Source organism: Pleurodeles waltl, chromosome 8 (genome assembly GCF_031143425.1).
Source record: "Pleurodeles waltl isolate 20211129_DDA chromosome 8, aPleWal1.hap1.20221129, whole genome shotgun sequence".
Lineage (NCBI taxonomy): Eukaryota > Metazoa > Chordata > Amphibia > Caudata > Salamandridae > Pleurodeles > Pleurodeles waltl.
In genome coordinates, this window is record NC_090447.1 from 833,218,708 (window position 1) to 833,507,065 (window position 288,358).

The following is a 288,358-nucleotide window of genomic DNA, read 5'->3' on the forward strand; positions in this document are numbered from 1 at the left end:
CTACAACTCCCAAGAGGATTAGCTGTTGGCTAACCAATGGGAGTAAAACAGGAACTAGAAGTGAACCAATCGGAAGAGGACATAAACCATAGAGAGTACCCTTGACTGCAAGCAGCCCTCTTTTCTTGCTGCTCGCAGTCAAGATAAGTACTCTTCTTTGCCTTTCTACGCATTTACTGTTTCATTTCATGTTTAATTACGGTTTATTTATATGCTAGCTTAGTTTTAACTGTTATTTGATTGCCTCTAATGCTATTCTGCTGTTGCCGCACCGCGGTTTTATTATTCTGGCCCCCATGCCCCCTCATTTTGGTTCGGCCGCCGTTTGCAGCTCGCGCTCCTCTGAGCGTTCCACTGCGCACTTCTTTTTCCCCGTTCGTCAGCGCGCGCTGCATGTTATACGCGTCTGACGGGGAATGCTTACCGGCCTTCCAGACGGCTTTGTTTCTCTTCCTGAAGGCCTGACGGCCCTCCGTATTCTCACGGAGGACAGCGCTCGTGTTGCTGCCTCCGCCTACGCCTTCTCGGCCGAACTGTCTCCTAGACCCCGCCTCGGGGAGGAGCTCGGTTACCATTTCGGGAGCGTTTTGCTCCAGTTAACCCTTAGCACTCCACATTCGAATTTCCTGGCTACAGCTCATTCCCAGTGACTATTTTTTCTGCCTTTCGTCTCTCCTTAAGATATTTTATCACTATGGAACTGGGAAGTTCTCCCTCAAGATCTGCCTCTGAAGAGTAAGATGAAATTTTCAGACAAGATTTAAATAAATTTATCCAGTCCTCAGTGAAAGATGCTATGAAAGCATCAATGGACAAAATGTCAAAAAATATTGAGAATTCAGTTATGTCCATGGTGTCCAAGTCTATGGCCCATTCTGCGGGGGAAAGCAGAAAACTGAAATTATTTTCCTCTAAGACACGTCAAGGCGCTCAAGCAGAAAGTGAGCTTGCCTCACGCCAGACCGAGGACTTGGTTCCTCCCAGGCCTCCTTCTAAGGAGGGGATTTGCACCAAGAATACGACATGCCAATCAAAATGTAAATCAAAATTGAAACATTTAAATGCGCCAAAAAAGATTGTAATTTCAAAAATATTGGACACAGATGATGAGGACATGGACGATTTATCTCAATCTGACAATCCTGACGATACGTTTTCCCCATCTTCTCCTAAACGTGTTAAACTGGCGTCAGGTGGCCCCTCTACCAGTGTGGTTGATTCTAGGGGGTTCCAATGTTTGACCCATCCCTAATCCATCATCCTAACTCAACAGAGTGGCTTCCTCTGGAGCACGTAGGCGATTATATCGCTTCCCGCTTACGTCTTCCTTTAGACAAACAGACGAGATCCAAATTAAAATCGGAATGTCCCAGGCCGTCGTTGGACTCCAATATTACAGTTACGCCAACCATTGATGACTCACTAATCACTTTTTTACCAATTTTGGTAAGGATCCCCGTAAGGGAGTTGACAAAGCCTGGACTACGTGCCAGGACAAACTCCTAGACGTGGTAGGTCCTCTGGCTAGAATTTTTGATATAGCCGAATCAGCCAGATTAGATGAATCGCCTATTGATCCCCTGGATCTTTCCCTTTGGACCCAGAGAGCCTTTTGCCTTTTGCCTATTGGGCAACGCGAACTCTGCCATTATACATGAGAGACGCAAGGGCCTTCTACTCAGAATGGACCCTAAGTTGGCTAATTTGGCCACTCGGGACCCCGGCATCCACGCCAATGGCAAGCTTTTTGGCGATAATTTCATCAAAGATCTTAGTCGATTTGTCTCAACCTTTTCTTCTTTGGATAAGGCACAACAAAACCTGAAAAAAGTATTCAACCAACGTGTTTTTTCCAGGGCCGGTAGAGGTAGGAGCCGCTTTACCGGCCGCACATACAGAAATCAAGGCTCAAGAGGTTATGCCAACTCCTTCAATGCCTATTCCCACGAATTCAAACCCCACTTCTATCCACAAAGAGCAAGGGGTTTCCGCAACCGTGGCAAGCGTTTCTCCAGACCGCCAAATAATCAAGGTAAGCCAACTTTCTGGCCCTCCCGTGGGAGGTCGCCTTCGTTTCTTTCTACAAAAGTGGAAGTCAATCTCAACAGACCCTTGGGTCCTTTCCACTGTTCAGGGATATCGTATCGAACTTCTTGCTGCTCCCCACCAATACTGTCTTCCTCCTCTTCCAAAATTTTCTCTCGAAATGTCCTCTCTAATCTCCTTAGAGGTTCAATCCCTTTTAGAAAAGAATGCCATCCATCTTTGCTCTCCAGACCCTTCCGGATTCATCAGCTCTATCTTCCTCGTCCACAAAAAGAACAGACCGGTAATCAACCTGAAATCCTTCAACCAATTTGTCATCTATCGCCATTTCAAGATGGAAACCATCATCCATCTCAGGCATATTTTGCTCCAATTCGATAGGCTAGTCAGGCTAGACTTACAGGACGCATACCTGACCATTCCTATTCATCAGTCTCACAGAAAGTTTTTACAATTCCATTGGGATTCAAAAACGTATCATTTTTCCTCCCTTCCTTTCGGCTTATCCTCCGCACCCTGGTGCTTCACAAAACTTTTGAAACCAGTCGTCACCTACCTTCGATCCTTGGGCATCAGGCTAATTATTTATCTCGACGACATTCTGATCATGCACCAGAACAAAACCTCCTTACTGACACATCTCCAAATAACATCCTCTCTCCTCTCAGATCTCGGCTTCCTGATAAACCTCGAAAAGTCTTCTCTTTTGCCCTCTCAACAAGTAGAATTTCTAGGTTTCCAAATAGATTCCGTTTTGGCCGCTTTATTTCTCCCTCGTTCCAAGGTTTCCACAATCAAAAAAGAACTTATCCATACTCTTCAAAAAGACACTATATCTCTCAGAACGCTCGCAAGGGTGGTCGGCCTTCTCTCCTCCTCTATCCAGGCCATCTTCCCAGGACCCCTTCACTACCGCGCCCTCCAGCGTCTCAAGATCCTTCATCTTCGCCGGGGCTTAGCCTTTTCCGACCTCGTCTCCTTGGACCAGGAATCCGTAATGGAAATCCAATGGTGGATATCCCATTTAGAGGCCTGGAACGGCAGATCCATCTTCCCCTCTGTGCCCGATCTTGTGTTAGAATCAGATGCAAGTCTCACAGGCTGGGGCGCCCGCTGTGGTTCGATATCGACTGGCGGTACATGGTCTGCAGAGGAGTCCAGATTGCACATAAATTGTTTAGAGCTTCTTGCAGGCTCCTTTGCGATCAGAAGCTTCACAAAAAACAGAGCGAGATGCTCCATTCTGCTTCGTATGGACAATATTTCAGCGGTCCGTTACATCAACCATTTAGGAGGCACCAGATCCAGACCTCTAGCCCTGCTGGCCAAGAGTCTCTGGGACTTTTGCCTATCCCACAATTTCTCCCTCATAGCCTTCCAGGATCGTTGAACTCCAATGCAGACTGGTATTCACGCCACCTCTCAGGATTCCAGCGATTGGAAATTACACCAGTCAGTCTTTTGTCGGATAGAACGGAAGTGGGGTCCGTTTCAAATAGACCTTTTTGCGTCCAGGCTCAACACCCAGCTTCCCAACTTCTTCAGCTGGCGTCCGGATCCGTTAGCTCTAGCTACGGACGCTTTCCTACAAGACTGGTCCAGATCCCTCAATTACGCCTTCCCTCCCTTTATCCTAATCAACAGGGTCCTAAACCAAGTCAGACGTCAGAAGGCGTCTCTCGTCCTATTGACTCCCTTCTGGCAATCTCAAGTTTGGTTTCCACCCCTCCTCGAACTAGCAGTGGATTTCCCTACCTTACTCCCGACCTTTTCATCCCTCATCCTGGATCCCCTGGGTCGCCACCACAATCTGATTCTCGACCAATCTTTAACCCTCTCAGCCTGGTTCATTTCCGGTCTTCCCAACAGTTCTTCGCTATTTCAGAAGCTTCAGAACTCATTAACAACGCTTGGGCTCCCGGCACAAGGCGAGCCTACAAATCAGCATGGGCTCTTTGGTCAAGCTGGTGTCTGGGAAAATGTTCCAATACCTTTTCAGCAGATCTAAATTTAATTATTAATTTCCTAGCCGCCCAGGCGGGCTTAGGCAAGTCATACCGCACAATAAATCTTTACAGATCCGCTATATCCATGAATCGCTCAAATGTTGATGGCAATCCTATTGGGTCCCATCCCTTGATTTGCCGTCTCCTGAAAGGCGTAAAGCTCTCTAGACCCCCTACCGCCAAATATTCTCATATCTGGGACGTTTCTCTTGTGCTGAATCTTTTCCTTTCCTGGCCAGATAATTCATGTCTTTCCCTCAAAATGCTTTCTGCCAAGCTTTCAATGTTGCTATGTTTAATTTCTATTAAAAGGACTTCGGACATTAAGGGGGTGATTTTAACCTTGGCGGACGGCGGAGGCCGTCCGCCAAGGTACCGCCGTGAAATGACCGCACCGCGGTCAAAAGACCGCGGCGGCCATTTAAACATTTCCTCTGGGCCGGCGGGCGCTCTCCGAAAGAGCGCCCGCCGGCCCAGAGGAAATGCCCCTGCAACGAGGACGCCGGCTCAGAATTGAGCCGGCGTAGTTGCAGGGGTGCGACGGGTGCAGTTGCACCCATCGCGTATTTCAGTGTCTGCAAGGCAGACACTGAAATACTTTGCGGGGCCCTCTTACGGGGGCCCCTGCCGTGCCCATGCCATTGGCATGGGCACGGCAGGGGCCCCCAGGGGCCCCGCGGCACCCCCTACCGCCATCCTGTTCATGGCGGGTTTCCCGCCATGAACAGGATGGCGGTAGGGGCTGTCAGAATCCTCATGGCGGCGGAGCGCGCTCCGCCGCCATGAAGGATTCCCCCGAGCAGCGGTAAGTCGGCGGGAGCCCGCCGACTTGCCGCTTCTGACCGCGGCTGAACCGCCGCGGTCAGAATGCTCGTGGGAGCACCGCCAGCCTGTTGGCGGTGCTCCCGTGGTCGGTGGCCCTGGCGGCCACCGGCCGCCAGGGTCAGAATGACCCCCTAAGTCTTTAGATGTTTCTGCACGCCAGTTCTTACCTTCAGGTGTTTTATTCCACATTTCCAAACGCACCAAAACCAATTTACATTCCGTTTTCTACCCTTTCTTTCCTGACAGACCTAAACTATGTGTGGGCCTTTGTTTAAAAGAATACGAAAAAAGAACTGTTAACCTGAGAACGTCCTCTTCCAATCAATTGTTGATCTCCTTTCGCAAACCCCACAAGCCAGTGACTTCAGCAACTTTAGCCCGCTGGATTAAATGGATTATGTCCCTAGCGGGAATAGATACTTCTGTATTTGGAGCGCATTCTTCCAGGGGGGCCATGGCCTCTAGGGCTTTCACCCTTGGGTCCAGTTTAGAGGACATTCTCAGGTCGGCAGATTGGTCAAACGATAATGTTTTTAAGACATTTTATTGTAAACCTGTTAGAACGGCTTCTTCTCTAGTTATTGACAAGCTTTGAACGTGCATAATAGTGCCTCCGGTCTTGCCATAAAATGTAGATTTTCCTAGTAATTTATGACGGAAAGTTTTAATTTTATTAAAGACACGGAGGCGAATATTATCCCACCTCAGTACCTTTATTAATATGTACTTTCTCTTTCCCTCCCAGCGACTCCAGCACTGCCTCCAGCTTCCGGATAATGCAGTTGGCTCAATCAGTTCCGTCTTCAAGAAGAGTCCTTTGGAAGCGTCATCACAACCCGTTCCGGATCACCTTTCACGGCCATCGCAATCTCGGCTCTTCGCTGTTGTTCAAGAATTGGGTGCCATTTCTTTGTCTTCGGCAATTGTTGGACTTATTTACCCTTTGTTTTATAATTCTATTTGACTGACTCGTTCAAGAAAAGAGGGCTGCTTGCAGTCAAGGGTACTCTCTATGGTTTATGTCCTCTTCCGATTGGTTCACTTCTAGTTCCTGTTTTACTCCCATTGGTTAGCCAACAGCTAATCCTCTTGGGAGTTGTAGTTTCTTGACTGCTGCTATTGAAATTAAAGTGAGAAAAGAACGCATAATATTCGCCTCCGTGTCTTTAATAAAATTAAGACTTTCCGTCATAAATTACTAGGAAAATCTACATTTTGGCCAAGATATCGTTCCAGTCAGGCAACCTAGTGAACGTGACGCAGGAATCGTTGTATTTATTTTTTAATTTACCGACCGAAGATGGAGCACTCCACTTTGAGCTGTAAATTGAATAATGTAACTTTCAGTTGCACAAAAGCACATTTGTTGAAAGCGGAGCAGAATAGGCAGCACATGGGATTTCTCCAAAAAATAAATGTTATAAGGACCGTGATGGATAGGAGAGCGATGAAGAAATGGATGGGGTGAGCAAGTGGGAGGAGGGCAAGTGGGAGAAGCGGCTGTGGGAAGCAAAAGGAAGTGGGGAGAGGAGCAACGGGGTAAGCGAGTTAAATAAAAATTAAAAAAATACCGGAATGTGGAGTAGAAAGGTGCAACATGGCGCGCATGTGGTGGGCGGTAGGTGTCCAGCAGAAAAGCAGAAACCGAGAGAGAGCAAATGGAGGAAGGAGGAACAGCATGTTGAGCTTGTGGGCAGGTATTTATGGGTTCAACAGCTCATGAGGGAGAAAGCTGGAGTGGTCAAAGAAAAAGAAAAAAAGTACTTCCCTAAATGTAAGCAGTGGAAGAATACAAGTCAGACAATCAGAAGGATGGTAAAAAAGACTATGCTCCATGGCAGGGAAAAACCCAGGAGGAAGGCAAGCAATCGAATAGGAAGCAAGCAAATGAGAGTGACAGTAAAAAGCACAATGGGTGGCCCTAAGTCAACTGTAAATTTTTGGTTTTGTCCACAAGAGGCTTTTGCTTACAGGAAAGCTAAAATCTTTTTTTAGGCTAGACTAAAAAAAAGTGGGACTCCGTATTTAGGTCACTGACACCTGTCAAAGCATCAGTGAAAAGTTCTGGATTATAACTTCTCCTTCTACGCACCTACCATTTTACACTCTCAGTAATGAACTTCTGTTCATTGTTGCAGTTTATTTTACCCTTCAAAGGTGTGCCAAATGGAATGCCATTCTTTAAGAAATATGTGTTACAAGAGTTTGCATTTAATGCAGCATTTAGTGATGCCCTTACAACAGACTAAAGATCCATTGGTTGACGATTTGTAGCTTCAAGTCCAGAAGTCCAATTTCTTTCTGACATGTTTATTGCCAACTGTATAGTGATATGGGTTTTACCTATTGGCTTAACACAGTGGTCCAACAGAGTTAATTCCCTTGACAGATGAAAAAAAAAACAATCTATGTATCTGAGATATTTCTGCAAATTCTTACACACTTGAAGCAGGGCCAATGGGATTCTGCGAGTGTGGTCTTTTTTGCATAGTTATGGATTTGTCTGACTCGCCATATAATTCACTCTCTTCTGCAAAGTTTAGAGGTTTTATTAAAAATATAACTTCTAGCTCAAAGGGATCAAAAGTGATTAAAAACACTACCATATGTGTAGCTGCTTAGTGGCAGGCTTTTTGTCATGGACAGGCATGTCTCCTTTCAGTTACTGCTTGTTGTACTAGGAGAAACCTTTGGCCATACAATGTCAACGTTTGTAAAAATAATAATAATAATAATGAAGTAATACTGCTACAAAATGTGCCACCTTATTCCAACTACTGTTGCCTTTCTTTCCATATCATTTGGTAAACCCTGCCAACTAATCATGGGTCTCCCCAACCACATAATTCAAGTGGAATGCTTGAATTAATCTCAGCAACTTGTAATTACTCTGGGCCCCACTGCAGTCCATTGTTTTTGTGCCCACAATGCCACCTCAGATTAGACCCAGCCATATGCAAATCAGCCTTGGCCCTGCTCCAAGAGGAAAAATCCAGTTTGAACTGCCAAGTCAGGTCGTCTCTGAACTGGAACACAAGCAACCCAAGAACGGATTTGCTCTAGTTGTGGGTCGACATTCGTATGCAGCTTGGTTTCAGTGGCAAAGTGAACTGGAGCATGGTCAACCCAAGACCGGTTTTGCCCTAGTTGGGGCTCGTCAGTCTTATGGCAAAGTGAGCATGTGACCCATGCCTGGGCATACCTGTTGCACTTAGGACATCATCTTGGTGAATCCAGTACAGTGCGCCACCCGAAGCCTGGCATCTACAAGCAGGGCCTACATTCCCGCAATAGGGCAGGAAGTCATGCAATACATTCAGTTTAATGCTGGGTCCATTCAATCTGCCAATATTCTTTGGACAGCCTGCGAAAGCTACAGTACGCTGGCATGCTAGGAGACTTCTTAGGCTAGCAGAGAAAGCGAGGCACCAACGTGTCTCCCACCTCGAGACCCAGGCTCTCTAGCTGGAACTGCACCTCTCCATGACAACACATAATGGCACCACCAGGCAATTGACACTAATCAATGAGGAGATCAAACTCCTCTCCCTAGAAGGAGCAAAACAGAATTGGTGAGCATCCAAGGCAAGGATTTACGGGTAGGGAGATAACAATGGGAAGCTACTGTACTGTTTGGCATTCTGGCTCTCAGCCAGTAGGGTTATACCAGAGGTGATAGATGGCGATGGCATTGCCCATAGCACCTCTCCTGCCATCGCTTAAGCTTTTGCGGCTTATTATGCATCACTTTATGTGGCTTGCCTGAATTCGGCAGCAGAGTTAGTTCTACCTCTCCTTGCTGAGGTGCCACTATCTTGCCCCTCAGACGCTGAAGGGATTCTGGAGACCATCTCAGCGATGATGCCTGGTAAAACTCCTAACCCCAACGGTTACCCCTTGGATTTTACATTAAATACAAAGTCACTCTCATCACTCACCTGCTGAGCTTATACAAGAAAGTGGTACAAATCGGCTCCTTTGCAAGAGAGTTAGATCAAGACATGATAGTGGTTATATCTAAGATGTTCCAACCATTGGTCTCTCCCGCTGACTATTGTCTTATCTCCCTTATTAACGGAGAGGTAAAAATCTTTGCAACCATCCTGGCCTTGTGCCTGCGACAGGTCCTTTAGTCCCTAATTTACCCTGACAATGAGGTTTCATGCCCGCCAGGAGTACAAGACACTGCCTGAGACACCTGAATGTGGCGCTGGCACATCGTCATCTCTTAACACCTCAGTTAGCACTGCTATGGAGAGATTATGAGAAAGAATTTGATAGAGTGGACTGGGGGTATCTGGCTGGCATGCTAGAGAGAGCAGAGTTCGGACCATGATTCCGATGTCTGGTCCAAATTCTTTACTCCAATCCAACATCCAGAGTGCAAAATAACAGGGTTGTATCGGATGAATTCCCCATACGGCAAGGGGCCCATCAAGGTTGTCCCTTATCCCCCATCCTTTTTGCACTAGCTATTGAACCCCTCGCAAGACTTATACGCTGCAACACACAAATACAAGGATGGGAATAGGCTCTGGGTTACGAAGACCACATTGTTTTATATGTAGATGATGTTCTTTTCTATTTAGCAAATCCAGCTGTTAGTGGTCCTCGATCACTACACCTGCTGCAACTTTTTGTGGAATCCTCGGGACTAACCGTTAATTCACACCAAACCGGTACTGGTCCGGTTTACTCCCTTCGGGACTGTGTGGACTGGCAAATGATTATTCAAATACGCCTCCTCAGCTTTAACTATCTAGGTATCCTAGTGGGCTTGGATCCCTCAATGATGTGGTCCATTAACATCACCCCCTTTACTCGCAAGGTCAAGGAAGACCTCTGAAACTGGCAGACACTTCAGCTGAATGTCAGGGGAGAATAGTATTATATAAGATGATGATACTACCGAGATTCCTTTACCTCCTGCAAAGTTTCCTGCATATGATTCCGTCTTTGGTTTAAGGAGATGGATTCACTGGTGATCACCTTTCTATGGCACAACTCCAGACAGCGTTTGGGAGGTGCCAATGCACACCCTATGATGGCAGCCTCGGTATGACGAACCTGTATTTGTACTACCTGGCATCATAACTCTTGGTTATAAATGATTGGCTTAACAGCAGATGGTCAGACCAGGCATACAGGACGGAACTTCAAACATAAAGGCCCTCATTACAACCCTGGTGGTAAATCCCGCTTTCCGCCGTGCTGAAGACCGCCAACATACCATTGCGGCTGCTGAATTCCGCTACAGGTATTACGACTCACAGCTCGGAATCCGCCACAATACAGACACCCACACAAGTCCGCCACACCAAAGGTCAGTGATAAACCGGCGATACCAAAACCCACACCGTCACGCCAACAGGAATACGCCTACAGTATCACGACCCACGAATCAACGTGGGGGTCTTTCAGCCACGATAATCCATTGGCGGTACACACCGCCACGCTCAAAATACACACACATTTACAAAACACAACCACATTGGACAATTCCAAATAAATACACCTGATACACATACACACACCACCACCCACACACCCAATCCAATATAAAGCACACACCCAGATCACCCACAAACCCTCTCAACCAAAATTTTGAAAGAAGGCCAGAGAGAGAGATTAGCTAACACAACACCAGCATCAACAGACACGCAACACCATCACTTATACAACATCCACGCACCTCAAACAACACACACCAACACATCCCCTCACACATCACAACAGACAGCACCTCACACATCACCCACACCACATCATGGCACCTCAAAGACACCCCAGGTTTTCTGAGGAGGAACTCAGGATCATGGTGGAGGAAATCATCCGGGTAGAGCCACAGCTATTCGGATCACAGGTGCAGCAGACATCCATTGCTAGGAAGATGGAGCTATGGTGGAGAATCGTCGACAGGGTCAACGCAGTGGGACAGCATCCAAGAACACGGAATGACTTCAGAAAGAGGTGGAACGACCTACGGGGGAAGGTACGTTCCGTGGTATACAGATACCAGATTGCTGTACAGAGGACTGGTCGTGGACCCCCACCTCCTCCCCCACAACTAACAACATGGGAGGAGCAAGTCTTGGCGATCATGCATCCTGAGGGCTTCACAGGAGTAGCAGGAGGACTGGACTCTGGTAAGTCATATCTTAACTACTTTATCCCCCCACCCCACCTGAATGCCATCACATACTCCAACCCTCACCCTCACACCCATCACCCCAACACCCCACAGATACCCCACTATCACAACCCACACATCCAAAAATCAAGCCCTGCATGTAACACCAATGCATGGACACCCATCACCAAAGCATGTCCAGTAGAGAGACTCACTCATGCCCCAAAATCACCAATCACACAAGGGCCACGGGAATAATGCAAGCACAGGAGTAGAGGTTAACTCACCCATTGCACAAGATGGCACACACAGATACTAAGATTATGCATTCACACCCCAACAGGACCCCTACCCAAAGTCACCGGACAGGAGGTGCCAGACATATCCAGTCCCCCCACAGAAGAGGCCCACAGTGACAACAGCAACTCTGCACGCCTGGATCAAGATGACCAGCCCGGCCCATCAGGGACCTCGGGACAGTCGGTTCCCCTGACACAGTCACAAGCCACCACTGAACCTCACCCCTCAGGAATCACCACCATAGCACCCACCCAGCGGGCCCATCCCTCTGTCCCCAGGACACGTCAATCAGCAGTGTGTCCACCACTACAGGGAACCCAGGCAAACCCACTAACACAGGACGATCAGGGACCTGGGGGCAGTGGCAGTGGGCACACGGTTCAGGGGCGCATGATAACAGGGAAGCTGGGAGGACTGCTGTGCGACTCGGGGAGGACAGGCCCAGGGAACCCACTCTCCACGAGGCACTCTCCAACATCATGGGAGCTTACCACCATTCCCAGGAGACCATGGGCACGGTACTGGCCAAGTTTCAGGAGACCCAGCGGCTGCAGGAGAAACACTACCTGGGGATCAGGGAGGACTTTAAGTCCATCAACACCACCCTGGTTACCATTGCAGGGGTGCTGGCAGACCTTGTCAACACCTGGAGGGGCACAGTGGCACACCAACGGGCCCCTGACGATGAACAGCCCTCCACCTCCGCCGGCGCTAGTGGACAGGAGGCCCCACCACAGGAACAACAGGCCACCAGCACCCCACCCCCTGCAGTAGGAGAACCACCCCGCAAACAGTCCCTGAGATCCAGGAACAAGACAGAGAACATTGCCAAGACCCCCGCCGGAAATAAGACCCCCCTGAATGTCACCCTTCTGTCCCACTTTGACACCCTGTCAACCTTAAACTGCCATTGCTCCACTTCCTATGCCCCATTGGACAATGCACCTGTGAAACAAATAGACTGGACTCTGCCATGGACATTCCTCCACCATCACCCCAGCCCATTTCACACTCCCTCCACTTATTTGCACAGAAATAAACACACTTGAATCACAAAACAATCTGGAGTCAGTCTGTGCTTTTACAGATGTGTAATTGCAAAACCTCTGGAATATAGCAATGTCAATGTACTTGTTCACATACCAATGTAACACAGCAGTAGGCCAGCAGTAAACATAGCAGAGGGCACAAAGTGGGGCCCAGATCTGTGAAATGGAAAGGAAAAGTGACAAGTCAGGGTCCATACACTGAGTGAAAATGACAGACTTATGCTAGCTCCAACAATAGTATGAGTTGTGGGAAGCAGTTACATCTTCTTATCTGTGTCTCACTGGAAGTATTGCATGATGATGTTGTTTCGGTTGTCGACATCTTCTTCTTCTGCCTCCTCTTCTTCACTGTCCACAGGCTCCACAGCTGCCACAAGACCACCATCTGGGCCCATCCTCCTGCAGAAAAGGCACCTGGTGTCGCAAAGCCAGGTTGTGCAACATACAGCAGGCGACGATTATCTGGCACACCTTCTTCGGTGAGTAGTATAGGGAGCCACCTGTAAGATGGAGGCACCGGAATCTGGCCTTCAGGAGGCCGAAGGTGCGTTCTATGATCCTCCTAGTTCACCCATGTGCCTTATTGTAGCGTTCCTCTGCCCTTGTCCTGGGATTCCTCACTGGGGTCAGTAGCCATGACAGGTTGGGGTAACCAGAGTCACCTGCAAATGTAGAGGGACAACTGGTAGACAGACACTAACCCTTAGGGTCAACCCCATACCCAGACACCTATGTCAACTCTGTTGGGACCTTGGGCTCACCTATTAGCCACACACAGTACCTATGGAGTTGCCCCATCACATAAGGGATGCTGCTATTCCTCAAAATGTAAGCGTCATGCACAGAGCCAGGATACTTGATATTCACATGGGAGATGTACTGTTCTGCCAAACACACCATCTGCACATTCAGTGAATGGTAGCTTTTCCGGTTTCTGTACACCTGTTCATTCCTGCAGAGGGGGACAAATGCCACATGTGTACCATCAATGGCACCAATGATGTTGGGGATATGTCCCAGGGCATAGAAGTCACCTTTCACTGTGGGCAAATCCTCCACCTGAGGGAAAACGATGTAGCTGCACATGTGTTTCAGCAGGGCAGATAACACTCTGGACAACACGTTAGAGAATATTGGCTGGGACATCCCTGATGCCACGGCCACTGTTGTTTGAAAAGACCCACTGGCCACGAAATGGAGTACAGACAGAACCTGCGCTAGAGGGGGGATTCCTGTGGGATGGTGGCAGCTCAAATCAGGTTTGGCTCCAACGGGGCACACAGTTCCAGGATTGTTGCACGATCAAGTCTGTATGTGATAATGATGTGTCTCTCTTCCATTGTCGACAGGTACACCAGGGGTCTGTACACTGGAGGATGCCGCCATCTCATCACCTGCCCCAGCAGACGTGCCCTATGGAGGAGAACAGCGAGCAGAGAGTCAGCCAACACCTAGGTATCACAATGTGTTATTTGGTAAAACGTTGGAAATTTGCAATGTGCCTTTATCTGTCCGTATTCCAGGCCTAAATAGGTGTGACGCAGTTTTTTTCCATGCCATGTGCCCCCCTGAAATGGCGGCTGCCTGACCTGTAAGGTGGGACAAGGGGAAATGAGGTAACTGCGCTGGCGTGGTACACTGTTGCGGTGGGCGGTTGAAGAACGTGGCGCAATTCAGCATTAGTTGACATTGGGCCCTATGGGTCCCAGGAGCCAATGATGATGTACGCCGGCGGTGACGGTACACACCGCCGCGGACGTAGCCGCCATTTTCTTACTGTTCCCTCACTTGATACCTGACCTTCAACAGGAGAGGACCTACACTGCAAGTGCTGCTGTGACCTGTGTCTGGAAGCGACGATGGCTACAGTGTCTGGGGAAAGGGCCCCTGCCTTCACTTTGGAGGAACTGGAGAAACTGGTGGATAAGGTCTTCCCCCAGTACACGCAACTGTACGGTCCTCTAGACAAACAGGTGAGTACACTGTGAGCATAGTGGATGGCACATGATCTTATGGAGTGTCGTGGATGGAAGAGGGTGGGGAGGGGGACAGGCCAGCATGTCAGGATTGTGTGTGTATGTATGTCTGGGCCAGGGTGGGAGGTGTTTGGCAATGCGTGAGATGAAATGTACGGGATAGAAACATCCTTTTTTTACTTCACTTTTCCTCTAAGTCAGTGCCCACCAGAAGAAGGGTATTTGGCGTGCCATCGCCAAGGACGTCCCGACCCTGGGGGTCTCCCATAGACGGAGCACCCACTGCCGTAAAAGATGGGAGGACCTGCACCGCTGGAGCAAGAAGACAGCGGAGGCCCAGCTGGGGATAGCCTCCCAACATGGAAGGGGTACCCATCGCACCATGACCCCCCTGATATACTGGATCCTGGCGGTGGCCTATCCGGAGTTGGATGGGCTCTTGAGGGCATCACAGCAGCCACAAGGGGGTGAGTACACTCTAATTGAGCTGACTCAGCGCGCTTTACGAGGTGTCTGGGTGGTCGAAGTGGGCTGAGGGTTCCCCTAGGCCAGGGCGAACTTGGTAGGCTAGGTCCCTTGTTAGGCAGGCTCTGTGGCACCCCAACCCCACTACTGGTAATAGCCATCTACACCTAGTCAGGCTCCTGTGACTTCCAGGTGTGCAGCAATTGGGCTTAGGCCTCATCCCCCATGGGCATGTGAATTTGCTAAGAACTGTTAGTGCATGGCTTAGTGCATAGGGCTGCTCCCTGTGTGTTGTGTCCGCCAACGGTAGTGATGTTGCATGCACTGAACATGTGTTTCTTCTGTCTTCCCCCCCTTTTTGTTTTGTCTCCCTGTTCTTGCGTGCATTAGCATCATCTGGCTGAGGAGCAGTGGCACCGGAGGAGGAGGGTGCTGCAACCCACATGGCCCTGGAGGGTGGAGCAACGGAGTCTGAATCCACCAGTGGGACGGAGGGCGAGTGGAGCTCCATGACAGGGACAGGAGCATACACCAGCGACAGCAGCTCCTCGTCTGATGGGAGCTCCCTTGCGGTGGCGGGCACCTCTGTGTCCACCACATCAACAGGTACAGCCGCTAACCTCCTACCAGCATCGCCCTCCCAGCAGCCCCTCAGCGTGTGTCCCATGCCCGCTCACCCAGGAGGGTGAGCATCTCCTTCGCCCAGGCACCTCAGCCCCTGCCCCAGTGAGCCGTGCTGCCCTCAGTGAGGAGGCTATTGACCTCCTGAGATCCCTCACTGTTGGGCAATCTACCATTTTGAATGCCATCCAGGGTGTTGAGAGGCATTTGCAACAAACAAAGGCATACCTGGAGGGCATTCATTCTGGGCAGGTGGCCCAACAGAGAGCATTTCAGGCTCTGGCCTCAGCACTGATGGCAGCCATTGTCCCTGTGTCCAACCTCCCCCCTCCAACTTCCTCCACCCCGACCCAATCCCCTGTACCTCAGCCTATCCCAAGCACACCATCAGACCAGCATGCACACTCATCAACAAACAAGAGTGGACATGGCAAACAGAAGCACCACACATCCCGCTAGCACTCACACAAGCACCATCCCCATGCAGACACAGCAGCATCCACTGCCTCCACGGTGTCCCCCTCCTCCACGTCCTCCTCCTCCCTCCCTGTCTCGTCTCCACTCACACCTGCATGCACTACATCCTCAGCCACTACCTCCATCACCAGCACACCCATCACCACACACCGCTTACGTGCAATCACCACCCCCACTGCCATTCACACATCCCCAGTGTCCTCTCCCAGTGTGTCTGTGAGCCCTCCTCCCAAAGTACACAAACGCAGGCACACACCCACCCAACAGCCATCCACCTCACAATAGCCTCCGGCCCATGCACCTTCACCCAAATTCAGCAAATGTACACCTCCTACAACCACTACCTCTTCCTCCACTCCCAAACCCCCTCCATCTTCCCGTCCCAGTGTGTCTAAGAAGCTTTTTCTGGCTAACATTGACCTCTTCCCAACACCTCCCCCCGTCCTTCCCCTAGGGCCAGGCTTTCCAGGACCCAGCCCAGCACCTCAGCCACCAAATTCCCCAGGCACCGTGGTGCCAGCAACTGAGGTGTCATCAAGTGCGCCACCCATCAGGGCTGCTAGTGTGCAACCTAGAGAGGCCAAGGACATTCCGCCACCTGCCAAGGTGAAGAAGGTGCCCACATCCTGGAGGGAGAAGTTGCACTTACCAGCCACCAAGGGCTCCTCCAAAAAAAAAGGGGACTGTGGCAAGACACCTGCGGCACCATCAAAGGTGGCGAGGGGACACAAGCCGAAGAGCAGGTCAGGACAGGGCACGGTGGCTCCGACTGAGGGACTAGAGTCACCCCTTCTGTCAACCACTACACCAACCTGTACGGCGGCGAACACCGCCACCAGCACCGCCACCTGCCCTGCCACCTGCACGCCACCTGCATGTCTGCAGCCTCAGCAACAGTCCCTAGCATCTTCCCCAGTGGGCAGCCGTCTGACGCTGCAGGAGATGTCCTGCTGTGTCCCTCAACAGGTGCTGACACATGCACCACCGCCAGCACCTCTGCCACAGACACTGCCGCAAGCACTGCCACCAGCCCCGCAACATGCTCAGACAGTGGCACCACAGCTGACATGGCTACCATCCCCACTGGGCAGCCGTCCGAGGCTGGAGGAGACTTCCTGGACCCTGCCCAGCTTCCATGAGGCATGACTCTCATCACTGTTTGCACCTGCAGGTGGAAGGCGAAGCCGCAGCAGGGTGGGGTATGTCTCTGCCTCTATGGCGTATCATGCTACCTGTTCCTAGGCAATCTCGTGGCACACACACCCATATGAGGTAATGGGACCAGCCACACTGCATGTGGAGCACTCTGGGCACCAAGCCCCCTCCAGAACCAGTGGAGAATCACATCCACTACCTCATTCCTTGGCAGGATGAAGCACTCTGGGCACCAAGCCCCCTCCAGAACTGGTGGAGAATCACATCCACTACCTCAGTCCTTGGCGGGTGAAGCACTCTGGGCACAAAGCCCCCTCCAGAACCAGTGGAGAAAGGCATCCACTACCTCAGTCCTTGGCAGGATGAAGCACTCTGGGCACAAAGCCCCCTCCAGAACCAGTGGAGACTGTTATCCACTTGAGAGACTGTGGCTTTGCACTGCCCAGGATAAAGCAGTGGGCAAACGACCCACTGAAAGACTTGAGAGACTGTGGCTTTGCACTCCCCAGGATAATGCAGTGGGCAAACCACCCACTGGAAAGACTTGAGAGACTGTGGCTTTCACTACCCAGGATAAAGCAGTGGGCAAACGACCCACTGGAAAGACTTGAGAGACTGTGGCTTTGCACTCCCCAGGATAATGCAGTGGGCAAACCACCCATTGGAAAGACTTGAGAGACTGTGGCTTTGCACTCCCCAGGATAAAGCAGTGGGCAAACCACCCACTGGAAAGACTTGAGAGACTGTGGCTTTGCACTCCCCAGGATACAGCAGTGGGCATGGAGCCCCCTCGTGCAGCAGTGGCGTTATGCGTTCATCCAGCTGAGGTGCCCCCCCTTCCCCCTGAGGGGCCTGTTTAATTTCAATCTGATGCCCCTGCAGTGTTCTCTCCGTTTTGAGTCAGGTATCTTGTGTGGGCTTCGCCCATGCATTTTGGGACCACTGTTCCACGGACAATGATTGGAACACGAACCGGACTTGTGTAGTTAGTGTACATATTTGTTTATACTGATTTTTGAACTTTCACTATCTGATTTTTCTTGATTACACTTGTTGCAATCATTTCCTTTTGTACTTGCATTCTTCCAGGGGGTGAGGGGGTGTATATGTAATGTTGCTGCATTTATTTGTGTGTATGGTGTTGTGGGTGAGGGTGGGGGTATTGCGTGTTGCTTGTGTGTGTCACTCTCTTTTCCCTCCCCGCTCCCATGTGTTGTAGGTGCAGTACTCACCGTGGTCGTCGACGGCGTCTGTCCTGCTCCTGATACAGCAGGAGGAAGACCAGCATGGGCAGGACATGTAACTCGGGCTCCATGGCGTCCTGGTTCCTCGTTGGGTGTCGAGAGGTGAGTGGTTTCCCTTCTGTGTACTGTTTCTGCCGTGCTTTTGATAGCGTTGGTTCTGCCCCGGAAAAGGTGGCGGATAGGCGTGTTGGAATACAGTGGGCGATACTTTGTCCTCTGCCTGTCTGTTGGCGGTGACCGCCGCGGTGTTTGTTTCAACCGCTGTGGCGGTCGGAGTGTTAAAGTGTCTGTCTATGTTGGCGGTTTCCACCATGGTCGTGATTCCATTTTTTTTTCCGCAGGCCTGTTGGTGGTATTACCGCTACTTTAACACCGTCCGCCAGGGTTGTAATGAGGGCCTAAGTTTCCCCAAAATCCTGGTAATGCTTTACAGTGATACTGTTCCCACCACGCTTCCAGAGGTGATCCGGTTAGTCTTCAATGGGTGGAGAGCGGCCCATTGGCAAATAGGGTGGTGGTCCAACTTAACTCAACATACCCACCTATGGCATGATACATGGTTGAAGGAAGTGAAATTGCTGGAGGGCTTTGGACAGTGGGACGCCATTGGCATCATTCCCCTGGGAGATATTTGGAAGGACAGTCACATGTCTTCGTTTTGGGAGCTCCAGCAGGCTTACTCACTGTCTGGGATGCAATTCCACATGTATTTGCAACTGCAACATGAACTACGGGTGCTTGTTCCTCCCAAGACTCTAATCCCAAAATTCAAGTAGAACTTTCACCGTTATTGATTCCAGTAGGTGTCATTGAAGGCGCTGGGTAGAAACGTGCAGACCGAACACCATTGGGGATGGCGCTGATGGTAGCCGAATGTGACATTGCGTCTTACTGGAAGGCTCCCAACGATATCACAATGGAAGCGTGGAGTAGACTGGTTACCCAGCAAGAGAAACCACTGTACAAGGCACAGGGATGTCTGGCTAAATATACTAAAGTTTGGAGTAAATGGTTTGGGGTGGTGGGCTTGGACTCATTGTGAAAACGTAGTGATTAACCTGAGGTCATTCTCTGGGTATGTGATGTTGCCTGCTGTCATAATTATAACTGTGATGATCCATGCTCTCTTTAGTGACCTCATGTCGGTTTTCAATGTAACTTGTTATACCTACTGGAAAACAATAACATTTGTTTATCAAAAAAGTGTTAACCAACATTATATTGAAAAGCAAATAGATCATACCTTTTAAGCCAAGCAACAAGCAAGTCAAGTTCAGTCGATCCTGCCTCAAGGCAGGATATCTTGGTAACAAGTTATGGAAGAATCTCTGGTTTTGGCGGACTCAGTTTTCCATTACCCATGATGAGGACAAGTCCTACTTATATATGCCTGTATATGTGTACCGGGTTCAGGCATGCTAAACAACCCGATGCCCTTGATATGCCACTTAATGGAGATGAGTTCATGAAAAGGTCAACAGTGCAATATTAATGGTCAAAATTAGCTTGCCAAAAGTGGTGTGGACTCTACTTTTTCAGCTAGTCATGCAGCGGTTTTTGCAGCTTGAAAGGCAAATTTTCACATGGGTAGATTTTCGCCATTGTGAAAGGGTCCATTTCTGTCACTGACCTAAGGCTACCTTAAGCCGTAATCACAAGTATGCCACTCTTTTGAAAATCGCAAGAGCCCACCTCTGCCAGACAGAAGCATATTTTATTAGACCTTGAACTAAGCAGAGAATGTCCTGAACAAATGAATACTGGGTATTCTCTCATAAGGTCACACCTAAAGCTTTCAGGGAACTCCCCTCTGAGACCACTGGCTTAATGAACTGAGTCTTCAAGCACCTCCAATAGCGTTTGATCACAAACAGGCCATAGTGACCCTCTTTTTTACAGACACTTCAAGGTGCAGGAAAAAGTGCAAATGTCTCATGATATTCATGTAAAATTATTCAAGATGGCGACACTTTCAGAGGTGGTGCAATACTTACATAAAATGGACTTTATGTGTATCCACATTCCTATCCACAGAAAGTGTTGGGAGTACCTCAGGTTCAGGGCAGTTCAAAGTACTAGTCTTTGGGCTTCAACCAGTGGCCCGTATTTTCACAAAGTGCTTAGGCAGCAAGAAAAGTGATGGATGGATGATTTAATCTCAGCTACCGGTAATTATTTTGGGCCACGTTTAATTCCATTGTTTTGTGGTTTGTCTGTGCCTTTACAGTCAGGAGCCAACTACATGCAGATCAGAATTGACCTTACCCCAACAAGGGACAGCCTATACCAAACTGCCATGCCATGTTCTATGAATGGGCATAGTAGAAACCCTTGGCAAGTCAGGCCCTCTTCTGGAGTAGCAGCTTGATTCCAATGTCAGAGCAAGCTCAGGGCCCACATATGGGCCTTCTACTTCTAATAAGGGAAACTCCTATAGGCATCACAAAAATGATGGAAGCAATGCTTTAATTAATCTCAGCCACTAATAATTACCATGCCTCGTTTGATTCCATTATAGATAGGGTCAACCATGTACAAATTATTCGCTCTGTGCCCACAAGAGACTTTGCTAGACCAAACTGCAAGCACTTACTACCTCTGAATGAGAACAGGAGAAACCCCAGACCAATTTTAGGCTTGTTGAACTCCTTTGATGTATTGCAGCTTACATTCTATAGCACAGTGAGTTTGGGACCCATGTCTGGGCATATTCTTCTTACTTAGGGAGACTCACTTAAACAGCACAAAACGTAGTGGGTGAAATGCTTGAATTAATCTCAGCTACAGAGGAATATTTTGGGCTGCATTCCTTGCCATTGATTTTAGCTTATCAATGGCATTACTGACAGGGACAACAATGTGCAAATAAGTCTTGGCTAGCATCCACAAGGGATTGACTGATCAAACTGACATATGATGCCCCCTCTGAATAGTCACTTGAGTTACACCAGATCTGTTTTTGCCGGTTGGGTCTCGTAAGTGATGTACAGCTTTAGTCCTATAGCACAGCAAACCAAAGTTTGAGTACATCCTTCCTCCCTAGAGAGGCTATAGACTATATTTGGGTACATTGTCTTTTAGCTTATCTTTGCCATTACAGACAGCAACCATCCATATGGAAAACAGTCTTGAGCCACCGCAACAAGGGACCGTCTAGGTGAAACTCCCATGCCATGCCCCTTCCAAATTGGACTAGGACCAACCCCAGAATGGTTTTGGTCTTATTGTTTCTCTTCTGCCATCAGACCTGCTTAATGTGCTCTCTACTCTTCAGGACTGAAACTGTGCCTCACAAGGCTGAAACTAGTCTGTAATTGTTTATGTTCCCATTCTGAAGCTACATGATCTGGCTGCCAAGGCTGAAGTGCTCTTATCGGAATATGGTGAAGGTTGAATTGAAAAAAGTTGGACCCTGTCTGCAGTTGTTTGATGAGCAAAAAATGGACTGGAATGCAGCCTTCAGTAAATACCAGCAGCTAAGATGAATTAAAAGTCAACTGGCACTCTGGTTTGCCTCGTTTTGCATCGCTAGCCCTCTTTTGCATCATGCGAGCACCCTCGCTTTTACTCCAAATAATTGCCAGTATCAGGGCTATAAGTGGGATAAAAAAGTGTGTGTTTCTCTAAAAGGGGCGTGGCCATAATAATTAAGAGTGTGGCTTAAACATGTAAACTAAAGCCCTCATTTATGGGGATTTGGCGTAGGGCAGGGTAGCAAGTAACCTTGCTGCGCTGCCCTACGCCACAGTGAAAGGACAGAAATGCACCATATTTATGCAATGCAGTCCATCCCTGTCCTTTCAACTTGCGCTGGTGCCATTTCACAGCCTAGTGACAACGCAATCACGCTTGCACCATGGTGCAAGGGAGCTTTTGTTGTCAGCAGGATTGTTTTTGTGCAGGAAGTGACCCTCCTGCACAAAAACAATAATTAGAGGCGTTTTTCTCTTTGTGCATGTGCTTCAAAATACAGCACACATTGAAAGGGGAAACATGAGGAGAAATAAAGTTATTTTTCCTTGTTATTCCTCACTTTGGGAGGCGTAAGGTTCTGGCACACCCACCACAACGTCCATAGAACGCCACCCAAGCGCAGAGTACGGCAAGGCAGCGTTTTGCGCTGCCTTGCCTTACTCCATATCTATGAGGCCATTCAAAGCCACGCAAAGTGGCTTTACATGGCCTCATAGATATGATTTTGTAGCTTGCACCGCTGAAATGTCACAAAAAGTGATGCTCCTGTGGTGCAAGGGGCTCATAAAAATGGACCTACATTTCTGTGATTTCCATAGAGTGCCACCCAAACAGTATTTTGGAGCCTCTATGAGTTGTCTGTTATTGCAGCCAGGTAAATAACACAGAAACTGCCATAAACCTAAAACCAGCTAGGACTATTGGCTTTTTCAGTGATTGTTAGCTGTTTAAGATAAAGCGCTATGAAAATGTAATATGTTACACAGAAAAAATACAATAGTGTGGAAATATGTAACGCTCTTAGGGAATGTAAATTCAGTAAAACATGCATAATAAAAAGGAACTAAATCGCTGACATGGATTACTTTAATGTTTGCTACATTCATTGCTAAGACTTCCAATTTCCATTTTTAATTACTACTGGGTCTGAGACCGGACGGATCCGACCCACTTAAAGCCCTGACTAGTATCCATCATAACTACGCTCAGTCCGACTCTTTCCCAATTGAGTCCTACCACGAGTTGTCTGACCCCAAAAGACTAGCCCCTTTGAGGCCTAAAACCCCTTTTATAACTCCCACACCAAAGTGATACGAAGGAGATCTCTTCCCATTGAATAAATACTGTTTTTTATTTCCCTTCTGGGCACCAGGCTTTAGGTGCCTCAGGCACCTGACCTGGTTGAAACAAGGTATAATTCCATTAATAATTGTATTTCCTTTTCTTTCTCTCTGGTGCAGTGGTCTTCAAACTTTTTAATGCCGCCCCCTCCACCTCACTAGTACAAGAAAAAATACTGCCTCCCAATTAATTTTTTACAATTAGTCTAGCAATTTGGCAATGTTTAAATATGTGTAGACGTATTTAAACATTGCAGTTGAGCTCTGGTACTGAGCACCCCCAGTTTGAAGACACCTGCTCTAGTGAGCCCGACTACGCAGAGCTCGTTATTTGCATTCGTCGGGAAATGGGGATAACGGCCTTGCAGCATTCTATAGTTGGAATAACATACGTTATATCCTACTGCCATCTAGTGGCTAGCTGTGGAATAGCTCTAGTAGATAAAAAAATACTAGTGTGTGTGGATTTGTCATTAACTGCAACTGTAGCAACTCTTCCAACTCACTTTCTTCAGATTTATTGGTGTGAAAATAGGTCCAGGAATCAAAATGTCTGTACAGTGATATTTTAAAATGCATTGTTCACGGGCCTGGAGCAAGGAGGAATGTGCGATAATCAAAGGAAGAGAGTAAGGCCCATATTTATACTTTTTGACGCTAAACTGCGCTAACGCAGTTTAGCGTCAAAAAATTTAGCGCCGTCTAACGCCATTCTGAAGCGCCATGCGGGCGCCGTATTTATGGAATGGCGTTAGCCGGCGCTAGCAGACCGGCGCTGCCTGGTGTGCGTGGAAAAAAACCACGTAGACCAGGCAGCGCCGGCGTAGGGGGAAAATGGCGTTAGGGCGTCTTAAAATGGGGCAAGTCAGGTTGAGGCAAAAAAATCGCCTCAACCCGATTTGCGCCATTATTTTCGACGCCCAGACGCCATTTAAATGACTCCTGTCTTAGTAAAGACAGGAGTCATGCCCCCTTGCCCAATGGCCATGCCCAGGGGACTTATGTCCCCTGGGCATGGTCATTGGGCATAGTGGCATGTAGGGGGGCACAAATAAGGCCCCCCTATGCCACCCAAAAAAAATTAAAAAATATAAAAAATTATACTTACCTGAACTTACCTGAATGTCCCTGGGGTGGGTCCCTCCATCCTTGGGTGTCCTCCTGGGGTGGGCAGGGGTGGCAGGGGGGGTCCCTGGGGGCAGGGGAGGGCACCTGTGGGCTCATTTTGAGCCCACAGGCCCCTTAACGCCTACCCTGACCCAGGCGTTAAATAGTGGCGCAAATGCGGGGTTTTTTGACCCGCCACCTCCCGGGCGTGATTTTTGCCCGGGAGTATAAATACGACGCATTTGCGTCGCCGTCATTTTTTTAGACGGGAACGCCTTCCTTGCATCTCATTAACGCAAGGAAGGCGTTCACGCAAAAAAATGACACTATTTGCCCATACTTTGGCGCTAGACGGGTCTAACGCCAAAGTATAAATGTGGCGTTAGTTTTGCGCCGAATTTGCGTCGAAAAAAACGACGCTAATTCGGCGCAAACGGAGTATAAATACGGGCCTAAGTATCGCTGTCGCTTTTTCTGCAACCTTATTTTGTATGAGGTGTTGGGAGAAGTTAAAGTCGTGGAAACGCACCATTTATGCTGTGCCTTCAATGTAACCAGACGTAACCAGCGAACATAGTTTTCACTGTTCATCTTTTGATCCTGGCAAATGGATGCACAGCTTGTGAAAAGGGTCCAGGTGTCACGTTGACTCAGAAAACGAAAACCAATAATAGATCCCAGAGGAGCCAGGCAGTCGCACTCCACAGCTCATGCCGGAGGTTTCTGTTTTTAATTACTGGATTCTTACCATTGTTTAAAATGAATGGTGCACAAAACTTTAATTTTGCATGTTGTTTTTCTGCGTGTTTTGGATTAGGTTTAATGTAATCAGTGTTTCCGATTATTATTAACAAGATAAAAAATATTAATTACACCACGTCCAAGTGGCAGTTGCAGAATTCACTGCTGTTCATTCTTGCTCTCTCTTGGCTTTCTCTCCTGTAAGGCTTGTATTTAAGCTGGCGTTGAAAGACGTGGGTGCTCAATAATGTTTCTCTTAATAATTTCTCCTCTTTTTTTCGCTCAATCTGTTCTGTTCGGTGTGTGTAAATTTTATGACAAGACCGGAGGCTCCTATTATGCGTTCTTTTCCTGCTTTATTTTAACAGCAGCCGAGAAAAACACCAATCCCAAAAGGTTTGCATAACAGGCAACCAATGGGAAAACAAAGAATAATCTGACCAATCACGTCACTATACACGATAACATATACCAAACCTGACTTCAGGCAGCCCTCTTTGCTTGCTGCTCGCAGTCAAGATAAGTATATCTTTTGGTGCTCTTTCTAATTCATGATATTTGTTTATTATTCATCTATTATTTATTGTGTGTTTAACTATAGGTTTAATTATTCAGCTGTGTGTAATGCAGAGCGCGTGTTTGCGCTTCATTCTTTCAGGTTTAGCAGTTCTTTACAATTTTGTTCTCGCACGCGCGGTGCAAAGCGTTCCTTCAAACATTTCCTACCTCGCGTAGCCGCGTTAACGTTCTATTGTGAACGCCGGCTGATGCGAGTGACTTGCATACCTCAATTCTCTTTTCTTCGCTTCTGAGAGCAGCTCCTTTGAAGCGCTCTTCAACCCGATTCAGCTCTCGTTTCCCTTACGCGTCTGACGGCAATCGGAAGCCTTATTCCGGACTCCTTCTGCTCCGTCTGTTTTCACCTGCTGACTCACCCACTTCCTTATTAGGCGTGGCTTTAGCGTTTCTGCCTCTCGGTTGGCAGTTATTTGGTGAGTCACAGTTCCTTTTCTCTAAAGCCCTCCCCCTCAGATTTTTAACCCCTTATTCACCAGTTTTGTTCTCTTCTCTACAGAAAAATGGATTTGTCAAATTTTTTCTCTACAAATGATGACTCTGAAGAGGCTTTTTCTTCCAACTTAAATAATTTAATCCAGTCTTCAGTTAAAAAAGCAGTTTCTGCTTCTATGGTTAAAATCTCCAAGCAAATTCAGAACACTGTGTCTTCCTGTCTCTCCCAATCACATTTGGCCCATTCTGCGGGGGAAAGCGCAAAGCCGCGGAGGCTTCTATACCTAATCAAGCAAATGCCTCTTCTGCGCTGACGGACTGTGAGACAAACTCACTCAGGATAGAGGGCGAAGCTCCTCACAGGCCTCCTATTACGGAGGGGAATAAGTCTATGGGTACGAAAAGTAAAGCTAAAACAAAAAACATATCCAACACCCATAAGATTGTGATTGAGGACATTAGAGACACAGATGACGATGGTGATGATATGGATACCAATACAGACAATGAGTATACTAACACCTCTGATTTTTGGATTGGGCCTCCTTCCAAAAAGACAAAATCAGCATCAGCTGATCAAGCACACTCCCCCCTGCTAGACTCCGATGGCAATCCCATGTTTGATCCTGGTTTATTTCATCACCCCAATTCTACTGAATGGCTGCCTTCTGAGCACATTTCTAATTATATTTTAGCCAAATTACGTCTTCCCCTAGATAAGCAAGTACGTGCCAAATTATGTTCTGAGTGTCCCAGGCCCTCCCTTCCCCTACACATTACTTCCACTCCCTCTATAGATCCATCATTAATAACCTTTTTCTCTAAATTCGGGAAAGATCCCCGCAAAGGGGTAGACAGAGCCTGGGACCTCTGCACGGATAAGGTTCTTGATATGGTTGGTCCCTTAGCCCGCATTTTTGATTTAGCGGAGTCCGCAAGAATCAATGACGATCCTATAGACCCTGAGGAATTGTCTCTCTGGATTCAGAGAGCTTTCTGTTTGCTTGGCAATGCAAACTCGGCTATGACGCATGAACGTCGCAAAGGCCTTTCACTCAAGTTAGATCCGAAGCTAGCAAATCTGGCAGCTATGGATCCAGGTTCAAAAGCTGACGGCTTGCTGTTTGGGGACTCTTTTATCAAAGAGTTGAGTAAATATATTACCACCTTTGCCTCTCTGGACAAAGCACAGCAGTCCCTTAAAAAGGTTTTCAACGCACGGGTTTTCGCCAGGGCCGGTAAAGGAAGAGGCCGCTCTACCGGCCGGTCCTTCAAAAATCAAGGCTTCAGAGGCTCTTACAACTACCAACAACAGGAATTTCGGCCGCAATTCTACCCCCAGCGTTCCAGAGGGTTCAGAGGCAGAAACCAACGCAAGTCTTACAACAATTCAGGTAAGCCAATTTTCTGGCCATCTTTCTGTAGGGGGTCGTCTAAAGTTTTTTCTTCACAAATGGAAAGAGATTACCTCAGATCCTTGGGTTCTCAACACCATCAAAGGCTACTTAATAGAGTTTTATGATACACCCTACCAAACATCTCCACTTCCACCTCTCATCTTTTCAGAAGAGATGTCAAATCTCATCTCTGCCGAGATTCAAGATCTCCTTCGAAAACGAGCTATTCAATTAGCTCGCCCTCTTCCATCCAGCTTTATAAGCCCCCTGTTTTTAGTAATCAGAAAAAACAAACAAATCAGACCAGTCATCAATCTCAGACAATTCAATCAATTCGTTGTTTATTGACATTTTAAGATGGAAACAATTCTTCATCTAAGGGACTCGCTTCTTCTGAACGACTGGATGGTCCGTCTGGACCTTCAGGATGCCTACTTAACAGTGCCCATTCATTACACTCACAGAAAGTTTCTGCTATTTCAATGGCAACATCAAACCTACCAATTCACTTGCCTGCCCTTCGGGCTTTCATTGGTCCCTCGGTGTTTCAACAAGTTAATGAAACCTATTGTAGCTCGTCGTCGTTCTCAAGGTTTCAGAATGATAATCTATCTAGACGATATCCTCCTCATGCATCAAGACATCTCTATTCTTCGGTATCAACTGTCATACACTATATCCCTCCTTTCAGATCTAGGTTTCATAATCAACAACGAGAAATCGATATTTGCTCCGTCACAGACCATGGAGTTCCTAGGTTTTCTAGTCAACTCCTGTCAAGGTCTCCTGCAACTCCCAGATTCAAAAATAAAATGCATCAAATCAGAGATAACCCTATCGTTACAGCAGACTTTTCTCTCCGTAAGGTCTCTTGCAAGGATTGTAGGTCTTCTTTCCTCCTCGATTCAAGCAATCTCTCCAGGTCCACTCCACTATCGGGCTCTTCAGAGATTAAAGATTCGTCATCTTCGCAAAGGTCTTGCTTATTCAGATTCCATCCCCCTCGATCTCGAGTCCCATACAGAACTTCAATGGTGGCTAGACCATCTAGAAGCCTGGAATGGCAGGACCATCTTTGCCTCAGCCCCAGATCTTGTCTTAGAATCCGATGCAAGCCTAACAGGTTGGGGCGCAAGGTGTGGTCAAATATCGACTGGAGACACATGGTCTCGTCAGGAGGCTTCATTGCACATCAACTGTTTAGAGATGCTTGCAGGCTCCTTTGCGATCAGAAGCTTCACCAAAAACAGAGTTCACTGTTCAGTTCTGCTGCGTATGGACAACCTCACCTGTCATTAACTGCAACTGTAGCAACTCTTCCAACTCACTTTCTTCAGATTTATTGGTGTGAAAATAGGTCCAGGAATCAAAATGTCTGTACAGTAATATGTTAAAATGCATTGTTCACGGGCCTGGAGCAAGGAGGAATGTGCGATAATCAAAGGAAGAGAGTAAGTATTGCTGTTGCTTTTTCTGCAACCTTATTTTGTATGAGGTGTTGGGAGAAGTTAAAGTCGTGGAAACGCACCATTTATGCTGTGCCTTCAATGTAACCAGATGTAACCAACGAGCATAGTTTTCACTGTTCATCTTTTGATCCTGGCAAATGGATGCACAGCTTGTGAAAAGGGTCCAGGTGTCACGTTGACTCAGAAAACGAAAACCAATAATAGATCCCAGAGGAGCCAGGCAGTCGCACTCCACAGCTCATGCCGGAGGTTTCTATTTTTAATTACTGGATTCTTACCATTGTTTAAAATGAATGGTGCACAAAGCTTTAATTTTGCATGTTGTTTTTCTGAGTGTTTTGGATTAGGTTTAATGTAATCAGTGTTTCCGATTATTATTAACAAGTTAAAAAATATTAATTACACCACGTCCAAGTGGCAGTTGCAGAATTCACTGCTGTTCATTCTTGCTCTCTCTTGGCTTTCTCTCCTGTAAGGCTTGCATTTAAGCTGGAGTTGAAAGACGTGGGTGCTCAACAATGAAAGAAAAGAAAGCATAATACTCGCCTCCGTGTCTTTAATAAAAATTAAGACTTTCCATCATAAATTACTTGGAAAATCTACATTGCAGCCTAATTGTACTTTTGGGCTATCACACTGGAGCTACCGATACATAGTCTGTAATTGTTCTTACTGAAACACAGTTTGGAATTGAGATTAAACTTGAATTGAATAAAAAGAAATGTAAATTAAAAACGTCAAATAATGAGAAAGCACCGGGGCTGCACGGACGTCAACTGGTAGCCAGGCATAGTGTAATATTATTGGTTTCATCTTCATTTTCATGATACTTCTATTTTCACCTTTCCATCCCTTTCCCTCGTCCCTTACTCCCCCTTACTCTTTGTTGTTTTCCCTTGTGACTACTGGTTCGTGAGCTCGAGCCCAGAACGTTGGGTGCTTTGTGTTCTACATTTGACAGTTATGTTTTTGTCTGATGTGAGATACCAAGCGTAGAAGACGTTAAATAAATCGCTCTTTCCATATCTACTTAATGGTTTCACTTTGTGTTAATTACCTGTATACCACACATGGCTCACCCTGTGGTAACTCAGGTACTGCTTGTGCAACCCCGGGCCTCAGGGGCCATATAGGTGGTGGCAGAAACTGAAAATAAACAGGACACTCAGAGCCACGTTTCCTTCTGTAGTTTCCAAAAGCCTTCTGCACAAAAATGGAGGCAGGCATGGTGCTGTTGGTGGAATAATTAGTCAATCCTGTGACTTGTTTTGATATCAAGGTGAGCGCAATGTCACTTTTGTGACTGCTGGCATTTCAGTGAATTTCTTCATGCAATTTTCCATAGGAAAATTGAATCGCGATTCAGAAAAACAGGCTGAACGGAATTACACCAAATTTGGCAGAAAGCTAGATCTTTATCCAGAAAGCATGCTTTTTGATTTGGTGTAAATCTGTTTAGTAATTAAAAAAAAATTAAGGTTCAAAATGTATAAATATCTGGAAGGTTAGGTACATGAGAGAGACACAAGATTCTCGCAGGCATGCAACTTCAAATAATAGAGCAATCACTGGCTGAGAGGGCCTTTTTTCCCATTGGCCATCTCGCTTTTGCAGGAGTGAGAGGCTCCCACAAGTCCCACAGTCTTTCTCATTGCAGCCAGGAGCGAGACATGCGCGATTTGCGTACACTCCTGGCTGCCTGAGCTGAACTTTGCTGGGCTGAAGCGGTTACAGCTTCTATGGGCGTGACCTTCTCAGCTCGGCAAAGGTGCCTCGAGGCCCTTCCCCTCAGTGACGAGGGGAAACGCCACCGATTGACTTCGACCTGGGCGCTGCAGGTTTAAGCCCTGAAGCGTCCAGGGTGAGTGTCAGTCAGTGACACCTCCTCACAGAGTTGGGAGGGGTCAGAAGTCTTACTGACCCCCATCCCACTCTGTGACGAAGTTGGGACTGCTGCCTTTCCTCCTTGGCCGAACTAAGGTCAGCCAGAGAGGGAAGGCACCAGTCCAAACCCTCTTGGGACCTCTGAGCTGAAAGTAAGTGTGTGTGTTTTTTAAATTAATGTTTGGTGCGTGCGTGTATATTTGAATGTTGATGAGTGTTGTGAATGGATGTGTGTGTGTGTGAGTGAATGAATAAGTGTGAGTATGAGTGTGCTTCACGCCCGCCCCTCTCCCTCTTAAAATTACCGGCCGCCACTGTCTCATTAGCTGGCCAAAATACAAAGAGAGATGTTGCGGTCGCAATTCCAGAACTCACAGTCTCAGGCCCTGTGTCCTGAAAATTAAAAATAATAAAGGTATAAAGAGGTAAGGTAAGGACACACTAACAACCTAGCCCTTCTGGGGGAGGTGCATAAGGACCCCCCTGGAGTCAAATTTGAAAAACAATGTTTTTATAGGACACCAAGATCCAGAGGGAGTCTGTCTGGAGCCTACATGGTTCCCTCTCCTCTGGAGAGGGTCTTGCAAAAGAGCAGGCAGATATGCTGGCTCCAGAGAGACTCTAGGATATTTTTTTGTTTCTAAAAAAGAACAGTGTGCAGTGGGTGGCTAGCCACAGGAACTTGCCAAAGCCATATGGCAATTATATCTTACTAAAAAAAACCTTAGGGCCTGATTACGAGTTTGGCGGACCGAGGACGGCCAAACTCGCGGTGGCAGTCAGACCACTACATTCCTCTGAATTCCACAGAAATTCATCTGTTATAGTTAGAGTTATCTGAAGTAACTATAACTCGTGCCCTAAGGTAACTACAACTCACACCCCCGCCATGCAGTTTTTTCTTCAAAAAATTTACTGCAACTATTACATTGATATTATCAATGATGTTATCAAACATTTCATGAATGCCGTAATTTTGGGGAAGATTAGCAGTGCATGGTGAGGGCGCGAGTTATAGTTATCTTAGGGCACGAGTTATGGTTACTTGAGATAACTAACTATAACAGGTGAATTTCTATGGTATTGTACATTTAAAATGTGAACCGAACTATAATGTCCATGTAACCATTGTTTTTTTTTAAATGAATTTCAATTTTTTTAATTCCATTTCCTAACTATGAAGTTCCTATAACCTTTGTTTTTTAATGAATTTCTATGTTTTTTTTAACAAAGTAATTTTCATTACTGTACGTTAATCCAACCACCACTGCACACGGCCTTCGGCCGCGTGCTGTATTGTTTGGCTGCAGAGCCTATATCAACTCAACCCCATGCTGCACATGGCTTTCTGCTGTTCGCAGCTGTGATTGTGGTCAGTGGTCAGTCCCTGTGGCCAACCCCTATACCAACCAAACCCTGCATGGCCACCCTTCCCCAGGCTGATCTTAACTCTGGGGACCCCAATCCCCCAGCCTAAATGTTAATTTTTTTTTAGGGGAGGGGTCCACGTGGCGCCCCCTCCCCAGGTGGTTCTCAGCCCCGGGGGCCCCATACCCCAGAACTGGTCTAAACATTTTATTTTCAGGTAGGGGGCTGTGCGGCCCCTCACCAGGCCGATCTTGGCCCTGGGGACCCCATTCCCTGTGGCCAGGCCATCTGACCTGGGTGCCCTCCCAAGGCACCAAGTCACAATGTTGGGGACCACGTGGGGAGGAGCCTGAACGCTCCCATGGTCCCAGCTGGCTTCCCACCTCTTGCAGGAGCCAGAATTGCTCCATCTCTGTGAGAGCAATTGTTTTCTCTGTCTCCCTGCCTGCATCTCCACGGGCAGGGGAACATAGGAAACGTCTACTCGCAGCAAGATAACTGATTGACAGCTCTTCCTTGCTGAGAGCAGAGTGTTTGCTGTAACTTGGTGACACATGTAAAGCCTCAGCAAACAGCTATGTCCCAGGGATGGGCACCAAGGGACATAGCAGGAGCAGGCCCTGGCAGTGGACGTCCCAAGGGCCATCAGTGGCTCCTCGAGGGGGGTTGCGCAGCCCTCCTTTAACATAAACAGCCCCTGGTAACTATAACTGGTGAATTTATATGGTTTTGTACATTTAAAATGTGAGCCTAACATTAATGTCCCTGTAACCTTTGTTTTTTTTAATTGAATTTCTATGTTTCTTAAAAATTCTATTTCCTAACTATAACGTCCCTGTAACTTTTGTTTTTTTCATTGAATTTCTTTGGTTCTTTGAACGTAAAGTAAGTTTAATTACTATACGTTAATTCAACCACCACCACGTATGGCCTTTGGCAAAAACCTATAACCATTCACCTGCGCATGGCCTTTGTTCGTGCACAGCAGGGGTTGGCTGCAGGGCCTGGCCTGTGACCAACACCCCTAACCACTCAACCCCATCCTGCACACAGCCTTTGGCCATGCACAGCTGTAGTTGGCCGTAGGTCTGCATGCCTCTATCACCCAGCCGATTTTGGACCCGGGGCCAGACCTTCTAATTTTTGTTTCCTCGGGTAGGGAGGGTGTGTGGTCCCCCTCCCTAGGCTGATCTTGGCCCCGGGGACCCCATAAACCCAGGGCCCGGCCTAAAAATGTATTGTTTTGGTGGAGGGGGCAGCGTGGAGCCCCTCCCCTGGCTGATCCTGGCCCTGGGACCCCCATCCTCCAGCCTAAATAATATTTTTTTGTTGGGGCCCCTTCCCCCTGCTGATTTTGGCCCAAGGGACCCCATTCCCCCGGGGCCAAGCCATCAATTTTGCCAGTGTGCAATAGGGACCGCAGGGGAGCCTCAGGGTTACCCACTGTCCAGCCAGCTTCCAGCCTCCAGCGGGAGCCAGCACTGCTTTTGCACCCAGAAAGCTGGAAAACATGCAGCTCCCTGTCTGCAAAAGCAATTGTTTCCTCTTTTTCCCTGCCCACGGGCAGGAAAACAGAGGAAACCTCTGCTGACAGTGAGGGAGTGTTTGCTCTGACTTGGCGGCACATGTCAAAGTTGCTGCCAAGTTACAGCAAACAGCTATGTCCCAGCAGTGGGCACTCCAGGACATAACAGGAGGTGACCCTGGGGGGTGGCGATCCCCAGGGCCATTAATGGCTCCTTGAGTAAGAGCAGCACGGCCCCCCTCCAACAAGGAAATAGCCCCGGGTAGGTGGTGCTCCCGGGGGCTGTGTGGAGGCTGGGCGGCACCCCCACATTGAATTTTAATAATGCCCCAGGAAGGTGGCTGTCCCTGGGGCTGCAGGGGATGCACCTATAACATAAATTGCCCTGGGGAGGTGGTGGTGGTCCCTGGGGCTAATTTAAGCCCAAGAAGGGGGGCATGCGCCTCCCCTGTCTTTCTGAATGTCCCCAGGACCTAGCCCACTTGGGAGTCACATAAAACAAAACGGTGGGAGACTGCCCTTTTAAAAATAAACTTTTTAGCCTTAGTGGGGTCTCTCTGGGACCCCAGAACCAGAGCTAAGGGGTCAGGGTGACTCTACCCTGGCCCCCTTTTCTTATTTTTTTTTTTTCTGGGACTCGGCTGAAGCAGAGTCCCAAGATAGCTGCCAACACTTCCTTGTTGAAGAGCACCCCCTTTTGTTTTTTTACCACAGCCCCCTCCCCTTCGTTAAAATATAGGCCCCAGGGTTAGGGTCCCCAGGGCTTCTTAGAGGCTTGAGAATGGGTTTATGCACCCACCTCCCCTAAAATGATCAATGTACTGAAGGGGATTTTTTTTAAACCGCAGAAGCTGTTGCTTTTTTTTTATTTTAATGCAGATTTGCAAACCCTCCACAAATTCACATCAAGAAAGTTTTTTTTGCCCTGGGCGGTATCACTCTGGGACCCTAGCACCAGGCCTAGGTGGTTAAGCTATCGCTGGTCAGGGTATCTCTACCCTGCTTCCCATGTCTTTTTTTGTGACTGACACCAATTCCTAGTTGAAGTAGTGGCAGCCAATCAGTTCTTAGCAGGAGATCTGCCTGCTCCGTGGTGTTAAATATACAAAGCTTCTGAGCATTAATTGTTCAAAAATTACTGAATGGATGGACACCAAATCACAATAAGCACTCTTTCTGGACCAAGGCCTAGCTTGCGGACAAGTTTGGTGTAAATCCGTTCAGCTGTTTGGACTGTAGCTGTTTCTAAACTTCCTATGGAAAAATGAATGGGGGAAACATGTTTCCGGGGCTAGCATTAAATTATATGCAGGGGGCCTTGATGACCCCCGACAACCCTGTGGACCACCACCTCCCCTGGGGTAAACAATCAATTAATGTGGGGCCTGGCAGCCCCCCCACAGCCCTGGGGACCGCCACCTCCACAGGGCTAAACATTCAATTAATGCAGGGGCCCACATGGCCCCCTGCAGCCCCGGAAACCGCCATCTCCCTGGGGCTATTCATTTAAATTAAGGGGGGACCTTACGGACCCTGGAGACCCCCAACTCCACAGGGCAAGTACAAACTTTGGAGTGGGGGCGTGCTGCACCCCCCGAGGAGCCAATAATGGCCCTGGGGACTTTCACCCCCAGGGCCGTCTTCTGCTATGTCCCGGGTTGCCAACCCCCAGGGCAAAGCTGTTTGCTCTGACTTGACGGGAGCTTTGACAGTTTCCGCCAAGTCATAGCAAACAATGTGCTCCCAGCAGGCGAGAGCTGTCAAATAGCTCTCGCTTGCTTGGACTGGATGTTTCCTCTGTTTCCCTGCCCGCAGAAATGTGGGCAGGGAAACAGAGGAAACTACTGCTCTCACAGATAGGGAGTTGCATGTTTAACAGCCCTCTGTCTGCGGCAGCAATGCCGGCTCACCCAGGACAGATGGCTGGGCCCCACTGGCCAAGTTCAGCCCGGGGAGGGATGCCACACAGCCCTCGTGCCCCCCCAAAAATATGTAAAGCCAAGGCCAGAGGGATGGGGTCCCCGAGGCCAAAATCAGCCAGGGTAGTGGGGCCACACGCCCCGCCACCTCCATTTAATGAAGGTCTGGCCCCGGGGATGGGGTCCCTGGGGCTGAAATCAGCTTGGGAAGGGGGGGCGTGCAGTCCCCTCCCCCACACTGGCCATTAACCCAACTAGGTAGCACTTATTACTTAACCAGTAGAAAGTGCACCAGTTGGATAGACAGTTTGTGCAAAACTGTGGACTCTTGTTCGATAAACGAGTAGATGAGCTTCTGTTCTGGCCATGATGCTCATTTTACAGAAATTAAACCTCAACAGGAAGCACTTTCTGGCCATGATGGTCATTTCACAGAACTTAAACCTCAACAGGAAGCAATTAAATGTAGCAGGTCTCTGAGTTGAAGCTCCATTTCTGAAAAAGACACATGATCCTTACTCCTGGGTTTGGCGAAAGCGAAACAAGTGTTTACTCCGCAATTCCATATTGAAAAATGATCTGAAATCCTTTGTGGAGGTGAGTGCATATTTCATCTATTGGAGTGCAATCAGGCACTCTCTCACCCACTGTCACACCCAGACTCTTACTGCCACTCTCAAACCCAAAGATACCCTCACACACCTATTCTCATACCCAGAAACAGGCCTTGCAGTCAACCCCCACTGCACATGGCCAAAGGCAGTGCGCAGCACGGGGTTAGGTGGTTATAAGGGGTTGGCTGCAGGGCCTGGCCACAGCATACATGGGAGGAGCACCATCTTAGATAAGACTACTCGTCCTATTGAGGAAAGCGGAAATTTCCTCCATAATTTACCCAATACTCATGCAGATGCCAACGCTTTCTTAAGGTTCCTGCCAAGTGTACCTGTTTGATGCCTGCAAATATTAATACCTAAGTCTTTCAAGGTGTGCAGTTCCAATTCTAGGCCCTGATCTCTAGGAATTAAGTAGTTTGGATGCAAAGGTCTGTCAGAGGAAAGATATATCGCTTTGTCTTGTAATTTTGAGTCCTAAGATCTCACTTGAACGTTCCAATTTCTGATTGGCTCTTTCTAGTCCTGGTCATATATTTTGTATACACAGCAAAACATTTTCTATATGTAGTGAGAAAACATATGACTGCCCCTGTAACTTTACCCTGAAGTGCTCCTCATTACATCAAGTGTGGCATGTGAAGGGTTTAATAGCTGACGCAAACAAAATCAGGGATAGAGGACACACCTGCCTGGTTCCCCTTTGAATTGGCAACTGCTTTGATATTACTTTCCCAGTCCTGACACAATGTAGGGTTTATGTATAGACCCTCATTGAGAAAGGCCTGAAACTGATGTGATAGTTACCGCAGCTGATGGAATTGGACTCTGCAGAGCTGAAATTTATCACGTGATAAATGTCACCTGATTACAAGTTTTAGGGGAATAACATGCATACCGCACCAAAGTCCACATGTACTGACCGATATCAGGCAATTTTTCCCAATAAATTACTGCAGGTTTTACCAGTTGGAAGGTATCAGGGGAAAACTAAGGAGATGGGGGGTCATAATTAGCACACAACTCATAATTTCGATCACTATGCAAACACAGGTTTGGACAGGGATCGGAATTTATCCCTAAACTCGTAATAAGGTCCATATTAGTTTATGAGCTCATGCTATGATCCCTTCACCAAATATCGCGTTTAATTTTTAAAATAAATAGTTCCAGCTCAGCATGTCAAACGCTTTCGTTTTTTCCATATCAATGGAGGCTACTAGACCGTGAGCAGTGTAGCTAGATATCTTATCTATCATGGGAAACATCCTACGTATATTACAGAAGGGGCGCTTGTTTGGGCCAGACCACTTTGGTCAGGGTGCAGTAATTGTTTTCCGGATTCTATTTGTAATAATATTACCTACAGTTCTTCAATCTAAATTCAGTATTGGTAAAGGCCGATATGGGGGTATAGTTAAGCTGATGGTGGCCGGGCTTCGGCAGTGCTTTCTCAGTGGCTTGCTGTTCAATGGCCAGCTTACCCTTAGCCAGCGAGAGCGGGGCATCCATAGCCACTCTTTGAGCAAGTGATAACTGGGGCAGTCTAGTTGTGTGTTTATAAGTGTCTTGCACCATGGACCTGACATGCACCTCAGAAGGGTAGAGCTGTTGTATAAGTATTTCATTAATATCAGATCGTGCATGTACAGGGTGGACATCTGGGAGGCAAATTGTTGTTTTGGTTTTGTGTTCAGTTTCTGCATTTCTCACTCTGGCTAACAACCTACACAATGTATCTCCTTCCTAGTATCTTAGAGCAAAGTACTCTTTGTTGGCTTTTTTTGGGACTCTTTCTTTTTTGGTTTACAATATAACAGGACAAGCTCAACAATCCGGGCTACTGAGTGCGGGTATACATTAGGCTGCCAGAAAAGTACAGACGATGTCTTAATACGATGTTAAAGAACAAAGCAATGCATTAACACATAAGATTGGTGTCATGGTAACCCACTTCTAGAAATACTGTACCGTCCCCCTACCATGCAATGTACTCTTTGTAGTCATGTGACAATAATCTATAGCATAGATCTGTGTGTAGTGTCTTTTACATATGAGTTGTATGTTGTCTGCTTCAGGTGCTCTTAGACGTTTCTCTATTGTGTGTAGTTCTACCTCAAGCCTTCGCAGCTGGTTGTTAATGATTGCCCAGATTCCTGATGCGGTTTGCTTCAAATGCAACATATTTAGACCTTTAAGGTCTTCCATTCATTTAATGCATTCCCAGTACAGCCTGCATTAGTGTTGAAGACATATATTATCTTCTCTTCTATTGTACTTCTCTACACCATGTCCTCCAACTCAGACGGCTGTAGTCGCTGTCCCAGTAGCCTGAGCAATACATTTCCTCTTTGCAATGTTAGTATCAAGGCGTTGTGGTTGAAGTTTCTTGCCCAGGTACTCTATTCTGTGAGTCAGTCCCTGTAGGTGCTGTGTGGAAAAAACATGTCTATACATGTGTGCAGAGCATTGAATAGTAAGATTATCCCCTGTCAAGTGGGTAAGCTGCTCCCTGCATCTATGTAAGGCCCCATCAACTTGCTCAACGTTCTTGTTTTTTGAAGTGTTTACACGTTACTACGCCTTCCAGGTACTACTGACGTCCTTCGCTGTCAAAGGTGATTTCAGTAGGACTGCTGCTATCGGGGTGGAAATCATCTCTAAGAATATTGCTTAACCAGTATTGGGAATATATAGGTTCAGCAGATGTATTCTTTTGCCATCCAACTGTTCGCTCACATAGACATATCTCCTCTAGGGGTCAACCCTTTGTTTCTCTATGGAAATGGTACACAGGCCTGACCTGGTAAGCCGTGTAGGTGGTATAATCTATTTACACATTTTTTAAGCGAGTTTCTCTCCTTCAATCTTAGTAAGATGGGTCTCCTGCAGGATTGCAGAGTGCCTACCTTGCTTTCTCCAAAAGGAGTGTCTGGCACATCTTAGTTATATGTCCTAGCCAACATACGTCCATTTCAAAACTGTATACTTGCTTCTATTGTCTGCATGTGATGGTATCACGATAGTGGCATACCTGTGATGGCCATTTCCATAATCATTATGACTTCAGTCACATTTATGGTAGAATTGGTGATCCTTGCTGAAGTGGTCTTATTGGTACATCTTCTTGGTGTCCACTGATAATCCTGGTGTATGTTATGTGTTGCATTTCTTATCTCTTCAAAAACAAACTCTAATATCACCAATAAAATAACAATTAACAGGGCTGCTGCATGCACAAATGTTTGAAAACAATAAAAGGATATTTATGAGTCCAGTTGCGTCACAATTGCATCACTTAATGTGGTGCATGAGTGATGCAACTGAACAATGCACTTTATGAAGCCAAGCAGTACCACATTGTGTGTCCCTGAGTGGCTTCCTAAATCTGAAGTAATGCTACACAGGGTAAATCAATATGTTCCTTTACGCTGCCCCAGGGAGGCGTTCCATGGGTGTTCTCATGCAAAACCCATGGATTTTGACACATTCCCATATTTATCAGAAGTGGTAGACCTGGGGATGTGCCCGAAGTGCTACATCTTCCCAGTGAGGCACAACAAGGAGAAATATCTTTATTTCTTCTTGTTTTTCTTCTCTGTGTGCTGTATTAGAACATAGAAAGATGAAAATACCTCAAGGAAGTGTTCCTTCCTGCACAAAAACAATCCCCCTTACAATGGGGGCGCCCTTGCACCGTGGTGCAGGGTTGCCTGCATTGGTGCTAGGCTGCCAAAATTGCACCAGCGCAGGGACAAAGGTAGGGATGTGCCGTATTCTTTTGAATATGGCTCATTCCTGCCCTTTCCCTGTAATTCAGCACAGCAAGGTTACTTGCTGCACTGCACCACAGTCTCATAAATCTGCCCCTTAGTGTGTGGGAGTGTGTTGCTTTGTGTATGGGTCTGAAACCTGCAGCTATGTTGAGGTATGTTGTGGTCTGTGGATCTTTGTCATTGTATTTATATCACACTTCAACCAGCAAAAGTCCTCATCTTTTTGTTAAGCATGGTATTATGGTTCTTTATGCATGTTACTGATCACCCTCTGCCAGGTGCTGATCATGATGATAGCTCAAGCACTACCAAGTTTCCAACAGCATACAGTCTAATGCTTCATCTTGTAACTATAACTCACGCCCTCGGCATGCACAGTTATCTCATCAATACTGTAATTTGACTATTAATGTTACATTCATATTATTAATGATGTTATAAAATATGTCATGAGTCATGTAATATCTGGGGTAATTAGCAGTACATGGCGAGGGCATGAGTAGTAGATATCCCTGCACGCACGGCCTAAGGTTGTGCGCAGCGTAGAGTTAGGTGCATGTGGAGGAGTTGGCCACAGGCCTTGCCAGCCATGCGTGGCAGTGCTTGTATTAACGTACGGTGATTATATATTATTTTACATTAGAAAATAAAAATGCGCTGAGAAAACCAAGGGTTACATGGACATTATAGTTAGGTTGATGTTTTACCCACACAAAATCACAGAAAATTAGCAGTTATAGTTATGCTTATCTGAACAAACTATAATTTGTGCCGTTAAGTAACTTTAGGCCATGAGTTATAGGTTCTTAACATAAGTATGACTATAACTGCTGAATTTCTATGGTTTTGTGTGAGTAAAACGTCAACCTAACTAGAACGTTCCTGTAACCGTTGGTGTTCTCAGTGAATATATATTTACACGACCACACACATATGTATTATGTGTGTGTGTGTGTGTATATATATATATATATATATATATATATATATATATATATATATGTTTTTCTCCAAATGCCACTGAAAATGCCGAACACTTAACAATGGGTGCCTCCTCCGTGCAAGTGGCATACATGTAAAACATACCAACAAAACCGGCTTTCCTTCAAAGCCATAAAGGGACACTCTCCAGGTTGCAGCTAAGTTCATTTCCCCAGCATGACGCGTTTCAGCTAAATTCCTTTCTCAAATGCCAGCAAAATAAAAAGACACTCATATTTGGCTGTTTAAATAGTTTCCCTTCATTGTTAGTTTCGATATTAGTCATCAGTGAGAAAGGACTTCAATTCATCCATAAATCACTCTGCTCAGAGCGCTGCCATTTTAACATGTGTTGTTTATAGTTTAAAAGTCCCAGTTGCAGTAGTGATTCTGGGCATATTCATACTGTCATTGTAATCGGCGCGCTTTCAGCATGAAAACTCAATGTTGTTGTGGAAATATGCGAATGTCTTTTCATGAAACAAATTAGTTAAGCCTGTTCATCTCCGTCTCATGCCCATATTATTTCCATACCTGAAGGCAGCAGTCTCGTGACTAATGCCAATCCATGTAGTCATGTCCTGTAAAATCAGCAAGTATTTCAGTATTTCAGGGCTACGGCAGTTCTGGCATTTTGTCATTATGAGTTTCTCCAAATCCCACTGAAAATGCCGAACACTTAACGATGGGTGCCTCCTCCGTGCAAGTGGCATACACGTAAAACATACCAACAAAACCGGCTTTCCTTCAAAGCCATAAAGGGGCACTCTCCAGGTTGCAGCTAAGTTCATTTCCCCAGCATGACGCATTCAGCTAAATGCCTTTCTCAAATGCCAGCAAAATGTAGATTTTCCTAGTTTATGACGGAAAGTCTTAATTTTATTAAAGACACGGAGGCGAGTATTATGCGTTTCTTTTCTTGCTTTATTTAATGAGCAGCAGTCAAGAAACTACAAATCCCATAAGGCTTAACATCTGTAGCCAATGGGATTAAAAAGATAGTTCAAAACACACAGAACCAATAGTAATTACGATATGGCATTATGACGTCACTTGACTGCAAGCAGCCCTCTTTTCTTGCAAATGAAGTCAGTTAACTGTGAACAAAGGAAACAACAAGCAAAGAATAAACAGAGCCATGAGGAAAGCAAAAACATCAGAGAAAAAGTCCAGGAGCTTGCAGAAGCGAGGGTGGTCCGGCCAAACCGACAGGGATGATCCAAGTCCTGAAGGGAACGAAATGTTTGGATGACCTGACGGGATCTGATTAGGACGTTGTCTGAGTGATTGAAGCCGGAACTAGAGAAAGGGAGGGAAAACAAAGTTATACAAGAGGTGGGATAATACTCGCCTCCGTGTCTTTAATAAAATTAAGACTTTCCGTCATAAACTAGGAAAATCTACATTTTATGTCAAGACCGGAGGCTCCTATTATGCGAGTTTAAAGCATATTAATCACGTTGAAAGAAGCATTATCAATTGGTTTGCAATAAAACACTTTAAAAGTATTATCATTGGACCAATCCGCAGATTTTAGAATATCCTCCAAACGGGAACCCGCCCAAAAGGCTTTGGAAGCCATAGCCCCCCTAGAGGAATGAGCTCCAAACTTGGAAACATCAATACCAGCCAAGGACATAATCAGTCTTACCCAACGTGCTAGTGTAGCAGAAGAAACAGGGTTATGGGGTTTTCTGAAAGATATGAGAAGTTGGGAGGAGGATGTTCTCAAATCTGCGGTTCTATGCTCATAGACTTTGAGACATTGTCCTACACACAATTTTGGTTGAAGCGGAAAATAGGGATAAAAGACTGATGACAAATTCGTCTTAGTGCGTCTTACAACCGAAAACAACACACCCGACGGGGTGAATTGACGGCTGGAGACGTCCAAAGCCTTAACATCTGATAACCGTTTAATAGAAACTAAACATAATAACATTGTTAATTTAGCAGATAAAAGCTTTAATGATAAACTTGAATTATCTGGTAATGCAATCAAATATTTCAAAACAATATTAACATCCCACAAGTGGTTGTATTTTGGTAACGGAGGTTTAGAAAATTTTACTCCCTTCAATAATTTACAGACCAACGGGTGCTCGCCTACTGGTTTCCCGTGAACATGAATATGGTTGGAAGAGATAGCAGATCTGTAAAGATTGATAGTGCGAAATGCTTTACCTTTGCTAGCTTCCGAGGCTAGAAAATTTACGACAAAAATAACATCTGCTGAAAAGGGATCAATTTGTCTTCCCACACACCAGCAATCCCATAGAGACCAGGCCGCCTTATAGGCTTTTTTGGTGCCTGGGGCCCAGGAGCTTGAGATGTAATGGGAAGCTTCTGCCGAAATGACAGGGGAAGACTGGGGATTCCTGATATTTTCCAAGCGGATAAGGTTAGGATATTGTTCAGAATAAGGGGGTGAGCACGGTGAAGAGGGTCTAGCAGCAGATCCGGAAAGGATGGAATTAGCAAGGGAAAATCTATTGACATTTCTAAAAGAGTGGGGAACCAAATTTGAGATTGCCAAAACGGGACGATAAGAGAGAGAGAGGCGTGTTGACGTCTGGCCTGAGCCAGAACCCTGTTGATCATTATGAAAGGAGGAAAGGCATAGTTGAGGGAAAACGACCAGTCTTGAGAGAAAGCATCTGATGCTAAGGCTAAGGGATCTGGGCGCCAGCTGTAAAATTGGGGAAGTTGTGTGTTGAGTCGGGATGCAAAAAGGTCTATGGAAAAAGGGCCCCATAAGGATTGAATGCTGTGAAACACGGAAGGATGAAGTCTCCAATCGCTGGAGTCTCGAAGGTGACGAGAATGCCAATCCGCCACTGTGTTGAGAGTCCCAGGAAGATACTCTGCATGTACCGAAAGATGGTTTGAGAGGCAAAACTCCCAAAAGCTCTTGGCTAGATCTGCCAAAGGTTTGGATCGTGTGCCCCCAAGATGGTTTATATATCTGACTGCAGATATGTTGTCCATCCTGAGCAGGATTGCACAATGTACTTTGTTCTTTGCAAGACTTCTGATTGCAAAGGAGCCTGCAAGCATCTCTAAACAATTGATGTGCAATTGGACTCCTCGCTTGACCATGTACCTCCAGTCGAGATGGGTCCACAGCGGGCCCCCCAGCCTTGATGACTTGCATCGGATTCTAACACAAGATCTGGGGCTGATGGAAAAATACTTCTCCCGTTCCAAGCAGCTAAATGGTCTATCCACCATTGAAGCTCCGTGCGAGACTCTATGTCCAAAGGAACGAGATCGGAATACGAAAGCCCCTTTCTCAGGTGTTGAATCTTTAATCTTTGAAGGGCACGATAATGAAGGGGACCCGGAAAGATTGCTTGGATGGAGGAGGAGAGAAGACCTACAACTCGGGCTAGAGTTCGGAGGGAAATGAGGGAATTTCGGAGAATTTGTAGAATTTCTGATTTTATGGATTTTATTTTTGACGATGGTAGAAGAAGGGACGCTGAGAGGGAATTGATTTGAAACCCTAGAAATTCTACGACTTGGGAAGGGATAAGAAGGGATTTTTCTCTGTTTATTATGAAACCCAATTGCTCCAACAGAGAGCAAGTCGTTTGCAGGTGGAGTATGAGAGTCTGAGGCGATTGACTTAGGATGAGGATATCGTCTAGATAAATTAATAATCTTATCCCTTGAGCTCTTAGAAAAGCTACCACGGGTTTCATGAGTTTTGTGAAGCACCATGGGGCCGACGATAGACCGAAGGGCAGAGAGGTAAAGTGATACATTTTGTCTAACCATTGGAATTGGAGAAATTTTCTGTATTCTGGATGAACCGGAACGACTAAGTAAGCGTCCCGTAGATCCAATCTGACCATCCAGTCGTTCTGGAGGAGAATATCTCTGAGATGGAGGATTGTTTCCATTTTGAAATGCCGGTATACTACAAACCGGTTGAAATGTTTTAGATTGATGACTGGACGCATCTTTTTGTTTTTCTTTTGAACAAGAAAAATTGGGCTGATAAAACCTGAAGGAAGGGGAAGAGTGGGCGCAATCGCTTGTTTGCGTAACAATGTGTCTACCTCTAGGGAAATTAGATGAACCATTTCTGTAGAAAATTGGGGAGGAGGTAGGAAAAAAGTTTGGACAGGAGTAGAATAAAGTTCTATTTTGTAACCTAGAACTGTGTTTAACACCCAAGCATCTTTTGTTATTGCATGCCAATTTGACAGAAAATGGGAAATACGACCTCCTGTCGGGAAAGAATCGACAAAGAGGCTTACCTGTTGGGTTGGTGGCTCTGGAATGTCTGGTCGACCTGGCACGGTATCCTCTGCCACGTTGGGGGTAGAACTGAGGTCTAAAGTCCTGCTGATATGAGCTGTAATAACCTCTGGAGCCTTGATTGGTGAATCCGCGGCCGGTAAAGCGACCCCTGCCTCTACCGGCCCTGGCAAAAACCCGCTGGTGAAACATTTTTCTCATGGACTGTTGGGCTTTGGTTAACGAGGTGAAAGTAGCAACGTATTTGCCGAGGTCCTTGATAAAGGAGTCTCCAAAAAGCTGTCCATCCGATTGGAACTGAGGTTGAACGGTTGCCAATTTGACGAGTTTGGGATCAAGTTTAATAAGTAGACCTTTACGTCTCTCGTGAATAAAGGAAGAATTTGCATTTCCCAAAAGGCAGAAACAACGCTGAATCCATAAAGATAACTCTTCTGGGTCCAGAAAGGACCCGTCTAGTCTGGCTGATTCCACAAGATCGAAAATTCTAGTAAGAGGCCCAGTAATATCTAAGAGTTTATCTTGGCAAGAGGACCAAGCTTTATCTACGCCCTTGCGCGGGTCCTTGCCTTGTTTGGTGAAGAAAGTCAACATTTGTTCATCAATAGTAGGAGTGATAGTGGCTTTGTTGGAAAGTACGGGACGAGGACATTCAGACTTTAATTTGGACCTGGTTTGTTTGTCTAGTGGAGAAAATAGTTTTTGTGCCACATAACGACCCACATGGTCCGCTGGAAACCACTCCGTGGAATTGGGATGATGAATTTGAGAGGGATCGAACATAGGAAAACCCTCTGAGTCAAAGAGAGAAGGGGTAGCAGAGGTTATTTTTGGTTTCTTTGGAGGAATGGAAAAGGACTCATCATCGTCTTTGTCAGATAAATAAGAATCTGAATCTACATCAGGCATATCTTCGTCTGTATCTTGAATAACTGGAGAAATAACCGGGAGAACATTGCGTTCTTTAGATTTTCGTTTTAGAGAAGATTTTGGCGCCATATTGTTATACTCCTTGGCAGGAGCCTTGTGAGGAACCGCGTCCTCTGGCATACGTGAGAAGGACTCACTTTCCATATGCGTCCCCATATCTGGCTTCGCTGGTGGACGCGTACTGCATTCCCCCGCAGTCTGGGCCGATTTGGAAATTAAGTTAGAAAGGTTATTCTCCAGATTTTTTGATAATTTTTGTAATGAGGAAGAAACTGCCTGATGGACAGAGCTTCTGATGAAATCACAAAGTTCATGTCTCATGTCTTCCAGTTCAGAGGAAACACTCTGTTCCATAGAGGAATTGCCAGGTTCCATTATGTCTTTAAAGACAGTAAAATATGTAGAAATAAAATAGAATTGAAAAAAAATTAATTTTGAAAAGTCAGGAGACCAAAAGCGAGAAAAAACGGAGTCTTTTTGAAAGCAGAGGGACTAGAAAGGGTTAATAAAATAACCCTGGTCTAAAAGAAGCCACTAAAGTTGCTCTAGATAATAAAGAAGAATGCCGTCAGAAGCGCTCTGATATACGACGTCTCTGCCTCAGGAGCAAACCGAGTGACGGTTGCTGCCTGAGGCAAAAGAATGTTCGGAATTTTTGAACGCGCGCGCCGTGCGTCTAAAGTAAACAAAGCCGGCGTCAGCTGGAGCGCACGGCTGGAAACCCTCTGAGAGAGGGCCGGAAGAAATGTAAACAGACGGCAGTTGCCGTGAGCTGGAAAGGCATGAAAGGAATGCCGAAAAGCGGAACGCACGCGACGCGTGCTGAAATTCAGAAATAAATTGAGAGCTGACGGGCTCAGCTCCAAACAACAAAAATACAGTTGACGAGTGGTCGGAGTCGGATATAAACATGCGGCAACTTGCCGTCTAACATGACAAAGGCCAAAATACAGTATTATTTACAAACCAACAGCATTAAAATATCAGATAATGTATTAACAAGGAGAAAAGAAAATGCGACTTATCTCGACTGCAGCAGCAAGAAAAGAGGGCTGCTTGCAGTCAAGTGACGTCATAATGCCATATCGTAATTACTATTGGTTCTGTGTGTTTTGAACTATCTTTTTAATCCCATTGGCTACAGATGTTAAGCCTTATGGGATTTGTAGTTTCTTGACTGCTGCTCATTAAATAAAGCAAGAAAAGAAACGCATAATAGGAGCCTCCGGTCTTGACATAAAATAAAAAGACACTCGTATTTGGCTGTTTAAATAGTTTCCCTTCATTGTTAGTTTCGATATTAGTCATCAGTGAGAAAGGACTTCAATTCATCCATAAATCACTCTGCTCAGAGCGCTGCCATTTTAACATGTGTTGTTTATAGTTTAAAAGTCCCAGTTGCAGTAGTGATTCTGGGCATATTCATACTGTCATTGTAATCGGCGCGCTTTCAGCATGAAAACTCAATGTTGTGTGGAAATATGCAAATGTCTTTTCATGAAACAAATTAGTTAAGCCTGTTCATCTCCGTCTCATGCCCATATTATTTCCATACCTGAAGGCAGCAGTCTCGTGACTAATGCCAATCCATGTAGTCATGTCCTGTAGCACAGTGATTTATGGATGAATTGAAGTCCTTTCTCACTGATGACTAATATCGAAACTAACAATGAAGGGAAACTAAACAGCCAAATACGAGTGTCTTTTTATTTTGCTGGCATTTGAGAAAGGCATTTAGCTGAAATGCGTCATGCTGGGGAAATGAACTTAGCTGCTTTGAAGGAAAGCCGTACGTGTATGCCACTTACATGGAGGAGGCACCCATCGTTAAGTGTTCGGCATTTTCAGTGGCATTTGGAGAAACTCATAATGACAAAATGCCAGAACTGCCGTAGCCCTGAAATATTGAAATACTTGCTGATTTTACAGGACATGACTACATGGATTGGCATTAGTCACGAGACTGCTGCCTTCAGGTATGGAAATAATATGGGCATGAGACGGAGATGAACAGGCTTAACTAATTTGTTTCATGAAAAGACATTCGCATATTTCCACAACAACATTGAGTTTTCATGCTGAAAGCGCGCTGATTACAATGACAGTATGAATATGCCCAGAATCACTACTGCAACTGGGACTTTTAAACTATAAACAACACATGTTAAAATGGCAGCGCTCTGAGCAGAGTGATTTATGGATGAATTGAAGTCCTTTCTCACTGATGACTAATATCGAAACTAACAATGAAGGGAAACTATTTAAACAGCCAAATACGAGTGTCTTTTTATTTTGCTGGCATTTGAGAAAGGCATTTAGCTGAAACGCGTCATGCTGGGGAAATGAACTTAGCTGCAACCTGGAGAGTGCCCCTTTATGGCTTTGAAGGAAAGCCGGTTTTGTTGGTATATATATATATATATATATATATACATATGCACACACTCACACACATAGGGAGAGAAGGAGGCACAGATTGGAAATTAAAAAAAAACATTAGAAAAAAGAGGGTACGCAGGTCTACCTTTAAAGAAAAAGTTAAAAAAACAAAAGCACAACTAAATGATAACTGCCACACACAGGTAAAAACTACATGAAGAATAAACCAAATTTATTATTTCACAATTAACCGAAAAAGCATAAATATAGTGCTCGGATATTAATTACTTCAATAATAATCTCCCAAGATGAAAGTCATAGTAATTAATGTATCCAAAATAATCACAAGGTCTCCCATGGTGAAGGGATATTATCTTCTTTATTTTCAAAAATAAAATCATGCTTCAGGATTTTCAATTTAAAAAAACAAAGAAAACAATTTGCTGCAAATGCAGTGATGTTGAAGGAACCCTGCACCAAACTGTAAAAAGCATTGACAGGATGGCAATTCCTGGAAAAGCTTGAAGAAATGATTGCCTGCTTGGCGGTCATTTCTAATTCTGGTGGATAGTACCTCTATCAGGGTGATGAAGTAATTTACTTCATCCCCTTGGCAGAGAGATGGGTCATCTGCTGGGATCTATTTTGGGCCCAGAGTCTGTTAGAGGACTTTGAGTAAAATTTATCGGAAAATGGTTTGTTCAATCAATCAATCAATCAATCAAACCATCATCAACAAATTAGTAGCCAAAATATTTAGTGAATACATAAAACATAAAAGCGTTATTTAGATATGGCATTGCCTATATACAATGCAGCTAACTAAAGAATATGTAACTATGAGTTTTGCTTCTGTAGTAGTTGTGTGGGATACATTGAAGGAGGTAGTTAGGGGTGCTGAATTTAGCTATTCTCTTTGGAAAAATCAAATTCAGCAAAGGGAGGTTATTCTACTCAGCTTTTTCAGTAGCAAATGAACATTTAAAGTAATTACATCTAGAACAGTGCTACAGAAATCTACTTAAATAAAAGGAACCTCTCTGAACGATCACAAAGATGGTTCAAAAGAGAAACCAACATTGCTATACCTCCAGGACTAATATGTTAGCGTACAAGATAAAAGGCAAAGCCTCTGCAAACTACATTGAAGAAAATGGGGGATGATGCTCAGTCAGCGGTACAAAACCAAATAATGTGCAGCTTTCAACATTGATCAAAATCTTTATAGTAATTAGGCTCAAGTCTTGACTGAGGAAATCAAAATGTATGTAGAGAGGATGTCACTGAACCCTCTAGCATCGGAAGTCTTCTCTAATCTAAACACACTGGCTACTCCTGAAGCGGGAAACTGCCAGAGAAGTTCTTATCCCAAATTAATTCTGTAAGACCTTTTAATATATTCTAGCATCAATACAGTTAGAAGTAACTAATGCCATTTGCAGACGAAAGGACACTCCAGCATTATGGGAGCCCACCATATTGCCATCTTGTTAACAAAATATACACCAGTGGTTGAGAGAGGAACCATAATGACCAAATTCTTTGAGTAATGCAGATGCCAATTTTTTGCCAGAAATCTTGCCTCTCACCTTTCAACGTTACTTTAGGTCATGTTGTAATACTGCCTTGCAAAGAAAGATTGCTGCTGCAGCATTTGATACTGCCAAAGGGTTACAACAGAAGGTCAGTATGAGCCCCTTGATGCTGAAAAAGCAGTCAATAGGGTTGCTTGGCAACATCTAAGCATGGTAATGGAACAAATTAGATTTGGTCCACAATTTACTGCCAGAGCTGTTGGTCTGGGTGCCATTTCTTTTCCTATCAGAATCACTCTGGCACACATGTGGCTGCCTGGTATCTCTGCTGTTTGTACCATAGTTGGAGCTGTACCAGTGAGAAATAATCAAGGCTAAAGACATGCAGTCTTTTGATCTGAATGGCCATCAAACCAAAGTAGCTGTTTAAGCAGATATTGTCTTACTCTTAAGCAAGGATGCGAAAAACATTGTGCCAGCTATGGAAATTGTTGTATCACAATTTACACTACAATGCAGCACACTTAAAAAAAGGAAACAACGAGAAATATATTTATTGTGCCTCGGACGGGGAGGTGTTCAATTCTGAAGCATTCTCAGGTCTACCAGTGTTGGTAAATGTGGCAATGTGTCAGAATGCCTGGGTGGATCTGTGGGAACACCCACACTCCAGCCATGGCACGCTTTCTTGCCGCAGAGTAACGCCAGGCAGCAATTTGTGCTGCCTTGAGTTACTCTGGATTTATCAAGTCAGGCAGGACCATACGAGGTGGCCTTCGGTAGCTTGGCAAATCTCATTCAAGGTTTTGTGTCAGCCTGCGTCACCTTGTGTGGTGCAGGGCGATGCAAACCTTTCATAAATTTGGCACTGAATATCTCCAAAATTCAGGAGATAATCAAAAGCAACACTTCCTGGACTGTTTCTTGCACTCTCCGGAATGCACTGTATTTAGGAATAAGAATATCTCATGGTAGAAGCAATAGATATGCTTGGTTGAAAATCCATATTAATGAAATGCTCTGTTCCTCTGTATTTAGGAATAAGAATATCTCATGGTAGAAGCAATAGATATGCTTGGTTGAAAATCCATATTAATGAAATGCTTTGTTCCTCTGTATTTAGGAATAAGAATATCTCACGGTAGAAGCAATAGACCTGCTTGGTTGAAAATCCATATTAATGAAAAGCTCTGTTATCATGCACAACTGAAATAGATCACCAACCTCTGAAGACATAACAATGTCAAAAATATCCATTCTTCCCAAATTATTTCTTGACACCAATTCCACTATATGGAGTGAATTATTTTCTTTTGTTCCCTTGATTCCGTGACTGGTAGTTTACATGGGGACAAAATCAAGCCTGCTGCTATCACATTTCTAAAATTACCCATTTCAAGTGGTAGATGGTCACTTCCCTGCTTCTCATTTTACTTTGTGCCTTTTATGGGCTAAAGCTTAAATTCTCTGACCATATACCAGGTTTGTCTGTGACCTAAGGCTACTGGTGTTTGTTTAGACTATCTGGTTCCAACTACTTTAAATGAGTTACATTTTAGGCAGTCAAGACAGGATTACATATATGCCAGGCATGGGGTAAGATGTTTTACATTTTGAAAATCAATTAATTATATCACATGGTTGTGAGGATTCAGAGAAACAATATATTTTTTTGAAGGTATCCTTTGTCACATCAGGGAATATCATGGCCTCACTCATATATACCAGCTGTTTCAAATGGAAAAGGCTGGAATACTATGTCATTTTATTGCTATTAAAACTGAATTTGCTTTGCATCATGGTGTATTTTAGGTTCTTGTTGTTGGAGGCGGCACGTTCTGGTTGGCTGAGATGAGACCCTAGCCAGGCTAAACCTACCACTCCAGTCAGGGGTAGGTGATTATACCCACTGTATAACCTGCGCTCATCCTTGGGTAGCTTAGCACCGAGCAGTCAGGCTTATCACAGGGGCAATGTGTAAAGCATTGGCACAGTACTACTATAGGAAAGTAGCTTCCTTTTAGCATAGTTACCCCCACTTTTTGCCTGATGTCAGTGTGTTTTGATTGTGTTCACTGGGATCCTGCTAACCAAGATCCCAGTGACTGTGCTCTCTCCCTCTAAATTTGGTTGCTTGAGACTTTACACACCCCACATTTTGCATACGTGTGCCCCCATATAAGTCCCTAGTATATGGTATTTAGGGCATTGAGGCCCCAGGGGTTCCCCATGGGCTGCAGCATTTATTATGCCACCCATGAGAGCCCATGTAAAATGTGTCTTTAGGCCTGCCATTGCAGCCTGCGTGAAAAGGTGCATGCACCCTTTCACTTCAGGTCACTGTAACTCACCCCTATGGTAAGCCTTCCTAGCCCAGAGTGCAGGGTGCAGGTACTTGTGTGTGAGGGGACTCCTGCATGAGCAGAGGTGCCCCTATGAACGCCAGCTCAATTTTCCTGAACTTTGTGCCATTTTACGCGTGTACTGGACATAGGTCACTATCTATGTCCAGCTACATAATGGTGACTCCGAACCTGGGCATGTTTAGAATCAAACATGTCGGAATCATACCCCAATACTGTTACCAGTATTGGTTGTATGATTCCATGCACTCTGGGGGCTCCTTCAAGGACCCCCCCGCATTGCTCCTACCAGCTTTCTGGGGTTTTCCAGGCAGCCCATGCTGCTTCCACCCCTCAGACGGGTTTTTGCCCTCCTGCTGCTTGACCAGCTCAAGCCCAGGATGGCAGAACAAAGGATTTCCTCTGGGAGAGGAAGGCAACACCCTTTCCCTTTGGAAATAGGTGTTACATGGCTTGGAAGGGGCAGCCTCCCCAAGCCACTGGTATGCTTTGAAGGGAGCATTTGGTGCCCTACTTGCATAAACCAGTCTGCACCAGTTCAGTTACCTCTGTCCCTGCTCTGGTGCGAAACTGGACAATGGAAAGGGGAGTAACCACTCCCCTGTCCATCACCACCCCGGGGCTGGTGCCCAGAGCTCCTTCAGGTGGCCATTTGATTCTGACATCTTGAAACCAAGGTGGGCAGAGGCCTCTGGGAGCATCTGAGTGGCCAGGTCAGGCAAGTGACATCACAGCCCCCTCCTATTAGGTGGCCACCTTGCTAGGTGACCAATGCCCCTTCCAGGCCTATGTAGGGCCTCCCTCTTGGGTGGATCCTCAGATTTGACTTGCAAGACTCCACCAGGACTCCTCTTCAATGTTTACTCTGACTTCTGGCCACTAGAACCGCAACTGGACTCCAAAGGAACCTACAGTTTGCAGCTACAGCAATGACTCTGCTCTGCAACATTGTTTCTCTGGCTCCTTCCAACAACTGCAACATTTCTCTGGCTGTGCATCCTCTGAGGGTGACAAGTCTTCAGTCTGCACAAGAAGCAAGAAGAAATCTCCCTTTGAGTGAAGGAGTCACTCTCCTGCATCCGCAGGCACCAACTGCAACAACGACAGGCTGTGTGGATCTCCTCTCCTCCAGAGCTGCATGGATCCTGCATCATGGGTGGTGGTCTGGAGTGGCCCCCTTGGTCCTCTCTACCAGCTGTCCAACTTGGGAGACGGTAAGCCCTTGCCTCTCCACGCAGGACAATACTCCGTGCAGTGCATCTCTTGCAGCTACCAAGACTTGTTGGCATCTCCTTAAAGGGATCTTCAGGCTCTGTGTAGCCCCAGCCCCCAGCACTCTTTCCTACGATGCACAGCCCTCTGTGTGCTTCTCCTGTGACGTGGGACTCCTTTCTAGGTGTGCTGCATGGGCCTCACCGCAACTCCTGTGCTTGCTGCCTGTGGGTCACCTGTGGGGATTGCCTGCTTTTCTTCTGACTCTCCTTGTTGCTGAGGTTCACCCAGGACTCAACTCTGTGGGTTGAGGCCCCTGGATCTTGCTGGTTCCCAGCAGCTCACTTTTCGCAACCTATGACATTTGCCTTTGCCAAGGCTCGTTAGTGTTTTTTGTACACCATAGAGCGACTGCAATTCTTCATCCGGCGTGACACTATGGCTGCATCACTCAGGAACTCTTCAGCTGCTCCAGTGCTTCACTGCTGACTGTCTTCGTTCACCGTCGACCTGGTCCTGCGTCCACAGACGGGTGGGTAGTGGCTCATGCCACCACCGGACACTCCAATGTGAACTGGACTTGGGTCCCTTCCTTTCCAGGTTTTCCTCTTGCAGGATTCACCGCTGGTTTCTTGCAGTCTTGTCTGGGTTTTGCAGTATCCTTATCTGAAGTACTTTTAATGGGTTTGGGGAGAACCAGTTACTTACCTCTTTTCTCCTGGTCGCTGGGGGACACTCTGGTACTTGCCGTTTGGGTTTCCTAGTTACTCCAGCTCCTCTCTACCGAGTCCACTTCCTTGGGTGGAGGCTCAACTTTCGCATTCCACTTTCTTAGTATATGGTTTGGTCCCCCAAGGCGTTCAGTATTGTTTATTGCTTTCACTGTTTCTATTGCTTTTTATACTAATTCCTGACTTCTAATGTACATATAATAATCTGTTTACTTACTTCAGTCGGGGTATTGCCTATACAGTATTTTGGTATTACCATAAAAAAGTACCTTTATTTTTGTAACACTGTGAGATTCTTTCATGCGTGTGAGTGCTGTGTGACTACAGTGTTATTGCATAAGCTTTGCATGTCACCTAGATAAGTCTTGGCTGCTCATCCACAGCTACCTCTAGAGAGCCTGGCTTCTCAGACACTGAGTACACCTCACTAATAAGGGCATACCTGGACCTGGTATAACGTGATTAATTCATAGGTGCTCACCACACACCAGGCCAGCTTCCTACAACTACCACACAACAAATACATATAGCGTCATAAAAGAGACTTCACACAAGGTGTATGTAAATGAAGTTTGCATTAAACACACATTAGTTAACACAACATGAATATCATGTATCGCTGAGCATAAATCACATTTGGAAATACCACTAGCAGAACTAGGCCAATAATATGTACACTTTGGGAAAGATCTTACTTTACCTACCACACCCTCATGCGGTGCAAATCGTTGTCAGCACGACAATTCAGTCCCACAGTTATAGGGAGCACCCCATTTCACAACAATAGTGGTAATTTGTACACATAGCTAATAATAACACTTTTAAATAGCCTTGTTGCCGGAAGCCTTACGGGTAAAGCCAATGTCAAATGTAATACACTCTAGGCAAGAATCAACAAGTAGGGCAACACCACTGTGCAGTGTTGTTAAACACAGCAGTCACTCCCATGCACTCACTCAGCACTGATACCTGGTGCTTCAAATATCAGGCAGGATTGTATGGCACGCACTTACACCCAAGTACACACAGCACCCTAATCTGGTGCACTGATATCCGGCAGGTCAGTAGATATTGTACTTGTAGACCACATGGCCCAAAAACCCTCCATTCTTCAACCAACCCCGAGTACCCCACCTCCACAGACTGGAGTTGAAGGGCTCCACTCTCTGGACACTAGTGCGATCCCAGCTGGAGTCACACTTATTCAGGGTCCCGGGAAAAAAGATGGGGCAGTCGATAAATGGAGGTTTGGCCACCCCTCTCTGTGTGGCAACCTTTAACACAGCTTCCAATGAAGTAAAACGAATCATCAATAGAAATTGGAGAATTATAAACTCGGGTGGCCTTAAACTGCAAAAAACAATGTTTTCTTTTTTTTAAAGTGGGAGTATTCAGGATTTCCGGGTACATACAATACCCCAATGATCAGGAACTAGGAATGAACCCATTATGTGGAATTTACTACCAGTGAGGGGGTCACACAGCCTATGGCTCCTGCAGCGTCTGCCCTCTAACAAAGAATACCAAGATGGTTAATGTAGGTTTGGCATCCCCTTGGATACAGACAAAAAATATGAATTGTAACTTTGAAAATGTGATCTATCAATTCAGGGCCCCTGTAGCCTTCCTTATATTGGAATGACCAAACGAAACATAAAAAAAGTATTATAGAACATCAAAGCAATATCAGGTGTAAGAGAACAATAACTAAAATGACAACCTACTTTTTAGAAATGGGTCATGACGCAGGTGATTTTACTTGGACAGTACTGGATAAACCCATTATTCCCCCATAGACAGTCAACACGAAAATGTTCTAATGTAGATGAGAACAACAATGGATTTACTGCACGCGGAGTCATGAACAGGGATTGAATGAGGACATACCCTGGCACCAATTGAATTGCTAGTGATATCTGCGAGATTAGTAGGGGCCAGGAGATTTGATGAAGTACCTCATCTGTGTACTGGGCTTATAGTGATCCCTGAGATGGGGTGATGTGATGGGCTGGTGCCAGCCCTTGACGTACTGTGGGTGACAGTAATTACCATATATAATCTCCCCAGACCTTCCTGAGACGTGACGTATGGGGGGGGGGGTGTCACCCAACCTAGAGATATGCAGTTGTTTTACTTTTACATTGCATACCTATTACAATACGTTAGTGCATACACCCATAGATGGCCGGTGAAATCATGATACCGGGTTTGACATCTTATAGGGGTGACGATGGTGGAAATAATCCTCACTGCAGCATAATATAAGCATCAGAGCAAATGATAACGTGATCGCTGAGCAAAGAAAAACTTTCTTCAAAAGGTAAAAGATGCAATCCTAGGTGACCTGGCTCCTTTCACATGAGAGAACTGAAACTGTGTTACCATCCAAACCTTGAGGATGAAATGTAAAAACAGTGAGCACAACGGCAGTACAATTAATATAGTTTTGTAATAAGGGTATTTGCCTTCGTACACTGCACTGCAAATGGTATTCTTGAAACAACACCAAGCGTATTCAGAGAGTGATTGCATGTATGTAGTGCCAACAGGTAGAATATAATACATGGAATCACCTGACCGCAGGAAGATAGATTATAGACTTAATAAGCATAGATAGAACATGATCGGCTCAGCAACCTTATTGAATCACGTATGGCATCCAAGATAGCCGAACTATTGGGAGTACTGGTTACATATAGGACACCCAATATGGCCACCATTAGTGCCCATGTAATTGTGAGGTAGAACAGTAAAGTTTCACTTTCTGTAATATGCGATCACCTGACCGCATTAAGAGGAATAAAAGATGAAGCCATAAATGCGCACGTATTATTGGGTGTTTATTAATAGAATCGCACTCAGTATGGTTGCTGCAAATGTACATGCATTCGTGGCAGAAAATTATTTTTTCCATCCAGATATGCAGGATCACCTGATCATATGAAGATAGACTATACACCTTACAACTATACACAGAACCTTGATCGGCTCAGCTACCTACTGAATCACGTATAGCATCTAAGATGGTTGCCACTATTGGGCGTATTGATAACATTCAGTACACCCAATATGGCTGACAGTGCGCACGTAATCGTACAGTAAGACAGTCTAGTTTTGCTTTCAGTAACATGCGATCACCTGACTGTATGAAAGGGAACAAAAAGATGGAGCTGGCATCGGCTCATTTACCTTCACAGAGTTACGTGTGGCAGAGGGGCGGCATCGGTCCCTTGACGAGGTGAGCAGGGTAGGGGCTGGTTGAGACACACGGGGAGACAAAGAGATGTTAATAGAACCAAGGTTGTGGGGGGGCTGAGTTTTCAGTACCTCTTCACATTGCTCTTTGTTCACATTTAATGTGTGACTACAGGGAAGTGCTCCCACCAAACTCCAGTTTGGGAGGTATACAATGATAAGTGAAAATATTCAAGCAAATTGTAAAACTTGCTGCCTGGGTCACTGCTTGGGGTGATGAGTGCTCTAAAAGGATGTCTTTGCATTGAGCTTGCACTAATTCCCATTTGGGAACCCACTTTGTATGTAGTTCAAGGTACTACTATGGGGCGAAGGGTACATTGTTGTAAGCAAAGGGAACAGAAATACGAGGGAGCAAGAGGCAATATCTGGATCTGTTGCAGGTAAGCCTGAATGTGTGTACTAAAAGGGCACAATTGAACTGAAGTTCATCTGTTGATCAAAAATTGGTTGACAACAGGTAGGGAATTTTTTGTTGAGGGGATCAATGGTTTTGATGAAGGCCGACCGACCCATATGGAAACAGCTGAAACATGTTGACCCTAGAAGAGATATTTGGGGTGAAGGGGTGATTATATCCCTGTATCACCACCATTTTTCTAATCCTTTTAATCCTATCCGGTGAATCCCGAAATAAAGATTAACTATGGATTCACTTGAGATAGTTTTAACAATCTTGTGTGGTGTTCTGTATGTCTGATCCCCATTTGTCTTTTTATGTTTTTTGTTCCCCTCCCTCTTGCTCCATTCTTTACGTTGGTCAGAGTGGGAATGTGGCAGCATAGCCCTACGATGAAGCATGCCACGATTAGTGGGTAAGGGCGGTTTTCCTAACATACATGCTATGTCTCTAGTTGGTTGGGCCGACCCTTTTGGGTCCCCACTTAGATTTCTTGTCCTTTGTGTGTTGCTGGTCTTATGATTGGGAGGTTGGACAAGAAATTTTTCGTCTCACCCCTTTGTGAGTGTGTTGATGTGTAGGAAGGGCACATGCACCTTCCCACTGCAGTACAGTGGGGAAGTGCCCAGAGTTATTAGGCCAAGAGAGTCAGCACAAAACCAGGAGGAACAAGCAAAAGGTTTCAGGGAAATTCCCCAAGAAGGGACATGCCCAACACTTGCCAACAAGAGACTTTATACCAAAGCTTAATATCACCAGTTTGAATGTTGAAAAGATTTCACTGATTGAAATATTACAACAGACCCAAAGATTATTAGCAATACAAAATCATATCCTTTATTTGCTCAAATTGATGACTGACAATAACACAGATCTGGCTGTTCAATGGCAACTTAAATTAAACATGACAGTGTCCGTGGATTATCTGTTAGAAAGTATTATGGATCAAAGATTTCTCTTGACTACTAATTGACAGCTTCAGCTTTACCTAAGGGTGCAGATTCTATTTTATGCAGCTGCTAAGCTATAAAGTTGAAAATATAAAAATTATTCTAACTTTCCCAGACAATGCAAAGTGAAGCGGGTATCCATATTAATATTAAGAGATCCACTTTTACAGTCCAACATAACTTAAGAAGTGGAAAAAGGCAGTGGAAAAGTTAGATCAATATTATTCTTTTATTCTATGACAAATGTGAGTGGACAATATCCTCAGACAGGATCATTAATGTGGTCTCGAAACCTCGTCATTCAAGTGCTACCACAATCCAAATTCAAAAATGTATTTATCATTAATGTGTCAATTATGCTTTCACATGTATTCCATGTATGTGGTATGCAAGTTAACAGGTGAGTATTTTATAGCTAAAAAGTTGATGAGAAATCACTATAAGGAGTAAATGTGATTACTTTCTGGCCCTGATAGTCAGGCCTACCTGGAGCACCTTCTGGAGGTGGAACAGGTGATCATCCCAGCTTGAGCTATAGACAGCTTTGTCATCCAGGTAGTTAGTACTGAATACCTTCATCCCTGCCATGACCCTGTTATCCAGCCTCTGAAAGGAGGCAGGGGCATTCTTCAATCCAAAGGACATCACCCCAAAATGGAAGAGGCCCTCCGGGTAAGAAAATACAAAACTCTCTTTATCAGCCTCAGTCAGAGCAACCTGCCAGTATCCTGATGTGAGATCAGAGGTGCTCAGGAACTTGGCAGCTTCCACCCTGTCATCAGCTTGAGAGATGGAGTGAATATCAGTTTTGGTAACTGAGTTGAGTCCCCTGTAATCTACACAGAACCCAAGTTCTTTAGTGGCCCATACAGGGGCCGTGGGTACCAGCATCACTGGGATGGACCAGGGACTACTAGAGTGCTCAATTACCCCTAACTCAAGCATTTTGGAGACCTCCTCCTTAATGTTAGCCCTCACCTTGTCAGATAGTCTGTAAATGTGGTTCTTTACAGGCATGTTGTTAACGGTATCAATATCATGGGTACACAAATGTGTATGCCCAGGGGTGAGGTAAAACAGGGAGGCGTAATATTATGACTAATATGTCACCAAGAGCATGGTGACCTCAGACCTCTCAGTGTGGTTTGAGGCAATTGTCATGGTACCCTTAAGGGGTTCCTAGGATTCTTGCGGTCCACCACATAGGTGAGCTTCCCCCTCTTCTCCTTAATCTCAGAAGGCCCTGACCAACATCCTGGGAGGGCTCTGGGATCCAAGAGCACTCTTGCTGTCCAAGTTGTAACTCAACCAAAGTAGCCTTATGGTCATACCAGGGTAACATCACCTCCTGGCTGGATTCCAAGTATTCAGAGGCCTTCTTTCAGAGCCCTGCATCTGGTTTCAGAGAGAGCCAGCATATAGCTGACTACATGTTTGGGATAGTGTGGGGGGCACTCCCTGTTGAACTGGCTTCCGCCCCTTCTTAACCAAACTGAGAGGTCCTCTAATAGGATGGCCACAGAGGAGCTCAAATCGGCTAAATCTAATTCCCTATGGTGGCATCTCCCTGTAGTGTAGACAAAAAAGCAGGCATAGTAAGAGGATATTCCATTTCCACCCCATGAGTTCAGGCAGGCCCATAATTATGCTTTTCTGGGTCTTTTTAAATCTCTCAACAACCTGTTTGGTCTGAGTGTGATAGGATGTAGAGAACTTATGTCAACCCACACTTCCATGTTGACTTCATTTACTCAGATATGACGTTTGTGCCCCTCTTGGATGATACTTATTTGGGGAACCACACACTGGTAAAAAGAATCTCCATCAAAGCTCTAGCCACTGCAGGTGTGGTCACAGAACTCAGAGGTATGGGCTATGAGCATCTGGTGGCATGGTCCACCAAGACCAGGATAAACCTGTAGCCTAAGGCAGCCTTGGGGTCCAAGGTCCAACAATGTTGATGCGCAAACTTTCAAAAGGGGTATCACTGATAGGCAAAGGACCCCAGGGAACATTTTGTTTTTTCCCTGGCTCCCCCCACTGGCCTGGGAGGTGGGGCAAGGCTTACAGAATGTATCTGAGGTTATCTTCATCCAGGGCCAATAAAAGGGGCTGACAAACCAGGGAAAGCTCCTGTTCTGCCAGGGAAGTATCATGAGCCAGACCAAGTGGGAAGGTTCTGTAGCACTGGGGGACCATCCAATACACAAACTGCCATAGGCTCAGGTGTTAGTGCAACTCTGTAAAACAATTGCTGAACATGTGCTTTCTCGCAAACAAATTGTACAACCCCTTATAATCACACATATCTCTGCCCTTCACTCTACCATCCAATGCCTTGCAAAAAATACACAAAATACACCCAGGACCGTTGGGGCAACTTCTGGTTGTCCCTAAACTTCTGCCTATAGCGTTCAGGGATGCCACTCTACATCCTGACAAGGGTGTCCTTTATGAAGAGATACCTCATCGTATCTCCCTTCCCTTGGGGCAATAGTGCATCCCTCCCTTCATTGGGGATGTGCTTCTAGAGACTGGCTCCCCACTCCTCCTCATGGACCCTGTGCATCTCTAGGGCAACCTCATAAGCCTCAAACCACTTATCATCTCCATTATGAAGCTAGGCACCAGGTCCAGAGATTAATGAAATCATACAGCATTGGTTGCACCTATTGAGGTGAAATACTACAAATCTAATGGAGTATGACATTTTAATGAAGTAAGACTGAATTTGAACTACATTGATCATGATGCAATGGCACTGATTGCATGCTGGGATTTCAGGCAGGGTGCTCCCAACTGTTGTGCCTAGAGAATGTTGGACCTCCTGCCTCCATTGGGCATTGAGGTATCACTGCCACCAATGCTGTTGGACTCTGCAGCATGCTTGGCTTTAATATCGATCTATTTCACAATCACTCCATGAGCAAAGACCAGTTTCCTTTCAGCCAAGGCCCTTTCAACTTCAGCTTTCTCCTTCTCCAGGGTTAGCATTTTTTGGCTATGGCTCTCTCTGCCTCAGCCTCTCTATCCTCAGCCTTCAGTTTTAGCTTGGCCACTTCCAGCCTGAACTCCCTCTCTGCCTTCCTGTCTTCCAGCTCCTTCGGGGATAGATTGCAGGTAGAGATGATGCTGGCTCTGGTAGGAGTCCTTGCTTCTATAGTTCTCCTCTCCCCTCTGGAACCATGATCAGGGTGTTGCCATCACCCCATTCATGTCCTTCTCCTCCTCCACCTGTGCTGTAACCTCTAGCTGGCGGGCCTCCTCTGAGGCCCTGTGGGCCTTATGGAGCTTCTGCTTCTTGGAGCTCCTGGTTGCTAGAATCCCCTCTTCCTACAGAATTCCTTGAGGTTAGCCACAGTGTAGCTCTGTAGGCTGTTGAGCTTAAACCCAGGCTTACAGCCGGCAGTATCACAGGTGCACACATTCAGATGGGAAAAATAGTGAAATTGGAAAACGCAAAGGAGGCCCATCTAGGAAAATATAAAAAGAGGTCAGATCTGGTATAAAATTATTTGGAATGGGATTTTAGCATTACACACAATTGCTGAATGGTCTGAATGGCACTGCACAAACAGAAGTACAGAATCCCACCACTGAACACCAATATAGGAAATTGGGTTTTTGATTGAGGGGGCGAAGATCCTCCTCAAGCAACAATCACAGTCCTCGTATTGGTGAACCCCAAAAAGCACTAAATTAACCTGTGCTAAACCCTCTGGTTGCACAAACTCGGTCAGGCTTAACATAGAGGCAATGTGTAAAGTATTTATTTAGCACTCAAACTATGATAAAGTGAAAACACAACACAAAAGCAAGCCCAAACTAACTTCGGAAAATAGAAAACGTTTTAATAAATAAAATGACACCAAATCAACAAAAATCCAAACATTTGAACCAGGGTTATACGTTTTAAAGTTAAAAGTAAAATAATATCAAAAAGGTGCAAATTATCAACTGCAGGTATCTGATTGCACTGGACTGGAATAGTCACAAGATCAAGCCAACAGGGATGGAGGGCAGTCTGGATTCAGGTCCAAGTCATGCCTGCTGGCGGTTGCTGCGTCAGATCCAGTGAAGCTGCTGATCTGGATAAAGGAGGTTCTGTGATGCATGAGCTTGTGTTAGTCTGTGCAGCTGTGCATCAGATCCAGTGAAGCTGCTGTTCAGGAGCTGCGAGGAGCTAAGATGCGAGGCTCTGTGTTGGTCTGCACTGCATTGTGTCAGATCCGGTAAAACCTTCAGTTGAGCAGGGAGGTATTTACCTTGACTCCAGCCAAAGGTCCAGGAACTGAAAGACAACACTTGCAGGGCCAGGACTCACTCCCACAGAGGCCAGCCATTGGGAATCAGGTCAGGTATGGTTGAGTCTGGTCAGCTGGGAAGCAGGAGAGGCCTTTCAAAGCTTATTGTGTTTCTGTTGCTCAAAAAGGAGGTCAATTAACTGACCCTCAGGGTCCAGATCTGGAGATCTTGGGGTCAAGGGGTCAAGGCAGGTCCAGTCTTCCTTCTTCAGACAGCAGGGCAGCCCTTCATCTGAATCTTCCACATGTCCACGAGTTTTTTGATGAGAGGTTCTGAGGGCACCACTTTTATGCTCAGTGCCAGCCTGTGTGTGAAGGGGTCCCTCTCTTTGTCTACTGCTAAAATGATTCTGGTCAGTTCTACCTCTAGGGTGACAGAGGGTGGGTAAGCCCAGGTGTGAGCTGCATTAGCTAGTGACAGGGTAGGAAGCTACAGAAAGGAGGTGGGCACTGCTTTAAGGCTAACTTTATAAGCTTAGGAAGGGCTTAATGCAACCCGCTGGACATCCTGCTAAGGAGAGAAAGTCCATGCCTCACACCCAAGGCAATTTTGTCCCATCTGAAAGGAATACACATCACACCACTAGAGAGCCATTAATTGCTATGTGGCCCTGGAAACTGGTAGAAAGGCACATTTGGTTTTGGAAGACAATTTTCAGCTTTCTAGAAGTGGCATTTTCAGAATAGTAACTTCATATCTGACTTCACTATTTAAGAGGATTTTAAATTAAATTCAATTGAGCAGATTAATTATTTCTCTACCTGCTCCCAAAGATCACTTATTAAGTGTAATAAGGTAGCCTAGTGTTAGTCTATGGGAGAGGGAGCCTTCCTGAAAAACAAATTTAGGAGCTTTTCACTGTCAGGATCTGTAAAGCTTAAGTGCAAATGGCCTACTTTTTAAATGCCATGCACCCTGCCCTATGAGCCTTTACGGATTACCTTACAAGTGACCTATACATATTCAAAAGGAAGTCTTATGCCTTGCAAAAGGCTTATTTTGCCAGGTTGAAATGGCGGTTTAAAACTCGGCTCTAGGCTGCAAGGGAATGCATGAGACATGTTTTACAATACTACTTTAGTGTGCAGCACAATGGATGATGCAGACCATTTGTAGCATTTCATGTACAGGCCCTGAGTACTTGTAGTACCAATTAATTATAAGTTAAATAAATGTGCCAATTAGACATATACCAATCTTAACATGTTTAAGGGAGAGAGGACAAGCGCTTTACTACTGGTTAGCAGGGGTAAAGTGCCCAGACTCTTACTGCCAACAAAAACTTTTTGTTTGGTTACGATATGGAGCCTCAGTATACCATTGAAACTAATGCATAAAGAGTAGGAACCCCCATGGTCACAGGTTCAAATCTCTGTAGTGGACCCACTTAGCATGCTGGCCTTCACTTTGACTAAATGAGTAGCATTGAGAAAAGCAACAAAAAGAAAAGGTTACTTACCTTCGGTAACAATATTTTTGATGGATACTCTATCTACCTGCAGATTTCACCTCTTGAATAATCCCACAGGCCCCAGTTTGGTCTGGAAAACATTTCTCCATAGCTTTTTCATTTACTTAATGGAGGCTACAGGCATGCCACTGGCATGCCAAAGGCAAGGCCATCTACGTTTGCCCACATCCAGCTCAAAGGTCCACTGGTCCTCCTTCCACCTGTCTGACCCCTGCTACTCCACTGCCACACTCCGTGCTCTGAATCCCAGTCGCATCTCCCAGTGCTGCTGCCTCGTCGTTGAACACTTAAGGTGCATTCTTCTGTGCCATCTGCCATTTCACATGCACTTTCTTGAACACTCAATCATCCACTACACCCCCCTGCATACTCTTCAACACCCTCTCCCTCATAAAAAAACATTACTGAAATTTGGCATCTACTACACGACTGCTAACCAGACCTCCTTTTCCTGACTGAAAGATGCCCCCATCATCACCATGGCAGTACCTTTTCTCCCCCAAGATCACCAAGATTACAGAACAAACAGACCAGGAGGCAGAATCATTATGAACTTCAAAGAATCTATCCAATGCTCCATCAACTCGGTGAGCACCACCAGCACCATGGAACAACTGACTGTCAAACTCCTCATCATCGCCAACTACACCCTGAGCAGAACCTTCTTCCACCCTTCCAGACAATTGCGACTTGGAGGACCTCAGCAATCCCATCATAACCTTGCAGACCTTTCCCACCTCAGACTCACCCAGCGAGCAGAATGCCCCCACACGCGCAGCCGGACAGCTTTTGGACCCCTATCTTCACCAGCTTCAGCAACATCACAATAGACAAGTCCACACCGATCACCTGGTCCAACCACATGCTCATCCACATCAGCATACCCATCTCCCATCACTTCAGAAACACCATCACCAAATCTTCAAGACGGGATTGAAATAAGATCTAAGATGAATCCTGGTCTTAAAAACTTCTAAATCATCAACCTCAACACAACAAACTCCCTAATTCCATCTCCAACTTCAACACTGAGATCACCACATGCACAGATGCGCTGGCTCAACCAAAAGCCACAAAAACCAGAATGCAAGCATGCTGGTACATAGAAGAACTCAGGCTCACCAAACGCCACTGCAAACAACTTGAGTGTAGATGGAGACAAAGTCAGAATGACACCGACCAGAGCATCTACAAATCCACCCTCAGACTTTACCATCAGCAAATCATAGCCACCAAGTGCTCCGCGCTCACTGACTGAATTGAAAGCAACAGCACCAACTAAATCTTTGCTATAGTGAAGGACTTCAACCCTCCGGCAGCAAGCTCCACCAGGGTAACCCCCTCTCAGGACCTTTGTACTATGTTGTCTTCAGCCACAAGATTATCAGTAGCAACAAAAACGTTGAGTTCCAATCGGACACGTCCATCCTGGCAGCCTTTCTGCCCATCACTACCAACACCCAAAGGACCAACTGGCCCACCATCACTAGTCAGGAAATTGTAATGACCATGCAGTCATAAACTTTGGAGCACCCTTGAACCCCTGTCTTTACCACATCTTCATAAAAGGACTGGAACACATCAGCTCAGCATTCACCCAGATACTAAATGCTAAATCATCACAGCCTTCTACCGAGATGTCTGGCAGCATGCCACAGTACTCTTCCCTTCTCATGAAACCCTCTGCAGACCCATAGAGGCAGCCAACTATCTACCCATCTGACTGCTATCCTACCAGACAACAGTCATGGAAAAAAAAGAGAAACAAACACCTAGTCACACACCTCATAGAGAACCACCTCCTCTACACCACTCAATCTGTTTACAGGCTCAACCACAATACACACTCTATCCTCATCACCACCATGGATGAGATCTGGATGATGATGGACAGAGGTGACACCAGAGCTCTCATTCTACTTGATATTTCCGCAGCCTTTGACAATGTCTTCCACTCCATCCTTTCCCAATGACTGCACGAACCCGGCATCCAAGGTCCCACCCTTCGCTTGATTTGTTCCTTCCTGGAAGGCCATACCCAGTCGGTCAGTCTGGCTCCCTTCTCCTTTGATGCTATCAACCTCATCTGCAGAGTTCCACAAGGATCCTCATTCAGCCCTACTCTGTTCAACACCTACATCATCCCACTCACTAGCATCATCCGCACCCACGGAATCAACATCACATACTATGCTGACAATACCAAGCTCATCCTCTCCCTCTCTCACAAGACTCCAAACACCAGATCAGTTTCTCCACCTCCATGACCGAAGTGTCAGATGAATGAAAGCCAACTGCCTCAAGGCGAACACAGGCAAAGCGGAACTCCAACTGGTGACTGCCAAACATAGACCCACAGCCATCCCGGCTATCTATGCAAAGAACCGCAGAATAGTAATCAACAACCAGTTCATCATGACTAGCCACGTAAATGACGTCTCCTGATTTCACACACTCAAACAGATATTCAAAAGGCTCCCCAGCAACACTTGCAGAAATGGCAGCCAAGCCCTTGTCACCAGCAAGCTGTGCTACAGCAACAAACTCTATACAAGAATCAACACTCAGCTGACCAGAAGACTCCAGACCATGCAAAACCCAGCATCCAGGCTCACCCTCATACCCCGTTCCCCCCCCACACACACATACAGATCAAGTTGGTGTGTCATTTCCTACCACAGTCATAAGCCTGGATCCACCTGTCCATGCAAGTCAGAGCCTCCTTCTCAGTTCTTGAGCTTCAAAAGAAACTGAAGACCTGGCCCTTCACCTAGCCCTGACCCTGGCTAGGACCATTCAGCTGCTGCTTCAACACCAGGATACCCTTCTGGGGGGAGTTGTGTGGTATACAAATACACATCATAACCTTAGCTTTCAGAACAAAAAGTGTCATACCACTCTCAGTGAAGAAGGGAGCTGTACTGAGATCCTGCTTATAGTACAGTTGCGAACTTACTGGCCAAGACACACCAATCTACCCTGAACAGTGATCTGAAGTCAGATGAGGTGAGCCATGCTCATAAAATGGGAGTGGAAGTAGAACCGGAAGTCCCGGGACTTTTTGGATGGTCAAATGGCATATTAAGTGGCTTTCTATACCTTAAGTGAGTTATAGTAGGTGCATCCCTTACAGGAAAGTTCACAGAAGTAGAGACTATACTTTCACTGGTTTACTGCCCTCTAGTGGTAAAACAGTATAACTCTAGCAAAATCTGATGTTTTCCAGTTTCTACTGAGAAGCAAATATTCCCTTTGGTGTTGTTCTATCAGTTATAATAAGTTTTAACTGAACATCTGAAACCCTGCTAATGTCCTCTTCTGCACTGCTTTCCCTTTCCTGTTGTCTATATACCCCATGAAAAGCTTTTCATTCTCAGACATCCTTTATACAGTCAATGTAAAAAACTCACTGCTCTCTTAGGGACCAGACTATGCAACCTCTCCTCCTTGGTAGGGTGAGGTGGGGGGGTAGAAAGTTGGAAGTTTAATTAATTAACATAGAGGAAAGGGATTCACCACCTTTGGGAGGAAACCAGCTTGTTTTTTGAAGAATAACTTGTTGAGGAAGGAAGTGGCAAACAGGAGCTTAAGGGACAGAACTTGCAACTCCCTGACACACCTGGCACAATTGAAAACAACAAGAAAAATTGTCTTAAAAATTTAGACGTAATAAACAACTATGAAAAGGCTCAAACAGTGACCCTATCAAAAACACGAGAACCAGGTTTAAATATCAGTGTGCCCCAAAAAAAGGGAGTGAAAGGTAAGAAAACCCGAAATACAGTGGCAGACTTGAAAAGGGCCAGTTGATCCGGCAGAAAGAAAGTAGACAAAGCCGACAGATAACAGTTCATCGTACCCACAGCTCAGCCTCCCTGTGCTAACAAAAGTACAAATCTGAGTACATCAAACAGCTGTGCTTTCAAACTGTCAAAATGATCAATGCATCAAACCCCTTCACCATACTCACAACACAGCCTCCCTATGCCAACAAAACCATGTATCTGAGGATATCCAACAGCCACACTTTCAAGGGGTCAATGTGATATACCCACCAAGCAGCAAACTTGTGCCATCTTCCAGAGATAAGAGTTGGTGGAAAGACAACCTGCGATCATATCCCCTTCGGCATCAGGCAGCTGAAATGAAGCCAGGTGTCCCAGTTCAGTCTCCAGCCATAAAAGTGTTGGTTCTGTGTATGTGGATGGAGACCGTGCCCCGCTAACAGACAGAAGGTCCATTCTGCAGGGAAGACTAAGCAGGGGGCACAGAGAGAGGTGCAGAAGATCACACCCTTTCTGGCCAATCTGTGGCCACTAAGATGACAACTCGTGTACTGGCAGATCTTCCTCAGAACCTGAGGAACCAAGGTTATGGGAGGAAATGCTTAGTGGAAGAGGGTACAGAACTTTGGGCAACATGAATTGGAATGAGAGGTAAAGAGATGCAAGTGGGGCTCCACAGATTCAAAGTACTCTTTACAAGCCCTAGATGGAGACACCACTCTTGGTTAACAAGATGATGCAGTCAGGTCATCGCCTCTCGTATTCAGTGTTCCTGCTAGGTGATTCATCACCATCCACATTTCATAGCCATCAGATCCTCAGGGCTTCTCAGCTGAGATCCTGGTACCCTACTCCCTTGGTTTTTTGACATGCCACATCACAGTTGTATTGTCTGTCAATATCTGGCCTGAGTGAACATGAAGGGAATGGAGAAATGCTTTGAGCGGCAGGCAATTCACACTCAGGTAGAGCACATTTATGTGCAGATTCTGATCTTCAACTTCTCCAGATATGCACACCACCCCATAGTGGAGGCATCATTCACAACAATGGCACACCTGCAGTGCTTGAAGGCACATCTTGTGGCACTCGAAAGGTACTCCTCCACACCACACCAGGCAAGCTGCACTGTAGTGTCCCTGGAAACCACTATGGTGTAGGTAAGGTTGGCCCCATGTTGGACGTTCTGCACGGAAAGGCACCACTGGAGAGCCCTCATTTGCCAGGTGGCATATGTGACCAACATAATGCAAGAAGCTAGCAGTCATAGCAGGAGAAGGATACACAGGACTGAAATACGGGCCCTTTCTTGGAATCAAGAAAGCAGTGCATCAATGTTTTGCACTCCCTGCTATGGTGGAAAGGCTCAGCTGAAGGTAGTATACAGTACTGGACCTATGAACAGGAGGTATTGAGGGCTTCATGTGAGGTTTGGGCTCACTGATTGAAAAATACAAGTCATGCAGTAGGAATGCAGTTGACAGCAGATGTGACCATGTCATCTTGGATGGCCTGGACTAAAGAAGCCAGTCATCTTGGTGAGTTAAAACCAGAGTCCCCAATATCCTGAAATGGACTGCCGCAACCCTTATCTTTGTGAAGACGCATGGTGCTGTTGTCTGACCAAAAGGAAGAAATGCAAATTGGTAGTGAATTGAGACCCACTTTAAAACACAGGTACTTACCGTGGGACCTCATGATTGGTATATGGAAATATGCTTCCTGCAAGTCGTGAGATACCATTCAGACCCCAGGTTCGAGGACCAACAGAAACGTTGCAAGGGAGAGCTTCTTGACCTTCTTTTTGAGGAGGAAAAGGCTCAACACACTGAGATCCAGGATTGGACGAAGACCTCCTTCCTTCTTTGGAACAAGGAAGTATTAGGAAAGCATCCTTGGCCAATCTCCTGCTCTGGCACAAACTCCACAACTGCTTTCTGAAGCAAGGCTGCCACTACTTGTTGCAGAAGGAGTAGGTATTTCTCCAAAAGGTCTAACCGGTGACAGCGATCCAAGGAGACTGCTGGAAGGGTAAGGTATCCCAATTTTCCACAATTTGTAAGACCTGCTGGTTTGAAGCTTTGGCTTTTAAGGTCTGTGGAAAAAGAGAAACTAGACCTCCTACTGGTCTCGAATGAACTGATATGGGAGAACTAAAGCTGCTTCCCTACTGTGGCAGGGGAGGAGGAGCAGAGAGCTATTATTTGCTTGGCTGGATGTCCTCTACTTTTTCATGGCTCCTGTACTGCTGCAGGATAGGGATATGTATCTGCTCCTGAAAAAGAGCAGCATGGCATTGCTGGGCACTGAGACCTCGCCAAAAACACAGAACTTTCAAAGCCCTTGGAAGCCTTCTTTTTGGGGTTGCAGACCAAGGCAACAGGTGTGGTAGAACTCTGCTTCAGGCAATCCAAGGCTGAATTGGCTTTCTCCCCAAAACGTTTGGTGCCTTCGAAGAGGAGGTCTATTAGGAAGCACTGGATTTTAGAGGATAATAAAGATGTTCTCAGCCAGGCGTGTCTGTGAAAAGCAATGCATGTCCCCAGAGACCTGTCAAATTAATTGGCGGTATCTAGACCTCACTGGATTACTTGCCAACATTTTGCCTCACCAGTTCTGATGAGGTCCTGAAAGTGAACCTGGACTTCCTGAAGGAGATTAGGGATGAAAGTACCTGCCACATCCCACAGCGGATGAACAAAGCAACCTAGAAGGCACGTACCATTCGGTTGCATAGATTTTCTTGGACCAACCCTCCATTTTTTCAATTCCCTTTTCACTAAGGCAGTTGGTAAAGTGCTAGAGGAAAGACAATAGGAGGATGAGGCCTAAATAATGAGGCTTCCTGGGAAAAAAGGAGCTCCAACAAAAATACAAGGGCCGGTGTATACCTCCTAGTGATGAGCCTGTTGATGGCAGGAACTGAGGATGACTTTCTCTATGTGATGAATACAGTGTCTACAAATGGTCTGAATGAAGAAGGGGCGCCAAGGTGTGGACCGTGGCTATAGGACCTCTGAAAATGTTTTATTTAGTTTCTACAATAGGCAGACCTAACTCAGGAACATCTGCAGCCTTTTGTATTATGGGATAGTGGGAGAATACACCCAAAGAAAGGGGACCATCTGGATACAAAAATCCTAGTTCTAGAGAAATGCCAATGGCCTTAGCCAGGCCATAAAACCCCTGGCAATAGCTCTTGAGGATCTTCCTGATCTGAGTCTGTACTAAATAAGTCGTACAGATATGGGTACTCTCGACCACCTTCATCCTCCATTAGATGTTTCCGCCTCCCTTCTGGACCTATGCACAGGTGCCAGGGGTTGTGAGGAAGTAATTAACTGCTCTCTAGCCAGTTTCAGCGTCGGGGTCAGTGTCAGCTGCACCAGAGGTCATTGTGGGACTGCCACCAGAATCAATGGTGGCATTGACGGGCATCTTCTGGAGACGTAGAAAGAGAGCAAAAGGTGCTAAGGAAATATTTGCCAGCTGGAATCCAAGCAGTATCCCCAGAGGTCGCAGGTTGCCCGAAGGCACTAACAGACTGTTAGAAGACTTCAAACATGGAGTTGAGGTAAGGTGCCAGGAAGTCCAGGTTCAAGTGAGAAGCTGGAGCCTAGGGTGGCACTGCAGTAACAGGGGTCTTTACCAGTGCAGACAGTGCCGGATCCTGAATGAAGAGATCCTCAACCAACTGCCGCTCTGAAAAGGAGTCTAAGGGTGATTTCAGCAACTCACTTTATTTGTGCTTGTTGTTGTGCCCCTCGTCTTTTTGGGTCTCATACAGGAGGACCTCGACTTGGACAACTCTGGAGATGTGGGGTGTGGATCTACACCTGCTTCTGCGGTCCTTGGCTGTGCACATCAAAAGCTTGCTTTGGCTCCTGACTTTAGGGTGTATACTCGACACAGGCTGCACAACTGAATCATGATCAGAATCCATGCACCAGACATACGGTTTGGGGATAAGTAACTAACATTTGCCCCTTACACTCCTGATAGGATTTAGATCCCGACTGCTTAGGAGGTGACATAGTTGCATTAAAGTTCACCAGAAATTTGAGGAAGAAAATCAAGCTCGGGAACCACATTGAGAGGCGTGAAAGAAGAGAACGGACATAGGCACAACAGTGTAAGCATTGTATGGAGTTGGAGATGTCATAGGGATGTCACTTCTGGCATCGCACAGAGATGGTGCTCCTACAGTCAGGGTAGAGCTATAGACAAAGGATTTCCAGACAAGGCTGGCACTTGGATGATTAATCAAGAGATGAGGAATTTGCAGGTAGACGTATCCATGGGAAACATCTATTAAAGGACTCTCTGGCGTGAGCCTTCCCGTCACAAATACTCATGTTATGATTTTTTACATTATTTCATTTTCACCAGTTAATGCTGTAGTGCTCTGGATGAGTCTGTAAGAAATATGCTGCTGCTTGAGACATAATTGACTCAGCCCCAACTCTATCACATATGCAAAATGTAATATTGATAGGAGTGATCTGCCTCAGCAAAGCCAGCCTTTCAGTGATGGGTTTGACATGTAACAAACTATGCCAAGCACTACATAACTTTCAGTGACGTTAGAAATAGGGTCTCTAACTGGCAGCTGGTTTGCATCCTGTCCAAGTAGGGACCTTTACTCTAGTCAGGATAAGGGAGATACCCAGCTCAGATAACCCCTGCTTAACCCCTTGGTAGCTTGGCACAAGCAGTCAGGATTATCTCAGAAGCAATCTAGAACACACAGTAATGCAGTGAAAACACTACAAAATAACACCACCCAGTTTTAGACAAGTAGCCAATATTTATCTGTGCAAAACAAGATCAAAACTAGAAAAATCCAACATACAGTAATAAAGCTATGAATTCCGCAAGAATTAACTTAAAAATACAGTTCCTTGAAGTCCATAGCTCCATCTGGGGCTGTCACTGCGTCGTGAACAACAAATCCAACAGTTCAGACCGGCTGCAGCGTCGCAGGCCAGCTACAGTGTCGGGAAGACCTGCAAACAGGTGATCCTCGTAATGAGATCCAGAATGCGACGTCGCAGGCATCTGTTCTGGAGGTCGGTGCGGGGGTCGTCGGGCCCTTGAAGTCACATGTGTTGCAGACCGAACGCCAGGCCGATGAAGAAGTCAGGAGCACTGGAGCGGATGGCGTCGGAGCTGCGGTGCAAAGCGGGACGATGTGATGTGCGGTGCCCACAGGTCACTTTGCAGGCAGCAGCTTGGTGACGGTGTCCTGTTGCATCAGTGAAACCAGGGCTGCGGTGTGAAGCGGGATGGTGCGACGTGCAGTGTCTCCTGTGCAGGCAGCATCATTGTTGTTGCTGAAGCGCTGTTGTCGGTAGGCCTAAGGCAGCTCCGTGCAGTGCCCACAGGTCACAGTGCAGACATTTGACAAAGTTGCAGACAGTTGACGAAGTTGAAGTCGACGGCACTGGTGTTGGTGGACCAGGGCTGCGGTGCGGGACAGAACGGTACATGCAGCAGTGTCAGTATCAGCTTGGAGCCACGTCGGTGGGAATGCCAAGGCTGCGGTGTGGGCAAGGAGATGCGGAGTGCGGGGCCCCCAGGTCACGGTGCAGGCAGCAGCTCGGTGACAGCGTCCTGTGGTGTTGGTGAGACCAGGGCTGCGGTGTGAAGTGGGGCATGGCTCCGTGTGGCCTGATCAGGTCACGGTGCAGGCAGTGGCATCGTTGATGGTGTTGCAGTGGTTTTTCTTTTGTTGCAGCAAAAACACACTGTTTCCAGTGGTGTAGGCAGATGAAGCTGAAGTCTTTGATATCACTGAGACTTCCAACAGGAGGCAAGCTCTACTTCAATCCCTTGGAGAAACTTCACAAGCAGGATACACAGTATTTGTCCTCTTTAAGGCAGAAGCAGCAACTGCAGGCCAGCCCAGCAAAGCACACACAGCAAATGGGGCAGTACTCCTCCTCCAGTTCTTCTCCTTGGCAGAGGTTCCTCTTGATCCAGAAGTGTTCTAAAAGTCTGGGATTTTGGATCCACTATATATACCCCTTTCTGTCTTTGAAGTAGGCAAACTTCAAAGATAAGTCTCTGTTGTTCACAAGATCCTGCCTTTCCCAGGCCTGGCGCCTGACACACTCCAGGGGGTCAGAGACTGCATTGTGTGAGGAAAGGCACAGCCCTTTCAGGTGTAAGTTACAGCTCATCCCTCCCCACTCTCGCCCAGGAGACTCATCAGGATATGCAGGCTACACCCTAGCTCCCTTTGTGTCACTATCCAGAGGGAATTCACAACAGCCCAACTGTCAGTCTGACCCAGACGTGGAATACACAAGCAGGCAAAGGCACAGAACGGTTAAGCAATAAAATGCCCACATTCTAAAAGTGGCATTTCAAACTGACAATCTAAGAACCATCTTTACCAAAAGATGTATTTTTTAATTCTGAGTTCAGAGACCCCAAATCACTATCTGCTCCCAATGGGAAACTGCACTTACGATATATGAAAAGGCAGTCCCCATGTAAACTATGGCAGAGATAGACCTTGCAACAGTGAATTTGGCAGTGTTTTACTGTTAGGACATGTAAAACACATCAGTACATGTCCCACCTTTAACATACACTACACCCTGCCACTAAGGCTACCTAGGGCCTACCTTGGGGTGCCTTACAAGTAGTATAAGTTAAGGTTTGGGCCTGTGAAGTGGGTACCCTTGCTAGGTCGAATTGGCAGTGCAAGACTGCACACACAGACACCGCAGTGACAGGTCTGTGAAATGTTTACAGGGCTACTTGTGGGTGGCACAATCAGTGCTGTAGACCCACTAGTAGCATTTGATTTACAGGTCCTGGGCACACATAGTGCACAATACTCGCGACTTGTTAGTAAATCAAATATGCCAATCATGGATAAACCAATTACCAATACAATTTACATAGGAAGCACTTTCACTTTAGCACTGATCTGTAGTGGTAAAGTGTGCTGAGACAATAAACCAGCAAAACAAAGTCCAGAATACCATAAAAACAGGAGGTCAGAAGGCTAAAAGACAGGGGAAACACGCCTAGTCTAACGGACGTGATTTAACTGAACCAGCCCTGGTAGCATTTCTGAGTCAAATCAGACATTTGACTAACAGATATTGAGCACTAATGCACCTTTAAAAAGTTTGGCATATGACCGCTTATTCCTCAGGCTTACCATTAGAAATCCTGACACAAAATAGACTCTACTTGCCTTGCAGCAATGATTGCACAAGGTGACCGCAGTGCTGCCAACCATAACCATGTCCTTGGACACCTTCAACCATTCTCGTTTTAGCCAGCAGCACTCTGCTTTCTGGGGTTTGTGGTTTTGCTTTTTCCCCAGGAAAAGGAAGTACTGTTTGCTAATAAGTTAAACACTGTCTGCAAGTATCACACGTGGCGTGGCACTACTAACATGTGAATTACTATTCTCCAGCCTTAATAACCTTTCGAAGGGAGTCACAGATGCTATTTAAAGTAAAATGTTGTTGGCAAGTCAAGTCAGACAAGTATTGCCTACGTAAGCCAATTGTACTAAAATTATACACAAATGACAACTTCGAGTATTGCATTCCCATGCTTTAACACTGTAATTTGATCTTAGCACATAAAAAACGAAGAGGTCCACACAAGATCACTGACATCTCTCACTCTCAATCAATCAATCAAATAACTTTATTTGACAGAAATCGTCATAGAAGCATACGAACAACAAAAACAAAAGCAATACATGAACAAAACCTCGGGCTCGCAGAATTTCTGTACATTTGAAAGCACACTGTCAAATTAGTTTACCCCACCACTTTGGTAGAGTAAGAGGTCTGCCTACTTCCTCAATACATCTTAGTGCCATTAAGAGCACATGCAGATATTTTGAGGCCTGTCAGTGTACATGCTGGAAGAGCCCTTATGCTTTTGCTGAATTGGAAAATGGCATTAAATCATGAGTTCTGGACCGTATACTACTGCCCTCATTCGAGCAAACAGGCCTCATTAACAAGTAATGCACACATAGCCTGGAGTGCTAAGCAGCCAGGGGCGTCCTTTCCCTGACCATTACTACATAAGTAGAGCTAGTGTCCCAAAACAGTGTCAGTGACTTAAGTCTACAATTACTTATGCAGTAATCTGTAAATCAACTGCTGGGTGACTGCACACACCTTACGTGCTAGCAAAGGATTTCTGCTACAGAGCAGATTTCACTGTTGAATAAAAAGCTATAAGGAATGTTTCTGGTTAAACCTTTGGTGTATCCATTAACTTCTCCATTTTCTTTTGAAGATGCTACAGTGTAACAAAGTGAATTATTTATTGGGGTAGATAATGTCCACCTCAAATAATAGTCACTAACCTGTTAGTTCCATGGAAAGGTTAAATTAAACTACAGCTCAACCCCTGGTAGCTATGGCACAGAGCAGACAAGCTTAACTTACAGAATATGTATAAAGCATTCAGAAGTATCGAAAGTAGTCAAGGCAAAAACAACAGAATAAAAATCCCCACTTTATAAAAAAAAAGGGAAATAGTTAATAAACAAAAAGGACACCAAACAAATAAGGGCAACTGCATATATAACTGTTTAAAGATTTAAGAGAAGAAGTGTAAAGACAAAGTAAAGCACTAGAAAAAAAATCCTATTCAATTATGACTGGGACATAGGTGCTATTTGAGGCCGACCGGGAAGAAGCGTGGATCAGATATGCCAAGCAGGTTTATTCCAGTCAAAGATTTTACCTCTTGATTTAGTCTTTGAAATGAAAGTCAAAATGCTTCAGTTGGGGCAAGGTTGCGGACTGTATGCAAGGACATCCTCTAAAAATTGTGCAGCTCTTATTTGAGGTCCTGCTGAAGCTGTTGGTATTGGAGGGAAAGTCCTAGCCAGACACTTTTCTTACCTTTGCCCAGTCCAGATTTCTTACTTTGGACTATGGTCCTCATTACGAGTTTGGCGGACGGATCGCCATATTATGAGTCATGCGGGCCTATGGAGCAAAGTCTGCTGCAGTCCTGCCAACCCCACCAGGCAGCGCAGACCGCCACAGTCACGAGGCAGCACAAACAGGGCGGTGGAGACAGTGTTTCTGCCAGATACATTATGAGGTTGCACACCGCCAATGTGACTGTGTCGGCCCAGCCACATCTCAGAAGGCGGAAACGGGGACTATAAAGGGAGTCACTCACCTAAAAGGCAGCTTCACATGTCCACTGCCACCATTGAACCAATGAAGCATGTCCTGCTGCTGTTGTAGATCATCGATGGAGCACAAAATCCACGCTGCCGTTGGCGCAACTGACCGTAAGTACACACACCTACCTATGTCATTAACCATAACACCAGCTTGTTAAGCAGTCGTTCACGTCATATGGGGGGGGTCATGCTACAGGCAGAGTACACACGTCTCATTGTGTCCCGGGTCGGAATCATACATAAAGATGGACACATGCCTTGCACAGCCATAATACGCCTCCTTTGGGCAGGTCATTCACACTGCACTGCAACTCTACACAAAAGCACATCGCCACACATCACAGGCACCTGGATAGAGAAGGCTACACAACATTGTCTCACACATCACCAACAACACACCAACATTACATATACAAATACAACTCATACGCACATATGTAGGGCTGTCACATGGAACACAAACACCACTAGCATTAAACAGCCCTGCAGTGGACACACACATGACCCACACCACAGAGCAATGGAAAGACAGAGAGACAAATAGACAAAAATCACTATGCTAACAATACCTGCACAACAGGGATGGGGGCATCGGGAGCACCCAGGGAAGGAGGCAGCACTGAAACACATATTACTTTGCACATGCCCCTTAGACAACATCTGCACAGGAACTGGCCCTACATGTGTCACAGGGACAAACAGTACTAGACTCAAATGACATGCCCAGCTGCACAACATGGAAGTGCAAGTCATCAAAGCACATACAGCTCCAAATGCATGAGACATACATATACCCTAACTAGCTGCAAGTACACACAGCTAAATGGACACATGCACAGTCAAATGCAAACAAAGCTAGCACAACTGAAAACACTCCATGTCTGGACAAACTAAACTCAAGCTGAAGCATATCAGATGAACACAAAAGCCATGTCAGGGGGACAAGTCTAACACCATACATGCTCACAATGGAGAACACAAGACGAAATACCACAACAAACAGTACACAATGCCATGACACCACGATTACATAAAAACCCATATATCCATACACACAACACATACCCTCGTCTTAGGGGACACTAGCACTGCCCACAAAGTCACATACTGCAAAAAGCAGCAAAAGGAACACAAGCAGTTTGAAATACACACAACAGAAGGCACACAACACATGGCACACAGGAACAACATAACAGTAGAAAAGGAATTGTAGGACAAATGTGTACCCAATAAAACAAGTGTTCATGTTTATTTTCACCAATAGAATAAGAATTAAGGCCATTGGCCAGGCCATTTTTGGTGCATAAAAGCAGATTGTTGTACCCAAACCTTACTCCTAACTGCCATGGAACCTCTACAGGAAGGGGCATCAAAGGGGCAGGCAGGCACCTCAGGGATCATCCTTAGGAGGGGAGAGGGTGGATGGGGTGGTCAGATTAGGGAGAGGGGTTTGGACATGAGAGGGGTGGGCTTCTTCTGAGGGGAAAGGAAAGGGTGCTTGCAGGGGAGGCTGTGGAGGTGGAAAGGAGGGGCTGGGGGGGGCAGGTGGGGGCCTCCTGGGTTGGGGACGGGGTGGAGTGAACAGTGGAAAGGGCAAGGTGAAAGAAAAAATGTCTTGGGGACAGTCATCAAAAGTGGGTAGGGATTTGGAGGTCAAGGGAGTGGTTGTCTACTGTGTTGGTGAGGATGTCGTGGGTGCATGCTTCTGGGAGGTATGCTTGTGTTTGGTGGGTGTCTATTGGGTGGGTGAGTCAGTGTGTTTGTGTGTCTTGCGCAGGCAGGTGCAGGGGGTGGAGTGGTGGATGTGTGCGTGGCTGTTGGGGTGATGACTGCGGGTATGCTGGCTGTGGTGGAAGTCTGTGTGTCTGTAGTTGTGGTGCCTGTGGGTGTGTCACTGAGTGTTGGTGCTGTACCTGTGATTATGGTGGACGTTATGTGTGGGATGCTGGGAGTGTCTAGGGAAGTTGTGACTGTTGTGTCTGTAGGTGGCTGTTGTTTGCTTGTATGCTTGTGTGTTTTGTGGTGCTTGTGTTTATGTGTGCTTCTCGGGTGGGTAGGTAGGGAAAAGGGGAATTTGGAGTGAGAAGAGGGAGGTGGGGGACAGAAGGTGGTGGGTGACCGTCTGCTGTCAGTGAGGAGGCCCGAGCCTGAAAAGATCTTTGTAGGCCAGACATTGCACCATGAATGCCTTCTATGAATGCATTGGTCTGTTGTAGCTGAGTTGCCAATCCCTGGAAGACATTCGCAATGACTGTCTGACCCAGAGAGATACTTCTCTGGAGGTCAATAGCCTCCTCACTGAGGGCAGCAGGGGTAACAGGGGCTGGGGCGGAGGTGCCTGCAGCAAAGGAGTCGCCCACCCTCCTGGGAGGGTAGGCCCAATTGGTGGGGAGCAACAGGGAGGGCAGTGATAGAACTGGGCGTGGCAGACAAGGATGGTACAGGAAGATCCCCCGATGGGTTCACCTCCACTAGGGAGTGTCTACTGGAGGAAGATTCTAATGATGTTGCGGTCTCCTCTGTGGCACTCCCCTCGCCCTCCAGGCCACTGGGTCCTTCTGTGTCAGTGGTGTCTTAACCCAAGGTCCCATGGCCAGATGTTTCCACACTCGGCTCTGCCCCGACTCCTTCGTTTGCTTGTGCTGATGCTGAAAATACAAAGAGGAATAGAGTCATCACATGTCCATGATCACTCTTGAATAACAGCTCAGATTAGTATACAGAACCATGATGTAAATCAGGATCTCAGACAACCACCATTGCATGACGTTGTGAAATCACAATGACTATTCAACAAGTTGGAGACACTATCACCCCCAAAGCTTTGCCCCATGGAGCAGACCACAGTCACCTGTTGGCATACAATAGTAGGCCAATGCAAAGCATTTCCACAGATCCCACACAAGGTCATGCACACATCTATTTGTCACATACATGATGACCCAAAATGAGAAATGATGTTATAAAGTCATGCCATGTTGATGACAACAGAACAATATCCTGGAGAAGATGACATGGAAATACCCATGTCACAATGGAAACATATCAACAATGTACACTTCACCCAGTGAAATTTGTCTCAACTGAGTCATGGAGGTAGTATTAATGTTGCTCACATAGGCCACACATGTGGCATGGAAATAGACACAGTAGACATGTGCAATATGTCAGGAAAAGATGTCCCCAAATTTCACAACACAATGAATCAGCAAGCCTCAGTGTAACCACCACCAATGTCTGGCAACCCGTACTATGACATACTCTGAGTGCATCAGCAGAAGCCATTAGTCCCTTGAATGGCCCGAGACTTGCAAGTACTTGTTGAATGCCTTCTACATGTTGCACAAATGGAAGATACATCACTCTCCACATTTTGGTCATGTAAATCCAGATGTCTGTCTGTAGATGAATGTCTGTACCCAAATACATGTGATTTCCACATAACTGCAAGGCATTCCATGATGGATGCCAACAGTCAGGGCATAAACCTTACCCATTACACATGTGCAGTTTACTTTTCCACTTGATGCCACATCAAGGGCAGAGATATTCACATTGTGATTCTAAACTCTAGGGCTACCTGTCATGTCCTTCATAGCTACTGCAATTGTACGTGCCAAATGACATGCAATGATGGGTGAGGATATATGTCAGCCAATAAACCATTGTGACACACTCCTGTTTGTGGCACAACATGAAATGTATCCCCATTGTAAATGACCTATTCCACAAACAGTGTGCCTTGCACATATATGTGAGGGAATACAGACATCATCCTATCAACATAGGTAGACCATGCATGAAACTGCAGCTCACAAATGTTCACTAAAGAGAAAGGGACACATGCTGACAAGTAGGCACAAGGAATGTTGGCAACAGTGATGGCACATAAATCATGTAAATGGACATTCCCCACTTCCCAAGGGAAAGTAGTGGTCTATAGCTGCATCGAAGGAACAATGTAAGCCCTGTCACATGTATGTTGGACATCTCTACACCACAGACTCCAGTGAGGCACCAGCACCCATCATACGCTGACGACAACTAGCTTCTGGGTGGCAGATGCCTATATACACATTTACCCAGACACATGGCAGATGACAGTGATCCATCACCATTACCTTTGGCCTGGAACACTTGAGAGTAGTGGTCTGTTGCATAGAAATTACACACACTACAACAAAAAAGAGTACTTGATTGACCAATCTACCCAGTCATGTCGTCCCTGGAGAGCAAGTAGTTTGATGGATTCCACCCAGTTGTGTCCTAGGTCCCTGGGACAATAGGCAAGGCACATCAGTGTACAACACATGACATGTCTACACAATCACTCATTTACTGTGTGACACATGGCTCAACCCTAATAGTCAAGGGGATTGGTCAGAACCTGACACAATCATTTGGCAATGGGACAGGTAGGAATATGCCCTGTACTCACCTCCTTATGGCTGCTGTGCTGTCTTCAAACGCCCATCAAGCCCTGGAGAAGCCACTACCAGAATGCGGCCATGGTCCAATTGGCACCCCTCCCACGTTGGGAGGATAGCCCCAGCTGGGTCTCCGTGATCTTCAGGGCACAGTGTCTTAGGTCATCCCATCTTTTTCTGCAGTGGGTGCTCCGCCGGCTGTGGACCCCGAGGGTCCGTACCTTCTTGGAGATGGCTCTCCATATTCCCTTCTTTTGATGGGCGTTGACCTGTATGGATGCAAAAGAGAAATCAAGAGATCATGTTCACAAGTCTCATCACAACATCAAGCTTGAGCTTTCCTATTTGTCAGTACTTCCCAAGTGTGACACATAGGGGGTCATTCCGACCCTGGCAGTCCATGACCGCCAGGGCCGGGGACCGCGGAAGCACCGCCAACAGGCTAGCGGTGCTTCCTGGGCCATTCTGACCGCGGCGGTAAAGCTGCGGTCAGAAAAGGGGAACCGGCGGTTTCCCGCCGGTTTTCCCCTGGCCCAGGGAATCCTCCATTCCGACCCCCTTCCCGCCATCCCGTTCCTGGTGGTTTTTACCGCCAGGTACAGGATGGCGGGAACGGGTGTCGTGGGGCCCCCTAACAGGGCTCCATAATGTTTTTCAGTGTCTGCTTTGCAGACACTGAAAATCGCGACGGGTGCCACTGCACCCGTCGCACCCCAGCAACTCCGCCGGCTCCATTCGGAGCCGGCTTCATCGTTGCTGGGTCTTTCCCGCTGGGCCGGCGGGCGGCCTTTTGGCAGTCGCCCGCCGGCCCAGCGGGAAAGCCAGAATGGCCGCCGCGGTCTTTTGACCGCGGTGTGGTCATTCGGCGTTTCCCGCCAGGCGGGCGGCGCGGTTGGAATGACCGCCATAGATGCCAATATGTACAGGGGCATGACTACAGACAAAGATTTTGCAATCTGCAGACCAACCCACCACCTTGCTCAGGCCTTATAATGACTAAGCAAGCTTACTGACATCATATGGGCCATACTCTAGTAACTTGACTGAGTTCTGAGCCAATATGAGACACATCACGCCCATGTGGCTACTGAGGGGTAAACTTCTTAGGCATGAATGGACCAACACATTCACACTATGTGAAAATGACTCTCTGCGTACAGTCCCTACAGGCAACTGCCAGAGAACAAACTCAAAAATTACACATGGCTAACAATGAAGGGACTGGCATGGTTGGTAGAGAAAGTGTCTAGCCAGTCCATATGTGGACATGTGGCCTACCAAATGCAGACCCATGCTTCTTCAGGTGGTGGGGTTCTGTGTCATGTACCTGTACCACAGAACATGCTTTTGGAGATGTGTCCATCCTACAGAGATGGCATCCAACAAACAAAGGCATGTGTTATCCAGTTCTCACCTTGTAAACTGTAAAACTTTGCACTTGTATAGCGCACTACTCACCCGTTAGGGTCTCAAGGCGCTGTACACATACCGCTGTGGAACCCCTCCTGGCTTTTCCCTGTGAGGCACCCACTCCTGGACAGCCCCAGGGTGAAGCCAGGCATCCAAGCGCTGTGAGGGCCATTGTGGAGATTAAGCAAACTATTCCCCAGAGTTACAGAGTGGGACCCATTATTAGATTAGGCACCAAGGCGAGAATTATCTGGTCCAAGGGAATTGAGCCCAAGACCCGCCAAGGTGGGAATTGAACCCTGGTCCTGGGCCAGATCTCTGCATCAGGGTCTGCCGCTCTAACCATTGTGCCACACTTCTCCAAACTGTGACCAAGCTACTGAGTCACATATCATGGCCTCCTAGAAATCAACACACTGTATGCACTGTGGGACTAAACTTTATGCAATAAGATTGCATAGGACAAATTTGACCTGTGTGAAGGTGACAAGAGGGCTGTGGAAATAAGGGACCCGTCATGAGTCAACAGCACTGATTGATAAGAATGCTAAGTGCACATGTGGACTAGGTTAGTAATTTAACTCTGGACCAATTTATAATCTAATCAAAAGAAAAAGGCATTCTAAGCAGGCACCATAGCCTCATATTGCCCACTTGACAGGATCTGCTGGGTTACAGGGAGTGGGCACAGTGCCACAGTTATATAGTCACAGTGACTCTACCCCAGCATAGACTAGGACCCATACTGGGAGATACATGTGACAGGCCCTGGTCTCTGTAGACTGAGCAGACAGAATGTATATGACACTCCATTCCCATCACTTCTATGCGTGATAGTACATTATGTACCTAACAGCAAATTAGCATGTGGCGTGTGTGGCAAAATGAAAAGCAGTGAGTCATAACATGGCTCCCAAACAACACTTCAGCAAGGGCAGATGTGTAAAGAAATATCTGTGGCACCATACACAGTGCTCACATTACAGCTGCATCATACAACATGCATACTCGGCTCATGCAGTCATGCACATACATGTTGTCTGACATATACAACAATCATGAGGTAAGAGATGTCAGTGGATGGCACTAATGTCTCCTCCCCTAGTTATGTACATCCAACACAAGGAGGACCTAGGAACACAAAAAACCCACACAACACAATGTGAATGTATTTGACATATGGCACAAGCCACCAATACCTGCATATTGTCCCTCCCATTGATGCTACACAAAGGCACATGAGAAATCAGCCTGGCATACATGGCCACATTCTAGTCTGTGAGGAAGGAAAGGATGCTTAAGTACAGGTAAAACTGTGCAAATTAGGTACTTACCTACTCCTCTGGTGCATCATAGGGCTGTCCATAGAGGGTTAGGACCTCCTCCACTAGCCTCTGCAGCACCTGTGGAGAGAAGACTTGCTGGACCTGGCAGGATTGCTCCCAGAGGTGGTACACAGCTGCTCGGGTAGTGGAGGTCTTGCTGACAGCAGTGTCAGGAGTAAGTGATTCTGCAGAACATGGCAGGTCTCATCAACCACATACGTGGTCGTCAACGCCGGCGGACGCAGCCATTGGCCTGCGAAAGCCACTGGAAACAATGTTAGCCTTTGGCTGTGTCCTCTGCGTTACAACCGCCTACTGCCATGACTACTTCCGCCAGCTGTCACGGGCGGTTCCTAATGTCCAGTAAGAAGGTAAGGCAGACTCATTTTTGAGGACTAAGATGAGGTTTTGGGCTTCAAAAACGACATCACACCTCCGAAGTTTGTTTTGAGCTCACTAAAATCCTTATCCTGTCTTGTTATGTAGGTCTTACTACTCAAACACCATTTGTCAGGAATAAGGCTGTGCGTGGTCCAGGTCCCACCTAAAAGTCCGCTGCGCGGATTAGTGTTACTTTATGCGCACCACTGGTCTTCCCCACTTGTTCCAAGAATGGATATCAGCGTTGTCTGCCATGTGGTAAAGCTCACGTAGCTGCAGGTTCAAGGCATTGATGGACAAGATGCACTTATCAATGCTATCCTATGAAGGGACTACATTTCCCATGTTTTTAGAGGTGGCGGCCATCTTGGGGTGTGGGAGGCCTATAAAGCACAACCACACCCAAGCATGTTGCTCACTATTTTGACGACTTCGATGCAGTCAGACCTCGAGGGACCTTCCTCTGAAGAAGAGCAGAATTCCTTCAGAGCAGATTGGCAGTAATTCGAAGGATCCCAGTTTCCATGGTGAATTCAGACACGAGTAGGTCGTACTCGTGGCGGTAAGGTCTTGATGAGCCCAACCCAGAAGGGAGTTGCTTTTTCCTAAGTTAAAGCGTCCCCCTAGCCTTAGGAGCAAAGCGTTTCAGGCCACTTTGATCAGGCACCGCGGGCCTCGACATTCTAGCGCTTCAGTTCACAGGAATAACGCGCATCGGCACCACGCTTCAGTTCAAAGGAATAAAGCGCATTTGCCTAGCGCTTCAGTGCACAGGAATAACGCGCATTGGCACAGTGCTTCAGTTCAAAGGAATAAAGCGCATTTGCCTAGCGCTTCAGTTCAAAGGAATAAAGCGCATTTGCCTAGCGCTTCAGTTCACAGGAATAACGTGCATTTGCACAGCACTCCAGTTCACAGGAATAACGCGCATTGGCACAGCGTTTCAGTTCAAAGGAATAAAGCGCATTTGTCCCAGCGCTCCAGTTCACAGGAATAACGCGCAGTTGCACAGCGCTTCAGTTCGAAGGAGTAAAGTGCATTTGTCTCAATATTCAAAAGCGCTTCAGTTCACGGAAGCAAAGCATCTTTGACTCAAAATTCTAAGCGTTTCAGTTCCCATGAGTAAAGCGCTTCAAAACAAAGGAGTAAAGCGCACTTTCCTCAATATTCAAAAGTGCTTCAGTTCACAGAAAGTAAAGCGCCCTTGGCACAGTACTCAAAGCGCTTTAATTTACGGGAATACAATTGTGGAAATGTTTCAAAGATAAGCAAATCACAGTTTCATTGTTTTGTAGGAAGCATAATATGTGAGATACATATTAAGATGTTTTATACTATGTGAGATACACATTTAAGTGTTTTATAATATGTGAGATACACATTTAAGTCTTTACGAATTTCAAGACTGAGATCCATTGTTTTATGTTTTATCAATGCATAGTGGTTTTCATGATTGATATTCAGAGAGTGTCCTTAATCTAAGGCTCTTGTCTTCTCAAGGTTCTGAAGTCTCAGTTCATTTTTGTTTCATGATTCAAAGAAGGGGCTATACTCAATTCATAAAGAGTCTCAATCTGATATTACAGAGATGCCTGTATTCAAGAACTCTATTGGGGAGTTAGATTGGTATGAATGAGTATATGCATATTTGTTCTAACTTTTTCCTTTCAGGTCTCTCTCCCAACAGTTCCCTACCCTAATTCCCTTCCCCCCATCTGGCTTCATCATAACTCTGTGCTATCAAAGCTTTCTGAGTCGGTGGCGCCGGGAGGTGGGCCTTTTTGTTCAGCAGTGTGCAGATTCTGAGGAAAAGACACCGTGACAGAATAGTGAGCCCACAAATTAATACTTTCCTCTTGGTCTGTACGTTAGCTGCACAAAAATGGCCACCTTAGACACCTTTATGCAAGCAGGTGCTCAGATGCAAAGAGATTTGACAGAGCCAAAAGATGTCACAGCTAATTTAGTTAGTAAGATAACACAGTTACAGAGTAAGGAGGATGGTTCTGATTCTGACTCTCGTCCTACGATTGCCACACCTACTAACATAGCTGTGAACGTGCCAACACAGATTCCTCTAACTGCACCAGAAAGATTTTCAGGGGACCCCAATAAGGTTAAAAGTTTTCTCACACAGGTGGAATTACATTTTACGTGTCGTCCCAGTGCTTTTCCGGACGCAAAATCTAGAATTGCATTTATGATTTCATATCTGAGTGGTGATGCAGCTATTTGGGCTGTGCCTTTAGTTCGAGTAGACAGCCCCCTTTTATATAATAGGCGTCGTTTTGTAGAAGAATTTGAAAAAGTATTTGATAGACGTGCAATAACTATGTCTGCAGACAAGGAGTTACTAGAATTACACCAAGGAAATAAAGACTTGATACCGTATTTGTCCCACTTCAACTGGTTAGTAGTGGAAACCGCTTGGCCTGAGGAAAAAAGGTCAGTAATATTTTATCAAGGGCTAGAAGACGAACTAAAAGATGTATTGGCCCAAGTTGAACCTCAACCAAAAACTTGCACTAATTTAATTAATCTAACTCTACGGTTAGACCATAGACTATCTGAAAGAAAAGGAGTAAGGAAAAGAAGGGGAAAAAACTAAGTGGCGAATGGAAAGGCCCAGACACCTGCAAGTGTCCTCAGACCCTATGATAGAACCGATGGATATTGGAACTGTCCACTCATCATTGACCAAAGAGGAAATGGACAAACGACTGAGAACTGGTCAGTGTCTGTATTGTGGTAAAAAGGGTCATTTTATAAAGGAATGCCAAAATAAACCCAAAGGTAAAATGAATCTAACTTTCAAAACAAAGAAAAAGATAGCTGTTGCTTGGGAAGACTCACAGGAAAACTAAAGTGTCCAAGAAAAAATGAAGGGGACCTCTTGGGCAAATTAACAATCCCTTCAGTGTGCTTGTGCACAAATCGTTATGTCAAACATTTTCAAATTCTAGTACAAATGACTGTGCAGGGAAAAAGACATAAGGTACAAGTTCTAATTGACTCAGGGCCAACAGGAAATTTTGTGGATCAACACACTGCACTAGACTTACATATACCCAGTGTCAAGAAAAAGATTCCCGAAGTTGTTTATGCAGTGAATGGCAGTGAATTGGCAGGAGGCCCCGTTACTAAGCAAACTTCACGAATCCAAATGATTTCCAAAGATGATGAGAACCAGAACCACTGTGAGATCATTCGCTTCAATATAATCCAAGCACCCCAATATGGTTTTGTACTAGGAATGCCGTGCTTAATGTTACACAATCCATGCATCGACTGGCGTAACCAGGTCTTGCGTTTTTCTTCTTCCTCCTGTGCAAAAAGATGTTTTCAACCGAAAAGAAACAAAGAAGGAGATTTTCAACGTTCTATTGCTACTGCAGCTGAGAAGGAAATTGATCTGCCGTCCCAATATTCAGAATATTCTGACGTTTTCAGTGAAAAGAAAGCAAGTTCTTTACCACCCCACAGGCCGCACAATTGTCAGATCGACCTAGTATCTGGCACCAATATACCAAATTGTAGAATCTATGCATTATCAGAGACAGAAAATCAAGTCCTGCGAGAATACCTTGAACAATGTTTGGCCAACAAGCTAATTCGGCCATCACGATCTCCAGCAGCTTCTCCGCTGTTTTTTGTACCCAAAGCTAATGGTGACTTGAAGCCTAGTATTGACTTTAGAGCGATCAATAAGATCACAGTCAAAAATAAATATCCACTGCCTCTCATACCAGTCTTGTTAGACCAGGTAAAATCCGCCGTTATCTATACCAAACGTAATTTACGAGGTGCTTATCACCTAGTTCGAATTCGAGAGGGAGATGAGTGGAAAACGGCTTTTAAAACTCATTATGGCCTCTTTGAGTATCTAGTGATGCCGTTTGGTCTATGTAATGCCACAGCAGCCTTTCAATATTTTCTAAACGATGTTCTGAGAGAATATTTAGATATCTTTGTCATCGTTTTTATAGACGATATACTGATTTTTTTCAAACAGAGGAAATACATGAAGAACATGTAAAAAAGGTGTTACAAACCCTACAAAGACACAATTTATTCTGCAAATTAAGTAAATGCGAATTTCATACCAAAGAAGTTGAATTTTTGGGAGTCATCTTAACACCCAATGGCATGCAAATGACTGAAAGAAAAATTCAAGCTGCATCCGAATGGCCCACACCAAAATCAGTACGTGATGTTCAATGCTTTTTGGGTTTTGCAAATTTTTATCGACGCTTCATCCATCACTTCTCCCAAAAGGAGGCACCAATTACCAAATTGCTAAGGAAAAAGACCGTCTTCAGCTGGTCCCAAGAGACAGAGGAAGCATTTCAAGAATTAAAAAGGCCTTCACTACAGCTCCTATCTTAGCTCACCCCAATGTGGAGGAACCATTCATTGTGGAAGCCGATGCATCCGATGTTGCTGTTGGAGCCATCCTGTCCCAACATCATAGAGAAATGGGACAGTTGCACCCCATCGCATACGCGTCAAGAAAATTGAATGAAGCGGAGCAGAATTACACCATAGCTGAAAAAGAATTACTAGCAATTTGCAACACTTTCAAGAAATGGAGACATTATCTGTTGGGAGCAAAACACACCATAACTGTATATTCTGATCATAGAAATTTACAATTTATGAGTTCTTCCAGACTACTGACTCCCAGACAACTGAGATGGATGCTATTCTTCGCAGAATTTGATTTCATAGTGACCTTTAGACCAGAAGTAGATAATCGAAAGGCAGATGCTTTGTCTAGGCAAGATTCTTCGATCACACATACCGAACAAAAACCCATGCCTATTATAACGCCTTCAAAAGTATTGTGCTTGATAGCAGCCGAGAAATTATTTGATCTCATTCGTAATCATTTTCATATCACCAAGTGCGAAGAGTGGTTACAACAAGACACCAAAAGGTCCATTCAACAAGGTTTACCTTTACATGAATCTCGAGTATTCCTGTCTACTGAGAAGTTAAGAGAAACAGCTTTTCATTGGTTACATAGTCATCCTCTGGCAGGTCATCCAGATCCTCAAAAAACAATAGAACTCATGAAGAGATTTTTTTGGTGGTCTACATTCATTCACAATCTTAAGCAAATGCTACAATCATGTGAAATATGTGCAAGATGCAAAAGCGAACATAGAAAGCCCAAAGGTCTACTAATACCCCTACCTGTTCCCAATCATCCATGGGAACATATCTCAATGGACTTCATTACTGGTCTTCCTCAAATAAAGCAATTTACAACCATTTAGTGGTAGTGGACAGTCTTACTAAATATGCTCATTTTATTGCTTGTAAAGGGCTCCCAACCTCTGACACCTCAGCAACTATCATCTTAAAAAACATTGTTCGCCTTCATGGACTTCCAGGAGTTATCCCTCAAGCATCACACAACCTGCTCCCCTCTTAGTCCAACGTCATTGGGAATATGCAGTGCGAGCTATCTTAGACTCCAAATATCAGGGGTCTTCTCTTTGGTACTTGGTGTCCTGGAAAGGATACGGACCGGAAAATGACTCTTGGGAACCTGCAAAAAAATGTCCATGCACCACATTTGGTGCGACAATTTAATCTCCTCCATCAGGGCACTGGTGGGCATGATGCACTGATCAGTGCTATCCTATGAAGGGACCAGATTTCCCATGTTTTTAGAGGCGGCGGCCATCTTGGGGTGTGGCAGGCCTATAAAGCACAGCCACACCCAAGCACGTTGCTCACTATTTTGAAGACTTTGATGCAGTCAGACCTCGAGGAACCTTCCTCTGAAGAAGAGCAGAATTCCTTCAGAGCAGATTGGCAGTAACTTGAAGGATCCCAGTTTCCATGGTGAATTCAGACACGAGTAGGTCGTACTCATGGCAGTAAGGTCTTGATGAGCCCAACCCAGAAGGGAGTTGTTTCTTCCTAAGTTAAAGAGTCCCCCTAGCCTTAAAAGCAAAGCGTTTCAGGCCACTTTGATCAGGCACCTCAGGCCTCGACATTCTAGCGCTTCAGTTCACAGGAATAACACGCATTGGCACAGAGCTTCAGTTCAAAGGAATAAAGTGCATTTGCCTAGCGCTTCAGTTCACAGGAATAACGCGCATTGGCACAGCACTTCAGTTCAAAGGAATAAAGCGCATTTGCCTAGTGCTTCAGTTCACAAGAATAAAGCGTATTCGCACATAGCTCCAGTTCACAGGAATAACGCGCATTGGCACAGCGCTTCAGTTCAAAGGAATAAAGCGCATTTGTCCCAGCGCTCCAGTTCACAGGAATAACACGCAGTTGCACAGCACTTCAGTTCGAAGGAGTAAAGCGCATTTGCCTCAATATTCAAAAGCGCTTCAGCTCATGGAAATAAAGCGTCTTTGACTCAAACTTCTAAGCGTTTCAGTTCCCAGGAATAAAGCGCTTCAATCCAAAGGAGTAATGCGCACTTTCCTCAATAATCAAGTGCTTCAGTTCACAGAAAGTAAAGCGCCCTTGGCACAGTGCTCAAAGCGCTTTAATTTACAGGAATACAATTGTGGAAATGTTTCAAAGATAAGCAAATCACAGTTTCATAGTTTTTTAGGAAGCATAATATGTGAGATACATATTAAGATGTTTTATACTATGTGAGATACACATTTAAGTCTTTACGAATTTCAAGATTGAGTTCCAACGTTTTATGTTTTATCAATGCATAGTGGTTTTCATGATTGATATTCAGAGAGTGTCCTTAATCTAAGGCTCTTGTCTTCTCAAGGTTCTGAAGTCTCAGTTCATTTTTGTTTCATGATTCAAAGAAGGGGCTATGCTCAATTCATAAAGAGTCTCAATCTGATATTACGGAGATGACTGTATTCAAGAACTCTATTGGTGAGTTAGATTGTTATGAATGAGTATATGCATATTTATTCTAACTTTTTCCTTTCAGATCTCTCTCCCAACAGTTCCCTACTCTAATTCCCTTCCCCCCGCCTGGCTTCATCATAACTCTGAGCTATCAAAGCTTTCTGAGTAGGTGACGCCGGGAGGTGGGCCTTTTTGTTCAGCAGCGTGCAGATCCAGAGGAAAAGACACTGTGACACCATTGTAGTATGTTGCAGAGCAGAGATTGCATTTTACAGTGGGGCACCATCCATCCCTGCCGAAGGTCATTTCTGCGGTCAGGATTTCCAGTCACATTTCGTGGGGAAATTGTGATGCATATATTTGAGTCTTGTCCAGATATACATGTTGTGGACACGTGTGGAAAACCATGGGTGTCACATGTGACCCTTGTGTTATTAGCTGCTGTGATGTGCACTGGATGTACACTGGATGTCATGTTCATCCCCTCTAAAATGTATTGGCACATGTTATCATTGACATGCATCATCTATATACCTGGGAACACAATGTCTAATGTTAGGGCTCATTGCTTGTCAAACCCGTTGAGAGGAAGGATGCATCAACCACCTGCCTGTGTTCCAATGCCAGACCTCAGACCAAGGAAGAATGACACATCATCCTTCTATATCGTCTGAATCAGCAAACAATAGTGGACTTATGTCAGTCAGAACCAGATCTAATGCCAGCTATTAGTTATCCAACCAGCATACCAACCATTGTACAAGTCATGTCAGTATTGCACTTTCAAGCCACAGTGTCCTACCAACATACAGTGGCTCTGTCAGCTGGCATGCCCTAACCTATTTTCAGTTCAGTTTTGAAGGATGTCCTCTCAGCAATGTTTAAATATCTGGACAGCTACATCCAGTTTCACTGACGGAGGATTTAGCCCACTTGAAGGCAGATTTTTATGATTTTGCATGCCCGACACGTGGTGGAGACCAATTATGGCACTCATGTTGGCTTGGTCCCACTTAGTGCCAATGAACAAGTATACTGCAACCCAATTCTGTCAACGTGCAAGTTGCATGTCTGGCGGATGTATACATTTCAGAGGTTTGTGCCCAATATCGGGTTCAGCCCATGATTCCTTCATTACGCGGAGCAGCACTATCTCCCACCTGATGTCACAACTGTACTCAGAGAGGGCCTGGCTGGTTGGTAAGTCACATCTGTCCTGTATGTGTGGGCAATGTCTTATGCTACAATTCTGATTAGATGGAATCATTGTTGAATATATGTCCCATTCCTCAACAGGAGACTCCATATCCAAACCGTCCTTAGATGTTGATGCCAATAAGGAATCCAACTTCTCCAGGGGAAATCCGCTTCAATGAGGCTCATGTAAGAACAAGGCGTGTAGTGGAGCGGGCTTTTAGACTCCCTAAGGCCAGATTCTGCTGTCTTGACCGGACTGGTGGAGCCCTCCTCTACTCACCCGGAAGAACAAGTTACTTACCTTTGGTAACAAATTATCTGGTAGACACATATTCCTGTTGCAGATTCCTTACCTTAGAATTTCCCCCAGGTGGCAGATTGGATCTGGAGATTTTTCGTCAAGCAGTAATCTTGTGTGCTGTCAGGTGGCATCTGTCGACTTCGTGTCTGTCTTTGGCGTCATAGTCGCTGTGATGACATTGCGGTCGTATGTAGGTCCCACCCTGGAGCCCTGTCAGTTTCTTTTCATGACTTTCCTTGGCACAAGCTCAGAGCCATGAAAAACACAGATTGGTGTGCCAGAACTAGGGCCCTGAAAGGGAGCCCCTGTCCCTAGAAATCAGTGTGCAGAACAGGGAGGCTGGGTGGGTTGGTAAGGAATCTGCAGCTAGAATATGTCTCTGCCAGATAATTTGTTATCAAAGATGAGTAACTAGTACATCTGATAGAGACTTCTATCAATACCTAAGCAATACCATCCCCGGAGGTGGGTCTGCGAACCAGGATTATACTAGGAAGTCCTGCAGGACCGAATGGCCAAAATAGTCATCCCTGTGGTCCTGACTGTCCAGGCAGCAGTGTCTGGTGAATGTGTGCAGGGATACCCATGTTGCCACATAGCAGATGTCCAGGACTGAAACGTTGCATGGTAACGCAGTGGATGTAGCTGTTGCTGTTGTGGAATGAGCACGTAAACCCTCAGGGGGTTGCTTCTTAGCCACAGCGTAGCACATTTTGATGTAGAGAACAACCCATCTAGAAATGTTTTTCTTCTGCACTGCCTGTCCTTTCTTTACAACCATATAAACCACAAAGAGTTGATTGTCCACCTGGAATTCTTTCAATTAACTAATCCATTAGGATTTATAAAGTGCAGCTAATCACCCAATAGGTTATCCAGGCACTTGCATGTCCCGGGGACTTATTCGAACAGCCAGGTCTTGAGAGCCATTTGGAATTCTGTAAGTGTGGTGATGGTCCAGAGGTGCGTGGGGAGGCTGTTGCAGATTTTTGCTGTGACATGATAGGAGTGTCCTCCACTTCTTCCTCAGTAGATGCAGGGAGTATGGGCTAGTGAAAGGGACGCACAGCATAGTCTTCTTGCTTGGTGGAAGTTAAGGCGGTGGTTAATGTACATGGGTCCTTGGTTGTGTAGAGCCTTGTGTGCATGGGTCATCAGCTTGAATTGGCATCTCTTCTGTACAGTGGAGTTGCCTGAGGTGGGGTGTTATGTGGGTTCATCAGGGAAGGCCGAGAATGAATCTGGCTGCAGCGTTCTACATGGTTTGAAGTCTCTGTAGGAGGTGCGCATTGATTCCTACGTAGTGGGCGTTGCCCTAGTCCAGTCGGCTTGTGATGACGGCCTGTGTCACAGTGTGTCTCGTGTTTAGAGGTAGCCACTTGAAGATCTTATGTAGCATGCGCAAAGTGAGGAAGAAGATGGAGGAGACAGCACTGATCTGTGATTTCATGGTGATCTTGTTGTCAATGATGATTCCAAGGTTTCTGTCATGGTGGGAGGGAGTGGGTCCTAGGTCTGATGGCCACCAGGACTCGTTCCATGTGTTGATGCTGTCGACAAAGATCAGTACTTCCGTCTTCTCTGTATTCTGCTGCAGGCAGTTGTTCTTCATCCAACCAGCGCCACTTGTCATGCATCTGTGGAAGCTGGTTCTGGTGGTGGAGGGGTTATCAGTGAGTGAGAAGATGAGTTGGGTGTCATCTGCATAGGAAATTATGTTGAGACCATGGGATCTGATGATGTTGGCCAGAGGGGTCACATATGTGTTGAAGAGCGTGGGGCTGAGGGATAAGCCCTGGGGGACAATGCAGGGGAATCTCCTTGGGTTCGGAGATGAAAGGGTGGAGGTAGATCTGAGTTCTTCCGGTGAGGAAGGAGGTGATCCATCTGAGCACGTTCCTTTGGATGCCGATGTGGTGGAGTCTTTCAATCAGCATATGGTGGGACACAGTGTTGCAGGCTGCTGAAAGGTTGAGGAGGATCAAAGCTGCTGTTTGTCCTCGGTTGAGGATGGTTCGGACGTTGTGGCTGCAAACAGGGCAATTTCGGTGCTAGGATTGCTGCCGAAGCCAGATTGGGAGGCATCAAATAGTTGGTTCTGCTCCTGGTATGTCATGAGTTGCATGTTGAAGATCCTTTCCGGTACCTTCGCTGGGAATGGGAGCAGGGTGATTGGACTGTAGTTTTTGGGCTCACTGGGGTCGGCAGAGGTTTTTTTTGAGTAGTGGCCCGACTTCAGCGTGTTTCCAGGCATTAGGAAATGCTGTGGTGTTGACCAGGGTGCCGAGTCCTGGCTGATCTTTTGGTTTCCAATGTTGAAGATTTAGTGCAGGCATGGGTCTGTGGGAGCTCCTGAGTTAATGGATTTCATGGTGGAGGTGATGTCCTGGGTGGAGAGGATGTTCTAAGTGGTCAGTATGTGGCTCATGTTGATTACAGTGGTGGCGTATCTGTTGAGGAAGTCGGTAGGTGCGGGTTGGGGTTCAAAGTTTCTGTATATGTTTGCAATCTTGTCGTGGGTGAAGTGGGCAAGGTTGTCACATACCTCTTGTGAGGGTGTGATGTTGTTTTCGCTGGCAGCCAGGTTGGAGAATTCCGTAACGATGTTGAAAAGTTCATTGGTGGTGTTGGCGCTGGTTTTGATGTGTGTGGCAAGGGCTGTCTTTTTTGTTGCCCTCAGCAGGCTGTGGTACACATTGAGGGAGGTCTTGAAGGCTGCTTCAACGACTGCTCTGGTACAACTGAGGTAGAACACCAACGCTCTTTTTGGATCTAGACAGTGGAGTCTCTCCTCCTCACGAGAGGGATGTCTGACGGATAAAAAGTAGGCAACGTGATTAATTCGCCTATATGAAAGGGTATGACCACTTTAGAAAGGAAAGCAGACCTAGTACGAAGCACCACTTTGTCAGGATGGATAAAGATAAAGGGTGGTGTAGGAAGTTGGCTCTGTATGCACTATTTCAAAGTAAGGAATAGTATGCACAGAGTCCAAGGGTTCCCCTTAGAGGTAAGATAGTGGCAAAAAGATATAATACTAATGCTCTATTTTGTGGTAGTGTGGTCGAGCAGTAGGCTTATCAAAGGAGTAGTGTTAAGCATTTGTTGTACATACACACAGGCAATAAATGAGGAACACACACTCAGAGACAAATCCAGCCAATAGGTTTTATTATAGAAAAATAACTTTTCTTAGTTTATTTTAAGAACCACAGGTTCAAATTCTACATGTAATATCTCATTTGAAAGGTATTGCAGGTAAGTACTTTAGGAACTTTGAATCATTTCATTAGCATGTATACTTTTTACATAAAACACAATAAGCTGTTTTAAAAGTGGACACAGTGCAATTTTCACATTTCCTGGGGGAGGTAAAGTAATGTTAGTTTTAACAGGTAAGTAAGTCACTTACAGGTTTCAGTTTTGGGTCCAAGGTAGCCCACCGTTGGGGGTTCAGAGCAACCCCAAAGTTATCACACCAGCAGCTCAGGGCCGGTCAGGTGCAAAGGTCAAAGAGGTGCCCAAAACACATAGGCTTCAATGGAGAGAAGGGGGTGCCCCGGTTCCAGTCTGCCAGCAGGTAAGTACCCGCGTCTTCGGAGGGCAGACCAGGGGGGTTTTGTAGGGCACCGGGGGGACACAAGTCAGCACAAAAAGTACACCCTCAGCAGCGCGGGGGCGGCCGGGTGCAGTGTGCAAACACACGTGGGGGTTTCAATGGTTTCCTATGAGAGATCAAGGGATCTCTTCAGCGTTGCAGGCAGGCAAGGGGGGGGCTCCTCGGGGTAGCCACCACCTGGGCAAGGGAGAGGGCCTCCTGGGGGTCACTCCTGCACAGGAGTTCCGTTCCTTTAGGTGCTGGGGGCTGCGGGTGCAGGGTCTTTTCCAGCCGTCGGGAAATGGAGTTCAGGCAGTCGCGGTCAGGGGGAGCCTCGGGATTCCCTCTGCAGGCGTCGCTGTGGGGGCTCAGGGGGGACAACTTTGGTTACTCACGGTCACGGAGTCGCCGGAGGGTCCTCCCTGAGGTGTTGGTTCTCCACCAGTCGAGTCGGGGTCGCCGGGTGCAGTATTGCAAGTCTCACGCTTCTTGCGGGGAGTTGCAGGGGTCTTTAAATCTGCTCCTTGAAACAAAGTTGCAGTTCTTTTGGAGCAGGGCCGCTGTCCTCTGGAGTTTCTTGTCTTTCTCGAAGCAGGGCAGTCCTCAGAGGATTCAGAGGTCGCTGGTCCCTTGAAGAGCGTCGCTGGAGCAGGTTTCTTTGGAAGGCAGGAGACAGGCCGGTGAGTCTGGGGCCAAAGCAGTTGGTGTCTTCTGTTCTTCCTCTGCAGGGGTTTTTCAGCTCAGCAGTCCTCTTCTTCTTGTAGTTTCAGGAATCTAAATTCTTAGGTTCAGGGAAGCCCTTAAATACCAAATTTAGGGGCGTGTTTAGGTCTGGGGGGTTAGTAGCCAATGGCTACTAGCCCTGAGGGTGGGTACACCCTCTTTGTGCCTCCTCCCAAGGGGAGGGGGTCACATCCCTAATCCTATTGGGGAATCCTCCATCTGCAAGATGGAGGATTTCTAAAAGTTAGAGTCACTTCAGCTCAGGACACCTTAGGGGCTGTCCTGACTGGTCAGTGACTCCTCCTTGTTGTTCTCATTATTTTCTCCGGCCTTGCCGCCAAAAGTGGGGGCCGTGGCCGGAGGGGGCGGGCAACTCCACTAGCTGGAGTGTCCTGCGGTGCTGGCACAAAGGGGTGAGCCTTTGAGGCTCACCGCCAGGTGTGACAGCTCCTGCCTGGGGGAGGTGTTAGCATCTCCACCCAGTGCAGGCTTTGTTACTGGCCTCAGAGTGACAAAGGCACTCTCCCCATGGGGCCAGCAACATGTCTCTAGCGTGGCAGGCTGCTGGAACCAGTCAGCCTACACAGATAGTTGGTTAAGGTTTCAGGGGGCACCTCTAAGGTGCCCTCTGGGGTGTATTTTACAATAAAATGTACACTGGCATCAGTGTGCATTTATTGTGCTGAGAAGTTTGATACCAAACTTCCCAGTTTTCAGTGTAGCCATTATGGTGCTGTGGAGTTCGTGTAAAACAGACTCCCAGACCATATACTCTTATGGCTACCCTGCACTTACAATGTCTAAGGTATTGCTTAGACACTGTAGGGGCACAGTGCTCATGCACTAGTGCCCTCACCTATGGTATAGTGCACCCTGCCTTAGGGCTGTAAGGCCTACTAGAGGGGTGACTTATCTATACCTGCATAGGCAGTGAGAGGCTGGCATGGCACCCTGAGGGGAGTGCCATGTCGACTTACTCGTTTTGTTCTCACCAGCACATACAAGCTGGCAAGCAGTGTGTCTGTGCTGAGTGCGGGGTCTCCAGGGTGGCATAAGACATGCTGCAGCCCTTAGAGACCTTCCTTGGCATCAGGGCCCTTGGTACCAGGGGTACCACTTACAAGGGACTTATCTTGATGCCAGGGTGTGCCAATTGTGGATACAAAAGTACAAGTTAGGGAAAGAACACTGGTGCTGGGGCCTGGTTAGCAGGCCTCAGCACACTTTCAATTCAAAACATAGCATCAGCAAAGGCAAAAAGTCAGGGGGTAACCATGCCAAGGAGGCATTTCCTTACACAACCCCCCCCCCCCAAACGAAAGAGGATGAGACTAACCTTTCCCAAGAGAGTCTTCATTTTTTAAGTGGAAGAACCTGGAAAGGCCATCTGCATTGGCATGGGCAGTCCCAGGTCTGTGTTCCACTATAAAGTCCATTCCCTGTAGGGAGATGGACCACCTCAACAGTTTTGGATTTTCACCTTTCATTTGCATCAGCCATCTGAGAGGTCTGTGGTCAGTTTGAATTAGGAAGTGAGTACCAAAAAGGTATGGTCTCAACTTCTTCAGGGACCAAACCACAGCAAAGGCCTCCCTCTCAATGGCACTCCAACGCTGCTCCCTGGGGAGTAACCTCCTGCTGATGAAAGCAACAGGCTGGTCAAGGCCATCATCATTTGTTTGGGACAAAACTGCCCCTATCCCATGTTCAGAGGCATCTGTTTGCACAATGAATTGCTTGGAGTAATCTGGAGCTTTTAGAACTGGTGCTGTGCACATAGCTTGTTTCAGGGTGTCAAAGGCCTGTTGGCATTCTACAGTCCAGTTTACTTTCTTGGGCATTTTCTTGGAGGTGAGTTCTGTGAGGGCTGTCACAATGGATCCATATCCCTTCACAAACCTCCTATAGTACCCAGTCAAGCCAAGGAATGCCCTGACTTGAGTCTGGGTTTTTGGAGCTACCCAGTCCAGAATAGTCTGGATCTTGGGTTGGAGTGGCTGAACTTGGCCTCCACCCACAAGGTGTCCCTGGTAAACCACAGTTCCCTGCCCTATCTGGCATTTGGATGCCTTGATAGAGAGGCCTGCAGATTGCAGAGCCTTCAAAACCTTCTTCAGGTGGACCAGGTGATCCTGCCAGGTGGAGCTGAAGACAGCAATATCATCAAGATAAGCTGCACTAAAGGATTCCAACCCAGCAAGGACTTGATTCACCAACCTTTGGAAGGTGGCAGGGGCATTCTTTAAACCAAAGGGCATAACAGTGAACTGATAATGCCCATCAGGGGTGGAGAATGCTGTCTTTTCTTTTGCTCCAGGGGCCATTTTGATTTGCCAGTACCCAGCTGTTAAGTCAAAGATACTTAAGAATTTGGCAGCCCCTAATTTGTCTATCAGCTCATCAGCTCTAGGAATGGGATGGGCATCTGTCTTGGTGACAGAATTGAGGCCTCTGTAGTCCACACAAAACCTCATCTCTCTCTTTCCTTCTTTGGTGTGAGGTTTGGGGACTAAGACCACTGGGCTAGCCCAGGGGCTGTCAGAGTACTCAATTACTCCCAATTCCAGCATCTTGTGGACTTCCACCTTGATGCTTTCCTTAACTTGGTCAGACTGTCTGAATATTTTGTTTTTGACAGGCATGCTGTCCCCTGTGTCCACATCATGGACAGGTGTGTCTGACCAGGGGTTAGGGAAAAGAGTTCAGCAAACTGCTGTAGGACCTTCCTACAGTCAGACTGCTGTTGGCTAGAGAGGGTGTCTGAATAGATCACTCCATCCACTGAGCCATCTTTAGGGTCGGATGAGAGGAGATCAGGGAGAGGCTCACTCTCAGCTTCCTGGTCCTCATCTGTTACCATCAACAGATTTACATCAGCCCTGTCATGGAAGAGCTTAAGGCGGTTCACATGGATCACCCTCTTGGGGCTCCTGCTTGTGCCCAGGTCCACCAGGTAGGTGACTTGACTCTTCCTCTCTAGTACTGGGTAAGGGCCACTCCATTTGTCCTGAAGTGCCCTGGGAGCCACAGGCTCCAGAACCCAGACTTTCTGCCCTGGTTGAAATTCAACCAGTGCAGCCTTTTGGTCATACCACAACTTCTGGAGTTGTTGGTTGGCCTCAAGGTTTTTACTTGCCTTTTCCATGTACTCTGCCATCCTTGAGCGAAGGCCAAGTACATAGTCCACTATGTCTTGTTTAGGCTCATGAAGAGGTCTCTCCCAGTCTTCTTTAACAAGAGCAAGTGGTCCCCTTACAGGGTGGCCAAACAGAAGTTCAAAGGGTGAGAATCCTACTGCCTTCTGAGGCACCTCTCTGTAAGCGAAAAGCAGACATGGCAAGAGGACATCCCATCTCCTTTTGAGTTTTTCTGGGAGCCCCATGATCATGCCCTTTAATGTCTTGTTGAATCTCTCAACAAGGCCATTAGTTTGTGGATGATATGGTGTAGTGAATTTATAAGTCACTCCACACTCATTCCACATGTGTTTTAGGTATGCTGACATGAAGTTGGTACCTCTGTCAGACACCACCTCCTTAGGGAAACCCACTCTGGTAAAGATACCAATGAGGGCCTTGGCTACTGCAGGGGCAGTAGTCGACCTAAGGGGAATAGCTTCAGGATACCTAGTAGCATGATCCACTACTACTAGGATATACATATTTCCTGAGGCTGTGGGAGGTTCTAGTGGACCAACTATGTCCACACCCACTCTTTCAAAGGGGACCCCCACCACTGGAAGTGGAATGAGGGGGGCCTTTGGATGCCCACCTGTCTTACCACTGGCTTGACAGGTGGGGCAGGAGAGGCAAAACTCCTTAACCTTCTGGGACATATTGGGCCAGTAGAAGTGGTTGACTAACCTCTCCCACGTCTTGGTTTGTCCCAAATGCCCAGCAAGGGGAATGTCATGGGCTAAGGTCAGAATAAACTCTCTGAAACTCTGAGGCACTACCACTCTCCTAGTGGCACCAGGTTTGGGATCTATTGCCTCAGTGTACAGGAGTCCATCTTCCCAATAGACCCTATGTGTTCCATTTTTCTTGCCTTTGGACTCTTCAGCAGCTTGCTGCCTAAGGCCTTCAAGAGAGGGACAGGTTTCTTGTCCCTTACACAACTCTTCCCTTGAGGGTCCCCCTGGGCCTAAGAGCTCAACCTGATAAGGTTCCAGCTCCATAGGCTCAGTTCCCTCAGAGGGCAGAACTTCTTCCTGAGAAGAGAGGTTCTCTTTTTCTTGTTGTATTGCAGCTGGTTTCCCAGCTGACTTTCCTTTTCTCTTGGTAGGCTGGGCCTTTCTTCCAGACTCCAGCTCTACTTTTTCACCCTGTGCCTTGCACTGTGCCCTTGTCTTGACACACACCAGTTCAGGGATACCCAGCATGGCTGCATGGGTTTTCAGTTCTACCTCAGCCCATGCTGAGGACTCCAGGTCATTTCCAAGCAAACAGTCTACTGGGATATTTGAGGAGACCACCACCTGTTTCAGGCCATTGACCCCTCCCCACTCTAAAGTTACCATAGCCATGGGATGTACTTTAGTCTGATTGTCAGCGTTGGTGACTGGATAAGTTTGTCCAGCCAGGTATTGGCCAGGGGAAACCAGTTTCTCTGTCACCATAGTGACACTGGCACCTGTATCCCTCAGGCCCTCTACACGTGTCCCATTAATTAAGAGCTGCTGCCTGTATTTTTGCATGTTAGGGGGCCAGGCAGCCAGTGTGGCTAAATCCACCCCACCCTCAGAGACTAATGTAGCTTCAGTGTGACACCTGATTTGCTCTGGGCACACTGTTGATCCCACTTGGAGACTGGCCATTCCAGTTTTAGCTGGATTGGAGTTAGAAGTGGTATCTTTCTTGGGACAGGCCTTGTCTCCAGTTTGGTGTCCAGACTGACTACAGCTACGACACCAGGCCTTTTTGGGATCAAAGTTTTTACCCTTGTACCCAGAATTGTTTTGTGAAGAGGCTCTGGGCCCACCCCCTCCTGTGCAGGTTTTTGGGGGCCTGTAGAAGACTCTTTACTATTTTTGTTTTTGGCTGTCTCACCACCTTTCCCCTGGGGAGGTTTTGTGACCCCTTTCTTTTGGTCACCCCCTGTGGAAGTTTTGGACACCCTAGTCTTGACCCAATGGTCCGCCTTCTTTCCCAATTCTTGGGGAGAAATTGGTCCTAGGTCTACCAGATGCTGATGCAGTTTGTCATTGAAACAATTACTTAACAGGTGTTCTTTCACAAATAAATTGTACAGCCCATCATAATTACTTACACCACTGCCTTGAATCCAACCATCTAGTGTTTTTACTGAGTAGTCTACAAAGTCAACCCAGGTCTGGCTCGAGGATTTTTGAGCCCCCTGAATCTAATCCTATACTCCTCAGTGGAGAATCCAAAGCCCTCAATCAGGGTACCCTTCATGAGGTCATAAGATTCTGCATCTTTTCCAGAGAGTGTGAGGAGTCTATCCCTACACTTTCCTGTGAACATTTCCCAAAGGAGAGCACCCCAGTGAGATTGGTTCACTTTTCTGGTTACACAAGCCCTCTCAAAAGCTGTGAACCATTTGGTGATGTCATCACCATCTTCATATTTAGTTACAATCCCTTTAGGGATTTTCAACATGTCAGGAGAATCTCTGACCCTATTTATGTTGCTGCCACCATTGATGGGTCCTAGGCCCATCTCTTGTCTTTCCCTTTCTATGGCTAGGATCTGTCTTTCCAAAGCCAATCTTTTGGCCATCCTGGCTAACTGAATGTCCTCTTCACTGGAGTTATCCTCAGTGATTTCAGAGAGGTTGGTCCCTCCTGTGAGGGAACCAGCATCTCTGACTATTATTTGTGGAGTCAGGGCTTGAGAGGCCCTGTTCTCCCTAGATAGGACTGGTGGGGGGGAATCACCCTCCAAGTCACTATCATCATCCTCTGTGTTGCCATCCTCAGAGGGGTTGGCTCTTTCAAACTCTGCCAACAGCTCCTTGAGCTGTAGTTTGGAAGGTCTGGAGCCCATTGCTATTTTCTTTATTTTACAGAGTGACCTTAGCTCTCTCATCTGTAGATGGAGGTAAGGTGTGGTGTCGAGTTCCACCACATTCACATCTGTACTAGACATTATGCTTCTAAAAGTTGGAATACTTTTTAAGAAACTAAAACTAATTCTAGAATCTAATTCAAACTTTTACCAAACTTTTAAACTCTAAAAGAAATGCTAACAGGGACTAACACAAGGCCCTAGCAGGACTTTAAAGAATTTAGAAAAATTTCAAATTGCAAAAATCAATTTCTAATGACAATTTTTGGAATTTGTCGTGTGATCTGGTATTGGCTGAGTAGTCCAGCAAATGCAAAGTCTTGTACCCCACCGCTGATCCACCAATGTAGGAAGTTGGCTCTGTATGCACTATTTCAAAGTAAGGAATAGTATGCACAGAGTCCAAGGGTTCCCCTTAGTGGTAAGATAGTGGCAAAAAGAGATAATACTAATGCTCTATTTTGTGGTAGTGTGGTCGAGCAGTAGGCTTATCAAAGGAGTAGTGTTAAGCATTTGTTGTACATACACACAGGCAATAAATGAGGAACACACACTCAGAGACAAATCCAGCCAATAGGTTTTGTTATAGAAAAATATATTTTCTTAGTTTATTTTAAGAACCATAGGTTCAAATTCTACATGTAATATATCATTTGAAAGGTATTGCAGGTAAGTACTTTAGGAACTTTGAATCATTTCATTAGCATGTATACTTTTTACATAAAACACAATAAGCGGTTTTAAAAGTGGACACAGTGCAATTTTCACAGTTCCTGGGGGAGGTAAAGTAATGTTAGTTTTAACAGGTAAGTAAGTCACTTACAGGTTTCAGTTTTGGGTCCAAGGTAGCCCACCGTTGGGGGTTCAGAGCAACCCCAAAGTTATCACACCAGCAGCTCAGGGCCGGTCAGGTGCAAAGGTCAAAGAGGTGCCCAAAACACATAGGCTTCAATGGAGAGAAGGGGGTGCCCCGGTTCCAGTCTGCCAGCAGGTAAGTACCCGCGTCTTCGGAGGGCAGACCAGGGGGGTTTTGTAGGGCACCGGGGGGGACACAAGTCAGCACAAAAAGTACACCCTCAGCAGCGCAGGGGCGGCCGGGTGCAGTGTGCAAACACGCGTCGGGTTTTCAATGGTTTCCTATGAGAGATCAAGGGATCTCTTCAGCGTTGCAGGCAGGCAAGGGGGGGGGCTCCTCGGGGTAGCCACCACCTGGGCAAGGGAGAGGGCCTCCTGGGGGTCACTCCTGCACAGGAGTTCCGTTCCTTTAGGTGCTGGGTGCTGCGGGTGCAGGGTCTTTTCCAGCCGTCGGGAAATGGAGTTCAGGCAGTCGCGGTCAGGGGGAGCCTCGGGATTCCCTCTGCAGGCGTCGCTGTGGGGGCTCAGGGGGGACAACTTTGGTTACTCACGGTCTCGGAGTCGCCGGAGGGTCCTCCCTGAGGTGTTGGTTCTCCACCAGTCGAGTCGGGGTCGCCGGGTGCAGTGTTGCAAGTCTCACGCTTCTTGAGGGGAGTTGCAGGGGTCTTTAAATCTGCTCCTTGAAACAAAGTTGCAGTTCTTTTGGAGCAGGGCCGCTGTCCTCGGGAGTTTCTTGTCTTTCTCGAAGCAGGGCAGTCCTCAGAGGATTCAGAGGTCGCTGGTCCCTTGGAAAGCGTCGCTGGAGCAGGTTTCTTTGGAAGGCAGGAGACAGGCCGGTGAGTCTGGGGCCAAAGCAGTTGGTGTCTTCTGTTCTTCCTCTGCAGGGGTTTTTCAGCTCAGCAGTCCTCTTCTTCTTGTAGTTTCAGGAATCTAAATTCTTAGGTTCAGGGAAGCCCTTAAATACCAAATTTAAGGGCGTGTTTAGGTCTGGGGGGTTAGTAGCCAATGGCTACTAGCCCTGAGGGTGGGTACACCCTCTTTGTGCCTCCTCCCAAGGGGAGGGGGTCACATCCCTAATCCTATTGGGGAATCCTCCATCTGCAAGATGGAGGATTTCTAAAAGTTAGAGTCACTTCAGCTCAGGACACCTTAGGGGCTGTCCTGACTGGCCAGTGACTCCTCCTTGTTGTTCTCATTATTTTCTCCGGCCTTGCCGCCAAAAGTGGGGGCCGTGGCCGGAGGGGGCGGGCAACTCCACTAGCTGGAGTGTCGTGCGGTGCTGGCACAAAGGGGTGAGCCTTTGAGGCTCACCGCCAGGTGTGACAGCTCCTGCCTGGGGGAGGTGTTAGCATCTCCACCCAGTGCAGGCTTTGTTACTGGCCTCAGAGTGACAAAGGCACTCTCCCCATGGGGCCAGCAACATGTCTCTAGCGTGGCAGGCTGCTGGAACCAGTCAGCCTACACAGATAGTTGGTTAAGGTTTCAGGGGGCACCTCTAAGGTGCCCTCTGGGGTGTATTTTATAATAAAATGTACACTGGCATCAGTGTGCATTTATTGTACTGAGAAGTTTGATACCAAACTTCCCAGTTTTCAGTGTAGCCATTATGGTGCTGTGGAGTTCGTGTAAAACAGACTCCCAGACCATATACTCTTATGGCTACCCTGCACTTACAATGTCTAAGGTATTGCTTAGACACTGTAGGGGCACAGTGCTCATGCACTGGTGCCCTCACCTATGGTATAGTGCACCCTGCCTTAGGGCTGTAAGGCCTACTAGAGGGGTGACTTATCTATACCTGCATAGGCAGTGAGAGGCTGGCATGGCACCCTGAGGGGAGTGCCATGTCGACTTACTCGTTTTGTTCTCACCAGCACACACAAGCTGGCAAGCAGTGTGTCTGTGCTGAGTGAGGGGTCTCCAGGGTGGCATAAGACATGCTGCAGCCCTTAGAGACCTTCCTTGGCATCAGGGCCCTTGGTACCAGGGGTACCACTTACAAGGGACTTTTCTTGATGCCAGGGTGTGCCAATTGTAGATACAAAAGTACAGGTTAGGGAAAAACACTGGTGCTGGGGCCTGGTTAGCAGGCCTCAGCACACTTTCAATTCAAAACATAGCATCAGCAAAGGCAAAAAGTCAGGGGGTAACCATGCCAAGGAGGCATTTCCTCCTTACAGGTGGCTTCAAAGATAGGGCTTGTAGCTCACTTACTCTCCATGCAGAGGTGATCGCCACAAGGAAGGCTGTTTTTAAGGTCAAGAGCCGAAGAAAACATTTATGAAGAGGCTCACGAGGAGCACAAATGAGGAAAGTAGGTACCAGGTTCAGATCCCACTGGGGCATTATGAACGGGGTAGGCAGGAACATGTGGGTGAAACCTTTAAGGAATCGTGCCACAATGGGGGATTTAAACAAGGAGGGTTGAAAAGAAAGTGTGAGAAAAGCAGATATTGCAGACAGATAACCCTTAAGGGTGCCCAAAGCAGAGCCCTGCTGGGCAAAGGAGAGAATAAACATGAGAACTTCAGACTGGACAGGTTCGGGTGGAAATCCCTCTCCTGCTGCTGCGACAGATAATCCTTCTGAAGAGGCAGTCTGAGTGGAGGATTGATGGCCATCCTCAGAAGTTCGGGATACCATACTCTCCATGCCCAGTCCTGAGCCACAAGAATTACTTGAGACTGGTCATTTTTGATCTTCTTGAGAAATCTGGGCAGAAGTGGTATTGGCAGAAAGGCGTACAGGAGGCCTGAGTTCCACCCAAAAAGAAAAGCGCTGATGAGCGAGTGCCACCTTGGAAACTACAGTGTGCGAAACAGCTGACATTGCGCGTTCTCTGCGGAGGCAAAGAGGTCTAACCAAGGCTTTCCCCACTACTGAAAGAGACCTTCCCCACCTCTGGATGGAGACGGCATTTGTGATTGACCATGCATTGACAGAAGAGTTTGTCTGCTCTGGCATTCAGAGAGCCTGCCAGATGTTGAACCACCAGTGATATGCCCTGACGTTCCAGCCATGTCCAGAGACGCAGAGCCTCTTGACAAAGGGGTCCCCACCCAGCCCTGCTTGATGCAGTACCACATGGCGGTGGTGTTGTCCATGAACACTTGCACCACTTTCTCTTGGAGAAAGGGAAGGAATGCTTTCAATGCAAGCCTGATTGCCCTGAGCTCCAGAAGGTTGATGTGGAGCCCGGACTCTGCTGGTGACCAGATGCCTGTGATCTCCACCTCTCCCATGTGGCTGCCCGTTCCCAGGAGTGATGCATCTGTCAAAACTGTCTGATCTGGTTGAGGAAGGGAGAGGGATCCGCCTTTGACCCAATCTCTGTTCGTTAACCACCACTGCAGACCTTTCGCAGTTCCCTCCGAGATCAGGAACATGATGGAGTGATTCCCCTGATGGTGCACGCACTGGAACTTCAGGTCCCACTGCAGAGCCCGCATATGCCATCTGGCATATGTGACCAGCAGTATGCATGAGGCACAGCAGCCTCACAGTCCTTCTCAATGAAACCCAGGATAGAGGCTGAAACATCGGCATCATAGCCTGAATATCATGGACTCGCCGCTCCGGAGGATAAGCCCAAAACTTCACTGTGTCCAGAACAGCTCAGATGAAAGGGAGTGTCTGAGAGGGAGTCAAGTGTGACTTTGCCACGTTTACAGTGAACCCCAGCGAATGCAGGCGGTCCGCCTTAGTCTGGAAGTGGGAGACTGCAGCCTGGGGTGAGCCCGCCTTCAACAGCCAGTCATCAAGGTAGGGGGAAGACTGAAACTCGAGGTGGCACAGATGAGCTGTGACCACCACCATCACTTTTGTGAACACCTGAGAGGCGCTGGTAAGGCCAAAGGGGAGCACAGTGAACTGAAAGTGCTTGTGACCTACCACGAACCGCAAGTAATGTCTATGGGCAGGAATGATGGGAATATGGAAATAGGCATCCTGCAAATCCAATGCTACCATCCAGTCTCCAGTGCAGAAAGGACCTGAGCCAGAGTGAGCATTTTGAACTTCTCGTTTCTGAGGAAATGATTGAGGGCCCAGAGGTCTAGGATAGGACAAAGGCCCTTGTCCTTTTTGGGCATCAGAAAGTTGCAGGAATAACAACCACAACCTACTTCTGGCACAGGGACCCTCTCTATGGCTCCCTTGGCCAAGAGAGCTGTAAACTCCTTGCAGAGAAGTGCCAAGTGATCCTCCATCATCCAATCATAGGATGGTGGCATAGCAGCAGGGAAAGACTTGAAGGGGAGGAAATAACTACTTCAGGCGATTTGCAAAGCCCAACTGTCCGTTGTCATGGATTCCCAGTGGGGCAGGTGATCCTGCCACCAACTGGTCTGTGATGGAGCGACGGACTAGGAAGGCTTGGAGGCTGCAGCGGCGGGGCAATTGCTGGACTGCGACGACCACTCGCTCTATGATCCATGGGGGCGTTAGATCCCATTGCCTAAGCCAAGCAGAGGCTGGGGAGCATGCGCGGAATGGTGGGTGGAAGGAAATTGAAGGAGTTGGGTGCCCCTGCAGTGAAAACTAGTTTGCTTTAATGGGATACAGGAGTTAGCTTAGCCTTTGGCTTGCAGACTTTTGCCCCTGTCACCCAGTGACCTTTACCCTACTTAGCTTGCTCTGTTTTAGCACATTTATTTAATTAAATCTTTTAAGATGGCTGCCGTGTTTTTAGTTAGGCCCATGTTTTAGTCTGCATTATCGCTGCCACCGCGCTAAGGCGTCAATATCAAGCGACAAAGATAAACCAACTGTAGGTGTTCACGCTTTTGAGGGAATTGTTTATATAAATTACCGTCCCAAGCATGCCTTGTTATCTATTGTTTGGGAACAGACCTACGTCAGGGGTCCAAGCAGATCTGTATAAATACTCTTTACTTAAACAGATAGTCAGAGGGATTCCGACCAGATGCCATCACTGCTATCGATGCTGCACATCGCAGTGATGCTGACCCAGTGTTCATGTCCTTACGGAGTCTGAGCTAGACCTCATTTCAAGGTAACGAGGGTTGGGGGCTCTTCTCATGGACATGGCATTGGCAGATTAGGTTTAACATACCTAGCTCTTTTAGGTTAGAGGTTAGGCCTATCATTCTAGGGTATTAGTACATATCCCATATTATGTCTTTTCATGTTATTGCAAGATGGTGGGGGTCTTTGTATTAATGGCTCTTGTCTTTACCATTCTGTTTCTTGCACTGCTCATTATTCTAATCATTGCAGCCCATGCAACTTATCGCAGAATGCAGTTCTTCTAAATAAAACCTATTGAAACTGCATCTTTTTCATTGCCTTTGTTTCTGATTGAGACATGTTGTTAATGTGAGAAAGGGGTACTCTTCGCTTAACAAGATACTCCCTGAGATGTCACACTCTTGAGTCCATGTGTAAAGGCTGCCACAAATCAACTTTTACTGTTTTGGGTTCCTGGGAAGGTGCTGCTTGTGAGCCAGGAGGGTTGAGACGACAGTTGTGATTTGTTGTAGGACTGGCATAGTCACCTACAAACACAAGTACTGTCATCATTAAACCAGCAGTCTTGCCTACAGCAAGATTAGAACTACAACACCCGAAAAGGGGCTAAAAGCAGACTAAGGGGGGGTGAGGAGCAGCTATGAGGCCAACGGACCGAGCCATAGCTCAGGACTCCCTAAAGTGGTTGAGCGATGAGTCCGCTTTGTCTATGAAGAGATGGGTTCCATCAAAGGGCATGTCCAAAAGTGATTGCGGGACATCCCCCGAAAAGCCAGATGTCCTCAACCAAACGTGGCACCGAAGGGCCACTGTCAAGGCAACCAATCTGCCCAGTTATTCGGTGGTGTCCAGTCCACATCAAATCATGAACTTGGATGGGTCTCTCCCATCAGCAACAGCTTGGAAGAGAATGGCCCGGGCCTCCTTCGGGACCTGTGGCAGCACCTGCATGAGCGTATCCCATAAAATATGGGTGTTGCAGCCCAAAAGGCATGCAGTGTTCATGGACCACAATGCCAAACTGAAAGAGAAAATTTTCTTCCCAAGTTGGTCCAGTCTTTTTGAATCCCTGCCCGGGGGTGCGGAAGGGAATGTGCCAGAAGAGGAAGAAGCCTGAATGACTAAGCTCTCAGGTGTGGAGTGTCGGGTCAAGAATTTAGGGTCGTTAGGCACAGGCCTATGGTGGCGGGCAATTGTCCTGTTGACAGGAGGCCCTGTGCTGGGTTTAGACCACGTCCCCAGCAGGACATCAGTGAGGTCCTCATTATAGGGCAATAAGAGTTCTGATGTGGAAGTCCCGGGCTGAAGAACCGCAGTCAGGAGGTTAGTCCTGACAGCCACTGAAGGCAGCTTGAGGCCCAGGACCTCGGCCTCCCTTCACACCACCAGGTAGAAGGCTCCCTTCACCGGTAAGGGGAGAAAGCATGCCAAAGTCAGGGGAGGAGTCCAACCCACTGGTTTCACCCAGTTCCTGAGGTCAGTCCATGTAAGGTTCTTCAAGCTGGTATTCTAGAGGGTCCAGCGACTCCTCCATACTCTCACTGTACCCATACCCATAGCTATAATGGTCAGAATCCAAACTATCAACATTTTTCTGCCCCTGGGTCGGAGTCGGGAAGAAGTATGGGACTGATGTCAATTATGGGCCCAAACGACGTCTGAAGCGGTGACTTCTGCGCTGGGGAAGGTCGCAATGGCACAACTGGTATCGGGTCAGATCCTGGAAATGGATCCTGGGGTGTCTTCCGGAGCCAAGGCCAAAGCCACTGGCACGGAACCAGAGAGGGACCCCCGCTGACCTTATTGGGCCAGAAGGCATCACAGGAGTGTCGGTCTGCCAAAACATGAGGCACATGGTGGAAAAAAATAAATTAAAAATTTAGGAGAGAATGACAGTGACTTCCTAAAGGGGGTAGTGCAGAAAGGTGAGACTGGACAAAAGTGTGTGCAGGGTGTTGTCTGGGAAGGTGAAATAAATGGTGCCTAGTGTCTGTGCAGTGTGTGAAAAAGTCAGTCTTGCTGTGAAATACAAAAGATTGTGGTGTGTGAAGGGGTGTGTTTTTTAGTGTCCTTTGCAGGTGTGTCCAGCGTGGCAATGTCTGAGCTGTGTTGTTTTCAAATCCATCCAATGTGCCATTGTATATTACTTTGGTACCTGTGAACCGCTGTGGTTCGGACTTCCATCGGTGAACCGTCTTGGGTGCCCACCACTGCAACTTTGGGCTTGTAATACGTTCAGTGGTTGGTTGCTGTGCTGTCGGGGCTGATGTTCGGGACTGCCTATTTCCAGACCTCCGTGCCACTGGCGGTCTGCAGTTTTTTTGGTTGGTGGTCCGGCCTGTGTAAATTTTAATATAACCATCTGACAGACCACCAACATGGCGGTCTTTTTGGGACAGTGAACATCGCAGCCTAGCAGTCCGACCGCCAAACTGGCAATGAGGACCTCAGTCTCTTATTTGGGACTCCGAATCCTCAGGACTATTTCTACGAATGTTGCATCAAAGTCAGGTAGGCTTGCAGCAAGGGACAGCTGAACTGGTTTTCCAAACAAACGGAGCTCAACAAGCTTGATTTTTCTGCCCAGCGAGATTGCACAGAAGTCTAAAAAGTCCAAACTTATTTTCAGCTGTACCTTTTCATAGGTTGTTGGAGAAATCCAGCTGGATACAGCCAAGAGTCCAAGGACCTCACAGACAGCACTTGTGTGTCAGACCTCAGTCCAGCAGAGGCCACCAGTGGGGCCTTATTAGTCAGATGGGTACATAAAGAAAAAGACCTCTTGCGGTGTCACCGTAGCCACACACAAGATTAGCCAACTAACCCTTGGGTCCAATTCATTGTCCTGGGTCCAAAAGAGAACAGGTCCAGCACTTCAAGTCTCCTCACAGGTCTTAACAGCAGGTCCAGAAAATGTTCTGAGCAGCTGTGAGGTTCCAGCTTTGTAGGTTTTGTTGACTGGTGTGTGGGGGTGACTCCTGGACACTCCCAAACCACTGGGGGAAGATTCCCAGGGGCAACTCTAACCACTTTGTCATCGCACACTGGAGTAGAACTCACTTTTCTAGAGGGAATCCAAGATGGCACAAGTATTCGGTCCTTGGAGGGAGCTTGTTTGCCAGGCAGGGGTGAGTTTAGGAAAACAGGGAGTCTCCTCCTCCTAAGCTACATCAAACTGTTTCTGGGATCAGCTCCTCACACTGGGCTAGTGCCCAATTGGCTTCAGAGGGCGTAAATAATGAAGGCTTTCCATTTCACTTAACTATGAATAGGCAAGCTGGAGCGGTTGCTTTTAATTTCTTGAAACCTCCCCAGCTGCCCTTCCAGAGCAGAGATGTAACACCGGCCTCACACCCAGTCCATACGGTCATCAGGTCTATGTCACTGTCCTGGCCTGCAAGCAAATCTCACACATCATTGTCTGGTACGGACAGGGAAGCCGATAGTAGGCGGACAGGGAAGCTGATGGTAGGCTGAGGCAAATTAGCCTCTAGCAGCTTCAGGCAGGTGAAAGGTAAATTTCTTAAAGTCACTTTTCCTGAATATGGATTAAATATTCAATTCCACCTTTAAACTCTGTTTTAACAAATATTAAAAATAGTGGTGAAACCATTTCTCTAGCTTGCCCAAACCAGAGGCAGCATTAATATTTTAATCTATACTCTAGTTTTCCCTCATAGGGCAGCCACAGCGTTCCAGTGAAAATAGATCTTGGGGGCTTATCACCATATGGACAAGCTAGCATTACATTGCTACATGTTGCACCTTTAAATAACATGTACACTACCTTGTGGGCATAAAGGCATGTGTGTGACTTATTAATATTTGGTGATGCAACCATATTCCATTTCCCATGTCTATGTTCCCTGCTGAGTGGCATCAGAGGAGCTGTCCCTCAAGGGTGTTAAACCGACAATCTGAGCCTGGCTGGCCCTCGTAAGTGCACATAGTACATAATTTCCCACTGTCCTGTGTAAACAGGCATGCTCACCAGTTCCATTTTTCACTACCAGTCATACGGACTAAACTGTGCTTCTCATAACCAGGGTTAATACCTTTCTTGACTTAAAGCTTGCAATCTACACCCTAGCATCATGTTTGCTGTACCACATGTAGTCAGCATCAACAATTCGCACACATTTTATAGACAAGAAAACAATCATTTTTGTCCATGTCTGCTACCATTTTGTCATATCTAAATAAATGCCAGTAGCTTCCAGATCTTCTTAAGCACAATGAGCCAAGAGCGCCTTATGCCCTAACATACCAAAACTGCCTATGTCCTATGCTAGGACGAAAAACAGATTGGGTGGGTGCAGTAATTTGGTTTGAGGAACTGAATATCTTTGCACTGCAATATTAGTCTTTAAACAAAGCATACCGTGCTGTTAAAGAAAATGGGTAACATTCTGTTTGTTAACCCCTTCCCAGCCAAGGACGTAATGGTTACGCCCGATGGCGCGGTGCTGAGGCGCCACGGACGTAACCATTACGTCCTGATATAGGCCCTCAAGGGAAGCGCTGGTGCTCCCCCCGAGGGCCTCCCCCATGCCCCTAGGGCAGGGCTGGAAGGGTTAAGCCCCCACCCCAAATGAAGGGGGTAACAGTCTTTCAGCTCTCCCTCCACACACCAAAACATCTTATCCCATGGGCCATGAGAGCTTGGCTAACTCTCAAAATCGTTGCATTTGGAATGGTGAGGGCTGCACTATTTGGACTTTGGGACACTGCCATGTAGAAAAATCTACAAGACCTAGACACATCTGAAAACTTAACATCTGGGTGAGTCCAGGGTAGTGTGTTTCACATGCACCCTGCACCATTTGCTTACCCACAATGCCCTGCAAAACTCCAACTTTGCTGGAAAACACACTTTTTTTCCCACATTTTTGTGATGGAACCTTCCAGAATCTGCAGTAATGCACAAAACTCCTACCACCCAGCATTGTCTTATCTATACCGATAAAAATTCTGCCCGCTTGTCAGTCTAAAAATGCCCCCCCCCCCCAACTGTCCTTTTGGACCCTCTTTGGTTCCCCCTCAATTATGACATGTTTTTAGCTCTTCCCTGTCACAGGCACTGGGAGACTGAGGGGTACGTTGGGCGGTATGAAATTTGTCCTGGTGTGGTGATCCCACACAGAAATGTGGGAAAAATGTTTTTTTTTTTAGCTAAATTTGAGGTTTGCTGAGGATTCTGGGTAAGAAAACATTGGGGGATCCACACAAGTCACACCTCCCTGGATTCCCTTGGGTGTCTAGTTTTCAGAAATGTTTGGGTTTGGTAGGATTCACTATATGGCTGCTGAGCCCAGGACCAAAAACGAGGGTCCTCCTCCCCGCAAAAACGGATGATTCTCTTCTCATTTCCAAGACCCCAATGGGTCTTCAGGCCGTTGTGGATAAGTTTATTACTTTCTGCAATGATTATGGGTTGGAATTAAATGCTAGTAAAACTAAATTGATGGTGTTTAGTCAACGACCAGCCAGAAGATGCACTATTACTCTAGCCGGGGCTCCTCTGGGGGAAGCAAGTTCAATAGATTATCTGGGTGTGAGGATCTCTAATAAATAAAGAACAGAACAAGAGTGTCCCTTTTTCACCATAGTTCAGGGGCCCTTTTGCGCTTTTATAAGAGCACAGCTACGAAAACCATTTCCCCAGCTATAAAAATCCATCTAGCTAAAGCGCAAAATGCTGCTACTTATGGTGCTGAGGTGTGGGGCTCCTGCAAAACGTCTAAATTACTGGTGGGGGAGAACAATTTGCTAGAGCACGTCTTGCGTGCCCAGGTAGCACCCCTTTGGTTACCATTTTTTTTGGATCTTGGCTTTAACAGTATCTCTGATCTGATAGCCCTAAAACCGGTACTTTTCTGGGTACGAATTCGGATGACTCCCCAGCTTGCTGTTTATAGGGACTCTCTTGTTGACCTTCTGAAGAGACCTAATGTAACTCTTACTCCATGGTTCAGGCATGTTTTTACTTGGCTCCATACTATGGGGCTTGGGAACTACAAGGAGAACCCACAGGATTTAGAGAAGGTGCACAACCTGCCTTTGAAAATAGCATACTGGTCCTATGTCAGGAACAACTATCTCCTTGGTTCATTGTATGGAAGACTGACTAATGCCTTCCTTGATTTTAAATGGTATCCAGAGTTTGAGCCTTCTTTAAAATCTTATCCCCAATATTCTGGGGAAGAGTTTGTATGTTTGCTTCTGCTGTGGGCGTTAACCGCTACTGTCTTTTGCTGGCAGTTGGAGGTCACCGACGATATCCAGTTTATGTCCATGTTGTAAAACTGTTCTGGAATCAGTTGAACATTTTATGTTCTGTGCAGCGTATGCCCTCCCTCGGCATAAGTGGATTCGCCCAGTTTGCCAGATGTTGGGCATTAGGCAATTTGTTATTGCCCTTAGGATCCTTTAGAGTGATACTTCTGTCACTGTGATCCATGCAGTTAGCAAGATCCTTGTGGCTGCATGGCATATACAGACTTATTTTTTACATTTATTGTAATTTAAAATTCTGTATGCTTTGGGTTAAGTTCTGAGAGATCTTACTGGTTTTATCGTTAAAAATGGGAGATATTTTTATTGACTGTCATTTATTTATTCTTCTTACTAAACTTTTATCTGTATATGTAATTATGTGAATAATGTTCTTTTGCTTTGATGGTTTATGACCGAATAAAGCTTGTGTTATATATATATATAAAACGGGTAGATTAGTATTTGATCAGTGTTTGGGGCATTTCCTTTTGCAGGCACTAGGCCTACCCACACAAGTGAGGTATCATTTTTTAATCGGGAGACTTGGGGGAACGTTGGGTGGAAGGCAATTTGTGGCTCCTCTGATTACAGAACTTTGTCAATGAAGTGTGAGGAAAAAGTGTTGTTTTGGCCAAATTGAGGTTTGCAAAGGATTCTAGGTAAAAGAACATGGTGAGAGCTCCACAAGTCACCCCATTTTGGATTCCCCTAGGTGTCTAGTTTAAAAAAACAAAAATCGCAGGTTTGGTAGGTTTCCCTAGGTGCCAGCTGAGCTAGAGGCCAAACGCCACAGCTTGGCACTTTGCAAAAAAACAGCTGTTTTCTTTGGGAAAAGTGATGTGTCCACGCTGTGTTTTTGGGGCATTTCCTGTCACTGGCGCTAGGCCTACCTACACAAGGGAGGTACCATTATCATCGGGAGAACGCTGGGTGGAAGGAAATTTGTGGGTCCTTTCAGATTCCAGAACTTTTGTCACCAAAATGTGACAAAAGTGTTTTTTTAAGCCAGATTCGAGGTTTGCAAAGGATTCTGGGTAACAGAACCTGGTGAGAGCCCCACAAGTCACCCCAACCTGGATTCCCCTAGGTGTATAGTTTTAAAAAATGCACAGGTTTGGTACGTTTCCCTAGGTGCCAGCTGAGCTAGAGGCCAAAATCTACAGCTAGGCACTTTGCAAAAAACACATCAGATTTCAAAGTAAAAATGTGATGTGTCCATGTTGCGTATCCTGTCGTGAGCACTAGGCCTACCCACGCAAGTGAGGTATCATTTTTATCAGGAGACTTGGGGGAACACATAATAGCAAAACCAGTGTTACTGCCCCTTGTGTTTTGCTACATTTTTTCCTTCCAAATGTAAGACAGTGTGTAAAAAAAAAAAAAGACGTCTATTTGAGAAATGCTCTGTAAATCACGTTAGTATGGGCACCCCGGAATTCGGAGATGTGCAAATAACCACTGCTTCTCAACACCTTATCTTGTGCCCATTTTGGAAATACAAAGGTTTTCTTGATAGCTATTTTTCACTCTTTATATTTCAGCAAATTTATTGCTGTATACCCGTTGGAGAATGAAAAACCATTGCAAGGTGCAGCTCATTTATTGGCTCTCGGTACCTAGGGTTCTTGATGAACCTATAAGCCCTATATATCCCCGCAACCAGAAGAGTCGAGCAGACGTAACGGTATATTGCTTCCAAAAATCTGACATTGCAGGAAAAAGTTAGAGAGTAAAACATTGATTAAAAAAGCTGTTTTTTTAAACCTCAAATTTCATTTTTTTTTATTTCAGCTATTATTTTCTGTTGGAAAACTTTGTAGGATCTACGCAAATTACCCCTTGCCGAATTCAGAATTTTGTCTACTTTTCAGAAATATTTAGCCTTCTGGGATTCAACATTCGTTTCACACCCATTTCGGTCACTAACTGGAAGAAGGCTGAAAGCACAAAAAAACTGTAAAAATGGGTTATGTCCCAGTAAAATGCCAAAATTGTGTTGAGAAAGGGGGTTTTCTGATTTAAGTTTGCTTGTTCCTGAAAGCTGGTGATTTTAACACCGCAAAACCTTTGTTGACACCATTTTCAGGGAAAAAACCACAAGCCTGGTTCTGCAGCCCCTTTTCCCCATTTTTTTGGGAAACAAAAACATAAAAATAAAACAAAAATGAAATTTTCGCTGTATTTTGGCTAATTTCTTGGTCTCCTTCAGGGGAATCCACAAAGTCTGTGTACTTCTAGACTCCCTAGGATGTTGGAAAAAAAAGGACACAAATTTGGCATGGGTAGCTTACGTGGACAAAAAGTTATGAGGGCCTAAGTGCAAACTGCCCTCATTTGGCAAAAAAAGGCTCGACACCGGAGGTGGGGAAAAGGCCCTTTTCATCGCAATAAAATGGGCATGTCCCACACTGGGACTGCAAGAAACCCTACAACAAACGCTTGCTACTAATCATAAGCCAGGCCACAAACAGAGGAGACAAAAGGTCTTCAATTTAAAAAACTTTTTATGTGTAGCATATGATCAGATAGTTCTTTTATGTAGTGTATATAATGTAAGCAACAATTAACATGAACATGGCAATTCAACAGAACATACAAAGAGCAGTGGTATCAAGGGTGACAAATACAATACATTAGGCATTCAAGAATAAAGTTTCACTTGAAAGCATGGATATATATTTTTTTAACTGCTTGGAAATAGATTCTGAAAGAAAACATTGACACATTTAATTAGAGAAATGAATTGCAGCTGCTACTCACAAAGTGGTCATATAAAATACAAAGTGAAGGTATTTTTTTAAAGCACAGTCCTAACATGGAACAGAAAAAGCACAATATACTAGGAAAAACAGGTCCAACAACATTTTCATATAAACATTAGAAAACGTGCCTCAAATTGACAGCCTGCAACAGGAAAAGTCTTGCCATTCTTTTACCTGGCAACGCGCACCAAATTGTTTTTTTTTAAAACATATAAACAAACATGTAGTAAAATATACTTTTTATAGCTGAAAGACTGTAGCTAAATAAAACGGATTTCACTTTTCTAGTTAGTGAAATGCAGGTCAAAAACATTGTTGGATAAAGTAAGTGTCGAAATAAAAGTAACCGCAACATGTATAAACACCCCCTCGACTAGTATGACACTACAATGTTAAGAATCTGCATTACGACCAAAGGAATCTCTTGCATTGTACTGCAGACATATTGCCATGTGTAACAAAAATGTAGAAAAAATAGAAACTTGGTTAGTTACCCAACCGAGAATGGCAGTTTCCAACCCACTGATAAACCTGTTAAGTTAACACAATAGAAAAAAGTGCAAAGCTGTGCACGGCATACCTCACAAAAAATGTTATCAACCCCTTTCAAATAAAACTAAACATGATGAAGTAGATAGCCTTTTCGACCTACTTCATTCTTTTTAGTTATGCAAATAAGTAAAAAAAAAAAAAATAATAATAATCTTTATGAAAACTAAACAAAAGCTATGATAAGGCAAATAAGTATCTTCAGAGAGGGCCCTAAAATTTGTTCATTTCAATCACAAAAGAAATGTCCAACACAAACTATAAGCAGTGCTATACAAGATTGCCTCCTTCAATTTGAATAATACAGTAAGTTGCAACACATTTGTATTTAGGAACCATGATAAAGGTGGAGTGTACTTAGGATAGTGGCATCATATTTGTGTTCAACTTTCATTAAAGAGGAGTGCTCAATAACACTGCTAACTTCTGGAATGCTTTCAGCTGTGTCACCAAATCCATGATAATGTCCATAGTGCAAGCTGTCGCCACCATTCTCGGCCCAGGAAGGTCTCTGGGAGACGCAGCTGCTTGGGCTTCCATTAAGATGCAAAGACCCACACATAACTGAACTAGAAGGGTCTTTTGCAGGCTCTTGGGCAGTGCTGCCTGGATTGTTGGGATTCCCTTGTGCATTTATGAAAGAAAACTGTGGTTTTAGACATCCACCATCTTGTTCTGTTGCAGTTATCCACTTTTTTTGACTAGGTTCCGTTTCGGAGAACTGTGTTCTGAAGGTGAAGTCAAAATGTCCATTGCTGGCAGATCCATTTGTCAATTCATTCGAGTGGGCTGTACCGTAACTTGAATCTGCATTAAGAAATACACCCGTCACCAAACACGATAAGCAAGACAATGGCATACACACGCAAGGGTCAACACGTGAAGGTCGGGCAACTTAAGAGACAGTGTTAATAACTATACAGAATAGTGCATGGCTGTGGGTTACATAACTTATAGTAAGCCCTAAAGAAGTACATAATCTCTCCTTAGATGCACCAGTGAGTGCATGAGCTTGAAAGTTAGTTGCTGACATTCAGATTCCCTGTCCACCATTTTACAGAGATCAATTAGCAATAACAGACAAATACATACGTGAATGTGATTTCATATCCTACCACTGATTCGAGTGACGGAAAAAAAAAAAAACTTCTCAGAAGCTGACCTAGTATAAAGGAGCAGATGGGCGAGGGTAACTCACTAGATATGAAAAAAATGAGTGAATCAAAGCCGGTGTAAGTGAGAGCTCGGAAAAAATAAAGAGGGAAAACAAATGAAAAGGGCTGGCACTAACCGGTATGCATAATCCACCTTAAAATTTTAGAAACTAAACAAAATCAACATAATTTGTCTCCTCCCCACCCTTCTCAAAAAAGTTAGAGATTAACTTTTTTAGTTTTGTTCAAATGTATTAATGATTTCATCAAGCTCCGGCAGATTTGATACAGAGATGAAAATCAGATGAATGAGCAAGCAGCTTTATTTTGAAATATAAACTAGGACCATTGCAGCTTACAGTAAAGTCACAAGGCCTCTGCATAAAATGCAGTTTTGTTTCCTCAACAATTAGAAAACTCGCGATGTGCCTCCAAAAAGTGTTACAAATCCTCACAACTAAAGCAGATCTAGTTTCTAAAAGGTTGCGAGTAATGAAACCTCCTTAGAAACAAAAATGTGACAGTCAAACATTTCCCTTAATTAAGAAAAACATCCGTTGTGAAGAAATGAAGCTTTCGTTCAAAATTAAAGCCGAGTATGTAATGTGGCAGGATGTTCGAGAAAGGTTCTACCTGCCCATACTGAGGTTTATGCAAAGTAAAATTAATTCAATAAAACAGAACAGGGTTAAGATCACAAGCATTTTTAGAACCCTTACCTCAAACATGTATGCCGACCCGAGGCGGTGTCTATTCGAAACGAAATATTACAAAACGTAAGTGCTTGTGGTATTACAGCAGTCTTCCCTAATTTAAACTACCTCGACATCTACTTAACTGACCTCTTTTTATCCTTTAACTAGGCTGCTGTTCCTTTTTGATAAATTGTAAGCAATGTAAAATAGGCTAACAAAAAACAGCAAACATCTCTAATCACAACTGCCTATGTGATTATATTTCCAACCGGTAAACAGACAGGCAGTGAACTGAATCACAAACTGTGTAGGACTCCTGTTCAATTTAAAAGTAGTACACTCAAGAATACCCCTAAAGAGTTAAAACTACTGCAATGTGCCTACATGTGGTGTAAGTCCTTCACCACCCCCAGGGTGGACCAAACAGAAAATAGTATGCTCTTCTTGTAGGGGTAGGCACTCACTAAAATCTTTTATCTTAATCCAGTTTTCTCATTTCTTCACAGACAAAATGACTGGGGAAAATACTTATTATGAAGCTTGTAAAGGGACTGTTTGAAATATATAGAGAATGCTAATGGAAGAGACAGGGCATCCTTACTCCTACTGTTAAAATCAGCCTTGTACATGTGTTACTAAATTGGCATATTTTAACCCCTGCAATATTATAAAAGCATAGTAAATGGATTCTATGTCCCTTGATTCTAGCTGTCATGGACCAAAGAACCAAAGATATTGTGACCCAACCAATACCTACGGACTTTCTAGGTACTGCCTAAACCTGACCAGGCTTGACATATCAGCAACAACTAGCCCCAGTGAACTTGCAAAACTATATTTTTTTAAGATGTCCTATCAAGATTTCAGTTACTTTAAATAGTAAATAGAAAAGCTGCATTGCTGCGTTCATGAGTTAAATCACCCATGTTATTTGGATTCCACTGCAGAAAAAACAGAGTGGATCTGTGCCCCGATTTTCACTCAAACTTGCAAGAAAGTTCAAGCCAAAAAGCAACGACTGTGCCAAGAGACCGCCAAATCCCAAAGCTGTTGGCTCAATCAATCAATCAATCAATCACATTTATAAAGCGCGCTACTCACCCATAAGGGTCTCAAGGCGCTGGGGGGGAGGGGGTCAGTGCTCGAAGAGCCAGGTCTTGAGCTGCCTTCTGAAGGGGAGGTGTTCGGGTACGGCGCGAAGGTGACTGGGCAGGGAGTTCCAGGTCTTCGCTGCCAGAAAAGAGAAGGATTTTCCTCCGGCGGTGGTTTTGCGGATGCGGGGAACGGCTGCCAAGGCCTGACCGGTGGAGCGCAGAGTGCGCGGAGGAGTGTAGAAGGAGACGCAGGAGTTGATGAGTTTGGGTCCGAGGTTGTAGAGGGCTTTGTGTGCGTGGGTGAGGAGTCTGAAGGTGATCCTCTTGTTGACCGGGAGCCAATGGAGTTTTCTCAGGTGTCCGGAGATGTGGTGGTGGCGAGGTATGTCCAGGATGAGTCGTGCTGCGGCGTTCTGGATCCGTTGAAGTTTCCTCTGCAGCTTGGTGGTGATGCCGGCGTACAGAGTGTTCCCGTAGTCCAGGCGGCTGGTGACGAGGGCGTGGGTGACGGTCTTCCTGGTGTCGATGGGGATCCAGCGGAAGATCTTGCGGAGCATGCAGAGGGTGTTGAAGCACGCTGAGGTCACCGAGTTGACCTGTCTGGTCATCGAGAGGGAGGAGTCCAGGATGAAGCCGAGGTTGCGTGCGTGGTTGGGGAGTGCTGCCTAGGGCGGGGGGCCACCAGGAGTCGTCCCATGCGGAGGGGGTAGGGCCGAGGATGAGGACCTCCGTTTTATCTGTGTTCAGTTTCAGTCGGCTGTCTGTCATCCAGGTCGCTACTTCCTTCATGCCGTCGTGCAGTCTGGTCCTTGCTGATGTGGGGTTGTTGGTGAGGGATAAGATGAGCTGGGTGTCGTCGGCGTAGGATATGATGTCGAGTCCGTGTTTGCGTGCGATGTTTGCCAGGGGGGTCATGTAGACGTTGAATAGGGTGGGGCTGAGGGAGGATCCTTGGGGTACGCCGCAGATGATCTCCGTGGCTGCGGATCTGAAGGGGGGGGAGGCGGACTCTCTGGGTCCTTCCGGAGAGGAAGGAGATGACCCATTCCAGGGCCTTGCCTCTGATGCCGGCGCTGCAGAGGCGGTCTATCAGGGTGCGGTGGCAGACCGTGTCGAAGGCTGCAGAGAGATCCAGGAGAATGAGGGCCACGGTTTCACCCTTGTCGGTCAGGGCTCGGATGTCGTCCGTGGCTGCGATGAGGGCGGTTTCGGTGCTGTGGTTGGCCCTGAATCCGAACTGAGTGGAGTCGAGGGAGTCGGAGGTTTCCAGGGCGGCGGTGAGTTGAGCGTTGACGATTTTCTCAATCACTTTGGCGGGGAACGGTAGGAGGGAGATAGGCCGGAAGTTTTTGAGTTCGGTGGGGTCTGCTGTAGGTTTCTTTAAGAGGGCGTTGAGTTCTGCGTGTTTCCAGCTTTCAGGGAAGGTAGCAGTGGTGAGGGAGGCGTTGATGACGTCTCAGAGGTGGGGTGCGATGATGTTGTCGGCCTTGTTGTAAATGTGGTGAGGACAGGGGTCGGAGGGTGATCCCGAGTGGATCGAGTTCATGACGCGGGTGGTTTCCTCGGTGGTGGTAGGGTTCCAGGCGAGGATGGTGGAGATGTCGTTTGCGGCTTCCGGGGGCGGGTTCATGTTGGTGGTCGTGAAGCTGTTGTAGATGTCGGCGATCTTACGGTGGAAGAAGGTCGCGAGGGAGTCGCAGAGGTCCTGTGAGGGAGGGATGGGGTTGGTTTCTGCGTCCGGGTTGGAGAGCTCTTTGACGATGCCAAATAGTTCCTTGCTGTTGTGGGCGTTGTTGTCAAGTCTGTTCTGGTAGGCTGTTTTTCGTGCGGTGCGGAGGCGTTGGTGGTGTTGGCGGGTGGTGTCCTTGAGAGCTGTCAGGTTTTCCTCTGTCGGGTTGAGGCGCCATGTCTTCTCGCGGAGGCGGCATTCTTTCTTGGAGTTTTTGAGTTCGGTGGTGAACCAGGAGTTTTTCTTGTGGTTGTTGGTTTGGGTCTTCAGAGGGGCCAGGAGGTTGGCGCAGTCGGAGATCCAGTTGGTGAGGTTGTTGGCGGCCTCGTTGGGGTTGCTGGTGCTGGTGGGTTGGTTCAGGGAGAGCGTTGCTGCGAGTTGTACTGTGGTGATTCGGTTCCAGTGTCTTTTTGGTGGTTGCCGGGTGTGGTGATGCACGGTGGTTTTCTTGAAGCTGAAGTGGACGCAGCTGTGGTCCGACCATGTGAGTTCGGTGGTGTGGCTGAAGGTGATGTGTTTGCTTGAGGAGAAGATGGGGTCGAGCGTGTGTCCGGCGTAGTGGGTGGGGGTGTTGACCAGTTGTTTCAGTCCCAGGTTGGCGAGGTTGTCTAGAACGGCGGTGGTGTTGTTGTCGGTGTGGTTCTCCAGGTGAAAGTTGAGGTCTCCTAGGAGGATGTAGTCGGTGGATGAGAGTGCGTGGGGGTTGACGAAGTCTGCGATGTCTTCGCTGAACTTGGTGCGGGGTCCTGGTGGTCTGTACATGAGGGTGCCTCTTAGGGTTGTCTTGGGGTCGATGTGGATCGCGAAGTGGAGGTGTTCGGCGTCGGGAAGTGAGTTGTCGGTGTGGGTCGAGATGCTGATGGAGCTTTTGTGTGCGATGGCGATGCCTCCTCCGGTGCGGTTGAAGCGGTCTCTCCGGATGATTTTGTAGCCGTCGGGGATGGCTATGGCGATGTCGGGTGCCGAGGAGGGGTTCATCCAGGTCTCGGTGAGGAAGGCGATGTCTGGGTTCGTTGAGTTGATGAGGTTCCACAGTTCGATGGCGTGCCTGTGGACGGAGCGGGTGTTGACCAGGATGCATTCGAGGTTGCTTCCGGGGGCGTCGTTCTTGGTGGTGGCGGTGTGGGTCCGTAGGCAGGTGAAGCGGCAGTTGCTGCAGGTGAAGGGGGTGGCGCGGTAGCAGCCCGGCGCGCGGCCGGGGTTGAGGTTGGCGAGGGTGGCGGAGTCATAGGTCAAGCGGGGGCCAGGGGTTCGGGCGCTGGGCGCGGTCCAGGCGCGGACGGGCGCAGACGGGCTTGCCTTCGGCGCGGCCTCGCAGCGGCCGCCATTTAAGGGGTAGGTGGGGAGGCGGGGTCAGCTGGGAGGCGGGAGGTGGGCGGGCAGGGGAGCTGGAAGCGGGAAAAAAGAGCGGCAAAAAAGAGCGCAGGGTGCTCAGGGTGCAGCACCTTAACATGAAAAGTTGATGTAAAGAAAGAACGTGAATTTACCAAGTAATGATTTCAAGTGATGATTGTAGAATGATTTCAAGTGATGATTGTAGGTTAGAAAACCGATACAGTTCTGGGATCAATCTGTAGCACTGAGTTAAGCTTTATTAAAGATAACTAGGATACTGAATACACAATTGTCCGTCGACAAATACCTATCATCAACCCCAAAATGTATCAGAAATTGCTAGGGGTATGTTATTTCTAGTGATTGCAAGCTAAGTGTGGAAATACTTGCCATTAGACAGGAACAGGCCTTTACCGCAGCTTTCATTTAGGGAACTGATAAAGATGGAGCTATTTGACTAACCGTACTACCTTGTTAGAGTGCTGAGCAAACTTGTGCATATAGGGTTTTGGTGTCATAAAAGTGTGTTTTTGAGGTTGAATTTGATATGAAATAGATGTAGGACAGCAATAGTTTCTACATCAACCTTAGGATTTTGGGAAAAAATAAACTTTACGACTACCAAAGGGCGGGGTGATTGCATAGCCAGGGTCTGAATGGAAACAATTTGAGAAGGTCCTCAAAACTTTTCTTTTTTACATGACACTACAACTTGGATAGAAGCCATGTCACTTGTTTAAAAGTGCCATTTAGTGAGCTTTATTTGTTTAACAATGATCCCAACATTTCAGGAAACCAAATGAGAAAAACCATCTAAAAAAATCCAAAAAGGAGACGAAGAGATTGTAATGGAGGGGATATTGATTGTGGGCAACAAAATGGCAGAACAATGTCTGAGCAGCACACCTTTATCATGTAGTGTATGCCATTTACTCAAATTCCCTGTTGCGTTTTAAGGACTGTATCCACCCATTGCATCAGTCCAGACTTTCTCCTTTCTAATAAAATCCTTGGAACCATAGTAAAACTTCGAGATCCAAGTTTCCTTTCAGTTGCCTCATGGCCACTGCTAGCTACAACGTCTGGGATATGTCTCTAAATGGTACAGCAAGCATTAAATGTTCACTTATTATCAAGGGCATCTCAATGCACTGCCAAAAATAGGTTACATCGATGATAAAACAAACAAAAAAAATCACTATCATGCGGTACTCTCATTCCTTACTCATTACACTAGTACATGGACTCCCAAATTCAAGATAAGACAAAATATAAACCCCATATCTAGAGAAGAGTATTTGTGTGTGTACAGACACGGATTGAGAATCAATTAACTTTCTCTTTTACCCGGTTTGAAAACCCTCTATTCTGAACTTGAAAATAAATAATTGTTTTTGTGGTAGTACAGCAGTTTCAAATAGGACCCTAAGTGTACCACAAAAAGCCCCAGTGGCATCATTTGTCCAGTTAGAAATAATAGGCATATTGATTGATGCAACGGCATGGTGTTTGCATGGCAGAAACTGTATATATTTCGGTTTCTTTTGGTCCAACAGGAGAAACGCTTTTTTGGAGCCTGACTTCTTCAGCCATGAGAACATTGCTGCTGCCATTGGGATTTGCTTCTCCCCCACCTGATACAGCTGCATTTTCTGTTTCTATGTGCATGTCCTCTTCGTCATCCACAGGCCTTTGGTTCACCACTGATGTAAAGCCGTTCACAATCTCAGCTGCATAAAAAGAACAAACTTATTAAAATATTTCAGAATTATGAATAATAATAAAACCAGAAAACTAGTGGAGTACAATTTACAGTGGGGTTGTAATTCCACCTACCATGTTAAGTAGGGCACAATAAAAAAGCTGGGCCCCATTTAAAATGATTTTGCATCAAGTTCTACTTCCATACTCCGAAAAACGTAACAGAGGGGAAGGCTAACCAATAGACTCACAGGTAGAATATTCAAATTGGGTTCAGTAAGAGTTTGACGAAGTTTCTTGGTGGGTCCACCAGACAAAGTTGCAGAAAACAAGCACATTTGTAAATTAGGGTGTACTCTAAGATAACCTACACAGGAAACAGACTTTTAACAGCAAAAGCAAGTAGAACTGTACCACCGCCACAAAGTCTATATGCATAACTACTGGGGCATTTCAGTATTCTGTGATAGAAGCCTTTTTTTAAGATGGCTCCTAAAATTCTTTGTGAATTCAAAAAAGTCAGATATTCGTGCATACTTCTGAGTAACCCTGCTGTAGCAAATTTGGCTAAACTTTGGTGAGATGGGCATATTTTGACAAAAAGTCATCCGTTCTCTTACAGAAAATAAATAGGGTGAAAAGTTGAGAATTATTCAGTTAAGTGACCCAGTTCCAGACTTGAACACCACTTTACATTTCATAAATATGAGGTGATTTGTCTGTGTCAACAATCATATTCTTCCCATAAGGTTTTTAGACTCAAAATATCGGTAGTTAGCAAGTCTGAGGGCTACAAAACATTACTCCTTCCTTTACAAGACTAAAGGACTAAATTCTTCGCTTTCCAGGAGAGTTTTATTGAAGCAATGAGTGTAGCAAGACAGATTTATCATGGCAAGTACAGTACACAGATAAGATTTGGTATATAATGGGCAGCCATTATACTGCATATAAAAAACACCATTATTTAAATTTACATTTAATTCTATGAATTAAATGTGAAGTGTCAAAGGGAATCCATTACACTCCTTAACAAAAACCCATTGGACTCAACTACTGAACAAGGAGAATAGAGAGAAAAAAAAAAAAAGGTGGAACACAATGTGTGTTTAATAGATTGTTGATTAGATTACATCAACTGTTTACTACGGTTGGAATGTAAATGAGTGGCAATGCAATAAGAGGGATCCTGCTTTGGAACCCTTCTCTCCAAACACCTATGCTCTCTCACTTTGGACCCAAGTTTGAGGTCTCAGGAAGGGAATACCATCTTTCAATTGGCTCAACTACCACTGAGAAAGGTTGGACTGCTTTTACGATTGGCAGTCCACACCTTTGCTATGCTCCTCAGCCTACCCGGCAACACACTGCTTTAAGATGACAACAGTCTCACCTTCTGTACGAGCTCTCTTAATTCCAGAAGACTCAATCTGTTCAAAGGACCTCTTTCGGTTAATCCCACCACCAAAAGCATTTTGGGAGATACTCTGGCGGACACCATTGGAAAGGCCATTGGAATAGAAACCATTCAGTTGACAGTTTTGGAGGTTTAAGAGAAATTGCGCACAGTCTTGGAAGCCCTGGGTATGTGCTAGATCTGCTGCTGTCAGGCCACTGGCATTCCTCAGGCTGTACAACAGAAAAACACTAAATTACAAACAGTCACTGGCCACGCTGCCTACTCACATTAACTAAAAGCATCAGATTTATAGAACAATTTACAGTTTCCCCATAACTAAACTTTCTGACTTCTAGATAAAATGATATAGTATACATTATGAAGGACTCTACATTGCTTGAAATATACCCCTCTTCCCATTCGTAAAATCAATTACTTCTTTCTGATGACAGTCTGAAGCACCTGTACTTAAACATGCTCCAGACATCACATTAATTATGTGTACGCCCCAGGCTTAGACTATTAATGATTCAAAAGAGTACTTTAAAATTACAAACATTTAGCAAATGGTCCATGACATCCGAAAAATGTAACACTGTACAATAAGATTTTTTTGAAAACAAGATTGTGCAGTTTTTAATTAATGGTTGCAAATTGCTCTCATATTCCAAAGCTGTGACATTATAAGTAGCAGACAGACTTACTGAGACCATCCATATGTAGGAGCAGTTTGAAACGTGTGAAGAAACCAGATAAGTATTGCTATCCCTTCCAGTATTGAAGTTTTCGATTACCAAAGTTTCCTTATGTTACCTTAATGTACAAGCGTTAATAGGAAAGATGCAGTACTTTTTTTTTTTTTTTTTTTTTAAATCAAATTACTTATGAACACGCACCCCAGAAATCAAATACCTGGCCCACATTATTCCCACCCGCCCTCCCCTTCAACTATAGGTGTCAAGTCTTCTTAGCGACTATTTTAAAAGCACTCAGCACTTTACAAAACATGCAACCTTTTTCTGAAGGATATTACAATATCACAAACATATGAAAGCTGAAATGAGATACTAGAAGCCAAACCTTTGTGTAACAAAATCAAAAACATAAGGAGCTACCCAACTGACTCAAAAGTTAAAACCAGAGAATAATTAAAAATGGATACCACTCAGCAAATTTAAAACACATTAAAAGGTTTGTGAATAGTTAAAACTTTAGTGATCACAAGAAAACCATCGCCAGATAAACTCTGAATAAGCTGAAGGTTAAAGGAGGTCAATACTAAGGGGCAGAAGAACCCCTGAACACTAAAAATGCACAAGATCAAGTGCTAATCCTGATATGTTTCTGAAAAGAAACGGGGGATAGAAGGGTTTCTAAGAATAGATCAAACACTTGTAAACTAGTCTTTTGTAGAAGTCAGGGCATCAAAAAAAGATAACGAGAAGGTCTGTGGAATACTTGAATGGACATAAGTTTGAAGGATCTTACAGGAGTGCCTTAATGGTAAAGTAAAACACTATTTTAAAGTAAAAAGGCAAAGTCATGAATAAAGTCATTAATGAGGTTTGGCACTGGGTGGAAAGATGAAAAGGGCATATTTACCCTTTAATGAAACACAGGCTTGTAAGGATGGCTGCCAAAGACAGAAGGGTAAAGAGGAAACAAATGTTGGTTTATATTGAGCTTTCGAAGAGGCTACAATGTACGTTTTCCTAACCAAATAGTAATTGCATAAAGGAAATTGGTTTAAGCATTACGATTTAAACTCTGCTTTACAGCTGAAGTCAGTCAACAGAAACAAGAGAAGAGAAGTGAAGAGAAGAGAAGTGTGGCTCAATGGTTAGAGCGGCAGACCCTGATGCAGAAATCTAGCCCGGGACCAGGGTTCAATTCCCGCCTCTGCAGGTCTTGGGCTCAATTTCCTTGGACCTGATAATTCTCGCATCAGTGCCTAATTTAATTCATGGGTCCCACTCTGTAACTCTGGGCAATAGCTTGCTTAATCTCCACAACGGCCCCAACAGCGCTGGGATGCCTGGCTTCACCTTGGAGGTTGCCCAGGAGTGGGTACCTCACAGGGGTTCCACAGCGGTATGCGTACAGCGCCTTGAGACCCTAACGGGTGAGTGGTGCGCTATACAAGTACGAAGTTTAGTTTAGTTTAACTGACAAACAATAGTTCTATAGCCCATATGCCCCAAGAACCCACAGCCTGGATTAACAAAATTATTAGAGAGGACAGATCTATAGTGTGCCACTAACATCCTCTGTTTGTTGCAGAGCCATCCCTTTGCTGATGGTGGCTGAAAGGGCGCCAGGAGAAATAGAAATTCAAGAGGTGCAATTTTAATTTTGATTGCTAAAGTTGTAATTAGACAGCAGACTGCTCTACTCTTCCATGCTCAGTACTCTCATTCAGATTTCTCAAAGATGAGGCCTCCGGGTAAGTGCAGCCTTTTTTTATCCGAACCACCCTATGCTCTTCTTGCATGGAGTCACTCATTTATGTTACCAAGATAGGACACTCATTCCAGACTTACTGCAAAACACCACGAAAAGCTTTTCTATAATAGGGAGTAACAAAAAGAAACTATGTCCTTTTGATAGCTAAAAAGTAACGAATGCAAGGTAGCACACAGCAATAAAATATTAATTAGATATTGTGTTGGAGCGTTTTCAGTCTGCTTTTCAAACCTCCTGTTGCGTGCATATTGCAAAGTATTTTCAGAGGGATTGCAAGGAACCCTCAATATAGTAGCATCACTTCATAGATTAAACTGAATTATGACTCTAACTTGGTAAATTATCATGAATGCACAATGAGTTCAGGAATAAAGACTCCAGAACAAATTCCAGAATACATTTTACTTTTTCCTCAAAGACAATATGGGTCAGATGAATATATTTCACCCTCTATTCCTGTGCGGTAAAAAAAACAAAAAAAAATACCTGCTGTGTTTTTGTCTTTGTAGTGAAAGTGAGTGGTGCAAGTCGAAAACAATCCTTTCCAGAGACGGCTGCCTCGAGGGAAAAAACTAACTTTTAACTTTTAGGGGCTTTCTGTCAGCCCTCTTCATCCACAGGACTGTTATGTCATTCACATTTTAATTCTTTCCACCTAAGCTTACATTATGAGGCAACAGGTCAGCCCACTTTAGGGATAGGCTATCTTCACTGTAAGTAATGGAATTTTCCTCATAATGCGCACATCTACACAAACGAGTTCCCTCCACTGCTTGGAGTACTATGACAAATATTTATCTTTGAAACAGGTTGCACACTAAAATCTCCAACCAGAGACAGATCATCACAATGCATTATACGGGGGAAAGCCCCATTGGCCTGGAACCAGGGAACTGAGCGGAAAGAACAAGAAAGTGCTTGGATAATGAATGCAGATCACAAAAATTTGCGACAAAGGTAATGAAAATAATTCAGTTGTAACAGATATGTCCTTTTATTTGTATTTTCCATTTTTTTAAGTCTTCTCCTGCAAGCAACATAAATATAAAATTAAACACTTCTTTACTCTCAGAAAGTGTTTTTAACAATGTGTAAGGATTTGTCCACACCCCTTATAAGGAATCAGTTTTAGTTTCCGGTACAACAAATCTAGGAGAAGGACTCTAACCTCTTTTCGAAAACACGCCCAGGAGCCGGAGATAACAGTCCCCACAGTTTTGCATCCCAGGCAACTTGAAGTACCAACACTGAGCAAATCTGAAGCCTTTTCCAATTGATAGGCCTTACTGGTTTCAATCACAAAACCAGGCTGCAGAAACAGGGTGAATAATGTTAACTTCAGTAAGCATAAGCCTATTGCACAACCCATCTGAAATGTTCAAAAAAGTCTACATATTAATTGGCAATGCTGGCTTAGTCAGCATGTGCAAAATGTGGAAGCACGGACGACCAAAAGAGATTACCGGAATAAGAAGAGTAGTATTTTCAAATTAAAGCAAACATGAGCAGAAAAGCTTAGCGGATTAGGGGCAAATCCTGATCATTTATTGGAACAACCCACACAAACATAAGGGACAGTGGTGTTGAGACTGGGATACACAGTAATGTTTAAGATATATTGGGTTGTCTACTTCAATATCCTAACAGAAAGGACAATGTATGCATGTAGACTATTGCTTCAATAAACATTGTCAGAAGTAAGTTTTTCTGGGAAGGCTTTCAGAGACCATAAGACAAAACGAATACAAAAGTAGAAACAACAGCAAAAACGTCAAGAGAAGTTCCAATTTAAGAAGATCAGGTGAACTTAAATGCCTGAAGAGGATGTAGTTAATATTACGGGAGTGGTTGAGCCAAACACAGAAACCGTAATCTGATCCCAGCACTCTAAAAGAATTCCATAAACCACACGGTCTACCAAATGTTCATTTCTACATTTGTTCGTGCACAAATATGATGAAGCCTAGATTGAATTATTTAAATTGAAATTAATTTAGAGCTTCCATTCAATACTAAGTAGCAAGATTCTACTGAATCGAAAAAAAATAACATTTAATGAACGTTTGTGTAGCACTATTTTTCAAGTTACTTACTATTTCCAACCTGTTTAAGGCGTAGAGGAAGACAATGCAGGATCATGCAGTTGTAGGTGAGTCAACTTTAAGTCATTGCAACAGAAAATGTCTGGTTTATGTGTCAGATGTAGAGGGCCATGTCACCGTTTAATCCCTCTCCATCAAATGGAGATTGTAACTTGTTGAAAAGGCAATTAAAAAGGGGCACTCAACATTAGGACCTCAACACAGATTCCTAACCTCAATAAAGTGGGGATTTGTTGTCCAATCTTCTATTTATCTTAGACAAGATTACCGCTCCAAGAAGCATTGTAAGATATACGCCCCCTCTGGCCCTCTTTGCACTCACGCACACATGGCGTCAAAAATACTGTGTGAAAGGGACCAGTTTAATTGGAGGCGAAAGGCTAAAATGGTCATGAACTCTACATAGTATTGCACACACAGGTAATTCCAGCAAAAGGGGTGGCGAACAGAATGCTGAATTTTGTAAACAACACTAAAATTGCAAGAGGAAAGACTGCACCTCAGAATACCAGGAGAACACATTAAAGAACACTGGTCCAAATATTTAGCACTGCATACACTCACTTAGGTGTAGTCCATCGCAAGGGTGGTCAAAACTGATCACTTTTTAGAAATGCAATTTGGCCAGGAAAAGCAAATTAACAGAATTGTACCTATAAAAACAGACAGACCTGTGGGAAAGGTATGCTTAGCAATTTATAATATAATGTCTACCAAAGAAGAAACAATCTATGAAGATACAGCTTGTAAAGAATATACATGCTTTTTAAGTACAGATCAAATAAAGTAATACCAATGAGCTCCCTTGAGTGCTGATACAGTAGGCTCCAAAAAACCCAAAGAACATCTTAAACACAACGAGGGACTGTTAGTGCCTAAAGAAAGGGTTCTATCCACGAGGTGTGTGGGAGGATAATTTTAAGGATACAAAAAAATAATCACAAGCAACCAAGCAAAACGTTTAAGCGCATAAAAAAAAAAAAAATAGATAAAGCACCTGCCACCGTAGTGCCAGTTGGAGGAATTACCATCTCCTTTGTGAGGTGATACGGTATTTATTATTTTGTACCAAGAGATTGAAGCCCCTTACTGAAATGTAATTGTTTATGTAGGAATCCTCAAACAAGAGATCTATTGACATGAATATATGAATTTATATAATTGATGTTTTTAGCGCTCTTGCTATCAGTTTTGCCACTGCACAGTGCTCTAAATAGCTAGGTACTAACCTAAAGTGAATAGCACTAAATATACAAATCTAGGAATAAGGATGGTCTGAGAAATTGTAGAAGGAATTTTTTTTTATGAGAAATAGATTTACATATACTCGAGGGAAAACCAATAAAATGGAAAGAGTATAAGAACAAACCTTGCTAAACTTGCCATTGTTGTGCTCGGCATACTTTTCCACAACTACTTGCCTACCTGTAGTTGCCAAGACGGAGACAGGCGAGTATATTCACACATACCTGAAGATGAACAAGCAAAAAGGACAGAGTTTAAGGGGAAACCTTGCCTTTTTTGTGATTGGCGTACTTCTCCACAACTGGTTGTCTCCCCTGTAATTAGGAAGGCGAAAAACTCAATTTCTGTTAGATGCACTATTGTTAAAAGATGAAGACCTGGGCACCAAGTCTATTAATCCCTCTGTAAACCACATTCAACCCCCAGCCTCAAAGAAAGTGGGTTTCAAGATGCATCCACGTAGAAATGCTTGCTAATATTTCAGAGGTGGGCACATGCCTTTTAAAAGGGAGAGATGCAGACAATGCACTCTGAAATGAGGACGCTTTTTTCCAGACTGCGGATCAAGGTGAATATAAGAGAAGCCACATTAAAAGTTGCTTTTCCCTTTCCTGAACTGTCATGTTGTTACAAATATAGAGCTAATCATATATGACAAATAGATAGCTAAAAGACAATGTTTTTTTTTTTGTCTTCAAGGAAAGCCTGAGAGCTTTTGTGTTAAGTGCATAAAGCCTTCACTAACGAACCTAAAGACTCTCTGCTTAGTGGAAGGGCTTAGGGGGCTAAAGATAAGGGAAGAGGTTAAACAGGTTGCGATATATGTGAACTCCCTGTATGTAAAAGGTGAGCTAACACTGGCAAATCCCAGATGCTTCAACTACATCCAATCGCCCATCAGAAGAGTGTCAATAATCTGGGCAACAAAAATATAAAGTTGCAATAATAAACATGAGTTACTTATAACTTTCTGGAGGTTATAAAGCAACAAGTGAAGTATTCGTGACCCTTCCAGCCTTTTCAAACCCAGCTCTACTGTACTCAGTAAGTCCGTTATCTTCGGATCTATAGTTAGTCAAGTAGCTAGTGAGAAGACTCATCACCTGTAAACTGCTCTATGTAGTCCTACTGCGGTTACCTGCACTGTAACAAAGCTGGTGAGACTTGCCAGCTTTAAAAAGCCTGTGACTATGTCAGAGGTCCCAGAGATGACATTCAGAGGCTGGCAATCTACGCCCCAGGTTTACAATATAGGCACGGTATTTAAAATAGAAGGCTCTAGGTATTTAATAGCTTCTGTTGCTTTAACAGCAACCTATGTACTGTTAGATAGGCAAATAAATGAATAACCTGCAGGGGAAGCTAGCCTGCCAACCTCTCAAAATAGTCCCAACAGGTAAATTGAAAATAAGCTACCAAAAACTGCACTGATTTGCCAGAGGGACAAATTAGCGTTTTAATTAGGACTTTTTGACCAAAGATTTCCAGGGTACCTCAAACAGCAATGCAAACAAAGTTAAACTACACTGCGCACTTCAACATACAAATGATTTTAAAAAAATTATAAAAATCACAGCTCCAAAAAAAGCTTTAAAAAAAGTCTTTATTAACATTTCAAATGATCAGCTGTGATTGGCATGTTACGGTAGTAACGTTACTTATGGTATAGGCCCAACCATCCCACTCAGAACTTCAGGATACAGTTCACAGGCCTGAACACAATGGCTGAAACAGGACATTCAATTCCACTCTAACAGGCAAATTACAGTAATCCGCAAGACAAGTGGGTCCAAAAAAGCTTTCTGTTTGCAAAACTTGCCAAGAATGAAAAAAATTAAATTGTTTCTCAAAAGGATGAAATTCCTGGGACTGAGTCAGCTTTATGTACCATCACGCCCTTTTACTCCACTTTCTTAACAGCACTATGCCCCTGCCCTTTAAGTGCCATCCTGGTGATGCACAGCAGTTTTACCCAAGACTAGTTTTTAACTGCACTTTTATTAAGTTCCAAGCCTTGCCTGAACATAAACATTTGATTTAGAGCGGATGGGTTATTCAGCACATTTGTGCTTATATAAGCCCCTTCTCCACTCCTCCTTCGTCCAGGGTTTTCCAATGTATATGATGCTTAATCTATATCCTTTTGCAATCAGTGACCTCATCCTCATGCTGCACAGCAAGGAGTGTCTAGAAACTGCAGTGACCTGACTCGGGGAACCTGTGCTGCCTTTCTGGGATGCCCCATTTTCTTGACTTGTTGGTACTCTTCCTCTCCCTCGTGAAAGTCCAAAAAAAGGCCTTGAGTAAGAGGAAGCAGATCTGCCTTTTTCATGGAAACGAGACGCTTGATAAGAAAGACGAAGAGTAAAATCCTGTTAATCAATGCCTGAGTGGAGAGCACCTTTTGGAAGTGCGTAACCATGAGGAACATGCACCCTGACTGGCCATAATCAAATACAAAGAAGAAGAAAATCCGAAATAAGTGACAGAAGATATGATTGTATTAAGTGCAGCTATTGGAAAATACTCAAAGCCACCAATCCAAAAGTGTAGAGGACATGCAAGGAACATTCCAGGAATGTAAGAATGGTAAGCCTACATTGCCATGACCCAACTCTAAACCTTCCCTGAATTCGTAGGACTCCTATGTCACCTAAGGCGCAGGGCAGCATAATATTAAGGCTAAGGCTGTTCTTCCTTATTCTAGAACAGTGTTAACTGTCTTTGTAGTCCTAATATTTCTGTTTAAAGGAGTTCCTGTACTGATCTTAAATCTCAGTTCCACGGTTCTCATTGGGTGTCTGCAACACATGATTTCTTTTTTTTTATCTTGGACCAGAAATTCACAATATAAGGATCCATAAAGTATGGTCCACCTTGGGGGAATTTATCTGGCTTGTAGCTCATTACTGGCACCAATAATCACCATGTGATTTTGATGACATTTTGGAACAGCAGTTCAGTTCGGTCAAATGTGTACATAGTGTCCTATGGCAAATCACCACCAGGAATTGGTAACCTCTGTAAAAGATTATGACCTTTGTCTTCAGACAAATTGTTTAGCACCAGAAAACCATATTTTTGGGGGGCGAGGAATCCATATTTGTTTTTAAGTGGTAGTTTTGCGATATTTGGAACATCTTCATGCGTTATGACATTTTTGGCAAATTCCCAACTTCTTGAATTCAAACTACCAAGAGGTTCCTGCCCCAGCAACCAAAGCCAGAAGGAATGCAGGTCAAGGGAAATGTGTCGCAATTCTTGATACAAGAGCACCTTTTGTTCAATTAAAGTTGTTAACAGATACAGTGGTCTGAAAAATAGATCTATCACGCAGAAGGTGTCCAAAACAATTGGGAAAAGATCAAGCAACCATGGGTGTCAACCTGGAGGTGCTCTGAAATCAATGAGGATGGAAAGGGATGTTTCTGTAAGAAGCAATAGCCATCAATTTATATATGCAAGAGGCTCCCTGTGGGATACTGGTTTGCTGTAACGTAATACAAGGCTGTGTTACTTTGTTGAAAGTTGTCAATAAAAATCCTTCTTAAAAAATGTACTCCAATAAATGTATGTAAATACAAATTCATCACTTATACTTGGAGTTGAGGAAACAAGATAGGGCATGAAGACAACTCACTTACCACAAAAAAAAACATACAACAGTAGAACTATTTTGTCTCGCTACTCCAAGACATTAGACAGTTTGCAAACAGAGTCCCAATAATAAAGGCCTGGAATAATTTCACCAAAAATCTCTTAATAGCACACAGAGGACTGGGTAGCTCTACTTACTCTGTCACTACTCAAATACCAGAACACTGAACTAAACACAATGCTTGAATTAAAACAAACAAATGATTGAATTTGTAATATCCTCCATGGAAAAGTTCTGAAAGTCTTTAGTACGGTTATAAAACTTTTGAGTTTGGACAACCAATTAACCCACCTGTGAAAAACGTGAAACTGTTTAGACCATGAAAATCGTTGTGGAAAAGTTGTTTTCTACTTTTGGAGGGCAGAAGACCAAACTGTAAACTCTCTGCATACACAACTTTTGAAAATGTGTACAGGGAAACTAACAAAGAATATTAAAAAGTCTGGGACATCGGGCGGGGGGCACCCCACTTCAGCAAGGGGTCACAATTAGTAGAAAATGATCACTATGTTTGCAAAATGCAGTTCCATGGTTTACAGAAAGAAAAAAAAGACAGCAGATTTCAAAAACTGCAGCGCAGAGATCCATGAGTATGATCACTGCATTTGATAATGGAGGCCAGCACAGTCGCATAAGAGGACACTATCTTGAAGCCAGGTGATAAGAATGAACAGGGAGCCTTTCAACATCCTGGTTATTTACAATAATGCCAGTCAGATCGCCAAGAAAAAAAACCTTACCACAGAATTATGGACGCAATAGTGAAACAGTGTATGAAGAAATGAATAGTTCCTGCATACAAACACCTATGGACAGCACACCATAGGGACAGTGGAATTTGTAGGTTTCAAAATGAATGGAAAATAAGACACTTTTTGGCAGCAGTACTGCTGCAAATTAAAGTTCATTAAAAGATCTTCAGTTATCCAGAGCGAAGAGTTATCAAATAATTTAATTACGTGTTCTAAAGCAGTACATGAAGTGTATGTCCTTCATAACATTCAAGAAAAAAAAAAACAGGAGCAGCATTAATGAATGAAGTTTAACCTGAGGGAATTAGAAATCAAGAAATACGTAATACACTGTTCCAACCAAAAAAGAACGAAAACTAATGGCGGGGGTCCTAAATTTCAGGAGCAAGAAACCTCACACATCCATAGGATGTCATACTTCATCATCGGTACTGCTCCTCGTCAGACCGGCGCTGCAATGTCTGACGGGCACCACCCCTAATGGGGGGGCTCTTTGCCGGAGATCTTTTGCAATGATGGTGCCGTGACTCCAGAAGTGAATGAGTGAAAAAGGAGATCGAAAAAAATCGTGGTTAAAATTGGCTCACCAAACTGCCACTGGGTCGATAGTTTTATTGGACCAGATGGACGGTCAGGGCCAAGATTAAAAGATATATATAGTCAAAAGAGTGAACCAGAGGTAACGCTCAATCACTCTGTATAGGATAGTGAAGGGGGGAATTGGGGATTTTCCAAAACCTACCCTATCATGGGTCAACATGTTTCGCATCCTGGTGGTCCATACGGATCCAGTGATGCTTCATCAGGACCTAGATGACTACGTGAATCTCCAATTTATATGAGCCACATATGTTTCCTAATACGAGTGTACAGTTTAACAAAGGCCAGAGATTATCTGGGAGAAATAACCGTCACTTACATAAAAATGGAACCACTAATTCCTATTTGTCGCCCGTCCTACATTAGAGAACGAGCATCCTAGGAACACATAGACCTATAATCCAGCGTAATTAACGTTTGGTAGATACGATGCTGGTGGGCGGAGAACCTACCCAGGTCCGTGGTCCCTGCATAGTGAATTAGAAATCATCCAGGTGACTGATGCACATGCATCTGCCATTCTTCAATCTGAGAGATGCTGAGGTGAGCATCTAACAATGTGTTTGCTTTATTGGATGAATGGTTTGGAGGAGCAGAAGGACTTTCTGGAAGTGATACAAATGAAAATGTGTTCCACTGACAACTGCATTGAATTACAGAATGCTTGAGGTGTAACTTAAAAATAATCCCTAGTTCTTTTGATTTATTTATTTTACATGTTTTAAGGGTGGAAAATTGTAAAATTCTACACCAGTCGAAAGGGAGTGACACTGGACCCTCCAAAAGCCTTACAATTAAACCCTCTGTTTTTATCCATTCAGAAGAGAAGCGTTCCTTGATCAAAAAATTAATTTGCTGAAGACATACTCCAATGCTTGCATGTTTCTCTGCATCGTTTTCCAGACAGAAGTCTTAAGAATCATCTGCAGAGATCTGGTATTGGACCAGGTATTTATCTAGTATGTAGATACTGAACAGTAGGGAAGACCCACTCCACCCCACCAGAGATACGTGAATATAAGCCAGGGCCAACCTAGATATTCCTGCTCATTCAATAAGCCAACTGAACAGGATGGCACTGTCTGCCACATTGGAGTCTGAAGAAAGATTGAAGACTTAGTAATGCTTGCTAGCCTTTATCCAAGTCAGATTGGGTCCTCTCCGTCTTCCTTGATGTTTGAAAAAGCAGACCCTGTAACCCACAACAGTCTGAAGCCTGACTAGTGGTCATTCAGAATAGGGTTCTGCCCCCAAACACACTTGCAATTGTTTAACTTTTTTCTAAACTTTTTTTTTTTTTTTAAATAAAAGGATAGTCTGAGATTTGTTGATAGTTTGTTCAAATTTGGGGGTCTGCTAGGGTAAAGTGGGTGTAGGAGACATGAGCAATGGGGCTGTAATGGACTGGAAATATGACTGCAGTATTGGTAGAGATGGAATAGTGAATATTTGAGCTGATCATCCAGTCTTTAATCATTTAACGTCTCGGTTATTGCAACATCTTGTATTTAGGTATCACCAGGCAGGTTATAAAAAGAAAAAAAGACTGCAAATTGTCCAGAAGCGGCTGCGAGATTATATCAGCCTAAATTTCAAAGTTTCACAGTTCAAAGCTGTGTGTATGGTTCACCAGATCATGAATATGCAGGGCACACCCAGTTTTCTGTATTTGCTCCAGCACTACAATTATACTAGGGCATTAGGATTAGTCGCCTCTAATTTGGTTTGCTTGTGATACCCCACTTTAGAACAGCAAGGAGGGGAGGATACTCTGTATGAGCAATATCTCTGGTGTTATTCAATAATTTGCCTACACATCTGCAGAAAAGTCCTAATCACCTCTGTTAGGAAACAGTTGAAGACTTTGCTGTTTGCAGCCTAGGGTGGGTTTTATGTTGGAGGCAGTCACAGTAGAAGCAGGTAGCACTAGGAAGCCTTTTTGGGGACCGCCATGCGCTGCATAAAAAAGTATAACCTAACATTTTAGCCTTGAAGAAGTCCAACAAGTCAAGGCAATGGGTCTTGAAATTTGTTGGTTAGAACTGGTGGTTGGACATTTCTTGGAAGATGAAGAACTCATTCCTTTGGTTCAAGGCCTCGCTGATGTGTTCGGCAAGATAAACCATTTTTTTTTTTTTTTTTTTTTTTTTTTTTTTAGTGTGAGGTAGCCTCTCCTGTGAATTCTGCAAAGGGTCCAGTCTGCTGCTGACAGCGAGGTATGCCATTTACCTACAAGGCTGTAGAAATTAGTGAATGAGAGGAACTTTTGTGGTGCTACTCACACACATATAAACCTCTTTCTAAATAAGTGTTTCTGAAAATCTTACACAAAGAATATCTTTGCTAAATTTGATAGTATGGATTAGTGAAAGAACCAGCCCAAATACTAGAGTTTCCAGAAAAACACTGTAAATCTGAACCCTATAAGAGACCAAATCAACAGAAGTGGCAGAGGACAGCAAAGAAACCAGAAGTCTGAGTAATGCATTGCATTGCACACCCAAGATACGCGTCAACCGCATGATAAACCCATCCACAAACTACATAGGTTGGAAAAAGTTGCTATTACACATAGAATTTAGTGGATCATGATTAGAGGAACAAGGGTTTAACTGCTACTACGCAAAAACAATTCCAGAGGGAGGAGAGGCAGCACAAACCAGTCAGTTCAGGTACTATGGAAAGTCTTGGCAACCTAGTGCACTTTGACAGACTGCAAATAAGTTTCCGAGACAAAGGCTAACAGAGGTTACATGATGTGCAATTAACAGAGTATATGGACAACTATTTGAAAGAACTAACGAAGGAAAGGGGGACAACCATGAAAGAGGCATGCACAAAATCTGTGGCTATGAGGATGCCACCAAGATGTAGTTTGCATACATGGAGGTGCAGGTTGTATTCTAACCCTTCATATAGCTTGGTTATATGGCTTGGTTTTAGGCATCCAAGCTTAGTATCATCTTGTGACCCTTGCAGTGAACAGAGTCAATTGAGTGTAAAATATTTAGTTACTGGCACTCCACACAGTGTGAATTCCTGATGGATTTGAATGGGCTGTGTTGGAATCACATCTTTCAGTCAAGCAGCCAGAATAGTACCAAATATTTTCAAACCTATGTCTAAAAGATAAATGGAGCAAAAGGAAATACCTGCAGTGCAGGTTTTAGCTACTCTTGGCACGTCATAGGTGCCACCCTGCATGAAATTGACAATAAATCCATTCAGTGCACGGATGGTAGGTGTTTAGGGGTGGATAGAGTTGCCGCACTGTGAGCTTCCAACCCAGATGAAACAACATTTCTTTTAGGCTGGATGTTGCCATAAGGAAGCTGTCCATGCCAGACACCAATATCTGTGTTTAGCTTCTAAAATTGCTTACATGACTTCTTCTACCATAATCATCTCCTCTTGACCCTCTAGTAAGTTTGAGAGTAGATTATGGAGATTACCTTGCTCAGCAGTAGCCTCAACACCTCCCATTTCACATTTCTGCTTGGTGCAGCTCTTCATAGAAGGCTTTAAAACTATCTGCCTTTTCTCACTTACTCCTCCTTCGTCCTAATATTATTTACCAGCATATTTCTGGTATTTTCGTGCCCTCATAGAAAATTGAGTTCTATCTGAACTCGAAGCAGTCCATATCTAGCACTTGCAGCTCCACCCAGAAGATCAATACCTCAATATAATGTGATGTGTGTGCTCACTGGTTTATTTTCCTATAATAACACATCTGTCACAATGTGTAAATATGATTATAGCATTTGCATCTATAAGTGTTTCACTACTGAAATTTTTGAGAATAAAAATAAAAAAAATAATAATAATCTTAATTTACAGTTTAAATCGAAAGCCAAAGTTTGTAAATAAGTATGTGCATGGATAAATACGGGGCTTTAACTAATACAATTTTATGTTCCCTGATTATTTTCCATAGGAGTATCATGTTAAAATCCACATGAATGTATACATCTTATGTGTGGTTATGAATCTACTTATTTATTTGTGTGGTTATGTATCTACCTATTTATGTATTTTATTCTTCTTCCAAAAGGTTCCTTATCTCCACTCAGACTTATCCCAAACCCCTTTACTACCATAAACTCCCAAATAACCTTTTCAAATTCACCTCTTCCCCCCCCCCCCCCCCCAAAAAAAAAATAATAATATCCATCTTTTATCTGATTCATTCAACTACCAGGCTATCGGACTGCTCCCAAATCTCCTTTACTACCATGAACTTCCAAATAATTCTTTCTAAACTCTCCCGTTCTCTAGCCGTCCTTTATCCTATTCATCCAAGTAACAAACTCACGTCTACAGCTCCCAAAAACAATTTGTTTCCCACTACTCATCCAGCAATAGTCCACCTTTTGGTTCTGGCATAGCATGCTACTCACTGAAAAAACATTTCAACACCTCATCAGGGGTAGTAAGCGCGACACAAATACATTTATATATTACAGAGTCTGTAACATTCCGTTTTCCATTTCAACTCCCATAGAAAAGCTTGCTTTCTGCTTTAGAAAACGAAGTCCACTTAACCAAATTTGGCATGGAAACAGAACATAAGTCAAGTTTGTGCCTTTTCTTCACCTGTTCAGTATAAACTCATAATTTTTAAAGACATCTACATTACAAAATTGTGTCAGGCAGGGAAAACATGGCCTACAAAAATGAAGATTGTTTTCTTTTGACAATTGAAGATCCAAGGATAGGTCTGTAAGGTTTTTTCTTTTTATTATTAAAAGAAAAAAAAAACGTAATTTTGTTTGACAATTAAAAAAATAAAGTGAGGAATGAGTACCGTGGCCATGAGAGCCAGCGTTTATGCCTAGAATCCACTTTGCCAGCTCTTTTACAATGCAGAGATGTTTCAAAGGCTGGCATAGGCGATAGCAGCAAGCTAGGCCCTGCACCTAGAGTCTCCAGCACACTGTGAAATGTTATGAAAACATTTTTGGCTTCTTTTAGCAGCCAACTACTCCAGTTAGCAGCACCGCCCAGATTCACCCAAAGCAAATATGGACATTCACATTCAGTAAATGACAATGACTTCTCTCTCCTAGAGGCTTTGGCCAACGTTAAGGTTTTACTCCAACTCATCAGCTTCACCTAAACCTTGGAGTGACAGACTATCTCCTCCAGAACCAGTTTCCTAACTGACATCCTGAGGATCAGCCATCAACTGCAACATGGCAATGACCAGCCATGAAGATCCCGGGCAGCATAGACTTTTACTACTCAGATGGTGATACACTGGCTTACAAAAAAAAATATATATATTCAGCATGCTTAATGCCCCTGGCCAATTTCAGGGTATTACTTCAGCTTTAGTGCTGAAGCACAGTAGATGCCAATACAGAATCACACTAGAGAACTGAACACTTCTTCCTCAAAACACATGCTGAGGTGTTGGGAAAGAACCACTAATAGTGGCCCAGCACCAGTTTGCCTTAGGGAGAACTCTAGCATCTCAATATTGTGGTAGGAAGGTTTATATATATAAAAAAAAAAAAAAAAACTGACATTGGCAGCTACAGTGTTGTACAGTCAGAACACAGTGATTATTTCAAGATCTTCTCCAGAATTAGTGTATTATCAACTCCTCTGGTCAACATCCTGCAGAGCAGAATGCCAAATATTTTCTACTGAAAAGACTGAACACGTGCCAGCGGACACAGCCTTCTATGCTATAATGTACTGGGAAGCCTTGAGAACTCCAGGGCCGGTAGAGGAAGTGGAGGCATGCTCCAGCCAGAGTTGTTGCTTTACAGTCTACATCAGTATGACCTGGATGAAGGGATGGTAGCCCCATTAAAAAAAAAAAAAAAAAAAAAAAAGCTTGACAAAATATTTTCTCAGCCAGTGTTGTGCTATGAAATTCAAGGATCAAGCCAACCTCAATCCTCTCAGGTGGCAAAGTCAGTCACAAAACAAATCGCCACTTTTTCTGGTGGGCACTAGAATATGAGCTAGTAGCACTCTATTGCTTATGGGGAGAACAGTGAGGGTGACATGTAGCAATCACATAATCCTACCAAGCCAGCACACTTTAATGGGTCTCCTCCAACAAGAGGACTGGTGAACTGGGGTGGTAAAGGGTAAAGGCAGGGATAAGAGGAGACGACAGTGAACAACATGCAACAGGAGAGGAAGTGAGAGTGGGATGAATGTGGGTCCAGAAGGGCCCTAGGCCACTCCAGTGTTATGTGTTTTGCTGTTCTAGCATAAGCATCTCTCCCTTACATTTAAAGATGGACTTTTTTTTTTTGTTGCTTTTTTTGATGGACAACATCCTGGGGCAGAGCATCTCAAAGTGCCCGCCAATAGGATGAGCCAATGTATGTGAAAGTCCCAAACCCATATGTAGGATCCAGTACTCAATGACTGAATTAGGGAGAAGTAGCTTTAAAAGTTATCCGTTCACTATGCACCCAACAGTTAGTACTTCAGAGAGCCATCACACATGAGTAATAGTATTCCTGTCAGCTAATGGATTAACTTTAAAAATACAACGACGAATATATGTATTTTGGTGAATGTCCATTAATACCTTGCCTGTTGAATTTAAATTGTAATGCACGAACATAGATTATTTTGTGTGGGAAACTAAGAATTGGTTTATGGTATCACATGTATAGGGTGGACCGTTTGTGTTTTGTTGTGCATTTTATTTTATTTTGGTGATTGGTAGCACTGTGACCATCTGTGTAGGTTAACTTGGTAGAGTACCAATGTGGGTGTGCTTTAGTAGTTGTTTTTGGCTATTTGGTGTTTAGAATTAATCATTTAAAGATTTGATAACTAGGAGAATCACTATTCCTCTCACACCACTGGGTGCTTACTGTCTTCTTGCTATTTAAAGGGTATCCTAAATTTTACATTGAGCATCTTATAGTTTGAGCATTTTGGTTTCTAATACAAATTATGTATTCATAATTTAGAGCCCTGAAGAAGTCGTTGGGGACAAAAGGACTCTCCCAAGACGAAACACGTGTTGGCTCAAAGTGTATCTTCATGAAGGATGTTGATAATCAGAAGATGTGATCCAATAAATCTTGGATACGATTGGACTTTGTAAAGACTGGCGTGATATTTAAGATTGCGTTCTTTTGAACTTTACTCACTTGAATTTTGACCTAGTTGACTGGTAATTAGTTAACATTGGAAACATTTTTAAAAAAGAGGTAAAAAAAAGGCCGGACCTCACATTATGCTAATGGATTTGAAAAACGTATTCTAGAGTGAGGCACCTTCACCTCCTATTGCTTGCTGCTTCAAACATCAGTCAAGTTGGACACTGAATGAAAACCAGTTATGAAATTCCAAGTGTAGTTTTCCTCTGGAGGCAAGGGTTAGATCCATAAAGAAACAGTTAATATTAAACCCAGACGATGGCGAATTAAACTGTCAAGAGGAGAAATGCCACCAAGTCGATGAAAAGCTTAATTCCTGGTATAATGTTTTTATATGTCCCAATTACCAGATGTGCAACTCCATATTCAACCCAAAAGGGTTTAATGTAGCATGCAGTAGTTAAACTATTCAAATTATATTTAAAACACAACTGGCTTGAAGCTCCATCCACGTGGAAATAAAGCCTGCTAAAAAATTTTGAACTGGCACCATTCTTAGCGTTACACCAAAGGAAGTGTCTCATGAGCAGTTTTGAAAGCTTTTCCTGGGTGTCTTGAAAGAGTTTGGAAAGAGGACTAACTTGCCACACTTCATGTTGTTTAGTGCTGCCATTGCAATTTAGATAACTTTTGCATCGCAAGAAATTTCCTAATGGGAAGAAAGTTGACTGTTGCTTTTAGTTGACAGAGATTGATATCAATGACTACTATTCTACCTAGTGGTGGTAGCGGACACTGCTTCCAAAGTTCTTAATTTAGAGCTGTATGGGCTGGTACTACGCACATGTCAAACAGCATGACTTCCTACCTTACCTGCATATGCACTGTTGCCTGTTCTGTCCTTTAAAAATATTTTGAGCTTACTGCAAAGGGGCAGGCCAGGGGAACGGTGTTAATGGAGAAAAGTCCTGTGAAGTAGGAGTAACGGGTCACCATAAAGATCAATTAATCCTTTTCCTGCATCCTGTTATCCCCACTCTAACGTTAAAGTACATTCACCACCACTGATGATAAAAAAAAGGTATTGGACAGTGCAAAAAGGTCATAATGAACCGCCACTTCAGAAAACCATTCGAGATGCCGAGATTCGACTCCAGCAAGATAGATACTCAAATAGTAGTTTGCGTATATATATATATATATATTTTTTTTTTTTTATTCAGATACAGATCCCACAGGCACCTGGGAAAAACTGTGGAATTTTCATTTAAGAACATTTTCCCCTGAAGAACACAGTGTGATGATCCAGGGGCACTGGGATTTAGCTCACTGATGGGTCTAGTTGTAATTAGGGCCACCATACGGTTTTCCAGGTTAAGGGGACTTTACATCTCTGGAGGCCACAGGCCTACATGGTTTATTCATCTAACTGAGTAGGAAAAGGTTATGCCCCAAAGGCAGTGGGGGTGGTTCAATGGAGAAAATCTGTGCATTTGTTGGGCGACATTTTAGTATTTCACTGCCAGTGCAGACTAGATCTCCAGGGCTGTTACAGCAAACTCCAGTGGCAGTTTGGCAGGTCAAGCAGCAACCCACCTGCACTGGCCAGATGTCCAGAGGTCTTTGTCCACCCAAAAAGGGAGGAGGCTGATCTTCTGTAGCAAGGTCTAGTAACAGAACCTGGACGAAGACCTCATGTCAAAAACCAGGAATGCGGGGTTCTTTGCAGAGAGGCCTAATTCCTAGGAATGAGACACTCATGAACAACAGCACAGAACAGTGAATTACTTTTCTTCGTTCTATAGACCAGCTCCCCCATCAGCTGAGTAAAGTGGATGCATTCTATCAGTAGAAAGTGGAATAGGTCAGAGCACAAATCTTACCAGTTAAGAACAATGAGAACACCTGCTTAGGTTATTTAAATTAGTAACGTATATTTCACTAAAGTTGAATACCAGTGGAAATATGGAATGTGCAATCAACCACATCCCATGCGCCATTGCCAGCCTGGAGAGTTGTAGGGAGTCAGCTCCTTCTTGTTCTGTGTCGGTCACTATTCGTCTGGGTTTCACCACTCATGAATGCCTCCAGTCCTATGGAGGCCACTTACACCCCCATACATTTATGTGATAGGACAAACCAGTTAGCCACATTCACACCACCAAGAGTCGGATATGGCCACAGGTTAACGAAAGGCAGAAAGAAGGTGCATGCCATGAGCTCAAGACCATTCGGCCACCATGCAAGATTGGGACAAAGGAAGGTTGGATTGGGACAGGGAGGACCTGATTTGGCAGGCAACTGATTACAACACTTCACCAGACTGAGTTTTGGAAATATGCAGAGCTTGGTACGGAGACAACTCCTATGCAGGACTCCTACAGTCCAAGATGTCTTAGCACTCTCCAGGTCGACAGGCTACTTAATTATAAGCAGCATGGTGGCAGGCTGATTGCCACTATACTCTTTGCAGGAGTTAAGGCTTTTGCAGAATCAAGGCGAGAATCACCAGGATTAAGTCAATAATCTCTGAATGCCTTAAAAAAAAAAAAGGGGTGGGGGGAATCACCGTGACACAAAGTCTGAAGCGGGTCCTGACTGTTAGGGCTAGAAAGGACTCTGGTACAGCAGTGAACTTTCTGCTGTAACAGTAAAAAGTTAGTCACCAGTGCCAGGATCTCAGAAAAGGTCAGGGGCATAAAGACCAAAAGGACATGTAATTTGCTGGTAGTTTTGGTTTCATATCACCCATGATGGTAGCCTTATACTTAGCAGGTGTGTGGGAATGCCCTCGAGGGGCTACTTGAAGAGCCAGGTCTTCAGCATCTTGCAGAAATCAGAAAGTGATGAAGAGGCCGAACGTGGAGTGCGAGGTCTTCCATGCTCTAGGAGCAATGCGCAAGAAGGCACAGCCTCCTAACCTGCTTTGTGTATGCATGCTAAGTGAGCCAGTGAGTTCCGCTGGGCCTACATGCCTGGAAGGTTGATGAAATTGCTACACAGCTGTTCTGGCAGGTGGGGGCCTATGTTGCGTAAGGCTTTGTATGTGTTAGTGAGGAGTTTAAATTGTGTTGGCTGAATTACAGGGCACCAGTGTAGTTATTTCAGGTGAGGTGTGATGTGAGACCATTGCGATAGGTCAAGGACCAGTCTGGCAGCTTCGTTTTGGATGGATGGATTAAAGTCTTTGTTTTGTTTGCTGTATAGAGGGTGTCCACATAGTTTAATTTGCCGATGACTGTTTTTCTGGTGGTGTTGGGTAGCGACTTGAATATCTTTTTCAGCATCTTCAGGGTGTGGCATCAGGCTGAGGCAACAGCACTAACCTGGGCAGACATGTCTAGCTTGCTGTTGATCCCAAGGTTTCCTTCTTGGGTCCTTAGGTGGAGGAAAGTCCTCGATTCATAGGCCACCAGGCAGAGACCCACAGCGAGGTATCATTCCGAAAAATTACCACTCAGCGTCGTTCGAGGAGAGTTTTCTGCATTTGGAGTTCATCCAGATGGCCACTTCAATGCAAGAGGTGAAGCCGTTTCTGGTGTTGGCTGCTTTGCCAGAGAGGGACAAAATCAGTTGTGGGTCATCAACACAGGTGAGATGTCTATGTTTGTGCAGATTAAGTCTTCAGCAGGGTCATGTAGATGTTGAAAATGGTTGGGCTGAGCGAGGACCCATTGCATGTTGACTGCATTCTTCCAGTAGGAAAAGCTCATATCCATATGAAGACAGCTAAGAAAAGTGCTTATCCATAGGAAGGCGGGTCCTTGGATGTCAGCTTCGTGAAGTCATCTGATGATTAGGATGATGATGGGATGGGAAATCTGCAGAGGAGACAAGCAGGATAAGGGCTGTGATCTCTCCTCTGTTGAAGATCATATAGTTGCTGCTATGAGTCCTGCCTGTGTTGTGCTTAGGACTGAATCCCGATTGGACGGGGTCGAGGAGTCAATGGTTGTTGAGGCATCTGTTGATGGCTTTCTCTAGGACCATGGCATGTATAAAATGGAAAATAGGCTCTATTGATGGAGGTGATGAGAAGGCGGGTGAGAACTTTGCAGAGGGAGGTTGAACCTTTGTTGAAGGAGTGGTGGGGACTGCAGCCCCACGGAGGTCGGACTGGATGGTCTTCATGATTGCTGTGGTTTCCTCTGTGGTGCAAGACTCCATGTTGTCAGGGTGTTTATTTTGTCTGATGATAGAAGGCTTACTGCATGATTGATGGGGTTTGGTTATAGGTCGAAGGTGGTGTAGAAGGCTGTGATTTTGTTGCAGAATAAATCTGAGAGGTCTTAGCACAGTTCTTGGGTTGGGGTGATGTTGCTGGTGATGGTGGATGCTGCTGTTCTTGATGATAGTAAAAATGAATTTGCTATTATTCCTTCCTTTTGGTTTCCCATATTTGCTAGTGGTAGCATATTTGGGTGGCTTTGAAAGCTCCTTGTCAGGTTGTTCTGGGCTGTCTCTCTATTGCCGTTCCAGTTGTTTGCAAAGCCATTTTTGTTGCTCCGAGTTTTTCTGTATACCAGCTGGCCTGCATTTGCTTTCGGTTTGACTTCTTTTCTGGGGGCCACGTGTATTGGCACAGCAATGATCCGGTTGTTGAAGTTATTTTTGTCATCAAATAAGTGGCCTGTATGCTCTGGTTGTGTTTTTTTTATGCCCAGTGGAGGGCCAGTCCACCTCAGGGTAGTTTGTTTCAGTTTTGGTGGTCAGGAATTGGCATGGTGGTTCTTCTATAGTCTGGAGTGTTGCTTGAGAAGCTGATAATGGAATGATTTGTCCAGGCGACATGGAGTGGGTTAAAACCTTTAGGAGTGGAAAGTGAAAGGAAATCTTTCGACCTGGTGTCTTCACTTATATTTTGTTACTCACATCACCAGTGTAAGGCCAGTGAGGGTAACTTCATCCACAGAGGGGAAGGTGGAAAGGCTGGATTGGAGTGCGTTTCTTGGTGGAGTGCTGGCTCCCTCATATGCAGAAAAAGCCATTGGAATTATTGCCAGCGGCAAAGGCAGCAATAGCCCTTTGATGTTTCTTGCCAATGAGGAAAGTCAATGACTGCTACAAGACACAGAGGACCACTAATTTGCAGTTCTGGAGGACACTAAAAATGGTAGCACAAGTGTGCATTTGACTCACCCCTGAAAACATGCTTAAGTTAAGACCACCCACAGCTTCAAATGGTTACTGTCAATACCCATGGCTTAAGCACAGTTGCATAAATGACAAGCTGAAAGAAGGGGAGGGAGGAAAAACAACTGAAAAGTCTCAAAGATCCAAAAAACGTAATCAGTGGCATGGCCCCTGCTAATATGAAACTAGCAAAATGCTGTACTTTGTGAACTTGTTCATTAAGGACAAAATCCAAATGGACACAACAATACTTGTTTAAACACGTGATAGTAAGGAATAAGAAAACAATGTATTAAAAATGATTCAGCAAAAATATGCTGAGTTCTAACATTCTGGGCACATCCATGGAAACATGCAAAACCAAAACTGGAGTCACTGAAAAAGTCTCTAAAATCTGTCATACCACTCGTCCACCTCCATCTGATTGCTTACAATTAAAAATATCCAGCAAGGAACAAAATTCAGATAAGAATATTGTTTGTATCCAATCTGAGATTATTAAAACAGCAGTAGTTTCCAGCAATTATTAGTGTGTTTAAAAAAAAAAAGCTAAATAAATATGCACATAAATTATATATAAGACACTGTAATGGTTGCAACTTTATAGCTCTAGCTAGGTCCTAGTTACCATAGGACATTGATTTTGTTTTGCAAATAAGAACTTTGGCACTGTTTGACGAATCTTCATCTGCCTCAGCTCCTTCCTAGAAACCTTTGGTGTGATCTATAAAGGGGTTTGGGGTGCTATGAAAAGGAGGGATCCCAAAACAATTTCTCCATGCAACTGACATAGGGATTTTTTTAACAGCACTACAGATAAACAGGATTTAGCTGGATTTGGCCTAAAGCTTGATCTTTACTCAGAAGTGCGCTTTTTTGTGATTTAGTGTACGTTCACATTCAGTATTTTTTGAGCAATAATGGTTCAAAATGTAAGAGATATCAAGGAGGTTGAGTCTGCAGGACCAACTTCAAATAAAGCAACCTGATTGGCGAAGGGATTTTCACCTGTCCCCACCCAGCAGTAGCTTTTGACCTGTGAGTTCAGCAGGAGTTTCTGCTTTGATTGGCTGGCCACAACAAAAAGAGACATGTTGCAGCCATCGTTCTAGGACAAGGGGACTCAGCCCAAGTATCCTGAAAGTTATCCTTTAAAAAAAAAAGAATTGTGGTAGTGTAGGGAGACTGATGCCCTCGAGCTTGTGTATGTACATATGAATGACCAAGATGATGCAATCCCGGGGGACTCTCGCAGGACCTAGTGGTAGGTCGGTCACCTACACATGATTGGATTCCGGGCTCTGAGGCCAACCCCACACCAGGCATAGCCACTGGTTGGGGGGTGGGGGGCAAGGGAGGATGTTGAAGTGGTAGTAACATATTGCTTGCTTTAGACTGGAATTTCAATGAAAACAAAATCAAAGGTTAAAGCAACATTATAGATAGGTGAAACTAAGTTAATGTGTAACATTTTTAACTCCCGAATGCTAGTGATATAGGCAGATTAAAGGTTATCTCCAACTATAACTAGTGAATTTCAGTGTTTTGTTTTTAGTTTCAAATGTTAAATTTTAATTAACTTTTTCATGCAAGCTTCTCACTTTAATCATTGTTTTTTTTTTTTTTTCAGAGGTTAAATATATACTGCAATACCATGGACATGATTTGAACATTTCTATATAACCTAAGGAGACAGGTGCAAGACCAGCAGCAATAGCTCCATCAGCTTAAAGGTCTGTAACTTTTGTTGACAACCTCATTACTTGTTCTAAGCAAGCTTGTTAAATTACAAAAACACTATCATTTCATAAAGAGCAAATTGTGCATATTTGCTATTTGTTCAATAAGTGTTTATCTATTCTCACAAATATATTACACACCCCTTTTTCTAAACAAGCGAGAATGATGGAAATAATAGATAAATATAAGTAAATGTTGAGAATACATTGATCAACACATGTTTGTCTGGTACTCGGATAATTTAATAGAACATAGAAACAATATTCAAAATTAAATATCGGAACTTAGTTGTTTCAAGGTAATGCATTACAACTGAAACAATATGAACGAAAGGAGAGTACGACAGTGAAATCATCACTGCTTGAAAGAATGTGTGTTATGGTTTCAAACATGCCCTTTGAAAAGTACTCCGGAAAGTCTCCCACTTACAATGTCACATGTTGGAGAACGCAGAGCATAGCCTGGAAACATGAAAATTAAACATTTTCATTTTATTTGTTAACTGTAAATAAACAGTGCATCACTTTATTGAGATAAAAATACATTTCTACATACAGTGCAAAGTTGTGATTCAGAAGCAACCGGTTTTATAACAGAACATATTAAGGATGAACCTCCCTCATTTTACCAGCTATAGAAATAGACTGAGGTGGTAAAAAAAAAAAAATTCATAATAATAATACATATTTACGTTTATCTAACTAACTATCTAATAATGTGTACTCTTCCTAAATGTGTTGTAGACGTTGCCAGTTATAGTTTACCCAAACGGTCTCAGAAAAATTCAGCACTTTTCTATCTTAATATATTTCAAGCATTCCTCGGCCCCAAAAGACAGCAATGCTTCAGATTTTGGAAAGGGTTTAAAGAATGCAAGCAGAAACACAATACATGAAAACTGCACTCATCACCTTAAAGATCAGCTTTCTAGCTGCTAGGTCTAACAAAACTACCCAAAAATCCTAATCGTACATTTTAACTATGTAAGGAAACTCTTAAAAGAAGAAAAAAAGAAAAAAAAAAAAAAAACACTCTTTACAAATACATTAATACCTGCAACTCAAATCTGTATCAAGTGCAACAATTCAGCACAGTCAGTGGAATGTCGGCCGTATCAGACAAGGTTTAATCTGCAAAACAATGTGTTACCACTGGTAAGGTCACATCTCTATAAGAGACAACAGATTGAAGACGACCCAAAACCAGAGCTAAAAAGAAGGTGCACGTTCTGCACCACACATCTTGTGAGGGCAGTGCAAAATAATATGTGCAGATTTAAGTAACTCAGAAATATGAATACATTAGAGAGGCTGATAAAACGTTAGTATAAAGTGTTTCAAAAAGAGGGATGCATGGGGCACAATATTCACATTTAATTTAGGAAGCAGGCGAGATTAAATTGATTTTTGTAGGGGCAAAGATTTAACGTAACCAAGACAGTAAGGTTGGCTATGTAACTGTAAATTAGACAGTTTCTTTCAATATCCGTCAAGTTGCAAATTAAAACTAAAATCCTTATCTATTACAATATTCTAAAGGAGATGGTGAAAACTAGGGTTCACACCAGAGTTCTAGCAAGAGGCTGTAAAACCTAACCAACTTAAACACAGTGACTAGAAAGAAGATTGTTCTAAAAGGGGGGGAAAAAAAGATCAGCCACACATTAAGTTTGCATAGATGCACGTACAAGTTCCAGAACTTCATACAGGAAGCCCTCTTTTTTTCCCCACTTGTAGCACCAGTAAGTTCGCTTTTCCAAAGTTCAATAGAAATATAAATGAGCATTTTGGATTCCTGGTGTAGCACAGAAAATTAGTTCACAGGAATCAAGGTTTTGAAAGTCTGTGCTACAGGCTAGATTAAAGGAGGGAAAGAAAAATTGATTATTTTCCAGTTCTGGTGATAGTTAATGATGACCTAGAGAACACCAGCATAAGAAGGGGAAAAAGTGTGCACTTTTTTTTTTATGTTTATACGGTGCAGAGCATTTCCTTTTGGTTACTTTGGAGCTGCATAATGGCAAAAGTCTGATGTTGTAAGTATGGGTAAACATGACATCCAATTGGCATGAAGTGGCAATCGCTAATCCAATCTGTGTGGAGTCCAGCTATAGAAGACAGGATTTTCAGGAATAGGTTAAACATTTTATTTTCTCGATTCCTCAGCAGTGTGCTTATTAGCCAGAAGTTGAGCCACCAGACTCCTACTGATCTGTTGGATGAAAATTTCTGCTATTGAACACCAGTCAAGTGTATGATTTTGACAACATTGGACATTCTGGAAAATGCAGATGACTTAACTGGATCCCAACATCATTAGCAGCTTTGGAGCTGTTTTGATAGGTTTATGTGTTTCCAAATTAAAGTACACTTTGGTAAACCGATTTTAAAGCCTTCGCAACTCAAATCTTTTTTCCCCCCCCCCCCCCCACCAAATGTGACCACAGCCGTGCTCTGCCATTAGCAAATTTCTTATTAATTCTACATAGTTGTTGTCGAGGAAATTGTATCACTGATGAGCATTATGAGGTTTTCCATGCTTTAAGTGGGATGCAAGGTTGCTTGCCTTGGTTGAAAATCAAGTTGATGTGTGCAAAGAGTTACGTTTCATTCAGCTTCTGTTTTTGCTTCATTCAAGCAGCTGAAATTCCTTCACCTGTAAGACGAGAATGTGATGCCCCACATGGATACTGACGTTTGGTTCTGTGGCTCATTTTCCAGCTAAAAATGAATTTGGGTATCAAGTGTACATCTGTAGCCTTACCAAGTAATTCTAAAGTAGCTGTGCCCATAGCATGGATAGGTATATTAAAAAGGCAGGCACAATAGAAAGACCCTGTGGTAAATATCACTACACATCAACGTTATGGACAAAATGCAATCTAGTTGGTTGAGGTTTGAACGTGAAGATCATAAAATTATTACACTGCACACAATTCAAATCTAATGCAATCTTTGAGACTAATTAGTAGGATTTTAGGGTCTACAATGCCTTAGACTGCACAAAGGTCTACAATCAAGGAACTGAACTTCCTTTAATGATTTAATGAATGTATGAGTTCCTCTCAGATGTTATTCAGGACAGTATCAGTGACACTGGCTGTCATGAACTAAGGTGAACTGTGAAACAAGATGTAGTACAATTGCAGGTGCTTTTGGAGATACTTTACAACCACCTTTTCTGTATAGCTTCCCATCAGTCCACTAATCAAGATAAGTTACAGCAACACTCAATAGTAGATTTGCAATATACGTAGAGAATGAAATTGCTTCAGACATGCAGCTGTGCATGGCTCCACTAGCTGGTCAGACACTTATGTCCTGGACTGGAGCTGACAAATTCTCTTTGGTTACTAGGTGAAAGTGTGCCGAGGCAGTGGAATGCAAATGGGAGGGTTGGATGAAAGGTTCTATTAGAAACGGACATCACCCCATACTTTTTTTTTTTAAGAATAAAGCTAAATTACATTCTGCTTGGTCATATGTGTGTACTTTTTAAAGACAGCTGATTGGGTATGTCCCGGGTGGTATTGAAAATCTTATTCATTTTGAGGCATCTTGTTGTAGGCCTTTTTTTATTTCTCGTAATTCTTCCTATGTCTCTTGCACTGAAGCTTGCCTTCCTCTGATCTACACCAATGGTGTGAGATACTGTAAAATTCAAGACTAACTCATGGTCAATAATAGTATACACACCAACAATTGAAGAAACTGGTTTAACCCTCTGAACTATGTTCAGTACATTTCAAAGAAAAAGCATGCTGAATCATGCATTTCAGGCCAGAGCAGGATCACACCACCAACAGAACAAAGAAAATCATAAACCTTGCTACTAACACACAATGAGTCAATGAACACAAATAAACATGTTCTCTAGTTAAAATGTTTACCTCCGTGAGGAAGGCCTCAATGAGGAACACACTCAAACTATGCCTCAAGCTCTAGGTCCAAATAAAGTATGTGTGCCAATCTACAAGGTTAGAATGTAGTCAATTCAGCGTCAGTGGTTTATGTGACCAATGCAAAAATGGAAATGGCACCCTCCTACATGTGTTTTAAGTGCTGTACCCTTCTGCAAGAAAAGGTTACTGAACACTAATCTTGTCTAGAACTTGACCTCCCTTTGTCTTTTCATGCTTGTACAGCTCGGCAAGGTTGACACTGTGTTAAACCTATGCTTAAAGACTTTGCTGTACAAATGGCAAAAGACTTTGTCACTATCTAGCTCGGCGTGGATAGCACTGTGCTGATCCAATGCTTAAAAACTTTGCTAGATAAACAGACATTTGAGGTGAGCAAATCTAGAGTGTCGCTGGTGTTGCAGGGTGCTCCTTACTAGAGCTGCTCTCCACCAAAACTTGGGAACTACCCAGAGTTCTCTATTCTCTTTTTTTGCATATATATACACACACAGAACAACTGACAAGACACTGTGTTTCCTAATAAACTAAGATCTTCCTCAAAATACTGTGACTGAATTAATAAATCCGTATTAATGGATCCTTCTTGGGCACAACAAATGGTGTGCAGGAGATGAGCGGTTCAGCATGCTTCAATCTACCACTATGTGCTGGAACCCAACTTTGTGCAAAAAGCCAAAAGGTGCAAAGTGCGCCAGAAAACCTATGATGTCATTTTATTGGTTTTACATTAATACATTGTTTTAAACATGAATAATTAGATCATATCTTGTTTACTGGACAGAAGCTAAAAAGCATACCTGAAACGTTTTATTTTAATTTTTGAATGCTGATCAGGTATAGATGAAAGGAATATGACTTTCACAACTAAACACTGCTCCACCTAAATAATATTTATTAATAAAGATAGTAAATTAGGCTTTTAGATGGAATATATATATTAACTGTTGAGAAACAGATGATATCAAAGGGCAGGCATACGTCCTACATTACTCACTTATGTACAGGATCAGACTATGGGACAACAGAAACGAACTAATGGGAGGCCGTTTAGTTTGATTTCTTTCTAAAACCTTACCCATCAGCAAAGATGGTAATTTTGTTTTAGCAGCTATCTAGAAACTGTTAAAAAAAATAAAAATCCAACACCACGTTTTGTGAAAGGTAAAGCATGTTACATGTCCCTATGCCTGCCATACACAAAGGATTTAATTTGATGTTTTTTGTTAAGGGCACAAATGCCAATGGTTGTTCTGGCACTGCAGACATTAATTGGATAGAGTGAAACATTGAAGCAGCTGGAAAGATGAAAATAAGTGGGATTTCAGGACTTTGAAAAACCTAAGGAGACGTGGTTTTGAGCAGAAGGCCAGCTGGAGGTCGTTCCAGGCTTGGACAGTGATCACAGAGAAAGCTCTAAAGGACTTTGGAACCGAGCCAAATTGCAAGCAGAAGAGTGCAGAGGTCTAAAGGGAAAATTCCTATTGAACAGCGAAAATAAAAGAGTCCCTGAGTGGGCTGCCTTGTTCAAAAACAGAGTGCTTTAAAACAGGCATCTCTTTTGAATGGGGCACTAGTGCAGAGTATTATGAGCAGGGATACTAGAAGGGCCCAGACGGAAATACGTTTCTGGATATGGAGAGCAAAATATAATTATCATAAAAAAGGACTTCTACATTCACAATGTTTTCAGCAGGACAAGGGCTAGCCCCTAAAGAATGAGGCTACCATGATGAGGACCAACAAGATGGGTTTCTAAACACCAAGACCTTGGTTTTACCAGTTAAGTCAAAGTGAATTGATGCTCATCCAGTCGGCCACCACTACCATACAGCATTTGAAGTTATCTTGGAGAGAGTTAAGGCCATCTTCCAAATGAAGGATGAGCCAAGTATCATCACTGTGGCAGAAAACTGGAAGCTGAAAGCCACAATTAGATATGCCATGGGTGCCACATAAAGACAGAAAAGGGTAAGATTGAGAGCAGTCGCTTGTGGCAGTCAACACCAGAGGAGCATGAAAGAGGAGCGGTCACCATCAAACACCCATATGAGATGAAGTCATCAACTGCACAACTAAGAGGGAGTTTACTTTAAACTGACCACCTAAAGAGGAACAATTTAGGTCCACAGCAGTGAAGCTAGGAAACAGATAATCAGTCCAACAACACTCCCTCACTCACATTGCAACAGGAATATGTACCTTTTCTTACTCAGCAGTAAGACATGTAGTGAAACCCACACATTACCCTCCACCACCTAATATGTCTAGCATACACAATTTTTGAATGCACAAATCACTTTTAAAGAGGTATGTGAAGTGCTGCTTAAAGCGTACACTTAAAAATAAAAAAAACAGTGAAAATATAAACTTGAAGCAAAAATGTGTTGACAATAACAAAACGTCAGGTGAACATTTATCACAGACAATAAGAGCAGTAACTCTGGAAAATGTAGTTTACTAACAATACATACAACATGTCAAGTGTTAGGGTAACTTGTTCCTTTACACCATAATAACCTTCTAAAGTGGTAGGGAGAGGGGAGTCCTACTGAAATGTCAATAAGGTTAGGTTGTTTCTGTTGTCACAATACACACTGTATGTAGAAATGCACCAAATACTGTGAGAATTTTCTTACTATGATCCACATTACATTATCACATAATAGCTTAAAGTTCATGTTCACCCTCAATGCCATAAGACTAGGTAAAAAGGCAATAAACCACAATTTTCAGTTATACTTTCATTTATGGTCATAAAAATATCCTGATCTGAGCTGATCTACTGTTAGTTTAATAAATAGAGGCAATACTGTAAATAATTATAAGCAAAGCATGCACATCTAAAAGAGGCTATAACTGTATACCTAGATTAGCATTAAAACCAATCACCGCAACAAATACCTCAACAGTATGCCTGGTGTGCAGAAAGGTAGCGATACTGAACATTCAATGCCACAACTGAAAGGTTTTCGAAGAAGCACCTGTGGCAGATTCAGCAGTTTCTATATGGGATGCTCCCCTTTCTAGGATTACTTGAAAAAATCAAGTCAATTCGAATTACGTAGCTGTAAGACATTGACATGTGTAGTTTTCACAGTTTAAGAATCTATTTGATTTTAGAACGGGCAATGGTGCATTAAAAAAAAAATACAGGTAAAGCTTAAATTAAGGGATCACATTTGCAGGCAACAATTAAGTTAAAATACATCTACATTCAAAAGCAGTGCTTGTGCACCTTCTACCATTAGGGGTGAGAAGAAGCTTAAGGCATCATCTGTTAACCCCTACATAAAATAAGATATGCAAATACGCATTTAGATTTCTGGTAATACTCATCTTAAAGTGGTTTTATTCTTACACATAAAACTGTTTAGGTTTTAAATCAGATAATTTTAAAAACTTGGATTACCAATTTGGTAAGCAGTAATTAAATAGCTTAGTTTAAGGAAGCCAAAGGTATCAAAGCAGTTTCAATTTGTTCACATATAAGGATAAATGAGGACTGGGGGTGTAGCTTTGGTGAAAATTGTCCTGAAAATAAAAAACATCAACGGGATCATATTATTAGATTAACTCTTTGGTGTCCTTACAAAATCATTTACAAAACAGATGTGCTCACAGACTCTCCTCCACCCCCAATTTGTTTTCAACAAAACACACACAAAAATAATTAGTCCTTCCACATGTACCTTTAGAGCATTTTTTTTAAAAACTCAGCAAGCATATTTTTCTGAAATGACATAAGGACTTCATTCCCACATGGCCATCTTTTGATCAATTAGGGCAGTGTTCACGTCAACCTGGAAAACCTTCAGCACTAAGTTGCAACTTTACACTGCTTCATATTATTCGAAAACACCCTAACAGTCTAAAGAATAATCAAATGTTTCTGCCTCAGAAAGAAAATGAAACTAGTTTTCCACAACATAGCAAAGAGATTTAGAAATAATATTACAGATATCTGGTAAAAACAGCTATATGACCTAAACATGGCCTATATAGGAGGAAGACTAAAGATTAGACCTCTAGAATCTACTTACTGTGATAAATAGATGTGGGTCAAAGATATAAAAGCAACTATAAGAGTTTTGTAATTAATTTGGCCAAAGGATACAAGAAACAAAGGTTAAAAAAATTAAACCAGCTCAAATGGCCAGACTGAAATAATTTTGTGTCACTAGTATGCATAAGTGGTGCCTGCCAGGTATTCATGTTCAACTCATTCAAAGAGCAAGTTACTCAGGCTTGCCAACATGAGCAAGCTCATTTCAGATATCATATAAAGCTTGAATGATCGTTACATTCGTAGCTAAATGTAAAACCAAAAAGGTCAAGCATTCGCTTCTAGGGAGGGTTTCTGGTCCATACTACTTATTCACAAATGCGTTTTGAATCCGAAGACTGCCTCACCTGCTCACTAATAGAATACAACACCTTACTCCAAAGCGTTGCTCAAATTCTGCATTGTCTTTTCAGCTCATTTCTGCAATACTATACCTAGAACTATCCCCCCCACGTACCAAGTTAACTAAATATTTTGTCTTAGATCGCGATTATCCTAATTTACCCAGATGTTCCCTCACAGACAGTATTTCAGGTATTAATGCATCTGTCTAAACATTAATAAGACCAAAACTAATGTGTGCTTGCTCGTCTTAATTCTCTAATTTCAAAAAGCGAATAGGTAGAGTAGAGTGAGTTATTAAACCCTATGCATACACTTATTATAAATGGATAACTCATTAAGGATTGGTGAATACAGCTTATGTTCATTTTACACAAATGCTTTACTGGCCTTCACTTTAATGTGTTGTTGATGGTATTATGCAGCTTGCTATCACACGTAACCTTCCACTCTTCAAGATAAAGCCATAGTACGGTTATCAAATTTGATCGAATGTCTTCACTTTGACTCGTGCTGACTTGACATAGGTGGTTCACCTTATTTAAATGGAAAATCTGAATATCTGATCTTCAAACATCTTTCTGCTCAGTGTTTAAATTTTTATGCAGGCAGAACTGTTAAAAATGCAGTTGAACTATTTGTGATTTGTCACCCGAGCTTTGCTAGTGTCCATGATGGTTAATGTTTGATTCCATCCGCAGGTAGACTGTGAAGTTTGGTGTTTCTTGGGAGTTCAGAATATAACCTGGGAACCGTGATCTCCCTTGCTCGCTTCATAAGTCAAAAGGTTGTCCTGGAACAAGGTGATAGTTCAGCTAAATTTAACAACTAGAGCCACAGAGATCCGTATGCCTATATCCAAGGATATATTCACTATGTTGTATCACATGTGATTGTGTCCCTAGTTCGATGAGTCATGATCAGCCAACATGTCACTTTATCGATAGTGCAAATATGTTAACTGGTGCTCCACATGATCTAGTTGCTAAACATTCTATAACACAGAAGGACATCTCTTCACATAAATTCTGTGCATGTTGGGTCGTTTTTATGATTCATCCTGTATGTGGACTCTTTTTGGTGTTATATGTACCTTTAAAGACTACATGCTGAAAATGAGTTCCAACTCTTAGTATTGCTGGCCAAGGATTACAATAAAGCTCAATGCCTCTGCAGTTAGGACTCTACTGAAGACAGCAAAAGTATTTAAAACTGATGAAGCCCCTATGAGATGTCTGTAACCACCGCACAACAGACAGTGATGTCTGACAGAATTGGCCAAAAAGTGAAGAAACTACAGCACTGTGTTCAGATTCCATACCCTCTGCTTCTCTGAAACGGACTTACCAATTTAGGTTTCTGTTTAGGTGTTATAAAAAAAACAAATGGGCCCTTTAACACTTCATTTTGACAAACACATACTTTTGAAATAGGCTGAAAAGGAAATTACAGGCCTGATAATCATAGCATTATGCACTTAGATCATGGTGTAGATTATTTCCAATCTAATTGTACACTTTCATGTCATATTTAAGTAGCAGCCCAAGGTAATATATATTAGTAAATACATTTATAAAATACTCACTGGCCCATTTTTAGGTATTCTGTATTAATGAAATGGTTGTTTAAATAATAAGTTCTATCATGTCTTTTTTCAACACAAATGAAATAAAACGAGTATTCCTGCCAAGGCATTTCAGGAGGTTTATTCACATTTTAGCCAAGTGCCTGTGGCACACGTAAATGCAGTCAGGAACCTTACAAATCTGTATATTCTTGTTTCTAGACAGCTATACAATTCTGGGTGCTTCTTCGTTCAGACCTTCCCTGAAGGAAGGGGACTTCACTTATTTCCAGAAAAATCTTTCCCTTGAAATCCAAGATAACAAGCATTTGTAATGCAATGGGCCTCACGTTTGCTATTAGCATTCTAAATTCCTAACTGGACTTTTCTTGCCGCATACACCGAAAATGAAAAGTAAAACAGTTGACATAAGCGAGACGATTCAAAGCACCACAGCCGCCGTGAGTGCAAAGAGAGATGGAAAAGGAAAAAGAAGTTTGCTCGCAGTCTTGCTTATCGGCAAATATGCAATTATCCATGTAACAGGGTGGATGGCGAAGGAAGTAACAAAACTGCACTAAGGAGGGACAAAAGTAAAGCATTTAATCAATGATAAAGGATTTTTGAAAAGCTAGCCCATGAACGAGTGGGAGTGATAGTGATGGGCGTGCGGAAGGCATAGTTAAAAAATTCATAAAGGTCTGCTTTAGTTAAAGATCCACTGAGATTACAGCGTTTTCTAGGCACCATGTGGTGAAGATAGTCTACAGCATGTAGACATATTTATTTAACCAGGATAGATAGCGACCAGCAAATAATCTGATGTAATTTAAGGGCTTTTTTATTTTTATTTTATTTTTTAAAGATTTTACTTGGCATGCTGCATGGATGGTGAAGGGATATCGGGATGGTTTTCCCCCCACTTAAATCTGATGCATTTCATAACCTAAGTTTCAAAACAAAGATTTTTTTAGAGGTCTTAACCAGTGGAAGTTATAAAAGGCATCCAATCAGGAAGCACAAGGCCCATCAGGATAAAAAAAAGAATCTCGACATGGCTCTGGAACTCTTTTGTCTCATGAAGAGTGCTGCAGTTACATGTCTGCAGGAAACAAATACACAGAAGGTGATCTGGCTAAAGCTCCTATCAACTCACTAAGCAAACTGAGCTTCTTATAAAAGTTCCACTTTCCTAACTGAAGAGGAAACGGCAAAAGTAGCTCAGTGAGTACTCCTGTGTAATTAAATCACTGAAAAGGCCATAGATGTTTGTTCAGGGGACCCTACTGCTAACAGCTACAAAGTGATCTATTTTGTTGAACTCTGATCACTCTAGACTCATTTCACAGGGTCCTACACTACGGATCTTCATTAGACTGACACTTGCTCATTTCTACCAACCAATAATAAAGCAGCCAATTTACACAGTCACTGTGTTTTTAAAAAATGGCATTCTTCACACAGATATAAGTTTAAGGAAGTCTCTTACATGGAGGTCTTCGTTAGGCGGAAAAAACTATACATAGTATTTTTTCCAGCCTATCATTTAGAGTGCTCCTCTCCAAAGTAACATATTCCAGGTTTTACAACCTACAGGATACAGTATCGATGTTTGGTCACTAAGCTTTTGTTATGGACTTTATCGATACAATTGTGGCTGTTTTTAATAATTCTAACAATTCTATTCAAGATAAAAATGCAAATTTTCTCTGATCCTCTATTTGGTTCACATTCAGACAAACCGTGATGAAGACCTTGGTACCAGAAAGCCTGTAGAAAACAAGGGAATTCCACAAGTTCCAGTTGAAGGGATGTGTGAGAGGCCAACAGTGCTTTGATATTAACTATTTGAAGGTAACAAGTGCACTGTTCTTAAGAACTGCAACAAAAGCCCTGATCAGGTCAACTTTTGTTCCTATCCATCTGTCCCATAAACAAATGGTTTTGCAGTTCAGCACTTCTGTCAGTGGGGGAGGCAGTAGCACAGACATACTCATTTATGTTTACATGTCTTTGCCAAGTACTTTGAAACATCCACCATCCTATTATTAAAAGTGCAAAGGGGGCACAGTACGTTTTCTTTATACTACTTGTTTATTCATATTACCATTTTAGATATTTTGGGATCAATAAGCAAAGGCATGAAGAGTACTAATTGAGTAGTACCTTGCATATGCCAAAACACCTTTGTGACTAGGCCTATTAATATCAGAAAAGCAATCCTAGGCTCTGGATTGGGCCAAAAGAAGCTGTATTGTGGTTAAGGTAAGACCTCTTTACCAGTTGGATTACAGCATCTTGCCAGGTGGAGCTGAAGCAAAGAATACAATTATTATCCAAAAGCTTCTGAAGAAACTACTAGACCCGTTGGGTGGGGAGGTAATAAACCTAGCTAAAGGTAATGAGTAGACACAGAACCCCACGATGGGACCAAGTAGTTAGAAATAGAATGGCTTAGGTGCTGCTCAAAAAGAGAAGTCCCCACCAAAATCAACTTTACATTAAAGAAACACAGTACTTTACCAACATCTCTGGTTTAGTATCAGAGGTTAAAAGCCTCAACTGCTTTGAAGAGGAAACCTGAAATCTTTAAAAAGAGTAATATCTCATCGTGTTAATCTTTGATATCACCGTCCTTCCAAGCACATTAGGTTTTTTTACCGACCTAAGAAGGAAACGGTATTGGGAGGACTGCACAACCCACCCAAATGGAGCTTAAAGCTCAGGAGTCTTAACCGGAGCATGAGGTTCATTTGGTAAAGCAAAAGGGATAGTAATGGACTAACACACAATAAATGTACGAATAGTGAATGTAAGAATAGATTCCTCAGGTTAAGCTGTTGCTATGTTATGTGCATTTGTAAAGTGCATTATCATACATAAGGGTATCCTAGCGCTGAATAGGTGTATGCCTAGCACCGTCTAGGGGAGGTTAGTTATTTAAAAAGCCTAGCCTTCAGCTTTTTGCATAATTCAATTTAGAGAGGAGGAGGCTCCGAGGTTGTCTACGAGGATTTTCAATGCTTTAGGAGGGATATATGGGAATACCCATCCCCTTGAGCTGGTTATGTGCATGCGTGGGATGCATGCGTATAAGACTCCTGCAGGGCGGCGGTGTCTGGGTGGTTGGTAAGATGATGATGATTCTGTTCAGGTAGGTGGGTCCTAAGCTGTTTAATGCCTTGAATATGCATGAAGTTTGAAATGAGTGTGTCTGTTTATCAGAAGCCAGTGAAGATTTGACGTGTGGTGTAACATGAAGGTTGAGAATGAGTGGCTACTGAGTTCTGGATGGTTTGTAGTCTTCTGGTGAGTTGCTTGGTGATCACGGCGTAAAGTGATCCAGTAGTCCAACTTGCTGGTGACTAGGGCGTGAGTGAAGTTTTTCTGCATTGAGTCTTCATGTAAGCATGGTCAGAGAGACAGAGGAGAAAAGAACACGCTAGAAAAAAGCTCAGTTCTTTGATCCCTCTCTTCATATTGTTCCTCTTGAGATTTGTAGGATATTTGAATGATGATACAGAAGCTTGATTTTGGATTACACTCTGGCACCAAAGATGGGGATTGTGCCAATCTTTACAACAGAACAAACCACTCAGTCATACAATGATGTCCGGGATCTGTATTTTTTTCCCCTTTGTCCTTTTTGTAAACTCTTCAGGGTCACAGGAAAAACACTGTGAAACAATATAGCCAGTGCCTATTCAACCACTCACTAATAACCAAGTACTTTACTGATCATTCTTTTTGGAATTTTGAAAAACACTGCCATTACCCAATAGAAGTCCCACTATCAAAGATAATCAGAAGGGCCTTGGCTAATGGATGGTCAACCTCAGGTTTGCTTTATACTGCAGACCCACCCACGGTGAAAGATCACAGTCCTCCAGTATGATTCTTAAGATCCAACTGGGCAAGTCTGTGTCATAATCCAGAAACTTTAGGCAAACATGTCTCGGCATCAGGGGGAGACTAATGACATCTTCACAGAATTTGAGGGTGCAGAATAGAGAATTGTCAGTCTCTCTTAACCTTTCCAAAATTTTAGTCTATGGTCTGAATACCAGTTTAAAAATGTACGAGTGGCTTATAAAAAGGAACAACCACTAATCCATCACATTGATGGAAGACACACAAGTTGGATATCAGCCAAGTAAGAGTTAAGACCCTTCAAAAAGTGAGCACTAAGCATTAGCTTACTAAAGTATACACATGCTCCCTGAAGATCTAGAGACGTAGTCATGATCACAAAACAAGATAATTAATAGAATAAGTATGACCATTTATAATTCCATAGGGGGCTGGGAAAACTAGAAGCAATACATAGACAGGTTGAGGGGAAATCAGCACAGTTGATGCCATGTGCTAGGGACGTGGACACACCTCCCCTTTTTCTTTAATGCTGCATTTCAGATTCAACAATTTAATTTAAAATGAGCACTTATGAAAAACCACCTGCTCATCAAATCAGAATTAAGATAATGCATGTCTCCCGTTTTCAGACTGTCTGCATTTGATTGTGTACATTTCTGGGAGGTGAAGCCGGGTGATATTTTGACTTTATATTTCAAACTGTCAGTTGTCTTGGACTTTTACATTTGCTGGAATGCAAAGGCAACTTTATTAGCATCAAGTCACCCTTCTGTTGACGTAAGAGGGAAGATTGTTACCATTTAAAAGATTTGAATGTTGAAATACCATTTGTTTGGCATCAGTTAGTAAGTAATTTAACTATGAACTTCAACTAAAAATTGTTTAAAACGTGAGGCATGGAGAAGCCCTAATGGTAGTTACATCTTCCACCAGTTCTTGTCTTACCCTGAAAGATAGATTTTGTAGTAAATCTAAAGAGTACATACCACAGAACATAAAGGCTATAATAATCATCTTCAATACAACAGAGTTCAGTAGCTTTTCTTAGAAATCACATTTATTTTGCAAATGAAGAACACGGACACCAAAGGGTTAAGCAGTAACCATTATCTTAAAGTATTCATTTTACTGGGGCTCACAACTTGACATTACAGACTGCGAAAAAAATCTCATACTTACATTAAAAAAAAGAAAATCAAAACAAGTAAATAAATTTGATCAACACAAAAAGCATATTATTCAACATTATAAGCTAAGGAGCTCGTACTCAACACTCCTAGGTGAAAACTGCATCCATTTTTGTGGATTTTGTAATATCCTTGCATTTTTACAAAAACCTTAAAAGAAAAAAGTTAATAATGTGAATACAGAGAAAAGTAACAAACATTGCATTTTTAAAGAGGTGCTCAATTTAACAAACTGATAAAAATAAGGCTCACATACACATTTACAATCTAAAAAAAAAACTTTTCAACCAGGAATCAATTGGACCATACTTTTCAATCAAATTAATCTGACTGCCTAGAGACCATTTAATTTGTAGTGTGCACATTAAACACTACCAAATATTTAAGGGAAATTGCATAAAACATCAAGTGACTTGAAAGTATCCATCTTTCCTATATACATTTGAGCATCTACTACATAGTCTTCAAGGGCATATTCAGGAATTAAATCAGGGGTATACATATAGCGAAGTAGGAAGCCCATGCTTTAAGGAAAAGACCTCAAATTACAGCAACGTATGTTAGCAGCTTCCAACAGAAACTAGATTTCAAGTTCTTGCCCAATGGAGAAAGCAAAATGTACATCATACTACTCTCCACGAATTAGGTGGTGCTACATTTTATCCTCAATAAGACCATAAGGGCTATCTCAGCAGTTCTTTTCGTACAAGACAAAGGAATTGGTCACCAATCAGTTTTATCTACAGAATAAAAATATAACTCCAAATACCATGACCATGCAAGAGAAGAACTGCATAATTTTAAATGTGTTAGCATGTCAGCTGTGTTGGAAAACTCAGACATTGTTGTACAGAATCACTGATGACTTAATATGAGCACCTCATCAAAGAACGTGACATTCTTTTGAAGGTATGGTAACACTTTAAAAAGCATAACACTGGTGCTGGTGAAAATTGCCTAGGTTTTGTAACTGTGCCACGAAATAATCAAGAATTATTTTCATGTACGGTTATGGTGCCATCTGCACATCTTATTACTGTTAGAGCAGCTCTCTGCCTACTAAGGCTGCAAGTGCAATCTCTATTATCATAATAAACATCTAAACAGTAGTAGAGAACTAACAAGAAAGGACACACGAAAACAGAAGATGAAACTGAGGTGTGCAAATTGATCGCCATTTCAACTGCACAAAGAAGAGATGTCCTCTAAAAAGACATTCCAGCTAAAGAAGAAAAGAAAATACAACATTAAATTAGGTTCTTCGTGGTCTCCAAAGTTTCTGTCTAGATGAACGAATTATGTTTTCACAACTACCTTTCTTGTACTATTCTGACTGCTACCAACTGGTGGACTTGTCGCCTAAATGATGTTAAAGATCAGCGACAGGATGGTTTTCACACATACAAATAAACTGATTTAACTGGACTATCAGATGGTTTAATTATATTTCAGTGCTGTTGTATACAGCAGGGAAAATGAAACCCAGTAAGGCACTATTTAATGGCCGTTGGCAACTAAACCAGCCTTGGGCTTGATAATTTTACAGTAGTGCTTTACTGTGCAACATTCACACACTGCAGGATCAACATTATTTGAAACAACGATCCTCAACAGAGAATAGAAGAATGTTCTACAATGACTAATGAAGAAGCAAGCAGTGAGGAAGACATAAAAGGGTCCACACCAATTTCTCAAAAGTGTAAGCAGGAAGACCATGGTGATGAAAGCTAGTCGAAAAAGGTTTAAAAGTTACAGTAAGGGAAGCCTGACCAAAGCTGGGTAATTAACAAAATCCCTTACAAAGGGAAGAAATAATACACAGATTAGCAACAGAAAAGATGTATCCAAGTTCAAGAAGAAAAAAAAAAAGAAGTCACTGCGCATTGATGCCATACAGAATGCTGCAAAATGATTAAATTGGTGAATCTAAATTGGGGAGGGGGGGGGGGGGGGGGTGGTTCGGAGGTGGATAAATTTGTGCAAGGAGACCAACTGAGTATTTTCACATGTGTGCAGGCACGTTTGTTCAGTGTGGCTAGAGTTTTATTTTATTACAAAGTTCAGACACCCCCGAATCTTTGACTGCTCATTTTCACAACGAAAAAACATTAAACCCCATTAAGAACTAATTCTTGGGGAAGGGGAGTGGATTGGGGACATATGAAGCTGGATCATTTGGCATCAGAAAGATACTGCACCACACAAACCAATTTCAGCAGCTACTGGATCAGCAACTTAACAGCAAAATAGTTGATGGTTAAACAGGTTTCTGGGGTTTTTCCTCAGTCTTTAAGGGGCCTTGTTTTATAGGTTTTTTTTTGTTTTTTTTTTTTTAAACATGCCATCATGCAAAGAATGGGTATATGGGTGAACAAAGACTTCCATTGAGTTGGACCAAGAAAGAAAAGTTAGAGCCACCAGGTCACACTCTTGAATTTATGAAAATCCAAAAAGTTAGCGATGGAAGACCTGACCCCTGGCAGAGATATAGGGGCAAATGTGACTGTGAATAAATGAATCTCATGTGAACCCAATGCAAAGATTAAAGAAGGGTGTGGGTGATGGGTAAGCCTCTACCTGCAAGCCAATGATGAGTGCGGCAGCTGGATGCCTGCTACTGCCATTAAGAAATGGAACGACTTTAAAAAAATATTAAAAGCCTTAAGGTACAACTGGAGACAGTGTCTAAAAAGAGAGGACCCAAAGATAAAAGCTGCTGGAAAAGACTCCTAAATTGCACAGCAAATACAAGCGGAAGGCACAAAAGCTCATCTCCAGTAGGTGCTATAGAAGAATTTTGCCCTCCTTCTAAACAATATTGTATCATGCAAGGATGGACAGAAGCTGCAGGTAACCTGCCTACACCCAACCAAATAATAACCTTAGGAGTGTCAGCATAGATGTAGAAAGCAAGACCATGAGAGCGGATTAGCTAGGCAACAGGCTCAACATGATTATTGAAAAGTTAGGGTGACAAGACAGAACCCCAATGGACTCTACAGTTCAATGAGACAAAAAAGGAATAAGCATATCAAATTGAAGCTAATTAGGGAGAACAGAGCTGAAGTGTTAAGTATGCAGAAAGTGATTCTAGACGTACCCAGACTCCTCAATAGCTGCATGTTTAACCTAATAGTCCATTGTGCTAAGTCCATACAGCTCCAATCTAGAGGTATTTGAATGCCAAAAGGAGCACATGCTTTGTTACTAGGGCCAGAACTAAAAGTTGACTGAACAGTCAAGTGGATTCTAAAGAGCTGCAAATATGTTACTTAAGAAGTCTTCAAGCTGTTTGGCAGCAGCCACATGACAGGAGATGGACCTTTAATTAGTGAGAATAGTAGGGTATGCTTTTTTTGGAGGGGGGGGGGGGGGGGGAGTGTAATGGGTTCACATGGACAATTCTAAATGTATATGTTGGAAAAGCATCAATCTTAATTTTGATCATCCAGTCCTGCATAACCAACAAGAAGGATTTCAGAATTTAGATTTGATATCTGTCTGTGTTTCAGGGCCTGATGTGACGTCAATCACTACATTAACCGTGTAAAGAATTCCAAAAGTTATGTTGCAGATATGTGGTCAGGTAACAATTGCTTATTTTTGGACCAAAGGAAAAAACACTGACACGCATTGTAGTGTTCATGTAATACTTCATAACTGCAGAGGAGAAGTACTGGATGAGAGGTGATGTTGATGGCGAACAGATGATGGAAGAGGGATAAGGAGCAGTTTACTGGTTATAAAAATCCGGTGGCAATTAACAGGTTCCTAGGATTCCACTGGGCTCCTAAAATGATTCATGATGCCAGTGCTTTGTTAGGCAAACAGCTCTAATTTTACTACTGTAAGCACCTAAAATAATAAATTCATTTTTAAACAAGACTACATTACTCTGAATCCATAGTTCTCAAAACTGTGGGTAACCTGCCACTTAGTTACAGGCCTGGAAACTGCTTCTCAAAATAGTTTATTGCTAAGCATCTGTGATGAGTAACTCATCATGAGTCATTACAAACATGGCAATGCTTCCCGTACTTCCCCAGGACCGCTACAAATCTTCACTTCAATCTGGGTGTAATTCTTTTGAAGGTGCAAGAGGGGAAGCAGGTTTTTTTTTGTGAATACAACCCCTACAGGCTTAGGAGCAGGACAGTTACATTTAGGGTGACCCTATTTCTACAAAGCCCTGTCTCTCTCCGGTAACTATCCCTTTGTTATATTCCATGCCAGAGAGAAAGCAGCATTTGGCAGCCAGAGCAAAATTACAAGGTTTTGGCAGGTCCACAATATTTTGTAATTGATGAACTGTCAAGATTCTAGTGCTTGAAGAAAATAAGGGGGAGGGGTATATAAACAGCCCTGGAAAGAGTCACTGTTACAGCTTTTGCTTTTTCAGTATGTGTGATGACATTTTTAGGAAGGGAAAATGACCTGCAATACATATTGTTTGTGCACAGTGCATGCAGGTGAAGATTCAAAAGGCAATAATGAGACGAACATCAGATACGGTTATTTATTACATGCAGATAACAATAAGAGCACCAGACACAGATGTAACACCTCTTCAGCCAAGGAGGACAAGAGGTGCTGAAACAAGATTGCGAGCTAAAACGTATTATTCAGAAGTCAAAGGAAAACTTTGAAACAAAAGGACTGAAAAAGTCTGTAATACTGCTACTTAGACTCCTTACTGAAAAAACTGGGATGGATCTTGTCTGGAAATAGCTTCTTGTAGACTGAGTAGTGGAAACCCATAAAAGAAACTGACTGCCCAGAGGCCTGGGATGAAAGAAGGCACCAACCTAAAGGACTGAAAAGTCTTAGCCTGCTGGAAGGAGGCCCAGGCCCAAGCCCTGGCCAGCGACAAAGAGATTGGAGTCAGCCATTTGGAAAAGACAGTGTCGGATTTGTTATGCTGCAGATCTTTATCTGCAAGAAGGTTGAACCGATCAAAACTGGTTAAACGGATTGCCAGAGGGAAAATCAATAATTATCCTGGAGCTCCTGCTCCTGGTCAAAAATCAAAAGACTACATCCACATTTGTTTAGTCTTTTAGAATGACTGGTCTCATCAGTAGCCTGGACATTAGTTTTTTGCCTTCTCACTTCCTCTGCTACACAATACATAGACTTATACGCCTCATGAACATCAAAAGGGCGGCAAACTGATCCAAAACAGAGTTAGAGACCACTGCTTACCAAGATGCACAGCACTTAATTCAACGAGAAACCATCAATGTAATATATTGCCCCCTTTTTCTGTAACTTTTGGCCCGTTTGTCCCTGTGTGAAGACACCAAAAAGAAGACGGGACAAATGTTTTGAGGAGGAGCCAAAAGCTGAGTGAAAGCAGAAATGCCTAAGTTACTGGCAAAGGTGTCCCGGGAGGATCTGGCAGAGGAGACAGATAAGCTAGTGAAGCTCCTCAGTCATCTTAATATCTGCAACTGTGTCACCGCAGATTTCAACAGTCTGCTGGAGCCGCCATAAGAAGGTAACAAGGCAGGCCAAGGCCTGAAATAGAATAAGTTGGAGCACTTGCAGTGAGGACGACAGATTCACTGGCTGTAGATGTACTTTATCAATAGGGAAAGAGGATTCATGTTGGCAGAACCACTGTCTGACTGAACCATCTCTTGCATGTAATGATCGGTGTCTTTCTCTGATTGGCACTCAAAGCAACTGAGCTATTCCATAGCGTTAACCTTCTTTGAGATACCATGCAGACCTTATGCACTGATAAGACCCATTGTTGACTAACCACAGTACTGAAGGGGATGCTACAGAAATGCTGACATGAGGAGCCACGAGAAGCTTAACTCAATGTGCATCATTCATGATTTGCATAGAAAAAAGGCAGCTTTAAATATTCCAGAGTCTTGGGCTGAAGACTTGAGATAGTGATAGGGATGAAGCGAGGGCTTGAAGATGGACCTTGGTCGGTACCAAAGTTTCCTAAACACCTTTGTTCCCACCAGCATTTGTTGCACAGTTATGAATGTGGGCTAATCAGAACTTTTTTGAGGTGTAGGTCTTGGCTTTGACTTGGCAGCCTTCTACTCACTCACCCCCACTACCCACCATCTACATCCAACATCAATAAGAGTATCTGAGGATAAAGACTCAGGAACCAACCAACCTTCTGTAGGAAGACACTGGTTCTACTACCTGGTGCAATTCCTCCCCCAAATCCTACCATCCAGCTGCGAGACAAGGGATAATAATTAGTACTAGGGAGGGAGTATAAGGCTAATTCGTGGGGCAACATTCTAACATTATTGAGTCCAAGAGAGACATGCTCTCTGCCAGAAAACCACAAGCCCAAATTGGGAGGTAAACTAGACACTATGGTGTAACACAGTGTCTGAGGAGTAGAGGAGGAAACCTGTGACAATCTGTTTAAGAGGAACAAGCTTTTTGTCTCCTCTTTCCAGTGGTTAGTAGCACTTGGTGTGGGTTACCTCCATGTTCGTGGGTGGGAGTTTCAGAGTGGGGATTTGTAAGTCTTTCTATACAGTACCTTACTACCAGAAAAGGTGATAAATACTGCGCTCCTTTAGAGCAAACATACATCCCCTTGCTGCAGCTTATGGCACTTAACTGTCTTGAAACCACAAGGCTATGGCATCTATTGTCAGAGCCAAAGCTAAGGGAACAATGTAGGGCACAGGTCATGCAGATATGTATTTTCCATGTATTCTTTGCTAATAGGAGGTGCTTCTGACAGCAGTACTCTTATGAAGACCTCAATTACTTGGAGGCAGTCTGTTATCAGTATGAATCCAAAACTTACTAATAGGGTTCATAGGTTTCACTACTATGGTCATTCAAACGGTTATAAGATTTCTAAAGATTAAGATTTAGAAAAGTTCAGTACAAATCTCTGCAGAATGAGCACAAACCCATAAATTCAACATGTATGAAACACTCCTGACAGCTCATGAATAGAGCAATTAAATCTTGATAAGTTCCATTCACTAATAAATCTTTTAAAGATATACACAAAATTAAGTTTATAATTCATACCGATAACTAGGACACTACAGATTGAGGCAGGCCATCAACAGCCAATTAGGGGTGCTCACAAGCACAGAGGGAATTAGCATGTCTGCACGAGCCATTACACATGCTTAACGTATGGGTAGTACGGCTTACATAAAAAGATGCAAACAAACAGCATTTAGAAGCAGTTCCCAGTCCTAAGTGGGCTGTGTCCAACTCTCTACTCTTTCCAGTTAAGAGCAGTACACCAAACATATAGGGTCCTACTAGTCTAACATCATCAACTGTAAATTCAGGTACGACCGATGGCTTCAAACCTGCGTGCAGCAATTAAAAAGCAGAGTCATAAAAATTAAATAATCTTGACAACAACAGCTGAGCTGTCCAACACAGCAGGAGATGCAACATTAGGTAACCCTGAACTACATACTTCCCCCTTTTACATGGGCTATGAAACGCTTTTTTGCCAATGGACATTGGGAGGGCCTGCACCTTTTTTCCTACATAGTCTTGGCTTTTAAAGACACTGTGCACAGCTACTAACAATACAGGAGAATTGATAGTTTTTAAGGTTTAGGTTACTAAAACGAAACAAAGCAGGATTCTAATTTGGAGAATTGCTGCTAGATGACCAACAGAAATGCACCAACACCTCAGCGTGATTTTTTAAAAATGTTTTGCTGCCACAAGGCTAAAGGATTACCAATTTGTTGTAGATCGAATTGTTTTACTTTCATGTCTGATGAACGGGAAAAGGATACCATTGTTTTGTACAAATGTCATTGCAGGATGCAAAAGTGGAGGAGATTTCAAAGTAATGACAATACTCAAGATACATGCAACTAAGATTCAGAAGCCCAAAAAAAAAAAAAAAAAGGGGGGGGGGGGGGAGGGGAATAAGACAGTTTGATTTGAAAGTCTTTGGTGGGGTGACCAAGTAGTATGTGTCTATATGGTGTAGAAGGCTGGATTCATAGGTTCAAGGAAAATAAACTACAACATTTTGCATTCGGTTGCTTAGCCGATAGAATAAGCACTACCCTATACATTCTACTTCAACAACTGAAGAATATTGGTGAAACACGACTTGTACCTGCCTGGTAAATATGAACACCACGCTCAAAGAGATTCCACAAGGTACTACTGACGGCATGCCATCATGCACTACCTGCAATATCCTAGCTAAATTAATTTATCTGTACACTAAACGTCTGCCACAGGATGAAATCTCACTGCCACAGGCTTTTAGGCAAACGAAAAAAAAGACTTTAGATATAAAGGCATAATACAAAGGTAAAACTGCATTAAACAAATAACCATTTAAGGAACTACTCAAGTTTAAATGAAGCAGATTTCAAAATCATCAAGTAAGTCTAACCAAAGCTGGAACAATCTGCAAAAGAAGCAACCCTGAAGTCGGAATAAACACTAGTTACTGAATGAGAACGTCTAGAACAAGGCATCCAAACAACCAAACAATTGGGTACTTAATTTCTATATTTTTTGGAAATGTGGTCAAGAAAAAAAATACACACTGATAAAAACCTAATGCAACATAAGACTAAACCAATGGAGATAAATTTGTTGAGCCCCTAATAAAAGCAATGACGATCAAAAGATTTCATGAACAGTAAATAGGTTAAACTAGCTTTAATCTCTAAAGGAAAAAAAAACAACATTGCCTTTACGTTAAACACTTGCAGATTGGTGCTGAAATCAAATCAAGCACCACAATTTCATGGGAAACTCAAAAATGATTAACATTGGCTTGCAAATGTCAGTAAAATATAGGAAAAAGGAAGCAACCCACATACAAATTAAAGACATTCAGCTCCTATAGGGAAGTGCATGAACAGACTAGCCCACTGGAAAAGCCATCCAAATGCAGGAAGCTTTCTCAGCAAACCAATATCAACTGCTTATACATACATTAGAAGGTCAATTCCTCTACAAGACCATAAACTAACAGGTCCCTTTACCCCCAAAGTCATCACTACCTCTGCAGTCTCTCCACATTTTGAGGAGGCATTAAGCCAGAGGAGAGAACTACTACCGACCACAAAAAATAAAAAACACCAATAAATGATGAAAAACAAAAACACTGAGCAAGACTATCGGCTCAAGCTACGCGCATCTTCAAATCCATATCCAGTTTCCTTGATATCTAGCACTAAGCTTGACAAAAAGCCACTTACAGTAAATGACAATTTGATACAATAGCCAAAGTTGATGTGTGAAAGTCAAGTGGATGAAAAAAAAGTAAGTGGTGATAATAATGCTAAGATTGTACACTTAATGTGCAACACGCACATTACACCTTTTGGCACAAGAAACAATGAAGGACAATGCATAAGCAGCACCAACCTCACAATACATCCTGCAGTCTATGGATAATGGGTAGATCAAACATAAAAGCCTTTTATGAGTAACTAATACAAGAAAAAGTGTAGTGCTCTTGAGTTTACATACATCACGCCAGCATTCCCTGGGTGCAGGATAGCATTCAAAAGCATCTGCACTAAACTTTATACTTTATTCTGCACAGTGGGGCAGAAACAACATTGTTCAGACTGGGAAACTTAATGCCGAAACAAAATGCAAATACCTACTGGAAGACATAAATATACCACAATATAAGCAAGGATTAATGAAGTAGGTAGGTAGAACAGAGAAAGTCGCCGGTAAGAACATGCGGGGCGTGGGGACTTTAAAGACAATACAACAGAGAATAAGCAGGGTAGGAATGGGAAAATAATTTTTCCACAACAATTATTGCGAGTCAAGAAGAGGCTGTGGCATGCGAGGTGGTGAGTTGCAGGGGAAGATTGACGACCAAACAAGAATTGAAAATATAAGTCCTGTTTTGAAGATGTTGGTTTGCCAAAATGTGGACATTTAGCAGCAATTTGCCCAAAAAAGATCACCACCACCCTGCCACGCTTACGTACCACTTAGCTGTGCCCAGCCATGTTTTAATCTTTGTTTGACTCTTACTCTGCATAACAACGGGCAATTTAGTAAACAGAACCTGACTTCTGAAGTCTTAGAAATAAACTACAGTTTTCCATATTTTAGCTAAACCCCTTACTTGTTTCGACTACAGTGAATTTAAAAGATAAGGTTTCACCTTCTAAAACGGTTTAGCTATCAAATGGTGACTGCTGCACTCCAGGAACTTTCCACATGGGAGGGGTAGGCAAGGCAGCTAAAAATGACTGTCAAATTATAGAACGTTCCCAGAAATGCCCCATCTACATTTATTGGGCACATTCTGCAAAATGTCATAACTTCTCATTTTAACTTCTGTTTTGGTCAATCATAATGGCAACTTACTCGATTTGCGCTCCATGCGTCACAAGAGCACTTATGCATTCCTTACTACCAGACCGGGCTGCTTTATGTATAGGTGATTCACCTACATAGTCCTGAAATGATAAACAACAGTTTTTGTCAAACACAAATCCCACCCCTCCCTCCCCAAAATAGAGACTGTAATAAAAAAAAAAATACCCTATCAAAATATACAATCCCTTACTCCATGCACACTAAAATCATTCATACTGCTGAAATCAGTAGTGTCACTGTGAAAAACAGAAATGGGAGGAATTAACCAGGGCTTAAGTTCTTACTTGTTATCTTCTAAGGTTAAGTCTCCATTTGCATGCACACCTTTTGCCCTCCAGTAGACAGCACTCACCTCGGTCTAACCCCTTTAGCAGAGCAACCACACATTCACTTACACCCTTCATGCACCTATGTCACGTGACACCTATAGTCGCTCATTAAAACACTTACACAAATGCCCATTCTTTATCTGAGTACTTTTAAAACCTGCTTTATGCAGCATGACGTGCCAAATGGCACATTCACACTGCAGCGAACATTGCTTTTAATCATCAAAGTACCCTATTGTCTATGGCTTCATTTAGTTTTAAAAACTATTCTGACCAAGTGACACAGCCGAACTGTGGTTCTGACATTTAAATAATGCATTAAGGCAATAGTGCTACTACTCTTTACCTCATTGGAACAACCTCAACAAGTCTAGAAACTGCTGGATATACATGATCCGTCCAATACTAATCTCTAGTCATGAGATTTCAATTCACCCAGTCTGCTACTTGTCACTCGATAATTTCCAATGTAAAGTGATGACTATATGGACTCCGAAGAGATCTGGATGTTTAGTATAACACACAAATTATTTCCACCACCTTACACAAGACCCAGGTAATTAACCTGCCACTGCAACCATTTTCCAAGTGTTACAATTATTTAATATAAATTAGGTAATAACCAACCCCTTCTTGCACCAAAGAAAAACTGGAAATGGCGTTGATTCTTTGGCCACCACAGGAAATAAAATAGTAATATACACCATTAACACGAACTACAATCTTCACACAGCGATTCTGGTAAAAGAAGTGCATTAAATATGCCATGCCTAGTACAGCCTCAGCGATCAATGGCAGGCAAATTTTACTGTGTCTGATATCTTTACATTTAAATGTTTTTAAACCTAAAGACTTCCTTTAAATTTGAGTATATCGAAGTAGACCAATTAAAGACCCACAAAAGAAGGTTTTGTAACATTAACATGAAGAGACTGAAAAAGGACGGACAGATGTCATTAGGTCTCCGACCGCTGCAATAATGAGAAGAAGGAGACCTAGTCATAATTAATACAAAGATTTTTATTTTCATCTCAGAAATATATCATCTGAGGTGGCTCTACTACAAAGGACCTTAGAGTTCAGTTCCTGTTATAACCACACAGTAGTGACCAGTTAGGATCCCTACTGCAAGAAGCACCATTCTGCCCTTCTAAACACAGGACTACCCACTGACTGTACATAGTACTACACTCCCAATAATATACTAATTACATGTGTACACCTCATTGGTGCAAAGTCATGCTCCACAAATATATGCTTTTTCTAAGAAACGTTAAAATCTGCTCAGTTAGTTAATGGGAGCAAAATATCAATACAATATGAACGTCCCCTGGCATAATCTGAAGATTGGGATTAACGATTTACTACCATTGCTTCAGGAAGAAGAAAAGACTTCATACGTTTGAGATCCATTCACGGACAGCACCTTCAATTGGGCCGCAGAAATAGGCATGCATTTTACCTGTATGTTAACATTAGCTCCTGACTGAATCAACCAGATCAGGCACTGTGGGTGTCCTCCAAAAGCTGCAATGTGGACAGGAGTCTGAGCAAATCGTGTTGTGCTGGTGTTCACACTGGCTCCAGCTCTTACCAACTGCATTAAACACTCCAACTTCAAAATGCAAAATAGAGAAACAAATTAGAGAATGAAAAAAACGCCATTCAAAATGTTTTACAGTATGGATGCAAACCCCATTCGCTGCTCCCTTTCATGAAAATAACATGATAAAATCATTGTAGTAGACTTGACCCACAAAATACTCCTCAGTGCATGAAATTACTGGGAACGACTGGCAGCCAACCACCTCCCTTGTAGCTTGTGCTGGTGAGCCTCTCTGTAAATTCCAGAGTAGGGCAGGCAGATATAGGAATCATTAATTTAAGATTGGCAGCTGCAAAAAAAAAAAAAGTGGCATTTAAGTCTCAGAAGAAACCCATAAGATAGACTTAAAAAGAAATTACTTATCTGCATCTACAGTTCACCGGTTTCGTTATCAGTCAGATTCACTTGTGCGGAATGTTTTCCCATTGATGGGCTGGAGTGATTTCCCGTTGATGGACTGGGATTATATTTGTTAATATATTGTAAAAGAGAAGTCAAATTATATATTGTTTTATAGTGCAACAACCCATCCATTTTGCTATTCTAGTGCCTTAACTGATTAGTGAAGTGAATATGCCTCAGCCCCTCCCTCCGGTGGCCATCTCAAGATTCTCAAGCAAAAGCTTGTCCATAAAAAAAAAATACATAAAAAAACACAATCTCCACAAAAACACTTCCTGTCCACAGCCCAGCTGACCAGGACAGGAAGCAGGACGTAGGAGCCACTGCAGGGCTTAGGTCCACTTCCGACAGCCAGGTTCCACTTGAGCTGGGCACAGGGGAACTACTCTGTTGAAGTGAAACGTGGAGGAAGCAGAGGGAGGAATCCTCTGACCAGAACTGGCTGCTGATGGAGGACGCAGGGGGTGGTCACACAAGTAGCACCCTTCTGCCCCTACCCAATAGGTCCTCTTTTTGTTAAGGACATACCTAGGTCAGGGGTTGTTCAGACCTTCAGAGAGTAGGAAGGGATAGAGGAAGCCCCTTCTGCATGTGCCAGATAAGATTTGGGCAGCTTATGGTGCACATTTTTTAAATCTTGCTGGATGGTCTGCGCATGCATGGACTCCTCTAGATTGGGATTTTGGGGCATGCTCATAGGACTTTCCTTGTGCTTGCTTTCAGCTACAAGTATGCAAGTTTAAATAGATAATTTGGGCCACACTTAGTAATATAAAGGCGGGAGTTTCTATGGTTTTTGTCCCTCCGAGTGTGCTGGTGCAAGAGAAGTTCAAGAGTGTTGCTGAGCAGCTTTTCTAGGTACTGTTTCCAGAATGCAAATACATTCCAAGAGAAGGATTTCTACATCCTCACCCTGCTCTTCTCCCTCTAGGAATAGTAACAGGGCAAAGCAGGAAGACAAATGCTTTAAAGGCTAGGATCACGAAAAGTGTGTTGGAGACCATGCCTTCTATTAATTCTACTCCTCAGGTGCCTAAATACAATACAATGTGTTTATAAAGCACACAGCTGCTTCCAAAGAAATACCCCGGCGCTTGCAGCATATGACTATTATAATAAGTTAATCGAGCCAAAACTAATATCCAGACATTTATCACCCAAAAATAAAAAAAAGAAACTCCCTCAAGTTTTTTTTTCTTCTAAAAGTAGCGTCAGAAGGGGTTAAATGTAACTCAAGCGGAGTTTGCAACAAACTTAAATTATTAGATCTCAAGGATCTAATCTGGCAGGAGGCCCCAAGTCGGCGTCTCCTTAGATACACAGGCCCTTAGGCTAAACTTTTCTACAGGCAAGATTGGAGAATTTAATTTGTTTACTGGAGTTGGCACTCATACTGATAGACGCGCACAAATCTTTAGAACTAAATGCACAGCTGGATTCTGAATGATCTGAAGGTGCTGTTTGCATAGTCCAGTTCTGAAGTCACCAGAGAATGCACAATGATCCTAAGAGTGTTGTAAGGAAATGCCTCCTTGGCATGGTTACCCCTGACTTTTTACCTTTGCTGATGCCAAGTTATGATTTGAAAGTGTGCTGAGGCCTGCTAACCAGGCCCCAGCACCAGTGTTCTTTCCCTAACCTGTACCTTTGTCTCCACAATTGGCACACCCTGGCATTCAGGTAAGTCCCTTGTAACTGGTACCAAGGGCCCTGATACCAGGGACGGTCTCTAAGGGCTGCAGCATGTCTTATGCCACCCTCGTGACCCCTCACTCAGCACAGACACACTGCTTGCCAGCTTGTGTGTGCTGGTGGGGAGAAAATGACTAAGTCGACATGGCACTCCCCTCAGGGTGCCATGCCAACCCCACACTGCCCATGGCATAGATAAGTCACCCGTCTAGGAGGCCTTACAGCCCTAAGGCAGGGTGCACTATACCATAGGTGAGGGCATAGGTGCCTGAGCACTATGCCCCTACAGTGTCTAAGCAAAATCTTAGACATTGTAAGTGAGGGTAGCCATAAGAGTATATGGTCTGGGAGTCTGTCATACACGAACTCCACAGCACCATAATGGCTACACTGAAAACTGGGAAGTTTGGTATCAAACTTCTCAGCACAATAAATGCACATTGATGTCAGTGTACATTTTATTGTGAAATGCCCCCTGAAAACATACCCGACTTCCAGTGTGGGCTGACTAGTTTTGCCAGCCTGCCACACACCAGACATGTTGCTGGCCACATGGGGAGAGTGCCTTTGTCCCTCTGTGGCTAGTAAAGCCTGTACTGGGTGGTACAGCCCCCTGCAGGAGCTGTAACACCTGGCGGTGAGCCTCAAAGTCTCACCCCCTTTGTTACAGCGCCACAAGGCATTCCAGCTAGTGGAGATGCCCGCCCACTCCGGCCACTGCCCCACTTTTGACGGCAAGGCCGGAGGAGATAATGAGAAAAACAAGGAGGAGTCACTGGCCAGTCAGGACAACCCCTAAGGTGTCCTGAGCTGAGGTGACTAACTTTTAGAAATCCTCCATCTTGCAGATGGAGGATTCCCCCAATAGGATTAGGGATGTGCCCCCCTCCCCTCAGGGAGGAGGCACAAAGAGGGTGTAGCCACCCTCAGGGCTAGTAGCCATTGGCTACTAACCCCCCAGACCTAAACACACCCCTAAATTGAGGATTTAGGGGCTCCCAGAACCAAGGAAGATAGATAACTGCAACCTGAAGACAAAGAAGGACTGCTGACCTGAATCCCTGCAAAGAAGACGGCGACACCAACTGCTTTGGCCCCAGCCCTACCGGCCTGTCTCCCCACTTCAAGAAAAACTGCAACAGCGACGCGTTCCCCAGGGTCCAGCGACCTCTGAAGCCGAGGACTACCCTGCATCTAAAAAGGACCAAGAACTCCCGAGGACAGCGGCTATGTTCCACAGAAACCAAAACTTGCAACAAAGAAACAACTTTTAAAGGACTCCAAGTTTCCCGCCGGAAGCGTGAGACTTTGCACTCTGCCCCCGGCTCGACCTGCGGAGAAACAACCCTACAGGAAGGACTCCCCGGCGAATGAGACCCTGTGAGTAGCCAGAGTTGACCCCCCTGAACCCCCACAGCGACACCTGCAGAGGGAATCCAGAGGCTCCCCCTGACCGCGACTGCCTGCTTCCAAGAACCTGACGCACCCGCAGCCCCCAGGACCTGAAGGATCCGACCTCCAGAGCAGGAGCGACCCCCAGGTGGCGCTCTCCCTTGCCCAGGTGGTGGCTACCCCGAGGAGCCCCCCTGCCCCCCTTGCCTGCTTCGCTGAAGAGACCCCTGGGTCTCCCATTGAAACCTATTGCAAACCTGACGCCTGTTGGCACTCTGCACCCAGCCGCCCCGTGCTGCTGAGGGTGTACTTTTTGTGCTGACTTGTGCCCCGCCGGTGCCCTACAAAACCCCCCTGGTCTGCCCTCCGAAGTCACGGGTACTTACCTGCTGGCAGACTGGAACCGGGGCACCCCATTCTCCATTGAAGCCTATGTGTTTTTGGCACCACAGACCTCTGCACCTGACCGGCCCTGAGCTGCTGGGGTGGTAACTTTGGGGTTGCCCTGAACCCCCAACGGTGAGCTACCTTAGACCCAACTTTGAACCCTGTAGGTGGTTTACTTACCTGCAAAACTAACAAATACTTACCTCCCCCAGGAACTGTTGAAATTTGCACTGTGTCTAGTTTTAAAATAGCTTATTGCCATTTTTGCCAAAACTGTACATGCCATTTTGCTGATTCAAAGTTCCTATGATACTTAAGTGAAGTACCTTTCATTTGAAGTATTGATTGTAAATCTTGAACCTGTGGTTCTTAAAATAAACTAAGAAAATATATTTTTCTATATAAAAAACCTACTGCCCTGGAATTGTCTTTGAGTGTGTGTTCCTCATTTATTGCTGTGTGTGTACAACAAATGCTTAACACTACCCTCTGATAAGCTTACTGCTCGACCACACTACCACATAATAGAGCATTAGAATTCTCTTTTTGCCACTATCTTACCTCTAAGGGGAACTCTTGGACTCTGTGCATGCTATTTCTCACTTTGAAATAGTACATGCAGAGCCAACTTCCTACAAGTGTCCTCTTGCACCAAATGCAAAATCCTCCTTAAAGATATAAACACTGCAAAACTGCTAGCAGACAACGGTTTGATTTGTGGTTCAAAAGAAAGGTTCAATCAAGTCAAATTTGATACCTAGGTTCCTTACAGTCGAGGAGAGAATAGGAGGGGACCAGAGCTCAGAAGGTCACTAATTTAAAGAGTCCAGACAACATCTAGTGCCAAAGAAAATAATCTTTTTATCAGAATTAAGCCTAAAGCCAGTCACTATTCATCCACTATCCGACTGTCAGTGAAACATAGTTTGAAGGAGTTAAAAACTTCCACATCATTATCCTGAAAAGACAGAAGGAGCAGAGTATCACCAGCAAAAGAAATCACCCACAAGCCCCATCACTTGACAAGGCTCACTAAAGGCATACAAAGCCCTGAGAAACCCCACAATCAAGAGGTTTAAGGAGACAGAAATACTGCCTGTGTCCTGTCTTGAGGTTAACAAACTGGGTATGTTTATTCTATAAGGTAACGGGGGAGAGAAAAGAACATACAATTTTAAGAGTTCCCGAGGTTTACTGGAGGCAGGGGCAATTAAGGAGGAAAAAAACTCCTTGTGTGCTCTGCAGGTGCATCTAATCAACAACTTTTGCATCACTATTGTACGATTTCCTCTATTTACGCTCCAGACGTTTGCCTTCAGGTCTTTCCTCTTTCAAAGCAGCCAAAAACCATGAAGAAGATGGCCTCAATTTCTTGGCAGCAGAAGTTAATTTGGGAATGATAATATCTAAAGCCTTTGATAGCCAGCTATTAATGCTTTCAAAATCAGAATCTAACAAGCCAGAGAGTTCAAAAGGGATACACTGAAGAGGCTCTGTCGAGAGAGATTCTGAGAATTTCTGTAATGAGGACCGGTATTTGTCCATTCAAAGCTCTGAAGCAGAAGAAAGAGAAATTCTTCACTCCCGATTTCGAGGGTAAATACACTGATAAGGAGATGTTGCCTGAAATGTTTGCTAGGGTACACCACAATATGGGCTTTCCTGTGAAGGGGCACTTAGTACCTTTTCTGAGCTGGTACTTAGGCAGTTCTAGCAGTCCACAGCCTTGTTGCATCCTATTCACCACCATGTTGCTGATGTGGTAAAGGTAGAATGAGAGGACAAATACAAAATCACTGTGCCTCGATTTATATCTAGGTTTTATCGTTTGGAATCAGCTGACAAGTCGTAGCACGAGTCAGTGGAGGTGGACTCGCTGAATGTCAGCCTGGCAGATAGAACATCTATGGCTGAGAAAAGTATCCTTAAGAATAAAGCTAAAAACAAAATTAAATTGGCCTTAAAGAAGTCCTACGCTGGAATAAACCTGTTTTTGAGATCTGAAATTTATGGTGCATACACTTCAAAATCGCTTATTTCAGACATCAATAACCAATTTAATACAATTGAAGAAAAAAGTGAATTTTCATGAACTTCCTGAGGCCTTGGAGAAGCAGATGTATTTTGTTATCCAATATCTCCTTTAACACAGCGATTGTCAACACTAACAGAGTGCCACCATTTCTGTCACAAGGGAACCTTTATTTAAAAAGAAGTGGCACACTGAAATTTGTGGGTTTAACTATGCCGTTTGAGGGAACCAAGCTCTTTAATACAAACCTTTAGGAAAAAATTACTTATTTTCCTTGGAGATTATATGTAATCACAATTCTTTCATTATAGTAGTGGAGCTTCTACTTCAGGATCTCGCTCCTCATTTATTAAATCATCTTTTCATCAACATTTGAGACTGTCTAGCCAGCCAGAGCAACAGCAGTTTTTCCTTTTACAAGAGGAAAAGAAAACAGAAATCAGGAAAGATCAGCAGGAAAGTCCGGATCTCCATCCAGGGATCAGCTTTTCTGGCTATGCATGGAAAGTGTTACTCCAGGCTTTGTAAAAAAAAAAAAAAAAAAAAAAAAAGAAGTAGAAGGTTCCCTTTAAGAGGGTGTCAACCAGGCAATTTGCTCTCACCACAATAAACAACCTACCAAACCAGTCACCTAGATAGGCTTAGTAGGTAATGGAAAACAAAACCCTAGTTCAGTGTCTTCGATTGGGGGTGACAAAAGGTGTGTGACTTACACCTGCCAGAGTTAACACCAGCGAATAGCAGCTCAGATGAAACCTCTAGAAGGCCTTCAGTGAACTTGTAAAGCCTGACAGACAAGTAGCCACAGAGCCAAAGGAGGTTGTCTAGCGCAGAATATAAAATTAAAAATATTAGAGCATGTACAGTTATGGAGAAATGTGACAGTCAATAAAGGCAGATAATCACAGGGTGCCTGAAGTGAAAATAAGCAGCAATGAAAATTGGTTGCTAAGCACTGGGGTATCTCATGTGGAAAAACATTGCGGAGATGCTTTATAGAATTCAATTTTGTAACTCTTTGTTGCTAAAAACATGTATTGTTGTGTGTCAGTAAAGTGACCACTGAACAGCTAAAAGACAAGAGAACCAGACACCATAAGACCCACAGTCATCAAAGTGACAGACTAGGGGTGAAAGAATAGTCACCAGATGCATCCTGGGAAAGGACAAAGTTGGCAATCTGCACCCCCCCCCCCAAAAAAAAACAGTCAATCAGCTGGTATAGTGTTTTTCAGACAATCAGAGGACTTAGAGAGGGAAAACTGAGACCACTGAAATGAGTCCCGAGAGAGAGAGAGAGAGAGAGAGAGAGAGAGAGAGAGAGAGAGAGAGAGAGAGAGAGAGAGAGAGAGAGAGAGAGAGAGAGAGAGAGAGAGAGAGAGAGAGAGAGAGAGAGAGAGAGAGAGAGACTACATGTGCAAAGACTTGTTGAGGCCCATTCAATGCTCTCAGAGTGACACACGAATCTACAAAGAAACTGCAAACACCTCCTATGGACAGAGGGACACTTGAAGTCAGCAGTCTGCTCAAGAGGACATGGGATTATGGTTGAAGGGTCCATCACAAACTTGGCCACTCCTGCACCCACATATCTATCCTGCACATAAAGGGTTACTAATCTGAGGTACATAAAGTACCTCACCCACCACTACCATTTACACTATCCCACTCCTACATGTTCGTCAAACTCTGGCAAATGCCCGCTCTACAACTTTGATTAACTGATACAAGCCAGTGGCCAGGTTATGTTTCGAGTGACGAAAAGTGCATGCACTTTTATTTATTTTTTTTCTTTAGGAGGAAAGTGACCACCTGGGCAAAGTGCACTTCTAACAAAAACAAATGTGGACTCCAATGTGGGACTGACATTTAAGCACAGCCATATTACACAATACGTTTACATTACTGTACTGGATTCAGACATGTTTTTCAGAAATATTACGTTTTTATAATACATACATTTAACTACAAATAACGCTGAAAAATGCTGTTTTCTGATCAGTGTTTGCAAGATAGGGAGGATTCATAACCTAAGACAACCCCATGATTGAAATGCTACAAGATCATTTGTCCCAGTCAGACTTTATAGAGGCTGTCCACCAGCCTTCTTTAAACAGATGGACATAACGTGGTCTGTAAATAAGGATTTGCTTTACACTACTATAACTCATTCTCTTTCCTCAGACTCCAGGTTGGCCTACGTCCTATACTGAGGGTGAATGTTTGGCTCTAAATCAGGAAGTGTTGCTGCTAGACGTCCAATACCAGGATCTACGTGACTAAGAGGAACACATGGCTTCTGGAAAACATCACACAGTGTCACTATTTATACTGCAATAAATAATGTACCAAGTATGAATAGAAGAAAACCATCTGTGCAGTAAACAGCAGCTGGGAAACAAGGAGACTGACCACTGGGAAAATTACTGACTAACAGAAGTGACATAAGTAGGGACAGAGCCAAAACTAAAACTTAAAAAAAAAAAAAAAACATAAACTAGTGGACAGTCTGGAAAGATAGAAGCTCTGGAAAATTACATTAACTCTATTTCTGCCTTGTTGAAAATGACACTAAATTGTTACCTGCGCCGCAAGCCTCCATCCCCTGTTCTTTTTGACCAGACCAAAGTATAGGTAGAGCTTACACAAATAAAAAGTGTACGCAGGGGTGTGAAATTTCGTAAAATATCTACTTGTCTTTGGGACAGGTTTCTCCATTAATCTACTCGTCCTTTAACAAAATCCACTTGTCACTATGGTGCCATGTAGTGCAGCAACAAATTATGGCAGCAATCTCATTATGCAAGCACTCTGATAAAAAGTCTCTCGGATTATGCCAGGGCTCATACTATAGTAGGGCTTGAATAATAGTAACTCCCTTATTTTGACACCTTTCTGCAGATTTGCATACTGGAACTGGAGGTAGCAGCAAGCATTAGTTCCAGGGTTGGAGTGCTCTTTCGAGTATATTGCAAACCTAATAACTTGTATGTTTAGGGCTTTTCAGTAGCTCTTCTGAAATGTTTTCCCATGTTGGAAATGTATTACTTGACAGGGACAGAAGTTAAACGTCTTCCAGGATTGGAAAAACAGTGGCTGGAGGGTAAGTGAACTTGTAATCGTGCTCAACAGAGTTTCGCACAGGCAAATCTACACATGCATTTTTATTCATACTAAAATGGAGTTTACAAATATTTTCTAGGAGTATGATTTCCTGGCATACTAACATAAATTATTGTTAATTCATTAAGGCCATAGGTCTACACTAACACAATGACATATGCCACAGGTGCACGTTTGACATTAAGAACTAGGCACCTCATTTGGCCGGGCGTTAACCAAGGTCTTTCTTAACTACTAAAATGTTCTCTCTATCTGCTGGCTTCACTAGATAGCATATTTCTCTTTCATAAGGAGCATATCACCACACAAAGTTTTGTTCAGTGTCAGGAACTACTGTGGCAATGTGTGCTTTTTCAGACGAAAAAAATATTTTTGCTTTCTGCTAATGTTTGTTAAAATGGCAAGGGCCTGACAGCTCCCACAACAATAAAGTTTTACAAAAACCATGTCAAAATAAGCCACGCATTGACAAAACCAAAAGGATGGCCAGCAAAGTTAGATCTATTGGCTTTGCCAATGCTTGTTTATTTTAACATTTCCCATGATCTTGTTAAAACTAGTTCTGATTTTCCATTATGAACATTTTTTGGAGAAAAAAAAAAAAAAAAAGGTTAGCATGTGCAAACACATTTTACTAAATAATGCTTCAAAGAAATGATGCCTAAAATATCACAGTAATTTAGCAAAACTTTTTTTTTTTTTTTTATTAGTTGTATTTTTGGATACATTTTATCTTGAAAGCAAAAAATAATGAATGTTGCTTTCAGCATCTCCAAATAGTAGCATGTAATCAAAGAGCATTCTGGGAGCATTATATGTAGCCTCATTTTTTAAATTTTGGATACGTGTACACATTTGTATACTGGAACACTTGTCAGTAATGCAACCCGAGCTTATAACATTTCCTTAGTGCACTCACTCTAAAAATAATGGCTTTGTGTTAATGAACCACAAATACAAGTTTGAACAGCATTAACATGTAGACACAAATATTACCTTAATAGCAGATTACCAGATTACCTTAATTACCTTCCCTGCTCCATAATGTGTTACAGCAAACTGGCAGCCAAAGGGTTTGTGCTGTTCGGTGGGGTTGGGATTACTTGTCCCAAGGACAAAATAAACAATAAATCTTGTTGTCCTTGACCCCAAACAATGTGTCCTGGGCGTGGGGCTGTAGGAATTTCACACCCTTATGAACAAAGAGCGCACTTCTGGGCTTCGCTTACACAAAAGATTATTTTAAAAAAATAGGATGTTATATTATGCTACTATTATTTGAATAGCGACTGGTACAATTAGTTTAGACTTGCAGTGCTTACGTCAGGGCATCTTTTCGGCTCAGAAGTAAACTACATTTTTCAGTGTAAAACACTTCAATGTGTTAAGCCAAGGTAAAAAATTTAATATTAACACCCTCAACTAATGCACTTTTGATACAAAGATTTAAGAGTCTTAAGTGCTAACAGCGGCAGCTATGGGAAGGATTACAAATATATATGTTTTCCTCTGGGGAAGTGAATCTGCATGCCTAATTACCCAAACTACATCCAAAACTCATGGGCTTGCAGAAAGTGTACATTTCCTATTCTTAGCGCCATAACCGTGTACATAGTATGGTAGGTTTTCTCATTCAAATATTGATTCCCATGGCATTAAAGTCATAATTAGCATCCAGCAAGAAGCTAAAAGTTCTTCATGACCATATCTCCTTGGCTTTTTGTCAAAATAGAAAACTACCAACTAGAGGGTCGTGTGAGTTATGAATGACTTCCAAACGTCATGGGAACTCCATTATGCAAGATTCCTCACATTTTAAACATGTGGCTCACCACTTGTCAGAGACTGATGTCAATATAGAGACTGGTTTGTAATGGGAAACTGACGAACCCAAGACTGTTGTGCAGATCATGGACAGTTGAATTGCAGGGTACCAGTTTTCAAAGACATGATCGGGACAAGTAAAAGAGCGCCACAAAGGCCTATCAACAGGCTAGAATTGGGTATAATTTGTTTTTGTTTGTTTTTTTAAACAGAGGAGGGTGATGTAGTATAGTGCGTGTTAGGCTCCTGAAAGACTGTAGACCCGTGACATAATTGTTAGAAGGTAGTGAAGTGAATGTAGGATTAAAATGCTGAGTTTGTGGTTACGCGCAGACAAATAAAGACACCCAATATACAACGCCCTGTGTTGCATAGTTATTGGCGGATACCCCCAGCTGGGAAAGACCCTACACTGATTGTACCCAGTTTAATCCAAGATAAATGGCAAGCACCTTATTTAACAGCCGCACACACATACACCTTAGGCCACGGGTCTTCAAACCGGGGGGGGGGGGGGGGGGTGTACCCGGCTATGGACAAAAGAAGCAATATGCAGGTAACACTGCTTTGTTTTAAGCAGAAATACATTTATTGATTTTTTTTTTTAAAAGGTAACAGAACTTAACTGCAATATTTAAACAAGTATAGACATATCTAAACACTGCCAACTTAATAGAATAATTGTGAAAAATTGTGGGGGGCGATTGTTTTTTTTCCTTTTTCGCAAAAGTGTGGAGGGGGTGCACGGCTTTAAAACGTTTGAAAACCACTGCCTTAGGCTAACATGAATGACATGAGGGTGCTACTGCTGGTAGGGTGATCGCTAAGATTTCAACAGTTATTTTGAAAAATACCCGACGCAACATAGTCAGTCGTGAACACGGACTCAGAAAAGGGATAAATCGCGAAAGAGCTAAAATCTGTTTCAGCTTACAGTCTGTTTACGTGATTGCAAAAACAGGGGTAACAAAACGGCAGCTTCACCGTATAAAACAAACTGAAAGTTACAGTGGAAGAAGAGAAGTTTCTAGGATACGCCTGCATTGTCAACAGTGGTAAAAATAACGAGAGCAGGTGCCTGTTCTAACTCGAGAGACGCAATGATAAAGCATTCGAGGCGGCAGAAGTGTTGATAAAAAAAGCGAAGGCAGACTCTTGCCAGCTACATCTGCCCGCGAAAAATTAATGCTTAACTGTAAATCCCCCCCCCCTTCCAAAATGGTGTCGTCCCGTCCCAGCACTGCACTGCACTCAAAGATACACAAGGAACGTTCCATTGTAAAGAGAAAAGGGGTAGCATTCAATGAGCGACTGAAACCCCAAATACCCGTACAAACCATAATACGTAGGTGATGTGCCCTTCCCCGGGAAGGAATTTGACCCCACCAAACCCCTTGGTCCAGGAACCACAACAGCCCTTCCAGAGGGAAGTTAGTCGATACGCGCCATTTAAGGAAGAAAACGCGCCAGTTTTTTTGCCCAGTACCTTGCCGAAATGCGCGGCCCAGTGGATCGGGGTCCAGCCGTAGAAGGAGTCCTCGGCGGCCAGGTCGGCGGCGCCCGCCGGGGCGCGAGGCGGCTGCAATAGGGAGCACAGCTCGCGCACGTCCCCGTCTCTGCAGGCGCGGTGCAGCGGGAAGCGGCTGCTCAGCACCTCCTCACTGGAGAAGCCAGCGTCGAAGCAGAGCTGCCCGGACATGGCGAGCGAGACTGGTAGTGAGTTCCGTAGCAGGGGGTTAGGGCTGCTTCGCGGCGTTATTTTTCTCTCTGCCCTCCAGCTGTAACGAGCAGTCTTCTCCAGCAGCCAGGACAAAGAAAATGATGGGCCAGACCTCCTTTCCCGCATGCACAAGACGCTCCGCCTCCTCTTAGCAGTCAAACAAAGCCTAGAGGAAAACTGCAAAGCGCGGCCTGGAACCTAGAGACGACGTATGCCCCTCTGCTCTGCCCGCCTGTCATGCAACTCCCGCTCAACCTTTCGCTTAGGTCCACTACCTCTGCCGACTTTGAGCGGGCCTGTGCGATCCGATACTGCTAAGTAGAAAAACAAAAATCCTCGCGATAAAGAAAACTCGAGATAAAGAAAACCGGTATGTGACCACTCGGCATTTCACTACAGTCACGTAAATGTATTAAGGGACATAATGCTTTCAGTTTTTGAAGAAGAGACGTTTGCGGGTTTTTTCCTACGGATAGTATACGATTTCGCCCCCCTCCAATGCGAACTCCCCAACTGTATTAACAGTCACTTTCGGAACACAAAAATATAACCAATGGTCTGCCGCTTTTTTTCGTGCTGGCTGATAAAACTTCACACCCATGTGCTAACTCCGCGCTTTATGAATTACGATTCTTTTTTGTTTCTCTGGCATCCCCTGGGTGGATATGTCGGGCATACAGTATTACGTAAATCTGATTTTCATTTCGGGTCTAGGAAGGGAACGAGAAAAGTAAACACATGAAATGTACCTAAGGTGATCAATCACAACCTTTATTCTCCAAAATTAATATGCAGAGGGCGCTAATCGTGAACTGGTGTATTTCAAGATCAGCAATATCTGGAGGAAACAGAGACGCAGGAGTGACGTTTGGACACTCGCAGTAGCCATAGCACACGTGGGTTCTCAATTTACAATGCCATGTATGCTCTTTCTGTTTGTATTATTATAAAATACTTATACATATGTTGTTACATTCAAGTTAAGGACTACGGGGCCCCATTTATGCCTTGGTAGATGCGTGCAGACAGTCGCCTATCCATGGGGTGCACGTCCGCCGCCTGAACTGTACTCCGGCCTGATTTCTATGTGCGCGGCATGACAGAGGAAAATCTATCAGAACCCCGCCTGCGCCATCGTATGCGGACTGTTCACCGGTGGAGGGAAGAGCCAAAAAGCTACTAACAACAGCCACAACTCCCAATCAAAATGTTGTTTACGTCGGCGTTCCCATGACGGCTAAACTGCCACACCTAAGCTGACGGTTTCCACCTGATAAAAGAGGGTCAGATTACACTACAAACCCCATGTACTCTTGGAGTCTCAGTGAACCTGCTTTCGGCAGGTGCTGCATAACCATCATGTCTGCCCCATCGTGGGAGGTATGTGCTGTTAAATGTATGTGATGTTGGTACTTGCCAACCTCATGGTCCAAAATATAAGAAACATAGGCCCTCATTACAACCCTGGCGGATGGTGCAAATAGGGCGGTAAGACCGCAAACAGGCCTGTGGTCATTACGCTAAACCGCCAATGTCCCACACCGTCCGCCACAGCTGTAACAACCGCCAGGCTGGAGACAACGGTCTCCAGCCCGGTGGTCGTCACAAGTCCGCAGGCGATATCAGGACCCCGCATACCGCCATGGATTTCGTGGGGTTTTCACCCGCCACAAAATCCATGGTGGTATGCACCATCAGTGCCGGGGAATTCGTTCCCTGGCACTGATTGGGGTCTCCCCGAGTCCATCCCTAACACCCACAACCCCCTATCACCCCCCCAAAGGTAGTAGGACCCCATCCCCTGCGTCCCAATGAACCCCCCAAACATACCCTCTACACGCACAGTCACACACATACATGCAGGCATACATACACGTTACATGTCCCATACACACATTACAACCCATCTACACACGCACACCCCCATGCACGCACACAACACCACCCCCTCCCCTAACAGACGATCACCTTACCTGTTCCACGGATCCTCCGGGAGGGAACGGGATCCATGGGGGCTGCTCCGCCGCCAGCACCCCATCACCAGAACACTGCCACCCGAATACTGGGTCGTATTACAGTGGGTGGTGTTCTGATGAAGTGGCGGTGGAGCAGCATCCACTACACCGCCGACTGCCAGTATGCCTGCAGGCGGCTCTTCGTTCAAAAAAGGGCAGAGGGTCACCAGCAGTCATAATATGGATGGTGGAAGACCGCCAACACTGGCGGTCTTCGGCCCAGCGGAACCTCGGCGGTCTCTGGAGGAGACCGCCGAGGTTGAGATGAGGGCCATACTCTTGATTTTTCACCAGATCTCCAACAGAACAACAAAAAACAGCGTCACTTTGTGATGTCTGTCTACGCACAAATGAACCATAAATTAAAATGTATTGCAGGTATGTACAGAGACACCTGGGACATTCAAAGAACAACAAACCACGTCCATAGTGTCAATGTCAGTCATCATGAGTGTAGCACATGATTAAAATCAATAGCAGCTGGCAACATTAATTCACCACTATAACAATAAATTCTTCAAAGAATCTCCAAGATCTATGCGACTCCTTTAATTGTAAGTGTATGTATGTCACATACGGCTGACGTTACATTTCCTCAAACGACTATCACATAAAACATTAATACAAATCTACAGACACGTCTAAGGGTGTAGCTTTTGCCAAGATAAAAATTGTTGTCCATATTGCTAGCGCAGGTGTTTTAATAAAAATTACTAATGAGCGTTCAAGTATTCTGAATAATAAGTTTCTGTAGAAAATAAAATAACGTAGAAAAATAATTCACACATTTGAAATTGTGACTACGAAGAGTGGCCATCAGTGTCAACAAAATGTAATATCAATGATTTAATAATATAAAATGTTGAATATATGTTTGACTAATGAAGTAATATGTCATATTGAGGGCTACGTAGTATGCTTTGGCTTTATTAATTGTAGACCTTAACTTAGCAAGTGTCATGGCCTACTTGCCAGGCCTCATGTAAAGGCTGTATTTCTCAAGGTTTAATAAAATGGCTGCCCTAGAGAGTTATACTGTGATTTTCCATTTTACATTATGTTCTCGTGAGGCTTGCTTCTCAAGAGAACTGACAGATAGAAGATAATGTTTCTATTAATGTAACATTTTGTGTGTAATGTGTGTGAGACTGACTTTCTCAGGAGAAGAACAATGGAGATACTGACTGGAGTGGAAGCTGCAACGATATTGTTAACTGACAAGCCGGATGATGAGGACATTGCAAGACAAACCAATCAACGACATGTGAATGGAGTAACAGTAGAATTCATAGATTTGGAGTTTTAGTTTCATTGGACAAAGTGTGAACATGCAATTAACTGACCAATAGGGATTTGGGAAGTAGTTTTAATATAACAATACTACACTGAGAGAAGACACCGCTATATGCCCATTTTCTTGCTGGCAGAAAGGTCAATATTTCTTGTGCATCTTGACAAGAGGCATGCTTAACTTTGATGCTTAGAGACTCTGCGTTTTCTGAACTTTGATGCTGAATCCGGATACCTTGCTGATCGACTGATGTGCTGACGATGAAGACTGACTCTGCTTGCTGATCCACACCGAGGATAGATATTATAAACAAGACTGTTGATTATTATGCATCTTTGCTTTTTCTTTCTAGGTACCAACTGCACTGTTTTGATAGAGCCATAGTTAGATGTTTTTCCAAATTTGTGTTACTAAATTGTTTTGCATGAAGCCCAACATGCTGATGCTAATCTGATGTTAGTTAAGGATCAATAAACGTATTTAGATACCCAACCCAGAAGGGAAAAACTTCCACAGAAAAAATGTTTTTTTCTTAGAAAAACCCTCACCCACCAGGGTTACCACTTGGTGGCATGCTTCATCATTGGGTTTCTTCCCATTCTGCTGCAGAATGAGGCGTGCTGCCACCGACGGAATATGTGGGAGCACTGTTGGTATCAGCGATGTGGATGCTAGAAAAGGATAGGAGTGGTGGGGTCTTGGTAAGTTAAAAATACCCCCCTCTGGATGATATGACTAGTTTAATATGTCTCACAGGGGTGGTATGATTAAAAAGGGGTGTCGGGAGGCTGGGTATATTATGTACCTGTCCTCCTTAGTGGACTACATGTTTCGGAGTTTATCCCTAAACTCCTCTTCAGGACCAAAGTGATCTCCCCAGTATCACTCCTTGAGCGCCTACCACTAGTGGAAGTACTCTTACTATTTACTGTGGTAAGGTGATATATACCAATTAAATTAAATACTACCCATCACTGTCAATGCTCTGCTGGGCAAATTTTCAGTGTTTATGCTAATTGCATCATAGGTCCTCAGGGAGGGGTGTGTGCTTATAGTCACACGTTCCTCAAAGCGGTACTCCCGCCAAAAACTTACTCCTCACCTCACCGTGGCCTGACTAACCAGGATCCTCACTAATGAAATCATGCTAATAGGGATTAATGATTGATGAATTTATCTGCTAAACTTAATATATGTAATAACTTTGACGCAATTGACTTTGTTATTGATTTGCACCATAACCTTAGAATGTGTTGTAGTTCAAGCTTTGATTAGATTCCATTTCTTCCGCCTCTTTGGACAGCTAGTATTGTTTCTGTAGGTGTTTCATTTGATTTTGAGATTAATCTACATGGCCTTAGTATTGTTAATATAGGGAAATAAATATTCTAACTTTTACTGAAAAAGTGTGGTTATTCATGACTGAAAGGTCATGGTGCATGACCGTTACCGACTCCATTGATTATTGATTGATGTTGATTGACTATTGAGCATTGATTATGTACTGGCGCTATGGTAAGAACATCTTAATTGCGAGTCAAAAGGTTGAACGACCTATTTGCGTCCCCTTATAAGTTTACTTATTAAGGTCAGACCCGCTAACAATATCATAAATGCTTTCGGCCTTCTGAAGGGTGAACACAATAAATGCTCTACATTACTGCTCCTGGCATCTCAATATGCTTGTCATATGTATGTGATCTCATCTGTCTTTCTATGCAATATTTTGTTTAAAATAATATTTTACATTATTTTAGCTTACACCTATCATGAAGCACACAGTGGCACTTGTATGTACATGATAAGTTACAAAAAATGTAGACAGGACATATGCATCTGATCTTACATATGTTACAATATCATTTGTATTGGTAACTACATGATGAATGTAAGTTGGTGGTTATTAGGCACACAAGTACAGGATAAGAGAAATCAAGGTTATCAATATTTTGGAAGAGAGGTGTCAACAAATCCTGTGGTCCAAACCACATAGGAAGCAACATGTAAGAGCTAAATATCCTAGTGTGACTTACGCATAAAATAATGTAAGTCAAACCTACCTATAAAAGTTATTCAAACACATGCTTGTTGCACAGTGTGATTGTTGTACACTTGAAGAAAACACAAGTTAGACAGAAAATTACATGCGATACAAAATGAGAACTCTCAATTGCAGCATAACTAATGCCAAACAAATACAAACATAAAATAAGAAATTAAAACATTGGGCCTGATTACAACTTTGGAGGAGGTGTTAATCCGTCCCAAATGTGACAGATTGACCACCAGCCGTATTACGCGTTCCATAGGATATAATGGACTCGTAAGACGGCTGGTGGTATATCCGTTACATTTGTGACGGATTAACACCTTCCTCCAAAGTTGTAATCAGGCCCATTGTCTTACACAGAAGCGGTGCCCTGTGTTCCAGTATTGGAACATTGCCTCCAAACTCAATGGCACACGTGACCACCTACAAAAATGGCATATGTCACTCCATGAACATGATGGAATCTAGGCACATCAGTTTGCCAAAGGAGAGGAGGGGTGGGCCTTTTTTGTAGGGGTTTGGTATGAGTAGGAGTGGTTGAAGAAGGAGTAGAAATGTTGGATGGGGTGGATGTAGGATGTGTGTGGGAAGTAGAGGTTTTAGTAGTTGCAGTGGTGGTGTGTGTGTCTCTGAAGTGCCACAGCGTTGTATGGTTGTGCATGGGGGGGGTGTTGTGGTGTTTGCTGCAATGTCGGTGTAGTTTTTGAGTGTGATGAAAGCGTTGGTATTATGAAAGTTGTGGCTTTGGGTGTGTGCTTGTGTGGTGTTTGTTTAACTGATGATGTGTGCCTGTATGTATTTGTGTTTGGGTGGTGGTAGTTTTGCTGATGCTGTGTGCTTGTCTGTGGGTTTGGCCTTTTGTGGTCTGTGTGTTAAATATGTTGGGTGTTTTTCTGTCTGTTTATGTTACTGTAGTGTATGTTTTGAAGATGTGTGCTTGTCTGTGGATTTGTGTTTCTATGGTGTATGTTTTGCAGGCACTGTATGCTTGCCTGGATTTCTGTTTCTGTGGTGTGATGGTTTAGGTGATGTGTGTTTTGAGCAAGTAGTGTGTTTGGATGAGGTTGTATTAGTGGTAGGTGTGGTGATGATTAAGGCTATGATGGTAGTGTTGGTGTCTGTATGTTGTGTATGTTTAATATTAATGTCTGTCTGGGTGTCTGTATGTTTGTGTTTGCCAGAGTGTGTGGATGTAGTGTATGAAGAACATGTGGTTGGTGGTGGAATGGAATGGGTGGGGGAGGGCAGGAGGGGGAATGCACAAAACAACAACACACAAAAAGTACTTACCTGCATCAGCACATTGGCTATTCAGGCTCCATGATCTCTGTCCAGTGCAGGCATAGGGTCCCTGCCTGCCCTGCGACCAATTCTAATGCTGCTCTCATACATGTTCAGATTGGCTTGAGCGCCCTAGCTTTGCGTTCCCAGGAAGGCTGGGAGCCTGTGCTGCTGTCTCCAACACAGCTAGGGTTGGAGACAGCTCAGTGCATATGTGGGTTTGGCCGTCCTGAAATGGCCAGCCATACACACATGCGCACTAAGGGGAGTGCACACCACTCCCCCTCCATGGCTGTCATTCTCTGTGGCCCTGTCCCCTTGAAAAATAAAACAATAATAAACATGGGGATGCTCCTCCGCCATAGGGGAGGAGCCACTCCTGAGGGTAGAGAAAGGATCTTGAAAGGAAAAGACAGGCATTGGTGGGTGGGAGGCAGTGAATTCTGAGGGGGCACTCAAATGTGCCATGTCACTTTTGGCACACACTGCTCTGTGAATGCCATTCTGGAAGGCCAGTAATTGTGTCAACTGTTGACTGACCCCCTGGATAGCAGCCAACAGTGCAGTGTGCCCAACAGATTTACTGCATAGCACAACAAGAACCTTCTCAGGCATCACTGCTGGGTGGACTGTGGTAGGAGCAGAGGTACCTGAGGGAAAGGAGACCCGAGCCGTTTTCGGGACTGGGTGTTGGCCAACATAGTGGGGAACAGTAGGGAGGGTGTTGGTCTTCCTGGTGGTGGTGGATGAAGTATAAGTCCAGGAGATGCGGTTTGGTCCACTACCATTTAGGGCTGGTTTGGCGTGAAGGCCTATGAGTCTGAGGAGGTTGAGTCCTCCTCTCCAGCCCCATCACTTCCCTGTTATGGGGTCCTACTGTTTCAGTTGTTAAGCCTTCTGACTCCCAGCAGACGTCTGCTTCTCCACCTTACCGGCCAACGTCTCCCTCGCTTGTTCTGGAGGACAATACTAAATAAAAAAGGTTATGATGAGTCTACAAATACTTAATGGCGATAAGCTCACAGCATCATTAAAGGCAATTTCAAAGTTGTTCCGTTTATCTGCTATGTATAGCACACATTTACCATGAAATCATGCGTCTGGGGACTGCCTAAACACTAACCATTGTTACACTCCTATGCCAATGTGTATTACACCGAAAAATATAGCTAAACACGGCCACCGAAATATAAATATTTTTTATCTGTTAAGGTGTTTCACTGCACTTGTATGTACCCAATTCCTGACTTCATGTCACAAATGCACCTCAACAGGAGTGTAACCACTTGTCCCAGTATTCACCAAGGAGTCCGTCTAGTTTCTTTTGGGCGACCCATACCAGCTATTTTCTACCACAAGTATATTATTTCTCCAGTTTACTCGTAGCTAATAGCATCATCATGGGGTCTCCTCCTTCCCTAACAAAGGGGATGGTTTCCACGCAAGTCCAGGAAACTATTAGGGATCTGTGAACAAAAATACTAAAAAGTGCAGTGAAAGAGAAAAAGTGATTAAAAAAAAAACTCAATTACTCAGCTACAATCCAACTTTACTATGGGTGGGATAGGGTATGTTTAAAAACAAATATAATGTGTACAAATGCACCTCAGACACTTCAGATGATCACACCTCACATGATTTGCTATCAATGAGTTAGAGCCTACATGGCCCAGTCTCTGTATTCAATATAAAATGGAAACATATAGCAGCTGGTACTAATATTGTATTCCTTGATCTAATGCAATACTTATAGTCAGTCACACATATCAAATTGACTAGGCAGGCCATAATCAACACTCATGCATTCTGATCAATATTCACAATTCTGGAAGACTGTAACATCTGTATGTAACACTAATCAGATGGTCATGTGTAATTAAACTATACGCAGAGGTGAGACATATCCATATGTTACCTGCCAGGCCTGGCCTTTAACAGCTAACCCACTCGGCTGTAGGATAGCTCATATTGTTGCATTATCTACATCATGTTTGGGATCATGGTTTATGTATATGAGTACAATGCCCATCCTGGTTGTGTGTGTGGTAGAAATCAAAATGGTACACCAGGGTTCACATATACTAAGGTCACATACTTGGAGCCACCATCTCAATTGTAAACATACATTAGAGTGGTGAAACAGATATGTTGGTATGAGAGTATCATTTCTAAACTACTTTATTCCTGGGTGCAGATTGTATCTTAAGATGGAAACCTTTGTACATATGAGGATAGGCATGACATAAATTGCATTTGTGATTATTTGACCACACACGTATTACTCATGTCAGTGTAAATCATAGTGATTGCATTATGAACACTCCTATACTTAACAAAAACCATAATGTGTTTTTCTGTAAAAGATGCCTTCAGGGAAGATATGTGCCAAACACAATAAGAAACCATACTAAAGTTATAGACGACCTGGATGTTCCACAAATATGCTACTTCCATATTGCATCCTTTCACATATGTCAGTGCTGTGCTTGTTTTGCAAGTATACATTTAAATTCTATTATTTTCCGATACAAACCATATTCATATTTCTGTATCAGTTATGAGTGGATACTCAGAAATATGTGTATGTGTGTATATATATATATATATATATATATATATATATATATATATATATATATATGCTCACTGGAAAAAACAAAGGTTACAGGAACGTTATAGTTAGGAAATAGAATTAAAAAAAACATAGAAATTCACATAAAATTTCAAAGGTTACAGGGAGGTTATATTTAGGCTCACATTTTACATGTAAGAAATCATAGAAATTCACCAGTTATAGTTAGCGGTACCTCAAGTAGCTATAACTTGTTCCCTAAGGTAAGGATAACTCGCGTCTACAGCCAAGTGTACTCTGACTTCTGTAGTTCACCTACAACAGAAAATGTTAAATCAAGCAACTGGCCTTGCCCTGAAAAGCATACTTACCCCGTTGTTGCTGCTCTCTGGCCTTCAGCTGCCCATCATGGAGTGGGTAAGCCATCAGAAGTATGCGGGCCCTTAGGTTGGACAGGGTGCGCTGCACTTGCTTTCTCTGCCAGGAGGACTTCCCCAGCTGGACCTTTACACCCACCTTGGTCCAGTGATGCAGCTCTTCCCAACGCTTATGGCAGTGCAGGTTAGAGCGCCTATGAGCCCTCAAGGTCCGTCCATAAGCAGTGATGGCCCTCCACATTTCCATCTCCATAAAGGGGCTGACCTAAGATATGGAAAATACAAAATATGTGCAAAAATGTTCTGATCTCTCATTATGTGAACATTTCTGACTGCAAAAATGTCATAAGATTGTGCATTTACATTTTGGGAGTAGCAAGTTGAATTGCTCAGAAAACATATACATTCCCAATACTTTGCAACATGATGTTTAAGAAAGGTTTAATTTGGTATAAACAAAGATGTCTGTTTAGTTGGGAATCATGCACATAATTCAATTTAGAAAAATGTCATCCTTCATGAATCATGTATATAGGGTTTGTGTATACACATATATCCATGCAGGGATATATGTGTATACTTATCCTATATCAGTAATGTGTTAGGAATCATATCTGAATTGCAGAGTACCTGCACATTTGAATAACTTTTATACATTTATTTTTGATCTATGATATAAGGCAATCAATAAAAATGGATATTGCTATATGTTTCACAAAAAAAAGTACATCTGTTTCTAGTGAACATTGCCTGTGTGTCCGGTACTGTCGGTCAACGTGTGTTTAGATGAAATGATGTGTGGATATTATAAGCAGCTACTATATTGAGACTTGAGAAATATAGCATTTTATTGACAGCTCAGTATGATTTCTCATATGGTTGTAGCATACATGGCTTCCGATTAATCATTTTTGCATGTAAATGCAAGGTTACAGAACCATTGCATTCCATTCCAGCATGTAAGTGTAGCACATGCGACACAGACAGAAATATGAATGTCTGACTTGCATGCTCGAACAACCATATAATACTGCTTAATGGAAGCAAGTACCAAGGACATATTGACAGAGAAAAGGCAATATGAAATAACACAAAACACATGATTTTCACCATAAGTACTTTTACCTGTTTCACATAACCACTGTATTTCACATATAGAATATTGGGATATCTGTGAAATGTCTAATGTCTTCCATTAGTCAGAGCATAAGAGCTATCATTTGCTTATATGTTGCTGTGGCGTCCCATAGAGTTCAGTATACTCAGCCACAGCCACATCTCTGGAGAGAAGTTTGGGGTCTATTCACCAGTACGTTCCACCATAGTCGTCAGACATTCAGGTGGGGCAGCAAAGTCACAGGAGGTGTGAACTGTATCAAAGCTAGGATGCTAGTGATAATCCGTCGGAAAACGTGACCATCACTGAGTCATGTACATGCATCAACAGACGTATTCCAAAACCATTGGACATTTTTAAATAATTCGCCCCACGTTAACCAGTAGGTGTGTGGTACATTGCCAGAGGAAACATGTACCAGACAGACTGTTTCCATTGGTTTTGACGCATACATCAGGCACATCATATTTTGAGAGCAAATACTTGAAAATAAATTTCCACCGACAAAGCAACAACTAAAATGCCTATTTTTGTAACATAGAACTTCATAATTTATTTCACATCTATTTAGGATCCATTAATCTAAGGAAATGCCTCTTTTTGCATGTTCACCTCCTCATTGTTTGACTGATGCCGCTGGTTTTTCGACCCTCAGAGTCTACTGAGGCCTGCTAACCAGACCTCACTGCCATTGTTCTGACTCTCTCTAAACTGCATGTCAAATTGCTTACTCCGTGTTGGCAAGGATTGACTTACTTATAAGTCCCTAGTGTATGGGACCCAGGGCATGTAAGTTTGCATGTGTGTGACAGAGTACAAAATGGCTCCCAGCCTGTCACTGCAGACTGGAAGGACAGTGTTTACACTGCAGACTTGACTTTGCCATTCAAACTAAAACAAAACCACTCTTTTCCCTTAACAATATAAGTAAGTCTCCCTGAAGGAAGGCTTATAGAGCCCTTTGGCAGTTAGCTGTGTATTACTAAGTCAGTAGTGGGCCTGAAGCACCTATTGCGCCACAATTACACATTTTGTAGGGAGCACATAAAAACAATATCTTTAGTTTATCATCACGTTTATTTTCAAAATCCACGATAATACATTTAATTCTAATTCTGTCATTTCTGATAAGGAGGATTCCCAGCTTTCTATCTATCCTATATATATATATATTTTCAACCAAAAGAGATTCACAGCACTCCACAAGGTCCAATTAACAGTCTTTATTTGAATTGCACAGCCACCAACGCGTTTCAACTCTAGGAGTCTTGTTCACGGTAGTGAGTCCCTTCACCTTTTTCACTTTTATACAATTACTCCAGAAAGTCAATAATGAGGGATTCTGGATAACGTAGTACTAAACTAAATCTGAAACAGATAAACTTATATACTAAAAATATATACAAATATTTATGTATGATTAATTATAATGCTTCTCTCAGCCCCGGTACATAGATCTGCGGAAAGGTAGCAAACTAAAGAAACTTCTATAGTAGGGATTGAAATTGCAAGTATTCAAGCCCTACCATTGTATTTGACCTGGCATGATTAGAGAGGCTATTATCAGCGTTCTTACAGAATGAGATTGCTGCCATAATTTGAGTCGCACTACATGGCACCAGAGGGACAAATAGATTTTTTTACATGACAAGTAGACTTAAGAAGCAACCTGTCCCCTGGACAAGTAGATATTTTATTAAATTACACACCCCTGTGCCTTATTGTGAGTCAAAGTTTGATGATCGAAATATATGCTCATGTGGAAGACCTACAACCACTTAACACACATGACTCAAATGATATATAAAAGCAAACTCAAGGAATGAAAATGTGCTCTCACAGTGATGCTGATCCATTTTATCACTTAAATAACGCACTGCTGTGGCACGTTATCCTCACTCATAAGTGACTAGGTTGAGGCTTGAAAAGTGCAAGGACTATTCCATTTTATTTTAGAAAACCAACACACATCGTCCCATACACACTGAAGGAGAAATAGTATGATGTATATGTCACTTGAGCTCTACAAAGTAGCATCTATCTGCTGCAGACAATAGTGGTTCCACTGTCTCACTCGTCTATGGCATTGCATATCTCTGGTAATAACAGATTTAAGTGGGTGAGACACTCATGCCTGATGGCCAGAGATTGACAGTCTGTTGGAAAAATAGCCACATGTACTATGTAAGAACTAAGGGATAGTGCTGCCTCTCCTCTGTATATCTCACTCATAGATCCAATTCTGCAAAAGGGCGTGGGTTGAGTTACAGGGAATAAGCAACCCCAGATGTTTTTAGCTTACATTTGCCTGTCAGAAATTGTGTTGGGTTTGTGATTTTTAATATTAAAAGAAGGCAATGTTTCTTTTGTGAAAATCAACTGGTATGAGGCTCAGCTTTTGCAGTACACTCTATCCTGTATGTTGTGATGTGAGTGTAGTGTGCTGTATGCCCAAATTAACCTCACAGAGAAGCCTAGGATAGATCACAATTGCTAATACTGATAGTCAAGCTCTTGAGTAGTTGTACACAGCACAGTATTTGTGTTGCACAGTAAGATAGACCCAAGGACAGGCGACCCAAACAATGGTATTTTCCACAGTCGAGGCACACTAAACCAGCCCAGCCCTGTGGACCCCCAGATCCCTTTAGTTCACTTTGTGTCAATAGGTCAGTTAATATTTCTTAGGTATGTGAATGAAAAAATAGAATCAGACCACTCATTTCCATCAGTAGAGTGGGGAAAAGTAGTGAAGAGTTGGCTGACATTATAAACACCAATAAAAGACACATGTTCCATACCATAGCAATTTATATTGTAGCAACTGTCATTGCCAAATAGTCACAATATTTTATTTAATTTTTTCTTCAAGGTGATGAAGCAAGATACTAGAATAAGCCTCAGCTGCATGGTCCACTCTGCCAGAGGATACAAGATCCCAAGTGTTCAGGAGGTGCAAGACTTCTCCCGGTGAGGATGGTCATTAATACCATCCTTGCCCATCAGTTTTGTGTGGCCTGTACACTACGCATGTCCCTGAACAAAGAAGGTGAAGAACACCCAGCACAGTTCTTTCTTTGCCTCCTACATCAGTGCCCTCACAGGCCCCACATCCCAATAACCGTGGCCACCCTTGTTCTGTGTCACCCACATCCTTAACGTCTTCTGTGCAACTAGGACACTACACCTGTGGCAACTAACAAAAGCTCATCATCAGGGCTTCTGGAATTATGCAGTTCTGCGGCCACTACTTTTTTGCAGAATGATGGATTTGCCACATAATTAATCATCTGCTGCATAATCTGCAGATTTTAACAAAAAACTATTGGGGTTCTAGCTTATATGGATCAAATGTTACTTAAAACTTGGCAACATTGGTTCGCGCACAGTGGAAGGCCACTTGCAAAGTTTAACTGGTCATCTTTTGATTGCTATTTTCTGTATTTGGTTATTAAACTCGTACTGATGATGTGAAATTTTTGCCCAGACAGTATTATTGTGTGAAAATTACAAAATGATGAAGTAATAGTATCAAAAAATGTGCAGTATAATGTCACATAATTTACCCTTTCTTGCTGCATAATTTAGTCAACCCTGATGCATAAATAGGCGCTTGCCTGCCACATAATTCCAGTGGCCCTGGTCATAAGACAGTTTGGAAAGGGCTGGGACAGGACCTGCTGCAGTGCACGAGGCTCAGTGTGCAATCACCAACCACCATGAGTAGAGACCAGATGGGTGCGGCTATGTGGCAGGGGGACCTGATGGGCAAGATAATTGACCTAGGGACCCAACGCGATCTCCTGAGGGCCCATAATGAGTCCCAGAATGATCTCCTAAAGCAGCCAGTTAACCTTTGACTTCTGTGGACCCCCCTTTATCATTGCAGGAACCCCGGCACTGAATTATTTTTGGAATCTGGGACACCCAAACACCCACCCACCACCATACTGAGTAATTACTGTACCCCGGGGACTCTGACCTAAACACTGTCGATGATTTGAACCTCAAAACAGTACTAAAAAAATAGAGAAACAAGCATTCATCAAGCAAATACAGAAATGATAACACATTTTACTTACCAAACATAAATAATAAAAAAAATTTTTTTGATAAGCACATTTTTATTGTTTTCAAAGAATTTTGGTAACAACCTTTTAGTACAGGTACAACCAGACAGTTCAATGTTACGCATTTGTCGTATACATTCAGATCTTTTCCATCTCGGGGAGAGCATGTGTGTTACCCTGGTTTCGCTCGGTGGAGGGGAGTACATTCCAGTCTAGTCTAGTCTATGACAGTGTTCCAAGCCACGGGCCCCATATCTTTTCATATTTCCTGGTTCATATACTTGTTTCTCTTGGATTGCACACCAGTCTACTCCTTTTCTCCTTTTCACCATTTTTGCTGGGATGGGCCGTTGGCGAGGTCCATGCCGCGGCTATGTCTCTTCTGGCCACCAGCAAGGCTGACCCAATGAAAGCTCGGTTAGTCCGCAATCTCATCACCCCCACCATAATCCCAAGTAATACCATACTGGCAGAGAGTTGGAGCTCTGTCCCTAATGTCTTGTTTAAGTCGCCCAGAACCTTTCCCCAGTAAACCTGTAAGGTCGGGCATGACCAGACCATATGGAAAAAATCTGCGTGTTCCCTGTTGCACCGGGGGCAGTGGCTGTTTGGCCTTAGTCCAGCTTGTGAGAGCCTGATAGGTGTCAGATATGCCTTATGTAGGTAGTAAAATTGTACACTGCGTAGTTTTGCCGATATGGCTAAGGCTCTGGGGGCCTCTAGTGCTTCCGCCCATTCCGAGTCCTCCAAAGCCCCCGTCCAAGTCTCTCATCCAGCCCTCATCGAGTTCATGTCTCCTGGTGTATTATTGACCAGCATTTTGTAGAGCTGTGAGACCCCTTTCCCTCCTATGTTTCCCATTAGTAGTTTGGCTTCAAGGGGACTAAAATCCAGCAGCAGCCTCTTGGAAATTTGTGTTCCTATGGCATGTCTGAGTTGGAGATATCTAAAAAAAACTGTGTTTGGGATAGTTGGAACTCTGTCTGTAGTTCCTGAAAGGATTTTAGTGTTTCTCCCTTCCATACATCGCCCACTAGTGAGAACCCCAATAGGTCCCATTCTGCAAATCCCTCTAGTGTGGTGGTGGCTCTTATCCACCTCCCTCTCCACAGCGGAGTCTGCAGGGTAATTATAGCGTTCCAGTGGGTATGTCTCAGTGCGGCCCGCCACGCCAGGAGGACAGCTCTAGTTGTGTCGCCCATGCAGTGGGGGAGAGGTGTACCATACAGCGCCTCCAGGATGCGTGGGAAGCCTAGAGTGCCCAGTTCCACTTGGTACGCTGGGTCTGACCACCCTCCATTAAACCAGTCATGTATTATTAGGATCTGTGTCACCAAGTAGTATAGGTATGGGTCAGGCGCCCCCAGCCCTCCCTCGTGTGTTCCCCTCCTACAGTACTTTGCTGCTACACGATGCCTAGCTCCTCCCCAGAGGAATTGTGTTGTGGCTGTTTCTAGGGTCCGAAACCACGAACGAGGGATGGGGACGGGGAAGTTCTGAAAGGCATATAATAGTCTGGGTAGGATCATCATTTTGTACAAGGCCGCCCGACCCATTATGTGCAGTGGTAGTGTCTGCCATCTTTGTAGGTCTGTCTTAACTCGTGTTAACAGCGAGTCCACATTCTTTGTCCAGGTCAGTTCCGGTAGCAGGGTCACCCAGACACCCAGGTATTTAAAGCTCAGTCTGCGGAGGAGTATTGTGTCCTGCCAGTTAAAACAGTCTTTGGTGTTCACCAAGGGGACCAGAACCGACTTGGCGGGATTCATTTTCAGGCCTGATGCCGTTGCAAAACTTTTAAGGAGTTGGAGGCTGCGTGGACCAGACATGCTTGGGGTACCCATGTAAAGTAGCACATCGTCCGCATATAGAGCTATTCTATCTTCTGCAGCGTGCCTCCATTTCCAGCCACAATATTCTGGGTCTGTCCGGCACATCTGGGCCAAAGGTTCTATAGTTAGAACGAAGAGGAGGGGGGACAGCGGACATCCCTGTCTCGTTCCCTTTCTGATTTCAAAGAGTGATGACATGGTTCCGTTGACTTGTACCCGGGCCGAGGGGTCTGCATATAGCGCTTTGGTCAGTTGGCAGAACCTTGGTCCCAACCCCGCCCTCCAAAGCACCATGAATAGGAAGTTCCAGTCTAAAGAGTCAAAAGCCTTCTGTAAGTCAATAAAGAGCAGCCCTAGGTCTCGGGGTAGTTTGTGCCTCTCATCAAGGGCCACATGAAGGCAGTGGATACAATGACGAGTGCTGCGGGTTGTTATAAATCCGCATTGGTCTGCATGGATCAACTGTGGTAAAACTCTTTTGAGGCGCATTGCAAGTATATTAGCAAGGATTTTGACCTCACAGTTGATCAGTGAGATCGGCTTATAGTCTGCACAGTGCAGTGATGGAGGATTAGATCTGGGAATCACCACTATGGTGGCCTCATCCAGCCCCTTCGGGAGACGTCCCTGTTGTTCCACTTCTGTGAAAAGGGCCATCAGACGTGGTATTAGCTCCTTCCTGTATTCCTTGTAGTATTCTGATGGGAAGCCGTCAGGGCCTGGGGTCTTCCCAGCTCGCAGTCCTGTGATGGCATTATTTATCTCTTCCTCTTTCAAAGGTTCATCTAGAATCTGCATCTCCGAAGGAGGCAGTCAGGGCAGGGGGGTGGTGTCTAATAGTCTATGGCCGTGGGCTGGGTCGACTGATTCCGAGACCTTATATAGTGTTTTGAAATAGCGGGCAAAGGCCTCCGCTATATCTTGGTGTTTCTCGACCTTGCCCTGTTCTCCGTCCCATATTTCGGAGATGATGGCCGAGGCTCTGTGGTGGGAGATCAGCCAGTGTAGTAATTTCCCTGTTTTGTCCCCCCCATCCATATATTCTTGCTGTGCTTGCTCGCCAGAGAGCTTTTGCTGCTTCTAGGGACAGGTCTCTGATTTCATCCCGTACCAGGGATAGCTGCCTTACCCCCCCTCTCATTGGGGTCCCTCTCTTGTACATGTTCTAGCTATGCCGCTTGTTTCTCTAGTAATTCAATATTTTGAGTTTTTAAACGCTCTAGCTGTCTTATCAGACCTCTAGCTGATCCTCTCAGTACAGCCTTGCCCGCGGCCCATAAGGTGCCAGGTGAAGACACTGATCCCTCATTCAGGCTAAAGTAGTCAAGTTGTGCCTTTTGTAGCTGTTCCACAAATTCTTCATCTTGTAAATACCAGGAGTTTAGTCTCCACATGGGTCGGTTGGTTTGTCTGGCATGACCGAGAACTAACCGGTGTGGTGCGTGATCAGATATGCCTCTTGCCAGTATTTCGATATGTGATAGGGCATTGCAGTCTATGCTGGGTAATAGTACCAGATAGATTCGGGACTGTGAGCTGTGTGCCGCCGAGGTGTGAGTGTATTGCCTATGTCGTGGGTGTCGCAGTCGCCATGTGTCACTGAGTCCCATTGCTGTTATCCAGTTTGTGAGGCCTGTCGCCATATCACGTCTGTGAGTGGTTATTGGGCCTTCCACGTCCAGTCTCGGGTCCGGAACTGCATTAAAGTCACCCCCTATCACAGTCAGCCCTGAAGGTAGGTCTAGGAGAAGTTGGATCAGTTCTTTGGTGGATCCCCGTTGTAGCATTGGGGGAATATATATACTAACTATATTGATTGTCATCCCCTCTACTGTATCAGTGATGGGTACAAATCGGCCGTGTTTATCCTTCCAGGTCTGTATCACCTTCAGAGGAAAGGAGCGGTGAAAAAGGATCGCGACCCCTCTCGAGCCCCGCATGAACCCAGCATGGTGGATACTGTCAAACCCCCTTCGCGAAAGGAAGGGGCAATGCTCCCAGGCAAGGTGTGTTTCCTGCAAGAGGAGCACCTCGGGTCGGTGTCTATGTATGAAAGTAAACACGGCAGTGCGCTTAATCTTATCTAAAAGTCCATTGACATTCCATGAGATGGCCTCTGTTGAGTACATTAAGGTCTGTGTATAAAATTGTCTTGGCTCTGCCCCTTTTAGGTTTAAGGTGTCTCCCTCCCTGGTCTCCCGGTATGCCTTTGAGGGCTTTGTTGCGTTGTTACGGTTTTTCTGTCGTTTGTCCTGTATTTTAGCCAAATTTAAAATCAACAAACATGTCCACGTGACAGTGAACAGTATCTCACCCCCTGTTATTAAGTATAATGTTTGAAACTCCCTCCCCACCCCATACTTCCCCCCAGAAGCATCTGTCGCCCTTACCCATTAACATCGCGCCTTGAACCAGGCGAGATGATAACCGGAACTAACTGGTTGAGCAGTGGTGGACCCCTCCATATTGACAGATCAGTGAAGTGAAAGCATTTAGCAGTGATTATTTGTCGATGCCATTAGTACTTTAACATGTTTTGTCTCCCCTCCTCCCCCCTCCCCCACCCAGGAGACCCCCCTCAAGCCCCAAGTTATATATCAGGCTGCAGGATAGGTCTGTGGTTCCCGGCGAGTGAACTCCGGCCCGGGATGGAGTCCGCTGTTCCAAGTTTCTCTTGTTCTCCTCAGATCTCTGTGGTGATCTCTGGCCCTTCGGGTTGTTAGATGTGGTAGATGCCAGTGGGGAGTTCGAGCGGGAGCTCCGTCCTCCCCTGCGTCTTCTCGTGCGGTGTCCCTTAGTGATTGTTTGTTTCGGCCGGTAGTTGACTTTGTTCCCATTCAGAGGCCATTCAGTTTGTTCACCAGTCAGTCTGAGCAGTAGTACTTCTGTTAGCCATGTCCATGCCGCGGTTGGTTGTTCGAAGAAGTGGGTCTTGTTTCCATGGACCACCCGCAACTTCGCAGGGAACAGTAGTCGGTATTGAATGTTCATTGCTCTTAGTTTTTGCTTGACCTCGAGAAAAAAACGCCTCATTTGTTGTACATCCCGTGTGTAGTCAGGGAAAAGAAGGACTTTAACTCCACTGCAGAGGAGGTCTCCTCTGGCGCGGGCCTCTTTGTAGGATCATGTCTCTGTCTTTAAAGTTAAAGAGGCGGAGGATTACCGGTCTCGGCGGGGATCCTGGCGGAGGTCTCATCTGTAGGGCTCTGTGGGCTCGCACGATGGCAAACCATGTGAAGAACCGGGAAAGGCAGGCTCACCTCTCCCAGCGGTGGAGGGGACACCCTAAGCCTTCAGGGTCTCTTACCAGCAAAGAACACAACAGGCGGAGTCACGACTGATGAGGAAGAGAAAAGTTTTATTAGTAAAACAGATAATAGCTCGAGCTGAGCACAGTGTCCCAGGACAGTCTGAATGACTTCCCTACGGAGGCTGGCTGCTTCATTCTGCAGCGTACAATCTTATATAGTTAAGCTGCCCCCCTTCAGCCAGGAAGCCACCCCTCCATATCTGGTGAACACAAAAGCTTCAAACAGTTCTCCTTTTAACCCGAGAGCATCCTGCTGACGTACATACATTTGATTAGTCTTTCCTGCTTGTACTCCCACTGTCTCGGGAGTATCCTGCTAATACACGGCAAAGTGACAGTTCATTTGTCAAATGTCAGTCTTATCACAGTTGGTTTGATAATTTACGAGGATATCCCTTGCAGGAGGCCCCTGGAACGCGGTGGGAAGAGGTACAGTTCTGTTCGTGCACAATGATAAGAAGGATACAGCTGTGGCTCGGTATCCTGAAAATCAGCTTGGTTAGATAAGTGGAGAGACCCAGAGAAGGAAATGGTTTTAGACAAAAACTGAGTTCACAGGGAAGTCAACTTACACAGTTTAAATGAAGAGTCAGCTTTGTCGAGCACATGGCAATATTAATGGAATACGCAGAAATAAAGTCTGAAGCAAATACATCTCGGATTATTATTTAACAATCCCTCCTTTTGCCATTGCGAGGCAAATTTCTGTTCAGTTCACTTCTATCTTTAGAAGCTCATCAATTTGTTGTTGAAGCATTAGTCGCTCAGTATTCTCTTTGATATTGGTGGGTTTGGGTGTTAACATCGAAGCACAGACCCCACACAATGCAGGACCACATTGTACGCATAGACAGCATGTGAAAAATGTGGCAGCTATGATAGCCAGGAATATCAAAACCTTCCAACCCCAGGAGACCAACACCTGCCACAGACCTGAAGTCCAAGACCAAGGCGTACCGTTGTCCTCATGTATAACCGATGCTATTTTATGTAATCTTGAAATGGCTGCAAATACTGAGGGTGAATTATCTGGTATATAAACGCAGCAGCTGGCCCCTATGATGCGACAAGCTCCACCCCTATCTGCTAGTATGACGTCAAGCACCATTCTGTTCTGAAGAGCTACCATCCTGGTAGCTTGGAGTTCTGCGGTGTTATTGGCAAGGGCTCCAGCTGTTTCATTTATCGTAGCCTCCAAGACTCGCGTTAGTCGTCGTATTTGCAGACTGTTCACCGAGGGCCCCCAAAAGGGTAGCAGTCCTTTTGTTATATCCATGAACAGCTGTGCGGAAGTGTCTGTTTGGTCTACAGTATCTCTTCTTTGTCGATGATACGTAGGTGGCTTGTTGAACGTTGGTGGGAGAAGGAAGGCAATATAGCAAATGCCGCTCCAACCAGGTGGCAGCCAGGTGTAGGCCTTACTCCCACATACAAAGTATAGTCCTGTAGGTGCATTGAGGTAAGGGGTGGAGGTGTTGTACGTGATGGTCGCATTACAGACACTGACTCCGACAGGTATGCGTCCTTGTCCGCAGATACAGAGCGGGGCCTGCCGAGGTCTGATAGATATTGTTTTTGGTTTCATGGAGACCGGACCAAATGTATATTCCATGAGTGGATAGCGGGGCAAGGTCATTATCCTACGCATTGTTGGAGAATCCGTACAATTGCACGCGATGTGTATCTTGGCTTGAAACTAAAGGATAAAGTCTTCAAAGAGTGTGTTGTTCGTTATGATACCGGGTCGTCTCACAGGCCTAGAACCGGGTAGGGGGGTCTGTATTGAAACATTGGACATTAAGGAACAAGTGTAGGCAGCCGTTACAGGAAAGACTGGAAACTGAAATGCATGAGCAGCCGTGTGAGGAAAATGACCACAAACCCAACAGTCTGTCAAGTTTGTAACAAGTTGATGTTGATGTAGCATCTGGATGAACGTATTATTGTCATATTCTTGTCTCCTGGCATGTATCTCAGGTGGTAGAGATACATGTGTATGCATGGGCGCAGACGTTGGTGTAGGAGGCTGTCTTTTCTCTGTAGCAGTGTGGATGGTCCAGCCAATGCACGCTAATATGACAAGAAGCACTACAATTATCGCCAGACACGTTGTACGTGGACCAAACAATTTTTTAAAATGTTTAATTTTTCTCAGTTTCTGTCTCTGTATGCTCTTCTCGTAATCTGAATACATAGTCCTTTTCCTTTCTCAAGTCTGCTCTTCTCACTGGCAGTGATCAATATCAAATTCAGTTATTCAGTACCTGCGCGCAACCCAGCCTCCCCTAGGTGCTGCCCGTGACTGGTGGTTGCTCCACCGGTGGGTGATTCCAGCAGTCCTATTGACACTCTCTGGTCCGCCACACCGGACAAAATCACGGCCCTGCAGCAAATGTTTGGCTGGATGCAACAGGTAAACGATGAATCATCTATTCAATGTTGGTGACGTTTGCGGAGGTCATATCTCGCAGAACCAGGCTCAGTCTGATCCGGAAACAAGGGAACAACTGGAACACCTTCAGGTGTCGCTCCCCGAAGGACCGAATCACTCTCCTCCTGGGTGGCTGTCCACTCTATCTGCGCGTCACTGAAAGGAACAAAAGTGGATACTTTCTCGCATTCGTCGTCACCTTGACCCTCTTTCACCCACTGATCGTATGGTAAGGGCAAAGGTACCCTTTTGCAGTGTGAAGCGTGGATCCAATTCTTTGCTCCCTCGACTTTCACAGCAGTCCTGGTAGCAAGGAGTACTTGGCGGGGGCCTTTCCACCGGGGCTCGAGGCTCTTTTTGCGCTGGAAATTCTTGGTGAGGACCCAGTCACCAGGCTCGATACAGTGGCCTGGAGTAAGAGGTAATGGTGGCAGAATATCCTTCACCTGCTGATGAATGAGACGTAAAGAGTTAGTGAGTTCATTGAGGTAATCCATCAATACAGGGTATGGTAAATCTGAGTATTTCTTTGGCCTTGGAACTCCCCACACATTAGCCGGTCTCCCCATGACCACTTCATATGGCGAGAGACCTGACTTGGAATGTGGTGTAGCCCGAAGTGACAACAGGGCCAGGGGGAGAGCATCAGGCCACGATATGCCTTTGTCAGCACATATTTTGGACAACTTCAATTTGAGTGAACCATTATATTTCTCAACTAGTCCTGCAGCTTGTGGATGGTTAGCAGAATGGAATTTCTGTCTAATTCCCAATCCTTCACACACCTTTTTCATCACCTGACCTGTAAAATGGCTGCCATTGTCTGACCATGCAATTCGAGGCATTCCAAACCGGGGAAAGAACTCTTTCAAGAGTACCTTAGCAGTTGTGAGGGCTGTGTTGTCCCTTGTAGGATAGGCTTCTACCCATTTGCTAAACATGCAGACGACCACCAATACATACTTCAAATTGTTACATCTTTCCATTTCGATGTAATCCATCTGTATAGCTTCAAATGGGTAATCAGGGGGTGCGAAATGGCCGGGAGGTACTTTAATGCCCTTGCCAGGATTGTGTTGCATGCAAATCATACAGTGTTTAACCAACTTCTCAGCTGCCTTTGGAATATTTTTGTTGTACCAGACAGGGGCAAGAAGTTTGCATATCCCTGCTGGACTGATGTGTGCTGGACCATGAGCCATTGTCACTACAGGAAGGACATACCCATCAGGAAGCATCCATCTCTGGGCTTCTGACAAGTCTGTCCAACACCCTGTTTCTTCATTAAACCTCGCGTGTGTCTCCTTCCATGATGCCAATTCAACTTCCGTCGCTTCTGCCTGTATGCTTTTCACACTCTCTACCGTGTCCTCAAACATTCCGTTATCTGGGACCCATCTGGCTGGTCCCACTACATACATCTTGCTTTTCTTCTGACGTGCTGTTTCCTTCGCTACCTGATCTGCAAAGGCGTTCCCTTTTCCTACGTGATCAGTGATCTTTCTGTGTGCGCTGCATTTCACAATGGCCATGGTCCGTGGCAGGGCTAGAACGGAGAGCAGTCTGTGTATTAACCCCCCCATGTTGTATGTGGGTGCCGTGTGATGTGAGAAAGCCTCTTTCCGCCCACAATCTGCCAAAATTGTGTGCCACTCCAAACGCGTATTGACTGTCAGTGTAGATATTGACATCTAAATCTGTGCTTATTTCACAGGCTCTAATCAGTGCCACTAACTCAGCCGCTTGTGCTGAATTATGTGGTATCCGACGTGCTTCAACTACTGCCGTTAGTGTTGTGATAGCATATGCAGCTGATATAGTGCCATCAGGTAATATGAGACATGAACCATCAATGTACAAGGTGCCTTGGGGGTTACTTAGAGGCGTGTCTTGCAGATCTACCCTTCCTTTCGTTTCCTCCTCTGTCCTGATAATGCAGTCATGTATATCAGTATGTGTATCTTCAGAGCTTTCAGTCAGGGGTAATAACGTTGCGGGATTCAAGGTAGTGCATCTTTTGATGGTGATGTGACTGGCAAGAAGTGTTAACTCATAACTGGTCAGGCGGGCATTTGTAAGGTGTTGTGTCTTAGTTTTGTTAAGTAGGGCATCAACGGCATTTGGGACCAACAATAATAATGAAGTATCCATAACTATTCCAGCTGATTGGCGCACTGCTACTGCGGCTGCAGCTACAGCCCGTAGGCAGCTTGGAAGAGCCCTGGCAACAGGATCCAGAAGGGCTGAAAAATAAGCACATGGTCGCTGTTTGCCACCATGTTCTTGTGTCAGGACTGAGAGAGAGCAACCGTTATGTTCACTTACAAACAATGTAAAGGGCTTATGATAGTCAGGCGTGCCTAACACAGGGGCTGAACAGAGAGCGTCCTTCAAATCTTCAAAGCTGGACTGGCATTCAGTATTCCAGACAACGGTGTCCGGGCAGTCTTTGTGGGTGAGTGCTAAGAAAGGCTTGATAAGGAGAGAAAAATTAGGTATCCATTGGCGGCAAAAAGATGTGATGCCAATGAATCCCCTGACCTCCCTCTGTGTTGTGGGGACAGGTATATTGCGTATGGCTTGTACCCGGGCCGGGGTAAGTGTACGTCCCTCCTTCGACAGCAGGTGACCAAGATAGGTAACCTGCTGTTGACAATACTGTAATTTAGTGAGGGATACTTTGTGATGGTGTTGGGATAGATGAGTGAGAAGTGCAACTGTGTCTTTTTTGCAATTTTCTTGGGAGTCAGAAGCAATAAGGAGATCATCAACATATTGTACCAGGGCGGAACCAGCGGGGAATTGAAAGGAATCCAACTGTCCCTTGAGCACCTGGCTAAAAACACTGGGTGATTCCGTGTACCCCTGAGGTGCGCGACAGAACCGGAAACTGCGACCGCCCAGGGAGAATCCAAAAATGTGTCTGCTGTCCGGGTGAATGGGTATGCTAAAGAATGCATTCTTGAGATCAATTACAGAGAACCAGGTAGCAGTGGAGGGTATCATTGTTAGGAGGGTGGTAATGTCGGGTACAACAGGGAATTGGGGCTCCACTACTTTATTAACTGCTCGAAGGTCAAGCACAAAGCGTAGGCCGGGCTGATGGGAAGAGTCAGCGGACTTTTTGAGTACTGGGAGTATGGGGCTGTTACATGTATTACCTCTGGTCTCTTCAACAACCCCTTTATCAATCAGCTGCAATATAATGTCCTTGAGGGCCTGTTCAGTGTGATGTGGTAACTTGTACTGTGGCAGACGGGGAAGTAGTGCATGCTCTTTTAACTTGATGGAGAACGGGGGAATATCAAGGCAGCCCACATCTTCATTGTTTGAAGCCCAAAGTGTAGCGGGGAGCATCTCTAGCTCAGGCGGGAGTGGTAACGCTATGAACTGGGTGGGTGTCACGTGAGGTCCCATGGTGACGTACACGCCATCAGGGGAACAATATATAGTGGCGTGTAATTTTTTCAGTAAATCGAGACCTAGCAAATTTTCACTACAACCAGAGGTAAGTATTAGAGGAGAATCAACAGTGTAGGGACCAATTGTGAGTTCCAGTGGCTTGGATACGGGGTTAACCACTGGGACGCCTGAGAATCCTACAGACACGTTAGTATTGCTGGACAAAGGGACCCCAGGGACCGCATCCTTCATAACAGAACTCTTAGTGGCTCCAGTGTCAATTAAAAAATTCTTAGAAGTACCATCTAGTTGTACCTCTACATGTGGGCCATTCTGTTTAACTGGGATTGGGACGGGTCCTATCCTCCCTTGTCCTAAGCTGTCCTAGCAGGAATAGAAGCCCTGACCTTCTTCCGGATCATAATTATCATTATAATACTGGCGTTGGGCAGAACTATTGTCAAAGTAATTTTCAGCGGCTGCTATATTTTGCTGTTGATGGGCTCTATTAGGTCCCTGCTGTGGGGGACCTCCCCGTCCTCTACCTCTGGGTGCTCCACGGGGCGCTCCTCTACCTCTTGTCTGGGGCGCAAACACGTTTTTATTTGGGCAATCATTTTTCCAATGACCTTCCTCTTTACAATAGGCACACTGATTGTAGCTCAGGGAATAGCGGGGCTGATAACTGTTGGGACCATTATTTTGGTACTGAGGTCCACGGGGAATTGACCTATTCTGGGGGTACGCCTGCTGTACTAGAATTTTAGTTTTTAACTCTTTTGTTTGTTTGTCTTTTCTGTCCTTCTCTTCATGAACCCTATTCTCGTAATATTGGGCCATATTAAGTATCTCAATGGGAGTGCTTGTCGACCAGGTACTCTCAGTCAACCGAATTTTTGAGGCCACCTCAGGTGATATGCAATTTACAAATTTATCTACAAACAGCCGCATACCACCTTCGGTAGAGGTGTCTTGTCCACTAAAGTCAGTGTATGCCCTTTCAAACCGAGAGAAAAAGTCAGCAATGTGTTCGTCTTTCTTTTGTTTACATGTATCTATTCTATCCCAGTCTACTAATCGCGGGGGCAAGGACTTCTGTATAAGCGTAAGAAGTCTGTCAGGGAGAGCTACTATTAGGGCTCCCGGCTTGTCACCAGGCTTCCTGTCTTGGTCCTCGTGGTCCAGCTGATCCCAGGTACCGCCTAGTTCAACAGGATAATCTTTCTGTATGATAGTCTTCCAGATATCCTGTGGTACAAGGGTACCAAACAACATTTTAATGTCCATGAGAGTCAATATTTGAGGACTTATTATTTGGGGAAATTCTTTATAGAAGCCGGCAGGATTCTTGCGTGGGTCAGGCAAGTGGGCTTTTAGCGCTAGGACCTCTGTTCTATCCCATTGCTGGTACACAAATTGTTGTTTCCAGTGAGCGGGCACTGCCGCGGCACCCTCTCCTGTGGCTGGAACGTAGCTGGGTGGGACTTCCCTTAAGGGGTGCTGTGTTGTGTGAGTGGAAGGAATACGTGAAGGACTGGCTGAACCTGTTTCTTTATCCCTCTTGTGGTGATAGTTCTTCCTATAACTTAACAGCTGACGGAGGTAGTCCTTAAGGTCCTTTCCCTGATGATAGCCTGTGGCTACCTCCTGTTTTATTCTGAGTACTTGCAAGGGGGGATTGCTATCAAAATTTTCGTCCCATTTTTCCATTAGTATCTCACACATACGTTGTATCATGTCTGCCTGTTGTACTGCTTGGAACTGAGCAAAATTCTGCCAAATAGTCTCCAGGCTTGGCTGTGTTAAGATATATTTATGCAACATTGTGTTAATTTTCCTTTCTTCTGTCAGTTTATTGCGTCGTGGACGTCCTGGAGGAGGTGATATTGTGAGGCCATCATCGTCTGAGCTCTCGTCTTTTATTTGTAGCAAGGGGGCTGAAGCGCTTGGGGGGTCTGACCTGGGGGTCACTGGAGCTGATGCTGGGGGTCTCTGGTGTTCAGATTGTGGTGGTAGGGCAAATGTTACTGCATTCACTGGTGAACCTAATGGCTGGGGAATCTGAGCAATTGGAGGTAAAGCTGGATATATTGTCGGGGTATAAACAGGGGGGCAGTCTAGGACATCTTGCATGAGAGGATCCTTTTCGGGGTCTCTTTTCTTTTTTTTCAGGTGTTTGTTGAACCACATATATCCTGTCTGTATCTAACTGGTGTCTTCTATCTATCTGGGCCCATCCCTGCTCTGCATTCTGCCGGTCATATTCTTGGGCTTTCTCAGCATCTGATTTTGCATTATGTCTCTTAGCATCCTTTGCTGCTTTAATTCGTTTTTGTCTACCCTCTTTCTGCCATAACCTGAGTGAATCAAACATACCAGGCCTACTTTTGGTTGCAAATAATCTTTCTTCTAAAAAATCAATTTTCAGTTCATCAAAAGTCCCATGCAGTGGCCACTGTAATTCAGCACTATGCCTAGTCTTTTTACGCCATATGTCAGTCCATATTATACTTCCCACCCCGTGTTTTACATACATTTCATGGCAAGGAGTTCCAATTGGAGGAGCCGGACAAGACTCCTCCAAGCGGGAGTCCGCTTGACAACAAAAACAGCACCATTTCCTTAATTTACTGAATGCCGGCATTATTTTAAACAGACAGTTGTAACTTAGTATCAGTGGATGGAAAACAGAAACAACGGAAGCAAATATGCAATCTATATATTATGACAGTTAATTATTTTACAAAACATCCACTGACTTCGGTCTTTGCAAAGATCGAATGACACCTACCAGACAGACACAGAAAAGACAGGGGTTAACCCTGTCCTTACCTTACTCTTGTCTTCCTCCTCAGTCAGGACTCCGAACTCAGGGCCAGCTATGTCAGGAACTCCAGTCAGGGCAGAGCCGCCGGCGCCCGTTGAGACAAAGAGGGGGGAGCACCGCTGGAGCACCGCAGGTCCACGAGGAAAAAGATACTTCCCAAATCAGTTGTGGGGCGCCCCCTTTGGTAGTCCTGCAGTGAACCTCCTCCTCCTTCCGAGCAGACGGCGGGTGCCACTGATGGAGTCCCTGTTCGGGCGCCAACTGAAGAACCGGGAAAGGCAGGCTCACCTCTCCCAGCGGTGGAGGGGACACCCTAAGCCTTCAGGGTCTCTTACCAGCAAAGAACACAACAGGCGGAGTCACGACTGATGAGGAAGAGAAAAGTTTTATTAGTAAAACAGATAATAGCTCGAGCTGAGCACAGTGTCCCAGGACAGTCTGAATGACTTCCCTACGGAGGCTGGCTGCTTCATTCTGCAGCGTACAATCTTATATAGTTAAGCTGCCCCCCTTCAGCCAGGAAGCCACCCCTCCATATCTGGTGAACACAAAAGCTTCAAACAGTTCTCCTTTTAACCCGAGAGCATCCTGCGGACGTACATACATTTGATTAGTCTTTCCTGCTTGTACTCCCACTGTCTCGGGAGTATCCTGCTAATACACGGCAAAGTGACAGTTCATTTGTCAAATGTCAGTCTTATCACAGTTGGTTTGATAATTTACGAGGATATCCCTTGCAGGAGGCCCCTGGAACGCGGTGGGAAGAGGTACAGTTCTGTTCGTGCACAATGATAAGAAGGATACAGCTGTGGCTCGGTATCCTGAAAGTCAGCTTGGTTAGATAAGTGGAGAGACCCAGAGAAGAAAATGGTTTTAGACAAAAACTGAGTTCACAGGGAAGTCAACTTACACAGTTTAAATGAAGAGTCAGCTTTGTCGAGCACATGGCAATATTAATGGAATACGCAGAAATAAAGTCTGAAGCAAATACATCTCGGATTATTATTTAACACATGGAGTGAGGCGGTCCTTCGGGATCCAGGAGCGGAACCACTCCTCTAGGAATGTGGTAAGGGACGTCGTGGCTGTGTCTTCCGGAAGCCCAACCATTCTGGGATTGTTACATCTTGACCTGTTTTCGGCGTCTTCAGCGCTTCAATGTATGGACACCTGTGTTCTGAGGGCCTTTACTTCGTCCTGTACCGTGGATATTCTAAAAAAATAAAAAATTTAATAGGAAGGTTGAAGCTTTTCTAAATTCAATTGAAGCCACACATCATCCATACTATGGCTGTCATTATGAACATGGTGGGAAAGACCGCCGACCGCTGTGGCTGCAGTGAACAGAATGCCGCTGCCGGCGGCAAATGGAAACCCGCCATATAATGAACAAAAAACCCAACCCCGCCAAACATTCCCACACCACCACTCCCCGCCAGGACCCTGTCGGCGGGAATCCCGGCCCACCCCGCCACCGCCAAGCACACCCACATCCCGCCCTCCAAATAATGATGCACAAATCACCTCAGCGGACAGTGGAGGCTGGACGACCATTGGCGGCTGCGACCACCATGGGCGGCAAGTGGGCCCAACAGCAACCAGTGCACACATTGGATAGGCTTAGCACCCACACACATGACACACATCCAGAACACCATAAAACACCCCCAGACTCACCCCACAATCCCTTGCAAGGAAAACAAGACCAGAAGATGGAGAGCACCAGAGCCAGACAGAGAACGCCAGCAGACAGGACATGCATAGCGACCCACTAAGGAGCACCCAAACACCGCCCCCCAGTCCCGACGCCATCCACCACCCTCACCATGTCCCCCCCTAAAAATCCACACTTCACCGAAAGGGAGCTAAGGACCATATTGGTCGAGATCCTAAAAGTGGAGCCACAAATATTCGGTTCCGAGGTGCAGCACACACCCATCGCCCAGAAAATGGAGCTGTGGCAGACCACTGTCAACAGGGTGAATGCAGTGGGACACGATCCACGCACCAGGGACAACATCTGCAAGAGATGGAACGACCTACAGGGGAAGGCCCTGGGGCCATGGCATCCATGCACCACATCACAGTGTAGAAGACTGGTGGAAGACTGCCACCAACACCACCCGACTACACCGACTGGGAGGAGAAGGTACTCGCCATCTTGCACCCAGAGGGACTCACTGGAGGAATGGACTCGGGTAAGTCGTCTACATTTACCCCATATACACCATACCTGTAATGCATGCTCCACCCCACCCACACCCACCTAGACCCACACCCCTCCCAGCCATTACCCACCACATCCACCACCCTGCATCACCACAACTCACTACCAGGCCCACATCACTCCCGCTGTGCACAGCCACCCACCCCTGCACGTAATGGAATAATAACCCCCACCACAATGTAACCCCACTACTGCCACTAAATGCAATGTCCACCTCACAAAGGCACCCCTGAAGGCCACTAAAAGGCACACCAGCACTAAATTGCACAGTACGGCCCACCTCAAACCCTTCTGCATATGTAACAAACATTTCTATGTCCCCCAACAGGCACCACCACCCATGCAACCCTAATGGAGGGGACAAGGAGTGCCACAGCATTCCAGGGAGACAGAGGCACATCACAGGACACTGGTGAAGGATCCCTGGACACTGATGAGCAGGCAGGCCCCTCACACAGCCCTGGATGCTCACCACGCAGCAGCCCCACCCAGGAAAACACTGTCACCCCTAACACCCAGTCAAGACCAGCAGGCCAGGGGAGGCGTGCCCACACCAGTGGACCCAGGGCACAAACAGGTGGAACACAACAGCAGAGGCAACAGTCTCCCACCCCCAACATGCAGGAAGACGAGGGCCCCAGTACTAGTGGCACATCAAGACCTGCGCAGGGGACACAGGCACAGGGGGCCAGGGCAAGGTCAAGTGCCCCAGTGGGTCAGGGGCTAGGCACTGGATAGATGCAGCAGCCCTGGACGTCATTGCAGAGGTATTGGGGGCATACCAACATACCAAAGACAGGTTGGCACAGATTGTAACCACCCTGGAGCAAAGTCAGAGGATGCAGCTGGAACACCACCAGCAGGCCATGGAGCAGTGGAAAGAACACAATGCCACAATGGCCACCATTGCTGGAGCACTGCTGCAGTTGGTCAACAAACCCTCAGACACCCACACCGGACAAGAGGCCCCCACAACAGCCCTGGACAACTAGCAACAGTTGTCCCAAGCAGCTGAAACAGCACAGGAAATACCCTCCCAGGAATCACAAGGGCCAACTATATCACCCCAAGTAGCTCCACAGCAGGCGTGCAAACGCAGTCTCAGGCCAAGATATGGCACTGGAAACCCAGCTAAGAACAAGCCCCCTTCCAACAATTGACACTGCTACTACTGCCAAGCAATCATCCCACCCATTCACCAACTGCACTTAGCTGAGGGATAAATAATGTACTAAACTACAAATAGGAGCCACCTATGATATCAAACAGGTCTGCCACCAAGTCGGCTTTGAGAACACCCAACCATAACGACTTCCATCACTGTACATAGCACATTTCACTGTATTCCACCAATAAACAACATATCTCACATGTAACACTATCCCCTGTCTTCAATGTTGAACAAAGTGGAGTAATGATGCAACAGGCAGGGGTAAACTTTATTTTCAAATTGTGCATGGTGGTGGTACAGTGTGTTTCAAAATAGTCAAGAAGGGAATGCAAATATTGTATGCCTGTACCATGTTGAAGAGGTCCATGACTAGCATATCATGACCAATTCCCACTAGTTGACATGGCACACTTACAGTATCAGTCACTAACCACATATACAGGCTGAAGTCACAGACAGTTATTGGAAGTAGAGTTGTATCAGTTGGTTTCTGGAATTGACATCTTCCCCTTTCTCATCCTCACCATCACTCTCCTCACCTCTCTGAGGTAACAGATCAGGACCTATAGCACCCTCCACCTCCAAAAGGGGGATTGAATGTCTCACGACTATCCTACACACCTTATCAGGCCCATAGGCCAGGGAACCCCCAGAGATATTTAGGCACCAGAATCTAGCCTTCAGGAGACCTGTAGTACGCTCTATCACCCTCCTAGTACATCCATGTGGCCTCATTGTATTTCCTCTCTGCATCCGTCCTGGGATTCCTCACTGGTGTCAGGAGCCAACGCAAGTTTGGATAGCCAGAATCACCTAGAGAAATGGTCAATACAGAGTCGTCATTGGAATGTCCTTAGTCTGACAGGCTGTTTTTCTGTTGTGTGTCAGTTAGTGACAGGCACACTTACCTATGATCCACCCTCCGTCCTCTTGGAGTTGTTCCATCTTTTGTGGCACACTACTGTTCCTCAAAACAAATGAATCATGGACTGAACCCGGAAACATGGCATTCACATGGGATATGTACTGGTCTGCTGTACATACCAATTGGATGTTCATGGAGTGAAAGGTCTTTCTGTTTCTGTACACCTGTTCACTCACTCTTGGGGGGATGATGGGTATGTGGGTTCCATCAATGGCACCAATAACATGGGGAATGTTTGCAAAGGCATAGAAGTCTGACTTGATGGCATGGAGCTCAGCACTTTGGGGGAATCGCACATAGGATTGCAGATGTTGTACAAATGCATTCAGAAATCTTGTAAGTATCTGGCTGAACAATGGCTGTGAGAAACCAGCCCCCATGCCCACTGTCACTTGAAATGAGCCTGTGGCCAGGAAATGGAGTGCAGAGAGCACCTGCACCTCAGTTGGAATGGCATGCTGATTACGATTTCCGGGAGTCAGTGCAGGATCCGGTAATGCACATAGGTCCTGAATAGTTGCACGTGTGAGTCTGTAAGTGATAATGATCTGACGGCCCACCATGGTCCCCATATCCACAAGTGGTCTGTACACAGATGGTACCCTTCCTCGCCACAAGGGTCGGTACCTGTGAGGGTTAAGAACAAGGAGTCATGTGCACACATACACTGGCATATTTGCTAAACACAATCACTGCATTCTTCATAGTAGTGTCTGTACAATGACTGCAACCTGACAGATGTACATTGACATCACTAAGAGGGAACGGAGTAAATTATGTGTGCTTATATACTCTATGGATAGAGACATAGGTGCTTCATATGGCTAGTTGGCCCAGCATTGTGAGTAAATTGAATTTCAAGATGCGTAGGTGATGGCAAAATGTCTGCCCAATGTAGTTCTGCCCCTTAGTTGTGGAAGTGACCTAAGACCGCTAGCGGTTGACGTCACAGCGTACAGCGGTGTTGACCGCCGTTCGCACCCTCATTGGCTAACATGGATGCCAATGGGGAATCCTGCCGTATTGTGATCGCCGCCGGCGGTGACAGTGCATTCCGCTGCGGAACGTACGCGTGTTCGTCCTCGTGTGAACACTTGACTCCCTGATCCTGTGCAGACAAGTACTCCACTCTGTGTACTGCTGTGGCCTGCCTCTGGCTATGGATGTTCCAAGAGATGCAGGGGAAAGGGCCCCGGCCTTCACCCAGGAAGAACTGGAGAAACTGGTGAAAGGTGTCCTGCCCCTGAACGGCAGACTCTACGGCCGGCCAGAGGTACAGGCGAGTCCGGGTTTGGGGGGCACTGTGTGTGTAATGGATGGAGTGGATTGCTCTGATGTGCGCTCCTGTGAGCCAGGATGGGGCTTGGTGCATGGAATGCTGCGTGCCACTGTCCTGCATGTCTGGGAGTACTGTCTGTCCTATGTCTACCAATCAGCCAGCTATTGCCATCATGCAGGTGCCTGACCTCTGTGTTTCTTCTCTGTGTCTCCCTACTAGGTCAGCGCGCACCAGAAGAGGGCACATTGGCATGCTATCGCCAAGGAGGTACGGACCCTGGGGGGTCTACAACCGGCGGAGCACCCACTGTTGTAAGAGGTGGGAGGACCTGCGGTGCTGGGCGCGGAAGATCAGTGAGGCCCAGCTAGGGAAGTCCTCCCAACGTGGTAGGGGTGCCCGTCGGGCTCTGACCCCCCTCATGTGAAGGATGCTGGCAGTGGCGTACCCAGACCTGGATGGGCGCTTGAAGGCTGCACAGCAGTCACAAGGGGGTGAGTACTCACTGCCCATACGTCAGCCTGGAAGGATGAGTGTGTATGCGATAGGGCTCATGGTGCTCCCCAAAGGGTGTAGGGGTGTCCCTGTCAGGTTTCACCTACCTCAGCTTCAATGCAATGACAGGATATGGGTGTAGGTCACTATGCTGCTCAGTAGTCAGGGCCATGGTCATGGGCCTAGGGCACGGTGCTGCCTGTTGGGTGTGTCTGTTGCGTAGGTGTATGTCTGGCCATTGTGTATCAGCATTCAGCTACTTACAAGTATCTATCCTGTTTCGTCTCCCCATCCCTGTTCTCTCTTGTGTGTCTGGTACAGCATCAACATCAGGCGAGGGAGCTGAGGCACCGGCTAGTGGGGAGACAGCGGCCCACAGATCCTCGGAGGCAGAGACAACGGATGCCCAGGGGACCAGTGGATGGGAGGACGAGGGGACTTCCACGGGAGAGGCTACTACCACAGGGGGTAGTGACTCTGAAACCTCCTCCGATGGGGGTCCTCCGGCGGACACTAGTGGACAAATTACGACCGCAAGATCTTCCTCCACCACCCATACCATCAGCACCCTCCCTTCTGCTCCCCACCGAGTTGGCCATGCCCGCCCACACAGAAAGGTGGGCGTCTCCTTCGCCCCAGGCACCTTCTCCTGTGCCCCAGTCAGCGCTGCTGCCCTCACAGAGGAGGCTCTTGACCTCCTGAGAACCATCTCTGTAGGGCAGACAACCATTGTCAATGCCATCTAGGGGCTAGCATCAGAGGTGCAGCAGACTAATGCCTATCTGGATGGCATTCACAGTGCCGTGTCTGCCCTACAGAGATCTTTTCAGGCTCTGGCCTCCTCTTGGATGGCAGCCAGTTTCCCTGGCCATTCCGTCCCCCCCTCCAACCGCCTCTACCCCTTCCAGCACCCCACTCCCTTCACCCGTCCAAGGCACACATTCAGACACGCAGTCAAGCACATCAACACACAAAAAACACACTTCCAAACACAAGCACCACACCTCCCACCACAAGCATTCACACAGCCAACAGACACCTGCACACACAACGTCCACTTCCCCCAGTGTGCCCGCCTCTTCCGCATCCCTGTCTGCCCCTCTACATGCACACCCTCATGCACTGCACCTTCACTCACTGTACCTTCACTCACTGTTACTGCTCCTCTTCCTGCACTCACCACAATAGCAGACAGCCATACATGCACCCCATACACCACACCTGCGCTCACCACCTCCACTGTAGTTGACACATGCAGCACACTCACCCGACTTGCAGACACCCACCCAACATACATCCACACTGGCTGTCTGTCTTCTTCCACTGTGTCCACCCCCACACCTCCCAAAACACTCAAACGCACCAAGACACCCACCCATCAGACATCCACCACAGCATACTGAGCAGTCACCGGCACCCACTACACGCACACCTACACCCTATACATCAACTCCCTCTGCCTCCACTCCCACACCCTCATCCACGCCCACCCCAATTGCTCCCAAGAAACTTTTCCTCTCCCGTGTAGACCTGTTTGAACCCACTGGCCCACCCAGACTTGTCCCGAAACGTGCCCACCTCCTTGCCCTTTCCGCTCCTTCCACATCGCAGCCCACCCCGGTCCCGTGCCCCTTCTCCAGTTAAAAAGAAGGCCCGCTCAGAGCCTAAGGCATCCTGCTCCGCCCGAGCCAAACAGCCCCCACCCCCTTCAAAGGAGAAGCCCACCCCCCTCCAACCTCCTCACGCAAATTAAAGTCCCACCCCCTCCTGCCCCCATTCCGTGAGGTGCCTGGATCCCCCTATGGTTCCTTGTTGAGTGGAGTACCCAGCACTTGTGGGAGTCAAGTGTGGCCAGTTGTGGCCAAGGAAAATTGACTTTTTATGTACTGGCTATTGGCCCCGTTATCATCATTTAGCTCAGTGAGCTACTGAATAAAGTTTCTGTGTGGCCTGTGTTTGGGCTGCACACAGTTCCACCCTGGTGTTTGTTTAAATCATTTATGGCTGTGGTGCTATTGTATGTCCTATGGCCAAGTTGCAGTGGCCTTCGGTTGGTTACGTCCCTCTTGGTGTGGGGTGTCTGACCATTGCTGCTGAGAAGGGTTGGGGGGGCTTTGTGGGGTGGGTGGTGTGGGTGGGTATGTAACTTTGCCTTTTCCTCCCTTGTGTCGTAGGTTGCAGTACTTACCGTCATCGTCTTCGTCAGCGGTCTCGTTCGTGTAGATATATGGCAAGGAGCAAGGCTGGTATGATATGCAGCTCTCTGTTCATGGCTGCCGCTGCACGTTTTGTTGAGCTCCTGTGAGTGTTTCCTTCTATTTGTTTCTTTTCCGCCTAGCTTTGTGTGGGGGTGGTTCCCACCCCGGAACTGGAGGTGGAATGGTGGTTCATTATTTGATGGGCGGGTTGGGCCTTTCTGACGGCCTGTGGGCGGTCTCTGCCGTCGTCAGCGGGACTTCTTTCCTGCCGGTGGGTGGTGCGCGGGATGCGTGAGTTTCGTTTGGTTCATTATTTGGCGGTCCGGATCGCTCCTCTGTTGGCGGTTTCTACTGCCGGCGGTGCGGAACGGACCGCCATGTTCATAATGAGGGCCTATATTCTGTTTGATGTACCTGCACTGGTAATGTACCACCTGCTGCCAGCTTGGTCCCAGAAGTATTTACAGCTGGCAGTTCCTCAGAAAGAGGGACACTGTTGCTCAAAGCACCACCTGTCATCCAACATCCAAGTTACCTTATTTTCTGAGAATCTTACTGGGTGTAAACTTATTTTAATGTGTAAACACTTCTTCATTATAACTAAATACATTGATAAATAATAATGTGTTTAATAACCCTTTCTTATTATTGATTTTAAAGAGTATATTTGATCACAACCCATACACACCAAAATTAAGCTGTTTGTTAATCATATAGTCTACTCACACAGTGCACATTTCACAACTACAGAAACTCTAACAATTATTAGCATGTAAAGCAACAACAAATTTGGTTTGTCAAAATAAGAAATTACTTTATATGTGTTACACATCCAACAGTATGGCAAGGGGAAGAACATGTCAATAATGTGTACAGACACTTAAAGACCATGCAGAAATGACACAACATTATGAAGCACAGATTTGAACAGAAAAGATTATAGTATGAGACATAATGAAGTTAAATATAACTTCCAATTTAAGGAATTTTGTGAGGACATTAAGTTAATGTTATCAGTAACAGCTGTCCCTCTACAGTACAAGCACTAATGGTACTGCCAGATCGGTTTAATGAAACACATACACATTGGCATCGCTCCATGACTAACACTAAGTGTACCGCTAAATGATTCACAATAGTTCCACCAATGGTCAGGCAACTTGCACTGCTGATTGTTCCACAACCATATCTGTGCAACAGTCCAAAGTGTCCTCCAATGATTTTCTAGTTCTTAAGCAGATGACAGGATGTAGCAACTTAGGAGAGATTAAAAAGATATATTCTTACATTTTAGGCTAATATTCTGTTGACATTTGTTGTTGATAATAAAGGTTTTACAAGACAACATCTGCTGTAAGACAAAACTTGTCATTATGGGGGTTATTCTAACTTTGGAGGAGTGTTAATCCGTCCCAAAAGTGACGGATATACCACCAGCCGTATTACGAGTTCCATAGGATATAATGGACTCGTAATACGGCTGGTGGTAAATCCGTCACTTTTCCGTCACTTTTGGGACAGATTAACACCTCCTCCAAAGTTAGAATAACCCCCTATGTATTGACTGGATTATATATGTGTTTGTGAAAATATAATAGTCTAAATTCAAACACATTCAAGTCAGCGTTTTCGAACAGTAAAAAATACAAAATCTGAAAGGAAATTTGTTGATTAGTAAGTTCAGTTTTAACAGGGGATGTGCCCATATGGCATGCAACCAAATGACACTTTCATTACAGTCACTTACCATGAGTTCACGCCTGAGGTCTGTAATTTCATACATAACACTCTAATCTTGCTGTCCATGTCACCAATTTTTTCCTTTGCAGGGCAAAAGCATACGATATAACTCATTAATCTTGCAGACCTTGCCAGGAAAGTACAGGAGAGACCATCCGATCTTGTCCATTCGTCTGAATTGGGTCTTGAGGAATTAAATAGCACACTCCATAGGACCTTCTCATTCACACATTGGCCTCATTAAAGTGTACGTGCCCTGGCATTGCTGTGTTCCTCGGAGGTGTTAAAATCCCGGTACAACTGAGATATCCCAAGTTTCCTGAAATACATAATTGTCAGTGTAAACCTAAGTACATGGACATTTGGATGATCTCATAGAAATTTTTAACTGTTTTAAGCATGATGGCTGAAACTTACTAACAAGCAAGGCAAGCCATCATCTTTGCGATGTGCAACTGTTGCGTAGCAGTGCAGCTGTTGTGCAACACCAGCGAGTCATGGTTGGAACTGGGAATCCTTTCACCAACACTGATAATGTAGAGGTCTGCAATGGAAACCACTTGCACATTGATGGAGCGGAAATGCTTCCTATTTCGATACATTTGCCAAAGGTCATCAGGTGGCACCAATGCAAAATGGCTTCCATTTATGGCACCTATCAGGTAATAGGCCTCCCACTCCAGAGAACATAGTTTGGTAAAGTTCAGTGTAACATTATTCTTTGGAAATTGGATATAGACCTTCATGCATCCAAGCATACCATCCAGAACCTGGTTGATGATAGCAGAAAAAGTTAGAACCACATATTTTTATACAGGAATGAGCCAGTAGCACAGAAATGTAACTCTGTGTAATGTTCACATTAGGTGAGATGGCAGCCTGAATTCTGATGTCTGGCAAAAGTTAAAATTGTAAGGGTTGTACCTCATTTTTGTGTTACAGTTCAGCCTGCACTTTTTATAGATGAGCCTTTCCTGTATGATCTTTGGATCTGAAAGTAGTTTGAATGAACATTCACTAAATAGACATATCCTTCTCCATTTTGCTTGGGGTGGATGATGGACACTGGCAAAATATGAGTACAGTGTCTAATAACGTAGGCATGCATGTTTGATGAGCACATTAAAATGTAGTTGTGTAGCACATATAACATGGCTACAATGTGAATAATTTTGATGGTTAGTTACCTGGGGCCTGATTATGATGTGGTCGGTTTATTCCAACCCATGTGTAAACCCTTGCTTACACACGGGTTGGAATTACAAGTTAAAAGGTATTTACCGTATCATACAGATTTCTGTGTGTTAAACAACAAAAACTGCATGTTATTCGCCATAAACTTGTAATAGGTAGCCTGTGGTATCATTATTTATCACGTGCGCTAAATGGCACCTATACTCATAAACAGGGCATCAATGAGAGGAAAAATGTTAATTATATGTTGTGGGACTTCACCATGTAATACACTCAAAATACTGTCTTGGATCCATCCAGGCTCGTTTGTTAAACCTAAGTTCAACCCTAGGTAGCAGTGGCTTCTAGCAATCAAGCTTAAACAAAGGTGCAAGTGTAAAGCATTTAGAAGTACCAAAAAACTAAATAAGAAAGTCACATGACATGAAACAAATCTAACACTGATTTATAAAAACAGATCCTATTTGAATTAATTTTCAGACACCAAAACAAACAAAATCAACCAGAGGGTTCTGAAGATATACCTGTTTAAGTAAAATGTAAACCACAGCTTTTAACCCAAAATGCTAAGAAGCATTAGTAAGTACTGTGATTGGCTCAAACTATGTAGAACTAGCCTGCTTTGGGCTATTCCCGTGGGGTGCAGGTCAAGGGGGGCAGTAACAAATAACTGGACAGATACCTTGTCATCAAAGCATCTCCAGTCGAGCTCCTGATCCACCATAGACTTCAATGGAGTAGTCATGATGCAAGGATTACATGATGCGGAGGCTGTTGTGCAGACAACGTGGGGCTTCCTGGAGTTAACTTGCCGAGGCAGACTACTTCAGCTTTTCTGGCCCTATAGCAGTAACAGGAATTGAGCCAACTGACTCTTGGATTTCGCCTCTTCTGTCTGGGGCTTCGAAGATGACTTGTCCTCGAGCCATACACCATAGGCATACTCCTCTCTCTGGTAGCCCAGGAACAGAAGGTGCATGCATGCCTTCTTTGGTGCAGACTCTTTTATCCAGGTCCAGGGAACAGCAGGGAAGTCCTTCTTTGGTCCTCTCTGCGGTGCAGTTATGATATGAGTGCCAGGGGTGCCATAGTTATGCCCATAAGTTGCCCTTGGTAGCTGTGGCTGCTACTAGCCAATGGGTTGCCGGATAATTATTTCCTGTGATGTGTGGCATCCAACTATCACAGAGTGCAACACTCGACCCACTCCCAGGACAGCAGGACCCCTCTTAGTGTGTAGAGCTTGGTAGCCCACCCTACAAGTGTGGCTATGTGAAAGACACACACCCACAGAAAAAACGATTTGGTAACTATTTACCCACTCTGTCCCAGACACCAACATATCAACCATATTAAAAGAGCATCTCTTCTCGTGTGTCCACCATTTTCCCTTCAAAGGCAGCTTCCCTCTGAAGCGTCCCTTCGGCACACATCCTCTGTGTCTTCCTGCCAGGGAGAGGTGACACCTCTCCCAACGGCAGGCCTCTATTGTTTCCACTCCTGGGAGTTGTTCACACTTCTCCCCAGGAGGGCAGAAGGCTATCTGTTGGCCAACATCTGCAAATGGCCACTGTAAACCTGGGCAACAGAGTGGAAACTTTAAAAAAAAGGCCTTTACTTTATAAGTTACATTACATTTGACTTGGGCATCAAGTTGGGTTTAACGTAACAATTATTTTGATAATTTGAAGTGCCAGCTTTATTAGTCCCATTCAGAAGTTAGCACAGCCAATGGGGCTACTAGCTTTTCTGTGAAAAGTACAATTTGGGGGTTTTACTGTTAGGACATATAAAAACGCATGTCTTTTAGATATATTCAGCACCGTGCCTTAGGACTCAATATATCTGCTGGAGGGGTGACATATATATTAAAATGGGAGGCTTGGGCTTTGCCATTAGTTTAATGTTAGAATCAAGTTAGCAGTTTAACACTGCTCTTACATTCTACAGTGGCAGGCCGAGAGACATGCTTTCACATTGTCACATCCAGGGTGGCACATTAACTGCTGCAGGCCTGGTGGGACACTTTAACTAATAGGCCCTGGGTACTCTTTGTACCATATACTAGGGACGTATAACTAAGTACAATTACACCAATTGGAGATAAAGCCATGAAACATATACTTTTATGGGTCAGAGCACTTGCACTAAGGTCTGGTTAACAGGCCTTCATGCACTCTGAGTTGAAAAACCAGCAGCATCAGTCCAAAACGTTGGGATGATTGTGCATAAAGAGGCATTTTCTCACAGGGCTGTACTGCCTCTCACCCGGAAGTTACCACAAACCCAGAAAGTGAGAGAATTAGAGTCTATACTGCAGTTAATGGTTTAATGTTCTAGGCTTTCTTATATATTGCCCTGGCCTGTTTTCCAAAATGTCATGCATCGGTTTGCTTGATGCTTCCTCTGAATCCTGGCAGTAACTCCTTCCTCCACAAAGACTGCCTCCCCGGGAACAGTTTTAGGTCTAGAGTTTAAGGTGTGATTTCTATGAAACTCTCACACCAGTAGAGGACCAGTAACAAAAACTGCTGACTCTATGACCTCTCTGAAATGTTATATCTGTTCCAAACCACCAGATTGTATAGTTGGCCTTGGAAAATACCAGAGTCAGTGATTGCTTCAGCCTCATTCTCTGGCGACTCAACAATTAAAACTGGTGGTGGTTTACTAGCTGCATCAGAGATCACAGGTTTGAGTTGGGAAACGTTGAATACTGGATGTATGTGTCTCATTATGAAGGTAATGCTATTTGAAAAGCTGATTTACCAACTTTTCCTGAAGATGAGAAAGAACCCAAGTATTTAGGTATGAATTTAATATGAGATCTGGGAATAGTTGAGTAATTGGTAGATAACCAAATCTGGTGCCATTTTAGTAGAGCGTTTTAAGCTGCTTTTGCCTGAAACAAATGTTGCTGAGTTTCTTTCTGTATGCTGTGAAAGCTTTGGAAGAGGGTGGAACAGGGGGAACAGCTGAAGTTGAGACCTTATGTGGTAACATTTGGGGATGGGGTAATGATAGGGAAAATGTTGGGTAATCTTCCCAAGGATGAGTGCAAAGGGTTTTAAGCAGTATTGGCTAAGGCAATCCATTGATACCAAGTATGTGGGTGTTATAATTAGAGAACATAGTATGTGCTGCTCTAATGACTAGTTCAGTAGGTCTGCTTGGCCATCAGCCTGTGGATAAAAACTGGTACATTTGAAGTGCCTGACACCAACTTTTATTAGTTCACTCCGCAGCACTGCTGTGAACCTTGTTCCTCTGTAATGATGATTTCAGGTAGGCCATGGAGACGAAAGATGTGGATAATGAAGATTCCTGCTAATTCCATCACTGTTGGAAGTTTTTCAGTGCAATAAAATGTCCCTTCTTTGTAAGATAGTAATTTACAACCAGCATGGTTGTATAGCTGTTGCATGGGGCAGATCGACTATTAAGTCCATACTGATAATGTTCCATGGTAGTGAGTTGGGAAATGTTGCAGAGTACAATACACAGGTATAGGTGAGCCTTTGGCCTAAGCACATATGTTACATTTTTCTATATATGCTTTGTACTTTGATGGCTGACTTAATACCAGTCCACCAGAAGATTATTGTGAATTCCATCATCTTCCTTTGGCCAGGATGTCCTGCTGCCAGAGTGTTATGATGCCACTTCATTACTTTATAGTGTATTTGTTTAAGTGGAAGGAACAAAGGCTTCATCTCAGTACAATAGTGCATTTAAAGTGATCTTTTCTGTGGTGCTTTTTGTGCCCCATACTATGCCATTGCAACCTTTTGAGCTTGTCTTATGGTTTCTAAAGGATCTTTTGAGGGTGCTGGAGAAAGGAAAATATATTGCATGCTTTATAGTTAATTCCTGAGTCACTCTTTCCGTCAAGAGAGGGCATCAGTTTTTCATGCTGAATACCATATCAATAGCCTCTTTTATAGTCAGGAGAGGATAAGAGCAGGATGCACCTGGCATCGTGGACGTTCACGCATTTCATTGTCTTCAGGTGAAGCTGATTTTCATAATCAGTCTGCTCAGTGATATTGTTATCAGCCACGTAGGAAAGTAAAGTACCCTCTTTTTGGCATGATTACCCCCACGTTTTGCCTGCTGTCAGTGTGTTTTGACTGTCTTCACTGGGATCCTGCTAACCAGGATCCCAGTGGCTGTGCTCTCCTCTGAATTCAGTTGTTCCTGACTTAGTACAACCCACAATTGGCATACTGATGCCCCCATGTAAGTCCCTTGTATATGGTACCTAGGTACCCAGAGCATTGGGGGCACCAGGGGTTCCTAATGGGCTGCAGCATGTATTATGCCACCAATGGGGGCACATGCAAAATGTGTCTGCAGGCCTGCCATTGCAGCCTGTGTGAAAAGGGGCATGCCCCCGTTCACTACAGGTCTCTGTAAGTCACCCCTATGGCAGGCCCTCCTAACCCAGAGGGCAGGGTGCAAGTACCTGCGTGTGAGGGCACCCCTACATGAGCAGAGGTGCCCCTACAAACTCCAGCTCCATTTTCCTGGACTTCGGAAGTGCGGTGAAGTCATTTTACCAGTGTACCTGACATAGGGCCCTACCTATGTCCAGCAACATAATGGTAACTCTGAACCTGGGCATGTTTGGTTTCAAACAGGTCAGAATCATACCCCAATACTGTTCCCAGTTTTGGTTGTATGACTCCATGTACTCTGGGGGCTCCTTAGAGGACTCCGAGCTTGTCTCCTACCAGTTTGCAGGGTTTTCCTGGGCAGCCCGCGTTTCTGCCATCCTACAGACAGGTTTCCGCTGTCCTGCTGCTTGACCAGCTCAAGCCCAGGAAGGCAGACAAAGGATTTCTTTTGTGACTGGGTGGCACCCCCTATACCCTTTGGAAATAGGTGTTCCATGGCTTGGGAGGGGTAGCCTCTCCAAGCAACTGGTATGCTTTGAAGGGCACATTTGGTGCCCTCCTTGCATAAACCAGTTTGCACTAGTCCAGGGCCCTCCGATCCCTGCTTTGGCACAAAACTGGGCAATGGAAAAGGGAGTGACCACTCCCCTGTCCACCACCACCGCAGGGGTAGTGCCCAGAGCTCCTCCGCATGGCCACTTGATTCTGCCATCTTGAATCCAGGGTGGGCAGAGGCCCCTGGGAGCATCTTGAGTGGCAAGGTCAGGCAGGAGACGTCACAGCCCCCTCCTGAGAGGTGGTCACCCCCAGGTGACCAAACCCCCTTCCTGAGCTATTTAGGGTCTCCCTCCAGGGTGGGTGTCCAGATTTGATGTGCAAGATGCCAGCAGGACTCCTCTGCATTATTTATTTCTGCTTCTGGCCACCAGGACTGCAACTGGACCCTCCAGTAACCGACAATCTACAACTCCAGCGACAACTCCGCTCTGCAACATTGTTTCTCCGGCTCCTTCCAGCAACTGCAACATTTCCCTGGCTGTGCATCCTCAGAGGGCAACAAGTCTTCAGCCTGCACAAGAAGTAGGAAGGAATCTCCCTTGGAGTGAAGGAGTCACTCCCCTGCATCCGCAGGCACCAACTGCAACAACGTCTGGCTCTGTGGATCTTCTCTCCTGCAAAACTGTGTGGATCCTGCAACAGAGGTGGTGGTCTGGAGTGGTCCCCTCGGTCCTCTACCAGCTTTCCAACTTGAGATACAGTGAGCCCTTGCCTCTCCTTGCAAGACAGTACCCTTGTGCACCGCGACTCTTGCTGCTACTAAGGCTTGTTGGCTCTTCTTCCAAGGTATCTTCAGGCTCCTTGTAGCCTCCAGCACTGTTCCCTGCAAAGCACAGTCTCCTGCCTGCTGCTCCAGTGATGTGGGACTCCTCTTCAGGTGTGCTGAGTGGGCCTTACTGCGACTCCTGTGCCTGCTGCATGTGAGTTGCCTGTGGGGGCTGCATCCTCATCTTCCAACTCTCTTCACTGCTGAGGGTCACCTGGGACTCCCCACCTTGGGTTGAGTGCCCATGGACCTTTCTGGTCTGCAACTCTTCATTTGTGACTCTTGCCTTTGCCAAGGCTTGTTGGTGGTTTTTCCACACCACTTACTGACTCTTCTTCTTCTGACGTGGGACATCGTCGGCATCACTCACGGAAGTCTTCTCCTGCTCTTGTGCTGCGTAGCCAACTCCTTGTCTTCGCCGTCGACCTGGTCTTGCATCCCCAAAAGGATGGGTAGTGGTTCCTGCCCCAACCAGACACTCCAACTCGAAATGGTCTTGGTTCACTTTGTTTGCAGGTCCTCTTCTGTCAGGATCCTCCATTTGTTCCTTCCAGTCTTGCTTGGGTCTTACAATGTCCTTTTCCAAAGGTTACCGGTGGGTCTGGGGAAAAACAAGGTACTCTCTGGTCGCTGGGAGGCAACCTGGTACTTACCTTTTTGGGGTTCCTAGTTTCTCCCGCTCCCCTCTACAGATTCCACTTCCTTGGGTAGGGGGACTGGCTTTCCCATTCCACTTAGTATATAGTTTGGTCTACCCCTAGGGTCTCCATTACATTCTGTTTCACTGTTTTCTATTGTTTTCTATGCCAAATCCTCACTTCTAATGTGTATAATATAGTGTGTTTACTCACCTGCTAATAGAGTATTGCCTATACAGCATTTTAGTATTTGTGTTACCTTAATAAAGTACCTTTATTTTTTGTAACACTGTGTGATTCTTTCACGTGTGTAAGTGATGTGTGGCTGTAGTGATATTGCATAAGTGTGACGGGCTGGATCCTGATCTCCTGCACATGGCCCAGGCTTGTGCTGACTCTGCCTCTGGCGGCCCGACCTTTCCAACCGCTCGCCCCGTGATTGGTGGGACGATCGATGGCGGCGGGCCGCCGGGAGGTTAAAAATGCCACAGACAGAACATGCAGGGGTCGGAGGTTTGGAAGCGGTGGACAAACGACCAAAGGAGGACAAAGACGAACAAACAGAGGAGGAAGAAGACGAACAAACAGAGGAGGAGGGAGACAAACGAACACCGGAGGAGAAGGACGAACGAACACAGGAGGAGGAAGACGAACAGCCACGGGAGGAAGGAAACAGAGACAGCAAATCCAGTCTTCCACGCGAGACAACTTCCGAAGGCGCCAGGCGAATCCAACAAAGGCAGGCAACCGGGAGGATGGAACGATCTAGCCCGCCGCGCTTCCGGAGAAGCGTGGCTATTCCAGGTGCGTGGGACCACTGGCCTGTGAAGAACGAGTGAGAGAGAGAGAGAGAGAGAGAGAGAGGTGGGGGGTTGAGAGAAGGGCACGGACACCAAGAGAGGGGGGGGACGAAGGGAGAAAAATGAGAAAAACACCATTAATCACAAGAATGCACTATACTGAGCATATGTCACATCAAAGGCACCGCGCCCACGATCACTGAGGGTAACAGAAGGGAGAGAGGCCCGACGCAATAGCCAAGGCCAAACAAAGTACGAGAGGACAGCGCCTAGACAAAATGAAAACCAGAGAAGGGACAGATATCAAACTTTGAGAGAGAAGAAAGGAGAGGAGACAGGAAGAGAGAGATAGTAAGATTATACCAAAGAACATTCAGACCACTTACCTGATGTATTTTGTTCTCTCCACATGTGCTTCCCGAGGACGCCTGTGAGACGAGGAGGAAAAAAAAAAGAGAAGAACAGAACATGAGAGGATACAGTCATCCCACCCACCATATTGGGAAACAAGATTAACAACTTACCTATACTTAATCATACCCGTTGCCAAACGGCTTAATAAAACACTTGTACATAGAACAAGCGAGTTCTAAGTGCTCTTTCCGGGCTAACCCGGTTACAAGTGGTGTCAGAAGTGGGATTTTAAAAAGGACAGCCACCGCTATGGAAGAGAAGGCTACCATGGCCGAAGTAATAGCCCAATTGGCTGAAGGACAAAGGCATCTCCAGTTGATATGGGAGCAACAAATGAAAGAAGCAAAAGAGGAACGGGAGGCTTTGCAAACTGCACTTAAGAGCCAAGCAACAATTATGGCTAACAACCAGTTGGTACATGAGACAGCACTGGGGAAACTAACCGATACCATCGCTCATACCAAAGTACACCCCAATGTACCGAGTAGTGTGTTGCAACGTTATCAGGAGCAGGAAGATCCTGACTCCTTCTTCACAAACTTCGAAAGGGTAGCAAGTACAGCTAATTGGCCGGAGGACAAATGGGGCCAGTATATCGCCCCTCTTCTCACGGGACACATGCAGTCAACGTACCAAGCCATCAATCCAAGCGGAACCCTTCCGTACCGAGAAATTAAGAAAACTATTTTAGAACGAGTGGGTTTAGACAGCAAAAGTTACCGCTCTAGATTTCGACAAACGAAATGGCAACACCAGGAGAACCCCCGTACCTTATATTACAGAGTCGAACACGCCGCTGGATGGTGGTTGCAGCCTTCGGAAAAGTCCAGGGAGGAAATGTTTGACGTCATTGTCTTAGAGCAATACCTGGATGCCTTACCGTCTACCACCCGTAACTGGGTACGGCAACATCCAGGTCTAACTAATGAAACAGCTGTGGACTTAGCCTGTGCGTACCATAGAGGTCCAGACTTCAGTGCTATAGCAAGGCGAGCACCACCAACTCCTGTCCGACCGGTCACACCTCAGAATGTCCCTAATCGGCCAGTAGGGATCCATGGCCCTGACCGCACCCAATCACGGGCCCAGGGGCATCCGGACACCCTGACACCGGACCACAGTGCTATAACTGCTCATAGTGGGGACATATAGCCAGGTATTTCCCACAAAAGAAAGATGTCGAAGAACCTATGGAGATAGGGCTGACGAGGAAGAGTGTTCTGGACTGGAGGGGAAAAACCAAAATATATCCTCCCCATTCTCATCAATGACGTAGAAAGGATAGCCCTAATTGACTCAGGTTGTAGCCAGAGCGTGATCTGTGGAAATCTAGTGTTACCAGGTCACGAAGATCCAGAAACCCAAGTCCTCATCGCCTGTGTCCATGGTGATCAAAAATATTATCCCCTTGCCACCATAAGATTGAAGTGGAGAGACCAAACCGAAAGTCTACAGGTCGGGGTACTCGAGAAATTAGATGAGGACATTATCCTAGGGACAGACTATGAGGGTTTTCCCTCTTTACTAGAGAAAGCCGGGCAAGAGCACCTATTGAGGGACTGGTGGAAGGAGGCACCCAGTGGGGCGGTTCTAGAGGAACACAAACCAGTACGGATTGCTCTCAGTAGGAGACAAAAAAAGGGAGCACTGGCGTTCTTATGCTCTGAACAACTTCCCCCTAGACGAACCTAAAGTCACCGGGAAGGTTTGCACAGTCACAGGTGATTTCCGACGGAACCAGAATGAGGATCCCTCATTGAGACATGCTTGGCAACAGGCAGTATCCGGGACAGCACCAGGGGTAGGTCCCAGATTCCTGATACGTAATAATTTACTGTACCGGAAACCCACCACCACAAAGGGAAATGAACTACAATTAGTTGTGCCTATAAGTCACCGCCCACAGGTGTTACAGTTAGCCCACGGGGATAATGGGGAAGGACATTTGGGGAGGGAGAAAACCGAGGAAGCAGTGCTTAGACGTTTCTACTGGCCTGGGGTTTATGGAGAGATTCGTAAACATTGTTCCGAGTGTCCCAAATGTCAACTCTATAACCCCTCCCCACAAAAACCCGTACCCCTCCAACCCCTTCCGGTCATTGAAATTCCCTTCTCCAGAGTTGGGATGGATATCATTGGTCCTCTCACCCCTTCCACTCGGGGTAGACAATATGTCTTAGTATTGGTGGATTATGCCACCCGATATCCGGAAGCCATTGCCCTCCCTAGTATGCATACTAAAGCCATTTCCCAATCCATGATAGAGTTTTTTTCAAGGGTGGGCTTCCCGAAAGAAATATTGACTGACCAAGGGACTCTTTTCATGTCCAGATTGATGACTGAAGTATGTCGATTATTAGGGGTAAAACTAATCCGTACATCAGTCTATCACCCCCAAACAGATGGGCTAGTGGAAAGATATAATAAAACCATCAAATCTCTTCTAAGAAAAAGTATATCTGAGGCGGGCAAGGATTGGGAAAAGAAACTCCCTTTGGTCCTATACACTATCCGCACTCACGTACAGGCCTCTTTAGGTCATAGTCCCTTTGAGATGTTGTTTGGCCGACAACCTCGTACATTGCTAGACCTGTTAGCAGAACAGTGGGAAGACACGGAAGAAGAGATTAAAGATTTGTTAACGTATACCCGAGATTTAAGGGAAAACCTTCATACGGTATGGGAGGAAGCCCACACTGCTTTAAGGGAAGCACAGAATAGGCAGAAGCAAATATATGATACAGGAAGCGCTGTTAGGACGTTAGCTGTAGGGGATAAAGCACTGGTCTTACTCCCTAGCACTGAAAACTAATTGTTGGCTCGATGGCAGGGTCCATTTGATGTGATTGCCCAGATTAACCCAACCACTTATAAGCTGGCCATTCCCCAAAGCGGAGAAAGGGGACAGATATACCATATCAACCTTCTAAACAAATGGTTGGGCCCCTCCGGAGGGCAATCCATCAACTATATTAACTCCGATGTGAATGAAGACATCCCTTATCCTTTTCTCCCAAACCAGGAGTTACCCAACCCAGCAAAACCGTGGATCAACCCCGCTCTCACCAGGGCACATCCTCGCCAGTTAAAACACTTGGTAGACTTGAACCTGGACGTATTTTCCAAATACCCAGCGAGAAGCACGTTAGTCCAACATCCCAATTGACTCAAAGTGAATACAGTTTCCCGACAGAGGCCATACCGCATCCCCGAAGCCAAACAAAAGATCATAGAAAAAGAAGTCCAGGCCATGTTAGAGGCAGGTATCATAGAACCCTCGACCAGTCCATGGTGCTCGCCAGTTGTATAAGTTCCTAAACCAGACGGCAGTACCAGGTTTTGTGTAGACTATAGAGGAGTCAATAACCTGACCTACTTTGATGCTTATCCAATGCCTAGAATTGACGAGTTGGTTGAGAGATTAGGCCAAGCTAGATACCTATCCACGCTGGATCTCACAAAGGGCTATTGGCAAATACCTTTAAGAGGGGAGGATAAAGAAAAAACAGCCTTTGCCACCTCTTCAGGGTTGTACAATTTCACCGTCCTTCCCTTTGGGCTCCATGGAGCCCCTGCCACCTTCCAAAGACTCATGGATGAGATCCTACGACCATACAGGCAGTATGCGGCAGCCTATCTTGATGACATCGTTATATATAGCAACACATGGGCAGAACATATGGCACACCTAGCTGATGTTTTACATGCCCTGAGGAAGGCCCAGTTAACTGCCAATCCAGAGAAATGTCGACTGGGGCTATCTAGTATTAAATACCTAGGATACATTGTAGGGGGTGGTCGGATTAGTCCCCAAGTTGAAAAGCTGGAAGCCATTTCTCACATGCCATTCCCGAAGAGGAAGAAAGACATCAGGGCTTTCTTGGGTTTAGTTGGCTACTACAGATGCTTTATTCCCCATTTTTCCACAATGGCAGAACCCCTGACTAACTTGCTACAAAAGGCGTGTCCCAATACCCTTGGTACCCCGTCAGTATCTGCGGTACGTAGTTTTGATAGTCTAAAGACCGCTCTCACTTCTGCACCTGTCTTGTGTTGCCCTGACTTCCAAAAACCCTTTGTGTTACTGACTGATGCCTCTGTGGTGGGGCTTGGGGTGGTACTGTCCCAACCACAGGGGGATGGTACCTTACACCCCCTCTTGTATATCAGCCGGAAGCTTTTGCCACGGGAAAAACATTATCCAGTTATAGAGAAAGAATGTTTGGCAATTAAGTGGGCCATCGAATCCCTCAAATACTATCTGGCAGAACCATCACCCTAGTTACCACGCTCCTCTCACCTGGCTCGCCCGCAATAAAGACACTAACTCCCGGGTTCTCCGTTGGTTCCTCTTCTTACAGCCTTTTTTGTTTCAGATTCACCATCTCCCGGGGAAACAAATCGTGACTGCAGATTTTCTCTCCCGGTCTCCGGCGCCTGGGCGTCCCGACTGGCCGCTCTCTAGGGGGAGTGTATGTGACGGGCTGAATCCTAATCGCCCGCACATGGCCCGGGCTTGTGCTGACTCTGCCTCTGGCGGCCTCGACCTTTCCAACCTCTCGCCCCGTGATTGGTGGGACAATCGATGGCGGCGGGCCGCCGGGAGGTTAAAAATGCCACAGACAGAACATGCAGGGGTCGGAGGTTTGGAAGCGGTGGACAAATGACCAAAGGAGGAAGAAGATGAACAAACAGAGGAGGAGGGAGACGAACGAACACCGGAGGAGGAGGACGAACAAACACAGGAGGAGGAAGACGAACAAACACAGGAGGAGGAAGACGAACAGCCACGGAGGAAGAAACAGAGACAGCAAATCCAGTCTTCCATGCAAGATGACTTCCGAAGGCACCAGGCGAATCCAACAACGGCAGGCAACCGGGAGGACGGAACGATCTAGCCCGGTGCGCATCCAGAGAAGCGTGGCTATTCCAGGTGCGTGGGACCACTGGCCTGTGAAGAACGAGTGAAAGAGAGAGAGGGGGGGGTTGAGAGAACGGCACGGACACCAAGAGAGGTGGGGGGAAGAAGGGAGAAAAATGAGAAAAACACCATTAATCACAAGAATGCACTATATTGAGCATATGTCACATCAAAGGCACCGCGCACACGATCACTGAGGGTAACAGAAGAGAGAGAAGCCCGACGCAATAGCCAAGGCCAAACAAAGTACGAGAGGACTGCGCCTAGACAAAACGAAAACCAGAGAAGAGACAGGAAGAGAAAGATAGTAAGATTATACCAAAGAACATTCAGACCACTTACCTTATGTATTTTGTTCTCTCCACATGTGCTTCCCGGGGACGCCTGTGAAACAAGGAGAAAAAAAAAAGAGAAGAACGGAACACGAGAGGATACAGCCATCCCACCCACCATATTGGGAAACCAGATTAACAACTTACCTATACTTAATCATACCCGTTGCCAAAAGGCTTAATAAAACACTTGTATATAGAACAAGCGAGTTCTGAGTGCTCTTTCCGGGCCAACCCGGTTACAATAAGCTTACATGTCTCCAAAATAAGTCTTGGCTGCTCATCCACAGCTACCTATAGAGAGCCATGGCTTCCAAGACACTGTCTACATTTCACTAATAGGGGCTACCTGGACCTGGTATAAGGTAATAACACCATAGGTGCTCACCACACACCAGGCCAGCGTCCAGAAGCCAAAAATGATGTTTCCAGTGAGAAAAGGCTTCTTATATGTTTAGAAGTTCCCTGTTGTTGATGGTGTAGTTCTTCTCTCTGTCAATCAGTGTTAGGGAATAGTATGCACATGGCCTCTGAATCCTTTTTACGACATTATCACCCAATAGCAAAGGCGGAATCCACAAAAGGGAACAGAAAATTGAGACATCATGAATCAGGAGCTGATGTGAATGATTCCTTCAAATGATTGAATGCTTATTCCTGTTCTTCACTATAGTCAAATTTCACATGTCTCCAGGGCAAATGCTTGAAAAATTCTAGACAAATTGTGGACCCAAAATGGCGATGTCAGTGAATCTATATACTTCCTTCACGTTCCACAGGATAAGGCCACTCTTTTACTGCCTTGAGTTTTGCAGGATCCATACCAGTACCTTTGCCCAAAGGTTTCTAAACCTGTCAAGGAAATGGTATCACAAATAGACGCTTTTCCACTTCGGCATACACAAAGTGTTATCTCAAGTTCATGAGCACTTCTTGTACTTGATGACGATGTTCAGGATATCATCCAAATAAACCTCTACAACCATCTAAGAGATCCCTACACATATTTACAAAGTGGTGGAAAGCCGCAGGGGTTTCAAAGACGAAAAGGCATAACTAGGTACTCAAAGTGTCCATGGCAAATGATGAAGGGTGTTTTCTACTCACTCCCCTCCAGGATCAGTTCTGGATTATATGCTCCTTTAAAATCTAGTTTGGTGAAAAGTTTAACAGTTTTAGCTTGATCAAGTAGTATGGCAATGAGAGGGAGAGTATATCTGTTTTGAATGGTATTCGCATTTATCTCTCTTAAATGAATGCAAAGTATGCATTTCCAATTTGCCTTGTCCACAAAGAAAATTGATGGCCCAGCTTATGACACTGAGTACTGAATAGTCTCTTCTTCAACTTCTGTGAGTATTGCCAAAGAGTCTTGTTTTACCGCTAGGAGATAGATTTTGCAGTGTGGAATGGGTTACTCGGGCATACAGTCTATCCAGCAATCATACTATTGATGTGGAGAGAAAGAATTAGCGCCTTTTTTTTTTTACTAAAGACATCTGTGAATTCTTTATCCTGGAAGGAACTAGCACAGTTCTCGCAAACATTTTCATAAGTAGATGACCTAAGGATCGGCTGCAGTGCTAAGCAAAACAATGCCTGCATTTTCTCAGCAATGTTCAGCACAGTAAGAAGAGTTGAATGGCATCTGTTTTTTCCCCAGTTGGGTTAAGGGTTATGTTCAAAACTATTGAAATTATGCAGTTTCGTAGCGGTGGCATTTTCTGCATTATTATAGATTTGCCCTAATCAATCATCTGCTAACTAACCTGCAGAATTTGTTTCTAGCACATACAGATCAAAAGTCACTAAAAAAAAGCAGCAACATGTTGCCGTGCAGTGGAAGGCCCTTTGCAATGTTTGGTTGGCACCCCCATTCCGTTGCCTACTGCAGTATTTGGGTGTTAAACTGCTACTGATAAGATGAAACCTTTGCCTAGATGGCGTTAACCTGTGAAAAAATAGCAGATTAAGGAAGTAATACTATCACAAAATGTGCCACATAGTTTGCCTTTTCTTGACACATTATTCAGTCAACCCTTTTGCATAATTTGGTCCTGACCTGTCACATGGTTCCAGTGAGCCTAGTTATGATGCCGCAACGATGTAGTGCCTAATACTGTGTTAAATAATGTGCATCTATGAGGTTGGTCACAACATCTTTTTTCCATATGTCCAGTCTTTGGTGCCATAAGCAATAATAAACGTTCTTGACTCATCAGCCTCATTGCGAAAGCTGTTCTGTTGATTCCTTGATTCTTATCCTACACCTGCATCTCTGTAAACAGAATTTTTTTGTTGTGCTTTAAACTTCTTATCCATAAAACATCGGGACACCCCAGGATCTACTAGGCCATGTACCATGAAGGGGCCTTGAGATGTGGCAGTCAGTACTTCACTCACTAGTGAGCTTTTACCCGGTCCTTTTCTCAGGAATGATCTAACTCGTTTCCCTGAGACTGCAGGCAAGCCCTCACCAACTTTCCCTCTATTTTACACTAGAAACAGTCTTTTGTTCCACTTTGTTCTTTTTCTTCTGAAGACAGGGTGTTGGGTTTAACTGAATTTAACTGGTTCTTCTACTGGGACTGTGATTTCACTACTTCAACATATATTCAGGGTCCACATGTGGTATGTAAACAGAATTAGCAAAGATCCACAAAATTCCTACCACCAAGCGTGGGGGGGCCTCCTTGTCTCGGTAAAAATGCTACCCCACATTTGTGGATGAGATTAGTGCCCGCGACGGTGGTGTGATTTGCATGGAACTCTTTACTTGACAATTAAGTGTACTCTGATGTGGGATAGACTCATAAAAACTAGAAGAATTCAATCAGTTCTGAATCAGGGCACTTTACATTGCACTAGGAAAATAAATGCAGTGAATCCATCACATATATTGAGACAATGTTAACTACAAAACATGAGTTATATCCATAGCTGCATGAAGTATGGCAGTATAAGAGATTCACCTATGCATTAACAGAGATACGGAAAAGATGGTAAATCTGAAAGCGATTACTAGCTGCAGATGACTTACCTTAGAACTATCCCCAAATGTCAGACTGGATCCAGAAATTTCATGAGCAGTACCCCTGTGAGCCAGTAGGTGGAATCATTAAGCTCCACATGGCATTGTCAGTGTCATCCGCACCGGAAGTGACATGAAGTGCCTATATAGACGCCACTCCAGCATGTTGACATCAGTCCTTTTCTTTCAACACCAAACAACGCAGATCTGGAGAGAGCTACCCCCCAGTCATTTTTTGACTATCCTTTTTTCTACTTTTTGTCAACATTGTTTGAATTTTTTCTCTTTATTAGGCAGGGATGTTCACTAGGAAAGCTGCCTGCAAGTCCTGTGACGCCGGTCAGTGACAGATGTCGGTGACTGACCCGCATCTTGTTAGACTAGTGCCTGGAGCGCGACCATGTTACAAAGATCTGCATCGAGTCCCGTGCCATGCACCCCAAGGCTTTGAGGGAGGGGTCCCGCAAGCTCCTTGCCGCTCGATATGACGCCAGATGGCATCAATCCCAGTCAAGAGGAAAATCCCAGGATTGATTCCAAAGCCATTGATCTTCATCCAGGTCTTAGTTGTCAGGGCATTTGAGTAAGTCCCACAGAAAGCTTCATTTTGTCCATTAAAGTCATCCGACGGGATGGGGGAGCGTCGTCAATCAAAGCCTAGCTCCACTGTTGAGCCTGTACATTGTCAGACTTGCAGCTCCATGAGGTTTCAGATGCCAGATCATCCCTCCCCAACTCTGCGAATTTTATGAGGTCATGCACATCATATTTGGGCCGCCCGTCCCTGATGGCATTCTTTTGGGCCCTGGAGGTTTGAAAAGGGCCCCTACTGGTTCCCCACCAGTAGGTCCGCCTCCTGCACCAGTCAGGCCCTTGGCTCTAGGGATGGTTCCGGACAGGTTTCGGTTGTACCACCTGGACTTTCCCCAACGCAGGTCCTGATTTCAATGTTGCCAATGCCACTGGGGCCCTCCAGCAGTGCCATCCCCATTCTCATTCTTGACTCTGTCACAGCCGGAGATGCATCGCACGATGCTGACTCCGACACCAACTGGTGTCTTGCCCTCCAGACCACAAACTGAGCCCTTTTCTTATGGGCTAGGACTTGGGGAGGAGTGGGAAGAGCCACTGGACCTTGAGGAATACCAGCCCCTAGACCCCAACATGGACTGATATGTGGAACTGGCAGATGCCAGTGGTCTGAGCATCTCTCCAGATACTAGTATGGTCTCTCCTCCTACTGTGGCTAGGAGGAAGGGAGCTTCTTTTGCTATGGTGGTAAGAAGGGCCGATGAGGTCCTGGACCATATCCTGCCCTCAATGGCAGTAAGGACTAATGTCTTGACAGAAGTGCTTCTGCCAGAAGGGACCCCTTCGGAACTACTTCTCTATTTTAAAAAAAGCCCTTACGGTTGTCCTGCTTGGGACCTTGGTGGTCGAAGCCTCCACTTCCCACGTAAACCCTGCCACTTTCTCTACCACTCCACCGGAGAGGGAATCCATGAGGCTGGACACCTGAGGCAAGAAAATGTTTTATTCTACAAGCCTGGCAATGCAGTCCATGAACACCGCTTGCTTTTTGGGTGGTTACATGCACTGCAGGATTCAGTTGCGCAGAAGCTGCCCATGGTCCAGAGGAGGCCCAGGCCATACTCTGCCAAGCTATGGCAGATGTGAGAGATGCCGCCAAGTTCATGATCAGATGTGGGCTGGATACGACTGACTCGCTAGGCAGAGAGGTTTCCGGGGATAGCCAAGCTTTGCTTATGGACGTGGCCTTTGATGTCTCCCGTCTCTTCGGGGAGACAAGGCAGACAGACTTGAGCACTTCAAGGATAGTAGAGCTACGGCTAGGTCCATGGGCCTTTCCATGGCCCCCCACCAACCCCAGTCCACATTTTGATCCTTTCGTGTCAATGGAAGGGGCTTCAAGCCACGTCCTTAACTGACCTGCCAGGATGGCACGAAAGCTCCTCAGCCTCTGTGTGGCCCTGGACACCGTACCCCACACACCCGTTGGGTCGGGAAGTCAGAAGTTGGGCCAGTCCACCACCCCTGTGGCAGCCACATTCTGCAAACCTCTTTAGTTCACCCGCCAACCATTATGGGCAACCAGTGTTAGGTAGGATACGCCATCACATGCATCACTGGAAGTCGATAATGACCACTGAGTTCTCCAGATTGTCCGAAGGGGCTGCGCCCTCTCCTTCGTGACTATCCCTCAACCCAAACCACCCACTTGCGACAGCCTGACAGAAGACAGTCTATCCTTTCTTTACCATGAAGTCACAGCTCTCTTTGCCAAAGAGCCATATAGGGGGTACCAATGCCAGAGGTAGGTTGTGGTTAATATTCCTGTTAATTTCTGGTACTCAGAAAGGACAGAGGCCTTTTTCCTACCCAGACCTGCACCCTCTCAACTTCTTCCTCAAAAAGGAGGCATTAAAAATGCTCGCTCAAGTGCTATCTGCCCTGGACCCAGAGACTGGGTGGTGGCATGGTCTTGCACGGCGTATATTTCCACATTCCAATCCTGCTGGCCCACTGAAGTTACGCGTGGTTCATGGGGGGTATGAGGACTTTCAGTTCACCGTGCCCCTCTTTGGCCTTAGCAGTGCCCCTCGGGTGTTCACCAAGGTGATGAGGGAGGAACCAGTTTTCCCTTATGTCAATAACTGGCTGTTGAAATCAGGCTCGCCCCAGGCAGTCGTCTTCCCCCTCCACGGCAGACCTCCTGCCCTCGCTAGGGTTTACTATCAACGTGCCAAAGTCACTCCTGACTCCCTCTCAGGCACTCCTTTTCATCTGAACTGTTCTGGACACAGCTTATTCTCGCAAATGGTGAGTCCAGGATAGTCAGTCTATGATATCAATGTTTCAGCATCTCTCCTGGGTTTCGGTGATACTGACTCTGAGGCTGCTGGGCTACATGGCCTTCTTTATCCTGTTTGTGACACATGCTAGCTGGCGTTTGCAGGCTGGAACCTAAAGTTCCAGTGGGCATAGCATCAGGGGAATATCTCTGATATGGTCCAGGTCTTGGAGGGAACTGCAAAAGATCAGCAGTGGTGTTTAATCAACCACGACTGGGTCAGCAGTAGATCCCTCCTCCTTCTCCAACCACATCTGACAGCAGTGACAGATGCATCACTCCTGGGGTGATGGAGATCAGAGGCCTCTGGTCTTCAGCAGAATCCAGAATCCACATCAACTTACTGGAGCTCTGGGCAATCTGGCTGGCATTGAAAGTCTTTCTTCCCTCCATCAAGGGAAGGCTAGTGCAGCTGTTCAAGGACAACACCACATCCATGTGGTACTGCCACAAACAGGGCAGGGTGGAGTCTTGGACCCTTTGCCAAGAGGCCCGGTACCATTGGACATGTCTGGAATGTCAGGGCATTTCCTTGGCGGCTCAACATCTTACAGGATCTCTGCATGCCAGAGCAGACTATCTCAGCCAAGGATGCCTAGCGGATCACAAGTGGTGTCTCCATCCAGAGTTGGTACAAGGTCCCTTTCCGCAGTGGTAAGAACCTTGGTTAGATCTGTTTGCCACCGAGAAAGCACAATGTCAGCTGTTCTGCGTTTTGGAATTTCCAAGAAGGCACTTGTTTGAAGATGCTTTTCATCCTCCTGTTCCTCTTTCTGCCCATACCACTCCTGCCAGAGTTCTCAAAAAGATCAGGAACGACTGGCGCCAAGTCATCCTCATGGTTCCAGACTGGGCTTGGAGAGTTTAGTATCCCGAGCTGTTGAGCATGGTCATAGGTCCTCTGATCAGCCTGCCTCTATGGAAGGATCTTCTGTCATAGCAGCAGGGAATGATTTTCCACCCAAACCTATCAACGCTCTCCTTTCATACATGAAGATTGAGTGGCAATAGTTGACAGCTTTTGACCTTCCGTCTGAAATCTGCAATATTATCTTGGCAGCCAGGCATCCCTCCACGAAGACAGTATATGCCTACCGCTGGGGCAAGTTTGTGGCCTGGTGTGTAGAAAAGCAAGTTGTCCCTCTTTCTCAGGTTCTTCTGTTTATCCTTTCTCTTGCCCAGCAGGGTTCTGCGTTGGCACCTTAAATGTATAATTCTGCATTCTCAGCCTTTCTGCGGTTGCCATACCAGCAATCTCTCTTCAAATCCCCTATTGTGAATATTTGACAGCTCTCCAACATATGTTTCCTCCTTAAAACTATTGTGCCTCTGTGGGACCTCAACCACAATACCATCAAGGCGGCCTTCCTAGTGGTGATAACATCTGCTTGGAGGGTCAGTGAGCTCCAGGTCTCTTCATCCAACCTTCTTACCTAACCATCTTCCCAGACAAGCATTCCTTTCTGGTGAACATTGTCACTCCCTTTCATGTAGAGCAGTCCATCACCTTGCCTACTTTTTAAACTCCATCTCATCTCTCTAAGGAAGAGGAGCGATTGGCCCCGAAAAGAGCATTGCCGTTCTACCTTGACTACACTAAAGATTTCCGCGTGGATGACTAACTCTTTGTGAGTTACGTCATAGCCAAGAATGGGAAGGCTGTGCAGAAGCAGACCATCTTCTGAGGCAATGTGCTCTGCATTTAAATCTGCATTAAAATCTGCTATGCAGTGGCCAAGAAGCAACTCTCTGAGGGTTTGCATGCTCATTCCACCAGAGCCAAGGCTGCTACCATTGTGTTAGTGTGCGGGGTCCCGGCCTTGGCCATCTGCCAGGTAGCAACGTAGACTTCATATGTAGAACTTTGTAGGCGCGTGTGAGGATCTTGATCTGGCATCTCTTCTGGGTGGGGATCCAGTGGAGGTTCCTGAGGCGGGGGTGATGTGGGTCCATTTGGGGAGGTGCAGGATGAGTCTGACAGCCGCATTCCTTATGGTCTGGAGTCTTTTGAGTAGATGGGAGGAGATGCCTACCTTGACAGCATTGCTGTAGTTGAGGTATCTGGTGATGAGGGCAGGGTGATGGTTTTTCTGGTGTTGCCTGGGATCCATCCTAAGATTCTGTGGTGCATGCAAAGGGTGTGGAAGCAGGAGGAGGCGAACCACTTGCAGGTGTTTTGCTGTATGCCGATGTTGTAGAGTCTGTCGATGCAGGTGTGGGGAGGAGATGGTGTTGAATGCAGCAGAAAGGGTGGGCAGGATCAGGGCCACAGTTTCTCTGCAGTCGAGGAGAGTTGTGATGTCTGTGGCAGCGGTCAGCGCGGTCTCATTGTTGTGGTTGGCACGGAAATCTGAGCTCGGCGGAGAGTTTCTTTAGGAAGGGTCTGACCTCTGCATGTTTTCATCTGTCCACGAAGACTGCTGTGGAGATGGAGGTGTTAATGATGCTGGTGATTTTGGATGGTTCCGAGGTCGAAGAGTCAGTGGAGGGAGGGGGGGAGGGAGGGATTGGTGTGCACACCTGAGTGGATGGAAAACATGATGGCCATAGTGGCCTCAGTAGTGAGCAGAGACCAGGTGGTGATAATTCAGCGAAGATCAAGTGGTGATAATTCAGCTAGTGCGCATTAGTTGGTTGAGGTTGAGAGCTGTGGGATTAGAGTTGAAATTGTAGATGGAGACGATCTTGGTGTGGAAATATTTCGAGAGGGAGACACAGAGTTCTAGTGAGGGGGTGGTTGGTGTCCTCGTGTTGGAGAAATCCTTGATAGGTGTTTTTAATGTGAAATTATTTTGCAACCCCACCTCCAGGAAGGTATTACTTGGAAATCTATTTTAAAGTAAGGAATCTGTGGCTAGAAGTTTCTATCAGATGAACGAGAAACTTACCTTCAGTAACACCTCATCTGGTAGGGACTTTATCTAGCCGCAGATTCCTCCCTTCTCTGCAGACAGATTTTTGGGGTCAAGGCTGTTCCCACTTCTGGTCCTTAGTTTTCCACACCAGTGGTCAGTGTCCTTTGTGACTCTTTGCTCCTGGAATGGAAAGTCACTAAAAGAAATTGACATCAGCACTCTGGGGTGGCACCTACATAGGCACCGTTGCACATTACTTCTGGCATGTATGCCGACAGCATGCGAAGCTGAGCTATGTCACTTACCAGTGCGAAGAGGTGCTGCTCACGAAACATTTCCGGATCCAGTCTGATGCCTGAGGATAATTCTAAGGTAAGTAATCTGTGGCTAGATAGTCTCTACCAGATATGGCATTATTGAAGATAAGTAACTTGTTTGTTTACCTGTCATAACATACAAACTTAAAATTGTGATGTACCATGCTAATAGATTTTGTTTCAACCTGCTGAGTAGCATCATTTTTGTTATTAGTTCATTAAAATTGCACTATATCTATTTTATAAGACTCCCAAGATTTACAGTCATGTCGAAACTCTTTCAACAGCACCACATTTTGGAGGTAAAGCCTTCCCTTATCTTCTCACAGTTGCATATTAGCACCAACAAATCTGTATTAGGAAACTGAAATGGGAAAGTCAAGCTTTTTTTATGAGCACTACAGTGTGCCACTTATTTGGGGCAAAATAGTTGGTCTTTTTTGCCTTCTTTAGTTTACACGAGAGACCTTCTTGCATCATTTGTGCCTGACTTATTACACTCCCCTATTACAGTGGGCAGATCGACTCACCACCTGCATGTGTGTGACTACGTCTAATGGCTGGTACCAGAATGGACTCCTTGCAGCCATCTTGCACTGCCTTTTCATAAAAGAAGCTACACAACACCTGATCAGCACCAGAATGCACTTTCCTCTCTGTTTCCAGACTTTGTACTGCCAATACAGAACCCGAATCTCAATTGCCCTACTCCACTTCTCTTGTTCCTTCAGTGTAACATTATGACGTTTTTCTGCTTTTTTCTGCAACCATGTCTTGTTCAGTCCCATTATATAGGGGTTTTATGGATTCCATTACACCATAAGCATGCACAAAATATCAGTCAGTTGTTTGATGGGGCCATTTTTATTTGCCTTGCCCATTTTCGCCTCCCAGTGAGGTCTCTGGGCCACATGAATCAACCTCCACCAACTTTGCTTCCACTTTCAGGGCATCTAGTCCGCATGTCCAAGTAAAAAATAGAGATGTTAAAATCACACTTCTCTTTACCTGTACCCAACCCAAAATCCTAAAATCACCTTTACCCCCTTTACCGCTACCCACCCCATAATCCTTAACACCCCCTTACTTACCTTTACCTCTAGGCACTCGTAAACAATACAATCACCCTTACCTCCCTTTAACTGTACTCACCCCTTAAATCTAAATTCACCTTATCCCCTTTTCCTCTAAGTAGAAAATTGACAAACAGGTCAGATTTAGAGGCAACAGAGTACAGACAAAGACAGAATGCCTCCCCTTAGCCACATTCAGAGCAAGCTTTAGAATCATTAGTGGAATCATCATACATTGCCCATGGAAGTCACTTCAAAAAATTAAATCTACTGAGCAACTACCGGACTTGCTACAACCCAGTGTGCAGGACCAAGGCAGATTTCCCTTAACGTAAAAAACCAGAAACTACACAATCTTCTTTGCAGCTCAATTTACTTTTATCGTACATTTTGACAAGTGCTATATCCTTAAGAAAGAATAAAACATATGCATACACAAACTTCAAAATGACTCCAGGCAACTCCTACTTTTCATCACATAAACCTGGAATGGAAATGATGCACCAGCAATTCTACATGAAACCATTTCAAAGAAAATAGAACTATACACATGCTGTAGTATATGACATTCCATAATAACTGCCAAGATTAAAGGCAGCTCAACTCCAGAATGTCAATCACTATTTAATCCTTGCTTTCCCCTTCTGACTTTTCCTCATCATTCCTTCTCTTCTAAACTACCTATCAACACCAAGCAAAGCAACCTTTGTGGGCACTGTACTATGTTAGACCTGTCAGCCGTAGGGTAGTCTCTCCACAGACTTTTTGCTTTCACCCCTCAGATTTTTGTTATATTAGTTTTTGTTGGCCTTAGGACTCTGTGCACTTTACACCGCTAACCAGTGCTAAAGCGTTTGTGCTCATTCCCTAAAACATGGTAAAATTGACTTACACCTGATTGACATTTAATTTACATATAAGTCTGTCATAAAGTGTTATACTATATACCCAGGGCTAATTAATCAAATGCTACTAGAGGTCCTGCAGACCTATTGTGCCACCCACCTAAGTAGCCCCTTAAAATGTGTCTCTGTCCTGCCATTGCAGCCTGTTAACTTTATTAAACTGCCAATTCAACTTGGCAAAATAACCCCCTTGCCAAACCTCTAACTCCCTTTTTATTACATATATTCTCACCCTACGGTAGGCCATAAACAGCCCATAGGGTAGGGTGCATTGTAATTAAATTGTTGGACATGTATTTTTAACGTTTCACATGTTTTGGTGGTGAAACACTCAAAAATGTGTTTTTCACTACTGTGAGGTCTAACTCTGCCACAGGATAACATTGGGTTACCTTGTTACATTTAACAAGTGCTAACGTTTGATTGGGAGCAGGTAGGAAACTCATGTTTGGTGTCTGAGAAATTTAAAGTCATAATTTTGAAAACGCCACTCTTAGAAAGTTGGCATTTCACTGTTCTGTTTGGTGTATGCAGTCTGTTCCTGGGTCACATGACTGGGTGTAGCTGGCAGTTGGCTTTTGTATATTCCTCCCAGATAGCCACACAATAGTGGGATGGGAGGCGGAGCTGGGCAGAGCCTCACCTGCAAGTCAATAGCGTGTGCGCTACCTTCACACAAAAAAGGGCAACCTCTAGAAACTTTTTTTAAGAAGGCTTAAAAATAGGACCCTCAGGCCCACTCTTCAGTTCACTTTCTGGACCTGTGGAAGGAGTCTCAGAGGTCTGCCTGCTGCTGTGGCCTGCTGAGTACTTTAGAAAACTGCTTTGTTGCACCAAAAAGGACTGTTTTGCTGTTAGAAGCTTGCCCTCAGTCCCTAGAGCAGTGGTTCCCAAACTGGGAGCCGCGGCTCCCTGGTGCACCATCAAAACTAGCTAGGGGCGCCGCACACAGTTTGGGAACCACTGAGCTATTTCCAGTTCGAACACAATAAAACTACAGCCAGTGGTTCCTGGCTGGTTTTGATAGCGCACCAGGGAGCTGCGGCTCCCAGTTTGGGAACCACTGCCCTAGAGGTATGACTGCTGCTGTACCCTGCTTGAGTCCAGGATTACCACAGTGAGGGCTATGGTTTGCCTCTGGGGCAGGAAAGGCTCCAATCATCTTGAACCCACACATGGTCCCAGTCTGAGTGAATCCTAACCCTCCATGTGGTCCCCTTTCCTTTGTCCAGTTTCGCGCCAGAGCAGGGTCAGGGGTGTAGAATGGATTATGCAAAGAGGGCACCATCTGTGCCTTCAAAGCATTTCCAGAGGCTTGGGAAGGGTACTCCTCCCAAGCCTGTAACACCTATTTCCAAAGGGAGAGGGTATAACAGCCCTCTCCCAAAGGAAATCCTTTGTTCTGCCTTCCTGGGCCTGAGCTGCTCAAGCAACAGGACGGCAGAAACCTGTCTGAGAGGTGGCAGCAGCTGCGGCTACCTGGAAAACCTCAGAAGGCTGTAATGGCAATACTGGGGGGGGGGGGCACTAAGGAGTCCCCAGAGTGCATGGAATCATACAACCAATGCTTGCAAACGCATTGGGGTATGATTCCAACATGTTTGATACCAAACATACCTATGTCCGGAGTTACCATTATGTAGCTGGTTATAGGTAGTGGCCTGTGTCCAGTACACGCGTAGAATGGCATCCCTGCACCCACGAAGGCCAGGAAAATGGTGCTGGATGTCTTGGGGGCACTTGTGCTAGTGCAGGGGTGCCCTCACACACAGGTATTCTGCACCCTGCCCTAAGGGCTTAAGAGCCAGCTATAGGGGTGACTTATACGTGACCTGGTGCGGTGTAAATGGCAGTGAAATGGTACATGCACCTTTTCACACAGGCTGCAATGGCAGTCCTGCTGAAGCCTTTGCATGGGCTCCCTATGGGTGGCAAAAGAAATGCTGCAGCGCATAGGGATCCCCTGGAACCCCAATGTCCTGGGTACCAAGGTACCATATACTAGGGACTTATAAGTGGACACCAGTATGCCAATTTTGGGTGAAATACTGGGTTACCAGTATGCAGTGACAAAATTTAGTGGAGACAGAGAATAATCACTGGGGTCCTGGTTAGCAGGATCCCAGTGAACAGTCAAGCACACCGACATCAGGCAGAAAATGGGGGTAACCATGGCAAAAATAGGGTACTTTCCTACACCTCGTAAAATACATCGACGGAGCCATTAGGCTGACCTGAAATTTTCTCAAGGGCCCTTTCTCCATGTCACAGCTGTACTTGGACCAATATGATACCCTAACCGCTGACTACTGAGGCACTATGAAAGGCAAATAACAAACTATCAACATACACTGAGTAAATAACCGCACACATGGCTGCACCCGTATTTCACTGTTTCCACAAGAGCCATGCTTGGGCGCATAATCACAAGGCAACACGCATAACCTGCTATCTTCATCCCTCGTACACTGCACCTACATTTTCTCTTGCATAGAAAAGCATACAATACACTTTCAACCATGCACCTGAAGGGCGCCTACAGATATTGCTAAAAATTGGAGGACTTCTTTGATCTCGTCATGGCTACCAAGTGCTGTATAAATTAAACGTACGACTACCAACTAATCAAAACCAATGTAGAGCTTTTGATTTCTTAAGAAGCATGGGAGTGCTCTATCGATAGCAATAACATACAGTACTATAATTAACGAAACCGATGCTACTCCGATAGAAGGAAGGTGACTAACCAAAATAATGTTAAAAAAGAGAGATAAAAGACAAAATAACACTGACATTTGGACAAAGGTAAATATATTTGGATCCATGCAATTCTATTGTACTCCTCTTCTATATCTGCAGACACTAGCTGATAGTGAATTCTTAGGCCCTTATTATGAGTGGCGGGCTTCCATCCAGAGCCTTAACACTCTGTGGAATTCACCCACTGGTAATTCTGAGTGGCCGTGTCTCCAGGTTCGAAAGTCCCTATTCCGTAAACTCTAGACCTGATATTTGTAGCCCAGAGACACCGGGCCTGGTTTCGTTTGTATCCAGTAAAATGCTGTAGGTGCTGACGGTAGGAACGAATCCCAGTCACCGCTCAATCCCTCGCAGACCCCAGGCATCCCATTCTCCACTAATTCCCAATAGGGCATCCCCAGGTCAATGACAGAGCCCAGGCCTAGGTACACCTTTCTCCAAAACCCCCCACATAGTACCCCAACCATACCCTAACCTCCCAAAATCCACTTCCTAGCCTGCTCTTCCGCTAATTCTTTCCACCTGCTTTGAGCAGGCAGAACATGTCAGTGCTTTTCTCCCTAGAATCAATGACGAGCACCTGGAAAAGGATCTGGTAATCCCAGGTGTTTTTGGTTATTCCCCATTCTGAGGGCAACGCTTATGATCAGCAGATTTAGGTGCAGGAACACTGTCCACAGTTGTGAATACCTGTTCTCTGGTATTTCAAACCCTGTAATTAAAGCCTTGTTGTCGGTTGGCTCCAGGTCATATTGGCGGATCAGATCTGTGGACTTCAAAGGAAATCTGTGGTCCATTTAGACCAGTTATGAATGTGATTACCATATATTCGCTGATGCCCTACAGATATTTTTAAAATATCTTTTAAAAATGTAGAATAAAATGCTGAAAAAATTAAGGTCGTTTAGGACCTAAAAATCACTTTAATTGGCCAGTTATTATTTTCATCCCTAGAATCGCTACACACCCACTGTCAGACTTCAACAAGAACCTTTGATCGAATTGCTTTAGAAGAGGGGGTGACGATAACCCTGGTGGGGCAAGTTCAGTGTTTGTCATTTTTCAGGTTGTATTTGATCTCCGTCATAAAAACCCTTAATGTACGTTTTAGCATTGAATATACTTATGCCACACCATTTACGATAAACGTGACCTTTTAACATCAGAATTATGAAAACTGTACTTATCAACATGCTTCACATAGTTATTGTACTCACTGCAGTGCATATGTCAATTTCCACTTTATCCCGTTAAAAAAGTTTGACTACCTTGTGAAACCAATGCTTTCTGCAGCAGGCCAATTTTCACTGGTGCATTCACTTTACAGAGGAAAATAGCAGGGCCTACACCCAGAAGGTGGAATTTATGAGATTTGTATCTCCGCACAAATTAAAAGTAACTTTTCATTCTGTGATTAGGCACCTTTCCTCTGTGAGTTCTCCAAACATGAACAGCAGGTTTAAAACTATACACTGAGCTCTGCCAAGAGTAATTAATACCTATTTATTATCAATACTGGGAGAAGGATGGAAAGGGTGTCATGACTTCTCTCTATAAGAAATGATTGCAACAACAGCATATTGCACTGATCTTTTTTATTTTTAATAAAAAATTAGTATCACTGACAAAACGTAGCTTCAGGAACGGCCTCGCTAGATCTAAAAGCCTGTGATACGGATCAATTGTGATCACAAAGTCCACCATAACACCCACCAACAACCTTACTTCTTGACCATTAAAGCTTGATATATGGTACTTATCATTTGGATGGTGCCTATACAGGCAAATTTCACAATTTTGGGTTTTCGGATCTAACCATATACTTCATAAATGTACATTTTGTAAGTTACTATTTGGGGATATAGTTATGGAAGTCATAAAGCAGCGCTGAATATCAATCAATCAAAAAAATGTGTAGAGCGTGCTACTCACCCGTGAGGGTCTCAAGGCGCTGGGGAGGTGGGGGAACGGGGAGGGGGGCTGGGAGGGTCGCTGGTCGAACAGCCATGTCTTGAGGTTCTTTCTGAAGACCAGTAGGTCTTTGGTTTTGCGAAGGTCGTTGGGGAGGGAGTTCCAGGTTTTGGGGGCGAGGTAGGAGAAAGACCTGCCTCCTGTGGTGGTGCGCTGGATGCGGAGGACTGTGGCTAGGGCGAGGTCGGCTGATCGGAGGTTGAGTGTGGAAGTTTACTCTTTCATTGAGGTAGGTTGGGCCGGTGTTGTGGAGGGATTTGAGGTGTGGTGAGATTCGTTCGTGGCGGGGGAGGCCAAGGACAAGGTGCGCAGGTGTGTTCTGGATTCTTTGGAGTTTGCGTTTGAGTTTGAGTGTGGTGCCGGCGTAGATGGTGTTACCGTAGTCCAGTCTGCTGCTGATGAGTGCGTGCGTGACTGTCTTTCTGGTTTTTGGGGGGATCCATTTGAAGGATTTTTTTTTTTAGAGTGCGGAGTGTGTGGAAGCAGGAGGAGGTTAGAGCATTGATTTGCTGTATCATGGAGAGGGAGGGCTCGAGGATGATGCCGAGGTTGCGGGTGTGGGTGCGGGGCCTAGGGCGGTGGGCCACCAGGATTCGTCCCATGTGGTTTTGTTGGGGCCGAAGATGATGATCTCGGTTTTGTTTGAGTTGAGCTTGAGGTGGTTAGTGGTCATCCAGTTGGCGGTGTCTAGGAGAGCGGCGTGTAGGTTGGTTTTGGCGGTGGTGGGGTTGCGGGTGAGGGAGAGGAGGAGTTGGGTGTCATCTCCATAGGTGAGGATAGTGATTCCGTGTGCTCGGAGGATGTTGGCTAGGGGGATCATGTAGATGTTGAAGAGTGTGGGGCTGAGGGAGGACCCTTGGGGGACTCTGCAGGTGATCTTGGTAGTGTTGGAGTGGAAGGGCGGAAGGCGGACTCTCTGGGTCCGGTCTGTGAGGAAGGAGGTGAGCCAGTCTAAGGCTTTGTGGCGGATTCCTATGTTGTGGAGGTGTGTGCGGAGTGTGTGGTGGCAGACGGTGTCAAAAGCTGCGGAGAGGTCTAGGAGGATGAGTGCAACGGTCTCGCCTTTGTCGACTTTGGTCCTGATATCGTCAGTGCATGTGATGAGGGCGGTTTCTGTGCTGTGGTTCTTGCGGAACCCAGATTGTGAGGGGTCAAGGGTGTTGGTTGCTTTGAGGAAGTGGGATAGGCGGGTGTTGACTAATTTCTCTGCAACCTTGGCGGGGAAAAGGAGGAGGGAGATGGGGCGGTAGTTGGAGAGGTTCTCCAGGTCGGCTTTTTTTTTTTTTTTTAGGAGAGCGGTAATTTCCGCATGCTTCCAGGGGTCTGGGTAGGTGGCGGAGTCGAAAGAGGAGTTGATTATGTTGTAGAGTATGGGGGCGATGGTAGGGCTAGCTTTGTTGTAGATGCGGTGTGGACAGGGTTCGGAGGGGGAAACAGAGTGGATGGAGTTCATGGTTTTTTCATTTTTTTCAGTTTCTTCGTGTGTGGTGGGGGTCCATGTGGATAGTGTGGTGGGGGGGTCTTGAGTGGGGGTCGAGTTGGGTGAGTGAGGGGTATGTGTAATGGGTGTGTGTGGTATGAAGCTGTTGTGGATGTCCAGGATTTTGTAGAGTTAGTGGTTGGAAAGGGCGTCACATAGGGGCTGTGTGTGTGTGGGGTCTATGTTGCTGGCTTTGGGTTTGGCAAGTTCATTGATGATGGTGAAGAGTTCTTTGCTGTTTTGAGAGTTGTTGTCAAGGCGTGTCTTGTAGTGATCTCTTTTGGCGGTGCGTATGAGTTGGTGATGGGTGCGAATGGTGGTTTTGAGGGTGGAGAAGTTGGTTGAGGAAGGTTCTAGTCTCCATATTTTCTCAGCTTGGCAGCATTTGCGCTTGGAGTTCAGGGGTGAGCCATGGGGCGTTCTTGATGTTGCGGGTGGTGATGTGTTTTCTGAGGGGGGCTAGTGTGTCTGCGCAGGTAGTGATCCATTTGGAGAGGTTGGGTGCTCCTGCGTTGGGGTCGTTGGTGTGGGGGGGAATAATGGGCCAGTTGGGAGTTTAGTCGTTCTGTGGTGATCTTGTCCCACATGCGGTAGGGTGTGGTGTTTGATGGTAGTGTGTGGGGGGTTTGGTGAAGGAGAAATGGACGCAGCGGTGGTCAGTCCAGAGGAGTTAGTTGGTGTGGGTGTAGGCTATGTGTTGGCTTGAGGTGAAGATTGCACCCAGCGTGTGTCCTGCTGAGTGGGTGGGTGCGGTGACCAGTTGTTTAAGTCCGAGGTTGTTGAGGTTGTCTAGGAGGGAGGTAGTGTTGTGGTCTTGTAGGTTTTCTAAGTGAAAGTTGAAATCACCGAGGAGGATGTCGTCTGTGGAGGTGAGGGTGTACGGGCTGATGCTGTCGGCGATGGTGTCGCAGAATGCGGGGAGTGGTCCGGGTGGTCTGTAGATTAGTGTACCTCTGAGGGTGGAGTTGTTGTTGCTGTGGATGAGGAAGTGCATGTGTTCAGTGTGAGGAAATGCCTCCTTGGCATGGTTACCCCCTGACTTTTTGCCTTTGCTGATGCTGATGCTAACCAGGCCCCAGCACCAGTGTTCTTTCCCTAACCTGTACTTTTGTTTCCACAATTGGCACACCCTGACATCCAGGTAAGTCCCTTGTAACTGGTACCCCTGGTACCAAGGGCCCTGATGCCAGGGAAGGTCTCTAAGCGCTGCAGCATATCTTATGCCACCCTGGGGATCCCTCACTCAGCACAGACACACTGCTTGCCAGCTTGTGTGTGCTAGTGGGGATAAAAAGACTAAGTCGACATGGCACTCCCCTCAGGGTGCCATGCCAACCTGACACTGCCTATGCAGTATAGATAAGTCACCCCTCTAGCAGGCCTTACAGCCCTAAGGCAGGGTGCACTATACCATAGGTGAGGGCATAAGTGCATGAGCACTATGCCCCTACAGTGTCTAAGCAAAACCTTGGACATTGTAAGTGCAGGGTAGCCATAAGAGTATATGGTCTGGGAGTCTGTCATGTACGAACTCCACAGCACCATAATGGCTACACTGAAAACTGTGAAGTTTGGTATCAAATTTCTCAGCACAATAAATGCACACTGATGCCAGTGTACATTTTATTGTAACATACACCCCAGAGGGCACCTTAGAGGTGCCCCCTGAAACCTTAACCGACTATCCGTGTAGGCTGACTAGTTCTAGCAGCCTGCCACACACCAGACATGTTGCTGGCCACATGGGGAGAGTGCCTTTGTCACTCTGTGGCTAGTAACAAAGCCTGTACTGGGTGGAGGTGCTTCACACCTCCCCCTGCAGGAACTGTAACACCTGGCGGTGAGCCTCAAAGGCTCACCCCCTTTGTTACAGCACCACAGGGCACTCCAGCTAGTGGAGTTGCCCGCCCCCTCCGGCCACGGCCCCACTTTTGGAGGCAAGGCCGGAGGAGATAATGAGAAAAACAAGGAGGAGTCACTGGCCAGTCAGGACAGCCCCTAAGGTGTCCTGAGCTGAGGTGACACTAACTTTTAGAAATCCTCCATCTTGCAGATGGAGGATTCCCCCAATAGGATTAGGGATGTGCCCCCTCCCCTCAGGGAGGCGGCACAAAGAGGGTGTACCCACCCTCAGGGCTAGTAGCCATTGGCTGCTATCCCCCCAGACCTTAACACGCCCTTAAATTTAGTATTTAAGGGCTCCCCAGAACCTAGGAACTCAGATTCCTGCAACCTAAGAAGAAGAGGACTGCTAAGCTGAAAAACCCTGCAGAGAAGACGGAGACACCAACTGCTTTGGCCCCAGCTCTACCGGCCTGTCTCCCCCTTCTAAAGACACTGCTCCAGCGACGCTTTCCCCAGGGACCAGCGACCTCTGAATCCTCAGAGGACTGCCCTGCTCTAGAAGGACCAAGAACTCCTGAGGACAGCGGCCCTGTTCACCAAAGACTGCAACTTTGAAACAAAGAAGCAACTTTGAAACAACTTGCGATTTCCGCCGGAAGCGTGAGACTTGACACTCTGCACCCGACGCCCCCGGCTCGACTCGTGGAGAACAATCACTTCAGGGAGGACTCCCCGACAACTGCGAGACCGCGAGTAGCCAGAGTTGCCCCCCCCCCGAGCCCTCACAGCGACGCCTGCAGAGGGAATCCCGAGGCTCCCCCTGACCGCGACTGCCTGCTCCTCAGATCCTGACGCCTGGTAAAGACTCTGCACCCGCAGCCCCCAGGACCTGAAGGATCCGAACTCCAGTGCAGGAGTGACCCCCAGGAGGCCCTCTCCCTTGCCCAGGTGGTGGCTACCCAGAGGAGCCCCCCCTTGCCTGCATCGCTGAAGAGACCCCTTGGTCTCCCATTGAAACCTATTGAGACCCCGACGCGTGTTTGCACACTGCACCCGGCCGCCCCTGCGCTGCTGAGGGTGTACTTTCTGTGTGGACCTGTGTCCCCCCCGGTGCCCTGTGTAACTTTGGGGTTACTCTGAAACCCCCAACGGTGGGCTACCTTGGACCCAAACTTGAACCCCGTAGGTGGTTTACTTACCTGCAAAAACTAACAAACTCTTACTCCCCCCAGGAACTGTTGAAAATTGCACTGTGTCTAGTTTTAAAATAGCTAAATGTGATTTATGTGAAAAGTGTATATGCTATTTTGCTAATTCAAAGTTCCTAAAGTACCTACCTGCAATACCTTTCATTTGAAGTATTACATTTAAATCCTGAACCTGTGGTTCTTAAAATAAACTAAGAAAATATATTTTTCTATACAAAAACCTATTGGCCTGGAATTGTCTCTGAGTGTGTGTTCCTCATTTATTGCCTGTGTGTGTACAACAAATGCTTACCACTACTCCTTTGATAAGCCTACTGCTCGACCACACTACCACAAAATAGAGCATTAGTATTATCTCTTTTTGCCACTATCTAACTCTAAGGGGAACCCTTGGACTCTGTGCATACTATTCCTTACTTTGAAATAGTGCATACAGAGCCAACTTCCTACATTCAGTGTTGCCGATAGTGTCTTGGGAGCTGGTGGTGACTTTGATGGTGTGTCTGTGTAGGATGGCGATGCCACCGCCTGGCCTGTTGAGGCGGTCTTTGTGTTGGAGTTTGTATCCTTTGGGGGTGGCTATGGCTATGTCGGGTTCCGAGGAGGGGTTGGTCCAGGTTTCCGTGATGAAGGCGATGTCAGGTGAGTGTGATGAGGTCCCAGAGTTCTATGGCATGTTTGTGGAGGGAGCGGATGTTGAGGAGCAGGCAGTTCAGGTGGTTGTGGTGGGTGGCGTTGGTGTGGTGCATGAGGGTGTTGTTGCAGGGTGTGTTCTGGTTGTGGGCTGGTGTGCTGTGGGGTTGGTTGGTGGAGGCGGGGTGGGTGAGTCTTGTGTTGGGGGTGTTGTGTTTGTTGAAGGTGGGGTTGCTATGGTTGGTGTGTGGTGTGAGAGATGACGAGCAGGAGAAGTGGCAGGTGTGGCAGGTGAAGGGGCCATGAGTGTGTGTGGGGCTAGATGTGGTGCATGTGGGGCGGGGGCCTGGGTTGAGAGAGTGGAGGGTGAGGGGGGAGTAGGTGTGTCTGAGAGGGCCAGGGGTTGTGGCGCTGGGCGCGGTCCAGGCGCGGACGGGCTTGCCTTTGACGCGCCATAAGAGGAGGGGAGGGTGGGAGTGGCAGCTGGGAGGCGGGAGGGCCTGTCCAATGAGAGGGCTGGGGGGCAGGGCCGCAGGAGATGCAGCGGTGGGGCAAAAGGCTAACGAAGAGCTGAGAAGGAGGGGGGAGGTGGGAGGGGCCGCAGAGGACGCAGTGGGGGGGGGAAAAGGCTAACGAAGAGGTGAGAAGGAGGGGGAGGCGAGAGGGGCCGCAGGGGACGCAGCGGCAGGGAAAAAAGGCAAAAAGGTAACGGGAGAGGAGGTGGCGCGGAAGGCGGAGCGGGGAGCGACCTACCTGCAAGCAGGGTCAAAGGTTGCCTGGAACGTAATCCGTATCTGACTGTGACGAGTGGGTTCTATCTTCCTCTAGAATCCTTTGAGGAGGTGAATTGATGATGTACTGGAACGTAATCCGTATCTGACTGTGACGAGTGGGTTCTATCTTCCTCTCCTGAATAGAAAATGCAGTGGTACTTGTGTGGAATTGTAGTAATCTAGAAAGACCAGACCCATATTTCTGCTTTGAAGCCTTCGAAATGCTGAAGTATTCACCCCTAATTCACCCCTAGTTTTTAATTACACAACAAATGGAACTTGGAGGACACTTTTTCTACCCCTTCGAGACTGAGGCGGAGGCAGGTTTTGGTGCTCCTAAAGAGGCTCCTAGTCAGTTGTAGGTGTTGAGCATTCATCACAAGGGAGTGACATAGACAGCAACTGTGAACAATGGTGGGTTTTGAAGCCTAATAGAGGTGGGATGTAAATACTTTGTTCGGATTGCACAAAGCAAGTGACTGAAGCGAGACATTTTTAATTGCCCCACTGAGGTTGGTCCCCCCCCCAACCAAAATAAATGTTAAAACGAGGTCATTTCTTGAAATGGAAAAAAATACTCTGGGATCCCCTAAACTAAGGTCTAAGGGTTGGCACCAGAAAGGGTGTGGAGTCACAAGGAATAGAGTCTGACAGTCAACTTATACATTAAAGAATGGTGCCCCCAAGAAAGTAACAAGGGCAAATGTGATAAAGAATCTGTTTTTTTTCTTACTTATTTGGTCAGAACCATATTTTGTACCCAGCAAGTTTCATGGTATAAGAGCGGTAAGATAACTCTGATGTTAATGCACTTTCTGGCGAGATCTGCTTGCAATCTAGTCTTAGGTTTGACTCATCATAAAATAGCATACAACAAATCTGTATTTCATGTGAATAACTCAGGGGTTTAATGCGTTTGTAAAAGAGATCCTTGTGTTCTTAACATCACAAGTTGCAATCGTAATGTAGCTTTGTGAATTATGAACTGGCACCAAGGAACTGCAGGCAAACTGTAAGAAATAAGTTCAGAATCAGTTTTTTTCTCCGTTTTTTGTTATCAAATGCTGACCTGCCTTTCAGTGAGACATTTGTGTTGTGCCTAACTGGTGCTGAAAATAAGAAACCTCTCTCACCCCCTGCAGGTTGCTGTTCAACACAAAAACACAAAACAATTGGGCACCACTAAATGTGACCTGATGTCTGCCAACTGCACCAGGAGCCAGCCAGCACATTTCATTTGTGCCGTCCTTGATCTAGCTCAGTATTAACTGCCTGATCTAGGATCCAGTTAGATGCCCCACTTTTCCAGCACTAATTGGGGTGACATGATGCATTTTAGAACCTAATCTGTATCTAAGTTGGCTAAAAGAACAAGAGGGGCAATAATTAAACAGTCCAGTATTTTCCTAGTGTGCCAAGCAGAGATGGCCTTCACCAGAGCTTTTAGGATTCACCTTTCCCAAGAAAACATGTAAATTGTGATAAAACAGCAGTTTGAGCACAATTTCAATAAACATTGGCTTCAATCCAGATGTCAGAGAGGCATCATTTTAAAAACCTGGTATGTAATTTCCTGTGTCTATTAATTTTTCAAATGTATATATCTTTCACTTTTAGGCCATGCATGCTAGAAAGTGGATGTGCTGTCTGTTACGAGATATATAATGGCTTACCAAGAACATACAGGGGCTTGGAGCGCACACATTGGTTACCATTGATTGGCATCCCTGTCACTTTCATTTTTCTACTTCTTTTTCCTGCTCCAGCTTGTCAGACGTGTTTTTGTACCTCCAATGGAGCATTGCCTCTTCAACATCTATTCTATTGGCTGGCATCTCTGCTTCCACTGCTTGCTTTTCAAGCACTACTTTTTTCTTTTGTTTTAAGCACTCCATGAGAGTGCTTGTGTTTTAGAGCGGTCTCCCGCATGTACTTCTCTCCCCTTGCACTCTGATCTCAGTCACTCGTGTGTTTCTCCCTTGCTCCTCCCTGTTGTGCTTGCCCAGGTGCTTCTCTTCATTGCTCCCTTGTACCCTCCGTGGTGCTTTCCCCCACTCATGCCTTCCTTCACTCTGCCCTATTGTTGGTTTCCCCACCTGCACACTCAGTGTTGCTTCCCTCAACCCGTGTGCTGCTTTGGCCCCTCCCACCTTGCTTGTGTTGCTTCCTGCTTGCATTGTTTCTGAATAGCCTTACGCAGCCCTGTTTTTCCTCTGCGCCCTGTGTTGCTTCTACATCCCCCCCGACCTCTCCATGTAGCTTCCGTGTCCTGTGTTGCTTTCGCATCCCACTGCTTCCGCTCCCAATGCTTGCTTAAAAAAAAAAAAAAAAAAAACGCTTTTCTGTTTTTTATTTTATTGTCAGTTACAGATCCAACTCGGATCTGTGACTAACAATTGAAAAAAGAGTACCTGACTCTTTTTGGCTATACTATGAGCTACAGGAGGAAGTAACCCATACAGCCATAAGGGACCAGGGTGTAGTGTATAACCATCAACAGTGTCCCAAAGGGATTTCACTAGAAAAGGGTGGAAGGGCGCCACAAACAATACATCATTAACGAAATACAAAGAGAGTCAATCTAATTGTACAGTACAACAGTTACAAGTTATTGGTTTAAAATGATTTTTTAAATATAAGACATTATCAATGTACAAAGTGCTTTATAGGAATACAAAGTGAACACATAATTAATAATCACTGTAAGGCCTAAAGCCAATGTGATGTAACTTTCAGAATAGAACAGTTGGATATATAATCTAAAATAGAGCAAAAATATCTTTGAATTTCCTGACCACCATTGTTCTATAAATTGCTGCACCACTTTTGAATGGTTTGGCCACAATGTTAAGTTATGTAGCATAAAACCGGAGTCTAATCTCTTGGTGGCATAAACCTGTGCCTGCCTGCTGGCAACAACAAACTATATGGGCAGAGGTTACATTCGTTTGTAAAGCCCTACAGGCGACATATATACAATTCTATACGTAACAGTTTATGGTCCCTTTACACAGCTCAAGAAGGAACACAGCTGTACTGTGTAATTGCTAATTGTCAAGCATTGTGTTGGTCCTTTTTCACACCCAGCTACAGCACAGAATCTTTAAAGAATATGCCTGTCATTTAGCTCACTTCAGTGCACAGAAGACTGCTCAGTTAAGATTAATGTAAGTGAACATGCCGTTAACTCTAATCAGTAACCAATCTGCTACGGTTCCTTTGTTGTGAGCATTTAAGAGCCGCAGGTATTTAAAAGCGAGAAGGCCTCCGGGCCAGAGGGGGCTTTGCTGTATAAATAAAGGCACTATAAATAAATGACCCATGCTCCTGCACTACCCATCTTTGCTTCCATCCGTTCCTTATGGTTCTCCCACTCACTGCATTGTCACTGTCCATCCTTCCCTCCTCTGTTTCCAAAGGCCTGAAATTACCCTAGATGTGACTAAAGAAAACATGCTAGCACTATGCAGAATACTAGAAAATGACATCAAAGAATAAAACGCTTTCAAATTGAGCTCCCACCACATTTTCAGATAGTTGATTTTGGGTCGCTCTGGAAAGCAACAGTCACTTGCTCTCACCACTTCGAAGAATCAGTGGAACATATGCGCAGATCAAGAACACCGAGACATGGTAGTGGAGCCAAGCTCTGCAAAACTTGGAAGGCCATCAGTGTCAACTGAACTTATTTGATGTGGTCCCCTGACAAGTGCCGCCAAAAAGACTTGCACAGATAAGACCAAAACTGAGATCATACATTGTCAACACCAGGGCACACTTACCTCGCACAGTGGAGCATTTCTGGCAGGATACTCAAAACCTAAATGTACCCGACAGCACAGCCCTTGTATTATTCATCAGGACACACAGGCGCTGGAACTAGGAGTGAGGCAGGTGCTGATACATTTTCTAGATTACTCTCGAAGACAGAGTTTGGCTTTCTAGACCCCCGGCAATAAAGACTCAGCGTGCCAAACAGAGCCGGAAAACCACTGCAACCAGCCCACTGAGCAATATTTGAGTGAGATGTGTTTCAGTTACTGGTCAATTCCAAGGGACATTATACGGATAATTAATGGATCCCCAAATTCTCTTTCTTTAACCCCTTAGCAGCTGAGCCTTCACCCCCCTCGCCCGTGCTGAGCTCCTTTTTGGCTGTTTGGGGTAGTTCACGCTTATGCTTTCATAACTTTTTGTCCACAAAAGCTATACATGCCAAATTTGCGTCCTTTTTTCCAACATCCTAGGGATTCTAAAGGTACCCAGAGTTTGTGGGTTCCCCTGGAGGAGACCAAGAAATTAGCCAACATACAGCTAAAAAATTGTTTTTTTCTGAAATATGGGAAAAAAGGGCTGCAGAAGAAAGCATATGTTTTTTTCCTTGAACATGGCATCAACAAAGGGTTTGTGGTGCTAAAATCACCATCTTCCCAGCTTTCAGGACCAGGCAGACTTGAATCAGAAAACCACATTTTTCAACACAATTTTGGCATTTTACTGGGAAATACCTCATTTTTACTATTGTTTGTGCTTTTAGCCTCCTTCCAGTTAGTGACAGAAATGGGTGTGAAATCACTGCTGGATCCAGGACAGCTAAACATTACTGTAAAGTAGACAACATTTTGAATTCAGCAAGGGGTCATTTGTGCAGATCCTACAAGGTTTTCCTACAGAAAACAGCTGAAATAAAACAAATATTGAAATTGAAGTAAAAAACAGCAATTTTTCTCCACATTTTACTCTGTAACATTTTCCTGCGATGTCATATTTTCAAAAGTAATATACCATTACGTCTGCTGGAGTCTTCTGGTTACGGGGATATATAGGGTTTGAAGGTTCATCGAGAACTCTAGGTACCCAGAGCCAATAAAGGAGCTGCACCTTGCAATGGGTTTTCGTTGTATGCTGGGTGTACAGCAATATATTTGGTGAAATATAAAGAGTGAAAAATAGGTATCAAGGAAACCTTTGTATTTCCAAAATAAAGTGTTGAGAAGCAGTGGTTATTTGCACATCTCTGAATTCTGGGGTGCCCATACTAGCATGTGAATTACAGGGCATTTCACAAATAGCCATCTTTTTTTACACACTGTCTTACATTTGGAAGGATAAAATTTAGAGAAAGACAAGGGGTATTAACACTTGTTCTGCTATTCTGTGTTCCCCCAAGTCTTCTGATACAAATGGTACCTCACTTGCGTGGGTAGGCCTAAAGCCCGCAACAGGAAACGCAACATGGACACATCACATTTTTACATTGAAATCTGATGGGTTTTTTTGGAAAGTGCCTAATTGTGGATTTTGGCCTATAGCTCAGCTGGCATCTAGGAAAACCTACAAAACATGTGCATTTTTGAAAACTAGACACCTAGGGGAACCCAGGATGGGGGTAACCTGAGGAGCTCTCACCAGGTTCTGTTACCCAAAATCCTTTGCAAACCTCAATATTTGGCAAAAACACTTTTTTCCTCACATTTCAGTGATAGAAAGTTCTGGAACCTGAGAGGAGCCACAAATGTCCTTCCACCAAGCATTTCTCCAAGTCTCCCGATAAAAATGGTACCTCACTTGTATGGGTAGGCCTAGTGGCCACAACAGGAATAGATAACACAACGGTCAATGTTGGTCCTTACATGAGGGCAACTGTTGATCCTGGGGTGATCCGTTTCTGACGCAGGAACTAGGTACAGGCACTCAAGTGGGGTAGTGTTTTTATGAGGACAGGTGGGGAAACACTGAGTGGTAGGAATTTTGTGGATCCCAGCATATTCCTGTAGTTTTTGTGACACAAATGCAAAAAAAAAATGTGTTTTTATTCAAAATTTCCCTTTTGCAGGGTATACTGAGTAAGAAAACTTTGGGGAATCCACACAAGTTACACCTCTGTGGACTCCCCCCCCCCCAATAATGATTTTTTACATTCAGCTGTCTTGGTTGGTAGTAGTTAAAAAAAACTATAAATAGAGACTCATGGGAAGGTATTTTTTTTATAAACTGTGAACAAGACCGAGAGGTCGAAATGAGTTGGTGGTGTCGTTTTACACTTTTTGGATAAAGCAATAACTTCTCCTGGAGTGCAACAAGTCAATTGCTTGACAATTGTTTGTTTTGGATATATATATATATATATATATATATATATATATATAGATATTTTTAATAGATCTATTTATATAGATCTATTTATATAGATCTATATATACACACACATCTATATATAGATATATCCATCTATATGTAGATAGATATAGCTACATAGATATGTTTATATATAGATATATATTTTATAAAGCTGTATATTTCCTTGGGGGCATAGTGGCCCCAAGGTAAACCATACAACAATTTAAAAAAAAATATTGTCCCCACAGGGGGGTCTTCCTGCTCACGGGCGACACCCTGTCGATTTCTCTCTCTTTTTTTTCTTTTTTAATTCCTTTAAAAAAAAAAAATGTTGAAACCCCTAGGGGGCGCGATCACCGGTTTCTGGCCCGTTTGCCAAGGGGGACGACCCCCCCAAGTGAAGTCCCTGGTGTCTAGTGGGGGTTTCATGGCCCTCGATCCCAGCTGCGCTGCGATGGAGGGCCAGGAAACCCGTTCGGGAAGGCCTTATTTGAAAGGGGAGTATCTCCCCTTTCAAATGAGGCCTTCCCGATCTTCAGGAAGGCCATTTGGGGCTGTTTTCCCCAGTGGAGCAGTAAGCGGCGGCAAGGCCGCTTCCTGCTATAGTGGAGAAAAAAGATAGTGACGTGCACTGACGTCACAAAGGAGTGGGTGGAGTGGTGGGGGGAGACGCATAAGATCTTCCGTGTCTCACGGGGTATTTTTAAATTAAAAAAAATCCTCAGGTGCAACGCACCTGAGGATTTAGTAACCCCCTCCCTGGTGTCGGCCACTGGTCATGACCTGCACCAAGGAGGTAGTGTGGCCGACGCCCACACTGTAGGGGTTAAGGAATACAACGCTCAAGAGCACTAGGAAATGAAGGGTACATTTTAAAGATATATTTTTACAATGAAAACCATATTTTAATGTACAGAACATGAATTGTAACTGCAGTAAAGACAAATAGAATGGTAGCTGCAACCTTTGCTAAAGCGTAAAGAACAAGAAAAACTCTAAACTATTTGCTTGATGTTTTATAGCAGTTCTGTCCTTATTCTTCTACTTCTATGCTCTAAAGTAATTTCACCAGAGAAGAGAAAAGAAAGCATAATTTGAGTTTCAGAGATGTTCACTCTCTTCCCCTTCACACCCTATGGTCAGCTTTTACAACATTATTTCGTTATTGTTGAATGTTCTATAATAAACAATTGACAGAAAATGGCCTGATGCCATTTTACTTATTCTTACTCTTCAAAACTGTTTCTTTGCATTATGATATAAAGACATGTAGTTATCAGCTTTACATGAAACTTTGCTCATAAAGCAACAGCAATTATTTTGAACAAAAACAGAAAAATCAGCACTGATTAAATACTATGAATATATTAGAGCAGACTTGATTATCATGTTGCAAGGAAAAATAAAATCAATGTAGATTGTATATCAATCAAACACAGTTACTCTTGATTAATTAGCACACATAGCTCAAAAGGGGGAATACTTAGAAAAGAAAAATGCACGATAATAATAACCGTCCTGAAGCATCCCCCAGACCTGGAGATCAAAAGATAATAGAAAAAAAGGCTCTCATTTCATGCAGCATTAGCATTTTTTCCAGGGTAATTAACGGTCACTGGTAATTAAAGCGAGTACAGAGACCAGCTTTCAACACACCACTGCACATTTGCTTGTCATGTATATTTAAGTTTACATCACGTGGCTTCAAAGAAATGGCATTTACTAACAGACTTTTGTCACTTTTCTGATTGGATCCTATCGAAAATGAAAACATGAGTCTCTTTTCTATGTAAAAATTAACAGTGTATTCATATTTGTAAGAATTTAGCATCATAAGGCAGTATTGAACCATATTTTCGCAATATTATTCTCAACCTATCACTCAATCCGTCCCTCCCACAAACACACGACCCCCTGCTTAAAGTTTGTTGCTCATTTGCCACACGTGCTCTTTCAGTATCCCAGACTTTTTTAAAACCCCTATTACTTTAGTGATCTAATGAACCTGGCCAGCACCCCAAGGCAGAAAACTGTTCCAACACCACTACACACAGCTCAGGCTAGTTTAAGATGGGGCCAAGAACACTCTTTGGTATTGTAGTTGCATTTATATAGTGCATCATACCCTCTGACAACGCACTGACAACACATTTGAGGATGGGTGGCGTCCTGCTGTGAGGGGGCGCCATAGATGGAAGTGTGTGTACGCCATGTGGCCTCCCCTGCAGGATCTGCAAGAAAGGTTTCAGATTCATATCAGGACATGCCCTCATGCAAAGATTGATTAAATGAGCTTTACAGAGCTTACTAGTACACACCTGTGGTTCAAACATATACAGGTGGTTTACTTTGGCGTGCTGTCTCTGGAAAATCTCAGTATTAATATAAGTGTGAATAATGTTTATTTATTTATTTCATTATTATGAATTACCACAAATTGCATAGGATACAATAGTCAACTTGTTCATAAGCTGGATAAACGGACACCCTCCATCAATTCAACATTAACAATAATTTGGTAGCTGGTCACACATTAACCCAGAAGGGGTAGCAAAGATAATGAGAGTAAGATGCATCAGATGTCACCCTAAAGCGACATATTGTGCCCTGTCATGCTAAGACTTAACCAACGTGTGTATTACGAAGTAAAAGGAAGCAAAAGGGTAACTTTTGAAACCTTCTGGCTGGTGCTGCCATTTGCAGCTAAGTGGGATTGTGAGAATGTGGGCAACCAGAGAATACTATAAACACAGAGTACCTATTAGTGGTGGCCCTCCGAGGGGGAGAGATATAGGGTGGCGAGCTGTATCCCTTCATTGTCGGCCGGTGAGAGCGCAGGGTCTCTCAGTGATGTCCTGTTAGCAAGTGTGTGGAGTTCAGTGAGTCGCATAGTGGCCCAATCCTGTCAGCCACCTGGTTCCTTGTGGGAGGTATTGTAGTCCAGGGGATGGGATGGGATGAGGGGTGCGGATTCAATCTTTCAGACAATTTTATGACATAAGTGTCCCACATTGTAGCTTCCTCACCTCCCCCTTGTAATCTAGCGTCATGCATCATGGTGTCTGCCTCTGACAGAGCCCATTTGTGAGTCACCTGGAGCCAATACTCAATCGTGGGTGGATGAGGGGCTTTCCAGGCCATGGCAATTAATCGCTTAAATAGGGCCAGATTGGTGTGTTTATTTCACTTTGTGAAACCCAAAAGACAGAGGAGCGGGTGTAGTGGCAGTTGGACATCAGTCACCGTTGACACATGCTCCAGCATCCGGGTTAAGATGCACATCAACCGCAGGCAGTCCCAAACAAAGTGAATAAATGTAGCATCCATGTGACCACATGTCGGGCACGCCAGGAACACCCACTAAAACATTGTGTGTAGGTGGTACGGTGTAAGGTAGGTTTGATGTATGTAATTGAATTGCATGAATTTTAAATAGGCATTGCGCAAGACTCGCTTCACTCGTTCTAAGTCTGTGGTCCACTGCTTGGTGATTAAATCTGTGCCAAAGTAGTCATCACATTTGTGCTTGCTCTGGGTCAGAGAACACTGAAACCAAACTGGAAGGCCACATATAATACCGAAACCGCTCGACGGCCTATCTGTGTGTTAAAGCACTTCAAACCCAAGTGCAGTGGCGGCTCAGGCAGACCTGGAGCCCATACCTCTCCTGTCGCCACGTTGAGTGCACTGTGTGTAAGAAAGAGACCTTCTCCAATCTCGTAAAATTCCTGCAGTCCCTCGAAGGATAACAGACCACCGTCACTATATAGATCACCCACTTGGGTGAGGCCAGAGTCACGCCATGGAGAGGAATCGTGAACTTTCTGTGGATTTTTCATGCACACGCTCCATAAGGGCAGCTGCGGCGCATAAGGGGTAAATGCATGTCTGGTTGGATATAGCGAGTCCAAACAAGCTTGGCCACTCACGTAAGTCTGCCCATTCCTTTGGTCGGCCTACCCAGGTGAGGACAGCCACTCTAGTGCATCCATGCCCCTCAGATCCACCCGCCCCAGGTCACCCTCTGCTGTTCTATCCCCGGCCAGTCAGAGCATTGGCCACTGCAGTTGGGCTGCTGCAAAGTATAGCTCCAGGATGGGGAACCCAAGTCCCCCCTCGAGCATGGGGCGTTGAAGTATGGAAATTGTAACCCACTTTCGAGCAGGTCCCCAAACAAGTTCAAATTCCAGACTCCACAAGACCCTGAAGAAAGATCTGGTGGGTATCACTGGCAAAGCTGCAAAGAAATACAAAAGGCTCAGGAGAACCAGCATTTTAGCCACCAATACTCTGCCCATAGGTGAGAGCTTAGTCATGTCCAAAAGTGCATGGCTTGGTGAATCAAGACCAAGGCCTTGCCATGATTACCACAGAGCAAATCCTTATCTGTATGGTAGACATTTATGCAGAGATAGCAAATGGTATCAAAGGTCGAGGGGAGGCGCCCCTCCTCTGCTACTGTTCAGCGCTCCGGTTCGGTCCTGAATAAAGGGAAAATACAGGATTTACCCCAATTGACCTCAAGTCTGGCCATCTCCCCAAATCGGTAGAGCAGGTTGTACAAGGCCGGTAATGTGGCTGCATGGTCCCGTAGATAGACTAACACATTGTCCACTTAAAATGACACAGTGTGCTAGTCCGGTCCCACCCAAATACCCCAGTCAGGGCCTCTGGTGCACAGCATGGCCGCTAGTGGCTCCCTAGTCAGTGAAAAAATTACTGGAGATAAACAGCACCCTTGGCGGGTCCCTTTATCGAGGGGGAAAGAGTGCAAGATCTGATGGCTGGTTCGGACCCGCACCCGTGGGGTGGTATATAAAAGTTTGACCCTACCTAGAAAATTAGGACCCAATCGTAGCGTCTCAAGCACCTGTAGTACGTAGGTCCAACTCAGCATATTAAAAACCTTCTGGAAATCTAAGGGGACTGCCACCGGAAGTCACCCTCCTCCCCCCGGACATCGCACCCATTATGAGGCACAGGGACCAAATGTTGTGGTGTGTCGCCCTTTAAGGCATAAACACAGATTGGTCTGAATGAACAAGGGAGCCAAGCATAGGAAGCAACCTATTCACAAGGACCATACTCAAGATTTTGTAGTCAATGCTCAACATTGACAACAGTTAATAAGGGCTCACCTCAAGAGGGTCTCTACCCGGTTTCAGGAGCACTACTATGAGGGCCTCACATAGAGAACCCTGCAGAATACCCAGGTGGTGCGCTTTTCAGTAGGCCTCCACAGGCGAAAAGCAAGAGTGGCTCTGAAGGCTGCATAGTGCTCCACGGGGGAATCCATCTGTACCTGGGGTCTTGCCATGCTCCTTCTGACGGATTGCTAGTTTAATCTCCTCTATGTGGAGAGGCTACTCCAAATCTAACAACTGCAGCGGGGTCAGGCGAGCGAGTGCCACCTGCTCGCAGGTAAACCCACACTTGCACCAAGGAGGGTTCCTGGGGCAAAGAGTACAACTGCTCATAATATTGAGCGAATGCTTCATCAATTTCTGCTTGAGTATTTTTACATATGACCCACACTGTCACGTGTTGCTCCCACCAGTGTCCTGGGGGTTTTCGATCGCATTTAGCCTGCCGGCGTGCACCCTGATTTATCACCATCTGCATGCTGGCGGGCTTGGAAGGACTTATAGTCCAGATCACAGAGTTGCTTCACCTCCTCCCGGTGTTGGATTTGAAATTTGCCAGATGAGGGCGCACATCAGGAATTGATACCGCCTCAAGTTCCATGGTTCGTAGGCGTGTCTCTAGTGCCAGTACACTACGGGTGAGAGGTGACAACTCCCCATGTTGTGGCAATGCAGTATCCCTTCATGGATAGCTTCATAGCCTCCCACTAAAACCCATAGGACCTCACTGACCCTATGTTCTCCTCAAAATACTTGGAAATGTGTGCAGCTAAGGTGTCTTTATAAACCATACCCTGCAGGGTTTCTGTACGAAGCCACCACGTTAGGATGAGGGCCCTTGATCTCCCCCCCACCCCCCAGCTCTTCTCCCCTATTGGAACGTAACCCAGAGCCGGTTGTGGTCAGAGAGGGTCCTGCCCAGGTACTCAGAACCATGAACAAGAGTCCAGCAGTCTGGCAATAGAGGTAATCTAACCGAGGGTGAACCTGATGTCCCCTTGCATAACAGTACTCCATCTCCCCAGGGTGCTCTAAGCGGCAGGCATCCTGTAAACTGGACAACCTGGACCATTGCTGGAAGTGTTTTGTTGGTTGTATACCTGATGTACCAGGGAGTGAGGGAAGCAATTGATACAAGTCAGTGTCATGTATGGAGTTAAAATTACCCCACCCCCTCACAACCCCAGGCCTGAGGGTCCAGCAACATAGTCGGGGAGAGAGTGTCCAAAAACTCACCTTGAACGGTATTAGGTGCATAAAGGAATACTATGGAGAAGATGCAGCCATACAGGGTTCCACTTTAAGACTTATCCTTATCAACAAGGACTCTAGATTTTACAAATTTTTTGACATTGTAATTGTACTTATAAAGCGCTTACTACCCCTGACGAGACGCCAAAGCGCTTTTTGGCGGGTAGCACGCTACTCCGGAACCCAAAAGGAATCAGTGGTGGCTTAGTATAGGGAAATATGAGTACAGTTTTAGTATTATTATGAGTTAATTTGAGCCGTGGATATGTGAGTTTATTAGTTAAACTGACTGGAGTAATAAATGGGTGGAGGAGGGAAGAACCCAGAAGTATTAATTGGGAGTTTATGGTAATAGGATTTAGGCTAGGAATGAGTAAAGGGGGGATGGAGGAGGGAAGAATCTGTGGAAAGGGTTAGGGAGATCATAATAGCAGGGTGAGATAAATGAGGGAGAATATAGTAGGGTTGTTTGGGAGATCATGGTAATAAAGTGAGGCTTGGGTGAGTTAGATGTGGAAGCGGAGGGAAGAGCTTAGGCAGAGTTATTTAGGAGATGAAAGTAGTAGGATGGATTTGGGATGAGTCAGAGTGGGAATGGAGGATAGATTGATAGAGACATGACTTATCGTGATGGTTAGATAAGTGTGAGATAAGATGAGAGCAGGGATTCATAAGTATCTAGTATAACAAAATATCTAGGAGTTATGCAATGACCTATGAACATGTTAAGCATAGAATAACATACATATATATATATACATACATACATACATACATACATATATTTTCAAACAAAATATCCACAACGATCAGGGCCAAATGTGACAGTGCTCCGTGCGTTAAAGATAAGTCTCCATCACTCCAGAGAATCGAAATGCAGGTATTTATTGGCGAAAACCCCAATAAGTACCTGCAATACGATTCTCTGGAGTGATGGAGACTTATCTTTAACGCACGGAGCACTGTCACATTTGGCCCCGATCGTTGTGGATATGTTGTTTGAAGTTATTGGGGGTCACGACCCCGTCTCCGTCTGCCGCGTGGTGGCCATGACGATGCGGCTTGGTTGTTCTTTATATATATATATATATATATATATATATATATATATATATATATATATATTATACACACACACACACACACAAATACACACATATGCACACAGATATGTACATACATATTTAAACCATGAGTAAATATACAATAGTTAAACAGGTTTAAAGAGTGTGTGTGTAGTTTATTGTTATGACGTAGTAGTGATACATATTTTCTAAAGAACATATGCAGTCCATAGCTGTTTGAATATGGTAGTTATGAAGGAAAGAGCCAACTCTTGAGCAGTTTTCTGAAGACAAGATAGTTATCTTATTGTTGGGGGTTATGAAGGAAAGAGCCAACTCTTGAGTAGTTTTCTGAAGACAAGATAGTTATCTTATAGTTGGGGGTAATGAATTCCATAGTTTGGCTGCTTGAACAGAGAAGTATGTACCACCTATAATCTTTTTCTTGTATTGTGGTGTTCTAAGACGGGATGCCAATCTTGAGCGGAGGTTTCTTTGTTGAATGTATTTGGTTATTTTGTTTCTGATAAAAAGTGGTCCAGTTCCATGTATAGCTTTGTGGGTGATACAAAGCAGCTTGAAAGTGCATCTTCTGGCAACGGGTAACCAGTGTAGTGCTTTCAAGGCAGGGGAGATGTGGGCTTGTGGCTTTACATGTAATAGTAGCCCTGCTGCGGAGTTCTGAATACGTTGACGTTTTTTCATAATAGATAGGGATGATCCATGGTAGAGGCCATTGGGATAATCCAGTTTGGGTAGTACAAGCGAGATAGTAGCTTGCACCTTGTGTGGGAATCCGAGATGCGTCAGAGAGTCTTCAAGGTGATGAAGATTGTTCATGCTAATTTGTCCACTTGGGCATTCATAGTTAACTTGGAGTCCATGGTGATTCCAAGGTTTTTAACTTCCTTGGATAATTGAGGAGGTGGTCCGAGATAGTGAGGCCAGGCGCACAGTGGGTCATACTTTTTCTAGTCACCACATGAGTATTTCTGTTTTGGAGGCATTTAGTTTGAGATGGCTCCAGGTCATCCACTGATCAACGGCTCTGAGGCAATTGAAGATTTCTGAGTTTTCAATGTTTTTGGGGCATTCTAATTTAAGTAGTATTTGTGTGTCATCTGCATAGTTGTAGCATGTGAGATGAAAATCATTGATCAGTTCTGGTAATGATATCATGTAGATGTTGAAAAGCAAAGGTGAGATGATTGACCCTGCTTTTGTGAGGTAGGGTTTGGACGAGAAGGGGGGGAGTATATATGATATTAGATCTTTTTTGAAGGTAGGATGTAATCTACTCAAGAGCAGTCCCTTCTATGTCGGCTTCGTGGAGTCTTTGAATTAGGGTGTCATGGTCAACCGTATCAAAGGCAGCTGAGAGGTCCAAGAGAAATAGTGCAACAACTCTGTTGCGGTCAACTGTGTTTTTAAGATCATCCCAGATTGCTATGAGTGCTGATTCAGTGCCTCTTCCTGGGCGGAATCCAGTTTGGAAGTCTGAAAGTATAGAATTGTCTTCAATGAATTGTGACATCTGGGCGAATGCTGCTCTTTCTGTCAGTTTGCCCAGGAAAGATCCATTTGTGATTGGTCGGTAGTTGTTGGGGTCTTGCAGGTCTAGGTTGTTTTCTTTTTTTCTTTAGTAACAGTCGTATGCATGCCTTTTTCAGGTCTACAGGGAAAGTTCCTGTAGTTAAAGTGTTGTTGATGATTCTTCTTACAGGTGTGGCAGCAGAAGTAGATAAGAGAATGTTCTTGAAGATGTGTGGTGGACAAGGGTCAGAAGGGCAACTGGAAGGTCTGCTTGCTTTGACCAAATCCATAAATTCACCTTGGGATATTTGTTTGAAGGACTGTAGAGGCTGGGTTGGTTTATTGTAAGAGGGTACTTTAGGAAAGGGGTTGGTGCTGATGATTTTCTTATGTTTTAAATAGGAGTCCAATGTGTCTGCCTTGGTTTTGTAATGAGTTGCCAGTTTGTTTGTGAAATCTTGAGTAGTGGGATGGCTTCCTTCCATACATGTAGGTTTTCGAAATTCATTGAGAATTTTATAAAATTCTTTGGTTGCAGATTTAGCATTTTGAATTCTGTCTGAGTAGTACCTTTTTTTAGCTTTTTGATTGATGATTTGTATATTCTGTTAAGTTTGTGTAGCTGCAGTTTGTCTTGACTGTTTGTTTCGAGACAGGTCCGCTGCAACTTTCTGATTTGTTGCTTTATCTTTTTAAGTTCAGTGTTTCTCCAAGGTGTTGGTTTTCTTTTGTCGTGTTTAGTTTTTCTGAGTGGTATTAGGATATCAAAAGCTTCCTCTAGCCACTCAAAGTTTTGGAAGAGAATTAATTGTATCTAGATCTGTGTTGGCTTCTAGTTGTGTTTCTAAGTCATCAACATTGAGTTTGCTCCAAGGTCAATAGGTGCATGTATTTAAGTAGCTGTGGGGTGTGTTGATTTGTGGAGTTAAATGACACAATTAAGAACCCCTCAGGCATAAGCAGACTCTCCGGTACCATACTCCTGCTCACTCAGTTGCCTATTTACTTTGTCAAGCTCACCCGTGGTGAGATGAGTCTCCTGGAAACAAGTGAAGTGTACATGTCTGCATCTAGAATAAGCATATATCATGTGTCTTCTGGTGGGGGGTTGCCATACCATGGATATTCCAAGTTAAATTATTAAAGGTAGCAGCCACAAGTACAGGGTGTATATCACAGGACTCTCACGGCCCCTATCATCTCCATGCACTCCCATTGGTCTCCCATCATCCCAACCAGGTGCAAGAAAGCTGGATCGGACTGTGGCAGAATGGTGCACTCGGGGTTCTTGTGGTCTCACACAAAGTTTTAACTCTGGATGAGGAGGACTACTGTAGGATGTTGATTGGGCCAGCACAGAGCTCTCGGCTACGTACCCATTATGGCCCCATCTCTGCCACGCCCCAGAGTGATCAATGTTACTGCTACTACCTCCCATGATCAGTGACGTGGACTGAGCGCATACAACATGGAGTGCACTTTGCAACACACACAAAATGAGACAAGCTTAGCTATTACACAAACTGAATCCTGTAATGAAACCGATAAGCGTTTTAATTCTGAAACCAAAGACTGAATGAACATTGCTGTACTTCAAAACGGTATGACTGGGAAACCCACTTGATGATGAGAACACCAATAAGTACAAAGAAGTGAAAGTCCATATAAGTTGCTTTACATCACCATGTTATGCTCAGTGCAGCTTCTTACACTGTGCCCAAATATTGCTCAATGCACATTCATCACCAAAGTGCTGTGCAAGAAGACATGTTGCTTCATATACGCACCACCCTGAAATATATGGAATAAGTGTCGCTTGGGGGCCTGCATTACCATTCTGATTAAACTTCCCAGGCAAATGTATTGGAAATGCAACAATGAGGGGCGTCTGTAGAGAATCAGCAGGCTCCTACATCTTGCACAACACTGCAACCATAAAACACCCTGAATAGAGAAAGGAGCTAGACAGAGGAGGTGCTGAAGAAATTAAACCATTCCAAGACAAATAGCAATTAAGGTTAGTATTACCCCTCCAGAACTGACAGATGACATTATTGATAGCCAGCAAATTACAGTTGTAGGTTTAGAATTCAAAGTTAGAGGCCTGCGAGCCTCTGAAGACTCGACACAGGCTCATGGCAGATGTCTGGCTCTCCACTGGTCAAAACGATCCAAGCCTTAATGTGCCTTCTGTCACTCCCTCAAACATGAAACATGATAATGATGATGAGATCAAGATAAAATGTCATGCATTGGAAATGGTGCACCCTTTACATCGTGGAGGTAATAAGGTTGCTATGTTATGCAAGCAGGAGGCTAAATGGTTGATTAAACTGAGAGCAGTGGAACATGGACTGAATGTTGACAGAGAACTGTACAATTGTTTGGATGACTTTTGGAGACTCCAGAGAATCCAATTGGTTGTTGCAAAACTTGCCTTGAACAGACCTCGCAAATCCTCTGCTTCTAGTGCCCTTGAGGAATTGCACTGGCTCCCCATATAACAGCGGATTCTTTTCAAGGCAAAGTGTTGTGTTTAGGGCACTACAGGGGAAGGGTCCAGTACTTCTTCAACATAAACTGCAAAGATATGTTCCATCAAGAGCCTTGCTCTCTGCTACCACCAACTTGGTGTATCTACCGAGATATCGAAGAGCTCGTCTGGGGGGAGCGAGCCTTCTCTTTCAAAGCTGCGCAGCAATGGAATGCGCTTGCAGCCACTCTGAGGACGCTGTCTAAGCTGTTGAAGTTTAGGAATGCCCTGAAGACTTGGCTGTTTTCTAATTAAGTCACCTTCTTCGGATTGTGGTCTCTCCATGCTCTGTTTTTTTCTTCCTCTCCTCATTGGCAAACAATTGTTCTAGCACCAGGATACCAGTCCTGGTCACAGTGCACTCTATAAGTATCATAAATAAATAAATAAACATTGAATTGTGCCATAATGACTTCATCAATTGGGTTCTTATAGTGTTACCATTTTCCAAATTTGTTATCTTCATTATTCATTCTGGGTGCAGTTCTGGTGGAAAAGGGATTTGCCAGCATACTGTTGACTATCTGTAATCTTGCATTGTTCATATGCAAAAATGATAGAAAAGTGGGGACATAATATGTCTATTTTTTTGTGGCCAATATTTTCCCAACCTACTTTGGCATTTTAATTGCGTTAATGTTTCTGATCTTAATTTGCATTTAGGGCTTCCTTTTTTGTTTTCTTTTGCATTTCTATTTTTCTTCTTTCATATATTATTGCATTATAGTGACACCTTTTGGGGTTTGTGTTTTCCTCTTTTGGGGATCACGCACTATGATTATTATTTTCGGTATATCTTTTTTCTTTCTGGTGCTTGTGTTTTTCTTTCATAAACAGTTCAAGCTGTTTCCGTTCCATGGTGTTTATTTAGACTTTACGTCTTTAATGTGTTATTTGGTTTTGTTGCCAGTTGTCATTTACATTCTAAGACGTGGGCTATTTGGGGTTTGGTAACCATCGTTATTTTTTAAAGTGGCCGATAGAGGATTGTAACCTGCATTTTGAAGGCGATATAGAATATTTCATTAGACACACTGCATACATACACATGTTGCTTGTTCTTTCTTTAAATTGGGGACACTTATAGCAACAAATTATTGAATATTTGTCAGCTCCTTAATAGATAAGTCTATTTACCAGCTTTGATTTATTTCCCGATATCCTGATTTACTTCCAAGATGGCAGCCACTTTTAGAAGCTTTTGTGTCGCATACGCAAAGACGCTTGACGCATTGGTCCATTTTCAGCTTCTACTTTTGTATCTTTAGGCACGGGATGTTTCGGAGTTGGTTTCTCTAATCCGGCATCCTGGCGATTGCGGCCTTCAGTTTGTGTAACTGGACAACAGGGGTCTTTGTTACCCCTTAACAGCCATTTGGTCTGCCTGTTTCGTGTTATCGGTGGCAAATGTAGATTTTCCATGTAAATTTATGAAGGAAAGTCTTAATTTTATTAAAGACACAGAGGCGAGTATTATGCTTTTCTTTTCTGGTTTAATTAAACAGTAGCTGCAGTCAAGAACTACAACTCCCATGAGGCTAGAGAAAATTAACCAATGGGAATAAACGAGTAGTCACAACTAATACACCAATCATTAACAGGCTCACCTCATAATACGTATCTTGACTGAAAATAGCCCTCTTTTCTTATGCAAGCTTAAAAGGTAATAAACAAAGGAATAATGGAACACCATATACATAATGCCATGAACACCAACAAAAGTTCTTGAATAACGATCAATAGTCCAGAAATAGAATGTTGTATATCTTGAACATTGGGGTCCTGAAAGTTGGCTTTAAAAGCTGCAGACGAGGTGGTACCAGAAATGTGGCGGTGAACGCAGAAGTCCTTAAGAGGAAGTCTGTGGAGTCGTTGAAGATGTTGCTGGGAGGGAACAAAGATAAAAAATTAGAATTTGTAGAGGTGCAATAATACTCGCCTCCGTGTCTTTAATAAAATTAAGACTTTCCTTCATAAATTTACTAGGAAAATCTACATTTGATGACAAGACCGGAGGCTCCTATTATGCTATATTAAAGCAAATCAATAACATCTAGAGAAGCATGGTGAACAGGTTTACAATAAAACACTTTGAAAACATTATCATTAGACCAGTCAGCCGATCTGAGAATGTCCTCCAGACGGGAACCAGCCCAAAAGGCCTTGGAAGCCATAGCTCCCCTAGCGGAATGGGCCCCGAAAGCGGAAGTATGCCAAATTAATAATCCATCTGTCCCAATGAGCCAGAGTAGGAGAGGACACAAGTTTGAAAGGTTTTCTGAAAGAGATAAGGAGTTGGGACGCGGAGGAAGTTCTCAAATCGGCTGTCTGATGTTCGTAAGCTTTTAAACATTAGCCAACACATAATTTAGGGTGCTGGGGAAAAATAAGGATAAAAGACTGAGGAAAGATTAGTTTTTGTACGTCTGTGAACATTGAATAGAACACCTGTTGGGGTAAAATGGCGTGCTGTAATATCTAACGCTCTAACATCAGAAAGACGTTTAAAAGAAACAAGGCATAACAACATGGTAAGCTTGGCCGATAATTTGAGAGGTAGCAAAGCATTGTCCGGCCAAGACAAACAAATTAAAGACAACATTTACATCCTATAAAGAACTCTATTTAGGTTTAGGAGGATTGGAAAATGTTACTCCCTTTAAAAGGTGACACACTAAAGGGAGTTCTCCGATTGGTTTTCCGCTGCCGTATGTGTGTGAAGAAGAAATAGCGGACCTATACGAATTAATACTACAGTAAGTCTTACTAGCTTCTGCTGCAAGAAAATTGACTACGAAAGTTACATCTGCTGTAAAGGGATCAACGTGTTTTCCCAAACACCAGCTATGCCAGAGGGACCAGGCTGATCTATACACCTTTTTTGTTCCTGGAACCCAGGAAAGTTCGATGAGGTTTGAAGCCTCCAAAATAGAAGGGAAAGAGTGGGATTCCCTGATATTTTCCATGCTGAAAGGGTTAGGAGATTGTCTAGGATGAGGGGATGAGGAAGACCGAGGGGGTTGGAGAGTAGATCCGAAAAGGAGGGACTAAGAAAGGGGGGTTCAATTGATAATTCCAGAAGAGTGGGAAACCACACTTGGGACTGCCAAAAAGGAGCAATGAGAAACAATGTAGCTTGTTGACGACGAACCTGAGCTAATAGACGGGCGATCATTATGAAAGGAGGGAAAGCATAATTGAGGGAGATTGACCAATCTCGAGAAAAAGCATTGAAGGCTAACGCCGAGGGATCCGGACGCCAACTGAAAAACTGCAGAAGTTGAGAGTTGAGACGAGAAGCGAAGAGATCTATGCGAAAAGGCCCCCATTTGTGGA

The 288,358-nt window shown here is 44.8% G+C and overlaps 1 protein-coding gene and 2 long non-coding RNA genes across 4 annotated transcripts; 2 read left to right on the forward strand and 1 right to left on the reverse strand.

The window, feature by feature from the left end:
* Nucleotides 1–57,463: 57,463 nt before the first annotated feature.
* On the forward strand, nucleotides 57,464–163,208 carry LOC138250347 (uncharacterized). Of its 2 annotated transcripts, XR_011194938.1 has the most exons (4): nucleotides 57,468–57,554; nucleotides 131,720–131,867; nucleotides 153,110–153,212; nucleotides 162,248–163,208. It is a non-coding gene; the product is annotated as an uncharacterized lncRNA (long non-coding RNA). The 2 variants fall into 2 exon arrangements; XR_011194937.1 differs by lacking the exon at nucleotides 131,720–131,867 and having other exon boundaries at nucleotides 57,464–57,554.
* Nucleotides 118,516–193,239, reverse strand: ANKRD10 (ankyrin repeat domain 10). Its single transcript, XM_069205125.1, has 6 exons — nucleotides 192,794–193,239; nucleotides 180,312–180,464; nucleotides 178,509–178,600; nucleotides 128,442–128,677; nucleotides 126,982–127,077; nucleotides 118,516–120,147 (listed from the first exon to the last, which is right to left on the reverse strand). Exons 1-6 carry the CDS (start codon nucleotides 193,151–193,153, stop codon nucleotides 119,669–119,671), a joined length of 1,416 nt encoding a protein of 471 aa, XP_069061226.1. The 5' UTR covers nucleotides 193,154–193,239; the 3' UTR covers nucleotides 118,516–119,668.
* Nucleotides 193,240–193,285: 46 nt separating this feature from the next.
* On the forward strand, nucleotides 193,286–207,206 carry LOC138250346 (uncharacterized). The gene is made up of 2 exons (XR_011194936.1): nucleotides 193,286–193,397; nucleotides 206,603–207,206. It is a non-coding gene; the product is annotated as an uncharacterized lncRNA (long non-coding RNA).
* Nucleotides 207,207–288,358: the final 81,152 nt, after the last annotated feature.

Excerpts from the sequence above, each read along its gene's own strand:
- ANKRD10 (XM_069205125.1), bottom strand. The coding sequence starts at position 193,153 with ATGCGGGAAAGGAGGTCTGGCCCATCATTTTCTTTGTCCTGGCTGCTG. Across the intron at positions 128,678-178,508 it reads ACGCATGGAGCGCAAATCGA|CCTGAGGAATGCCAGTGGCC; the intron begins GTAAGTTGCCAT and ends TCTGTTGTACAG. Across the intron at positions 127,078-128,441 it reads TAAGAGAGCTCGTACAGAAG|CTGAGATTGTGAACGGCTTT; the intron begins GTGAGACTGTTG and ends CTTTTTATGCAG.